The sequence below is a fragment of the Hemibagrus wyckioides genome, linkage group LG03, assembly GCF_019097595.1.
Source record: "Hemibagrus wyckioides isolate EC202008001 linkage group LG03, SWU_Hwy_1.0, whole genome shotgun sequence".
NCBI lineage: Eukaryota > Metazoa > Chordata > Actinopteri > Siluriformes > Bagridae > Hemibagrus > Hemibagrus wyckioides.
In genome coordinates, this window is record NC_080712.1 from 12784536 (window position 1) to 13042645 (window position 258110).

Genomic DNA, 258110 nt, shown 5'->3' on the forward strand with positions numbered 1-258110 from the left:
AACAGGTCTCAAAAAACATATAATAAACTATTATGAATGAGCCTGAGTGAAGCATGTCACTCTTTCAGCCTACTTTTCTTTTTCTTTTCTTTTTTTTTTTTACAAAACATTTGTACAAAATAATGGGGAAATATTAACATTTTTTATCATTGCCGAAGCAAAAACTACATCCCAGACAGCTTTCTCTTTATCTGATATCTAAGATAAAATAAAAGAGAAAAAGATAAAAATCTGATCCTCATGTTTTTATAGTATTATGCCACTTGGGTTATCTAGATTGTATCCCCATAATTTTTATTTGGCTCATCTTACAAGAGTCAACTTTTGGGACCTATATTATAACTATATTTTACAGACATTATTGGTGGCATTGAATTATTCAGATACATTCAGGTCCAGCAGCTTCGGGGAATGTTCACATCAACCATCATTATGATGAAAAACGTGCTCTCTGTGATTTCAACCCTGACATGATTGTTGGTGCCAGGTGAGATTGTTTGAATATTTCTTTTCAAGCAGTGTCTAGAGTTTACTCAGGAGGGCACAATAAAGAAAAAAAACATCCAGTGAGTGGCAGTTCTGCAGACAGAAACACCTTGTTGATAACAGAGAATGCCCAGATTAGTTCATGCTGACAGAAAGGCTATAGTAACTCAGATAACCCTGTATGATTCTGATGAGCAAAAAAGCATCTCAGAATGCAGAACATGTCGAACCTTGATGTGGATGTGCTACAACGGCAGAAAACTGTATCAGATTCCACTTCTGTCAGCCAAGAACAGAAAGATGAGGCTGCAGTGGGCACAGACAACAAATCTGGATAGCTGAAGACTGGAAAAAACAAAGCCAAGTCTCTATTTTACAGTAGAGACAGTACTGTTTCTACTGAGGCACACAGATTGTATAGGGCCAGAATTTAGCACCAACAGCAGGAATACATGAACCCAACCTGCCTTATCGACAGTCCAGGCTGGTGAAGGTGGTGTAATGATATGAATGTGGGAAATGTTTTCTTGTCACACTTTAGGACTATTAATATTAACCACTCATTTCTTAAATGTCCAGCAGTCGGCACTTAGAGCACAGATGATGATGATTATGATGATGATGATAAAAAATAATAATCACATCATAGAGAATATAGTGTTTTCTGAGATGTTTTTCATAATTATAATCTCAGATTGAATTAAAATAAAGATGAAAAGTTAAAAGTCTTATGAAATCCAAAATGAAAAGAAAAGTATATTTGATATGCTCCTTTCTTTTTTAAAGAAGCATAGACTTTTAATTTGCAAATTGAATTTATAATATATATATATATATTATTATATATATAATATATATATATTAATAATTCAAGCTAAACATGAAATTTGGTTTTATAATTTGTATGAATATTTTTTAACATAATAAAAAGACACGATGAGCATCCTTCATTTTGCCACTAGGAGGACACTATTCATTTAGTCTTTTCAGAGTACATTTATTCAATTATTCATTCAACACATGCAACAGGACTCACCTAAATTGTTATGGTTTTTGATCAACATTATATATAGGACTTTTTTCATAGAAATAAACTTATAGTAATAGTAATGTAGTAATAGTCTATAGATATGTCTTGCTTAGATTTTTAGCGTTTGCTGAGATTTAGTTGAGGTTTAGAAAGAATATCAGTCTATTCGAGGCAAAACTGGAGAATATACCTACTGGTTGTTTTGTAAATAGTATTATCACGACGCATTTTACGTGATGAAATTGAGTCAGTGGCTTCTGATAAAGGCTTTCAGTATTCTTATTGCTGTAAAACCAAAAATTATTCAAGACTTTTGGGTTGTCTCAATGGCAATACCTTATTTTAAAAGGTTCAGTGTCGGATCTTGATACGAGGAAATCACACTCCACTACAGACGCCTACCTGAAATCTGGGTAGTGTATAACTACAGGTTAATGTGTAACAGCGGAGAACTCCACTGTTCTTCAGTACCACGGACAGCGCATGCGCTGAACCAGGCGGAAAGCTACGATGTGACTTATGCAGACAAACTGAGAGACAAATATTATGTTTAACAAGTGTCGTTTTAAAGATACATAAATGAATGATAGAATATTTATTTATTTTAAAATAGTAATTCGGTATTCTCTTTAAAACCTCACTAGATAATCTATATTTATCCTAAAAATCATCTCTACTTATAAGCGAAGTTTAAGTTAAAAAATAAATCTGTTAAATTCAACTGTTAAATCTAATAATAATAATTATTACTGTTACATATACAACAGCACCAATATATTCTAAGCTATAAAGCTAAATAGAAAGCAGTGAGAGCTTCTAGCTTCAAACATTCCTTTTAGATTCTATATCTTCTTTACCTTCTGGTCAGATTTTTAATTATACTAATAGATAAAAAATAGTTAATAGTTCTATCTATCTATCTATCTATCTATCTATCTATCTATCTATCTATCTATCTATCTATCTATCTATCTATCTATCTATCTATCTATCTATCTATCTATCTATCTATCTATCAAGTCCTTGGCCCTCCCATTTAGCTTTGCAGAAGGACAGTCCCTTTTATTATGCCTTTGAGCTGGTCTGTTACACCTACACTTACAACATGTTCACTAATGACTAGTTTTCTTCGAATAGGATGGTCTTGTATTTTTGGACCATCAAAACCATCAGATTTGTAGCATCATTTGTAAACATCAAGCAACCCTTAACATCTGCTGGAACAACATTCAACTAATGTTAAGGAGATGCTGGGTAAACAGCAACAAAATGACATGCGTTACCATACTATCTATCCATTTGGAGGTGTATTACTTTCCTGTGATAAAACTAATTATGCTGCCTCTGGGATTGAGTTAAAATGCAGAATTTTTGGAATGTTCTAGTTAATTCACGCTGCCAGGAATCATGTAGTAACCTAATTTATTACTCTTTATAATTGAGCAGGAAAGCAGGAAACCTTGAGATGGATAGCCTTCAATAGTAAACAGCCAGTAAAGGAATCTGTAGCTATCAAGAGCACATACTTACTGAAACTGGACATTTGTATATTATGAGAAAAAACTCCTGGCTTATTTTTCCCAGTCATTATAACCACAGATTCTTGTTCTTGTCAGACAGGAGTTGAACCTGATGTTGTCTTCTGCTGTTGTAGCTCATCCACCTCAAGGTTTGATGTGTTGTGCATTCTGAAATACTGTTCTACTCAGCACATTAGTTTAAAAAAAAAAGAAGAAGGTGTGTGGCGGGGAATTAGTTGTGTACTGACTCCTCTTATCAGCAAGATGTTTCCTAATTCAACAGAAGATCACTGTATATTTACAGATCCCTAACTTTACCATAGAGTAATAATGGCAAGAATTTAAGCTTTACCCTAGCCATTAATCCTATTCTTGATAGTATGCAGAAACCTACAACAGAGCATTTGTCTAAAAGAAAGCCTTAATTAATAATAAAAGCTAATAATGCATTTAATAAAGCTAATAAACATTTATATTTTGTCCTGTACTCTTCCATACAATTGTTTGTGTTGTTTCTTGTCTTTTTTAAGTATAGTATTAGCACTGAAAAGAAAGAGAATTATATGGAAAGATGGACTGTAATATTTCATTTTTCCGCCCTAATTTTACCAAAGAATATGGTTTAAATACTTTATATTTGACAAAAGCGATTTCTTCAATTTTTGCTTTAATTAATAAACTATTCATGGCCAATAACTAAGCTTTCAAGATGTTCATAATATTTGCGAATGTTCGTTTAAAAAAAAAAGAGCATTAAATTTGGGACCCTTAAGGACACTTCTGTTGTCTTACCATTGTTCTCTCATGAATGTAATAATTAAAAGGAATACTAGACAGAAGAAAATCCCTACTGCTATAACCTACAGTACACTTGATATATATCAGACTAGTGCTCTCTTGTGTGGTGCAGGGCTTAGTTTAACTTATCTTTTTAGAACATTTGCATTTTTCACATATTTGCTAGCAGTCATGTCAGCTTGTCATGCAATAAAAGATCAGTGGTGAATGATATGTATTTTACACAGATTTACACGGATGCCTCCTCTGCCTACTGCATGTCAACATCCTGCAGGTTCAGTGCAATCAGTTAACAAGTTCACAATGTATCATCTAAAGGTGGAGTTATCGAGCAAATTGTGAAACAAAAGGCAGATCATGTACCCACATCAAGTGCTATTTCAGACTTTACGTTCCTTCATCTGAAGTTCGTGGGACAAAACAAACAGTATAAAAAAGCATTTGTCTGCCTGCTGTATATTACCTCAAGCTGGAGGGGTAGGACAGACATACAAACACACACACATGCACTTCACTGAACCACATCTAGCCGTTATGGCGTTATCTCAAAATGAAGCAAGACACACCCTACACAGATAGACACACAATGTTTTGTCTAATAAACACTTATACACTATTTTTGTAACAGATAATTTTTTTTCTTATTGTGGTGTTTGTCTTCTTTGCTTCATTTCTTTAAATGCAGATAATTGCACCCACTCTCTGCTCATCAAATACACTATACCAGTGTTTTTCAAGGTAGCTACCAAAGATCATTAATGTTGGAAAGGGTTTAAATTTATTCCTAATCTCTCATATTTAATCAACCATTTTTTTTGCAGCCAGTGACACAACAGACTTCACCTAGCATTAATTTTATCTATCTAGCTAGGTTACTAACGGGAAGCAAAACTCTTGTTTACTATAATGTCAGTTTATACTTTAAATAGTTTTAATTTAGCCGGCTAATTTTATAGAAAAATTCAGTCCCGTGGAGCCGGAGCTGGGCCACTTGCAGTGCACATTTGTGATCTAAATGTCCCTGAATGATTATTTCAGGCCTGATTCATATCAGACCAAAGAAACAATTCAGGTATCAGAAACTTGTGAGTGGCATTTATTTAACAAGCTCAGTCTTACTGCAATCTAATCATCTGCTCATCCAGCATTACTTGCAGTTTATTCATTCTTAAAATCCAATCATTTACCAAAACAAAGACCAGTCAGGTTTGCAGTGTAAACAAATGATCAGTCAAGGCCCTCCAAATGCAATAATACACTGATCAGGCATAACATTATGACCACCTGATTAATATTGTGTCAGTCCCACTTTTGCTGCCAAAACAGCCCTGACCCATGGAGACATGGACTAAGATGTTAGCAGCAGATCCTTTAAGTCCTGTACGTTGCGAGGTGGGGCCTCCATGGAGCCTCCGTCATAATTTAGCCCTTGACGAACTCAAATCCTTACACTTGCCCATTTTTCCAGCTTCTAACACATCAAATTTGAGGACAAAATGTTCACTTGCTGCCTAATATATCCCACCCACTAACAGGTGCCATGATGAGGAGATAATCAGTGCTATTCTCTTCACCTGTCAGTGGTCATAATGTTATGCCTGATCGGTGTAAATAAGCATTTCAGTCAAGACTCTCGAGAACTGATTTAAAAAAATGAAAGAAAGAAAATGATTCGATGAGTAAATAACTGTAACCAATTTAAACAGATGGAACTAAATAGAAAATAGGAAAATAAATAAATAAATACATATATAGAATAATATACATGTTGTGTTTGGTCCAGTAGCCTGTATATAGACTAACACAAATGCGGGAAAAGAGTAGTAGGTCTAATTCACTAATTCTCCTGGGTGTTTTTAGTGGTAAAATATGCTCCTCTGACAAAATGGTAGGTATTTATTTTGCCTTTCAGCATCCGCTCCTTTGTCCTCTCACTGCGGAGTCCACTCAAACAGATTCCTGTATAATTCAGTCCAAGTGGACCGAGAAGCCCGTGGGATCAGATCAACAGCTTTAACTCCGAGAATCTGTAGTAGGCCTACGACTAATTTATGTCTCTGGGTTAAATCTAAAGCAAACGAGTACATAAAGCCGCTTCTTTTATTCATGGCATTGCCAATTAGAATAGAATTAAAATGAAAATGCCAATTAAAATGACACTGTTAATATAACTTCCTGAAAACATTTTAATGCATTTATCCCGTATGATGAAAACTACACATTTTTAAAAAAAAAAAAAAATATTGCTAAAAATTTAATTCTTTAATTAGATCCCAAGCCGTAACCACCTTAGACCCTGAGACCCTGAAGGATAATTATTGAGGAGTCTTCCTCAATAATTATATGACCAAATTATCCACAGAGTATCATACTTTTGCTGCTCTGCTACACTCCATTATGCACCATGTCTAAGAAATATTATTAATATTTTTTAATAATATAAAATGATATTACAAAAAAAAATAAAGTAATTAAACTTACTTAATCAATTAATCAAAAGTTGCATTTTTTAGGACGGTCTGCCTCGGCAATCTAGCAGCGCTAGTTAACGTGTGTTTGAGATAGCCAATCAAAACGAAGAAAGCAGTTTGAAATAGCCAATCAAAACAATTAAGCCTTTATACTGTACACCGTTATAATCGTGGAATAGCGCGAGGGAGCAGCAGTATAACAATGGATTATTTTACGATAGAAACCTTAAATGACCGACAGTAATAATCAGAGATGTAACTGTATTTACGTGATTCATGTAATATAATGCGTTATTGGTAACGCCACGAGACAAAAACATTACCTAAGAACAATAAACTTTTCAGCATATTAGGCAGGATATTACGAATGTGTTCATATTGTGAATGAATTTAATGGTTTTCTAGTCTTTCTGGTAGCCTTTGAGTCATGAAAATGATTGTTAAAACTCAACGGAGAGTTATCATACTCAGACCATATCAAGATCATGGTAAAACGTGTGGCATGGACTCGGGGTTGTGGTTAGGGCATCTATTAACATTTATTTAATTTTTAATTAGTGCTTTATTACATAGCCTAACCAAAAAGGCTCATTAAACGTGTGAACCCATATTCACCAAATAGTTTGGTCCTCCCAAAACTTCAAGGCGTGCCTATGCCGCATTCATTAAAACTGCGTAAAACTGCACATCTTATAATTGAACAACTTATCAAACGAGAGCCTGAAAAGCTTCTAGTCTCATGCACGCGCATTCCCCAATGACAGTGTGCTGCAATAGAGCGCGCGATTCGGGAGAATTGTGAAATGTACCGACTTTTGTTTACGTAAAGTGTGTAATGTTTCAGCTGGCATAATATTCAAAGCATAGGTTGTGCAATACCTAGAAACATTAAAATACATTTTGCTTTGTTTTTAGTAAGTAAACGGCAAATATTTAGGTCAACTGGCTCTGTGCATTTCATTAGTTTCTATAGTTGTAAGACAGACATTTTATTAAAAGATAAAGCCTTCTTGAGGACCTGGACCTGGTGCAGAGAGAGAGAGAGTGAGAGAATGCACTTTATAAGACCGCAACGATTTGTTAAGATAATGATGAGCACTGGCTCACGAGCACATATTTCAGTACTTGCACGTGCAACCAATAGTGACTGGAGAGCTACATACAACAACTGCTCTCTACCTTGGTGTTGCATGGCTACAGGTACATAACAATTGATTTCCCTTATGTTCAAAGACCATTCATTTCAGCCAAATTTCTCGTCTTTGATGCGCTCAGTCTGAGAGGAAATGCTACTAGGCAGATTAGTTAAATGATAGGATTTTCTGTTATATATACACTGCATGCAATCCTCTAACCAGTAACGACAGTGAGTCTGGTAATGTAGGTGGTAGTGTAGCAGACCCTAAAGGCTGAAAGGATAATTTTCCATTTAATAAATGCATAAGGCATGTTCATTGTTTCAAATTCTTTTTGTTTAGCACTACTTATGTAAGTCAGAGTTTTAAAAAACTGAGCTGTAATTTCAGGCTTGGATACAGTCATTACTGTGATTTATGGGAATGATTAAAGGAAGTGCACACGCACATTTGGCAAAGGGGTGTGAACTAACAACTGGCTAATCATTACTTCGGCAGTTTTTTGGATTTGTGGAAATAGACACACAGAGGACACAGCCTTGGGTTATTTGAGCCCTGAGCAGCAGTCACGCACAAGCAATTAATCAAATTGTTGTGACACTCAGTCACTGCCTTGCGTGCAACTGACAGGACACACTCAGCATACTTCAGTCCTGTCTTCATTTACAGGTAAATTTACAGGGGTATATTTCATGGCCATGAAAACAACCTCACAGAGTTCACGTTCCCCTACACACACACAAACACACAAACCCACACACACACACACACACACACTATAAACTCTATAAATAAAAAAAATAGAATTGTCCACTTTTTTATGAGCTATTGAGCCATTTGCACCTAAATTAACATATTTCCATTTCTCTTCTTCCAACAATAAAAGGCCTTTTTTTTTTTTTAACAATTTCTATTAATAACAATACTGATTCAATGCATTTCCACAAAATATGTATAAATTAAGTTACGCATTATATGTAAATGTGATTAACATCTGCTGTTATGTCTCTTTGTAGCAGATATTTTTAATGACCCTAGGTGGGTTTTTCCTCCTCTTCTTCAACTTTAATTTATAACAAAATTTACTGTCAAATTATACAGTATATTAATTAACTGAACAATTTTATAAATTATATGTTGTTTTTGATATATTTGCTTCCCATATTCAAATGTAACTATTAACAAGCCAAAAAGCAACATATGGTGAGAGTTGCTCACTGCAACTTTTTAATTTTTTTACAATTTTGAAATATATATATATATAGATTTTACATTTGTAAAACATATTTACAATTTAATTGCTATAAAATTATAGGTTAAAAAGTAATTACATGGTTTTAAAAAGTGTTAAATTATCCCTATTGGAATGTGTATCAGTGCATGTTTTCATATTCTTCTCACCAATATCTGAACATCTGTATGGGATAATGCTGCTGCTTGACATTTTGATTCTGCACAGGTTGTTTTATCTAATGTGCTTGATGATGATGGCGACTGTCTGGTCAGGTCAATTCTGTTGTTTTAAAATTATATGGTGTCATTTTTCTGAACATTTGCATAGCATGACTTATAACAACAAATAACAACAAATTCCACGTAACCTTGTTTTCTGATGAAAAAACCTTTATAACATAATTCAGCCTTTACAAAGCAGCTGTTATAATCTTTAAAATGATTATTTTTCAATATGAACAGGTCTTTAAAATCTTTTAAAAGCTGGAATCTTTTAATGATTTTTGTATAATGTGAATCTTTTGTCCACAATGGATTTCTTTTTCCTAAAAGCATCTAAAAATGTGATTTATTATTTTCAATTTATGTGTTTTAAAATAAAAACATTTATTTCTGTCAAAAACACAATGATTGTTAGACCTTGGGACTGATGTTAACTGTACTCCTAATTGTAGTATCACAGAAAGTCTTTAAAGGGCCTCAAAAATGAATAGAATTCAACAGAAATCTTTAATGTTTTATAATCTCTGGATTTTATTAAATGCTTTGGTGTATTATACAGTAAAAGTGTAATGCAATGTGATTCTTTTTTATAGATAATATTTCTATTTGTATTAGGTTTAAACCTAAAAATTTTTTTTTTTTTTACAATTTGTTGTATATTTGTTTTACCTGAGTAATGTATTTATATTTGGTTACATTCATATTAAATATCTGCTTGCATTTTTCTAAGCTAATTTGTTAGCTGCCTTACTGTATATGATAGCACATCACAGGCAGTTGCTTTAAGACTATATGGAATATAATATTTCATTCAAATGTGGCAATTAAATATTCAGGAATCAAAAGTATCTCAATTCACTAATGCACTGTAAACTGTTATTGGACAGCACAGCCTTCATGAAAATGTCCATAGAAGGCAGTAGATGCATCTCTGACAGAACTTCATTAATCCACAGCATCAGTAAAATCCTGTGACAGATTCAGGTGTACTTTGTTTTAATTAAGAGAAGATTAATGCTCATTGGACAAGCTTTTAATAAATAATTTGGGGACCCACCAATACCTATGGCTATAATTATGGGAGGATTTTGCATAAAAAGAAATAAATCTGCATTTGCTGGATAGTGTACTTCATAAATGCATTTTTGTCCTGAGCAGACACACTGCTTCTTCATATGACGGTTGGGATATCAAAGGGCCCAAACCTGCCAATTCAGGCATTTAATCGTAAATTGTTCAGCTGTAGAGTTGGTTTTTGTCCTGTCTCCATTCAATTGTGCATTGATTCGGGAAAATGTTTATCGAATTTCTGACTATAAAAGTAACACCTATGAACACTATAACAGAGCTCTGGTTCTTGTCACTCAGTGACTCCAAATGTCAGCTTATTCCACAACGACCCCCACATTTCCCAGAAAATAATAAAAACCCTTTTCAGCTATCCTAATGGCCTTGTGGCCTTGTACTTCTCTCTATCAGGCCATTCCCCTTTTTTTCTTTGTCTCGCCAACTGTTGCAGAGGCCCTTGCCAAAGCGTAGTCAGTAGCCCGTGAAGGCGTCTCCCTTTTTTCTGACCCTAAGATGGCATTTTCCCTAGAATTTTGCATTGGCGTCGAATTTTCTTTCTCTTTTTTTGTGATTGGGGGTGTAGGGAACCTTTGTTGCAAGAAGAAGGCTTTGGAAAGAATGGAAGCATAGTCGTATGGTGGTACGTGATCAATCGCATGAGTGCGCTTTCAGTTTGGGAAGCTGTAGCTGTAGTCCCTATTTCCCATCACATGAACTCGTTTTACATCTAATAGCCTCTGTGCCATTGTCGTCTGTAGACACTGGGTACACAGTTTAACAAGAAAGCATAATGATGTAGTACAGAAAAGTGGGGTAATGTTACCATGGGAAAAATAATAATAATCATAATCTGTATTCATAGTACTTTTCTAGTCCAAGATCAAAATTAACATTAGTCAAATATTCATGATGAAGTACAACAACATACTAATCTACAGTTATGAATAACCATGGTTCTGTGGAAAATTATAAAAATACAACTTCAACAAATAGGTCAGACATTTTAAGACTACTTTTAAAAACATCTATTGCATTTCTAATAATATCCGGAACATTCTAGATTTTAGGAATGAAGTAAGACAAAAAAAATGTCTCCCACCAGCTGCACGTGATCCTGTTTCAGATGAGAGAAAATGAAAAGTAAAAGAATAACCCTGCTTTTTTGTTTCCTGGTAAATAATTAGTATAAAACAGATACACCACATGATAAAACACACTAAGTCTGTAACTGGCTTGTTTAAAATGAAATTAAGTTTAACTCTTCTAAAAAAAGAATAACTCTTTAAGTTTAAAAATATATTTTTTAATAATAACTGTGCAGTTCAAGGTTAATTTCTAATATAATCTAAACAAAAAATGGAGCACATGAGAGATGTACACTTAAATCTTGTCCAACATTCACCAGTCATTTTCTTTAACACTTTCCTATTAAGATCATATCAGGTAAAGAATTTGTTAAATAATCTTTATTTCCCTCTTCCAGATTTTCATATCTATTTCAGTTTAATTGCTGTACTAAATCCCTGCCTGCAATAGCCTCATCAGGCTGACTCCCTGGAGCACAGATAATGTTTCTCATTCATTCTTGAACAGACTTCTTTAGACAGCGTTAGTGGAGCTCACCTCCTAAGCCCCCCCGTGTTTACCCAGCCCCTCTGCTAGAGATCAGAGGTCAGCTGAAACTCAAAGGAAATGCTGCCCTCCCAATCTGTAACCCAGCTGCAGTGTTTTCACAAGCAGGTAATGATGACTGACAGCCATGCTTGAGTGGTAGCAGCCTCCATAGGACCTAGTCACGCAAGGCCAGCACAACTGGGGAAATTTTAGAGCAGGAAGAAGTTTTCATTTCTTACACTACCTGAGGCACGTGTGTCAAACTCAGTGCCTGCAGGCCAAACACTGCTAGCTTTGTTGTTTCATTCAGCCACACTGAATTTGAAAATAGTAATATTAAAAATGCCCTTTAGTACCTACTAATAAACCTTGTCTCTTTTTCTCTGTTCTTCATGCACCACATTACACACTACTCACATGGCACTGTGCTGAAATGCTTGTTAAAATCAACAGTGCTGCATTTACATTTAATACAAAGAAAGAACTGTTCAGAAAACAATTCAGAAAGGCATTGTGTGTTGGCAGAGGTGTAGCCACGATTTCATTTAATCTTGCTATGTTAAAAGGAATTCGTTTAATCTTGCTATGATGATTACCAAAAAACAAAGCCAGCTTTTGTTTCTAAATATGGAAGATGACGACCCACTATGATGACTCGACTTTCTATGATCATAATTATAGTGCATGTCATGTTAGTCAGCATAATAAGCCCTTCTTTATCCTAGAAACATCATATTCTAATTATACAGCCTAGGTTATTGGTATTATTCAAAAGAAAAAGAAAATGAATAAATGTAAATAATGCGGCTAGCAGTTTACTGTGCTGTTCTGAATTGAATCGATGAATTGAGTGTAAAGGTCAGAATTGTAAAAATCTTCATTAATTTTTATTAATACCAACAAAGCACTCATGAACTGTATCCACAAAAGACAGTAGAGAAGAAGTATGTCTGTTGGATTCTTAGCGACTTCAGTAAAATCATTAAAAGCAACAGTTCCTATTAATGGTTTGTAATAGTACGTAGTTACAAGAGTAAATCTGGACGTGCTAATGGCTCTTGGAGTGTTGAAGGTCTTAGTAAAGCATTACAAATCATAGGAAAATAGATAAATAACTGGTGGAGTTAATGGCCAAAGGCTGTTTTCAGTGCAGTTTTTCACAATGCGTAACAAATATAGCTCTGCATCACTAGCTTATTTGACAGATGAGGATCACATGAGTTAATTTCTATGTAACATGTTAATATGAGATGCTTACTTTAGAATCAGTCCAAAAAAAGCAAAGCAAAAGTATAAATTTCACTCAATTAAGACCAATTAAAAAGGTTAGTATTTGAGAATATTCATCTTTACATTCCAATATATATATATATATATATATATATATATATATATATATATATATATATATATATATATATATATATATATATATATATAAAATGAAGAACTGATAAGAATCTACCCACTGCATTAATACCTAATGTGTAAATGAATATTTGATTAAAATATAAACTTTGGTTAATCAGTAACTTCTTAAGAGCGGTATGACTTATATATGAACATTTAGTTAAAAGTTATTCTGAAGGACAACTCATGGTACATAATAAAGACAGTTGTGAGGCAGTTGTGTAGTTATGGTGATGTGACTAAAAAAATAGTACATGCTTTTAAACAGCGTCAAACGAATACACAGCATGCATAAATCTTGGTATCTATTTAAAGGACATCGCGTGACAAAGTGTATTTACAGAGAGATTGTAGTTGAGGGTACATGAGAAATCCCCTAGAACAGAAACACATCTGTGGTGAAAGTCCCCTGCAGCTAATCATTTCTGAAGTACACTCTGTTTGGCGTGTATTGTTTCACGGAAGAATTTGTATCATTTCCTTTGGGCTTTTCGTTGTTGCTAATATGCCATTCATACCTAACAGACATGTGACTGAAACTAAGCATGGGACTGATCCTTAGTTGGAAGTCACATAATTACAAAGTAACGTAAAAAAAAAATGTAGCTATGTGAGGATCTATTTTTGCTTGATTCTTATGCCATCGTTGATTATAGCTTCAGGTGAGAGTATCTATTCTCCACAATTTAAAAAATATTTCTCATTTTTTTTCTAATACTGGTGGCATTCTACTTTTGCTGTGTGTGTGTGTGTGTGTGTGTGTGTGTGTGTGTATACATACATATATACAGCTCTGGAAAAAAATAAGAGAGCGCTGCAAAATAATCAGTTTCTTATGTTTTTTTTCTTACAGGTTCATGTAGTTCATTGGTGAGATGAACAGTTTTGTTTCATTTTTTGTGAACTGCTGACCATATTTCTCCTAAATTCAAAATATAACTATTGTTATTTAGAGTGTATATTTAAAGGAAATGACAACACATCAAAATAACCCAAGATCATGCAGTATTTGCAGAGTTTTAATAACTCAAATAAAACAAAATGCAAATAATTTGAAAACAAATCAAATTGTGTTAATGCTTTGGCTAAATAACATTAAGAAATCAGTATTTGGTTTCCTCTTGATGACATTCCAGAGGTTTTCAATAGGGTTCAAATCTGGAGATTGGGCAGTGGTCTCAGAGCTGTGTGTATATATATATATATATATATATATATAATTCAATGTTTTTTGTCTATTTCAAAGCTATGAAATAACACACATGGACTTAAGTAATCCATATGTAATGACAACAAAAAAGATTAGAGGCGTTATGAAGGCTTTACAGAGCATCAGTAGCAGACATATCTCAATATCAACTGTTCAAACGACATTATTGTGTATTTCGGCCGCCTTCAGCATTGTTTTACAATGTAGAAAGAAATAAACATCAGGAAAGACCATGGAATCTTTTGACTGGTAGTGTATATATATATATATATATATATATATATATATATATATATATATATATATATATATATATATATATATATATATATATATATATATAAAAAAACAGAGTTAAAATCTGGGATTTCATTTTCATTTAAAATTGTTAATAAACAGATTTCAGCATTTTGAAATATTTAAAACAAAATTCCTTGAACATTTAATATTCTGCACTCTTTTAAGGTCCCTATTTAAACATATGTAAAGTTGTGATGGTGATCATGTTAACTGCTCTGCACAAAAGGTCAGATTTTCCTCATCCTAATCTCTTTACTAAAGCATGTGTCCATTCCAGCTTGAGTACCCACTGTCATTAAAGCAAATCGAGGACATACCAAATACTAAGAAACGCTGAAATTCATGTACATCTCTCAGCAATTCTATTTTTCATGTAAATTGTTGTCAGTAATATAATTTGTAAAGAAAATTGTTAGATTAAATTAGAATAGGATCTAAAAGAGAAACATTTTCACAAGTGTTCTCAGACTTTTGGTCCCCACTGTATGAATAGATCTGATTTATTGATCCCAAGGGAAAATGTGGGACCTATAAATAACAGGTGTATCACAGAATGGTCCTGCCAACACACATGCAGGCACGTACGATCCCCTAAACCAGCAGATTCCCAGCATTCCCAGTGAAAACAAGGTACTTCCTCTCCACCCATGTCCCCTTTCACCACAATAATAAATAGATGGCTTCTGGACAGCAATGGGAAGTCTGGCTCCAAAATGAACGGCACACAGGAAGAGGAGGTGGAAGGGAGCTCTATATACTTTGGAGGAGATGCAGGGGATTTTAAAAGGGAAACTGAGAAAATTTCACCAACAGTCATCTATCAATTTCTAATGAGATTGCATGCAGCCTGCAGCACGGATATTGTTTGTCTAGCCAGCAAGGAAACATACTAGCCCATTATTATTCCATTGCTAATTTTAGACTAGCCATTATATGACTTTCCGGAGGATATGATCTATTACAACTGTGCTATTACGTGAGATAAAATACTTTGGTGGCAATTTTTATATATGGAATACTGTATAAATATTCTATTACAAACTACCACCAAAGACTCTTATCCTCTCTTAAGATCATATCTTCCAAATAGTTTTTGTATGTGTGTGTTGTCATGTATTCACATACAGACACTATCTGGGAGATATGAACTATTACAAATGTGTGTATGTGTGTGGAAAGACTCTTTGATTTGGAAATCTTTTACTCCTTTCCAAAGTCTTTGTGATTGTTATTCACTTCAATGACTACCACTAATGAGGGTTCAGCTTCACTGGCTTTAAAATCCTCATAGAACCTCCTCACACACATAAAAGCCAAACAGACTGTGAGCTGTGAGGAGCTGAACTGCTCAACCATGATGCTCTCTGTGTTGCCACAACATAGCCAGGATGTCCCAGCTTCTCACGTAGAGGTTATTATAGACAGATGTCAGACTTGATTAGAGTGAAAAGGATTAGCATTTCAACCCCAAGGTGATTTAAAAACACTAAGCCAACATTTGGATTAACACACAGAAAAACAAAGATTATAAACAAGGATTTTTAGGCACTTGTAATACTTGTCACCGGGATGGTACCCTGAACAGTTTGAACAGTATGTCTTATTACCTTTGTTTGGATAAAAGTCTAATTAAGGGCCACTGATACTAGTCTACTGAGACTACTGACTGTTGTATGGAAATTTTGTCCGACAGTTCGGACGTAAATGAGAACATTTAGATAATTTCCTTCAGTGTGTTTTTTAATCAGAATCTGCCAGAAAACATTACGGATACTTTATACTTTACAGAATACTTTTCCATCACTGCCGTGGCAAGATACTATAACAATATTAATTTAATAGCAGTAGTATTTTCTGTTTCCAAGATTTGACAGAAAGAAAGAAGCCAAGTTATTTGGGGGGGGGGGTTACCAGCAAGGCCACAAAGAGATCTATGCTCTGTTAATTTTGATAGATGTCTAATTAGATTTATAATTAGTTTTGTCAGTGAGTTTCCCCCCGGGTCCCTGTGTGTCCTGTGAGCTCTCAGTAGAAAGACAGAGAAACATAGATGCCTTCTAATGTCCCACCAACATGCAGAGAGCAACCCTAATTCACTTCAATCACAGGATTCTGCTTACTCTTTCAGACCCTTTAGATTTATAGTTATCTTGGAGCCAGTTTAGTTTAGAGCCACAGTTCTACTAAGTTATTCATTATTACACATATTTAAGAATGAACAGCTAAACGTTTAAACAAATACATATACATATGAAGCACTTTTTTTTAATGAATGCATGTCTGAAAGCTTCATAGGGCAACTGAATGAGACTTAAGGTGTGCATTGAGGCTATAATAAATCTCAGGAGGCAAATAAATGCATGTATGATTATATTTTCATGCAGCTCCTAGCAAGCTCACATTCACATTCATCCATCATTTATTTATTCTTAGTTCTGGCATTTTTACAGCTTGTTGTTTTGCAAATGTAATGTTTCTGGAGGCATCGTGCTAGGGCTCATATTTGGCTGCCCTCTGATTATAGATAGAGATTCCAAAATTTAGATCAGTAATCAAAAACAAATACAAAAAGTGGCATTGTGTTAAACCCCTAGTTTCCATATTTCCATTCTCTAGTCTTGATTTAAGTGCATATTGCGTAACTGCAGGAGGACTGTTGTAATAAACACCACACTAAATTATTAAGGAATAACAGCTCACGAGATGAAGATTTCATTTATTTATCACATGCATAGTGATACTGTATATGTAGTATATAACAAGCAGTGAAATAAACCCTGGTCTACTTTTATGTTTCTATACTTCTGTAAAGCAGCTTTGAGACAATGTCCATTGTTAAAAGTGCCATACAAATAAATTGCATTGAATTCTCTTTAGAAGGCGCAGTAAAACTCAAAAGAAATGAAGGAAATATAAAGAATAGAAATAAATCTAACAACCGTACAAAAGGAGAGATTGTATCTATGGGATATGTACAGAAATTAGCCAAAAAAGGACTGTTCAAAGTATGCAGGTATGTTCCTTATAACAACAATACAATGTGCAGTGTGCAGAGTGTCAGTGGAGTGTAGAGTGACAAGAGAGCCTTTATGGAGTCCTGAGGGATCTGTATGGAGGACATATCCGTGTTGAGGAGTCTGATGGCCTGAGGGAAGGAAGAAGCTTCTCCTGAGACTCTCAGTTTCAGCTATCAGACTACAATAGCAATTGCCTGATTGTAGCAGGCTGAACAGACAGTTACAGAGGTTGGTAAGATTTTTGCAGCGCTTTTACTGAACTGCCTGGTGTAGATGTTGTCTAAAGAGGGAAGAGCAAACCCAGAGATGAGCTCAGCTAAGTGCAGCGCTCTCTGCAGGGCTTTATGGTCCTGGATTGAGCAGTTTCCATACCACACTTTAATCCTATCATAGAACTTTTTCATGATCTATAGGGAGAACCTGAGTTCCTTCAAGAGTATTAGATGGTAAAACCATTGGCTGGCTTTGTTCATCTGAGCTTGGATGTGATGAGTTTAGGTTAGGTCCTCAGAGTTATGTATATATATATATATATATATATATATATATATAAGAAAAATATATTTTATTTTAAAGTTTTGGAATTTTTTTTCAAGGTACTCCAGGTACCTGGAAAGAATATGAACAGTAAGAAACTGTGACTCTGACTCAAATGGAAGAAGCTGTTCATAGGATAACCATAGCCCAGATCTTAACCATAGCCAGACTAGGTTTTACAAAAGATTGCTGAAAAAGAAGTCATATAAGCACTCATAGTATTGAGATTGGGATTGGGGTCGAGGTTTACCTTCCAACTTGACACTGAATCTAAACATACTGGCAAAGCTACAATGGAGTGCTCTAAAACCAAAAAAAACCTGATTATGTTACAATAAGCCAGTCGATGACCAGGCCTTAATACACTAATCTGTAGTAAAATATGGAAATTTCTATTCACCATCGATCACCAATTATTTATCTTATCTGACAGAGCATGAGCAACTGTACTAAGAAGAACTAGGAAAATACCATTTACTTCCAAATGGAGGTAAAACACGACAAAATGTGGAAAAGGCTAAATGTTTATGAAACCGAAATTTGTTTCCAAGACATCTGACAGAAATGTTGATTTCCCCTGCAGTTTTCTTTTGTTTCACCTTTAAATTTGTCTAAATATTATCCTTATAAAAGAACAAGGTGGAAGCTAGCCAGATTGTTAGTCTCAGTCCTGCTGAATTTCACATCAGCAGGGTTTTTAATAAGCCTATGGGCTCACACCTCTTTTCATTCAGAGGAGCTTTATGAATGGCGGGAACTTTTCTCTTCTTTCCATTGATAAAAGATTTGTGTGTATGTGTGTGAGAGACAGAAAGAGGGAGGGAGAACAAGTGCGTGTATGTGTGTGTGTGTGTGTGTGTGTCCCGAGCAGAACGAGGGAAAGAAAGCAGAGAACTTGTGAATGTGTGTATATTAGCAGACCTGTCGCATACTTTGTAGTTTACACTGACTTATGTAATGGAATTAATGGAAGATGTATCAGTGTCAGTGAAGCATGCCAAACTGGATTGGCCAGGTGGGAAGGAAAAAACACGTGAGTACTCTATAATCTTTTGCTTCTCGCACGCATACCTGTACACCTCCCACACTGTCCCTGTTCAACCCCCAAACACTATCAGATGTCACTACATGCTGCAAGTGCATCAGTAGGTGTTCATGTGCAGCCAACCCTCAATATTGTATTCACTGCATTTACCGAAGCACAATAAATTTGGTAGAATAAAACTGAAATGCATGAACTCTACACACGCTACAGCCCTGGTAAATTATTAAAACTACAGTTGTTGTAAAGATGCGTCATCTATTTACACTATGTGTGTGTGTGTGTGTGTGTTGTATTCTTATGCTTAAAACTGTATTAAAGCGAGGGCAGTCATTGAGAAGATGACCAAATATACAGTATTCCGTTGAGTCAAAAGCTGTTGAGTTACTCAGACCACGCTACTTTACAGCTTTGTTGTGGTTTCTTTGTCAGTGGACATGAAGAGTTAGTAAGATGAGCCATTGTACATTTATTGGTGCAGCACACCACAGGCTCCACCCCAGCTGCTCCCTGTTTGACTGGCTTCTCACGAAAGGCCCATGAAAGAGGGAGGGAGGGGGAAAAAAGTGTTTGTGTATGAAGAAAGACAAAAGGAGGAGGTGAAAGAGTTTGCTGTTGCTTCTTTCCTCATAAGGTTGCACCTGGAAAATGTAGCTAGAATGCTTTGCTAGATAGATTACCAGGATTAAGAGTACATTATTTTGACATTTTGCTTAGCAGACCCAAGTCTTTCTAAAGAATTATACATTTAGCATGTCATCTCAAAGTAACACCATATGGAGCTATTATCAGCCTTATACCAATTAGCCATAGCATTAAAACCACCTGCCTGATACTGTGTAGCTCCTCTGTGCTGCTAAACTAGCTCTGACCTGTCAAGACACAGACACCATAAGACCCCTAAGTATGCTGTAGTATCTGGCACCAAGGCGTTCTGCAAGTTGCGAGTTTCATGGTTTTAGATGGTAGTTTGTGCTGGACCTCTTTGCCCATCAAGTCCCACAGATGCTTGATCAAATTGGGATCTGGGAAATTTGAATTCAAACCATTTTGCCCATTCTTAGTGCTCAACCACTGAACATTTCTTGCACTGTGGCAGTGCATATTATCTTGTCAAAGAAGACACTGCCATTAGGGAATACTGTTGCACTGAAGTGCTGTACTTGGTCTGCAACAGATGGGGTTTAGCTATGTGATATGTGTCAAATTAACATCCACACGAATCCCAACAGAACAATACCCAGAACATCACACTGCCAGCTTGCCTTCTCCCAGAATATCACATCCTGGTTCCATCTTTTACACAGATCAGTGACGCACACACCCTCGGCCATCCACATAATGTAAAAGAAAACATGATTCATCAGACAATGATTCAACAACATCTTCCATTGCTTCACGGTCCGGTTCTGTTGTTCACATGGCCATTGTAGATAGCAGTGGACAGGGTCACAGCCTTTATTTAAAAAAAAATTATTAGCCTTGCAAAATTGCTGTGGTATAATTGGAATGAAATTATTCTATCACAGGACACTAAGTTGTAGTTTATTCCTAATTCTAGTTTTGTAACAGTTGTTTGTTGTTAACACTATATAAAATTTGTCTTTAGATACTGAAATGAAATACTGTAAGAAATTTCATGGACACTCCATATTCATTTTTTACAGTGAATTTATTACATGTAAGCATACACCAATCAGGCATAACATTATGAGCAGTGAGAGGTGACGTGAATAACACTGATTATTTCCTCATCATGGCACCTGTTAGTGGGTGGGATATATTAGGTAGCAAGTGAACATTTTGTTCTAAAAATTGATATGTTAGAAGCAGGAAAAATGGGCAAGTGTAAGGATTTGAGCGAGTTTGACGAAGGGCCAAATTGTGATGGCTAGACCACTGGATCAGAGCATCTCCTAAACTGCAGCTCTTGTGGGGTGTTCCCGGTCTGCAGTGGTCAGTATCTATCAAAAGTGATCCAAGGAAGGAACAGTGGTGAAACGGAGACAGGGTTATGGGCGGTCAAGGCTCACTGATGCACATGGGGAGCAAAGGCTGGCCCGTGTGATCCGATCCAACAGACGAGCTACTGTTGCTCAAACTGCTGAAGAAGTTAATGCTGGTTTAAAGCTTTTGGATATAAAGATATGGTTTTTGTGTGTCTGTGACAGAAATGAGAAATATCCAACAGTGCAGTTCAGATGTGTTATCTTTTCTTCATTCGGGACAATTTGGTTTCATCTGTACTCTCTAGGAAGGTGAAATAAGTATATCAGACACATTTGTTTTTGTAATTTAATATACGTCCTCTCTCTATATATATATATTAATGTCAGAGGTCTGGAAGTAAATTAAATAATGAAAACAAACGTGCCTAAGACCTAAAATGGAAAAACAAGTAGATAACCTTTTGTAAGTAATATGCCATGTTACCTATGATATCCTATATTTAAATCAGTGGTTGTTAGTTCAGCTTCTTGGAACACAGGAGTCAGATTGTCTCATATACTAAAAACACAGACGATAAGTCTCACGTATCCAGTGTACTAGCATTATTCTCATGCTGAATAGACTTGCTAAGTGCCTTTGCTAAAAAAGCAGACAGAGAGCTTTGAAGTGTGAAAGGCTTTGTGTAAATAAATAGTGGTTACCATAGCACAAACCAGGTATATACATGACATAATACAGAGAAGAGAAAGAACCCTCGGTCTTACATAAATTTAGACCTGTGTTAATTTTTCCAGCTATTTTAAAGCTTTTAAAGGTATCACTTAGTTGAACTAGTTGACCTTAGTTGACCTTTTTATTTTACTGCAATGAATATTGTGTTTACTTAATTTCATATAATATATTTTTGTTATATTTTATGTATTATATCCATCCATTTTCTATACCCACTTTATTCCTAATTAGATTCACGGGGATCTGCTGCAGCCTATCCCAGCACACACTGGGCAAAAGGGGTACACCCTGGACAGGTCACCAGTCCATCACAGGGCCACACATACTCACTCCTATGGGCAATTTAGAATTACCAAACATCCTAATGTACATGTTTTTGGACTGTGGGAGGAAACCAGAGTACCTGGCGTAAACCCACACAGGCACAGGGAGAACGTGCAAACTCCACACAGAAAGGCCCCTGCCAATTCGAACCCAGGACCTTCTTGCTGTGAGGCAACAATGCCAACCACTAAGCCATTGTGCTGCCCTACATGTTACATATATTTTATAACATACTTTCTGTTTTGAAATTAAAAATTTCAAAAATTTCATAAAAATAACCCTTCAACAGGATCAACATTATGACAAACAAAGCATTCTGTAATTATCAACTGCCTATTGTCAGTGTTGACAATCAAAATGGTGTTACATAAGATCATCCAATTTAGAGTCTAACACTTGCTGGAACATAGTAACGAACTTTTGTTTTGCTTTTGTTTATAGGTTACTAATTAATGTTAATATGCCAAGTGCTGATAGGTCTGCATTTACTTTTCTGGACTTCCCTTGTCATTTTTCACACCCTCTTAAGTGTTGCAGAAAAGCCCTACAGGGCCACATGAGTTTCCCAACTAGTTTCAATGTCTGATTTATTTCAGTTTGTAAACCTACTGGAGTCCTCCTTGATATAAATTAGGGATTAGCGAAATACAAATGCATTATTTTGAATGAACACATTACGTGTTGTAAACAGATACTAGAAGGCATACTATTCCTATAAAAAGAAAAGGAAAAAAAAAGCTGGCCAGGAAATCTCACACAGTATCTGATTGAGACCAAAAAGTATGCACTGAACCTGCAGATCCTGTGCAAGGAGGAAGTTATTCTTTCATGCGGGTAGAGAGAACGGTAAGATATGGAGCTCTAAAGATACAGTAAGTCATGCAGCACAGTGTAATGGCTCTCCACTGTTCATTCATTCATATGTGTCTAAATTAGGCTGCAAGTTTGTTTATATTTTGCAGAAATACAATGAAATAAAGTATTAGAATGTATCGTTAATAAACAATGTATATCTGTACTAGCAGGATGAAAAAAAACGTCTTTGGCATATCTGCAGTTGCAAATTGAGTTATTTAACTGAGGTTGAGGAACTGAAGAGCCAGAATTCAGACACAATGCTAATTCTGCCATTTCTAGTTCATAGTTGTTTTCCCATGTTCCATGAGCTTGATGAAAGGATTTATCTTTAACTCAAAACAAGAAAATGAAAAGTAAGAAAGTGCTTTAGAAAAAACCCTGATCAGGTTGAAATCCAAACAGAGTTTAAGTGCAATGATTCAATCACTACAATGCACAACATCATGCAGGTATAGATGAAGAGCTTCAGTTAATGCACCAAAGAGCCCAGAGAATATTTAGAAAAATGTTGGTTTGTTCAATGTCTGGCTCTGTTTACCCACTGTATCCACAGATTCTGCATCTCACCTCAAAGTAATCATCTGATGTTGGAGCCCATTCCCTTCAAGGTGCCACTTGTTGCATTATTAGATGCTTTTCTGCTCACATTGGCTGTATAAAGTGGATATAATTTGAGTATCTGTAGACTTCCTTTCAGCTCAATTCAGTCTGGTTATTCTTCTCTGACCTCTCTCATCAACACTTCACATTTCATCACCTCATTTCTTCACAAGATTGTATTGTGCAATATAACCAAAACAAACTGTTTTGTAAGTGTCCAGACAGAGGGATTTTAGCAGCACTGCATTATCTAATCAGAATGAGCACAAAGGAGCTTGATGGTATTTTGTACACATATTTTATTTATTTTGGGAAATCTTTTAGCCTCATTGCCTGGTGATAATTGTATTGGTCTGTTTGTAGGGGACTGTCTGATTATGTATTTGCTCCAGCATTCACTGTGGTTTGTTTTTCTGGTGTTTTTTTAATAAAATACAATGTAGAGAGAGTTTAATTGCTTAAGGATTTTGCTAGAGTGTCATTTTGGGTAATATACCAGTGGTGGGCCATCAGGGCCAGCAAGGCCTTCTCTGCTGGCCTAAATAGCAGTGATCTGAATCACTGACTTGCATTTTAATATATTTAATATATTTTTCCATGAATGTGTATTAAATTATTATGGATAGTTTATCTCTACATTTCATAGCTTTTCTCTTGGTTGCGCTGCTTCCAGTAGTGTATATTTATGATAAGAGTATTTATCCAGTCATATTTCAGCCAGTGGCTGACATCATGTGTTGCCAGGGTGAAAGAAATCTGCCTTAAGGCCTTCAGAATCAATAGTGCAGGCGTCTGTAGCTTAAAATAAGTGGCAATGAAACTGTTACCTTAACCAATCAGATTTTGAGTTGACGTCACTGGGGCCATCTAGCAGGCATACGTTTACATCAGCAATTTCCATTCCTTTGATTGAATAATTGGAGTAGTCGGAGGCAGCGAACCACACAAACTAAATAAAATATATATATTTTAACTCAAAATGGCTGACAGAGGAGAAGAAATGTATTTGGTGAAGGCCAATAAAGGCCTAGGTGTGAAACGCATGGCCCGCCACTGAAATAAATAGTGGTTACCATAGCACAAACCAGGTATATACATGACATAATACAGAGAAGAGAAAGAACCCTAGGTCTTGCATAAATTTAGACCTATGTTATTTTTTCCAGCTATTTTAAATCACCATTGTCAATATGGTATGATATTTTGGAAAGAAAAAAAGATACATGGTACACAAAGGAAAATGTGTGCTACAGATTCGTTTCAGAGGACTTCCATTCACAAATTAGCCATGACAGCATGTGCAGCTGTATTGTGTCTAGATTAGAGAGAATCAATGAAAGGGGCAGGACCTGTCAGAGAGGAAGAGTACATAAAATCCAAGGTATTGCGTTTTGACTGTATTACTTGGCATAATGACAGAAGGATTTGTGCATTCATGCTTGTTCAAATATTGAAAAGTATTGAGATGCAAGGGACAACAATGAGACATGAGACATGAGATTTATGGACTTTTATATAGAGGTTATTTCCCATAGGTGAACAATGTAGGTTTAAGCACTTTAATTACATTTCTGCATGACAGATCAAGAGGGTTTTATTAGAGCTAAAAAAAAATACATTTTTACTATTTTACTATTTATATTACTATTTTTTTTTACCAAATTTGTTATTACTACAAATTTAAATGAGACAGTAGTCTGTGCTTAATTCAATTCCAGTAACATGGAGTACACTGTCGCTGTTCAAACATCAAGACTGAGGTTTCTGAAGTATTTAGTGTAATGCAAACACTTTATATCCTCTTTTCTTTCCAACCCCACAGACATTTAAGGCTTTCCACATGTACCCTCTGTTTAAAATTGGCTCGTGCAAATTACTTCAAAATTACAAATGTTCTGCTGTTTTTGCTTAAGCTGGCTGCTAATATTTTATCACAGCTGAGCCATATTGTAGATGGACCCTTTTTGTTTCTTATGAAACTGCATCTGCTCTTCATTACACAGTTAAGCCTTAACTCATCGAAAAAGGCACCCTGATCCACAGTTATATGGCACATTAATCTCCACAATTTCCATTTACTACTGTAAATTAGGATTACTCTTCTGTGACATTATTTTTCCTGTTGCTGTTTGGATACTTAACAGTAAAGTGCTGCATTTCAATGGAAGTATAAATAGCTGAAATAGAAGTTTTATTTCCGGAACTTATGAAATAATTACAAGTTAGGTTGTCTTCTACTGCATAAAGAAACGCAAACACAAACAAAAAAGAATATGAATGGTTATGCCATTGCATATAACTGGCATAACCATTCATATCAATGGCATGATCATTCATATAGTATTATCCTGTAAATGGGAGTGGAAGCTCAGTGGTTAAGATTAGTGACTGGAAGGTTGTGAGTTCAAACCCCAGAACTGCCAAGCTGTCACTGCTGGGCCCTTGAGTAAGGCCCTTAACTCTCAAATGCTCATTCTGGGTGAGGGAATCTATGAAATGCCAGTGTAAATTAGGTTGTTGGAAAGTCACAAGTTCAGTGCCAAGTTCCAATGCCTTAGCTCAGTGGCTAAGGCATTGGACTACTGATTAGAAGGTTGTTCATTTGAATCCAAAGGAACACTAAGCTGCCACTGCTGGGCCCATGAACAAAGCCCTTAATGTTCAGTTGTATATAAGTTTTTTCTGTATAAGTGCCATAAATGTAAATGTATATCATCAAAACAGAAAAATGCAATTTCAGAAAAATTGCAGTTTCAAGGAAACACACACGAATTTCGTCTGAATAGAAAATATAGCTAAAGAACAGGACATGCTGACATGTCAGAGTTAGAAATAATGGAAATGATGAATGTTTTCTTCAAACTTTGACTTCATCAAAAAAAACACCTTTTGCAGCAATTACAGCCTGGGCATTCTAGCTGTCAGTTTTTCAAGATAATCTGATGATATTTCACCCCATGCTTCCTGGAGCATTTCCTACAAGATGGATTGGCTAATGGAGTCTTCCTCTGTAGCTGAAATCAAGCTGAAATATGCAAGTGATCCCAAACTTTTGAGCGGTAGTGTATATGTATATGTTATGTCTTGTCCTTATGTCTATCCATGTAGCATTATGTGTTGCATATAATGAGTTATGAGTTGCATATATTGCATCAGCTCTTAGTAATGCTTAGGAAAATATGCAAATGAAATGATCTCACAAAACCTGACAGACTCAAAATGCCGTGCTAGTAAATAAACCAGAAATAGCTCTTGAATCACATCCTTTCTCAGATGTTACTTCCTTAAAAAGAAAACTGGTCATCATGCATAGTGGATCAACAGCTACTTTGCTCAACTACTATACTTTGAACACAAGTGGAGGTTGTAGGTCATGTTTTCATCACTCGGTTGGGATAGATAGGGGGCTGACAAGCCATCTGTCATCAGAGATGTTATCAGTGTTGTACTTATTTTGGCCAGGATAATTGAAAGAATGCCACTGCCTTTAGCATCAGCACTAACTCTTCATCTTTTTTTCTCTATTGATCTTTTCTATCCGCTTGTCTTTGTTTCTGTATTGGTCAGAGACTCAAGTTGGCACACTAAAACTCCCTGGTCTCGCTTTCTCCATCTATTTTACATGGACACTCATCCTCGCTCTCACAACACTTATATTACAGCTTCGTTATTGTGTGGCCAGAATAATTTTATAAACCAGCCTCCTGACTAGATATAAATATTCATACAATTATTGATTTTGCAATTGCAATTTATTTCAGAGCTTTTTCATTTTGAAGCCTAAGAATTGCAAAGAAAGGTAATTAATTCTCTGTGCACGGAATAAAACATGACAGGGCATGCAGTTATGGAAAGATAATCAGTGGCAGGGTGGTGTGATACAGCCTGACATGAAGCACAGCGGCTGTTACTCCCAGAAGATTGTTTAACTTATTACTGAATGACAGTAACTTTTTTAAATTATTGTTTAATATAGCATCTATCAGTTGCATTATAGCATCTCTATGCAGTCTTTCCCATACCCCATTTTTCTTTCTCTTAAAGGGCACAGAGAGAATAAAATAAACAAATACAGCTTGCCATTATATCGAGAGAAAAAAGGGGGAATTGCACAGACTTTTCCATGGTAGAAAACTTATTGACTGTTACAAATAACTGACACTGCAGACTCCTTACTTAAATCTCACAGAAAACTTCAGTATATAAGTGATGACAAGTTTTTTTTGTCTTTCAATTGTGTACAATGTTTCTATCAAAAAATATAATACTACTGCATAATACAAAAATAATGCAAAGTAGTGCATTAATGTGTTGCTGCAGTTTAGTTAAACCTCCAAGAATCAGATTTGTTCGCTTTTAGACATGTAGGTCATACGTCTTAACATAGACCAAATTGCGTGTCTTCCAAAACCACAACAATGTGTGACTTTCAAAACCCACAATCTGACTGAACCCTGGTAACTAAAGCACATCATAATCTCTCGGTCCCATGCAACCTGAGGTCATGGCAAAAAAAACTTAGAACATGAGAAGAGTTTTCGGTCTCATTATAGACATATACAGTTATTTTCCACATTGTCCTCCTGTTTTTGTCCCTTTGGCGGATGACTAGCTCTGAAGTAATAGCATGACATGTTGAACTGATGTCATTATGAAGCCCAAAAATCCTTACCATCTGAGCATGTGTTGAAATGACGTAAAAATCTGTAAAGATGATGCTCTGTTATTTCCTGCAATGTCATTCTGTGGAATCTGAACACAGTAATATAGTAGTAAGTGTGAAATTAGTTAATCTGGTTCTGACTCATGATGATAACAAAAGCATTACATCATCACTGCCAGTATTCAACCAGATAGATAAACACTCATTGGTTTCCTTTGAAAATCATTGTGGCCAAGGCTTTATTTGTTTGTGTGAATCTATTTATAGCTATTCATGCTAACACTGATTTCCATATGAACTTCATTCAGGTTATTAATGTATGCATGCATTTAAATGGACACTCCCAAAAAGAGGAAACAAAGTTAAGGAAAAGGATATATGGTATATTTATCCTATTTAAATATATTTCTGCAGCGTCATAACCATGAGTTGTTTGGGAGACACTAAAATATATCGTAATGTGAACATAAAAACTTCATCCAAAAATGTCTGTAGATGCAATCATGAATGTTTTCACCACAGCATTTTTTTTTTTGCTAATAGTACAGATATATATCAAACTATATACTTAATTAAATAAAGGTTTATGGAAATTAAGAACAAACCACTCCTGCTATTTATCACTATTGTGGTTTTTCACTGAATGGTCATGAGTTGAATGGTAATGCTTATGAGCTCAGTGACCATAAATCCTCTTTCACCACAGCCCTGTTATGATTTTCCTTTAAGCCATCTGATGACATATTTGTTAATGTCTTTATTTGTAGGGCTCTTGAGAACAGTCTCTACATACCTAACTAGAATGTTATTGCCAGAAATCTTTTATAGTCTCCCAGATGCATTGTGAGTGTTTAGTGTCATTAACAGCTGCTTGGCTCATGCATACAACTGCCAGGGTCTATTTCGTGACTATTGACATGACAGAAACAAACAGGGTTCACTAATAGGAAGTGGGCATTTGTGATGTAAATGATTACTTATAATTACTTATTTTTCACTGCAGTGCATTACGGCAATAATATACTAACACAGAGAAGAGAATTGCTCTTTCTGGCGTCTTTAAAATGAATGTGTAGCATGTTATTTAAAGTATTTTGACCTTGGGCATGAAGACATCTGTTTCCTTGTCCTGGGTTTATTCACTTTAAAACTGCTTTTACACACAGTTGTAAGTTGATTTAGTTGGTGATGTATCTGTACTTGCATGTTCCTAATGATCGCGCCAGTCCTAAATGCTAAACCTTGTTTTCCAGGTGGGGTTGGTGTGTACCGCAAACGAAATCTCCAGATAATCTCGGCTAATCAACCACCTAGTGCCAGCAATACAAATTCTACACCCAGTTAGTCATTAAACACACTCTTACTGTACCAGTACTCATTTATTCTCAGTTACTAACATCAAGATGCTACTAGGAACTGATTATTTATATGAAAACCCCAATTATGAAGAAATTGTAACTCCTGATGCCACATTTTTTCATTTAATTGTCATGTACCGCTTATCCGATCTATCCTCGGGTCACGGGGAGCCTGAGCCTATCTCAGGCATCATCGGGCATCAAGGCAGGATACACCCTGGACGGAGTGCCAACCCATCGCAGGGCACACACACATACACTCATTCACTCACGCAATCACACACTATGGGCAATTTAGAGACTCCAATCAGCTTAGAAGCATGTCTTTGGACTGTGGGAAGAAACCGGAGCACCCACATGCTGAAACCAAAAAACAATTTTTCATGCTATCATTTACATTTTCTTTTTTGCTTTATGTCTGTCTGCTCTCTAAAGGAACTCTTCAGTTTTTTCTCTGTTCACAAAATACCTGATCTAAACCATAATTGTGAATTATTCCATAACTCATTAACAATGTGTTGTCAAGTTTTAAGAGAAGATAACGTTTACGAAGGTGCGCTAGTTCTGAGAAGTCACTTACTGAAAGTTAGTTTTCTTGAAAAACCCCATTATATGAAAATAGAATAATTATAATGTTAGTAACCTCATGCATTGTTTTTTTAAACAGTATATAAAATTTTATAGAATAATTTGAGCATTAATTAATTATTAATATTTAATCAAGTTATATTATGTTACAATGAAATGTGTATTTTAAGGGAGTAATAACTCTGTGAATAAGGTGTTAGGCAACTGTTTACAAGATCAGTGTCAGTTGCTTTTTTATACAATTCAGGTTTGGTTGCATGACCATGCATGAATGAATGTGTTAGGAGGCCTGGCTTTAAAGAGATCTCTAAGGAATTAGACTACTTTTGTTAGAAATTTTAGGTTTAGTTTCAGCAACCAAAATCATTGACTATGCCTGCAAGAAGAAGTTAAGTATTAAGACAGCTTAATGGTCATTGATTTATTTACCTGATATTCTAAATTCTTTTGATACACACCAAAAAAATCTACTCACACACTCTGTATGTGTTCAGAAATGTGTTTGGAATTTCTCAGATAGAACAGATGCTGGAGGCAGTGGGTGCAGGACTAATGAACAAGACGGCCTCGCTGACCATCTCTCAGCAATTCATCCAATCATCAAAAACTTTTACTGTTCCCAGTAGTTATGACCACAAGATCAATTCACTCTCCATCCTTTTTTAGAACACTTTTTCATTGCCTAAAGCATCAGACAAACAAGTGACTGAGTGACTAACAATAAAACCAAACAACATGACAACATATCATTCCATTCTCCACCTCAAATGCCCAAAAAAAAAGCCTCTTATTGACACCCTTATTGAAAACCATCTCTTATCACTCATGCTCAAGTTAAGCAATGTATCACACACAGGTCTCAACATGCATACAGCAACAAATCAGACTCAGTAGCCAGCTGTAAAGGAAACAAAAAAGGAGCAGTAAGCTCACTGCATGCTTCCATATAGGCTGATTTCTCTATTAGAGGAAATCTTTTTCAAAAGTTTAAGTTCTGCTATGTTTAAAAATTATAGGTGCCATCATTAAATCTTATAAGTATAATAAGTGGTGTAGACTGATATAAGGTGCGTGTTTGTGTATTCACAGAACCAACGCAACCAACTAACTCTCAGTACAGGTTCCAAGATTGGATGAATGGTCCTTCAGGATGGGAATCCGTCATGAAACCTGTGCCAAAATCAAATATGTGGATCAGATGGGCGATCCCAAAGAGGGAGCAGCCAAAGGACAACAACTTCAACATTAGTATATATTAGTGACCAGTAAGCCTGTGTGAGACTCAAGTATCAATCATTTACTGCATACCTTTTTCCTATTTATGTTTTATTTATTGCAACTGATCTTGCTAAACTGTTGAAGTCGCAGAATTCCAAGATTTGATATCTGGTCATGTTATTTGAGTTTCTTCATATGTTTAGGGTTTGTTTTTTTTTATGTATCTGAGGCATCTGAACATCATGTGACAGTTGTTGGTTGTGATAGCTGTGAGAAGCATTGCCAGATAGCGTACGTGCAGCTCCGGCCACCCACCAAGATGAAAAGGAAAATAAAGTAGCGTCTGCCTGCAGAGCATGCAGAAAAATATCAAAAGTTTTCCCCCACTGAGTTCAGTCGATGCCCCACACTGAAGATGGCATAGGTGTCAAAGAAAAGTATATGAATTCTAAACACATCCATTAAAGATCAGGGCAGAGTGAAAAGTAGAGCTGTTTGCATTCATCTGCAGGATCCAGTACCTCAGGCAGCGGGTTGTTATTTTTTTTTTTTTATTTAGTAGGTTAACCAGCTCTCACACACTCCTTGTTTCCTGAAACCAAGGTTTACACAACATTTCTAAAATTGACTGGCATTAATAGAACAGCTTTCACAGGGCTTGGCATCTGGGCTATGAGCAGTATCCTTGTGCGTGAGAAATGACCTGAGTTGTCATTCTGAGTGCAGTATGTACTGACACATTTTTGCGTGTGAACCTTTGGCACCTGGCCAGGTGTGTGAGCACGCTAGTGGGTGAGGCTCAGCTTACATAAAGTACATGAGCTCTCAAGGAGGGAATCAGAGACTTGCAGTGGCCTAATTTCCTATCATCTTTCACTGATATAGGATACAATTTTGTATGTAGGTTTATGAAGTAGTCAACATGTGAAATTCACCGTGTTAGTTTATGATGAAGGGCTAAAGAGATATAAAAAATTTTATAGCTAAAAGTTTATGGACAACTGAGACCTTTCATTATTATCTTTCTATCATCTTTTTATTATTATTTCTTCTTTGTTTTCTTCTTCTTCTCCTTTTTCTTCTTCTTCTTCTTCTTCTTCTTCTTCTAATTATTATTATTATTATTATTATTATTATTATTATTATTATTATTATTATTATTATTATTATTATTCATTGTTCTTGATTTTTTTCATACATTATATGAGATGCTTTCAAAGCTTTTTGTGTTTAACAATCTCTTACATGGCAGATTTTGGTTCTTTGAAGCATTCATTTATTTACAGTTATTACATATTAGATGTATGCCTGCAAGAGAGATGTGGACTACAATCACGCTCAGCATTACAGTATAAAAGAAAGAAAAACCTTGGTTCAGGAAAATTTATCCAATCCTGATGATTACTTACTACTTCCATTTAAACTCTTCCTAAAAATGCCTAGGTAGTAAAAGTAGAATCCTCTAACATGTTTCTCCTCTGTGTAACACCACACACTAGACTTAAATTGCATTTATTCTGCAGATGGCAACCAAATACTGCTAAATCTCCTATAGAGATCAAAAGCAAGCTGTGTATCTTTTAACAGGACATAAGTGGTGGTAATGTGTTTCAGTACTAAAGATGTTTAGTATGCCGTTTATGCTTTCCAGCTCTAAATTGTATGACTTGACACCCTTTAGTGGTCAGAAACATGTAATGCAACTCTATAGGCACTATATTTCTAGGCTATGTGAAGGGTAAAAAAATAACCAATAAAAAAAGAAGAAGAAAAAAAGAGAGAGAAAATCTAGAAAGAAGAATAGACACAAATGGTTCATCATGCAGCAGATGGCCAAAAGTATGTTAATGCCTGACCATGACCCCAAATTTGGGTTTTTCACAAACTCTTGCTATGAAGTTTAAGGCATGTGATTACCTAGAATGCCTTTTTATGCTTTCTAATTATTTATCATTATGATTTCCCTTCACTGGAACTAATTTGATTAGTCCAAACATGCTCTAGCATGGCAATGCCCCTGAGCACAGAATGAGGTCCAAAAAGGACATGATTTAACAAAGTTGGTTTAGAAGCAATTCTGTGGCCTGCATGGAGTCATGACTGCAACCCCACTGGGTTAAATTGGAGCACTGACTGCACCCAGTCATCTTCACCTGATCTTACTAATGATCCCCATAACCAACTCTATATTAATCCCATTCCTTTAAAATAGGATGTTCAACAAGCAGATATGTGTATAATGGTCAGGTGTCTACATACTTCACTAGGGATTATTTTGCTTAACATCTAGGACTTTTTTCACTATGTTTTTTGTTTCTTATGTTCTGTAAAGCTGCTTTGAGACAATGTTCACTGTTATAAGCGCTATACAAATAAAATTGAATTGAATTGAATACTTCTCACCATATCATGTATTCAAATCCAAATAAAAATTTTATTTGTCACGTACACAATCATACACTGCGATATGTAGTGAAATGCTTTGATATGAAAATTGAGTCAGAAATATAAAAACATTCTAAAATGGAATTAATACTAAGGTAAACAATAAAAAAGATACAAGTAAGATAAAATAAATAAATAGATAAAATTATAGAAACGTAGTATCTGAGTCCAGTGATTAGATCTGTTTACAGTACAGTGATGTGGTGTGACTGGAATGAAAATGAATATAGGCTGTAATATATTGTTAAAGTGCAAAAAATTTGCATGTGTTAGAATTGTCCTCTTGGGTAAGGGTTAGTCTAATGTCTGTTGAAAACTGAGAGGATAAATGGAACTGAGACTACAAGGGGAAAAAAGGAAAGAGACTGCACTAAAAGATTTGCATTTTTCAGAAGATAGCAAAAAAACAGTCTTGGGTAGAAATTGATGGAAATTTTTGTATCTGAGATCTTTCAAATCAGTTTACCTCAGTACCCCTCAGAATGGCATAAAAATGCTAACTGCTCACAGGAATTATGAAAATACTGCACCACCCAACATTTTAGAACCAGAATTACTTAACACCTATAACATATTCCACTATAAACATACACTATATTGCCAAAAGTATTCGCTCACCCATCCAAATATCAGAATCAGGTGTTCCAATCACTTCCATGGCCACAGGTGTATAAAATCAAGCACCTAGGCATGCAGACTATTTTTACAACCATTTGTGAAAGAATGGGTCGCTCTCAGGAGCTCAGTGAATTCCAGCGTGGAACTGTGATAGGATGCCACCTGTGCAACAAATCCAGTCGTGAAATTTCCTCACTCCTAAATATTCCATGGTCAACTGTCAGCTGTATTATAAGAACGTGGAAGTGTTTGGGAACGACAGCAACTCAGCCACGAAGTGGTAGGCCACGTAAACTGACGGAGCGGGGTCAGCGGATGCTGAGGTGCATAGTGCGAAGAGGTCGCCAACTTTCTGCAGAGTCAATCGCTACAGACCTCCAAACTTCATGTGGCCTTCAGATTAGCTCAAGAACAGTGCGCAGAGAGCTTCATGGAATGGGTTTCCATGGCCGAGCAGCTGCACCCAAGCCATACATCACCAAGTGCAATGCAAAGCGTCGGATGCAGTGGTGTAAAGCACGCCGCCACTGGACTCTAGAGCAGTGGAGACACGTTCTCTGGAGTGACGAATCGCGCTTCTCCATCTGGCAATCTGATGGATGAGTCTGGGTTTGGCGGTTGCCAGGAGAACGGTACTTGTCTGACTGCATTGTGCCAAGTGTAAAGTTTGGTGGAGGGGGATTATGGTGTGGGGTTGTTTTTCAGGAGCTGGGCTTGGCCCCTTAGTTCCAGTGAAAGGAACTCTGAATGCTTCAGCATACCAAGACATTTTGGACAATTCCATGCTCCCAACTTTGTGGGAACAGTTTGGAGCCGGCCCCTTCCTCTTCCAACATGACTGTGCACCAGTGCACAAAGCAAGGTCCATAAAGACATGGATGACAGAGTCTGGTGTGGATGAACTTGACTGGCCTGCACAGAGTCCTGACCTCAACCCGATAGAACACCTTTGGGATGAATTAGAGTGGAGACTGAGAGCCAGGCCTTCTCGTCCACCATCAGTGTGTGACCTCACAAATGCGCTTCTGGAAGAATGGTCAAAAATTCCCATAAACACACTCCTAAACTTTGTGGACAGCCTTCCCAGAAGAGTTGAAGCTGTTATAGCTGCAAAGGGTGGACCAATGTCATATTGAACCCTATGGATTAGGAATGGGATGTCACTTAAGTTCATATGTGAGTCAAGGCAGGTGAGCGAATACTTTTGGCAATATAGTGTATATAACTCAATTCAATTCAACTTTTAAGGTCATCACACATATATGCATATACACCGATCAGCCGTAGCATTATGACCTCCTGCTTCCACCTGCTTGCCTTCTTCTCATAGTGTATCCTGGTTCCATGTGTTCCCCAGGTAAGTGATGCACACGCACCTGGCTATCCACGTGATGTAAAATAAAATGTGATTCATCAGATCAGGCCACCATTCTTCCATTGCTCCATGGTCCAGTTCTGATGCCCCCATGAGCATTGTTGCTGCTTTCGGTGGTGCTGGTCTGCGGCTATGAAGCCCCGTACGCAACAAACTGTCATGCACTGTGTATTCTGACACCTTTCTATCAGAACCAGCATTAACTTTTTAGCAATTTGAGCAAAAGTAGCTCGTCTGTTGGATCGGATCACACGGGCCAGCCTTCTCTCCCCACATGCATCAATGAGCCTTGACCGCCCATGACCCTGTCACTGGGTTCACCACTGTTCCTTCCTTGGACCACTTTTGATAGATACTGAACATTGCAGACCAGGAACACCCCACAAGAGCTGCAGTTTTGATCCAGTGGTCTAACCATCACAATTTGGTCTTTCGTCAAACTCGTTTAAATCCTTATGCTTGCCCACTTGCTGCCTAATATATCCCGCCCACTAACAGTTGCCATGATGAGGAGATAATCAGTGTTATTCACATCACCTCTCAGTGCTTATAATATTATGCCTGATCGGTGTATATGAGTGTACAGTATGTAGTACAAAATGTAGCCTACTAGCCCCAGGTGTTAATGTTAGTCCAAATGATAGACATTTGATGAGTAGACATTTTAGGGTAGTGTAAAGGTCTCATATTTTTTTTTCTTTAAAAGATAAAGCTGGTGTCACGGTGGCTTAGTGGTTAGCACTTTGGTCTCACACCTCCAGCGTCCTGGGTTTGAGTTTGCATGTTCTCCTTGTGCTTGGTGGGTTTCCTCCAGGTGCTCCGGTTTCCTCCCACAGTCCAAAGACATGCTTCTAGGCTGATTGGAGTCTCTAAATTGCCTGTAATGAGTGTGTGTGTGTCCTGCAATGGGTTGGCGCCTGAGCTAGGCACAGGCTCCCCATGACCCGAGGATAGATTGGATAAGTGGTACAGATAATGAAATGAAAAATGAAATGAAAGATAAAGCTGGTAGTTTGTAAGCTGTAAAAAAAAAAAAAAATACAACTCCCATGATGCTTAGCTAAATTCACTTCCTGTACTCTCAAGCTCACTCAAACACACGTGGTATGTCCTGCTGACGTTGTCTCCGTAGTTCCGCTTCCTGAATGTCTTGAGCCGCATTATTATTTTTTATTAGTAATAATACCGGCTCTGAAGATTCTCTACTCGACATGGAGAAAGGCGGAATATCAGCGATTCTGTTTGACCTGGACAACACTCTAGTGGACACAGCAGGGGCCGGACAGCTGGCCTTGAATAAGGTGGGACTTAGTGAATGAAAGCAGTCACTGAGAGAAGAGTATTAGACACTTAATTACACAAGATCAAATAATAACAATTAAATAGCTGTATTACATAGTGCACTTTCACCCACAGTTAAATTAAAGCTATTAAAATAAAATAACAGCAATGCAAATGTGTTTTAGAATAGAGCTGTAATTGTGGTGAAACGGAAGGGATGATGGAAGTTGTAGTTTAATGCCATTAAGCTCCATCACCTCTGCCATAAGAACCACATTTTAATAATCATTATTTAGAATTTACTCTTTATTATCTTTATTTTTTTGTTCTATGTATTTTATTTTGTGCTTTTTGCTCTGATTTTATAGTGTATAAAATAGGCATTTATTATAAAATATAAATAGCTGTACTGTAGAGGGTTTTTTTAAAATAAAATATACAGCTATATTATTTGCGTAAAAGATGTTATTTGTTTTAATACACATTATTATTATTATTATTATACAGTACAGTACAAACTTTCGGAAGCACGTTTATATTGTCCTTGTGATTGTTTATTATTTTATTGTTGTTTATTATTTCTGTTTTAATGTTGCCTGGAAAGCACATTTAAAACAACTGTTGACCAAAGTGCTTTCCAGGCAACATTAAAACAGAAAGAATAAACAACAATAAAATAATAAACAATCACAAGGACAATATAAACCTAAACACTCTAGCCAGTATTAAAAGCCACACTAAAAAGATAAGACCTACAGAAGGAGAAGATTTAATGTGCATAGGAAGTTTATTATTATTATTACATGCTGATGCGATTACACTCTTGAGCTTTATTTGCATGATTTTCTGCATTGCCTTCCTGCCAGATGATTTGGCTGATTAGATATCTGCACTAATCTACACGTGTTCCTAATAAAGTGGATGGGGAGTGTCTGAGAAGTACAAAATTTTATAAAAGCAGGTGTTTGACAGTGATTTCTGATTACTGTGCTATCCTGCTTAATATTGACAATAAATTTCAGCTGAAGACAATATGGGATGTGGTTCCTGCCAGCAAAACACTAATTTATTATTTCTGGTGGCATTTCAGTGCTTTAGCAGTCTGCTTTTCATTAGATTTGCAGTAGAAACCTCAGACGTCTTGGTATTGATTTTTCTAGGTCTATTAGATACTGCATGGAGAAAGTTGTTATGGACAAAATACACTGTATTGCCAAAAGCTTTGGGATACCCCTCAAAATCATTGAATTCAGGTGTTGTTTTTCAGGGGTTTCAGTGAAAGGAACTCTTAATGCTTCAGAATACCAAGACATTTTGGACAATTTCATGCTCCCAACATTGTGGGAACAGTTTGGGGATGACCCCTTCCTGTTTCAACATGACTACACACCAGTGCACAAAGCAAGGTCCATAAAGACATGGATGATGAGTTTGGTGTGGAGGAAATTCACAGAGTCACTAACCTCAACCCAATGGAACAACTTTGGGATGAATTAGAGCGGCGACTGCGAGCCAGGCCTTCTTGTCTAACATCAGTGCCAGACCTCACAAACACACTTGTAGAGGAATGGTTAAAAATTCCCCATAAACACACTCCTAAACCTTGTGGAATAGCTGCAAAGGACGGGCATATTAAATTAATATTAAATATTAAATTCATGTGCATGTAAAGCCAGATGTCCCAGTTTTGGATTGGCCCACAGTCTCCGCTCTAATTCCTCCCAAAGGTGTTCTATCAGGTTGAGGTCAGGTGAAGTTCCTCCACACCAAACTCTCTCATCCATGTCTTTATAGACCTTGCTTTGTGCACTGGTGTGCAGTCATGTTGGAACAGGAAGGGGTCATCCCCAAACTGTTCCCACAAAGTTGGGAGCATGAAATTGTCCAAAATGTCTTGGTATGCTGAAGCGTTAAGATTTCATTTCACTGGAACTAAGGGGTCAAGCCCAACCCCTGAATTCAGTTATTTGGAGGGATGTCCCAAGACTTTTGGCAATATAGTGTAGCATTGTGGTTTTCACTCCATACAAAACAACTTGATGAAACCTTTTTCTCTAAAGACTGTTCTACATTTCCCCCAACAGCATTAATACAAAAGGCTAATTTTGCGATATTTTACAATCCTAATAGTCTTATCTTCATCCAAAAGTTTTAATTGACTAAATATTACCTATATCACTTACTAAAACTTATATCATAACTCTGACAGGTATGTGAGCTGTTGAGAAGCAAACTGAAGGACGCAAACACCAGTGATATTTGTAAGCGGTTTGGCCATAAACTTTGTGAGGAACAGTTTGACCCAGCTGCAGGCAAAACCATTGATGACGTTCGGATAAATCACTGGCATGAGGCCCTGCAGGAAGCGCAAAGTGTGGATCCCGGCCATGCTCTGGCCTCAGACTGCTACTACACTTGGAAAAACACTCGTCTCCAGGCTCTAGCATTATCTCCTGACGTTTTGGCCTTGCTGCAAGAGCTGAAGCGCTCATGCAAACTGCTGCTGCTGACCAACGGTGATGCGCAGACACAGAGGGAGAAGCTAGAGGCAGTGAGATGTGAGGAACTCTTCAGTGCTGTGGTGGTAGGAGGAGAACATGCTGAGCAGAAACCTGCAGTCTCTATTTTCACACACTGCTTCGAGCTGCTGGGAGTGAAGCCATACGACTGCATCATGGTGGGAGATTCACTGGACACAGATATCCAGGGTGGATACGATGCAGGGGTCCGAGCTACAGTGTGGATTAATAAGAGCAGAGACGGTCTTCCAGAAAACAGTGTGACTCCTGATTACACCATTCCCTCTGTGCAAGACTTGCCTCAGGTTTTAGCTAAGCTGAAATAATATTTTTTTAAGCAGTCAATATCCATATTTTATTTAGAATTATCATGAGAATTTTATAAATGATACTGAAAAAATAAACACTATTCTGATATTAAGGAGTTGCATTAAATTTCATCGTTTCACATGTTTTTTAAATAATAATTTTATCATAATAATCACACAGCTTTGGGGGAGATATGATACCATCATACTGATATTGTGTCTCAAGCCGCAATACAATTTTTTTTCCTTCTTTGACATTACAAAAATACCAATGGCATTTTACTCCCAGTAATGGATTAGCAGGTTGATTAGATACTAATATTTCTGTCCTTCTTAACAACTCTTCCACTAGTTCAGGTCATTTTTGAATAAAGAAATATCAGATATCAATTTAAAGTTTTATTTTACTTTTTCCTCAGGTGAATATACTGTGTTGTATATTGTATAGTGAATGTTTAAGTATCACAAAGTGATATATTTGCCATATTATCCACCTGCAATCCCATGTTTCCTAGCATCCAGCAGTATACAGTATTGTTCAGATAACACTGTCCACTTCACTCTGTGGCCACTGATTTTACAAAAAAAGAAACAAACCCTCTTAGAGGCACTTTTCTGTGTTCCAGTTCTGAATGTGTTTAAACAAGTCATGAAAAACATCTCTATGAAAGTGTCTCAATATAAAAATAGCATTATATCAGCCAAAATTCACAAGTATATTGTCTTCACATGAACAGTGTGACAAGCAATAATCTGAAATTATGATCCTTGAGAATAATAATAATTGATGCTGCATGTTTAAATACCGACCGTAAATCTACTTCACATCTAGTTTAATTTTAATGTTCATTGCCGCCAGTTCAGCCACGAAGTAGCGGAACACATAGGGGACAGCCACTGTGTCAATGGCGTCGCTCTTCTTGCACAGTGAGCAGATAGTGTTCCGATGCCGTGTGGCTGACCAGTGTGGAGGTGGCTTCTCCAGCAGTGGAGACAGCAAACTGCCACAGCGCACACACACCTGAGCTATAGATCGGTCCGAGCAGTTAAACAGGCGATCGTGCAGCAAGAAGGACGAGCCATGAGCCAGCAGGGCATCCCGCTCCATCTCTCCGAAGCGGATGCCACCTTGCACGTTCCTTCCTCCAAGCGGCTGATTGGTCACTTTGTCCCTCGCTCCCGTCGTCCTCACCTGGAACTTGTCTGAGACCATGTGACGCAGGCGCTGGTAGTAAACCACACCTACAAATATGTCAGCCTCCAGCTCCTGTCCGCTCAGTCCTGAGTAAAGGCGCTCGGTGCCGTAATAATTATAACCCGCCGCCTTCAGCATGGTACCGAAATGTTCAAGGGCCGAGTTCTGCTCGGAGAAGGTGAACGGCGTGGCGTCATGGCACAAGCCGTGCAGTGCTGCAGATTTGCCTGCCATGCTCTCGATCAGCATACCGATGGTCATGCGTGATGGGAAGCCATGTGGGTTGAACAGGATATCAGGGGTCATGCCACTCTCACTGAAAGGCATGTCTTCAGCTGGCCACAGGCGACTCAGGATACCTTTCTGACCATGCCTGCTGGCAAACTTGTCTCCGATGGTGGGGTTTCGTGGTACTCGCATAGTAATGCACACACGCTTGAAGCGACCTGTTCCTGCATCATTGCTGCACACCTTGATGTTGTCCACTACACAACTCTCCTGACTCCTGAAAGAAACATGAATAAGGGGATTAGATCTTTTTTTATTGAATATTTTAATTGTATTGTACTGAAAAAGTTTTGTATTTAATTTTCAGTGAGGCAGAAATAATTGGCTGATAACTGATTTATTTCACAGTAAATGATACGGATAACGTACTTGTAGAAGAAAACATGGCTCTGGCCTGTGTTGAGATTGATGTAGCTGTAAAAAGGGTCTCCAAAATTCAGCTTGGTTCCTATAGGCGGCAATCCATCTACATCCAACTTGTCCGACACTTTCGGGTCACCCGGTTTAATCCCAAACACCACGCCGTCCTCACCTTTGACCTTCTCCGATAGGTCCACTATCTCAGTCTTATAGACAGAGCCATGGGCAAAACCACGCTCCCATGAGGACTTGTTCACAATCTGGACAAGAAATAAATAAGTAATTAAGGATGTGGTACACTGATGACAAGTCATAGATAAACATAAAAAACGTAATCTTCCAGAAAATGACCAGTCTTATTACAATGAAAGACAATCAGTGCTGACCATTGCATCTTCCATGTCGTAGCCAGTATAAGAGATCACAGCCACTATAGCGTTCGTGCCAATAGGGTAGTTGTCGATGTTGTAGTGGTCGTACATGAGAGGACGGACTAGAGGACTCTGGGGGGTCTGTAAGCGGTAAAGCTTATTATCTGAGCGATCCTGATAAGAGTGGAGAGGGAAACCCATAGTTTGTTTACCTGTACACAGAAACATGAGAGAAAAAAGTGGGACATATTTTTACACATCAATCAATAAACATGTTTTAAATTTGGTTGGAACACTACAGCATAAACACTGTTCTTTTCATCTCTGGAAGCTGAAGCTAGCAGATGGTAGAGCGACCTTACCCATCTGGCACTGGTACATGTTCCTAGGACTCTGATTATGGTCTGAGAAGGGGATGAAGCTGGCCACCACACTGAGCATGCTGTGAGGGAAGAGCTCCTGATGGGTGGTGACAACATGCTCTACCTCATCCTCAAATATCCCCACGTTCAGGTAAATCTGAAACAAAACATAAAATGTTCAATACCTCCGTTGTACACTTTATATTAGTTATACATGCACAGCACTCGATTCTGATTGGTCAGAAGTTATTGATTAATTTTTTCTAACAAAAGCTCTGACGAGATAGTTGCAATTCAACACACTGGTTTATATTCATGTGCTCTTTCTAATATGTTACCATTTCTATAGTAACAGGCTAACCCTAAGGCAAATGCTTCACATAATGTAAGGCTAATAATAAACATTCTAAAATGAGGTATTTAAGGTCTAGGTCTAAACACTAACAGAGTGAAGAGTTCTTTGGCAGAGTCTTCAGGACAAAGAGCTTTCACATTCCAGAGTAACAGGACAAGCTGTATTTTTACTAGAAAAAGGAGGTGTTAAACAAACAACTGTTTATTGTTGCTATAACTTGTCCTGTGGATGTTCAACATTAAATGCAACTATAAATTGATAAAAATGATCAAACTGTAACCTTTGGCAAACTGCTGTGGTATAACAAGATTAAAACAATTTATCGGAATAAATGATAAATAATAAGCCATGTGAGGCTGACTTAATGTCGACAGACCTGTTCGAAGGTGCCAATGAGCTCCTCTTTGCCCAGAGCGAGGTTACGGACTGGTCGTACCATGCGGCACGGTGTGGTGAACACATACAGGCTTGGGTACAAGCTTGCTTTACCCGTTTGAGGAACTAGCACAATTTCAGTCCATGGAGGAATCTTTTTCTCCTTCAGTACCTGTAAGAAGAGATTGGAAACAATGTGATTGACCACAAAAATTTTAAGATTTTAGAAGAATTAGATTTATCGCAACATTTCATTCATCACCATAAAAGACAAATCAAGCTGAATTTTTCACAGGTGTAATTCTACTCAAAATAAGTGCATTATTAAAGTTAGCTAAATTTCTTGAGGTGCCAGCACAAAAAAAACCCATAAATAATGCGTTCAAACTCAAAAATGGATTAATAATAATAATAATAATAATAATGTTTCAGTTATGGTGACTGTCTGATGGTACGTATTGAAAAGAAACTGGTTGCAAGTGTTACTAACCTTGAACCTGCGGAGAGATTCAACGAGCGAGGGGGCGAGATCTTTCTCAACCCAGCCGATCATGGTGCCATCCAGTATGACGGGATAGCAGCAGGAGTATGGCTGACCAGGAGTTCCGTCCACTGGAGTAACACCTGACCGAGAGAAAAGTGAATCAGAAGTAAATGAAGTTTGAAAGAAAAGTCCCATATTTTAAAGTCACAAAGCAAATCATAACTTCTAGAGTGTACATGATGGGATATTGTTTTACTGAAAATGTCCAATTGTATCAAATATATAAATTAATTAAATAAAGGAAACAAATTACACATCAGTATTATGTATTGCTTCAATTTGATAATATATAATGAATTGAAATTGCTTTTATTCTGTTATAAAGTCAATTAATTTCCCCCCATTATGAGTCAACAGCAGGGAGCAGAAGTTGCGTAAGATTCCAGCAGTATACCTTAAACCCCCCAAAAGAGTGTTAGTGCTCATCTCTTGACTCTCCCTCTAGACAATACTACTACTCTATTCTTGAAAATCTCTGTCTTTACGTGTAAATCTCAGACTGTGGTCCACATGCATTTCAATTCTGATAGTGCAGCCCTTTTTAAAATAAGAAAAAAAAAAAGACATTGGAGAAAATATGGCACACTTGTTTACCTAGTGTGCAGAGTAGGGCAGGGATTGTAGTAGTGGGGTGAACAGGAGCCACAATTTCACAGTGGGCAGTGAGGTGGTTCATCAGACCGCATGGTGCTCCGTCAGGTGTGTGCACAGGACACAGGAAGCCCCAGGACTCAGGTAACAGCTTTCTCACTGCCGTGGTCCTCATCCTGGCGAAGGCTGCTCCTCTGTGTACACACCGGAAGTGAGACAAATAGCGAATGAAGTTAAGCTTGTCAGCCACCACGCAAAGACCACTGGCCTGCAGCATACCCAGACCTGAGAGACAGAAAGATGTGTAAATCAGCATGTTAAACAAACAAGGAGTAGTTCAACAATTCCAAGCTTTCACTTTTAATTATTACATAATAATACCTGTCTTGGAGACAAGGTTTCCTGTAGCCAGCAGGTACTCAAAGGCTTTGGTGAGGTCAGTGCCCATGTTGAAGATTTTCGCCAGGTTATCTGAGGTCAATCCCGCGAATCTCTGGGCTCTTTTATCCATAGCCAGTTTCACAGAAACTAGCCAGCCTGTCATTTTCTCCTGAAAAGTAAAAATAATTATACATTATAAGAGGGGTATAATAGAAAGCTACAGTGCACATTAATAACTAGCTGCCAGAAATTTTAGGATAAAACATTAGCAGGCACTATATCCACTTACTCTGTACTAATTTCACATGATAAAAGTAGTACAATAGGAATCACACCATAATATCTGCTGAACACCTCTGCTGGGTTTCAAGTCTATAAGCCAAGAGCAGAAAGCTGAGGCTACAGTGGGCACAGGTTCGTCAAAAATACACCCCAACCTGACTGCTGTTTTGGGGTTTTCCTTCACAACTCTTACAATGTTTTTGGCATCCACTGAGATATGGGATAGGATTTAATTTTGTATAATTCTCCACTTTATAAAATGTTATTTTATGTTTCCTCACACATCAATAACTGTTTCTGTTAGAAAGGATCTGCAAATAAATCTGAAGATGATTTTTATTTTTAGAAATACTAATTATAGTCTACTTAGTTCTAACTCTGTTTGTCTCCTTATTAAAAAATGTTTGCTAGATTTTTGAGGGTAACCGTGTACAGATTTTCCATGATACAATAAGAATAGAAGAAGCCATACATAGATTACAGCACTGTGGAATTCTTCTGTTCGCATACACCGATCAGGCATAACATTATGACTAGTGACAGGAATAACACTGATAACACAAGATAACATCTCATCATGGCACCTGTTAGTGGGTGGGATATATTAGGCAGCAAGTGAACATTTTGTCCTCAAAGTTGATGTGTTAGAAGCAGGAAAAATGGGTAAGTGTAAGGTTGTAAGGTAATCAAGATTGATAAGGGCCAAATTGTGATGGCTAGACGACTGGATCAGAGCATCTCCAAAACGGCAGCTCTTGTGGGGCGTTTCCGGTCCGCAGTGGTCAGTATCTATCAAAAGTATCCTTTAAGTCCTGTAACTTGCAAGGTGGGGCATCCATGGTATATCAAGATCCGCTGCTAACATCTTGGTGCTAGATACCACAGTACATCTTCAGGGATCTAGTGGAGTCCATGCCTCCACGGGTCAGGGCTGTTTTGGCAGCAAAAGGGGGACTAACAATATTAGGCGGGTGGTCATAATGTTATGTATTATCAGTGTACATAGGAACATAGGAAGTTGGGGTCAGAGCACAGGTGATCCAGCACCCCTGGCGCAGACAGGGTTCAAATTTTTGCCCAAGGGCCCCACAGTGGCAGCTTGGTGGTGCTGAAGCTTGAACCCCAACCTTCCAATCAGCAACCAAGAGCCTTAACTATAATCACATAATAACATCTGCTGAACATCACTGTTGTCGTCAGAGTTAGCTCACCTTCAGGAACATGAGAAAAAGCTCCCCAGGTGTGAGGACCTCCTGACACATCAGACTGTCTGGATTCTCCTCCATACACTCCTGTTTGGCAAAAGCAAACAACTTTCGTGTCATCAGACACAGCATGTAGAACTTCTCGGTGTCTGACTTCAGGTGAATGCACAGACACTCGCTGTAGACAAATGGAAAAAAAAATTGCTTCAGACATTACAGGGAGCAGAAAACATATATACGTCATTAATTCTCCTAACGGAAGAGCAAAACATTATCTGTTGTCATGACTAATATTTTACATTTAAATGTTTATATTTTATAATTGTTTAGGACCAATTACAAAAAGGACTTACTCCAGAAGAAATTTAGCACACTGTTCATGTGTGTACCACTCTGGCAAGTTCAGTTTGACCCGAAAGCGTTCTCCCAGATAGTCAAGCACCTTCCCTCTGGTAGTGCAGCCTTCTTCCATAACCAAGCGCAGCATCTCTGACACACAGCTCTTAAAGAAGGAGTTCTCCTCTCTGCCCTTTATCAGCTCCTGGTAGATCTGGTAGTCTGAGAAGTCCACTAGGGCCTGCGAGCCATAGACAGTATATATTACATAATATACTATTGCTTCATACAAAGATATACAGAGGAATCTAACTGGACACTTTAAATCACTCTCATAACAGAAAATATGACCTAGGTCTAAGGAAAAAATAACTACATTTACATTATATGCTTCTTTGTACATATTCATTTCTGAATCTTAATGGCTCACATTCATAAATACAAATGACCCAAAATCAGATCTATGTCACTTCAACCTGTTAATGTGAGCATAGCCCATGTTTATAAGCAGTGCATCTATCAGAATTACCTTAAGAGCAAAGCCCAGAGGAAGGAAAAACAGCTCTTTCTGATAAATGAAGTTCAGCATGACCGTTCCATTATCCAGGTAGTGAAGGTTCATGTTAATGGAGGTATGTTCTTCTCTCACACAATGCATTGAAATTGCTGAAAAACACAGAACTCATTATTTTAAGTCTCTGTGGAATATCTGTACACCTGCACCTATTCCATACAGCCAAGATTGGCTGGTTTGAGTTTTTCAAAAACTGTTGAACTGGGAATTTCACACACACAACAATCATTAATATTTACTCAGAAACACAGAATATATCATGTTCTGAGGGTCATCAGGCTGAAACACCTTGTTGATGAGAGATGTCGAGGAGCTCTTTTACCAACATGGTGCTTCCACCCACAGACCATAGAGCTCACAATGTTTTTTTTTTCCCCCACACCATTTTATTTAAACTCTAAAGACTGTTGTGTGTGAAAATCCCAGGAGATCATCAGTTTCTGAAATACTCAAACCTACTCAAATCTGGTGCCATCAACTATGCTGTGATCAAAGTCACGGAGATCACACTTTTTCTTCTTTCTGTTGATTGATGTAAACATTATCTACATGATTTCTTTGCATTACACTGCTGCTACATGATTAGAAAAACTGCAAAAAATATATAGGTGCTCCTAATAAAATCACCCATTTTATTAGGAACACCTATAAGTGGGGAAAACACTTTTACGAATTATGGCATTATCACTAATGAAATAAATACAGTTGCCTGCAAAGTCTCCATCACCTGTGTAAAAATTTACAATTTATTTAAACATCAAATAAGAGAAAAATGTCAACGTATCCAACATCAAGATAACAATCCAGAAAAATAGTTGGCGGGAAAAAAGTGCCACCTGACAGAAAAGTCAGAGAGAATGGAAAATACTTAGAGGCTCAGAGGACATGAAAGAGGTCTGAGGGAGTTATATGTAATGGCAAAGAATCAATTATTAAAGAAAATATGACATTCAGAAAGACAGAACTAAGACTCTTTTACCTACTATGAGTATCTTAACAACTTCTATATGAAAATACTTGTTACTTTGGAACATCTGTGAAATCCTGCCTAATGTTTTGTTAGTATATATGATGTGAAGGTCATATTCAATTATTGTAAACGTTTGTATTCAGATCTATGGTAGCACAACATTAAAACTTACCATACTGAGTGTAGCCTTGACCTCTACTTTTAAACTTTGGTCTTGACAAGGCGATGGGATAGTTCCTCCTTGGCATGATAAGCATGCGGATCACCTTCTCGATTCCGTTTACAATGAAGTAGCCTCCCATTTCCTACAGGACAGACGTGGAGAAAGATGAAGCAAGCATCATGCATACACAGGATAAATGTACTTTTCTTCAGGAATTACATAACTGCCCTTTGCACGATTTAAAAAGCGGATGAAAAATCTCAATTTTTACCTCTGCTTCTTCATGATGCTCTATTAGCTCTTTAGGTGAGAGTCCATGGAGATTACACAGTTTGGACTTCACCATGATAGGCACCTGTCCTAACGACTGCTTAATAATTCCTTTAGGGACCCCATTGACTGACCAACTGACATCTGCCTGTAGGCATAAACACAGGTAACATAAAGAGGAGCTCATGTCAGAAACTTAACCATACTGAGATATTGTGGGTTTATTGAGCAAAATGTCCTACCACTAGCTTTCCTCTGTATGTGCACCTCCTTCCTCTACACTCAGCAGGATACACATGGAGATCCTTGCAGATCCCACCTTTGGCCACAGCGGGGTTGTGGATAGCAGCTTCCACAAATGATAGAGCGATTCTGTCCCCCTTGTACAGGAACTCCAGAGGAGGAATGGCCTAAAGAGAGACAAGGTGAAACTGAGGAGGTCAATTTTTAGAAAGATCATGCCAGGCCTAGAAGACAATGGGGAATGCTGCTAAAGGAAAATAATCAGTGGTGTGTTGCCATTAACAATGTTTAGGTAGCTATTATGTATATACACCCCCCCCCCATTTCACTCTAAGTTAATAAGACAAACATAAAGGCAGCTCGTAATGTTACAGAGGCCAAGAAAAAAAGTTTCTAAAGTTCTAGCTACATAACGTGTCATTGCCTTGTAGCTGGAACTTTAGAAACTTTTTCTTTGTCCTTTTTCTGTACCATGACAAGCTGCCTTTAACTCTAAGCATCACCATAACAAATACACATATTTTTAATAGCTGTTTATTATGGAGCTTCAGCTATAACCCGTGTAAGCTGTTACTGCAGAAATAACAACGTATTAAAACCAGCGCATTAATATAAACCAACATTGCCAGAGGTGATGTTATGGAAAATTATTCAACACCTTTCTGACCAATCAGAGTCCAGAATCCAACAGGACTGTAGTATGATTGCTATCTGATCAACTAAACTGTGGTTAAACAGTGAAGATATCATTTATATCCTGTTAGCACCAAACTTGCATAACTTAAGGGAATACACATATTATCCCCTTTTATATTTATTGAATTATTTGCATTATTTAATGCAAATATGGGAAACACCCACAGGACATGTAGATTATATACCAATACAGGATTATAAATAAAACCTGTTCCTGAAGTATCACTGACTTTTTCCCTGCTTTAAAACCCCCATATCTGTTCTAGACTATGAGTTAGATCAGTGTGTTACAGCAAAGTAATGTAAAACCCAAGGCAGGGTTCAGAATTAGTGAGCTGCAGTAAGACTGCACATGCAGTTCATTGGCCTTTAAGGATAATATAATATCAATACCGTATTGTACATCTAAGAGAGCCAGTGTATGATGATGCTAGTAGAGATAAAGATGATAAATATGACAGTATTGCTTGATGGCCCTGCTCCACGTGAGCCCCAGGCGCAGCGCACTGACCTGAACCACTCGGCACAGTCCATCAGTAACCGCTTCATCAAACGACTCGATGTGAGCTTTCACCAGATCCTGCACAGCTTCGTGCTGTTTCTCTTTAGGAATCCCAAATCCTGCTTCTGTGAGGTGTTTTAAGCTCGGGGCAGTGGGTAAAGCACTCCACTTCCAAGCGTAATCCATATTCGCATGCTCTCCTCACATGTATTAGTGAACGCAATGGAGAAACTTGCCCCAGCAACGCAACTTCCGCTCGCGCGCTGCCATGTATTTCAAAATAAAAGTTCGAACCTACACATTTTTTTTTGCGTTTGTTTTCCTTTAACATATTTTGTCGAAGTGACATAATAAAACCATCACGACAAAAAAAAAAAAGAATGAAAAATTATACATACACATTCTCCCTCTGTCCTCACATGGGTTTCCTCCCAGCTTCCATAAACATGCTGCTTGTATAGAATTTATTACAACAAAATTGCCCCTAGGTGTGAATGGGTGTGGGTGTAGCTGTTTTCCTCCGAAACAACAGTTAATGATTACAGGACAAAATTTAATTAAGAAATTTATGTACATCTACATCTACACTGGGCACCAGGATCAATCCTGATTTCAGGTTACTGTCTGTGTGGCATTTTAGTTAGTCCAGAATGCAGCCGCCAGAGCTCAAGGTCTGTTAAGTTTAGAATTGATTACAAACTATCATTACTTACGTACAAGGCTTTAAATGGTTTAGCTCCTACGTATCTAACCAGTCTTCTAACACACTACAATCCATCACACTTATTAAGATCACAAAACTCTGGACTTCTGGTAGTTCCCAGAATATCAAAGTCTACAAAAGGGGGTGTTTTCGTATTAGCCCCTAAACTTTAGAATAGCCTTCCTGACAGTGTTCGGGGCTCAGACACAGTCTCCCAGTTTAAACATAGACATATCTCTTTAGCCAGGCATACACATAATACATCCCATAACCTTGTACTCCAGTACATCTGATTAAATGCACCTTATCATCTATTGCTTGCTAATATTATGAATTCGCTAATTCCTTACCACTGGTTCACTTTTTCTACCCATCCTGAGGCATCTAGAGATTGTGCCAGCTCCAGTAGACCTTCAGTGAGAAGAGGCCTACTCTGCGAATATCCTGAAGCATCCAGAGATGCCAACCCTATGTGGACTTTGAGGACGACAACAACCTCCTAATTAATACACACACTAATATTCTACATATGCTGTATCTGCATCACACAACTGCAAATGACTGTACATAACTGCAGAAAGGACACTGTTCATATCAAACTCTCCGGTGTTTAGAATAATTTATAATCACACTCTCTGGTGTCACCCAAATGAGGATGGGTTCCCTTTTTAGTCTGGTTCCTCTCAAGGTTTCTTCCTCATACCATCTAAGGGAGTTTTTCCTTGGCTCACCTCAGGCTTGCTCACTAGGGATGATTTTGTCTAACATCTAGGACATGTTTTTTGTTTCTCATGTTCTATAAAGCCACTCCGTCCAGGGTGTATCCTGCCTTGATGCCCGGTGACGCCTGAGATCGGCTCCCCGTGACCAGATGATTGATTGAATAAGCGGTACAGACAATGAAATGAAAAGGTTTTGTAAAGCTGCTTTGAGATGTTGAGCAATGTTCATTGCTCAAAGTGCTATACAAATAAAATTGAATTGAATTGAATTTTGCACCCTCTCCCTGTGTTTGCACAGGTTTCCGTATTTAACATTTTACTAAATGAATGTTTGTTACTTTCACTGAACAAAACTTCAGAAATTATCTATTCTTCAATAAATTCACTCTTTATTCTGGTGAGGGTAATATTAGAGCCAGAGCCTATCCTAGGAAAACTGTGAGTGTGAGGTGGGACTACACCTTGGTTGGGATACCAGTCATGCAAACAGGAATGCAGGCTGAACATGTACAAAACAAAACCTTCATAGAGACAGTAACCTGAGCGTAAGACCATATGCCAGATCATCACATGGCACAACATAGACACACAATGACCATTTTTAAAGATGCCTACCAGCCTTCAGTACGTCTTTGGAGAAAACCAGAGATCCTGGAGAACATGCAAACTCTGCACATGCAGGACAGAGGCAGGAATCAAACCTCCAACTAAAGACGTGCGAGGCAAACATGCCAACCACTAAGCCACCGTTATTAATATTACCAATATAAAACTTTTATATTATGGTTATTTCACATGTGATGTTTGTAATAACAGAAACCTTTCTCCGTTCCATGTGTTTTGCAGTCAACAAACGTAAGCCGAACCTTAAATGAGCCAAGCAGAAGGCTTTTATTATTTATGCAAAATGTAATTCATATCTCTCACCCTAACCCTAACCCTTACCTGACAGCTGGAGGTGATTTGCTAGAACTGGGATTAAATCTAAGCTTTCCACCACCTGTTATTTGCATTATAGAACATGTGAAAAAAAGGATGCAAATCATAAGTACTTCATAAACTTTTTTCTCATACACTCGTAGCTTTAAAAGAAACAGCTTAATTATTTTTTTTAAATGATTTTCCATTTTGTGTTCATTTTAGAATTAAAAGGTGACATATATCAAATGAGCACAGAGGAATTTGCCATCCCATAATTTCAAACTAAGTAACAGTAAGAACATAAAGGTCAGCTGAGGAGTATCTGAGAAGCTGAATAGTACTGTGGGGGTTATGTACACTATATTGCCAAAAGTTTTGGGACACCCCTCCAAATCATTGAATTCAGGTATTGTTTTTCAGGGGTTGGCCCCTTAGTTCCAGTGAAAGGAACTCCTAATGCAGCATACCAAGACATTTTGGACAATTTCATGCTCCCAACTTTGTGGGAACAGTTTGGGGATGGCCCCTTCCTCTTCCAACATGACTGCACACCAGTGCCCAAAGCAAGGTCCATAAAGATATGGATGAGACAGTTTGGTGTGGAAGAATTTGACTGGCCTGCACAGAGTTCTGACCTCAACTTGATAGATCACCTTTGGGATGAATTAGAGCGGAGACTGTGAGCCAGGCCTTCTCATTCAACATCACTGCTTGACTGCACAAATGCACTTCTAGAAGAATGGTCAAAAATTCCCATAAACACACTCCTAAACCTTGTGGAAAGCCTTCCCAGAAGAGTTGAAGCTGTTATAGCTGCAAAGGGCGGGACAACTCCATATTAATTTCATGTGCATGCAAAGGCAGACGTCCCAGTTTTGGAATGGTTTAGAGTCTCTGCCCTAATTCATCCCAAAGGTGTTCTATCGGGTTGAAGTCAGGACTCTATCAAGTTCCTCCACACCACACTCATTCATCCATGTCTTTATGGACCTTGCTTTGTGCACTGGTGTACAGTTATGTTGGAACAGGAAGGGGTCATCCCCAAACTTTTCCCAGAAATTTGGGAGCATGAAATTATCCAAAATGTCTTGGTATGCTAAGGCATTAGGAGTTCCTTTCACTGGAACTAAGGGTCCAAGCCCAACCCCTGAAAAACAACACCTGAATTTAATGACTTGGAGGGGTGTCCCAAATCATTGGGACACCAATGCTATATTTTGGCAATATAGTGTCTTTTTGCAGCCAAACTGCAGCCAAACAAGAGTAACCCTGGTTCCAACAACAAATAGATTATAGGAATTTTCCATTTCTTTTTCGATTGTTCCAGAAAATGATCTCTGAGACCAACAAAGGTTTTATTCATGAACACAACATGAACACAGCAATTTATGAATACAATCGGCAGAACTAAACTTGGGCTATAAATGAATTGCACAATGCTTACACAAAACTCTTTCAATCTTTATTTTAAATTAAGTTCCTTGATAAGGATCCACTGTGCCCTTTTGGCGAATGAATGCATTATAATGTAATAATGTAATAATAATGCATTTAGCCACGTTAAGCGTTTTTCACGTTAAGAGTCCCTTCATTATTTACGGCAGTGGGCGGATTCAGGCGCAGCCGACTTGTTCAAGGGGGAAATAAATACAGTACACCGTACAGTACATGAAGTACACAATAAGTCAGTAGGTGTAGTGTCCAGTAGCGGATTAAATCTCCGGTCACTTTCTCTTTCTTCAGGATTTTATTTCATTCCGAGATGAGAAGAAGAGTCGATGAATCCAAACGAAGTGAGGAGAAATCTGTGAAAAAAACTGTTAATAAAGTGCAAACCAGGTTAGTGGCATTAGTCCAGATATTAGTCCAGATTTTCCTTCTATAATACTTCTGTTTAATAAATAATTTCAGTTTATACATTAATGTAGAATAGTCATCTCTAATCGAATTATTAATAAGCACATACATTAAGCGTGAATTGTCCATGTGTTCCAGCTAGACACAAATACGTCTTTTGGGTACTTAAGATATTCCCAGTATGTAGCAGACGTCCTTATTACAGAAGTATATTGTAGTCTATCTCCTACAAACATATTATGGAAATATCTCCATGATACAAATGATACATTTTTATTTAATTTGCTGGTAAGAGAACGCACAAGCTTCTTCTCTGTAACTCAAAGCCTTAATAAATAAGTCACCATAACTATCTCAGCTAACTTGCACCTAACTGAATAACTGAATTAACTCACACTGAAAGGTTGCATCGAATAAATACATGCTTGTGATGGAACAATCTTTAAGGCGTTGATTTTCAGAGCAGAAGGTCTTGCGTTCAGATCCTAGTATAGTCAAACTGTCAATTTTTTTTTGTACTATGTAAGATATTACAGAACTTTTTTATTTACAGTACTTGTTGCAGGTAAATGACTGTATAATCACAACTGACATTTCATAGCCAAAGTCGTCTTCTTTAATTGGGTGGTCAAAACCAAACAAAATGTTTTTGGTCTTTTGACTCTGTCAAATGCAAACATAGTTATCTCTCTCATTTCCCCATACTGTGTATAATGATTCAGCTCTTTTTGTCAAGTCAGGTTAATATGGTGTGCAGTTTGACCTTTGTAAAAAATGCGCTGTAGTTTTGTAGTTAGCATTTGTTTTAATGGTAAACCTTGCCATGTGATGCTCTGTTCAATTGAGTCTTTTTCAGGTCATCATGGTGGGTGTGGGTGAAAAGGGCATTGATTGCCATTGGCACTCTGTATGTTGCCACACCATTTGTTCTGAGATTCTTTCCCAGTGTCATACAATACCTGGTTTATAAACATGCAAGTGCGTACATTGCTCCCCAGTTACATATTAAAGTATATCACTTGTGCGGTTTATTACATCCTGAACATTATTTATCTCTCTTTAGTAATATACTTTGTTGACCTAAGCCGTCCCTCTGATCTTGGCCTCAATCACACCGTAAATATGTACCTGACCTCAGAAGCAGGAGTCACCCTGGGAGTATGGTCAGTTGTGCATTTTGTAAAGATGAAACATATTTTTGTGAACATGCAAAACAATTCTGCTATTTTTGTTCACATTGTCCATGGTACCTCTTCAGGCACACGGTTCCTGAGCAAAAGTGGAAGGAGGCTCAAGGTAAAAGTTTGGAGTGGTATGAGCAGTCTTTGGGGGATGGTTCCCCTGTTTTCATCTACTTCCATGGCAATACGGGTAGCAGGTAGGATCATCTGTAGAATCTTTGTGTAACAAAGCTTATGTTTAAAGGGTTAAAATACCTACGGCACACTTTTAAGTTAGTAGGCTGCAAGGCAGATTTAATGCGAATGATATTAAAACATACTCCTGCCAAGGTTTATGGTCACAGTGGACAAGGCAAAATTGAAAAAAGCACATATTGACATCGTGTTTTTCTGCCTAAAGTTTCATTAATGTGCAAATGAGAACTTTTTAACATGCTGAATGGACGATATTTAATCGCCAATATTCAAAATTTGTAATGGAACAAAAAAAAATACAGCATTTCTATTTTTAGGACATTCACCAGTAAGTGACTTGGCATCCCAATTTAATCTGCCTCTGCATACAGTGAAGTTGAACAAACAGCTTAAAATTTCCAGCTATTCTTAAAAAGGTCTAATGCAAGAGCAGTTTAATAGATAACAGACCTGTTGGGGCTATCCAGAGGTTGGTCCTACATAAATGTAATAGACCTGCTTATGAGATGAATACTGCTGATCATTCAAGGCTTTTTGAACCATTTTTATATTATATTATATTATATTATATTATATTATATTATATTATATTATATTATATTATATTATATTATATTATATTATTGTGTTTAAATAATCTTTATCATATAAATTATTCTTTAACTAATTAAAATGAGATAGATGATACTTTTAACCCACCAAGGGAAAAAAAAGAAAACGAAAAACATTTTGTAGAATAGAAGATCAGTGTGATGTTTCGTCATGCCTCCAGTTTGTAACAGTGTGTAGTAATGCCTAAACAGTATAAATGTTTTATCAGTGTTCTAAGTATACTTTCGTTGACTGTGCATATTTTTCTGTGTTTAAACAGAGCAGCTCCACATCGTGTTGGAGTTGCCAATGTGAGTAGCTACAATATCTTCACTGTTAAAAAAAATTTATAGGACAGTGCTGCCTTGACCTAGTTTCTTATTGTTGCAGGTCTTAAGTTCTCTTGGATATCATGCGGTGGTTATGGATTACAGAGGTGGGTTACATCTTCATCTCACATATATCTGTTATTAAAGGTAAACAGTGTAAGATTTGATGTACAGCTTGTGATTGCCGCATTACTATATTTAAAAATTGCATTTCAATTTAGTACATTTTGTTCTTTACACAATAGTGAATGAACAGTAAGACCAATCATTATTAGGCCATGTCAGATGGCTGGAAAATATTACTTATGTATTTATTATTTAAGAGGTGCAGTGCAGAGTTTCTTTATTGGGAACTTGTTCATTTGGATTCCTCTGAATATCAAAACAATATCCCTGCTACTTTGTTTTACATTGGCATTTAATTATTTGAGGAACTGTTACAAAACTGCAAGACTTTTTATTTTTTTATATGTATTATTCCATGAGACTGAATTGTTTCACTGTGGTCATTTTAAATGTATTGTATGCATTATATATGATACGCTCTTCTTTTGAAACATTTAATGTTCAAATATAGAATATTTCTACACACTAAAACAAATCACAGCTATATACAGTTTAAAGCTGATCTTCAGTGCTATTATTTAGTATTTCTGTTGGGTCTGTAAAATTCCGCTAGGATTTGGGGATTCCACTGGAGAGCCCACTCAGCCTGGCCTGATCACTGATGCACTTTATTTGTACCAGTGGGTACGGGCACGCAGCAAGGACAGTCCGGTCATCCTGTGGGGTCACTCTCTTGGCACTGCGTGAGTTCTGATGTTGGCTTAGTGGTTATTATGTTTGTCTTACACATTTGGGGTTCGATTCTCACCTCCACCCTTCTCCTTTGTGCTTTGGGGCTTTCCTCTGGGTACTGTAATGAGTGTGTGTGATTGTGTCCAGCATTGAGTTGGCACCCTGTCTGTGATGTCCTTGTGCCCCAGGTCCCCTGAGAAAGGCTCCAGGCTCCCCACAACCCTGCGAAGGATAAGCAGAACAAAAAATGGATGGATGTTCTACAATAAAGCAAATGTCATGTAATAATTTGTCAAATTAAATTCAATTATTTTATTTATAGTCAAATATTTTGTATTTGCAGTGTGTCAACAGGCATTTCAGTGATACTTCAAGAGCAAGGTAAAAAAAATATTACACTCAAATGTTGGCTTGTATTTTTTCAACTGTAAATTAAATTACTTTGCAGATGCTGTAAAATTGTTTACATAATCCGCCACCATGTGGTGTGATGTGACCTGACACACTAAACTTACTATTACCACCCCAAAGCTGATTATTAATTTATTATAACAAGGAGTCTCCAATTATTTTCCTTTCATGCCACAGCAACTTGCCCATCAATGGCACTCATAATCTTTATTTGCTTATAGTTATAGCATGCTGGAAAAGGGTTTACTCTCTTATATTAAGCCTTACGAAGATTTTACATAATGATATAATGTCCACCTTATTAAAATAATTAAAGTTTGTAAATGTACATACTATTCACTTGAATAAGTTTAACATAAACAAGACATTATTTAACTATTTAACTACTTTACATGTTTTACTTATTTAAGTGGGAATTCGGCCTATAATTTATTACCTTGAACTAAGAATTTAGTGTATAGCAGCCGAATAATTCTTGAGCAAAAATAGCTTGTTATCTTGAAAGTGTAAAGTCTTCATCCTGAAGACTTTATTGTGGTGGAAAGCTTAAAGTCACACCTTTGCCTCTGTGCATTTCAAAGGGAGTGACAGTGGGGACTACTTCCATAAATATTAAATAAACTTCTACTTATAGAAAATTTAATCACATGTTTTTGTCTTTTAAGTAACATGTTTTTAAAAATGTGCTTACCAATTAGAGTTTGGTTACACAACCATAAACATCACTCTGAATTAGATGTCACTATAACTTAGATGTCGGTGTTAATTAGACATTAGTGTGCATTACAAAACATATATTTCATTACCCAAGTTGCTGTATTAGAATTACATTTATTACAAAACTTGCTTTAAGCTATATAACAATAGTTCAAAAAATATTTTAATAGTATTACTTAAAACTTAACATCGTTCCAATATTATAGTTCAAAGTTCATCATAGGTCTGTTTCACCAGGAAACCCTGTTGATGCAGTGATACTTGAAGGTGCTTTCACCACTGGAAAACTGAAAAAAGGACAACCTCATCCATTCATGTGGGTAGGTAATATTCTGCGTCTTTAAAAAAATGTATGGACTATAAGGCAAGTGCATTGTAGTAGTTCAGATATGCATTACATAGTAACATACAGTGAGGGAAAAAATTATTTGATCCCCTGCTGATTTTGTACGTTTGCCCACTGACAAAGAAATGGTCAGTGAAATGGTCAGTGAGAGACAGAATAACAACAAAAAAAATCCAGAAAAACACATTTTAAAAAAGTTCTACATTGATTTGCATTTTATTGAGTGAAATAAGTATTTGACCCCTTTGCAAAACATGACTTAGTACTTGGTGGCAAACCCTTGTTGGCAATCACAGACGTCAGGCATTTCTTGTAGTTGGCCACCAGGTTTGCACACATCTCACATCTCAAGGAATTTGGGCCCACTCCTCTTTGCAGATCCTCTCCAAGTCATTAAGGTTTTGTGGCTGACCCTTCAGCTCCCTCCACAGATTTTCTATGGGATTAAGGTCTGGAGACTGGCTAGGCCACTACAGGAGCTTAATGTGCTTCTTTTTGAACCACTCCTTTGTTGCCTTGGCCGTGTGTTTTGGGTCATTGTCAGGCTGGAATATCCATCCATGACCCATTTTCAATGCCCTGGCTGAGGGAAGGAGGTTCTCACTCAAAATTTAACGGTACATGGCCCCGTCCATCATCCCTTTGATGCGGTGCAGTTGTCCTGTCACCTGGGGATGGTGTACTTGGGGTCATAGGCAGCATTCCTCCTCCTCCAAACATGGCGAGTTGAGTTGATGCCAAAGAGCTGGATTTTGGTCTCATTTGACCAAAATACTTTCACCCAGTTCTCCTCTGAATCACTCAGATGTTCACTGGCAAACTTCAGATGAGCCTGTGCATGTGCTTTCTTTAGCAGGGGGACCTTGCGGGCGCTACTGGATTTCAGTTTTTCACGGCGTAGTGTGTTACCAATTGTTTTCTTGGTGACTATGGTCCCAGCTGCCTTGAGATCATTGACAAAGTCCTCCAGTGTAATTCTGGGCTGATTCCTCGCCGTTCTCATGATCATTGAAACTCCATGAGGTGAGACCTTGCATGGAGCCCCAGACTGAGGAAGATTGACAGTCCTTTTGTGTTTCTTCCATTTGGGAATAATCGCACCAACTGTTGTCACCTTCTCACCAAGCTGCTTGGCGATGGTCTTGTAGCTCATTCCAGCCTTGTGTAGATCAACAATCTTGTCCCTGACATCCATGGACAGCTCTTTGGTCTTGGCCATGATGGAGAGTTTGGAATCTGATTGATTGCTTCCTTCTGTGGACGGTGTCTTTCATACAGGTAATGAGCTGAGATTAAGAGCACTCCCCGAGAGTGCTCCTACTGTAATCTCAGCTCCTTACCTGTATAAAAGACACCTGGGAGCCAGAAATCTTTCTGATTGATAGGGGATCAAATACTTATTTCACTCATTAAAATGCAGATCAATGTAGAACTTTTCTGAAATGTGTTTTTCTGGATTTTTTTGTTGTTATTCTGCCTCTCACTGTTCAAATACACCTACCATTAAAATTACAGACTGATCATTTCTTTGTCAGTGGGCAAACGTACAAAATCAGCAGGGGATCAAATAATTTTTTCCCTCACTGTATGTATTTTGCTTTTAGACATAACCCAACGTGCCCACTGTATTCTTTTGTTTCTTAGTATTACTGGAGATTTCCGTACATACAGTACTACTTTTCCCTGGACTCGATTGAAGCAAATGTACTTTATCTGCCCAATACTGATAAGTAAGTGTAGTGTCATTTAAAGATTTGAAACAAAAAAGAAATTCAGAATACAGTATACCTCAAAATATATGCCAGACTCATATTTTATTCTAGCTTGAAAAAAATGACGACGCCTCTTATGATCCTTCATTCTAAAGATGACCACATGGCTCCTTTCTGGATGGCTGAGGAAGTATGACAAAAATGTTTACAGTCATTTGACTATGTGTATATGCTTTGAGTTATGAGTATAGAGAGTCATAAGCCATATTTCCCTGTTTAGCTTTACAGCATTGCTAAAAATGCGCTGAAGTCAGAAGACAAAGTACGGCTGGTGGCATTTGATGCATCCCATGGATATCTTCATAATGGACTGTACAGGGATCCTGCTTTGCCAAATATTATAAGGTAAACAAATTGGTTCTGGTGTAGTTTATTTATATAGTTATAAGGTAGTTATTATTGATTATCACTGCAATGTAATAACTGTGTCGCCAAATGCTGTAAATGTAAATGCAAAATTGCATACTTTTCTAGATTTTGCTACGTACCACATCAGTTTACCAACAATCGTTTTTGTTTATTCATGAATTTTTTTGTTTCTTCATCATTTTTATCTATTTAGAATTTCATTGTGTTCTTGTGGCATGACATGATTTACCGGTCTGTCTTTCTGTCTGTCTGTCTATCTATCTGTCTGTCTGTCTGTCTGTCTCTCTCTCTCTCTCTCTCTCTCTCTCTCACCCCCCCCTCTCTCTAGTCTAATCTAATGCATTAAGTTAAATCTGTGACATTGCATTCTCAAAGAATTCAGCAGAGATGTGGTACAATGATAAACTCATGCCAATGTTTCCATTACAGGGAGTTTGTGGAGTCTGTTGCAAAGTAAGCTGAAGGCTTCAAAAGTGGGACCAAGTTAAACCTACACATCTTATCTTCACATATACACTATATTGCCAAAAGTATTCGCTCACCTGCCTTGACTCGCATATGAACTTAAGTGACATCCCATTCCTAATCCATAGGGTTCAATATAACATCGGTCCACCCTTTGCAGCTATAACAGCTTCAACTCTTCTGGGAAGGCTGTCCACAAAGTTTAGGAGTGTGTTTATGGGAATTTTTGACCATTCTTCCAGAAGCGCATTTGTGAGGTCACACACTGATGTTGGACGAGAAGGCCTGGCTCTCAGTCTCCGCTCTAATTCATCCCAAAGGTGTTCTATCGGGTTGAGGTCAGGACTCTGTGCAGGCCAGTCAAGTTCATCCACACCAGACTCTGTCATCCATGTCTTTATGGACCTTGCTTTGTGCACTGGTGCACAGTCATGTTGGAAGAGGAAGGGGCCAGCTCCAAACTGTTCCCACAAAGTTGGGAGCATGGAATTGTCCAAAATGTCTTGGTATGCTGAAGCATTCAGAGTTCCTTTCACTGGAACTAAGGGGCCAAGCCCAGCTCCTGAAAAACAACCCCACACCATAATCCCCCTCCACCAAACTTTACACTTGGCACAATGCAGCCAGACAAGTACCGTTCTCCTGGCAACCGCCAAACCCAGACTCGTCCATCAGATTGCCAGATGGAGAAGCGCGATTCGTCACTCCAGAGAACGCGTCTCCACTGCTCTAGAGTCCAGTGGCGGCGTGCTTTACACCACTGCATCCGACGCTTTGCATTGCACTTGGTGATGTATGGCTTGGATGCAGCTGCTCGGCTATGGAAACCCATTCCATGAAGCTCTCTGCGCACTGTTCTTGAGCTAATCTGAAGGCCACATGAAGTTTGGAGGTCTGTAGCGATTGACTCTGCAGAAAGTTGGCGACCTCTTCGCACTATGCGCCTCAGCATCCGCTGACCCCGCTCCGTCAGTTTACGTGGCCTATCACGTCGTGGCTGAGTTGCTGTCGTTCCCAAACACTTCCACGTTCTTATAATACAGCTGACAGTTGACTGTGGAATATTTAGGAGCGAGGAAATTTCACGACTGGATTTGTTGCACAGGTGGCATCCTATCACAGTTCCACGCTGGAATTCACTGAGCTCCTGAGAGCGACCCATTCTTTCACAAATGTTTGTAAAAACAGTCTGCATGCCTAGGTGCTTGATTTTATACACCTGTGGCCATGAAAGTGATTGGAACACCTGATTCTGATTATTTGGATGGGTGAGCGAATACTTTTGGCAATATAGTGTATTTTGCACTCTTCCTTGGTGATGTGTATATACCCCTCTCTTTCTTTCTCTCTCTCTCTCTTACACACAAGCACACACACAAACTTTATTCATTCCAGAGATAATTCACTTACATTATGCATATCATGTATTGTACATGTGTATAATGACAACTGTGACAATCACAAATGCACTGTTTACTTATTAAAGGAATTTAAAGGAGTAATCTTAAAATATATTTGATAATGCCTTGAGAATAACATGATTACTGCTTTATAAAAGGCAAATCTAAATGCTAAATAGAATTTATGAATAAGCTTAGAGATAATTTTAAAGACCTTGATGATGTTGATGATGATTTGTATTGTATGGTTAATAGCCATAGGATCTAAAAAAATAAAAATAAAAAAAAGATCCTGTTGATGTCATTAATAATGTTTATGATGTGTATAAAGAATAAACATTAAACTACCTGACTATGCTTCTTCTGTTCTTTGTGTAGATAATAATGTATAGATAGTTTGCATTTTAAGGGAAGTAGCCATAGGACCTAAAAAGATCCTGATGATGACGTTGATATGATGATGATGATGATGATGATGTTAACAAAGAACAAACATTAAACTAGCTGACTACACTTCTTCTGTTCATTGTACAGATAATTTACGTTGTAAGGGAAGTAGCCTTAGCCAAAAAGACCCTGATGATGACGATGCTGATGATGATACTAATAATAATGACATTATAATAATAATAGTGATGCACACGGAATAAACATTAAAGCAACTGACTAGGATTCTTCTCTTTTTCGTGTAAATAGTAGTGTTGTTGAATGAAATGTAATTTGTCATTTGTAAAGAAAGAAAGATCATTTGTATTGTAAATATTCAGATCTTCTAATTCTTTTCTTTCTCTTCACTCACTTCTTTAAGACTCATAAATACACCAGCACTGGATAAGTAGATTGGGTGTAGTAGTGAGTTGTGTTTAAAAAAAAAATAAACACGAATAAACTAAATTATTTGATGAATATGTAGTTCCCACTTCCATTTTTGCAGTGTGTGTGTGTGTGTGTGTGTGTGTGTTCTCACAGATGACGTGGCTGAAGGTGGCGGAACGCCGCTGCAGCCGTGTTTCAAAGCTCACCGCAGGCTCAGCGCAACTTTGTCTCATTGGCTGAAATTCTCCACGTGAGAGATGTCAGCCAATCAGAGCCAAGTGCGATGACTCCTCGAAAAACACTTTACGACATATCCGTATAGAGCATCCTGAGACGACCACTGTCATAGAACCAGGAAGAAGGAAGGTGGGATAGCTTAAAAAGGCTAATATCCCGAAACGATCGGAGAACTTTCCTCGAAAATCATGAGGTCGTCTAGGTGGAAGTGTGCAGCGCTGGTGTTACTGCCTGTTATAAGTTTACTGTTGCCGGCCCGGGCGGATGAGCATGAGCATACGGTAAGGAAATGATTTCGGGCCGAAAAGCCTTATGCGGTGTGCCTTTAGCCCGACGGCTTGACTGATCAGCATATCGGATTCGGGTTTAATCAAGATGCCCTGATTAATCCGGTATGCAGAGGTGTATATGAGCCGATATCTACCAAAAGATGCAAGTGTCACGTTGCCGCAATTCAGATAAGATTATATAGTACTTCATTCTCTTTATGATGCTAATGCTAAAGCCAAATGGATAGCTAATTAGCAAGCTAGCGCAGCCGTAGCTACGTGGTCTAGAGGCCGAGTCCTAAATAGATACTTTTTAAAAAACGTTAGGCACTACATAGGGTGTATCAGCCATGTTATACACTAATGATAGTCCACTTATATAGGGAGAAAGGGGTGATTTGGGATTACGTCCAGTTTGATCAAAAGTACGCTAGACAAATAGCTGTCAGTTATATATCTATATACACATTTATGTCTAATTGCGCGCAAACGACACATTGCGTGCATTGAGGTGAAGTTTTTGTGCGCAAAATAGTGTGAGTTTGATTTCTTACTGGAATTGCTGAAGTAGATCGTCTTGAGCTAGCTAGTCTAAGGTTAGCATGCTGTTTAACATGTCCGACTATGTACACAGACGCATCCGGCTGGTGCAGGCCTGTCATACAGGACAGCAATCTCAAGATAACCACTTCTTCTCAAACACGACAGTTAATGTCATCTACAACTGCTCACAGTCTATGTTTTTATTAGATGAGAAGAGATAGCCTGTCAACCTTGATCAGTTTCTGTCAGATGCTGATAGATTCGGGTCAAAGCTGAAAGACTCCATTAAAGGTTATTTATTAGTAACCGGTTACATGAGAAACCTGTCAGTTTCATTAATAACTTGATTTAGAGAGATGTTTATGGTGCTTTCCAGTGAAGGCATCATACGGTCCCTTCTTCTCAGTCCTCTGCACACTGAGTGTATTGTAACCCATCAGTTTATGGTTACACCTTCACAACTAACTAATTGTGTCGCTGGGGCTCAGAGACTACTAATCATCCATGAGTATTTTATTACAGAGAAAAGATGGAGTATCTTTAATTCAATTTATTTGTATAGCACTTTTAACAATGGACATTCTCTCGAAGCAACCTTACAGAAGAATAGAAACGTAGACGGGAAAAGATTCTAAAGTTTAAACTTAAGTTACCATTTATCCCTATTTTATCCCTATTGAGCAAGCCTGAGGTGACGGTGGCAAGGAAAAACTCCCTGAGATGATATGAGCGAGAAACCTTGAGAGGAACCAGGCTCAGAAGGAAACCCATCCTCATTTGGGTGACACTGGACAGTAAATAATGTCCTTTCTACAACAGCAACCAAGGGCTCTTGAGGAACTAATAGGTCGCAAGCTGACCGAGGCAACGGCAGTTCTGTGACGGTGTTATAGTCATTTTTACTTTCTGTAATGTTTGCAAGTCAACTTTATTTGGGGGAAATGGTTTTGTCAGCAGAAACATTCATTTTGAAAAGGGCTGGCTGTATCAAATCAAATTCGTTTCTTACAAATCAATTTGACTGAATTGTGACAGCAGTTGCCTTTTAGTGCTCAGCTATAATCAGCATTAATTAGTTCATGGTAATAAATAAGACACAAGTTTAAAAAAATGATTGAGATTTTAACGCTTTGAGGGGTCTTCTGTTTTGTACTTGAAGCAGAGAATAAACACACAACTGTCTGTCAAATCTTCTGTCACTAATCAGACTAGATCAACAGTATATTCTGAGCCCGTCCCAATGAAGGGGAAACCCAGTCCATCACAGAGCTTCTTTTACATGCTTGTTCACACCGACAGGGCAGTTTAGAATGTTTTTGAGAGGTATGAAGAAAGCAGAGAAGCTGGAAGAAACTTGCGAAGAAAATGTGAAACACTGCACAGAGAGATGTACAGTAGCCAGAGCTGCAGGTGCCGAGTCCAGCAGTGTTTCAGGATGCAGAATAATAAAGACTCATTATGCAAACTTATGACTGTGTTTGTGAATGTTGGAAGGATAGCAAGTCCTTCTCAGATCTGATAAAAAAAAAAAAAGTGAAATGATTTGTTTTTTAATTGCTCCCCAGTGTTCTGTAAAGGCTCTATTTTTTCCCAAAAACTATGCCCAGTGTGTATCTTCCCTACATGTGATCTTATCCTAGATTTTTACAGGTCTTAGACGTATGGCCGACGACAGCCAGTTATTGTTTTAGATGATGTGCTTGAGTGTTATGCTGACCTTGAAGTTATCCTGAAGATTAGAATTGACTTAGAGTTTATTGTTTGTGTTTAAATGACCTGAAGTCACTGGAGGCCACATATCCAGAGATGTTCTGCAAGCTGTTTCCTTTTTATGGGGAAGTATTTTATTATTTTGTCTCTTGCTGGCACAACTCACGTGTTCACACTTTGCCTTCTGTGTGCGTGTAGTCATCCTCGATAGCAAGCAGCATGTTGGTTAGAAATGTAACGTTCCAGTGTGTAGTAAAGAAAACTTTATCAATAGCATTCCCTCTGTAGCACCTTATCTTAGCCAGTTTATAAAACATGCTGGTTAAATTTTTCTTGATGATGGTAGCTTCTATTAAACATTAACGAGAAAGATTGAGGTTCTCTATTTTACAGAATATGACTAGGTGCAATTCCACTTTTCCATTATAGAAGAGAAATGATTTATTATCGCCCTGTTCAATGTCACCCAGATGACGATGAGGCTCCTTTTTTTGAGTCTGATTCCTCTCAAGGTTTCGACCTCATGTTGTCTCAGGGAGTTTTTCCTTGCCACCTCCATCCCTGGCTTGCTTATTAGAGATAAATATACGTGTTTAAAATTGATATCCTGGAATTTTATAGCACAATAAAGCTTCTTTGATGCAGTGTCCATTTCTAAAAGGTACATACAAATGAAACTGAATTGTTAAAGTTGCCTGCAATGTAATAGAGGCTTTTTGGATAATTTCTTTTGGTTTACAGTCTGGAGAAAGATTTGTTGCTGAGGTGAATCACAGTCTTCAGACAGCCAGTCTTGTAATATTAACTGTAATATTTAAATCTGCTTTGAGTGTATTTATGACTGACTCAGTGCATGGCAAAGTGCGCCAGAATCTATTCAGTGAATCAGACAGAATATTAGATGTGACAAAATAATTGATGTTCTGCATCAAGAAACTGCTGCAAAAAATCAGATTCGGATAAAAGAGTGCTGTAGTAGTTAATTTGGTGTTTGTGGCTTAGTGCAGCATGGGTATATATCAGTAGTTGTCAGAAAGTTGGATAGACCAAGTTCTGTCCCGGAAGCTGCACAGACTTTAAAAACATGCAAAGTTTATGCAGAAACGTAACTTTGTAGTCCCTTAGTAATCCTAGTAAAGGTGCTGGAAACTTTCATGTACAATCATTTCTAAATAGCTTCCTGAATTCTATGTACGAATACACAACTCTTATACTGAGTGGACAGAACTCTTAAGGTCTGAAATTGTGCATGAATGATGGCAATACGATTCTCAATATGCTTTTGAAGAGATTAGAAGTTCTTGTCCTTGGCCTGAACCATCACATTCTCTCTCTGTGCAGGCAGTCAGTCTCTTCCTAATCCCATAACTCTGTGCTCCTGTCTGTAATGCAAGTCAAGCTGTAAGGTCGGGTTGGGTCAATATTGGTTGTGTGCTAACAGCATGGCTCGCCGAGTCTGACGCCACACGTTGTTGATTTTATTTATTTTCTTAAATCTTGCGTTTGACACTCGCTGGTAGAGTAGATCTGGTTTGGTTGCTCTTCTTTAAACAATGTTTTATTTTTTAATTTCAGATCCTGTAGATGTACAGCACTGTGTAGTTAACACGTCAGAACTATTTTGCATGTAAAGCAGCTCCTAAACAGTCCTTTCATGGTTATAAGGCTTTGGTCTTGTTTACAAATGCTGTATATAGATAAAACACTAGTTGTTGGGTTAAGCATACACTTTTTCAATTTTTGTCTCTTAAATTTATTTTGCTTGGATTTACTTGTACTCCTCAAAATTGCATATACACACTATAATTAAGCACTAATGTTTGTTATAGGGTTGGGTGAGCAAACTAAATTTACAAGTTTTACAATCTTCTTTTTTTTTTTCTCCTCCAGTAAAATGTTGTGTTGATTTTTTTTTTTTTTTTTTTTTCCTTTTGTCCAGATTCATCCGAACTGAATTATTATTTAGTAGTATTCAAGGCAAAATACCAGCTTTTCTTGATTTTATTCGATAACAATGCCTGGGTATCATCTGATACTGACACCCATCCTATATTGTTTTATTTAAAGACTAAGCGAGTTAAGTTTTTCTCACATAAACATTTATATTGAAAATATAATAAAGTATAAATGTCATAAAATTAATCCTTAAAAAAAAAAAAAAATCTATCTATCTGCTATCTCTATCTAGTGGTCATTTGTCATATTTTCTAAAATGTAGTGTTACTTGTTTTTCTAGAGGTTGATATTCCACAGTCTCTGTCATTGTGTACTCTGCACTACCTTTCCAGTGTGGCAGGTTTGAACTTTGTGACAGAACCTGAAAGGCCATAGCCTGTCCTACACTGTAGTGTTTTTTCCCCCTTCTAGCTATCATGTAATGTAAATTCCAGGACGTGCATTAAGTTTCCTCATTCTGTCTGTAGCAATGTTTCAGGGCTTTCTAAACGAACTCTTAAAGTGATTTGTTGGAAAGTCTTTGATAACCGGTTTCACTCTTGCTGAAGGCAGTGATGTGTTTTATTGAAACCCCCTGAAACCAATTTTTAACCTTTTTTTAAAACTATATGCCTCCTGCTCAAGTGGCTTTTGTGGTCCTTCAATAATGTTCAAGCAGAATCTGAAAACCTTGTACATGTTTTTGCTGATTTACCAGTTGATGATGTTATCTCGTTTATAAATAGATTCATTTATATCCAGTCTGAACAGAGATTTTTTTGCTTTTATTCAGTATAAAAACATCTCTCAGATGTATGTGGACCCCTTATGAATGGCAGGTGTTTCCGACTCAGCCATTGCTAACAAGGGCACAAAGTCAGGCAGTAGACTGGGTCATACTGTAGCTCAGGGACTTTAAACATAGTTCTGTCACCACATGTCAGTTTCTGAAACTTCTGCCAAACCTCCACCCAAACAACTATACAGAAGAATCTAGGAGAAACAGCTCAGCCATGAAGCAGTAGACCGCACGATCTCACAGAGCGGATCCATGGGGTACTGAAGTGTGTAGTAGGTAAAAATCACCTCTCTTGCATCACTCGCTACAGCTTTCTGAACTGCCTCTGGAAGCAACTTTGTGTTATCAGATACTATGGCTGAGCACCTGCACCAAAAGATTGCAGTGTACAATATAAAATGACGGCTGGAAAGGTGTAAAGCATGTCCCCACTGGAGTCTGAAGCAGTGGAAACATGTTCTCTGGAGTGACGCATTACGCTTCACTATCTGACAGCCTGATGGATGAATCTGGGATTGGTGAATACCAGGAGAATGCTACCGACCGTGATGCAGAGTGCAAATAGTTAAATTTAGTGGAAAAAAAGGATAATGGTCTGTTTTTCAGGGTATGGGCCCCATGTTAAGGCTCATGGGTTTTGAAAAGGGGTGTTGTATAGGTGAAACTTAAATCGATGTAACAGTCAGGTATCTGTCATAAAGTGTATTTTATGAGCATGTGGCCTACTGAAGAAAGTGTGGTGTGTACAACCACAAACCCTACAACAAGCGTTGGTCATTTTTTTTCTTTCTTTTTTTGTGGTGTGTGTGGTATGTACTACATGTCCTTTATTTGAACAGAGCTCTCTTGTCCCAGGTAAATTTATCATAGTCTTTAGACATCCTCCAGCACTATCACTGAACAGTCTAGAAATTATGCTTGTTCATTTATTTATTTTAAATAAATAGTACTTCATATCCTGACTTATCTGTTCTTGCATGATGTTTCAATGGGGATTACAAAACTCTTCTAGACGTCAGTGTCTGCGAAAATGCTGTAAATGTAAACGTCTTCATTCCTGCTTATCACTTTATTTGATCTTGACGGTTGGATGGTGAGAGACGCTGTACTGCAGAGTCCTATATGGGCTCCCAGGATTGTTAAAGTCCTTGTGACAAGTCATTCAACTCTTGTAGGTGTGTGAGTCTGACGCACACGTGTTTGACATTCTTCTTGAGCTGTTTGTCAAAGGGGTGTTACTGGTTATAACATTTGCAGAATAAAATGCTCAAAACTGGAAAGCAATCCAACAGCCCTTTTCCAGATGTTTTTCACAGTGGTGAAAGAGACAGAGAGAGAGTGAGGCAGCGGGGCAGAGGTGACTTGGCTTAACCCATTTTAGAGGAAGATTCATGTTGGCTTTCATCCTCCCTGATGTAAAGCACTGTGACGCTGTGGGAAGATGAACAAATAAAAATGAGGTCAAGGTGGGGGGGCTTTAATAGCAGGACCAAATGTAGTTAAATGAGTTTAAAATGTCGACCTATTCATTATTACTTTAATGAATAGTGGAAATAATATTGCATTATTTATAAAGCAATACTGAAAACTGTTAAACTCATGTCAGTGGGAATATAGGAAGCTAATTAATTTCTTGGTGGTGTTTTTATTTTTTTCAGTACGAAGATAAAGAGGAAGTGGTTCTATGGATGAACACAGTGGGGCCATATCACAACAGGCAGGAGACATATAAATACTTCTCCCTTCCTTTCTGTGTGGGCACCAAGAAGACCATCAGCCACTACCATGAGACGCTGGGAGAAGCTCTGCAGGGAGTCGAGCTGGAGTTCAGCGGCCTCGACATCAAGTTTAAAGGTAACCGAGGACTTTTGTTTAATGGCCTTAATCAGTTGTTACTCCGTCCGTCAGTCAGAGCATCTTAGGCATCTGTTAGCTAATGTATGTGGAAAAGGGTAGGTAGCACTTTCCTCTGGGTCTGTTACTGATTGGTAGCTGTTGTGTGATAGGGGAGAATTGTGTAATGGCTCAGATTAGGCATATGACCAAATTCCTGAAAACAGCACAGATGCTCACATGCGGACCAAGCTTATCGCAATATTCTTTTTAATATTTTGAGACTGTAAATATCTTAGAATATATTATGTTTTTCTTCAAAAATTGATGAAAAAATTATCCATACAAAATACATTGCATGCAAGCATTCATTACTGCTCCCTGACATACAAATGATTTCTTATATCCACACTACATCAAAACAGCAGAAGTACCTCCTTTATTATGTAGAGGTTCATGTCCTAGCGCCGACCTGATGTAAATCAGTGGCAGAAATCTGGCTTTTGTGACAGAAAAATGCCCACTGAAATGAAAATATCTATACTCATACTTTACGTATTGCTAAATCCAACAGCCGTAGTGAGGGAATGTGAAAATTTAAAGATGCAGAACGGATAAAAATGAGGAAATGACAGTTAATGTTGCCGTTAAAGACAACTTTTAGTAACATTGATGATGTGATTAATTATGTCAATCATAAACTGTCGGTGTGTGTGTGTCTGGAAACAACCCTGACTACAGCATGTGCACACAGTGAGAGTCTTTCTAAGCAGGTTTTCAGGATTTTTAGCTGATACTATCAAATATTTTGTTATCTAGTGGAATTAGCCAAATGAAATGCTAACTGTTTTGTTTTGTGATAATAAAAAAAATTTGCTTGTCAATATATCAGTGATTTCTTGTTTTACCAGTTTTTGTATCTGAGATGTAGGATATATGACTTAAAGGAGTTTTGGGGAGGCATTTATAATTGTTTTGTGATCCTTTTTTCTAATGGGCATCTCACAGTTATCCTGGAGCAAACAATCATATCCACTGTTTCTATCAAATTTATGAAATTAATAAACTCGGTCCTAGATAGTGATTTCAGCTCCACAGGTATTCTGAAAATGCTGCTGTTCAAAATGTTTCAGTGTAATATTCCTTCAGGTACAATGGAGAAACTCATTCAATAGAAGAATTCAGAGCAACAAGTGAAACTTGTATTTTTGTTTTTGTAACTAGGATTCTTTTCTTTTTTTCAGACGAAGTAATGCAGTCGACATACTGTGAAATTGAGCTGGACAAAGCTAAAAGAGACGCCTTTGTCTACGCCATCAAGAACCACTACTGGTACCAAATGTACATCGACGACCTGCCTATCTGGGGTGAGTAGTCCAGGAATTCTGTGCTTGGCAAAGCGTCATGAAAAGCCTTGGGATTCATTACCACTAAGCTCTGTGAGCTTTCATGGGGTCCTCACTAGTTTTGTTTGTTTGGAGCCTGTGTTTAAATATTTCTGATCTTCTTGTCTGTAAAAGCTTTGTATTTATTGTACATTAACTGTATAGTGATTTTTCAGTAATTTAGTAACAGTATAAGCCTCCCAGTATATATTGCTTCCTGCTTTGTAAAACCACTTTGTTTATTGTAACTCAGGGATTGTTGGCGAGGCAGATGAGAATGGGGAAGACCATTACCTCTGGACTTACAAAAAGCTGGAAATCGGCTTCAATGGTAACCGAATTGTAGATGTTAACTTGACCAGCGAGGGCAAAGTCAAGCTTGTGCCGAACACGAGAATCGCCATGTCCTACTCAGTGAGCACTTTTACACCACTCCTGACAAACTTCTCCATACTGTATCATTGACTTGACTGTGACACGAGTATATAAACTACACATCATATTCATTCATAGCATGAACATCGATATTAAAGCATTAAACAAGCTTTTGTCTCCTTTTTCTTAACTCTAGGTGAAGTGGAAAAAGTCTGATGTGAAATTTGAAGACCGTTTTGACAAGTACCTTGATCCATCCTTCTTTCAACACAGAGTAAGCAAATCTGTACAAATTAAGTACATTTTACTTAAGGTCTAAAGATTTTTCTTGAGCTTCTGGATAACCAATGCTATGCCCATTTATGATGGGTGATTTTTTTTTCACGTTATTAATTTTTTTTCCCTGCTAATTACAGATTCACTGGTTCTCTATATTTAACTCCTTCATGATGGTGATCTTCCTGGTGGGCTTGGTGTCTATGATCTTGATGAGGACCCTGAGGAAAGACTATGCCAGATACAGCAAAGAGGAGGAAATGGATGATATGGCGAGTTCAAATAAGCTACAATATCTATACACCTTGCCTAATGTTGATGATGAAATCAGCTTGATGGATTGTGTAGTGATGGAGTAAAGAAATGAGTGTTCCCTCTTGTGTTGCAACCATTTTCTCACCAACCTCTGTTTTTGAGAAACTGCACCTTTTCTATGTTGCAAGATTTCCCATGCTGGAGAAAAGAAGTAAAGGCATAGCTTTACTTATCAGTAATTGTGTGTTTTTGTTTTTAGTTTTTTTAATCTGTTTATGGGTGAGATCAGCCATGCTGTATGGTTTAGAGACTGAGGAAAAGACAGGAGTCAGAGCTGGAGGTAGCAGCGATGAGGATGTTGAGGTTCTCTTTGGGAGTGACAAGGTTGGACAGGATTAGGAACGAGTACATCAGAGGGACAGCTCATGTTGGACGTTTGGGGGACAAAGTTAGGGAGGCCAGATTAAGATGGTTTGGACATGTCCAGAGAAGGGAGAGTGAGTATATTGGTAGGAGAATGTTGGAGGCAACAGAGGAAGGCCAAAGAGGAGGTATATGGATGTAATAAATGAGAATATGAAGCTAGTGGGTGCAAGTGTTAAGGATGCAGAAGATAGGGATAGGTGGAGAGAGACGATTTGCTGTGGTGACTCCTGAAGGGAAAAGCCGAAAGAAGAAGAAGAATCTGTTTATGGGTCACACCTCCCTCCACTTCAAGTTGAACTAACCACTACAATAGAAATGATTATGTATTAGAAGGAGTGTGTTAATATAAATATGATTTTCGCTGCTGTCGGAGTTTATGGAATTAATCCATTCCTTCTGACCGATCCAATCAATCAATACTATTTGACTAAGCTTCAGAGAATTCAGAAGCACTGTGCAATAATTGTGTTTAGTGGATGATATTGTAGAATTAACAGTTTTCTATATAATTTATAGATATAAATTATATCTTATATAATTTGTGCTCACTCTTTTTCTCTTTGTATCTCTCTCTCCCTCTCTCTCTTTTCCTTTCACATGAATGTATGCAGGACCGGGATCTCGGGGATGAGTACGGCTGGAAGCAAGTCCATGGTGATGTGTTCAGACCCTCCAGTCACCCTCTGATCTTCTCCTCCCTGATTGGCTCAGGTTGCCAGATCTTCTCAGTGTCCCTCATTGTAATCATTGTGGCCATGCTTGAGGATTTGTACACTGAGTAAGTCTCAAGGACACTTGTTTCTAAAACACAGTTCCTGTAGTTGTTCCTGAGTGATTTAACAGGCAAATGAATGTTACTGATGAGGGGTTTTTTCCTTGTAGGAGAGGGTCGATGCTGAGCACAGCTATATTTGTGTATGCAGCCACTTCCCCAGTAAATGGTTACTTTGGGGGAAGCCTGTATGCCAAACAAGGGGGTAAGAGTATCCTAACTATTATAAAATGTTTAACATCTGTTCAAACTCACTAATTGTGGGTCATATAGAACCCTCCCAAAGAGAAAAAAGCTGATACCGTAACATAGGCATGAGAAGCACAGAGGTTTATCTTCATATGCAAACAGTACTGCATGTCACATAATACTCTTTAATGCAAAAGGCAATAACTCCATAATAATCTTTCCATTTTTATTATCAAAGTGTGTTTGCTCAAGCCATGTGGTTGTTCCTCTGTGCTTGAACAGGGAGGAGATGGATAAAGCAGATGTTTATTGGAGCATTCCTGATCCCTGCTATGGTTTGTGGCACGGCTTTCTTTATCAACTTCATTGCTATCTACTACCACGCCTCCAGAGCCATCCCATTTGGCACCATGGTGAGTTTTTTAACTAGCTTCTGCAGTTATTTATATGACATTTCAATATCTCTCTCTTATGTCAGAAATATTACATGCCCATTTGGTCAAGTTGCCTTATGGGTCAGTTAACTATATTAAGTAATTGATTCAGGTCAAAGTCAGAATGTAGCCAGCTAATAGCCAGCCATGTCGTCTTGGCAGGATTCTTCTTAATACTCATCGCTTTCCGACGTCTTTCAACCTGCAACCTGAATATTGATTGACGTTTGCCACTATTAGGAATATATCAATATTTAATGTTCTTAGAAGACGCAAAGATTCTTACATCATGAGACATAAAACAGTGTTTAGAAAAGTACAAAATGTATAATAAGTGTTTAATTTAAGAATAATGACTCTTAAATGGCATATGATCTAGTGTGAACACAGTTTGTAATTTTCTGTATAGTCCGGTGCTTTATGCTGAGTGACAGGTTGATACAGATGTGCAGTAAATCTTTACAATGTTCTACAAGGATATACAAAGATATAAACTGGATAGAGAATACTTCCACGTTACAAGTGTCCTTACTCGGAAAGGGCCGATGTGCAGGTTTTCATTACAACCAAGCAGTAGACACACCTTAGTATATTTAAATGCTTAAATGTACTAATAATACAGGTGGAATAAGGTGTGACTTCTGTGTGATCTAAATGACAACCTGTACCCACACTGTCCATGTGTGGATGCGAGTAGACAAACTGATTTGCATAATGAGCATCATTATTGTAAATTCAATGCTGTGATAATTAAGTAAATTACATAATTATAGTTGTTTTAGTTAACCATTGTTCAGCACAATCCATAAAGATTAAATAGAAGAGTGTGTGTGCGTGCGTGCGTGCCACACTGTGTAACTAACTATCTAAATAAAAGTGTTGTAAAGCTTGCTCATTTGTTATAATTATTTAACAGTTTTAAGTGAAAATTTGATAATTTACAGAGATTTCCCTTCATGCAACATCATGTCCCTTCATGACAGAAGTTTGAAGTTTGTGTGTGTGTATATATGCGTGTGTGTATATATATGTGTGTGTGTATATGTGTATATATATATGCATATATGCATTTGCCAATTGGTCAATCATTATGGTCATTGCATTGGCTAATATAGATCACATAGAATAGAAGAGTTTGAACATGTGTTCTGTGTGTTTTCCAGGTTGCAGTGTGCTGCATCTGCTTCTTCGTCATCCTGCCTCTAAACCTGGTGGGGACGATCCTGGGCCGAAACCTCTCAGGACAGCCCAACTTTCCTTGCAGGGTCAATGCCGTGCCCAGGCCCATCCCAGAGAAGAAATGGTATGTCCTAGTTTTGTTATTAGACATGCTTTTGGGGTTTTGTCTGAGCAGAATACAACTTATTAAATACAGTCTGTATTGATGTGTACATTTTTTGCTTATCAGGTTCATGGAACCTGCAGTAATTGTGTGTCTGGGTGGCATCCTGCCATTTGGGTCTATATTTATTGAGATGTAAGTATTTTAATTCCTCGGTCCTTGTTTTTCCTTTTTTTCCCCCCCATGTTGAATGGACAAATCCAGTAATTGCGGTTTTTCTTGCTTTCTCCTTTTTGCAGGTACTTTATTTTCACCTCGTTCTGGGCCTATAAGATTTATTATGTGTACGGATTCATGATGTTGGTGTTGGTGATCTTGTGCATTGTGACAGTGTGCGTGACCATCGTCTGTACCTACTTCCTCCTCAATGCTGAAGACTACAGATGGTGAGGGAATGATCAACATTTGCATTTCCAGAGCGAGTAACAGAAGTCTCTTTTAAAGAATACGTCAATATAGGTTTACTACATCAAGTAATTTTTTTTAGATGCGATTTGTGAAAAATTTTCCACATCTGATAATTTTTTTAAAATGCATTACTAGCTGTAGCATTTATGTCCCTGGTGGTCCAGTGGCAGGATCCTGTGCTCTCACTGCCACGGCCTGGGTTCAATTCCCAAGCAGGGAACCGACCAAGCCATTGAACTCTCAGTGCCAGTGAGAGGTTTGCGTCAGGAAGGGTAAACATAAAAGCTGTGCCAAAGTCAAAATATGTGGATCTGCTGATCTGCTAGCTGTAGAATTTCTGCATTTGTCATGTGTTAGGGTTATGTTTTGGTTTTCTCTACAATTTGGTCAATTGCCATATCCTACTCTCTGGTTTGCTGTCCCTCATCAACTACCAAACACTGTGTTTGCTTCCTCTAAATCATATAAAGGCAGAACACACAATTTCCAATGACTGCTCATACTGCTTCACACAGCAATGTAAACTGCTGCCCTCTTCTGCATACAGGAGCTCACACACACTCACTAGCCAGTGAGAGAAAGTACACTATCCCTTCTACACAGCCAAATTCTGCTCTGTCTGCTCCCAGCTACAGATGTTTCATCATCTGGATTTGATTGCTCACGATCCCGACATTGTGCCAGCAATGTTGCATTCATTTTTAACTCCTTCAACAGATAAATTGAATTTGTCCCAAAGCAAGAAATTATTCAGAACAAATGGAAAACAAGTAATGACTTGTGACTGTGAAAAGTGACTGGATTTTTTTTCATTCTTTTTACAGGCAGTGGACAAGCTTTCTTTCTGCTGCTTCCACAGCAGTTTATGTTTACATGTATTCCTTTTACTACTATTTCTTCAAAACAAAGTAAGTCTGACTTTATTTTATCTCCGCTCAGTGGCTTTTACCTAATTAAAAATTGCAAATCTACCTGAAACGCAGCCGTCTGACTGATTATAATATCGTCTGTTCCTCTGTAGGATGTATGGTTTGTTTCAGACATCATTCTATTTCGGTTACATGGCGGTGTTCAGTACTGCTCTGGGTATAATGTGTGGTACGTACTATCCATTTATTTTGACAGTTTATCTCTTTCGACTTAAAGCCTACAGATAGTTTTATGTGGTGTATGTAATCATTTTTGTATCTTCTTCCAGGAGCCATTGGTTACATGGGAACAAGTGCCTTTGTGAGAAAGATCTACACAAACGTGAAGATCGACTAGCGACTCTGCAGCATCTGTGCAATCGGCTGACATTTCCCAGCAGTGGCGGACTCGAGTCGTCGTTCCTTTTTTCGCAAGAAGAGATTGTGATCTTATCTTGTATAAATCTAGTTTTCCATTTTCTCAACAAATTCAAGGTTGCAAGATTGTATACACACAGGCATATAATGGAAGATTAAATAAACGTGAGTTTTATTTTTATTTTTTTTTTTTTTTTATTAACTGTTTCGTTTTTTTTTTTTCCCTCCGGAGCAAATGTGTAGATTTATTATTATTATTATTATTATTATTATTTTTTCAACTTTCAAATCTTTGGTTCTCCTCCGATAACTCTGTCCCACCCAGCATGAGCGAACGTAGACCTTTTATCGATGGAGTAGTCTAGCTCTCTTCAGTGAAGAGGCCGAAGTGTATGGAGAGCCTTCGTTTGGTCGTAGGAGAAAATTGGAGGGTTGCGATTGTGTACATGCTCCTACCGTCTGTTTTGCATTGTCAAGTTGAGCGATGTCGTCCTTGTATTGTTTTAAACACTTGTCTCCTATCACCAAGAGCATAGTTTAACTGCATCCAATGATGGAAAAAAATATATATATGTTGGTTACTAGCTTTTCTGCCACCAGACTAAACAAAACCACCTTTTTTTCCACTTGACACTACATGGTTCAGATTATCATTACAAGATGCAAATGAGGCATAAATCACCCAGTTCCTGATCCAGGTCTTAGATTTAATGTATGATCCAGTCATCCGCTGCAAGTGCGGATGTTTTTAAATTTGGTTGTTTCGAAGTGGTCTTGTGTTTTCCAGTCTTACTTTTAATGTCGGGATTTAAATGAAGTCTGAGTGTGAAGATAATAAATGGATGGGGGTAAACCTGTATATAACCTTAATAATGTAACTGTAGAAGTAGATTCCAAAATGTATTTTGGTTGTACAGATTTATTACAGGGTGTTTTCTTTCTTTTTTTTCTTTCTTTTTTTTAAAAAAAGATGTTCAGTTTGAATGAATTTGTCTTTTCTCCTTTTTATTTTGTGAGCTTGGGGTGGGTGGCACTGTTACATCTTGCCTGTTTAGTGCATGACGTTTTCATCTTGCTGCATAAACCAGTTCTGTTTGTATCTGCTTCCTTTGGCTTTTTCTTTGCCCTGTGACTCCTGACACATGCTCAAATTAATTTTTGTGTAACCGTTAAAAACAAGAAAAACAAGAAAAAAAAAACCCTTTTTGGCTGCTTGTAGAGGAAATAATGACCATCATATGTATTTTTTGTTTTTAATATTTATGATTTAAAGCTTTAAACAGTTCTCGGTGTGCTGAACAGCCCCCTCCCTCACGCCTAACTTCCCCATCCATTACCAGAAGCAGCATTGTGAATGTCGGACACATGCAGAGTTTTTGCGAGCATACTGTAAAGGGTGACGTTATTGTACTTTTATTTGATTTTTGATGTTTTTCTAACTACAGGAAAGTTCCACAGGAGCACTCTGACAAAGCTCGTGTTTTTCGTTCTGCTGTATACAGTATGTAACTAAAGATGTGAGACGTGGCAAAGCCTTTTTTTTTTTTTCTTCTTTTTTCTAATCCCCTCAGATGCCAGATGATCTTCTGGCCCCTCATGTCATGAACCTTGTGATGTCTGAAAAGACATTTTAAACATGCTATACTTGTTGTAAAAAGGAAAAAAAAAATAAACGATGTTTATGTACGGAGGTTACATAGGCATAGTTTGAATTCTCAAGTCTTGATCAATATTTTGGCATCGTAAATGTCTTTCTATTCTTTAAGACAAGGAACCATTTTTTTTTTTTTTTTTTTGGAAAATTACACACACCTGTTCCAGAGATGATTATCACACGTACACACACACTAATGGGAAAACCTGTAAACCTGATCATCCATGCAATTATCCAAGCAGCCAATTATGTTCAAGTTCACATGTGATTTCGGTGACTTTGCTGGTGCCAAATGCGCTGTTTTGAGCATTTCGGAGACCGTGGATCATCTGGGATCTTCGTACGCCAACGTTTTACAGGTGAAAATGCCTTGATAAAGGTCAAAGGAAAATGACTGAAATGTAAAGCTACTGCTTTACATAAACTGCATAGATCAAGACCGGCCTGTGGGGTCTGTATTAATGTCTCCTGACTAGACATTATAATAGAACATAAGAAACAAAGGCTTCAGGGTTTCAGCAATACCAGACACTGTCAGTTTTATTTGTACGCATAGCAACAACACTAAGAAATGAGCTCAGGATTTTATACAGATCACTGAAAGGATTTTCTGTTGTATTTAGGTAGTGCAATTCCAACTCAAATGAAATATTAAGTGCGTTATTTTTGGATGATCTACTCAGAGCAACTTTGACTTCAGTTCCTTTCAGTTGACTTTTTCAAAGTATTCCTTGGACCCATCTGGAGTTGGCTTTATCTGGGGGAAATAAATAAAATAAAATATGACATGAAGCACATCTTTGTATCGTTTTAGTAGCGATTACAAATCTTTCTCTTTTAGTCAAATGCTTACTGTGGGTGATTTTGGGGTCCAGCTGGCCGGGCAAACCTCTCCATGGCTCTCCACAAACTGGAAAGCCTTAACAAGGCGCAGCGTCTCCTCAACAGAGCGGCCTACTGGAAGGTCATTGACGCTCATGTGTTTAATAACGCCATTGGGATCGATGATAAACAGCCCCCTACATGGAGATAGATTCATTTACTGGAAAAGCATCTTAAATTTGGTCATATTTACTAGTACAATGTCCAAGTCAAAATATACACAATGTGTGTGTACATTTGAAACTATATATACAGTGGAAGTATATTAACTAAAAACAAACAAAAGTGCCCTAATACTTACTACTGCCACTTAATGGAATATGTATTATTAAATTTAAGAATAAAAATAATACAATTTATTTAACAAGGATGATAAAATACCTCAGTGCTACTCCTGGCCCCTCCAGGAGGACGCCGTAGTCTCTGGACACTTGCTTGTTGAGATCAGCCAGCAAGGGGATGTGGATATTTCCCAATCCTCCATTCTACAGGCAAACAAGAATGAGGCCAAAGTTTAACAGGAGGATTATCACTTTGCTCAGATAAATCCTGTAGCTCGCTTGGACACAGTGTGTTATAGGGAAAAGTGCATTATTGTGCACTATGATTAGTGTCACAGTGGCTGAATGTTTCTACCTTTCGAGGGGTGTTGGTCCAAGCCAGGTGAGTAAAGTGAGAGTCCACAGACACTCCTACCACCTCACAGTTGATATCATGGAATTCCTTAGCCTTGTCACTGAACGCGATTATTTCTGTAGGGCAGACAAACGTACTGCAAAAAAGAACAACAATGAACATTAAGCCATGTGTGTCTATTATTTCATCCCGATTCCCTGCTTCTGAGGATGAACCCACATTGACAGCCTAAAGATTCATGATTACTGTAAATGGTACCACATACAAACCATGAGGATGGCTTTGTATTGCAATTGATACGGTCAGTTTTGCTACTGTGGCTTAGGACTACAATTGCTATAGCTTTAGGACCGTAATAGCCACAAATATTTTTCCACTAAAGTGTCTATCAGTGAACAGTTGATAACCTTGAATTTTTTTTTTTCAAAAATGATGTATGACTGCTAAGGGAACAACTATTTATAGTGTTTATAAGATACATAACTTGTCTTATGAACATTCTGAATCAATAAACAAAACTTTTAACAAAAGTGTGTGATTAGTGGAATAACAGCACCCCATGGTTGATTATTCTTAATCATTTCTGAATAAACAAGGATTGCAATATGACAGTGTGTTGTTACAATATAATATTCAGTGATACAAAATAGCATTAAAAATCATATGTAACCACAAAAGGAAGTCTTAGTGAAACAGCTTAAATCTTAAACGTTTTGTTATTATGATTTCACCAATCCGTTCACAACACACACTTTGTCAGAGATTACGCAAATACACTGCTTCATTAACCTGTTAAGGCGTAACTATGTCTGCTACAGGACTAATTTTTTTTTTACCCAGACACTTACAAATCAAGAGGGTAGAAAAACAGAACCAGGTATTTGCCCTTGTAGTTATCAAGGCTGATATCTTTGAATTCTCCATTGTGGACAGCTGTACCCTTGAAGAATGGAGCATGCTGGGTGACTGCTGCAGCCCATTTTGCAGTACCTGTAGTTTGGAGTAGATAAAGTGGCTAACATTATTATTGTCATTTTTTTAGTTAGTCTAAACTGTGTGCTAACTTTTTTCTTTACATACTGGTAGAGAAGCAGGCTCTCTGTGCAGCAGCTCTGATCCCAGACGGAGCTGAAGATCCACTCCTCAGTGCACTCACTGCTGCTCTGCTTGCCTGTAGATAGAGATCAGAGAGAGACTGAGCCAAGCTCCATGTTCAACCCCAAAACTGTGCAAACAATTTAGTTGCAAGGTTCACTGAAGATTTGGGGAAGAAAAAAACCCCCACAAAACCACACAATCAAGAGCAGCACTTTTTTTCAACTGTTTTCAAATTCAGTACATGTCCGTACACCACGTAATGAGGATAAAAGTATTAAGGGACTATTGATTAATGTTATTAATTATTAATAGTTTATTATTAATGATTAATCATTAATGCTTTGATGTAATTCTTAACCTGGACATGTTAACCAGTACTCTCAACAATGTGTCTTTATCTGGGTTTCCATTCAAGGGCGTTACTTTGGTTTTAGAAAGTGGGTGGGGAGGTTGGCACCGTGACTTGCAAAGTGTCGTCTTCTCTGCACAAGTTTAACACAGTGAGACAGTTTGCATGTCTAGGCATGCGAATATGGGGAAAAAAGATATTCATAAACATATTACAAATAATACAGCAGTTTAACAGTGCTATGGGTGGCACTGTAGGCATGGCGTAAATGTTGATATTTTATAATCTAATTAATTAGATTTAATTATTAGTTAAGCAAAGAAAGAACACGAATGCATATAACGTACAATGTGGAACGTACAGAACTGAATGCATATGACATATATAAGGAACAGCGTTTCCCAAAAGTCTCCATACACAGGAGGAATTAAGACATTATTGCAGAATGTCTTCCAAAGTTTTCAATATTTATATTAATCACTTAGCTTATATTAGATATTTTTAGATAGTTTAAGAACACCCTTGACAAAATAAAGGCATGGCGTAAGCAGGAAAAGATTGTTTAATGGAATGCTTTCAAAGTGCAGTTACATGGACACGTAACACCTGATGTGTTAACAAGGGTTGATTATGTGTGTATGGGGTTTTTTTTAACGTCATGTAAGATTTTGCTAAAAAATTGCTAATTTCCTCTATGTACAGCAATTTTTAGGCCCCCCTGTAGCTTACCTATAGTTTTCAATATAGTAAAACTTAGTGGAAAAATATACTATATATAAGATTTAAAGTTGAAAAAAAGCTGATTGGAAATCTAAACGACACTAAATGAAAACAGAATAAAAAAAATATATAAATATCTGGAAATATCAGCTAATAATAATATTAATAATAATAATAATAATAATAATAATAATAAATTGTGTATTTAATACAGCAATCCCTTTTGTTACAGTATTATATCAGAGACCTAATAGAGAGGAAAGAGTATATTTTATAACTGATTGTTGTCTGTGTTAGTTTTATTTTCCCACTGTGTAGATTAGACATGTCTGCAATTAATCCCCATATTTTTATAGCAACCTGCCTGAATATTATTATACACTATGCGGAAATTTAATCAGCATGCTTTGCTTGATCATTCTCCCCAAAACAGGATATGCATCAAACAAAACTGTGATACCAAACTAAAAAAAAACATATTTTAGATGAAATTAATCGATTTAATCTGATATTACAGGTGACAGTGGGTGTAATGATTAAGTGCGCCGCAGAGAGGAAGCGCTGCTGCTGCTGGGACAGAGAGAGGAAGGTTAAACTACTTCGATCACCTGCGAACTCCCACAGCCTTAATAATCTAATATATGGCTAATACAATGCTAAAGTTAGGATTAATTGCCCTAAAAATCTCAAATTAATCGAATGCAAATCTTGTAAGCCGTCTGAACAGGCTGCTTTTCGCCACGCTGAAAACTCACACAAGTCTGGAGAAGTCTTCCAAAGGTGGCTGCCATCTTGAAAGTGTGTGCTGCAGTTTGAACGTCAAGAGCGCGCACCGGCTGCGCAGCCCGTCCTGCGTTCACGCAACGTCACGTGACTCATACGGAAGCCTTGAGCACTCTCATGCTGGACGTAGGCATGTGTTGTCTGAATGACCTCCATCGATACATGGGTCAAATTATTCACGTTTTTGTCCTGGATTCTTTTCCTTTTTTTTGCTTAAATTAAACCACCACGTTGTGTGATCACTTAAATGGATCCCAATTTGGAGTACTGGAAAAACAACGGGAAGGTGATTTACCTGTGCACTACAGCAATAATATGGACTTATTATAATCTTAACTTTGATTATTTTGTAACATCTGTGCCATGCTGTTTCATGCAATATTATATAGTCTTTCCTGAGCAGACTTCGCATCTGGTTGAATATTCTTGATCCCACCTCTTTGCTGTCCTCTGATGTGAGTATAGGATCCACTCTGTGTCATCACACACCAAGTGTCACCATTATGATAACTGCATTTGTTTTAACTAATCACAAGGTCTAACAGTGAAAAACAGTTAGAGGTCTAACATCAGACAACAGACATTCCACCATTTATTGCCCCTTTATATGTCCACCTTTCATACATGACTTGCTTCAATAAGACTATAATGCTGTTTAGTCATTTAGGCTTAGTCAGGTCAAATCAGGTAGAATGTAACTGTCGTCTTATACAGTGGAATAAAATGTTCACATTGTCTGATACAATGTACCACACTTCAGGAGCACAGTATTGAAGAATTTTTCCCTATTCCCCAATAAAACCAGTTGATCTTACAAATCAAAAGGTGAGAAGTTTATTCTTCTGCAAAGGAAGCAAACATCAGCAAGACAACAGAAATAAGCCCTCAATTAGAGGAGGTGTAGCTCTATTATAGTGAGGTGTAAACAATAGACAGTTTTTTCCTTAGGTTACGAAATAATGAATATTCTTGATTGCTGCTTCATCTCCTTCAAAGAAAGTTGTTCTTTATCACCTTAAGCAGCTGATGTGCACAGGAACATTCACTGAACCATCATAGAAAAATTGTGATTAAATAGAACACAGAGAAGCTCAATTCTTCAACACACAGTACAAGGGATGAGACAATAAGTAAAACTTTGCAGCACAGTACAGCAAATTGTATACAATACAATACGTACACTGGACAGTGCACAGCACAATGTACATTAACTAGACAGCTAAACATAAATATTATACACTTGAACTAGATGGTATAATATCATATATTTGCAGTATATAAACATCATATCCTTAACAGCATGCAAACAGTCCAGAAGATTTCATTGTGTTATAAATTCAGTTTATTTTAGATGAGACTTTTGTCTTATTGATTCTTGGAGAGTATGCTTTGTGGACTTTTCCCAGTACAGTATGAAAAGGTTGCTTTTGGACTGATATTTAGAACTGGTGCTGATGCCTATGATGTTCTGAAATGTATTTGTTGTGAAGGTGCAACTTCTAAAGATAGGAAATGTTTATTATACTGTATTTGTTATGCATTAGCACTGTTTTTTCTGTATAATACTGTATTGGGATACTGCTTTAAAGGTTGTGAGATCAAATTCCAAACTCCAGGGTTAGAACATTGAACAGAAACCATAAACCTCAAATGAAAAATGGCTGATTAAGCAAATAATGTACTGTAATATAGTATAAGAAATCCATAATCCATAAGTTTAGCTAGTGTTGATGAGTGTTTTTGCTCTTAGGTTGAAATTAGTAATGCTCGTTCTCTGGTCAGAAGGGATGGGGATCAGCTGAAGGATGAAAAGGTAGCTATAGGCTCTTTACTATGAGAATATGGGACTTTTATTTTACAATTATTCGTGCTTTATGTCTATATTTATCACTATGTTTTTTGTTGTTGTTGCTGTTTACTAGGTCTCCAATGCCTGGAATCTTTCTCTTGTAAGCTGCTATTGCTTTCCTATACTATGATAATGTAATGTGTTTGAGTCATTTTTGCTTGTCGAAGTAAAATGCCTCACATAAAGCAAGTAGGTTAAGAAATAAATAATAGTTAATCCCAATGACAGAATTATTATAAGTGTATTTAAAAAATAAAAAATGACTATGTTGTCCCTCCTAGTGCTCGGTGCACGCTGATACCGGAGAGCCGATTTCCACTGTGTTTCGTCCACAAGGTAACAATCACTCACAGTTGTTGTTAATACATTGCAATGTAAATGTCCAAACTGGAAGAATTTTAATGCGTGCTTGTTAGTTTACTGTGTCTATCCTGAATCCTATAATAACAGTCTCTGTAATCTTGATTCTCAGCTTTTCTGCCTATATCAGCTCCTATGGTGAGTATTTGTGCTTTGTACTATTCATAAAATGGCTACTCAAATTGCACATATTTGTTACCATAGCGATTGTAGTGTGCGTTTACAACTAATTTAATTTACATAATTTAATTATCACTTTTTTAGAGGACTAATTCATTATTTCACTTTTGTCCTGTAGGTTATAGCAAGTTTTGTGCCACATAAAGGAGTGACACCTGCCCTATTTTGGCAGGTAATGCTGTTTAAGTATTGACTTTCTATTCTTATTATTTGTATCATTCATACTCTTTTCATGACTGAGAGTATCTTTAAACCCCCATCTACAGTTTCTGCTGCAGAGCTACTGTGCAGGTTTCAACCACGCCAACAGAAATGCAACAGCCACATCGGTAACAAAGATTGTTTGTTTTCATCTTCCATCCATCTGCAACTCCACATCACTATAATCCATAATAATTTATCTCTCACATACCTAAGAGGAATTTTGTCAGGTTTTCTGTAATAAATTGAAATGACTTTTTTGGCCATGGAGCATATTGAGCAGAACTTAATTTTTTTTTGTTTGTTTGTTTGCTAAGGAGAACAAGATCTCAATGAAACAGAATCTTCTTATCATTGGAACGGTGGCATATTCAACATTTGCAGGAGTGAGAATTTCTTTGCTCATTAATTCTAGACATTTTGCAGAACAACCTGTTTTAAAGTCACAAAAACTAAACCCTTAGATGCATACATCAACTGTAATATTAATGACCTGTTTTCAGGCCCTTCCTCAAATTATAATCAAGCGCCTGGCAGTCAGCAGTAGTTCAGCTCAGGCCTTCTGTAGGTCAGTGCTGCCTGTTCCTCTGTCAGGTCAGTAAAGCAGTCTATTGTGTCCTTTCAGTTTCCTGTCTAATACAAGCATTTATTCACAGTGGTTTCTACTCCTGTTTCACTTCTACAACTTATTTGGTTATAAACAAACTATTAATCATCACTTTTGGCTGAATATACACTGAGGATACATTTAACTGACCCTGGTCAAAGACACTGAGATTACTTTTCCCCCCAATTCTGATGTCCGATGTGACCATCAGTGGAAGATCTTTACATGATTTAATGAACTGAGCTGCTACAACATGACTGGCTGATTGGATAGTTGCACAAATAAGCAGATGTTCCTGACCTGTATTTACATCCAAACCCATAACGCAGCCATTACTGTATTTGAAGCAGTTCATATTATTCAATTGGTCATGCAAACAGCATAGCATAGTAGTAAGAGGATGCATTTTTAATTTCAGTTTTCTTCTGCTATGTAAATTATGAGAATTGATTCAACAAATTTTCAACTTTTTTCCAATTTTGATTATAGACTTCTAAATATTTAAAAAATCAGGTTTATAATGTAGTAACTTTTAGTTTAAACATTTACATAGTAGTTATAATAAAAGGATTTTTACTCTCTAGCTTGTTTGGCTGCCTTCAGCGTCTTTGTGGTGAGAAGTGAAGAATCAGAGAATGGAATAAAAGTATTTGACGCCAGCGGGAATTTGGTTGGTGTCTCGAGGGAAGCTGGGTTCAAGGTGAGTATGTGTCAGGAGTGTTATGTTTCATTTTTTTATTGTGGTTTGGAGGTCTGGTGTGGTTGATACCAGTCATTAGAAGTGTCTGAATGGAAATCTTACTGCACTTTCCACACTACTGTTCTTTAACAATTTCCTCTGTCTCTCTCAGGCTGTAAAGGAGACTGCCATATCTCGAGCTACACTTTTTGGTACCACTGCACTTGTTCCTAATCTACTGGCCCTCCTCCTCAGGAGGTAATTAGCAACTCGTTACTCTTATGTCAGGAGATATGTAAATATGTGAAAACCGTATCATCACGCTCACATGCACTTTTTGAACATCCCATTCCATATTTAGCCCCCTTTATTGTTATATTAATCTCCACTCTTCTGGGAAGGCTTTGGCTGTAGTGATTTGTGCTCATTCAGCTATAAGAACCAGGAGGTCAGGTACTGATGTTGGACAAAGAGGCCTGTAGTATAGTTGTTGACCAGTTCATCCCAAGGTGTTCAGCAGGGTTGAGGTCAGGGCCCTTTGAAGCTTCTTCTATACCAGTATACTTTGTATACTTCATGGAGCTTGCTTTGTGCATAAGGACACTGAAATGAATCTGTAATCCTACAACATACAAAAACAATTGTGTGCTTCTAGGTTTAGGGAATAACCACATACAGGAGTGATGGTCACATATCCACATTGTTTAGCCATAAATAGTGTATTTTAATCAGAGCTCATTCATTGTCTGTCCTGGAAAAATCTAGATTAATATTTGTTTTTTTTGTTTCAGGGGAAAGTTGGCCCAGAGAAACTCAATGATGTTAGCTCCTGTTAGACACATTAGCACTGCCATTGTCCTTGGCTTGATGATCCCTGTGTCCTTCAGTCTGTTTCCACAACTTGGCAAGGTAATGTATATCAAACTGTTGTGATAGTTGGTGCACCATTCTCCGCTGATAAGTTGTACAAGCTGCCGCATGTTTGATCAACTCTGAATGTTATTTTTGTTTGCATCACTTAGGGATATTTAACAAACCTTGTATATTTTTCCCCAAATTAAACAATATCGATTTTCCCGATTTGGAATAAAACATTGACTGAAGATGAAAGAATACATGTTTTACTCAACAAAAACAGTCGGTCTGCACCCCTGTTAATGAGCATGGCCATTCTCGGTCCACTAAGCTTCATATCTCACCTCCTGCTACTTTTTTGTTGGGTCACACAGGACCCCAGTCCGAATTACACACATACTTTAGAATTAGAATTCTAATATTATTCACTGGTTCTGTTTTTGAAATATGCTAAATGTCAATTGTTTGGTGTCTCTTTTCTTAGATTAAAAAGGAGCATGTAGAAAAGGAGCTGCAAAGCTTAACAGAGGATGGGGAGCTCTATTACCACAGAGGACTCTAACTGTTACAAAAAACCAACACTCATATCTCTCGAACAGGTTCCTCAAGGATTATTAGCATCTTTAAGAGCTTCTATATGGAGACCTGTCTGAAAAAGAAAGCAGTGTGGTAGGAGTCCTCCAGTGGGATAAACAAAAGGATTATTTGAAGATGTACATTTTCATCCCAGAAGAATATACCAATGCACTTATACCTGCTGCTCAGTTCAATACATAAAACACCCCAGCTACATTTATTTCGACAGGATACAATGCAACCGTAAAGCTGAGCAGACTAATAAAGGATTAATGCCATTAAAAAAGAAAAAAAAAACACAAACACACCTGCACGTTTCTCAGCACATCAGACCACAATAGTATCATACAAGTTGTAGATAATAAAACCATGACATTTGGTAATTGGAACAGTTTTCATGTTTTGATTTAATAGCATTTTAGACAGAATGGGTTTAAAAACTATTGCTATTGTTATATCATTGTTAATTTCACACTTGGAGAACTTTAACACTGGACCTTAATTTTTTTTTCTGTCATTTGAAATGGTTAGACAGCATCATTTAAGAGAACATGTGATACATGTATGAAAAGTGCATATAATATTTTTTGGCACAAGCACTCACAAGGTAATGACTGCATAACTGATGTAGGGCAAGAAATAAAAAAAAAAAAAATCAAAAGATGTTTAATAGAAGATGGAGAGGGGGAAAAAAAAAAAAACATGCACGAAACCTGCTTTAGAAACTCGTGTGTTTTTCCTATTTGATCTTAGACTAATGCTTCCTGAAACTAAATCACAACCGAATATGATTACAGTGGCAGCAAAATAGTGTTCTGTAATTATACATATTAAACTTTATTAGATTTATTTTGGCATAAAAATATCTAAATCATCTACATTTTCCAAAACTGATGAAGTACTACCACAAAATACTCCCCGTTTTGACTGTTTTCAAGTTCAAAACGTCGCCGTAAAAATGTGTACAAATGTAAAAGTAACCATCCATACCTGTATATTCATCAAGTAAATGTTAAGTGCTTCCTAAGAAGAACCTTCCTGGAAAGAAAAGGAGTAATATACATAATAATAATAATAATAATAATAATAATAATAGTCTTGGTCACTGAATGTGTCTAGATCATCATAAAATCTCTATCAAACTCTTTTTGCATTTACACACATTGATAAAATCATACGATCACACAGTGATTTCTTCCGTTAGGCTCTCCTAGGTCTTGTAGGTTCATGGGTGACTTGGATTGTTTAGATCTTCAGGAGCTGCTCCGCTGCAGCTAAGTGGAAGAGGAAGTTCTCGGTTGCTGGAGGAAACTGTCGTCGCTTCAGCGTGTCCAGCGTCAGCTTCGCGTTGTCCCCTTCCTCAGCAAGGGACGCCAAGTTACTAAGGATCTCTTTAGTCTTTACAGAGATATCCTAATTAAAGACAGAGAGACTGTTTTAATATTGATTAACAGCTACAGGATATTTTTCCCCCTTGGTTTCCTCTCCAAATCAGTTTACCTTGATAACTTGAGCATCTGTGCGATCAGTGTCCTCTGCAGACTGGACAATCAAGTGGCCAATCTCCTTATGCAGTTTTCCCATGGTCATGGCCTCTGCAAAAACAACAGCATTTCTTAATGCAGCTAATGTGTACTGGAATTATATTCCAATCTACACCCATTATATTCCAATCTACACCCAAGGGTGGTTGTAGCTCAGGTGGATAAGGCACTAGGTTGTTGATCAGAAGATAAAGGTTCAAGCCCCAGCACCGACAAGCTGCCACTGTTGGCAGCTCAAGAATCCCCCCCCAACCCCCCGCTCCAGGGGCCATGGATGGGGTATGTGAAGAAATAATTTCACTGTGCAATAATGTATATGTGACAAATAAAGGCTACTTGACTTATTCCAAATCGGAACAAACAGTACAGTGTACACATCATGAGGCTCATTTTTGAAAGTCTTACCTTTTGCATGTTGAGCTATGGTGATCTCACTGTCTGGAAGATTCACGAAAACATCGAAGAGATCTGATCTGTTTATAACTTCAGGATCCACAAAGCCGGCAACGTATCCTGAGACGTAGAAAGATACGAAAGGTTTTCTTAGATTTGTGTGGGTAATTTAATTGGAGGAAGAGATTTCTGTAAAATAGCTGCTTAGTTGGATAACAAGTCAGGCTGCAGTCTTCATTGTTAAAGATGAATAAGCCCATTATATACAAATTACCCACAACACAGAACATATTTAATATTGTGGACTGCAGGATTATACAAATAAATGGTACAAATAAATCTATATAACAACAGTCTAGTCTGGACCTAAGCTTTTAGGTTTAATCAACAATATGAAAATAAAATATAGACCCCTTCAGAATAGACCTTTTGATATAAAATTAAAAAAAGTGTGTTCTACATCTACGTTCTACTGAAAAGTAATATAAACCCTGTTTTAAATCACCAGCATACATCCTTGCATCCATATATCAAGAACTATACTGTTTGTGAGATAATTACACATAGGTGCACATAGTTTGCAGCAAAAAAAAACCCTTTTCTTTAAGTCTACCCCGAGTTTTGCGGTAGAACTATGTTTCCTTATATTTATTTGGTCATGTAGAGGTCAGAGGCATGAATAAAGCTAGTACAATTTAAAGAAAAATAGCATCACCTATTCTACTGTCAACAACTTAGACTGGTCATACATGTATCCCCATCATATGACAGCTACCTGTGGCTGTGGCCTTGTTGCTTTACCTGTGCATGATCTGAGGTTGTCCAACTCTCTGTCCTCCAGGTGGACATAAGGGTGGAGAATGGACCAGTCTTTCCTATGCCAGGTCAGGGCTGGAAGTGCTCTGGTGTTAAAAGTAAAAACACAATCTGTTGGACAGGAAGGGCTAAATTCCTACTGGTCTGTTTTTCCCTTTTTCAATTATGCTTTGCAGAATAGGAAACCGCATTTTCCATAGATTAATGTTTATTGCAAACACTCGATATTCATAAGGTGCATCCCAAAGTGCATACTTGTGCACTATTCTACACCATTCTGTAGTATAAATTGTATGAATGGTGTGTTATAAAGAGTAATAAAAAAAATCTCTTTCCTACAAACCCACACAGAGAACAAAAATGTCATTACTATGACCCATTTAGCCTTCACCTTACTGAGGGATGGTAAGAAGATGGCATTGCTATGTCTTTTTTTCAATTTATTTTCTTAATAAGGCTAAATAAATCCTATAGAAGCAATATTTACAAACAGGGTGATTAGAATGGATATAAGTAATCAATAGTGCTTGTACAAGATGATGCAATTTCATTGCAAGTGAAACATAATATAAACCTTAAAAGGTAGACCTATCACCATAATGAGCACCTTGTGAACTCTAGCAGAGCCTCAACACGAGGATGGTAGATCACGATCCTTTTCTTCAGCATCAGTGCTGTGTACAGGATGATGGTCTCCATTCCAAACTGAGACACCACATCTGGATTAGATGCACAAATACAAGTCACTTCTTCTCGCCTCGAACCACGAATCCGACCTTATTCCATATTTTCAAATTGAATCATTGTGGAGTGACGAGCTTAATCAGTTGTGCAGCCAGTAAATGTTCTGTATAGAGGGTCTTACAAATAATAAGAGAAACAATACAGCTAATAACAATTACAATCATATTTATTGTACGTGGTGTGGTCTGTCAGAGAGCTGTGCTCATATCTTACCTTTAACGGATCCAGCCAAATAGGCTTTTCTAACATCGTAGTCCTTGATGAGGAAGGAGCCGTTCTCATCGCTTTGACAGATGCCCTTTGTTAGGACAGCAATGTAGCCTTCCATCATCTTCACTGGACTGCCATGCTTCATGTACATCCTGATGAACGTATAGGTTTTGACAAACGTATGATAGATGTATATGCGTAGTCGTAACTGAGATAAATGTTCATTACCAAACAATCTTTTGTAAAAATCATTTCAAATTTTAAAAATAAATAAAAACTTAATATCAAAAGATACACCTTACCTACACAGGACTCGGCTGAATGCGGCATACTTTTCCGGGTTGAAATCCTTTGCTGTAATAACTATAGAGAAATGTGTAACCTATGGCAGAAAAATGAATTGCTACTAGCATACACTATATTGCCAAAGGTTTTGGAACACCCCTACAAATCATTGAATTCAGGTGTTGTTTTTCAGGGGTTGGGCTTGGCCCCTTCATTCCATTGAAAGCAACTCTTAATGCTTCAGCATACCAAGACATTTTGGACAATTTCATGCTCCCAACTTTGTGGGCACAGTTTGGAGATGTCCCCTTCCTGGCCAACTCCATATTAAAGCCTAAGGATTGGATGGGATGTCATTAAAGTTCATGTGCATGTAAAGACATGGACGAGCGAGTTTAATGTGGGAAAACTTGACTTGCCTGCACAGAGTCCTGACCTCAACCTGATGGAACACCTTTGGGGATGAATTAGAGCAGAGACTGCGAGCCAGGCCAAAACTGGGATGTCTGCCTTTACATGCACATGAATTTAATATAGAGTTGGCCTGCCCTTTAACAGCTTTAACAGCTTCAATTCTTCTAGGAAGGCTAAACCACAAGGTTTAAGAGTATGTTTATGAGAATTTATTTGATCATTCCACTAGAAGTGCAGTTGTGAGGTCAGGCACTGATGTTGGATGAGATGGCCTCGCTCACAGTCTCCGCTCTAATTCATCCCAAAGGTGTTCTATCAGGTTGAGGTCAGGACTCTATCAAGTTCCTCCACACCAAACTCTCTCATCCATGTCTTTATGGACCTTGCTTTATGCACTGGTGTGCAGTCATGTTGGAACAGGAAGGGGTCATCTCCAAACTGTTCCCACAAAGTTGGGAGCATGAAATTTTCCAAAATGTCTTGGTATGCTGTTAAGAACTCTTAAGCGTTAAGAGTTCTTTTAACTGGAACGAAGGGGCCGAGTCCAACCCCTGAATTCAATGATTTGAAGGGGTGTCCCAAAAAAGTGCATAAGCACATTGAATTTGAAAACACAAACAAACAAACAAACAAACAAAAACAGACAAAAACTTTGCCGATACTCTCGACTCCTTCGAATCGATTCAACCGAAGAATCACAAGCATGGAACCGATTCATCATCACTGGCAGCAGATATATCTTATTATTGTTCGATATTTTCGTGCTACTCCTAGCAGAATGCACTAAACTGATCTGTGTACCTTGCTGAGGGCAGTGGGCTCCTGGACCTCGGTGGTGGTGAGGTAGTACCAGTTCCGGTGGTACTGACCGAACACGAAGGCGTGCAGCTCGGGGGAGTCGCGAGACAAACAGCACTTCCGCATTAAGAGCTCGCGCAGCTCGGTGCTAACTGCTGGGAAGCACCAGACCCACAGCGTGTCTGCGTTCACGTCCTTCTCTGAGAAGATAATCAGATGCAATATTGCAAAACGTCTAAGACACTGTCAATGAGCTTGGGTTTTGTGTTGTGCTCTCACCGATCAATCCAATGCTCAACATCAGCTGAGTCTCAGACACTGCCATCATATCCGGTGTCCGGTTCGTGTCTGACCCAGGGGGGAAAAAACTCACTAACTCAAGTTAATCAACAGAAACTCGTTAATTACTCATTCATCAAGACTTTTGTTAGCCACGGCCTTACTAAAGACGCGGCCCCATGTTGAGTTACACTTCCTTCAGCAAGCGCCCAGGGCAAAATAATCTGTCTGTCTGTTCCCTCATAAATATAACTACAACAACTGTTATAACCCTGGCAGCTAGTTAAATAACTCTATAACCGCGTTTGACATCATATGTAGTAGTACCATACTCATCTAAAAAAAATTAAATAAATAAATGAAAATCCACCAAAAATGTGAATCTTTCACCATAAACACCCACTAACCGTACCAAAATAGTGCGATTTGTGCTGAAATCAGAGGTGAAATCTCAAATGCCTCATCATTTGATACGAAGTGCACTAGATAAGCTGTAAAAATGAACTCTGTCACACCCTAGATAGTGCACTTGTATAGGGATTATGCGCTATTTAAATATTAGCCAAAGAATGCGTAGATCCACTTCTTCATTTTTTTAACCATCTAAACCTGTCGGTTATGTTGTACCGACTCTGCCCCCTAGTGATCTGGTGGTGTTATTGTGTAAAGCATCCATTATGTTTGGCTATTCTCAAGTTCCTAGCTCTCTCCTCTGAAAAACATTTTACCCTGAGCAATTATTCAGTTAATCATACGGACAAATTCACAATCATATCATAAGCTCCTATAAATCAGTCTTATACGTTTACTTACATATATTTTAGAGCATATATGGTTTTGATGTATCACCCAAATAAATGACCTCTTATGGCTCCTGGGTGAAGGGTAAGGGGTCTGGATTAAAAGGTCTGCATTTATAAGAGCTTGTGGAGAGAACCTATAGAGACTGCTTTCTTGCAGAGCCTAGAAATTTGTGAAGCAGCCTGTATGTGATGTTGAGTGATTATTCATTCCGTAAATAATTAAAAGGTGTATTGCTTACTATGTTGTCAAGTATATGGCATGTGTCTAATTAATTAATTAATTAGTAAAAGGAATAAAACCTACTGGGACATGCGGTCTTATGAAATAATTAAAGGGTGTTTTAATAAGTCATTTTAAGTAAATCTGGAGTATCCATTTTGTAGGGTCCTAGGTAAGTTTTTATTAAAATATACATTAATATAAAACCAATAACTATTAGAGCTGTTATACACTATATTGCCAAAGGTTTTGGGACGTATGCCTTTACCTGAACATGAATGTAATATGGAGTTGGCCCACACTTTGCAGCTATAACTTGTCAAGTTCCTCCACACCAAACTCTCTCATTCATGTCTTTATGGACCTTGCTTTGTGCACTGGTGTGCAGTCATGTTGGAACAGGAAAGGGGTCATCCCCAAACTGTTCCCACAAAGCTGGCAGCATGAAAAGCATTAAGAGTGTTTAATGCTGAAGCGTTAAGAGTGGAACCAAGGGGCCAAGCTCAACCCCCGAAAAACAACACCTGAATTCAATGATTTGGAGTTTGGAGGAGTGTCCCAATACCTTTGCCAGTATAGTGTAGAAAACTATACCACAGATGAATACCATTCTCAAATCTGACTGTTATAAATGATGATTGAATGTGTAAGGAATAAAACATGACAGGGCATACTATTTTATACAGATCTATAATGTCTGTATATACAGTATATTCAGTCGGTTATGTTGTTCGTTTAAAACGCAGTTTTATCTCTGAAGTTTGTTTTCTGAATGATATTTGCTGTGGATTTTGTCTGGTTGTATATTACACATACAGCTGTTGTTCTAGAAGCTGTCATCTGATCCATAAATGAAGACAAGCTCCTTTTCTCTGTCCAGCTGTTTGCACACCTGTGAGTCTGTTTGTTTTGGATATACAATGCATAGTTTTCTCAGCCTGTCAGTCAAATCAGCCCTGCCATTATAGTTTACATTTACATTTGGCAGACGTCCTTATGCAGAGCAACATACAAAGGTGCTTTGAAGTCTCCATAAATGAAAACATCAGTACTGGTTCATTAGCATCGTTATAGTCGTGATAATATCACGACAGGTGATGTGAGTCTAACCTCAGCTCACAACATTTTGGGTGCAAACACATAACACTTTGTCTAGAGGTAGTTTCAGGTGATGTTTTTTTTTAATGTACATCTTTAAATTATTTTACTGGTGTTGCTCTCTAAGGGCTGTTCCAGTACTTTATGAGGCATACAGATGATTTCTTTTTGAGCTAGTCAGTGTTTGCAAAAAGACATAATTAAACTATAATAAATAATACACTATAAACATATATGATAGCCACTATTATGGTGGTTACACGTGTGACGTCACATCCGGAAAGTCTTAACAAAGCGAGGCACAGGTGTTCTCTTAACAGGAAATTAAAGTGGTTTGACGAATCGGTTAAACACAATTTAAAATCTGATAACACTCATAAACCTACATATTTATTGACAATTGAACGCATAGTATTTAACTGAAAAATAGCTAAAGTATCTTATACTTTTTTTAGCCAGGCTTTACCTTGGCGAAACCTGAGTCTGATTGGGTAGGGTTGACTCCCAAATCAATCCTTCTTTGCTCTGAAGTGCACTAGGTTGGTTGTCGATGTCATTCACTTCTACCCTACGTAGTGCGCTTGTGTAGGGATTAGACGGCTATTTGGAATTGAAAAGAAATGGCAGCCTGACGGAGGTTCATATGCGTTTTTGTTATCGCGCACTGAAGTATGCTGCAATGTATTAGCCGGGCAATCCACATCACGAGACCTTCATCTGTTTTAAAACACGTTTCGCGTTTCCACAAACTGTCCGGTAAGTCGCGTGTGTTTGTACTTTGTTTAATTTGGATTTTACCCTCCGTTATCGTTGTGACAGTCATTGTACCGGGTACTGTGTACAATGACTTTGCTAGCACGCTAATACCACTAAGCTTGTTTGCTAGCTGGCTAGTTAACTTTCTGTAGATCACCCGCGATATAGATTTATATCACACTTATATATATAGTTGTTTTGAAATGTACAAAACGACACGTTTCTAATAATAAACCAGTAACGTTAATTATTTATTTGTGTAATTTAGGTCTGTTAATGGTTGCTGTTCAGTCAGTCAGTTAGCTAGCTAAGTATGCTAAAGGAGTTAGCTAAGTCTAAGTCTTAAAGCCGGTACTGGACGCGGTAATGAACCGTACAACATTTACACTGAAAATTTTTACACTCCTGATTCTTGAAGCGCATCATTTTGTACGACAAAAAGTGTAGATTGTAGTTGTTGTCAGTTTGGCCACTAAAAATAAACAGTTCTGCGTTGTCATTTTTTTAAAAAGCCATTTTATATGTGACAGAATGAGGAGGGGGGGGCAAAACTTTTTAAACACTACTTAAATATGAGCCGTGTACACACACGAGACACATTAGTATTATTAATGAATCAGGGGGGCCAAAACTATTATTAAATAATATTCATGGTGTGAAAACTGATGTATTAATGTCGTTATTTAGCTTGAGTTATTTTGTTTCTTTTTGCTGGAATCGGTCAGTGTTAATACGCTACTGTCTGTCCTCTCAAAAACCCTCCTCGTAATGAAATAGATCGCAGCATCAGTATCCCATGATCATTTCACCACAATAATATCAGGAGGAATTATGATTTTGGACACAGGGATAGTTTCTGAACAGCGACGCTAAAAATGTCTTAATGTATGATTTACTTAAGTGATTTCGAGATCTTGACTCAGACTTATTTGGCAACTCAGCACTAACTGGTTGAAACAGGATCCCTTCTTCTGTAAATTCTTTCCCGAACCTCCTTCATGTGCTAAACTAGTTTTTAATGCTTTTGACAGATGCAACCCTTTAAAAAAAAGAATCTGGGTAAGGTGTGTCTAGAAAGTCTTGTTCAACTGATACTACAGTGGCTGAACATGCACATAGTTTTCCTCTTACTGTATTTAACACATAGTTTGGGGAGCCTGTTTGTGTTTTTCTTGCCATTATGGCTGAGATCGATTTAACTATCTAGCGAAGAATGTCTCAAAGACTTATTCAATAGAATAGACTTTATCTACAAAGTCTATATTGACATACTCTAACCACATTGAGATTAAACTTGTCACTAACAGGTTATCATTGCTGTCCAGCATGTTTGTTGGGCAGTGAATTTGACAATGCTGTAAATCTAAATGAATGTTATGTTGCCGACATATCAGCCAGTATGGGACGTGTCTAATGTGAACCCTGAACTGATGCCTTGTTTTGTCAGAATAGCTTTGAACCTCAGAATGAGTGACCCAGCAGTAAAGAGAGTGGTGAGCAACATCATTCGCTCTCCAGAAGACAAGCGGGAGTACAAAGGACTGGAGTTCACTAACGGCCTCAAAGCAATCCTGATCAGCGATCCCACTACAGACAAGTCGTCAGCAGCACTCGATGTCCACATAGGTAAAGGAGAAACGTGTCTTCTCGTCTCATCGTTGGGATTTTATTGTAAAATAGCTCAGTGGCACTGACCAAGAGGTTGTTTATTCACACTTGCATAAAAATGGATTTTCTTTTCATTTTAATCCAGTTTATTTAATTGTGATGTCGAAGATTAGGTTTGTCTTAACTTTTTAACTGATGCCTTTTGTAGCTCAGCTGCAAACACACAAGTAAAAACACTAAATGATTCATCAAATACAGTTCTATATGAAATTGCAAACTATTCAAGACACACATTTTTTCCACTGCCGTCACAAGGCTTGTTTTCTTTTCACTCACGTTTCCTCTCCGCTCTATTTCTTTATCAGGCTCATTGTCGGATCCCTCAGACATTGCTGGTCTGGCTCATTTTTGCGAGCACATGCTGTTTTTGGGCACGAAAAAATATCCCAAAGAGAATGAGTACAGTCAGTTCCTGAGTGAACATGCTGGGAGCTCCAACGCTTTCACCAGCGGCGAGCACACCAACTATTACTTCGATGTATCCCATGAACATCTGCAAGGAGCGCTGGATAGGTAAGAGTATGGAGGACTGAAGAATGAGCTCTTTGCCAGCGTCCTGTGGTGAAGGCCTTGAATGTATTTATGTCTTGTTTTACATATTCCCAACTGTAGATCTCTCTCAGTTTACTTCAGTAAGGCTCATGTGATCACACTGCTATGTTGAGAGCATTACTACTCATGCCTGTTCATGCCATTCTACCTTTGAGTTTAGAAAATTGTATCTTTTGGCACGCATGCGAGGTTAAAATGATACCGAAAGAGCTTTTAAACCTGCTTTTTACAGACCCCAGGTGGGAAACTGTTCCTCTGTGGATTGAGTTTTGAGATCAGGTGTCTTTCGCTGGTGGTGTGTGATTACTTATTCCAGGGAGAATCATGTTGCTGTCTGGGTATACTACCTAAAGTCAAAAGATCCTTTTGCAGTTAAAAAATAGATATCACATTAATCCATGGCAAATCATTGGCCATTAACAGGAAACTAGCAATTTATTTAACTCTCATTTGAGTCCTCATATCCTCAGTAATGCCTATGGACTCTATTAGGGTGCTTTTCTAAATATCTTTCAAATTCTGACAAATAATGCTATGTTGCTAAATTGTATTCATGCAGTGTACATCTGTCATTCACATTTAACTGCCCGATGGTCACCTGCTTGGGTTTTTATTTTATTTATTTACTTGGTAAATAAACTGACTTTCTCTAGTCTACCATCTCAATAGTTCTTATTCCATTTGCATGGCAGTTGGATTTTGGGCTTTTTGCATGACTTAAATTCATTTGCATTATTTGTACTGCACACGAGTGTTTCTGAAACCACATCTCTAGGACAAATAAAGCCAAGAATGATGTTTTGTTTGTTCTGCCATGTCACATGAAAGTTTTTATTGAGCTAGGGTTTTCAGTGCAAAGTGCTTTTCTGCAGTCCGTGTTCAGTTTAAATGATGAACTCGCTGTCGATATAGCATGAAGTGACTCTTCGCTTTCATACTGAGAAAGCATCAACATAGCTAGTCATTGTACCTTCAGAATTTCAAATATATAAAATAAAAGGCATATAATTTGTTAAATATTTTCAGAGATGAGGGTTAAAGCAAAAAAAAAGCTGTATCCCAAAATAAAATGTCAACACTCCAGAGTAAACAAATATGACTGTCAAATTGTACCTAGTACCATTTACATAATCCTGAACAGGAGCAGATGTGTCTTCTGTAGCACTTGTGCTCCCTTCGGCTGACGTCCAAAGGCTCAAAGGAGCCTCCATAGAGCCTGAGAAATCCCTTGGGCTCTAGGGCGCTCTGTAAACAGAGTCTATACAAAAACACACACAGCAGTGCTCCTATATAATGATGATGATGATGATGATGAGATAAAATTACACCTAAATTTGATATCATCAGTAATCCATAATGCATGGATAATACTGATATTCTGTTCCCTAGAAGTAATTGAATATGCTGTTCTCTACATGAACTATTATTTGTTTATAGTTGACGGGAATAAATATGTCAAACATAAATGAATGATTAAAATATTGTATACATCAATAAGATATCTACAGAAGGAGACTGGAAGGTCTCTAAGGTCTGCATTTTTGTGCTTTTTGCTTATCGCAGTTTTGTTCTGTTTAGGTTTGCCCAGTTCTTTCTGTGTCCTCTGTTTGATGAGAGCTGTAAAGACCGTGAAGTGAATGCTGTGGACTCAGAGCACGAGAAGAACCTGATGAACGATGCATGGAGGTTATTTCAGCTGGAGAAGGCCACTGGGAGCCCCAGTCATCCTTTTAGCAAATTTGGAACAGGTATCAAGCCATCATGAGATGTTGCACTAAACTCATGATATGAGACTAATCTTGATGTAGGCTTCACGAGATGTTGCAGACACACAAAAGATGAACCACCGACATATCAGTACATTGTGTTGCAGGAAAAGTAGATGGTATTATTTTTAAGGTGTAATTTTCCCAGATTATTAGCATGTCTTAAATGGAAAGATTTTGTTTGTGTTTTATTGGGTCATAAATGATAAATAACTAGCTAAATAAAATGGCTAAATAACCGCTGTCTAAAACCTCATCTTCAATGGACAATCATGCCATACTTACCAATTTAATTGTACAGGTATGGAAGAACTCAAAGATAATTTTATTTTGTACACCAAAGTTTCTGGTTACGCCACTGCCTGCACAGCACACACAGTACTGCTGAATCTTTCTATATAAGTCTTACTTGCATCAGTGCAGCACACAGGCATTGATTTTTTTTTTTTAACCCATGTCTAGTCCACAGTTAAGCTATGTGCAGTAGAACTTCTGGACAGTGAAAAACGTGAGCAGTAGTGTACTACATAAGGCCTCAACAAATGTTTAGGGCAGTATAGTGGAATATACTTTTTTGGTTTATTTGGAATATTAGGCCAAACTGTTGATGCATTTCGAAAAGTGTTTGTATAATACGTTAAGTTAATGTTTCTGATCTATTGTGATGAAATAATCTCAAAACAATTGTTTAAAAGAATAGAAGTCTGCCCAAATTAGCCAGATGGTGGCAGTCTTGAGCTTTACCTGTCATAAGTCATGACCTTAAGAAAACAAAGTGTGTGTGTGTGGAGATGAGTAACGAAAAAATAATGTTCACACATGCTTTTATTTTTATAGGCAATAAGCTGACTCTGGAAACATGGCCATCCCAGAAAGGCATTGACATCCGTCAAGAGCTGCTGAAATTCCACTCCACATTTTATTCTTCCAACCTGATGGGACTTTGTGTTCTCGGAAGAGGTAAGGAAGTTTACACAGTCACCTTGCTACAGAATGCAGTTTTTTTTTAACTGCTATCCTTACATTGTGTTTGGTCCATTTATTCAGGTCAGGAGTGAACAAATCATTAAATAATTGTTTAAACCACTGGACACATGGAAGTCTTGATTGCCCAAACCTAATTGACGTGAAAGTTTTTGACATCTACTGAGATTTTAAGAATTGTTTAATTACAAATTCTTACGTTAAAATAAAATAAAAAACTTTTTAATAAATGATCATTCTTTGTCACCTCTTCCCAAAATAGGCTGCTCATTTTCCTGATGAACAATTACCAACTAATGCAAGTATGCAAAAGTGTTGGGGCAAAACAAGCTAAAAGGCATTGCCTTTGCAAATTGTTGGCCCATCACTTACAAAACTGAACCCTGTACAATGAGTGTTTTTTGTTTGGTTTTCTAAAAGACAGAAATTGCCTAAATAAGAGTAAATCACCACATTGTGAGGAGACCATTGTCAGGAGAATTCCATTGTGGTGAAATTTTATGTACATGTTTTTACTCAATATGGGCAAATATTTGTGGTCACTTGACCATTACATCCATATGTAGTTCTTCCCCACAAAGTTGGAAGGCACAATTGTATAGAATGTCTTTGTATGCTGTAGCGTTACAGTTTTCTTTCACTGGAACTAAGGGTCCCAACCCTGTCCCAGCATGATGTCCCTGTGCACTCTATGAATTCATGGTGTAGAAGAACTGTTATAGTCTGCCCAGAGCCCTGACCTCAACTCCACCACACCCCAGGCCTCCTCACCTGATATCTATGCTTGGAATTAATACTGAATGGAAAAATCCAAAATGCTCCAAAATTTAGTTGAAAGCCTTCACAGAAAAGTGTAGAATGGGATGTACAAAATGTACATATGGGTGTGATTTCCAGTTGTCTGCAACCTTTTGGCTATATAGTCTATATTCATTTACATTTTTAAGACCTGGTATTGTGAACAAAATGTTTGTTTTGAGGTTGAGTGAAGCTTTACACATTGTAAATCTGTATTTTTTTTTTTTTCCCCCCAGTTCCTCACTGTAGCACAATCATGATTTATTTTGGGACATTTTCCCTCGTTGTCTGCTTACTGGATGACCTCTCCCTTGGTGTTCTCATACCTCATGTTTTGCAAATTAAGCTCTGCTTTCAAGTGCACATTTCTAAATGTTTCACATTACATCAATGAGTTCACTTCCTCCAGAGAGGCAGTTTGGCTTCACTGGTGTGGAAATTTTCTACTACTAATCCTCTTTTCTGTTGGTCAGTTATCTCTGCCAAAGGCAGGATATCGTCACATTTGTCCAGGCTGCAAAACAAAGTAAATTTCTGAAATATTGTAGGATAGAATTTTCTGACCAGTCTTAAAAATAATATTTAATAATATTTGCTACACTTAATGGTATTTTCTTACGTTACAGCTGCTCTGACATTTATTGTCTGAATTAATTTGGGATTGTTGGAAATATCGCTGGTGTGTTCATTTGCTATAGTAATGATGTGTTTCACAGTGTTATTGTCTTACCTCATTCGGTTTATGATGGCATGACCTCATTATGAATGACTTTCACAGCTTTTCCCCACAGTAAGCTAGTAATTGTTTCAATAAAAGACACTTAAATTCAGCCAGAGGTTACCTTTAAACTTTAATGCCATTTCCCTTGCGTTTTGTCATCCTTTATGACCGAATAAGTTGTAGACGACTTGAAGAGTGCAATTACACTGCATCCGGGGCTTCTATTTTTATTTATTTGTTTGCTTATTTGTTAGCCATCACTATCAAAACTCTATTAAAACTGAAAATTTCTTTTCCCCTTTTTTCACTTTGTCAGAATCTCTGGATGAATTGGAGTCTATGGTGGTTAAACTCTTTGGAGAGGTAGAGAACAAATCTGTGCCTATCCCAGAATTCCCACAGCATCCCTTCCAGGAAGAGCATCTTAGGGTGAGGCCAAGCACATGGCAACATTTCAGTACATTTATCACTAACCACTAACTATAGAAATAACATTTCAAATAAACTTTTACTTGTTTTACAATAAACACACTTTTTTGTTGTGTTAAATGTGTTTTGTATTCTTTTTTTTTTTCCCCTTCTGTAGCAATTTTACAAGGTCGTTCCGATTAAGGACATCCGGAACCTCTATGTTACTTTTCCGATCCCTGACCTACAAAAGTACTATAAATCAAACCCTGGCCATTATTTAGGCCACTTGATAGGGCATGAAGGTCCAGGGAGCCTGCTGTCTGAGCTGAAAGCTAAAGGTAAAGGATATGGATAGAACTGATCCACAGAATACGTCACGTTCAGTGTACTGTTATTTGTTATTTTTGTGTAAGATAATATCTGCTTTGCTTTTTTAATCATTTGAAATATGCAGATACTGTACATGGTTGTTGTTTTTTTTTTTTTTTATTTGTCCCTCGCCTAGGTTGGGTAAATACTTTAGTTGGGGGGCAGAAAGAAGGAGCCAGAGGATTCATGTTCTTTATCATTAATGTGGATTTAACCGAAGAAGGACTATGTAAGTACTGGGAATAATGATTGCTGTGGCAGTTATGTAAGAATATTTCAATCTTTCAACGTAAATGAATTGTGTGGCTGTGACATTGATGGTGTTCAGTGAAATTTCTGGCATGCTGGAACTCCTTAATCCACCCTGTGTATGTCAGAGATCAGAACATATGTTTTGAGGTTTGAGTGCATCTCATCCTTTATATCCTTTGATTTCAGTGCATGTAGAGGACATCATCTTTCACATGTTCCAGTATATTCAAAAGCTGCGCACAGAGGGCCCTCAGGAATGGGTTTTCCAGGAATGTAAGGTAGGCCAGATAGCTATCTATAGCCTTGCCATTTGATTAGGATATTGACTGACAAACTCCTCGGAAAACATGATCAGAAATTAGAGTTGGGCATCACCCTGCACTCTCCTAGTTCTACAAGGTTAATATCACTCTAAACACCTTTCCACTTAGCCCTAAGGTATGTTGATTCCTCATGTCCCTGTGGTGTGGGTGAGTTTCTTTATCCCTGGTGATTACTAGAGGTAAAAAAAAAAACATTTATGCTTTCAGTCTTCTGCACCTCCCTTAGGGGTAATATCACCAGTTTCTCTATGGATCTTTCTTTGCATACCCTCTAAAAGCATAGGAAAGCCAGTGACAGTTATCTATAAAGAATCATTAAATTTAGCATTTACAATAACCAAGAAATATATAGCTAAAGTGCAACAAGCCATCAAATAAATCAAGCTCTCAGTGAGCTCCAGCAAGCCTGCGCCCTTCCCATAACACAAATAAGAGGGGCAGACTGCATCAGGGGAACTGTACCAGGGAAAATATATGGATAAGGACAAGTCAATTTTCACTTTTTCTTTTAATTTTTTTATTTGTTGTTTAGTTTTATGTATTTATTTTTATTTGAATCAGTCAAGTAGAGTAATTCAACGCCATTAAAGCTTGAAGTATGGGTTGTGGTGCAATTTACTAAATGTCTATTTTAAATACCTTCATGCATTCCAATTTTTCCTGTGCAGGATTTGAACACGGTGGCCTTCAGATTCAAGGATAAAGAACGCCCTCGTGGATACACATCTAAAGTAGCTGGACTTTTGCACGTAGGTTTTTCCAACTCGCAAGGTTTTAGTTTGAGAGGTCCATTACCATTATGTCATGTTCAGCTACTGAACGTGTTATTATTTTTGTTGTTGTTATTGTTATTATTATTATTATTATTATTATTAATATTATTATTAGTAGTAGTAATGCGTGTTTTTCACACCACTGAGAAACCATAGTATAATTATTCGGATAACAGATGTATTAATAGCTGGCTTTTACAGTTAATACATGCTTGTCACATTTCCCTTGATTAAGGTAAGCAGTCTCATTAAGAACTCAAAAACATGACCTCATTCCCATGTGGCAAGCCATTTTAAGTGGAGCGTACATTTCCTTATGTATTTCCAAAACAGCTCGTGATGAACTCTATAGTATTATCAGTGCTCTAACATAGTCTTAATGGTGCATCATAACTGGATCAGTATTTCTTTTGCTTCTTGGTGCATATTTATTTGGTGCCTGGTATGATAGCAGGCTCAGAGCATTATTAATAAATTATTATTGACAAACTTGAATCAGAGTACAGTGTTGCTGTACTCCTTCCTGCTTTAAACTTGTATAAATTTGCATATTCCTTCCAGTATTATCCATTGGAGGAGATTCTTGCTGCAGAGTATATGTTGGAGGACTTCAGACCAGACCTTATAGAGATGGTGCTGAATAAGTTGAGACCAGAGAATGTCAGGTGAGACATACGTATGTAATAGGGCGTCAGTGGTACATGTTCACTTTAGGAAATTATTAAACAGATTGGCAAATGTTTGTCAGTACTGAGCAAATATGCCCTTACAACACTAGCTTAACCCTAATGAATCACTACTACCTTAACCCTCAGCCCTTCTAGTGGAAGCAAGTGTAGTGAAAAAGATCAGATTTATTTCTTGGGTACAATCCATGACCTGAAAAGGAGATGAGGCAAAATTGCGTCTGCCTCTACGGAAGCGATTGAGTTTGCCCAGACTTTGGACAGATTCCTTGCCTCACTTCAAAGAAGCATCTTCACATTTGAACTCTTTCATATTGAATGTCAGTGAACTGTTTTTTCTTCTTACCGTGTTGCTCAGGGGTAACGCAGTACTGTGTCTGGTTATTGCTTTGAATTTGCCACAGTGTATGTGTGTTTAAAAAGGAAACAACTTTTCGTATCGAACTTTTCTGACATGTGGAGCCTTGTGTATTCCTCTGTAGTCTCAGATTAGAGCTGTTCCATAGTGTTGGATCAAAATATAGCTTTTGTGTTATTGGATGCGTTTCAAAGAAAGTTGGCTTTATTTTGTTGTAATTTTCATACGTGAATCTCTTTTTGTATAGGTTCTCAAAATAATCCTGCAAACCATCAAACCATGGTCTTGTGTAGAAGCTGATAGAAAGCAAGTTTGTCTGGAAATCTACTTGCGTGTTTAAATGACTTGTCCAGGCTCCTTAATTGGTTCAGCAGTCATGTTTATTAAAAGGCAGCCTTGGTGATTATGGTTTCCTTGGGCTCAGTTTCAAGTCTTGTGAAAGTTGTGCATGGTAGAAATCCAACCCGGCATGGAATGAACATACACTATATTGCCAAATGTTTTGGGACGTCTGCCTTTACATGCACATGAACTTTAATGACATCCCATTCTTAATCCTTAGACTTTAATATGGAGTTGGCCCGCCCTTTGCAGCTTCGACTCGTCTGGGAAGACTTTCCACAGGGTTTAGGAGTGTCTTTATGGGAATTTTTGACCATTCCTCTAGAAGTGCGTTTGTGAGGTCAGGCACTGATGATGAATTCAACCCAATGGTGTTCTATCGGGTTGAGGTCAGGTTGGCACTTGGCACAGTGCGGTCAGGCAAATACTGTTCTCCTGGCAACCGCCAAACACAGACTCGCCCATCGGATTGCCATGGAACAGAGATTGCCATTCTAGACAGAGAAGCGTGATTTGTCACTCCAGAGAACACGTCTCCACAGCTCTAGAGTCCTATGGCAACGTGCTGTACACCACTGCATCTGACGCTTTGCATTGCACTCGATCTAAGGCTTGGATGCAGCTGCTTGGCCATGAAAACCCATTCCTTGAAGATCTCTACGCAATGTTCTTGAGCTTATCTGAATAACACGTGAAACTTGGAGGTGTGTAGCTATTGACTCTGCAGAAAGTAGCATGCAACTGGCTTACAACTTTGTGGCTGAGTTGCTGTTGTTCCTAATTGCTTCCACTTTGTTATAATACAACTAAATGTTGAATATTTAGTAGTGAGGAAATTTCAAAAATAGACTTATTGCACTGGTGGCAATCAATCATGGTACCATGCTTGAATTCACTGAGCTTCTGAGAGCAACCCATATTTTCACAAATATTTGTAGAAGCAGTCTGCATACTTAGGTGCTTGATTTAATACATTTTATGCACAATGTGTCCATGGAAGTGATTGGGATGCCTGAATTCAGTGATTTGGAGGGGTGTCCCAAAACCTTTTGTGTGTGTGTATATAGGCAGGTTGCTCACTGGCAGTTAATCACCATTGCCATTCAAACATCACAAGATTGAGTTCCAAACTTTTCATTTTTCCTTTAGACATGTCTTTGGCTTAAAGCTGGATTCTCGTTATCCGCTCAGGTCTAGAGACTATCAGACTATTTTGGGCTCTCTTATGCAAATGATTGATTGTGGTGACTCAGAATAGCGGGTCATTGTTCTGAAAAGTCCTCCATCGATCAGAGCAGCACCAATTGCTCTGGTGCATTTCAGTCCAGATACAGAACATCGATCCCTGTCTTGGTACACCAGATTGAGGCTTCACTGGAAACTCAAGCTTCCCACATGTAATGTAATAATCCTGATTCTGAGAGCCACTTACTATAGAGCAGATTTGCTAAAAGCAGAGTTCTGCAGCTTGGTTCCCTCAGGGAGGCTGTGAGAGATGAGAAGTGTCAGTGTCTGTAAACTGAGACTGGTCTGATTGTAGAACAGGTATTTATGTTTGTCTCTTCCTGTTCCTCTTCAGGGTCGCTGTGGTCTCCAAGTCATTTGAAGGACAGACTGACAAGACAGAAGAGTGGTATGGAACACAGTACAAGCAGGAATCTATATCTGATGAGGTCATTAAGGTGAGAGGCTCTTCTCTTGGATTGCAAATGGGAACAATAAAACTGATTTATCGGGTAGTGAAAAATATATGTAGGATACAGAGAACAAAATCTCTCAATAAGGTAAAAGTAGATTACGGAGCATGCCATAATGTTCAATGGCCATCTGTGAATGGAGTTTTTAAGCATTATTCTGTAATAATTAATCTTTGTTCGTACATCGCAAAACATCCTCCACATTGTATAGGTTTTAAGCCAGATATCATTGATTTTATTGTTCCGTTTCAGAACTGGCAAAATGCTGACCTCAACGGCAAGTTTAAACTGCCAATGAAGAATGAGTTCATCCCCACCAACTTTGAGATTTACCCTCTTGAGAAGGACTCTCCATCCTATCCCACTTTGATCAAGGTTTTCTTTTTATTAAAGCTCCATTGTTTACCCTGCTTTCCAAAACCTTTTCATTTGTTTACTGTTGGTTCCACTCTCTTCACTTTCATTAAAACTTTGGCTTAACCTTTTTCCACAGAAATAATAAAAGGTTTTAAAACTAGAAAGATTACCATTGTGTGTATACCTGTGCTTTTGTTTTCTGACTACACTGCAACCTGTACCGAAAATGTGTTCTCTTTCTGTAGGATACTGCAATGAGTAAAGTGTGGTTCAAGCAGGATGATAAATTTTTCCTGCCCAAGGCCTGTCTAAACTTTGAATTCTTTAGGTAAGTTCTTATAGTGTGTCACTTGTTGAGATTTGAGACATAAATGTTTACAGCCTTCCCACCATTGCATGCTGGAGCTGCTGGTTGACCATTGAGACTTGGTATATTTTTGTTATGCTGTAACTTTTTTTCTTTAATCATTTCTTAAGGGGAAATACAACGGTCATTGAAATTGAATGTGTACCATGCTAACTGCACTGAGTATTTGATAGAGGGTGTGGAAACCTTCTCTTTTTATTAACCCTTAACATTTTTGCACAGCTTCTTTAGTTACAGGTGTTGCTGCATTGTTGCAGGTGAAATGAAGTCTTGCCTTCAGTACTAGAGTGCCTAAGTAATGCACAAAGATGATATGTTTGGGTTGATCACTGCTGTTGTCTCCACAGCCCCTTTGCCTATGTGGACCCGTTGCACTGTAACATGGCATATTTGTACCTTGAACTTCTTAAGGACTCCCTCAACGAGTATGCATATGCAGCCGAGCTAGCTGGCTTGAACTATGACCTCCAAAATACCATCTATGGGATGTATGTAAGTATCCAAATTACCCTCGTTGTTCTCATCATCACCATGACCATCATACCACCATTATATTACCCAGCTGTCAAACACAAAAAATAAGCTGCCCTTTCTCTCTTCTCACAAAGCATTGTCCAGAAAGCCAGATGATGGTTTAGAAGTGTTATGAAGCTAGCTAGTGTCTAAAGTCATACATTTAGCATGCTGTGTTTGAGATCTGGTAGGAGTTATGAGATTTCTACTCAGTTGACTGTTCTTTGCTGGTGTTGAGAACATGTGTGGTGGATGGTAGTTTCTGGATTAGCCCTTGTTGGCTCTGCCAGTGTTGAGGCTGCATATACATACTCTTCGAGACACGTCCCCCCCCCCACTGTCTATTTTGGTTCTTTTTTGTTCTTTTCATCTGTCACTTGTATCTTTTTTGTTTGACAGTGTTACATCACCATATTGTTTTTTTTTTTTTTTTTTTTTGTTAGTCGCTTCCTATATACAGATCCCCTCCACTGCAACATGACGTACCTATTTCTCAGGTTGTTGAAGGATGATTTAAAAGAGTATACATATGCAGCCCGACTGGCAGGGGTGAGCTATGGGATAGCCTCAGGAATGAATGCCATCCTTGTAAGTATGGCACGTCAACTAACCCATCCCGTGTGGCAGGGCAAAGGTTTAGGGATGCTTGAAGCTTGGTAGTGTGCTAAATTTATCTTCTAAATCCCTTGCTTATGTCTTTGTCAATGCATAAAAGGAAAGTGGTGAAACTCTAACCATCTGCACAAGGTGTGTGGACGTGGCCAGCCCTACTTAATGATGATGGCTCCTCTGCATACAAGCTCCTGCTCCACCTTATTTTATGACCTTGTAGCACAGTTTGACAGGCTGATGTATAGCGTCCTTGTTTAAAGACAACTTGCAGGGTCAACACACTTATCAGTACAACTTTGAAAGCCAGAGGATGTTCATTTACTTAATGAATGTCACCTGCTGATAGTCTTTCCATTTTATTGTGTTTACTCCAGTAGACGCCTGGAAGTCGTCTACTGGAGTAAGTTATTAATATTTATTAAGTAGTGTGTGTATATAACCCGATGTTAGAAGTATGTGTTAGAAGCAGGAAAAATGGGCAAGCGTAAGGATTTGAGTGAGTGATGGCTGGATCAGAGCATCTCCAAAACTGCAGCTCTTGTGGGGTGTTCCCGGTCTGCAGTGGTCAATGTCCATTAAGTCCTGTAACCATCCTCCAGGACTTAAAGGATCTGCTGCTAACATCTTGGTGCCAGATACCACAGCACACCTTCAGGGATCTAGTGGAGTCCATGCCTCAATGGGTCAGGGCTGGTTTAGCAGCAAAAGGGGGAACAAGACAATATTATGCCAGTGTTCATAATGTTAATGTCTAATCCTTTCAGTCTTTTCAGTCTTCTATAGGCCTGTAGAACACATTGGCTCATCAGAGATGTGTATAATCTAAATGTAAAATTAATCTGTGTAAATTAATTTGGTAGGACGTGATTTGGTGTTCGGCTGGTGTAGCTCATAGGTTAACGTAGGGCTGCACAATTAATCAATTTTCTAATCGCAATTACGATTACAGGTGCCGGGATTACGTAATCATTCAAAGCTGCGTGCTTAAGGGGTGTTTATTGCATGTTACATTGTGAGGGGCGAATAAAGACTTTTAATAGACCTAATAGTCTGTAGGCGTGTCCTTATCAACGCCCCGATTATCCACTTGTGCTTGTCTATCTTGTCATGTTAATTTCGTGAGCATGTGCGCGGATAAAGAAACATCAGATAGTTTAAAAAGTGTTGCTCAGAAGAATCAAGAATTAGAACCAAAAAGAAATGCTTTATGCTTTTTTAGAAAAGCCATGCCGAGAGCTGCAACACAGATTCCCATCATGGCGTCGTCGTTTTGTGCTTCTCCGTATCCGGCAGCTTCTCCAAGACAAATGGAGATAACTGAAGCGATTACGCATTTCATTGCGAAGACATGGTGCTGATTAATACAGTTTACAGCGCGGGGTTTAAAATACTCATAAACACACTGGATAAAAGATGTCATCCTCTCTTGCAATTACACATAGCCTAGATTCATAAATTAATTTTATTTTTAGTATAACATTTATTTATACCATGCATATTTTTCCTATTTTTTAATAATACTCCATATTAAATTATTATTACTAATTGCGCAAAAAATTTTTTAGAGAGACCAGTGTAGACACTAATGGGGGAAAAAAACATACCAGCGCTCAGGGTGTTCTGTTTTGATTAAACTTTTTTTAAGAATCTGCTTCAGTCATAGGAAAATCAGTTATGGTCAAATCATTGCTTATCAGTGGTTTTGATGAATATCCATCAGTTCGTGAAACATTGTGACTTGTTTGTGTGCCATTTCTGTGCTCATCCATTTGTGCTCATGATGGCTCACTGGTTTGTTGCTGTATTTGTAGAAATTGTAGAATATCCAGTAGGGTGATTCCTTGATTACTTATAGTCCAACACACAACTCTACACTTGGAACTGCTTATTCAGGCCACATCAATATAATTACAGCAGTGTTTAGTCCTAATAAACATACTTCATTGCCAATTGTTTACAGTTTTAAGGTTGTCAAATTGCTGAGTGTGGTTTAAGCCAATCCTGTGTAGGTGATGTGGGAATAAAGCAAATGGTGTCTGTGTATTATCCTGACTATTTGCACTCTGGTTGTATTACTCTGTGCTTGGCATGCTTTTCTTTTACTGCCTTGAATATTTAGCATCAGTAGTGGTATGTTAGTAACTATAAACACGTCCCCACTTCCTCAGCATTTGGTTATTTCAGTCTCAGTTTGTGTATGCACATCTGTTTTGGTTCTCCATGTAACAACTGGTTGACATTTTGCTGAATAAAATGTAAGTTAACACAGTTTTCTGGACAATGTGCTACACTGGGTCTTGAGGGGCTTCACAGCTAGTATCACATTAGCAGTGTTCATCTCGCAGTGCTCCTATACTCTTCCCTGCATACGCATGCCCACATTTGGGTATGACAGATTTCTGCTCTAACATTGTCATTTTAACTACAGCTCTCAGTGAAGGGCTACAATGACAAGCAGCACATCCTGCTGAAGAAGATCATTGAGAAAATGGCCACGTTTGAGATTGATGAGAAACGCTTTGACATCATCAAGGAGGCGGTGAGCGGTGCATACATCAACCCATACATTTCATATGGTAAAAGTGCATGTGGTCCATGATCTGTAAGTGAGCCAAGCAGTTATCATGGGAGACACACAAAAGTGTTATACATGTAAGAATTGCTTATTAGCAATAAACCTGCTATAACTCATTTGGAAAATATGTTTTCCTGCTAAAATAAGCCAGCCCTGTACAGTCTTCACTCACATTACAGTGATATGTGCTCTGTAACGTGTTTTATGCCAACTCGAACCGAGGCTTGTTTTTTCATTTTCTTACACTGGGGGAAGCCAAAATGATCAGGAGTATGTCTGTAAATATCAATTTTAATTACAATTGGTTTCATGGGTGAAAAGTTCAAAATGGAAAAATATACATTCTGGCCTTTTCAATGAGTGTTTTTGTAAAACAGTGCAAAGTGGATTTTACAATTGAAGGGATCCCTGATTATGAAAAGGTTTAAAAACCCCTGCTCTAAAGATCTTTCTCTAACGTTAACCTGGGTCACATTTAGGAATCCCACATGCCTCTATTGTAAATGCTAAATCTAAAAAAATATGGCTGTTTTGTATATAAATATGTACCTGTTAAATAACACTTAAACTATATTTTAGTGTAGAACTGGACATCCTGTGATACCCTTTTAATCCCGTTTTACAATCTGAATACATAATTGTTTTATCAGTTTTGGTTTTGTTGTATTTTTATGTATGGTTTATTTGGTCTTTTCGCAGTATATGAGGTCTTTGAATAATTTCCGGGCGGAGCAGCCACACCAGCATGCCATGTACTACCTGAGGCTGCTCATGACGGAGGTCGCATGGACTAAAGACGAGCTCAAAGAAGCACTTGATGGTGAATTAAATGCATTCACAGTTACACAATAACATAGTGGTACAAGTGTGTTGGCAAGGATGAATTATCGAACATGGGGTTTCTGGAGACAAGACGCAATAATTACATGCCCTTGGCTTCCACAAGGAACAAGACAAGGGACAGTAAAATTGCTCTCTCAAACTCTGGACAGCCCCATACACTGTGCAAGCCTATGGGGCAGTTTTAGATTAATAAACAGATGTTGCCCACATCATCATCATTGATTCTTATGATTGTTCTCCATTTCTTCCTCCTGTTTCCTTTGCCCAGGGCTCTCATGATTTCTTTAGCTGTTAGTCAAGATCAGATTTCTCCTTCTATCCTTTCCTTTGGTGTCTTTTGCCATCAGGTTGTTAACACTACTATCCATTTGTACTCCGATTCTCATTTTCTTCCCCGGTTATACGAGCTCTTCCTGTGTCTTGATCGCTCATCTCGCGCTACGTCAGTCACCTGGCTCTGTCTGAATCTAGGTCAGACGCTGTGTGAATATAGAGTGGTCATTATATACTGTGTGTGTACACGTGCTTTTGTGTGTGACGTGCGTATTGTGGAAAAAAGGTTTGCTAATTAGCGTTTTTTTTAAAGCCATGTGTGTACAGAGTAATGACACCCTGTTTTGTTGCTTTGTCTAATGTCTAAGAATGACTCAGTAATTGATTGCATATGTCTGAATCCATTTCAGATGTCACTCTGCCCCGCCTCAAGGCCTTTATACCTCAGCTGTTGTCACGGTTACATATTGAAGCCCTGCTGCACGGCAACATCACCAAACAGGTTGGTTGGAATCTGGTGAAGGTTGGATGGGAGGTGCGTGTATGTGTGCGGGAGGAAGTAAGAAGAACAAGGCAGCTGTTCACTTCATTGCAGAAGGTCTCCTGAGATGTGGCTGATGTACACACACCACTGATCCAAAAAAAAAAGTATTGAGCTGTACTGCTGAAATGCAATAGCGCTCAATCCGGATGTTTAAATAACTCTTGGGTAGCTGATTATGAATCAAATACAGACTCTGTACTAGTAGTAAAAGAGATTCAGGAAGTGTAAAAGGTGTGCTAGGTTTGTGATCTCATCAAGCCCATCATGTCTAATATGCCACACAACCGGTCACTTATAATATAAAATGGTGAATCATGGTCTATTTGGAAATGTTTGGCTACTGTTACGCAAATCACCGGTAATCTCTGAAATGTCTCACGTACTTGTAAATAAAATGAGTAACCGAAGGGTAAGGTTTATAGAAATGAAAAATCTGAAATGGTATACTCCTGGTTCACAGATTAATGGATTCTTTATTTCAGTGATCGAATTATCACCAAATCAATGGGTAATTTTAGGAGCTGATTTTGGTAGGAAGCTGTAATTTGATCAAATGGATGCATTTGGATGTTCAGTAGCTTATGAAGCAGCTTTGTGAATAATTTTCTCCATCTGTGCCTGTTTCTATAGTCTGCGCTCAGTATGATGCAGATGCTGGAGGACACGCTAATTGAGCATGCTCACACCAAGCCCCTCCTCCCAAGCCAGCTGATTCGCTACAGGGAGGTGCAGGTGCCGGATGGTAAGTGCCGGAACGTTTCTTCCCCCCCCACACACATCACACACACTCTCACAGCAGGACATGCACGCAACCCTCGCCAATTCCTAGCAGTACTGCCTCATACTTATGTATCATGCAGCTGTGTCACCCCCTCTCTAAGATCTCAATGTTTTGCAATCCAAAGTCAACATCAGCTGGACCACACACACTTCTTTTCTTTAGCACAGTCCGAATGGTCCATTTTCCAGTTCTGTAATTGTGTGGAATTGGTTTGTAGTAGTGTTGAATTTTCAGTGGACAATGCAGCTGTTGTCAGGGTGCAGTAAAACAATAGAAAATGGGTACACAAGGCAAAAGCAATAGTGGACTCAAATGGAAAAGCTGGCAGTTTCCTCTGCTAGAAGTCAACTAATTGCTCATTATAGCTTTTGATTAACAGGATCCAGGTATCATTGTAGGTGTTGTCATGAAAAATGCTTCAGATTCGTATGTGCACAAAAGGTCCATGATTTGTGTCTGTTTTGTATTTTTGTATGTGTGTGTGTGTTTGTCATGACTCCTTGTCTAACTCCAGTTCTCTGTGGTTATCAGGTGGCTGGTATGTGTACCAGCAGAGGAATGAGGTCCATAATAACTGTGGTATAGAGATTTACTACCAGACGGACATGCAGACCACACATGACAATATGCTGTTAGAGCTCTTTTGTCAGATTATCCATGAGCCCTGCTTCAATACTCTGCGCACCAAGGAACAGCTGGGTATGTCACGCGCACACACACACACACACACACACACACACACACACACACACCAATGTATGGTGGGAACAAATTAAACTATTCAGATATTGTTTGTATATTAAAAGGCAAGAAAAATCCTCTTTGGAATGACACCATGTTGTCACTAAATGTCTTAAAATAGTACCTAGCTTTTTGCCCAAATGACCTCAGTTGGTAGGAATGTAGGAAAATTATTTTGAAAAATTCCAAAAGAACATTTTTTTTCTTTGTATAGATGGTGGATATTTAAGTGGATTTTTTTTCCCCCGCCGCCTTTCTTTCTTTCGGTACTAGTTGCCATCCATAGTCCATCTGTTTCTTCTTGCTAATTATGCTTTTTCCAGCATCCCTTTGAGCCAAGTCTCTCTGTTCCATCAGGCTACATTGTGTTCAGCGGTCCACGTAGGGCTAACGGTGTGCAGGGGCTTCGTTTCATCATCCAGTCAGAGAAAGCCCCTCACTACCTCGAGTCAAGGGTGGAGGCCTTCCTCAAGACAATGGAGAAGAATTTGGAGGAGATGAGTGACGAAGCCTTCCACAAACATATTCAGGCCCTGGCCATCCGTCGCCTTGACAAGCCCAAGAAGCTGGCAGCTGAATGTGCCAAGTACTGGGGCGAGATCATATCCCAGCAGTACAACTTTGACAGGGGTAAAGCAGCACACACTCAACTGTACTCTGCTCAACTAGACACAATAATATATAGAGTGATTTCTGTTTTAAGATTAACAAGCAATCATTAATGAACTTCTTGAGGTAAAGATCTCTTAAAGGATTAACACGAAACTCTCCCACACAGATAATATTGAAGTTGCCTATCTGAAGACGTTAGCGAAGGACAACATTATGCAGTTCTACAAGGCAAGTTTCTCATATTCTGATTTGTGTCAGATGTCCAGATTTCATCCAGTTTAGTCGTAGATAGTGTCCTCTAACAGTCTGAGAAGATCTGAGAAGGCTACCTTTTACACATGCTTCTTTTTGAATCGAGGCTCACTCTTGCAGGAGCTGAACCCACTTAGAGCAGCACTCTAAATGCTCTCTACTGTTTACATGAGCCGTTTCCACTAATGAGAGACCAAGTCATGCTAGCCAATAAGGGGAATTTTCCTCAATGTCTTGAGGAAATTCACTGTTGGACTGGACAGCTGTGGCATCATAGGGATTTGCACTCAAAATAATTGCATCAGCCACATTGGTGGAGTCCTTACGTTGTCTGTCCATCCGTGAGAGATTCTCATTATAGTGATATCTCTAAGAAGATTATTTTTTAGCAAATAAATATGTACCAGTAAGTATTAAGTGTTCTGTTGATGCCACGGATGTCAAGTTCTCACTGTTCCTCTCTCCTTATTTTGCTCTACAGGATCTTTTGTCTATTGATGCTCCTAAGAGGCACAAGGTGTCTGTGCATGTGCTGTCTCGAGAGATGGACTCCTGTAAGTACTTGCCCAAGTTTGTGTGTGTTGCACAAGATAGTGTGTTGCCCATGTGGAATGCTCAATATATTGCTGCTTGTTCTAATGCCAGGTCCAGTGGTGGGAGAGTTCCCAGCTCAGAATGACGTCAATCTCGCTCCTGCTCCTTCTCTGCCTCAGGTAACACACTTCCATCATCAGCACTCGTATACGTGTGTGTAACCAATCTTCTGACGTTCTGTATGTTCCCTGTTTTCAGCCTGTGGTGGTTCAGGATATGACCGAGTTTAAGAGGAGTCTGCCTCTCTTCCCTCTCGCTAAACCTCACATCAACTTCATGGCTGCCAAACTGTGATCACACCATTTACAGAGCATTTACTGGGTTTGACCGAGACACACAGCACTCTTGAGTTTAGAGCCAGTAACACCATCTTTTGACTGTGTGTGTGTGTGTGTGTGTGTGTGTGTGTGTGTGTGTGTGAGTGTATATAACTTGGCTGAGGTGTAGCATTGATTAGTCACCATCTTGGCGCTCTCAGCCTGGTCACTGAGGAGCTGTTTAAAATCACTTCACGCACACACACAGCAGTTTTAGAGAATACAAAAATGATTTGATTAATCAGGAATAGGTCATGTAGGTGTCGAGTGCTGACCACAGGGATGTTTTTACATTTGTGTTTGCCTGATCATTACAAAGGGGTTAATTTTTTTTATTTTTTTTTTCCATTTCACACATGCTGGAAATATCTTCTTTACTGTGCTTTTCGAAGAGAGGATCAACATTTTAGCAATCAGTTACTTTCCCTTATTTACCCAGAATCTAAGAAAAGCACTGATAATCTTTCCCTCTGTGTGCTTAAGAGCAATTCAATATTTTGCTTCTTTTTTTTTATATTTTTTTTTTTATTCTATTTATTACTTTTACAAATATTCTAAGGGAAGAGGTTTTGTTGGACTGAACAAGCTGCATATTTTGCCTTACCTTAATCTCGTCACGTAAAGTCACCACTGACGTGTCGCTTTCTGATTTTTCTTTTTTCTTGTTTTTACAGCACCAGTAAGGTAATGGGTGATATGGTCATTTGAAAGCCTCCTTCAGCTTTAGAACACTACAAACAGCACATTAGTTACCCTGCTCCATTTTCATTAGCTAAGCTGAGGATATCCATTTATTACGCTTCGATAGTGTTAAAACTGTGCAGTGCGTACAAACGCCGTCATCAGATTATGGGTAAATAGAGAAATCACTTTTTCATTGTTAGAATGTTGTTATTGAGCCCATTTTCCCACCAAAAACTGTTTCACTTTGAGTTTGAAGATGCTCATGCAACAAACTGTCTACACGTGGTTTCTGTACCAGAAATGTTTTGGCCTTAAGTTAAAAAAAAAAACACAAATTTTAAATTCAGTGAAGAGGTTTTAAAAATCTGGTATTTTATTTTCGCTAGTTAAAATGTTTCGGAGGAGCTGTTTTAGGCTACTGAGTAGATGGGCATGAAGCAGGTTTATTAGATTGCTTTCTTAAAGGATCATACTCCAAGTGATTTGTTATGGCTTTTTATTTTGTTTGAAGTTGAAGGAGAACTTTAATAAATCGTTTTTAAATATGATTTTCATTCTGTTAACATGTTTCTTGCAAATGAGCTTTTTCGTGATTATGAAGCCGAAAGATGAAAATGTCGCTTTTTTCCATCAACTCTGTAGTACGCTGGTGTTTGCATTACATTTGTGTGTGCGTGTGTGTGTGTGTGAGAGAGAGAGAGGGAAATCACTCACTGGGTGTAGAGTCTTGGTTTCAGTTTGGACACTCATCATGCCCGTTCCTGCCGGACGCAAATACGCACCTCATGTCAAGAGCAATATCACAGGAGCCACGGCCTGCATGTGCTGTTAAGTCCCAATCAGGCCGGTGGTGTTGGAATGTTAGGAAGCACTTCAGCGCCATTTTATGATTCCTCTGCATGGTGCATGTGGTGGTAGATAAGCATCTCTCAGGTCTAGCCTAGCCTTGCCAAGCCTAACCACCGCACTGATGATTAGTGACTAACAAAACCAGCTTTATTTTTGACCTCTAGTCCACTCTCAGGCCTGTTACGGTAATGCTGCATTTATTAGACAAATACTAGAAAATGACACTGCTGGGGTACAGAGGTAAAGATTATAGCCACATTCACTGTTTATAAACAGCTAGCTCATCATTCATTTTATCTCCACTTTAGAACAGCTACTTCTTCTGGCAGTATATAGTGTGGGAATGATTGGAATGGCTTCTTTTAAATCTAATCAGAGGTATTGTTTTAAAAGCTAACCACTAAAGTTTCCCCAACACAAATGTTTAGAGTCAGTGGGGGGGAGGAAAATAAGTGAGTTATTATTTTAAAGAAATAGTGATCAGTATGTGAAAGAATTGCTGGGAAATAACACAACCCCTTTCAGACAGGAGAGGTCTGATCTCTACTGAATGCTATTACTGCGTGTGAGACTGTCTTTCAATTAAAAATGATCAAATGAATTCTTGTCAAAGATTTACTATTTATGATTTAAGGTCTATAAACGAGTCTCACAGCTAAGCTCCATCATCGCCATCATACAGTTTCTCAGTGGAAATTATGCTTTTGGATATTTAGCATTCTGATTCATTCAATTTCTAAAAAAGCTCATAAGCCACATCGTCAAGCATTGGAAAAATACATTTATTGACAAATCAATCAATCAATCAACCAGAAGCAATATCTGTATATACAAGTCATACATTTATACATCACTGCTTTGTGTTTGGTGTTATGGTGAGTTTTCTAACATGTTCAAAGAACCGGTGATTAAATGATTATTGGCTGGAAATGGCAACAAAAAAAATATCAGTTGGGTAAAGATGAGCCCAGGGCTTTAATCAAACTTTATTTATTTTCCTTTCATGTAGATGAACGTGTCTTATGGATTAGATAAGTTGTGTTAAGTGTATAAACAAGTGCTGTATTGTGGCACTAATAAAACCTGCCAAAAGCAGCTACTCCGCATTAAATGCTGAAGTTTACTGCGTCAGGTTACGAAAGCTGCGCACTCTGCAGTTGGTTTTTTTTTTTTTTTTTGCATGCTGTTTTCCCAAGAAAAAAAAAAAAAAAATCCCTCCATTTTTTTTTTACATACATATAATACATTGATTGCTGTAGCAACACTCCCTCTGTTCTGACCATGTCTCCTATACAAATGCACAAAGTTAGTAGTGATCACATGGATAGAAATTCACTCAAATCCATCCATCAGGCACGACAGCCATCACAAACACACTTTCCATTATAATAACATACTCAGGCCATGTAGTAAACCATAGAAGCTCATTTTATTTATTCCTCGTTCGTTTGGAGCCACTTCTAGGAGTAAGTGACCCCGTTACCACATCAGAGGGAAGGGAGGAGAAGTTTCAGGCATACCGTGGAGAACTGGATTAAACACTAGTTCAGTGTAGTAGTGAGGTTCATGAAGTTGAGACAGTGATGCAACTTGCCCAGAAACTTCTGTCTGGACATCAGAGATAATGGCTTTTCCGGGAGTTTGATTTTCTAAACCACATGCTGATGTGATCACAAAAGCAATCTTATTTAGGGGGTCATCGGGGACTCATTTTCTTTCAGATCATTAAACAGCAGCAGAAATTAATCTGTTGGTTCTAAAGTACATGTTAAATAAATTATTCTTTAGAGTCCTTTTTGGGGGTGATGATGCTCAAGAATACCAAAATTAACTAGTAATTCTTTTTCCCTTAACTTCCAGACGGACAGGCTTTTCAAGCTTGAAGAAAGACTTTACATTAGTAACGGTGTAGATGTGATACTCCATTAAAACGTAAGGTAGGCAGAGTGTATTTATACAGCAGTCACTGATTTAACGTCACCAAGGTAGCTCTGATTAGTAGTCACCAAAAGGCAAGATTTCTAACCCACCTCATGCTCAGAGTAGTATTTATAAAAATCAGTCATTTATTCACATAAAACTCTTTTAGAATTCCACGTTCTCCTCTTAACTTAAAAAGTCCACAACCTATAAAATACAGAAAAGAAAAGAACCTCTCCCAGCTTTGATTATAACACGAGAGGAAGTCTTGAACCTTTACTAGTACATATGGAGGGAAGAGAGTAAAAAGAATCACATTCTCAGGGGGAGACAAAACGGAACAGCTTACGTGAGTCAGAAATGCATCAGCGTGTGCTGCAACATCCATCATCCACTCCTCTCCTCTCAAGATACACATTCCTCTAGTCGTAGCAGCCGGGGTAAAGCCTGATCCAGCAGCAGTCATCTGTGTTCGTTCTGCAGCATGCGTGCACGCTAACACATACATACACACACACACGACATGGTGCAGATGGCATGGAGGTCTCAGTGATGTCTCAGTCTTAAAGGGCTGTGGACGTTCGCTCTTGGCCGCTCAGGCTTCCTCCTGCTCTGGGAAGTTGAGGATCTTGCGATGGGCCTGACGAAGGTACTGCTGCTGTTTGAAGTATACCTTGAACGCACCTTTAATGGCCACAAATGCAATGCCACCCTGCAGAAAGAGGAAGCATCAGGATGTATTATGAGACATCATTTTTCAAAAGCAGTGTCTGAATCGTGTGATATGATACTGTAAGGTTTATTAGGTTTAAGGCCAGGCGAAATAATATATCATTATTATAATAAATTACAAAAGGAATAAATCAGGACATGGTTACTGCTAAAGGAAAATAATCCACAATGGGGTGATATGATACGCCTGACACACTGCATAAAGTAGAATATTTCCCTGTTTTAACTGCCTTAAAACCACATGCTTTATTCCTCCTACTGGAATTTAGAATCCGTATTACTTTCATACCACTAACTGGTGTTTTGCCAGCAAAATTAACACTGTTCATTGCAAAAATTCTCTCAATTATCTCATTTTTACACCTTGCCTCATGCACAAAATCTGTGAGACTTAAACACGATCTTTATTTACTACAAACAGCATGGTCTCCGTTTTAAAACTAAAGCTTTGCAGCGTACCAGGATGGTCCTCTGCAGGTTGGAGTTGACACGGCTGAACATGAGCTTGCCCACAATGGTGGCGATGGTGGGAAACACCAGCGCTCCACACAGGATCCGAGTGGCTGATACGTGATCGGCTAACGGACTTGCCTCGGCAGGGATTCTGGGAACTGGACATCCAATCCCTGCAAAACATGGGTGGTCTGGATAATTGAAAATAAATAAGGCATCAACAGCAGGAGGATGGATTTACTGATGGTGCTAATTATAATTACGTGCTTGAAAATGTCATAGTATGTCGGTCAATTTGTCTAATTATCCACCCTGCAGTGGTGATGTATATATGAGCGGTCTGAGCGCTGAGTAAAGTGCTGACATCTAGCAAGTTTAATTATACCACATTGCTGTTGAATTCTGTCAAACCAGAATGTGTTGATTAACTTTCTATTACAGCACAGCTCCATAGCGCCGTCCGTCATTCATATGATGCCTTTATAATGCTGCGCTGGTTATATTATTGTTTCTATAGAAACAGCTCATTCACAGGGACTGGTGGATGATCTATATAATCGATCATCATCACAGTAAAAAAAAAAAAATCTATTATTTAACAAATAGTAATATGATAAAGCTTTGTGAGGGGATGTTTATTTAATGATTACGAAAGAAGTTCTGAACTGCAGAAAATCAAAAGTAATTCCACTTCCTGTCAGGGAAATTCATACCACCTTGTGCTCGATTATTTTCCTCTACCTGCACAAGCTTTAAGCATCTTATCAGATAACTAATTATTATTAGTATTATTAATTAAGAACAACAATTATTATTATTCCAATAATTAATAATTTATAATAAAGATTTCAATAAATGCATGAATAACTGCTTAAAAAAACATGTCAAGGAAGCAAGTCAATCAGTGTAAATCTCCCTAAAGGTCAAGATCTAATGGATTGGACTCTAACCAGGGAAAATGCTGTTAAGGATCTGCAGCTTGTTGGAATACTTCCTCCACAGACGCAGCACATAGTCCTCCCAGCGTATCATCTTTCCCAGAATGAGCATGACTGGGATGGTGGGCAGTCCGATAAGGAGGAACAGCGGGTCAGCCCTCTCCATCACGTCCAGTCCTTCCTTATGCCCGACCACCTTTCGGAACACAAAAAAAAAAAAAAAAAAACGGTGAGTCTGTTAAATTGTGTACATTTTTTCCTAAACATGAATTTCTGTGCGTGCGTGTGTGTACGCTCAACCTGCATTACTGTGACTGCTCCGTATGTGACTGCAGTCCAGTAGATGGAGCCCACCATGATGCCAGCTGCAGCAAATGGGCATGCCTTGGAGATAAGCCTGTCTGCCAGGTCCAGCACATACACAATAGGTCCTGTATACAGGGAAACGGAGAGAGACAAAAACAGGCAGATTTAATTAGTTCACAAAACCTTCACCAAATACATGATATAGCATTTCACTTATTCATGATTGGGATTTTTATAGTGTTCATTAAAAATGATTTACAACGACACTGACAGGACAATGGGGCCACTACATCAGTGGTTTAGCAGGACCGGTATTGCATAGAGGAAGAGAAGAGGAAGAACCAGAAGACAGAGGTATACAGAGTCTGCCTCTCCAGCAGGGGGCAGCAAATCATTTTCTGGTGCTTAGCAGTTGGCACCACTTCAGTAGATTCCCTTCTCCTTGTTTACCAGCTGATGCTAAACTTATTCACTCTACAAACTCCAGCCCTGGCAGGACACAGGACTGCACAGTTCTTACATAATCCAAACCTGAGGAAAAAATACTATTAGAATTTACAATTTTTGCTGCAGCACTGGGGTTCTTCATCAGAACTATATAGTACTATACAATAAGCTCTTACTAGGACGACGCTACAGAACTACTTCATTGTGTTTTTATGTGAGCTGATCATGTGAATCAGGCACTCTCAATACTACATTCTTTAGACCACTGGCTGGCAACCCTGCCCTTCATAGTTCATGCTTTCCTACTGTAAGACAACGGGTCAGAAATAATGTGCTAATTAACATATCCTCCCTGAGTGGCTGTGGGTGTGTCTGAATACATTTCTAACACACCCAAAAAGAGAAAAAAAAATTGTTTGCCATTCGTTACGGAAACATGACATTGCAATCATTTGAGTATGGAAGCAATGGGGAAATCCATGAAGCCTACTGATGTCTAAATTCCACACACATACAATGGACTGGAATGTCAATTTACTGGTACTGACTGCAACCAAGCTGAAGCTGATTGACTGCCGCTCCTTGACTGTCTATTATTATGATGCATAGTTAGGAATGCCAATGTGATGACGTATACAATAAAAGCCACCAACACTCCCACCAATACTACTAGCTAGAAAGTCCCATAATACGTTAAGCATACTTTTACAGCAGTTTCTAAAGGAATGATGCATTCATCTCAGCATTGAATTCAGCGCTACGCCCTATATATCCTTCACTTTCTGTTTCTTCCTCCCTGGCTCACATTCTCAGCAGCTCATGAGACGTATGACGATTTACCAGCAGGAAAAAAAAATAAATAAAAAATCCTCCCTCTATCCTAATACATTTACAGCCTCTTAATACAGTTTTAAAAGAAGAAGAAGAAGAAAAAATACAAACAGGGTGTCTAGAAACAGCATTAGGTGTTAGGTGAAAAAAAAAAAGGGTACTGAAAGTTGAGTGTTTAAGTTTAGCACCATTTTCAAAACTGAGGCTGGAAAAAAACAGAAAAATCATTTCAGTCCAAATCAAAGCAAGGACATGATGTGATTTACTGAAGGACAGAGCTGTTAATCTGACGTAGACTGGATCTGAATGAAACTCCGGCTGCTCCTTCCCTTTAAAAAGCAGATTGTGTGGCACTGTTGCCATGGCACCACAGACTGGCAAGGAAAGAACTGAGCATTCCCGACAGTGGTGAGCGCCTCCCTTTCAGTTCATATCCTTCTTTTCTCCTACAAGGGTGACAAAATGCCCTGCAGTGTCGACTCTACTCACATGCACAAGTTCATGTCACAGGATTAATAAGGTGTTTTCCAAGAACTGTCTACAGTGCTGCAATGACCGCTATTCTCACAGTACATATTTATCATGTCCAAGTGGTTAATTATGAGAGTTTACCATGAGTGGTCAAAATAAACCGACCACGGCCATGAGTCACTTAATATATCGGTATAGGCACTGTAACTTTGAAAGCATGTGATTCAAAGAGGTCAAGGTCCCCTTAGAAGAAAAAAATGAATAGACAACCCTGTATTAGCTCTTAAATTGGAAAAGGTGATAAATATGGACACTTAAAAACACCCAAAGCTAACATAGTGTCCTCCATTTGTAATTTTAATGCACTTGGAGGAAAAACACCCTCAGATTTAATCTCCTAAGTATTTCTGAACTTGGAGAGCCTTTGCATTTAGACATTAACAATGCAGCCACTTTACAGGGCAGTGCTTGCTTTAAGCCATACCTGCCTGTGCCAAGCTCATCAATATCCCTCACTGGAAGATCCATCCATCTCTGATGACAGTACCGGAACCTCTGCTTCTTTCTCCCTGTCTAAGCATTACGGCATGGCACTATGGGGAGACTGGAGGGGAAGTCATCCCTAATGGCTATTGGAAAAAGGAAAAGCTGAGCCATTTGTTTCTACTGCCGGCCACAGATTCCATAATTAACATAATTTTTAAAAGCGGGTGCAAATTGAGCCACCCTGAGCTCCAGGCCTGATGGAATAAGTGTTTCCAGCCGCTCTTGTGCCAGCAGCTGGCTGTCTACAAAAACTTTTTGTCCCTGTTGTTGGCCACCTGACGACAACTACATGAAACCTCAGCGTCATTTTTTTGGTCTTACATAAAGCCTAAGCTTAACCTGACCAAAAAATATGGTCAAGTGACGCAACTCATAATGAAACGTAAATCTGAGAATGAAAAGTCGTTTTTGTTTCACTGAAGAATCCCCATCAGTGTTGGGCTCTTAAATCAGACGCGTGCCAAAGACTTAATCCGGACTGGTGCGGGCACTGAGTGACTTACAGAGTACACCTCCAAACTCTGTCAACAGCAAGAGAGGAACATTGCGAAACCTCACTCAGGCTCAAAATAACAAAAATAAGTAAAAGAAAAATAAATAATTTTAATAGAATGGCACATGGAAAACCAAAACAGTTGGTCATTGAGGTGTATTGTACCTTTCTTTAGTCAGAAAATGCTTGCAGCCAATAAATAATAAATAAATTTCACACAGCCTCTTCAACCATCATCCAGGGGCGGTGGTGGCTCAAGTGGTTATGGCTCTGGGTCGTTGACAGGAAGACCGGGGGTTCAAGCCCCAGCACTGCCAAGTTGCCATTGTTGGGCCCTTGATTCTCTCTGCTCCAGAGGAGCTGTATCATGGCTGACCCTGCGCTCTGACCCCAACCTCCAAGGTTGGGATATGCGAAGAAAGAATTTCACTGTGCAGTAATGTGACAAATATAGACTATTTCTATTTCTAAATATTTAAATACTGGACTAATTATTTAACTGTATATAGTAATATTTTGATCATTTTTTGCAAACAGAGGTTTGTATAACTGTACAAATAAAATAAATAAATAAAATAATGAATTTAACGAATGCCACTTTTAGAACCAGTAACCTAGAAGACAAACCTTTAAAATTCATCTACACAAAGTTAGGATTACTGTGCTTCCTTCTGGGCCTGGTCTTGAGGTTCAACAGAATAAAATGTACCTCTATAGACTCCTTTTATTTCAAGGAATTTGGTACACTTTAATTGAATGTGTAAACTGATGTGTAGTAAATGAAAACATCTCTGTAAAAATACAAATTCGACATTCTATAGCCACAATAACTGCTGCATGCATGTCATCTCCAATAATTTCTCGCTCAGCACAGAATTAATGCATCGTCCATCCTTGGAGCAGTAATAAAGCATAAAGCTGACAGAGCTAGATGCAGTCCTTTCTCTTCCTGTCAGCACTCTGATCAGTAAGGTCAGCTGTGTTTGCTTACCTTAAGCCTAAAAATAATCAGCAACACCCATACAATCAGCAAAGTTTTTCGGCTTTAAGTGGTTTGTCAGAGCGAGAGAAGATTCGTATAGTGACTACACAGAAGGTGGAGTTGTTCTGCTGACATTATTCTTCCTTGCCCTCCCTTCCTACAAGAGCATCTGCCTAAAAAGGAAATTAGTTGAGCAAAGTTGAAGCCCTGTCAGACTGTCTGCTTTAAGATCCGTCCTTCTTTACAGTGACCTCATCAAAGACAGTATAACACAATTAAGGTCAGGACTCATGCCACTTCGCTCATTAGATGTGAAGCTGCCTTTTCTTTCATGTGTGTCCATCCACTTGTACTCCTGCACAGAAACAGGAAATCTACTTCTTCAAATTCATCTCTAGTCCCAAATCAAATATTGACTGGCAGACAGTCAAGCCAGAATGTTTGAAGAAGGAAATGTTTAATGGCTTGGGAAAGCTTAACTTTGAAAAAACTGAGACAAAGGTAGTCTTCGTACCCATTCTGTCTCCCTCCTCTCCGCACCTTCCTCTTTCTTTTGCAAGGTGAATGGAGCACACATGCAGTGCAATTTCACAGTTGGCCACAGACGAGGAGGTGAAATGATACAGACAGCATTATCCAGAAATAAACCAACGTGAGCCCGACACAGCCAGACAAGTAGACAAGAACAAAGGAAATGGAGAAAGAACAAAAAGAAGGGTTTTAGTAAGGCAATCTGAAGGTTATTCGATCCATTTGCATAGAGGCATAGAGACTGTCTGCAACACAAAAAAATAAAAAATTGATGGAGAAAAAAAATCATTGAGACTGGCAAAGCAGACTTTTCTAGAGTGGGGGATTAATGGAATCAGAGATGGCATCTGCTCACTGCAGAATAAAATCCCCAGTTTAGATTTACACAAATATGGGAAATAAACATTTCCATTCGCATCTAAAGCTCTCTAGTGGATGATATACATCAGTATTTCAGTGATATACTTCTGCATAAATATTTCATAATGTGTTTCAATAAAAATAAGAATGCCACAATAAAGGACCAGAATAACCATGAATAACTGGCCTTTATGAGCTAATCCCTACACAAGTCCAATGACCTTGGTACAAACTTAAATGATCAAAGTTGAGAGAGAGAGAGAAATGTGAACAGAAATAAGATAAGAAATAAGACACAAAAAGGCAGACAAATAGTCACACAGACTGACAGAATGTCCAGACTGTGCATTAGCTGCAGATGTAAGTGGTGTCCGGCAGATACAGCACATTATGTCAGGCAGCACAGCAAACACACTATAAATAGCTCATTGCCCGTTTCATTGCCTGTTTACTGCCACCGTCAGACACACAGTATCTCCTGGTCATGGCTCACTCTGACTAGGAGCTGCCACTAACCTCAAAATGAGCAGCAGGGGTGGATTAGGCAACCTTGCCTGAAGCTCTATAATTTCCTGCTCTAACTCCACTAGAATCCATCAGAAAAAGCGCTCACCTTCGTGTGTAACCTACACAGAGGGATTTTGTAAAAGCGATGACAGGTTTATTGGTTGTCTGATATGGGCCAGAGACAGCTAATGACCTTGTTTTGTCAGCAAGCTTCACCACAGATACAAAAGATTACTTTCCTAGGAAGGTTCCTTTTTCCTAAAAACACTCTGAGATCACCACCCCTGTTTCTGAGCATGAACCATCTTAGAGACAATGAATGAAAATGAGGGAAAAGACACCGGAGGAAAAGAAGAAGTGAATAACAAGGAAAGTCACATTTTGACTGAAGTTGGAAAAAAAAAAAAAAAAGAGGATAGGAGAACAATCAGGCTGCACCATGTGGACAGCATTCCTCACAAAGGATAAGGAAATGAGGCACTGGAGCACACACAGACCTCTTTAATCGCTAAGTGACCTCCCTGTGGGAAAGTCCCTGGACCCATAGTGGATGGGATTAGGGCTTCATAACATAGCAATATCTCGTTTTGCAGTACTGTGCTGCCGTGTTATCTCCAGTGGCCACTGGCATTATTCTTAAAAGTTGCTAGGCTGTAGGCTTGATCTGTCTATTCTTCATAGTTTGGGGTTTTCTCCTGGACACATCATAGTCTTTTTCTTTCAAACATTCTTCCCCCCAGATTTGTAACAAGATTTGTAAGGTGAAATTACTTCATTCCTCTGTCAAAAGAATTCAGGTTGTCTGGGTTTACTCAGACATGTTTACGACTTGTTTGTGAACCTCCCAAATGACAGTCTAAACTTTTGGCCAAAATTATGGTCTATAACCCCTAAGACAATGAATGACCATTTTTCCTTTCCCACTAAATAGCTATAAAATCATATAGACTAAAAATAAAGAAAATCTTGTTGCAAAAAGTGTCAAATGTATTCCAATGGAAAAAAAAAAAACTTCATCGAAATAAATCTTTTAATTCGTTACTGGTGTTGATCTATGACAGTGTTAATAAATATGAGGTTAGAGATTGCTAGGCCTAATTCCTGTGCATTGGTCACCCAGTTACGTATTTTATATACCGTGTATTAGCTAGCTTTGGCCTTGATTGGGACTGAATTCTGACACCGTCTCTCCATTATGCAGGAAGTAGACTGAGGGCTCCTTCCCTTAATCTTAATGTAACCAATCACAAGGAAGATTAAAGCTCTGGAAAAGATTAATGTTGAGTGATTTAGAACAGGACTATAGTCAGCGTCCAACAACAAAATTGTTGGGTATGATTGATGGTTCTGATCATTAAAGTCACTTAATCTCGTAAAATGAATCCCAGTGTTGAAGAGACTCTTCGACAGATCAGTTCATGGATAGATTTATGTAATGTCCTGTGCTTGTTGGTTTCGGAGGTTAAAGCTCAGTAGAAGCATTACACATACCCAGCTTGGGGAAGACAATGAGGTACTCGGCATTGCACTGAGGACAGGCCACACGTGCTGTACTGTTGCCCCGCTGCTTCTCGTCTACCCAGCGCTGCAAGCAGGTTTGGTGCACCCACTTGGTGGAGCCACGGCATCGACATGGCCGCACCCACTCAGCAGTGCGGTCATCCTCATCTGTGGCAAAACACACCCAGCAACTCCTGTACAACAGAGAGGGTGAGAGAACAATGAGAAACGTACATTCTGTTACGATTTCTATTCATCTGTCTAAATGTTCCAGAGGAAGGACTGATCGACTGGTAATAGTAGCAATATTGACGTCTCCCTACACAGTTTGAAAGCTTAGTTTCTGTTAATAACAATAACATTTCCCTTTATACCAGTAATTTTCTGTAACAGAAGTTAGAAATTACCTAAACAACTGAATATTGAAAGAGGAAAAATTAAAATGAGTGTGAATCACTATTGGCATTTATTATGAACAAACCCTAGGTAATTGTAGCCTGTTTAGGAGGAGAGGGAAAAGTACTGTCTTGTGGGTGTGTTGGTATTTTGGCCCCTTTCCAGATGCACATTACCTTGAAAACCCCAGTAGTACTTGACCCTACAACAGGACAGTACATTGTAAAGGATGAAATTCAAATACATTTAGCAATGTTTGCATTTTAATTTGTGAAATTTCTGAACGCTCTTGGAAAATCTGTTCCTCTTTACCACTTTTGAACACGACTATTCATTTCAGAACGAGGTACGAACAAGAAATCCAAGGTGTTGGTCTGCTCCACAAGTAAAGTGGTCACTTCACAAAATCAGAAAAAATAGTCATATAATAGTTCACTTTTGTAAGAGTAATTGGAACACTAAAAATGAGACTACTGTTGCCACCTGCCTGCTTAAAAAAAAAATGAAAGCAAGAATAAAAGGAAAGAGAGCAAGAGAGGGAGAGGCAGAGTGAAAAAGAAGACAGAATGAGAGCGAGAATCATTACAGAGCAGCACAGGAAGGACAGCCCAGCATTCTGCGTCAGTGACTAAGCACAAGCTAAAAAATATCATTAGCTCAGCATCACAAAAAGAAACTCGATGAAATGAAAATCAAGGGGACGAGAAAAAATTAACAGACAAAAAGAAAGCCCATTAAACTCGTCAAGGCAGATTTGGCAAGCACTGTGGTTTGCCACTTAATAAATTCAATTTCCTGTCTTGTGTACAAAGAATAGAGGTCAAACAACAATCCAATGATAAGCTAAAAAACTATTCACCAAATTAACCGCAAAGGCACAGCTATTTTGCATTTTGCACAGTGAGGCACCATTTCCAGCAAACTGAAGACATTTACATGTCTCTTCTGCACGCATCATACAGCACAGGGATGAGTCAGAGACTGGACAAGCCCTCTGATGTCAAACACCAACCCAAATTCCCACGTTGCTTTGTTGTGGGGAACTCGGAGGTAAAGTCCTTTGTGTACTTGTTTGTTGTTTTCTCTTTAGTCTTAATCCACACATTACTCAGCCATAACTCATTTGACCAAATAGACTGGACAAATGTACAGAAGGCCGTTTTGCTGAGTTGTAAAATTTATGAGTGGCATACTAAAGAACCCTAATGAAAATGGGACAAAATCTCAAATAAGTAAACCATCATGAGCACTTAAGTGAACTATTAGCAACAAAAATTGAATACAGAAGTGAAAAATTAAAAATACAAGCACCACTAATCCATATCTAATCCTGTCCTGCCTATCTGCACCCATGTTCCCTTACAGACAATACGCTACTCTTTAGGGTTGCTGTGATGTTTCGACAACAACAAATTGCCTTTATTTGTCACATATACATCATAGCACAGTGAAATTCTTTCTTCGCATATCCCATCCTTGGATGTTGGGGTCAGAGCGCAGGGTCAGCCATGAATAAATACAGCACCTCTGGAGCCTTGCTCAAGGGCCCAACAGTCTTGGCGGTGCTGGGGCTTGAACCCCTGATCTTCCGGTCTTGAGCTTATTAGGAAGCTGGGGTCAGAGCGCAGAGTCAGCCATGATACGGCCTCCCTGGAGGAGGGAGGGTTTAACGGCCTTGCTCAAGGACCCAAGAGCAGCAGCTTGGCAGCGCTGGGGCTCGAGCCCACAACCTTCTGATCAGTGACCCAGAGTCTTAACCGTTACAGTGTACAGTTTACATTTTCAAAACTCTGATTAAAATGCATTTCCATCCATTACTGTCCATCCATTACTGTCTTTACATTACATTACTACCCCCCCCCCGCATACCATTGTATGTGCCGATTAAACCAATTCTTCTTGGACACAAGGCACCATACTTGATAAATGCTCACTAGGGTAGGATCAAGTGTTTGTATACACACAATAAGGCTAACCAGGTACCACTACATTTGTGTTACTGATTGCCAGCAACTGGGTTTGTACCATAAAGATAACCAGTCAACAAATGATAGGCATCCTTTCCTCTAAAGCTTTTTATATTCATTCCCACTGTTCCATTTATAGTCCCATTTCCTTAATTGCACTGAACCTTGAGCATTTGGAATTTCACTGGTTCACTGAAACAATGATTAATTTCCAGTGTGTAAACAATCTCCACCTAAGCAATAATTACTGGAAAGCGTGGGAGCAGAAAACTCGAAACCAAGTAAAAGATGTGACATCTGCTGATAAGCAGTGAGACAGACGCTATTTTGAGCTCTTGTATGGATGCAGCCCACATGACCCCAATTAAGAGGAAAGCATCCAATATGCAGAACACCTCAATTAATGATTACGCAAAGCTGGATGGGTTTAAAAATAACAGCATGACTGTGCATTGCGTCTTAGAAATAAAGAAAGCATGAATGTCAACAGATGTCGTAATGATTTCATCAGAGAAACTTTGACTTGTTGGATGTAATCCATTTTACATAGTTTTAAAAGAAAATAAAACCCAACTGAGAGTATGCCATAAGCCTGCCATAAATAAAACCGGCATATATATATATATATATATATATATATATATATATATATATATATATATATATATATATATATATATATATTACACCAACATGCCCCATATATATATATATATATACATATATACATACATACATATACATACATACATACATATATATACACATATACACACACGCATACATATACACACACATTTTTATACATGCTTTTCAATGTAGCTATACAAGAGTCACTCTCTCAGGTCATTCCTCAGCAGGGAGTCTCCTTTCTCTCTATGCTCTCCACCCACGCTGGGATGAGGTTGCAACAGCCTGCTACAGGATGTTAGCGGAGAGTCGGACATGCCGCAGCCCAATCGCATACTACTCCATTTATAATTCAAAGCTCAGTCTTGCTATAAATAATGCAGTGCAAATCTCTGGTCCTCTGTCAGTATTGCCCGTCCCAGTGTGTGCTGCGGCAGGAGGACAGACGCTGCTCTCCATCTCACACGACCATTCTCTCAGGTAATTCTTTCCATCCAGTGCTTCTGAATTAAACATGAATGGCATAGCTGCTCAAATGACTTAGGAGAACAACCCCGAGTCTTATCTGACAAACTATTAACCTCTAGTACCGCTGGGTCCAAAGGCCATGAGGTGACACCATGAGACCAAATAACAGGAGTGTTGTCATCTGACTAGGACTTGCTGAGCCATCATAAACTCATTCTGTAGAACCTTACATCATTGACATCACATCTATGTTCTGAAGAATCTCTCAAATGGGGAAACTCGAGTCACCACAAAACTTGAGAAAATACAAGAGTTCATGTCACCTGAGATATGCATGAAGTCATGCTTCCTAACAGTAAATCACCAGGAAAATCCTTCCAGACAAACAGCTCTCTAATTGAACAAATAGAATCAGGTAAAATTGAACTTTTAACAGATACAGAGTGAGGAACAATGGAACGGTTTTCGTCCCCCACGGTTCTCTTACTTTTGTTCTCGTAACTCTGCCTCCCTCACGAAGGCCGCTGATAGAGAAGCGCAGAAACGCAATCCACTCTGTGAAACTCAAACCTCTGTCTGATAACACACAGACACCACATAATACAAACTCAACATACAGAGAACAGCCATTTATTTCAAGTGTCTCTGAGGCAGGGGTTCTCTTCTCGGCCATTTTGCGACCCCATTTTAAAGGCTCAAAGTTCTCTTGGGTTCCCGTTCCCATATTGTATTTCATGGAATATTTTCATAAGCGTAAAGCCCATTTCACACTGAGACTATCATGACAGCATGTTGGACATAGTGCTGCTGTGGTCTGGTGTAAAATAGGCTTAAGTCAAGCTTCAAATTGAATCAAGGTTACAATAAGTCAGCATTTTTATTAAATATTACAGAAATCAAGTTTACGTGGATAGAACTACATTATAAATAATGCCTGGTGAAAAGCTCCAGCAACCCCGTCTTCATTTCAGTCTCAGCCAAGGTCGAAAAAACCTACACTTTTACAACACATGCTTCACCTCTTGCTGCCTCAAATCTGACCAACAGAAATCTTCTCTGGGTAATGCTTTGCCAGGAGGAATAGGTCATTTTCTCTTCCTGTTCCTTTCTGAGATTTTCTTCAGGGCCCTACATTTTTGTTGGTTAACTGTATGGTTAGATTCATTTACAGAGAAACGGTTGACCAGTGCAGAACTTTCCAGGTTTTTTTTGTGCTGAAAATCTGTGGTTGTGTTAAGCTGGCCTTGCACTACAACTTGTGATTTTGCAGTCACAGACAAAAATCACGAATTATAAAAGAATTCTTCGGTCGTGCGACATAAAAACATTGCAGTGTCAGAATTTTTTTGTTCATTAAAAATCTAAACCTGCTGTTGCAATGCTCTTCTAAAAGCCACCAGCAGCAACAGGCAGGAAAAATATCCTTATTACCCCATAGACACTTTAAGGAATGTTTATTTAATGAAACATTTTCTGTGTCCAAAACTCAATGACTGAAGTTGAACACAATAATTTTCATTAGTCATTAGAAGATGATCATATAATCTGATATGAACACATTTTTCTGATATGAACAAGATTTTGTTGGGACCATCTTGTTCAGTGTGACAAATAATAATCTTAAAACTTCTCTGTAAAACTGCAGCCTAAGCCAGATATTAGTTGTACTGTATGTCGCATTCTGTTGTCTGGTAATGCTTTACCGGTAAAGAAAGAAAGAAAAACCAACACACAGAGGCAATATAACGTAGTTGAAGCTTGCCACAAAGCCTGTTATACAATATGTCTTGCCTCGGGATAATGGACTTAGATTTAAAAAAAAAATCCACACAAAAATGAGACTGCTGCTTTAGCTCATTCTTCATCTCATTACGTTTAAAGTCAGTGTCACTGTGCTAAATCAGAAATTACAACTTTAATAGTTGTGGGAACTTCCTCATCTCTGCAGAATGTTAAACAGCAGGACAGATATGTGGTTTCCCCTCACTACAAATTACAGCCTAAAAAGTATGATCTGAAGACCAGCTCAACTACTAAATCTTTAATTTCGCCTCATATCGACATGGGTCTGAAAGCTAAGCCTTTATCCATTTCGACACAAGCCTAGAGTCAAGTCTTAGATCAGCAGCAGAGGAGGGTTACGTTTCTCCCTGCTGCTGATCTGAGCCTGGCTTTACTGCAGCAGATCAGTACACAGTGTTCTACCAAAGACCTGGATCTGTTACAACACAATTACAATAAAAATGGAAAGGGGAGGAAGGAGAAGAGAAAGTTAATGATCTGTGTTCAAAGCAAAAATCAAGCCTTACATGCTGCAATATGCTAGAAAATGTTCAAGATTATTAGATTCTCACTGCATGACAGATGACATGTGGAAACTCCTCTTCAAAATCACCAGACTTTGGGCGCAGATTTGCAAATGAAAATGCAAATGTGAAAAATTCCAATAGAAAAGCCAAAAAAGAAATAAATATTTGGCCACATTGTGCCAAAAATATCAGTTAATGAACATTTGTTTCTTTTTACAGAAAAGTTGTATACATGCAATATCGCAAATTGGGGGGTTTCATAATAGAAGGTCCACAGATACATAATGAGCAGTTTAGTTCCTGCTGAAAATTGGGTCATTGCTTTGGAGTGAGTACAGCACATCAGATCTAGTGTTATAGCTCACCTTCTGGAATAAATCAGACTTAACTTCAACTTTTCAGAGGGACTATTCAGGGTTGTATTCTTCCTCCACTGAGAATTTCAAAAGTTACTGCCTTTTTCAATCTGCGTTTTCAGCTCTAACCTACTTCAAACACTTATTCCCCTATAGGCAAAAAAAAACTGAGTGCATTTATTACAGAACACCTTTATCACATCATAACACGCCGGATGAAGAAACTTCATAACAATAACTTTGACCATCTTCTAGCATCTGCATCATACAATGAGTGTCACCTTCGACAACAAGGGGCTGGTCACATGGTAGACTTTTTACATCATTGAAAACATTTTAATAAGAGCTTCCTAAATTATATCCTATTTTGGTTTTTAATTCAACACATGATTAGTCATGCTTTCCCTTTGACACCTTCAGATAATTTCGAGTGAGTAAAACTGTCATTCTCGAGTCTGAGATCAGGTGGCAAGAACTGAGAATCACAGCCTCTAAAATAAGTGATGTACCTGACCGTGTATGTGTGTGTGTTTTTAGGAGTGGGTTCCACTGGAGAACAATTCTACTTTCTGTTGTGACACTAAACCTCATTACAATCAGCTTTGTTACTGAGAAGAGCAATCTCACTCTGGCATTCAAAATTAAGGTCCCAGACCTCTAGATTACCATTAACATTTCAGTATGTGCAGGATATAGCCCTAAGGGTCTATTAGATAGCATCTGCAGGCCAGAAAAATGATCCTGCTCACCTTTTTCTTTGTCTGACTGCAGCCAAGGTACACTACACAGATAGAGGAGCTCCACCTGTTGAGTCTCTGAAACAAATAACACTAAGGAATAAGAGGTCATCTTCAAATGCACTGTGATGCTACCTCGAGAAATATGGGAGCGCATCATCGGCAAATCTGAGGATGTCCACAGAGCTGGGCAGTTGAGCTTTAGGGAACCTTCTCTAGGGCTCAACAGTGGCTCTTTGTCAGTCGTGGGATTTCAACTCGCAACCTATAAATAAAACCACTTCTTTTTCTTATCCTGCACCACTAAAGAAACTAATCAAAAGGACTTCCCTAAATCTCTTGCTCTCTCCGACATGCCCCCTCGGGCAAAGACACAATCCACAAGCATTTATGTCTGAAGTCTGCTTTGAACTTGACCTGGGCAAACATGCAGGCGGCTATGTTTTTTTTTAACGTTTTACAGATTGGAAAATCTTGTGAAACAAACAAATGGCCAGCAACTTCAATACCTTTAGCCGTCTGACAGGTGTGAACGTTAACATGAAATTCTTTTCATTACGTGAATTAAAGCTTAAACAAACCACATACAGAAAGCACCAGACATGTCATTATGTATGCCACCGATGGTTTGCTATTTTTGCACAAGTCCATTTAGATGTAGCTCTTAAAAGAGGGATTCGAGTCACCTCAACAAAGACTTCTCTCACAGAGCTGAAGTCACATGACTGTGGGAACCTGCTGGATGTTCGATACAATAGTGCTTCATAACCCCGTGTGACATCACAGGAAACAAACATTTCCCCATTTCTAGTCACTTACAATTCCTCAATATAACAGAATTGTTTTCATTGTAATGTATAGCTACTTCCTTCTTTAAAGCAGGATCAAATTCCCGGTGGAAAAATAAACACAGCTGTTCATCACTAGACAGCATTCTCTTATTAATGATGAGAATCAACACTCTAACAGGAAGTGGACCGGTTTATAGTTAACGAATTATATGTACTAGAAATGCCACTCAAACACTTCAGCCGAAATTATCTAAAAAAAAAAAAATACAAGACACAATCTGAAGTGTGAAATTAACACTTTACAATAATGATAACGGTGATTATCATTAGAAAGTGATTTAATATGCTTTATTTAGCTCTCCAGTCAGCACTTAATTTTTGAGACTTACTCCGAGACGGACTCCAACTATAAATGATGGTCATCCTGGACAATTTAAAACATGGTGTCTTGCAAATATTAAAATATGTTGTACTTCATACTGGGTTTATTCTTGGTCCTTTTTTTTTTTTTGAATGAATCTTAGTAGCTGCTGTCTGACTTCAGAACTGAGGAACAAAACATCTTCCTCTGTTGCATCTCAACATCCCTCGTCTGTGCTGCCAAACGGATAAAGCCATGAATGTCTTCTCTTGCAAAAACAAACGGGAGATTAAATTAAGCAAGTGGTGTTTTAAGGTGACTTTGCTATACAAGAACAAAAATAATGATTCACCACTGTTCATGACGGACCACATGAACATGTAGTTAATATAATCATTTTATATTGGGTCTAATTACCGCTGACGTATTTACAGCCCGGACTAGTTTTGAAAGCGTTATTGTCCATATTAACAGACAATTAATGGCAAAAAATGACCATATGATAATTCTAGAGATTAGAAGCTACTTGAAACCAGTGTCCATTGTTTTCTGCTGTTACAATGTGACATGAACACAACCTTCGTTATGTAGCTTTGGCAACCTTCTTTCCCTCCTATTGCAGTCTATACCATAAGCAGTTAATGGTAAGGTAAGATGATTAGGATATTGCGTACAATCTCACAAGCCTAACACAAACCCGACTACAGAGCTCAGGTTAAACAAACATCCACACCAAAATACAACATGCATTTCCATATCTGTCAGTAGTGGTATTTGAGGCATGTACAAAAAGAACAAACTCTGACTCCCTTGTAGAAACGAACCTGGTGCACGATGTAGGATTGTCTCGGTTATTTGGAGTGTGTGGTTCGATGGGGGCTTTTGGGGGGTTATGGAACTTTCATTTAGAGTCAAGTGAGCAAATCTGAACTTGGGTATTTGAATACATTTGACTTAAAGAGACAGCTGTGTTCTCCTGAACAGCCCAACCCCCAAAACCTGAACACACGACCCCTTGGGAATGTCACAAGACCAACTACATATCACGTTCCACCTGCAAAGCCAACAAGAACGTCAATTGGAATGTCAGAAGAATTCTAGCATGCTGTGCTAAGAAGAAAAAGCTTCAATCCTCTACCACATTTCTTTCCCTTACAAAGTGCTAAATCCCTTTATAAACATACAAAAGATTAATGAATGAGGTTAACTCGTTGGCTTATGGTGTACAGTTCTAGCCAAAATAAATCTTTATATTATACCGCCTAAGCAGTAGCAAACTGAAGTTGTTTTTCGTTTTCAACCAGCCAGAATGCATGACCCATGCAAATGCAAGTTTTAATGTGATTTATTCATCAGTGCTCTGACATTATCCCCCGTCCGTCCAATTTAATCCACTTTCACTCGATGTGGCTGGACAAGAAAAACCTAGATGCTAAATAAAATCATGGTTTGTTTAAAGCACAATGCATTGACTCTCTTTATTCTTCTTGTGCGTGTTTGCTTTTTATTTAAAGCAAGTTGAAACTGACTGGTTTCTCAGGGCTGTTACTGGCACACCTGGGCATGAATAACATCCTGATCTTTTCTTACATCCTGTATGCTTTTCAAAGGCTCAACACAGTAGCTAAGACTTGATGAATGTACACAGTCTGGTAATACCCATGTACAGAGTCATTTTTGTACAAAACAAACAAACAAGTTGCTATAATATAATGTACTGTATGTAACAAATTCCTGAATTTTGCTCCAGGTTACTTTTCCAAAATGATCACCAAAAAAAAAAAAAAAAAAAAAAAATCACTAAAGATGATGTACACCTGAACAAGTAAAAAATTACTTTATTATCTAGCATCTGGCACAATGTCTTATCTTATTCTTTTTAAAAATATTACCAGTTCATCACCTAGACTGGGGCCATGCTGCTTAAAGACAAAGTCTCTCTTCCGGTACATGCAAACCAAACACTATTTTAGTGTGATTAAAAAGGTGTGTGGACAGAAAGCGAAACTAAAATAATTGGCCAACAGCTTTCTAAATAAAAGAAAATGAAAGACAGTAAGTGACGAGAGCGGCTATGAAAGGTTAGAGAGGATTCATGCGTGGCTCTCACTTTTCTGAAATTGAAAGACTGCATTGCGGAGGAAAGCAGCTGGGGGTGGCATGCCATGATAAAAGCTCTTCTCAGCCTTCTGCCCTAAGCTGATAGAGTCCATTACACATTAACCTCTCACTCACTGCCTATGACATATAGCACTACGCTGTTATCTGTTGCTGCATGTGGCAGGGGTTAGCAATAAGACAGTACAGCTAGAGTTGCCCTGGAGCAGGGGCAGTGGAACAGCTCACATTATAGAATTCGGAAAGTTTTGTACGGAGAGATGTTCATTTAACTGTCATAGAAGGAATCTTTGGAAGTCAGTTTTTCCAGTTTTTGGACAGTCTTCAGGACCGAGGACGTTATGTTTTCTTAGTAACGTGACAAGCTGCATTTTCTTGTTTGTTTGTTTTTGTTAACATTGAAAGAGAAAATTTGAGAGAGGCTGGTCTGGGTATTTTCTGACTGACTCCCATCCACTTTCACCTGAGTTTTAAACACAGACACACTGCTCACTAGCCGACCTGTTAGGCTACGTCTACACTAATCCGGATAAAACTGAAAATGGATGTTTTTGACTAAAAACGTTCCGTGTCCACATTATTGATTTCAATCCTTCCCCAAAAGTTGGTCATCCACACTGAAACGTCTGGAAATGCTTACGTCCCTGTACTGCGCATGAGTAAAACGTAGGACGCCTTGACCGGCGTCATTTCCGCCTGCTGTTTCAAGCGCTTTGAAACGTCGCGGCAATGTTTCTTAAATGGACCGACAGTGAGGTGGCGTTGTTGCTGTAACACAGGAGTATAAAGTTGCAAAAGCGAGCGAGAATGTATTCTGTATATACGGTGAGTTGATCACATGACTGCGTCACATGACTAAAAAATACATCATCGTTTTCGAAAGCCTCCGTTTTCACAGTCCACACTGAGACAAATCTATCCACTTTGGAGAGCGTTTTCAAAAAGAGTAAAAATAAACACTGTCTTGGTGTGGACGGAAGGCCTAAACGAATAGAAAAAAATATGCGTGTTTAAAGGAAAACGTATTAGTGTGGACATGGCCTTAGTGTACAAGCTAACACACAGCAGAAAATAAATATACACAGATCTGCTCAAGACAAAGGCACCAAGAGTGGAAGAAATCTCAGTGAACTTGCGCTTGTCAAATTCTAAAAAAACAAAAATAGACAACAACTTGCTACTGAGAAATTCCAAAACAAAATTAAATCAGATAAAGATCATTCACTTCTAACACAGAAACCAAACAAACAAATGACTTAGCTGTTAAAGCAAGGAATAAGCTGAAACGCGATCTGTCCTTAATCCTTTCTCCACTCCCTCTTCCCCGTTTCCTCATACAGAGCGATTTACTTAAGTACTTTGTGGTCTCTGTTTAATTTTAGTATTATACTAGAGATGCTCTCTGTCTATTTTTATTTATTCTCTGCCAGTCACAACTAAACTAATCTCATGGATTTGGCTTCTTTCAAATGCAGATGCGAGGCAGCACAAATCTCAAATGATTAAAAAAAAAGAGAGAGACTCTTGTGCTGTGAACACATTTAAACACAATCTTGGCTTGACTTGGCTTTCCAAGTGGAACAACACAACTTGGCTGCTTGTGCATTCTGTCCAGTTCCAAGCTTGTTTTACGGAGCATGGATGTGAGCATGGACCGGGTGGCAAATGCGACTCTCAGTGGAAAAGAAAGATAGGAAGGAGGAGGAGGGAAAAAAAAAACAAACAAACAAAAAAAAAAACACAGACAAGGTCAGGACGCAGAAGAGCCTTGCAGCACGACAAGCAGAGAAGACACACAGCAAATCGACAACTCGTTGCTGCAACATGACCAGAGTCACAGCCACTGCCAAAAGCCTGCTATATTTAAACAACCCAAGATGACAAACAAGAAGGCAGAGCGTTGGATAATGATGCAGCTGGAGGGTGACTAAGGTGGGGTGCATTTTAACCTGTCCACTTACAATGAAATGTTCACCACCATTCACGCCTTTGGAAATGAGGTTTGTGCCAGACATTCATTCTCAAAATTAAAATCTTGAAAACCTTCAAGTGCCTAGAAGACTGGAGTATGATGTACTGTATAAACACATACACTTCTGACTCCAGCTCAAGCTTAAATATAAACACTAACCTGCGACCCATAAGAGGTCTGTATGATTTTAATATTTTATCCCTTAATGGCACTGATTATAAGGCAGCGTTGTCTGGAATAAAGATGCACCACGTTTAATGTTCTGGCATATATACGCATTAGACCTATAGTTAAACAGGTTTGAACTAATAAATAGGGCTGTTTCTATTGATTATACTGGTAATAGATGTATCTGAATTATTTTGACGATTAATTGATTGGTTTTTTTTTTTTAATTCACAATAAAAACACACTTAAGTGAACAATAACCAGCATAGCATTTAAAAAGGTAAAAACATGTAACGGTAAAAAAGTATGCATTTTTTTAAAAAGGACTTGTGTCAATGCGATTTTTGTTAAATCAAAAATAAGGTGTATCCATGGCAACACAAACTCAAAACAGGAATTATGACCTCGTTATAAAACACGCAATAAACATTAATGTGAACATCTGGAATAATATTGATGTATTCACATCTGGCAAGAAATAATTTCAATTTCAAACGTGTAAGGGGTCGAAAAACCTTCTATATCAGCGTGTGGCAGCAAACCTGCGTGGCTTTCCTGCCTGGATGTCGTCTTTTTGGGTGCCGCAGCTCTGAAGATGGGTTGTTATGATATTTGAGCTCATTTTCTGTAGTGACATCTCACATCTACTGCAATGTGCTCCCACACACTTGAGAGTCTTTGTTGTTTGCTACGAAACATTGCTTTAAATCGAGTACTTGAATTTAATTGAGTAATCGTGACAGGCCTACTAATAAAGCACACTACAAATGGACAACCCTCTCTTGCAGCAATAGCCTAATATTTGTGTTGCTGTCAGTGAGGGATGATTAATCAACTTGCATTACAAATATATAGGGCTATACTTTGTCATCCAGGCGCTATTATATATTTTAGGGCTTTAAACGCTGTAGGGGGATGGGGTGTCTCATAGGGCATTCGACTTACCTACCTACTCTTAATTGTAGCTATAAACGGTTAAAAGGCGTAATTCATTAATTGATTAAAACACACTACTGTTGTTGCTGTTATAAGAGGAATGAAACACTTTCTAGAGAACACCCAAGTGTTTCAGTCCACAGCCTAGATCCAAAGCAGGTGCTGAAGTGCCCTTGTCTGACTGAGGTAGATGCCAGTAGAGATGACCTTAAGCTGCTTTATCTAGAACATTAAACTATGTCTGAATTCAGTAGGCCTTGTCTACACTGTACAAGCTAGACAAACATAACTGTGATAAATAATTGTGTGCTCCATATACAGCACAATTTTATCTCCTGTGGTGTGACAAACAGCCCAAAAAACTGCAGAACGAAGAAATGTGTCCCTGAAGACTACAAACAGACTGACCTAGTCCATAAAAAAGCAATTTAAAAATAGTGGAACAGGTGTACCTTAAGGCAAAATAGGGACAGGAGTTTTCTAGAAGAGCAGTTATATAAGCAGCAGAGAGCCCTGGAGGAATGCTGCGAGTGAGTGACATAGAAGGAAAAAACACAAGAACCTAGATTTGTTCATAGACACTCTCACAATCTTCCTGGTGTCGTTGAACATTACTCCTACTAAACATTTCTTTTAGCCCATATCGCTCTGATCTCATGCATGTTGTATCATCTTGCAGAAGAAAACACTTCTTAAAACTTAAAACCAACATGACTGGGCACCAGTGCACAAAGCAAGGTCCATAAAGACAAGGATGAGAGAGTCTGTTGTGGAGGAACTTCACAGAGTCCTGACCTCAACCCGATAGAAGACCTTTTGTGATGAATTAGAGTGGAGACTGCAAGCCAGACTTTCTCGTCTAAAATCAGTGGCTGACCTCACAAATGATCTTCTAGAGGGATGGTCAAAAATTCCCATAAACACACTCCTAAACCTTGTTGAAAGCCTTCCCGGAAGAGGTGAAGCTGTTATAGCTGCAAAGGTCAGGCCATTCATGTGCATGGAAAGGCAGACGTCCCAGTTTTGGCCTGGCTCACAGTCTTCGCTCTAATTCACCCCAAAGGTGTTCTATCAGGTTGAGGTCAAGACTCTGTGAAGTTCCTCCACACCAAACTCACTCATCCATGTCTTTATGGACCTTGATTTGTGCACAGTCATGTTGGAACAGGAAGGGGTCATCCCCAAACTGTTCCCACAAAGAAGAAGATTTCCTTTCACTGGATCCAAGGGATCAAGCCCAACCCCTGAATTCAATGATATGGAGGGGTGTCCCAAAACCTTTGGCAATATAATGTATGTCAGGAAAAAAAAAAAAGGAGACCCAGCTATTACTCTTAGGAAGATGTGAAGAAATCAAACTTCAAGAACCTCTACAACAATCTGGATACAAACTTTTTAAATGATATCATTTTTTCCCCCACGACTGCAATCTTTATCATACACTCGTTGCAAATTTTTATTACTTGTCTCAATTGTGAAACCTTGTACAGAGAGAGTAGATACAGCTTAGTGTCTGTACATCCTTTTAACTAAAGAAAACAGACAAAGGTATTCACGAGAAATATCACGAGTTGCTTTCCATTTATATCTCATCATTTAAATCAACAGACATTTGTAATAAAACACTTTGCACTCTATAGTTTCTGGGTACATCCAGTGGCCTCCAGCGTTGTCTGGAGGGTGTACAAACTTTTGCACTCCACTGTCTGCGCAGACTGTGTACACATGATAGCAGGTCCAGCTAATAACATTTCAGTTAGATGGAAAAGATGCAGCAAAAATAAAATGTCACTTATAATTTTATTAATAAAACTAAAGCTAAACTGACCATTAATCTTAGAAATAATCTGTCACGAGATGCTGCTTTTTAAAAACAAATTGACGGAAACATGCTAACTTAGCTAAACCACACAGGTCACGTTAACTGAGTGATTAGCTGTGGTTAATTTATTTAATTGATGTTTAATTCACATACCTGTCCAACGTTTGCTGCATTGCAACGGCGCTTTCGTCTGCCATGCCTTGTTCTCTGTGGCCTTCAAAATCACACAGCTAATTTTTTACAAACTGTCAAGCTAAGCTAAGCTAAAGCTAAAGCCAGGCCTTCAGCGCACCGACAAGCCCGAGCCCACCTCGCGTGCGCTGTAGCCGTTATGCTAGCTAACTAGCTAACCGCGTTAGAACTCGCACCACTATGCTAAGCTATTTATATAAACACCCTAATAACTCCCGCTATCAATGCTCCTACGCTCACGTATAACCTTCTCACACCTCACAGCTAATATTTCGTATGTTATCGGCGTTATCGCGTCAGTATGACCGCTTGACTCCATTTACAGCGCCTGGTATGGAAACGCACTGCGCATGCGCCAACCAATCACAACACCGGCGTGTGACAGAGGCACGGCGCATAAGGTGTTCTGGGATATGTAGTCTGAATTCATGCGCTGTCCCCCAAAACATCAAGTTTGGCTTGTCTTTCAACACAGAGAAAGCGAGAAACATGAAGATACACATATGGCTACAAAACACTTCGTATTGCGGTAAGAAACTCGTCGTGTTTTTTTTTTTCTTTGACGGCATGATGCACAATTTAAGTAATCTTTTGATTGACCTACGCACATTCGTCATTCAGGTCTTAAATTCAAGAAGTGAAATCCAAGGACGTTGTGCTGAAGATTACAATCACAGATGTTAAACTCTTAATAATCTGCGTGTAATGTGGTTGACTATCCGTAGGACGTGTTGACAGTGAGTCATACTTTCTAAAGCATTTCCATTTCAGGATTTTGCCAGGTTTATATCAATTGAGACTGAATGTTTGGTCCATTAGTGGACTAAACAGAACACTGTCCAGATTTGAATGGATGCACTGAATTGTATTTTCCAAAAAAAAATGCTAAAGCATTGAGGGTTATTGTTTAAGCTTCAAAACTATTTCAATTTCTACATTGCTGTGTTTACTCTTCTGGTTAAGTTACTAGACGGAAAACAAAACTACATTTCCCATAAGCCTCTTGTGCGCCGTCCATGCGCCGCAGTCAATCAGCTGTTCAGGCAACTGCTACTCGACCTCGCCGTAGAAAGGTAGCTGGTTTGTCATTATCCATAGCCAGACGAGGCACACAGAAATAGATTTTATTTACAGAATCCAAAAAAGGTGAACGACAAGGTAAAGTCTGCTTGGTGTAGTTTTACAAGCGCAATAATAATAATAATGATAATAATAATAATAATAAAGCATGCATGAATTTGTAGCATATGTTTGTGGCTTGCTGTCGGTGCAGGGGACGATTAGTAAAACAGGATGCATGACTCTTTCCCCTTCCGATTGCCTCCACAGTATATACTTGTCTCAAAACATATGGAGAGGTAGAAGCTTTGACGCATTGGTCATGCACTTCTTTTTTTTTTTTTTTTTTTAAGCACAGAAAGTGTGTGCGCGTGCGTGTGTGTGTGAGTGAGAGAGAGAGAGAGAGAGAGAGTGTGAGTGTGTGTGTGTGTGTGTGTGTGTGTGTGTGCGCTATAGCCTATACTTTGCCCACCTGCCAGCTGTATTGATCACTGTGTTGACCTTGAATGGGCGGTTCTTATGCAGCAGCGTGAAGACGAGGATTAACTGCGACTACCTCGTAGATACTTATATTACATGGAAAGGAAATCATTTCTTGAAGTTAAAAACCAACCATTGTTGTTTAATATTTAATATCCACCGTGTCCTGAGAGAGAGAGAGAGAGAGAGAGAGAGAAAAAGGTGCAGTTTGCGTCTCTTGGTCTGGATCTAAAATTGTCGCATAGCGCACTTGGCCTACTTGAAGATCTTTTTACAGTCGTATTTTAATCTACACATTAATATCGCATAATAATCGATAGGGTACTTTCTATTTTGGCTGAGCCTAGTGCTTCAGGTTATTTTGGTCAGCCATCTGCTGCAGCAGTATCATATGAGACAAATTTAAACCCTTCATTATTTTCTCTCAGGGAAAACAAAACTGTACATATCCTTCTTACTGAGGTATTACCAACAAAACTTAAACATTTTGTTCATTTAGTAGCTATCTTTTACTTAGAGAGGTACGTACTTTATATACCTTTAATTCTAAAAGGTTACGTCAATCATATACAGGACACTTTAGCCATTTACCCATGTCCATATTACATATTAAGGGTACATAAAGCTGTATATTTGATTAATATTAAAGCAACATATACACTATATAACACAAGACTGTGTTGACCAGTGGCATGTCTGTCTGAAGCTATTGTGCCAAACGAGCATACAGGGTAACTCAGCTGCAGCTATCTGCATTAAAATAAACCACAATTGTTATCTCTTGCTTGCTTTTAAAAACAAAAAACAAAAAAATACAAAATAAACCTTAAGGAATATGTTGAGCACAATCCACAAAGACATGACGCAGTGGCTGATAAAATGCATAGAGTATAGAGGTGAACATGTGGAGCATATAAATGTGAAATTAAACCTAGTTTTATTCTCATTGGGTCCTGTCTGTAAAGGCACACTGTAGAATGACTAGTCATTTTGTGGGCGTTTTAAGTTATATAACCAGATTTGTCTGCAACAATCCAGGTAAATGCTTACTATTTCAAATGATTTATTGAGCTCATGTGTGAATATGTGCTTCCTATACAGCCATTTTAAGAGTAACCGTGCTTGAATCTTGCCATGGTATACCTAGTTATACTATAGATTCTATGCCATAAGCTATGTAGGTTACCAAAATCCAGACTACCATAACCTATAAAATCCCATTTATTGAGAGAATATGCAGTGTATATACATTTTAAGCCGGTATCTGATACAGGAGCACAATGTTGCGCGTCTCCTTTAACCTTGCTGAAGGACGCTGCTATATTTATTGACGTATGCAAATTACTAAGAGGGGCGGAGTCACGGGCAAAAAAACAGGAACAAGAATCACTTTCACATTGCAGTCTGGAGTTCCGGTGAGAGGAAAAAAGAGACGTGGCGAAAAAAATCGGTGAATATCGGTGCATTCAAAGCCCTTTTCTCCTTTATTCACATTTGGACCAGTACCTGTGTGTGTGCGAGTGTGTTGAGACGTGTTAAGGAATATACAGTTTGCGCAGTAACGCCGCCAGTTTGTGCTAAATGGGTGATTACGGGTTCGCCTTACAGTCGGCTCTCCTCAGCAGTAGCGGCAGCTATAACAGTCTCCCTCTCGCGTCGTTTTCATCGCCCAAGCACCGTAGCAGTCCGACGAATGTGGTGTACGATATCCTCAATAATAACTCGTCTCTGTTTCTCCCCCTTGCAGCTCAGCAAGCCATGCAGGATGATTTACTGATGGACAAACACAAAGCTCAGCCTCACCAGCAGCAGCAGCAAGACCCAGCGAGCGTCGAGACTCCTTCTACGCCGACTCCCTCACCGTCCGAGCCGGCGATCTCCGAGGACAGCAGCCCGTCGAGCGGGAGCAGCCAAGCGCCTTCGGTCCAGTGCAGCAAAGACAAAGTAGCCATGGAGTCGCCGATCCTGCCGGGTCTGAGCTTCCCGGAGGCCGGTGGCAACTCCTTGTCTCCGTCGTTCGCCAGCACTTGGTCATCGGGAACGGCGAACGCGGTGGACGATAGTTTTTTCCAAGGAATCCCCTCGGTGAACGGCACTATGCTTTTTCAGAACTTCCCGCACCACGTCAACCCAGTGTTCGGAGGCGGATTTTCGCCGCAGATCGGCTTGGCACAGTCACAGCAGCAGCAAGTACAGCAGCAAGTACAGCAGCAGCCGCAACAGAGGAGATCCCCGGTCAGTCCCAACCAGGCTGCTTTTCCTCAGCGGAACGCATACAGCCACCAGGCCGTGGTGAACAGCAAGGTCTCGCCGTCCTCGTCCACCTCGTCGTCGGCGTGGAGCGCTCAGCAGAGCGCCGTGTGGAGCTCCGGTTCGAACCCATGGAGCGGGCTGCCTGCCGGACGGGACCCGCGAAGAGCCGTCGGGGTGGGTGTAGGAGTCGGCCTGCCTTCGGCTCTTAACCCCATCTCCCCGATGAAGAAGCCCTATCCGACTAATGTCATCGCCCCGCCGAAGTTCCCCAGAGCCGCCCCGCTTACCCCAAAACCCTGGCTGGAGGACAACGCCTTCAGGACGGACAACGGCAACAATATGTTACCTTTTCAGGTGAGGGGTTTCATCAGTGCTTTTATCGTTTGCTCTGTCCACACATTCTCTCTGTTTTTAACATATGTCAGCTTGTATTGCTTACTTGATGTCTGATTGCTTTGTTAGACAGGTAAATGTCAAACGTTATTGTTTACAATACAGAATGATTTGGCATTCAGGTGTAGTTTATCATAAACTGACACAGTTTATTCTTGGCGTTGGGTTCACAAACAGGTTTGATTTCATGGCGATGTTTCAGGGATCGCGACACATATGAAGGGTGATTCTTTATTAGCTTATACGTGTAATATGTGATCATTCCTATCGTGCTGATAAGGAAATGATAGTTACATAGCATGACCTTCAGAGCGATGTCTAAAACTACGGCATGGCTAACGACTGGCTAACCTTTACGCGAAGGTCAAATAACACATTCCGGCCTATCTCTCTATCTCTCTCTCTCCCACTTTCCTTCTCTCTTTCACGCATATCATTAGCATTCGCCATTGCGTCTCCGTGAAGGCCTGACGCTTTCATGACATGGACCTGACATCTAGCCAGCGCCAGTTCTTCCACATATTTGCACCTTTTTCATCATGAATTTGAATGCACGTCATCCGGGCAAATCATTTTTACAAATACCGTCCTCTCTCCTCCCTTTAACCCCGTGACACCCTTTATAACTTGCTCTATATTGATTTTTAACGCCTTATTGATCATTTAAGGGGAATAAAAATAACAGGCTGAGTGTAAATGGTTAATTTCCATCGTGCTGTTCTGCCAGCTCACTCAGGGGCGTTTAAAGGTACCAGTCCGCGAATTCGATTGGTGGATTATAAAGAGGGCGGTGCACACAGACCCCGCCCCTTGGTCATGTCAGAGCTGTTTGTCACTGCTGTCATGAATGGAAACACTGGGCCTCACTGATCTGCCTGGCCCTGTTATTCTCGAATAAAGTTAAATATAGATAAATCCATTTCTTGTTTAAAAAACGTTTAGGAACAACTTTTTACCTTGTGGATGTTTTTTTTTAATAAAGATGATGAGCACTTTGGTGGTTATAATGTGTACTGGAGAGTTTACTGTAAACTGGACAGCTCAAAACATGTTTCCAGAGTTTCTTCTTTTCCATGATTGTATGTCTATGCACTCTTATTTTGTTTCAGACCCCCATGTAAGCCTCCCTATAATGTGTTAGTGCTGTATTGTGTACTTCTCCCTTATATGGATTAGCCCCGGAGTAGCTGCACTTTTACACCAGTGGAAAAGGTCAGCACTGCGGCAGAGAGAAAACTGATGAGTCATGTAGGTGGTTATCCACCAAGCGACAGGTTCTGCCTTGTGTCTCCAGTGACGACTTGTGCCTTCTTCACCAGTAGTGCAGGGTTTGGTTGTTTTGCACAGAAACTGAAGGGCAGAACAGGTTTAGTTTGAAGACAGTTATGCTTAGAAAGCGAGAATATTTACGTAGCACTTCTCTGGAAAAGGTAAAGATAAACCACGTCTTTTCTTGTCTCATCATGCTGTGAGATCGACTTTTGTGCACCGTGAGAAGACAGCCTGTGTTGGATGGAAATGTAGCACTTATACTAGGACACAGCTGTTAGCAAGATTTCTATCTTGGCGCATCGGGCAACGCCTGGGTGTGTGACGGTCTTCAAACAAAACAAAATGCAGGAATGCCTTTTATTTTCACTGACCATTAACGTCAACCACAAAACCTTTATCATCCTATTATTGAATTTTCCTAACGATTATTCACATTGAATTACTCCTGCGTTCAGAAATGATTATCTCCTCTTGGGTGGTTGATTCTGATTTGGGTCAGAATTCTCAGCAAGGTTGTAAAATGGTCTATTCATTTAAAATATATATATATTTATTTTCTGGGGATTCATGAAGTGTTACACATGAGCTCAGATAAAAACAGCATGGTGTATGGGAAAAAAAACTTACATCCATATATGGACATAAATCTTTCTAGATATGGGTATTTTTAATCATAGGGAGGTGTTCTTAGCTCAATTTAGAAGACTAATGGAAAATGACTTTAATAGGAGCAGTGAAATCATACCATGCTTTCGTAGTGCATTAGACCTGGTTAGTAACACTCCCTCTTTCCCTGAAGGTGCTAGCTTAGCAGAATGGGTATTTTTTCACTAGAATAATTGTTATTAGTGGACGTCACCTTTTCTCTATTTGAAACAGAGGTAATAGTAAACTATTTAGAGCACTAGACATTACAAAGTAGACATGGTAACACAAGGTCAAAAGGAATGGTGTGATGAAATTAGGGGGGGGGGGGGGGAGGCAGAAAGTGCGGGAAGGACAGTCAGAGAGCAGTTACACAAACCAGCTACTGGGCCAGATCCTCCAACTGACAACCAACAAGCAATATGGACGTCACTTCTGTGGAACTGTGTCCTCCACCAATTCCGCGAACTAGCACATGAAATGGAATTTGCCGATAAAAGCAGTCGCATAATACTACAACTTGCTACCTTATTTGAGCCTATGAAGAAACCTGTAAACAGGAAGTGTTTTTATCTTGCACATTAATTACTGTTTACTGTCAGCAAAGTGTCTTTGTCTGCTTACTTGGTAGATTAATTATCATCGACTTAAGGAATATTATCAGACTTCTCCTTCCTTGCATTGTAATCAGTATTCTAGGTTAAGGCAGCATTTCACTGTTTTGTGGTGTATCACATAGCCAGTTACTGCTTATCAAAAGATAATCACAGTTACCAGTTACACTTTACAACGTGTTTTCATTTTTCTTTGAATTGTGTTGCTAGCTCTAATAATGCGAAGCAGTGAAGTAAGGAATAAAACATGATGATCTGTGCTGTTACGGGAAAATAATCAGTGAATATGATAAGAGAATATTTTCTTATTCAGGCTAGGTTATATGGATTGTACGGCATACAAGTTGTTGCTGTAGACACAGGCATAAAGCCTCGCAGGCGATATTCCTGTCAGGTCTAACGGTTTCAGATTTGAGAAAATCAACAGCCCTGTGGTAGAAGAGAGCAGTATTCCATGACCGAATTTACAAAACAGTGTGAAATTGTTGGAAATACTGTCATTTCAGCATCAGCTGAGACCCCAGTCACACACTCACCTCTCCGTACTCTGGAATTTTGCATTCGGGTGCTTGTCTGATCTTCTACAGTCAAACCAGGTAGAATGGCTATGTAAATGCGCTGGAACTCCCAGCGGTGTGTCTCTGTTTTGAGATGCAAATTCTCAAGGGGTGTGAATACTTTGTTATTAAAAGACATGTGAATTTAAGCTACCTTTCATGTTTTTGCACCCCACCAGTGCCTAAAATTATCACTAAGCTGTCAGTTTGACGTGGGTCATGTATCATCTTAGTGCTTACGTAAGTGTTAGGATAACTCGAAAGCCTTTTTAAAATTGGCCTGGAAATATTTAAGGAAATGCTCGTCATTGCAGGCCAAGGGAACATGATCAGTTAATGATCAGGGTTTCCTGACACGGTGGCTGTCTGCAGCATGTGCTGGCAGGATGTGTGTGTACGGGTGTGTGTGCGCGTTCTAGCCCTTGACTGAAGTGAGAAGCTCAGCGTTTTGAACGCTGATGATTAGTACAAAGTGGGCAGATTCCTATCTGGGCTCAGAGAGGGGAAATAACACTTTTTGAATGGCTCTGTCAGTTACATGACAATAGCTGTGGTGGTGAGCAAACTAGGTTGCTGGGCAGGGGAGGCTACAGCCAGCTCTTTTTCTCTGTCTATCTCTCTCTCACACACACACACACACATACGCTTATCACACTTGCCCTACAATTTCAGATTTGGATCTTCTTCTCTGCAGGATAAGATTTAGCTAATGGGTTCGATGACAATTACAAATGAACTGATCCAACACAGAGTATCAATATTAGGCATGGCCATATGAGGCAAAATTAAAATTCGAAGACATTATTTGAATAATAGTCAAATATTTAAACTGCCATCGACATGTGCATGAAAAATGACATGCGCAACTAAAAAATATGAAATTTTCATCAGCTGTAGTTTGTGGGACTTTGCAGTATTCAGTTCAGTTTATTTTGTATAGCGCCTTTTGCAATGAACATTTGTCTCAAAGCAGCTTTACAAAAGAAGAGAAACGGAGAAAGGGGAGGGGGAAAAAATGAAAATAAAAAATAACTAGAAATAAAAATAAATTATTAAATTAAATTATTAAACTATTTTATCCTTAATTTATTTTATCCCTAATGAGCAAACCTGTGGCGACGGTGGCAAGGAAAAACTCCCTGGGATGATATGAGGAAGAAACCTTGAGAGGAACCAGGCTCAGTATGACAAACTTTTTATTCATGTCATTACATTTCAGATTTAACACATTTAAACTTTTAACTTTCCTCATACATAGCGTACTATTACACACTCCGTTTCACTGCATATAGATGATGAATGACAAAATCGCTTCACACTGGCCAAGTCACCATTTTCGTGTATATGTATATATTTATGCACACACACACACATCAGAGAGAGAGAGCGAGAGAGAGCACAAGTGGATTTGGATTATATGACTAGCTATCAAACCCAAATATGACTCTGATTGCTCTTTACCTTTCAATGCACACCTTCCCAAACTAATACCGTGTGAGCTGAGGCAAGACAAAGGAAAAACCCTAGTGTGCCCTACTGCAGCTGAAACTGAAAAATACTGCACAGTGACATTTCAGTTACGAAAGAGTCACGATACACAGCCGGCGGTCTTCGTATTAATCTTTGTCTTAAATTTTCCAAAGAAAAATAGAAACACAGCACTGTGTTAAAGTTTTCAATTCGTTTTGAAGTATAATTATTTTAATGACTGATAATTAATAATATATTTTGTTTATCAATCTCTAGAAAACTTCCCAAACCTTATTTCTTATTTCACGCTAACATGAAATGCTAATATTGAATTGCAGGTAGCTTGTTAGAGGAGCCTCATGCCCTGAGGGAAAACTGCCCTGAACAGATCTGTCAGGCAGTTTGTTCTTGTTCCTCCATTTCCATGGATTTCTGCTCAAGACGAAAAAGAAAAAGAAAAATTTCCATAACGTTTGTGTCTGGTTTTTTTTTTTTTTTTTTTTTGTCACCAAACTGGAGCTACATTGCTAATGTTGCTAAGATCCTGCAACAAAGAAAGCTAGTTTAGCACTGTGCAAATTGTTTGACAAACCTACCTCCAACTAACCCTAACCCTAGCTTATGTGCTAATTTCAGACACAATTATTTATTATAAAATGGCCTCAAAAGAACAGCTACAAACGGTAGCACCCATCTTAATGCCAGGATTTCTTTCTCGGCCTGTAGTTTGCTATCAATTTGTGTTAGCATCAGACGCAAGAAAGAACTATTCATTAAAATAGACTCAGATGAGAAATAGAGTTTGTTTATATGTATGTGTATATTTGTTTCGTGTATTTTCTTAAATACAAAATGGACTTAATGTGCAGTTTTATGAATCATTTACAAATATCGCTGGGTCAGAACGTTAGCCAATTTTGAAGGTGAAGGTTTAGACAGAAGATTTTTAAATGTCACTTACTTTTTAACAACTTCTTATACAATTAGGTCCAGTCCAAGATAAACAAAACATGTCTTGGCTGATTTTTTTTGTCTGTGGTTTTACCCATATATTTTGATATGATTTGGGTTAGGTGTCTCATCTTTGGCATCGATACTGGGATGTTTATCTGCTCAGACATGTCATGACCAAGCACCAGTGTCACATATTTCCTTGAAGGCATACATGGTTTTGTGAGTTTAAGGCTTATATGTCAGCACTGTTTCTAGTTGTGACAGATGAGTGCTTGTTCTTGGTCTCTTGCCCCCAGAGACAATTGATTTACGTTGCTCTTTACTCACTTCCATTCATGTTCCCTCTTGTAAATGCATATGGTTCCTTCAGATCTGCTCTTCTTGTGTGCTTCAACATTTAGTCTTGTTCGTTATTTCCAATTTTCTTTCGTTCTTTCTTTCTGTCTTTCTGTCTTTCTGTCTTTCTGTCTTTCTGTCTGTCTTTCTGTCTTTCTTTCTGTCTTTCTTTCTGTCTTTCTTTCTTTCTTTCTGTCTTTCTTTCTTTCTTTAAGACGATGTGATTGACAACAGCAAATCTTTTAAATTCGAGTAATACTGACCTGTTGTTCTTACTCTGTGACGTCTAACCATCTCCCTTTTCTTTCTTTCAGGACCGGAATCGGCCCTTTGATCCATTTAGCTTGCAAACTTTGGAGAATTCCTTAATGGATATGATAAGGACTGACCACGACAAAGGTAAACACCACCCTGTCGGGGGCCCACCAATGACTATCGCTGATATTGTATGGAGGAATCATTTTGCAGGTTAGGAATATTCACACACCCATGCTTCTTTTGCTTCTTTTTAAAGCTTCAGGTAGATCATCTCAGATTGACATGGTTTTGTTTCGCATTATGTCATATGACTTGATTTGGTAAATGAACCATCACCTTCCCTGCAAAATCAGCTTTATGTGGAAATGTTCATATATGTTCAGCTTGTGTGCGTGTCCATCGTATCACAATTGGTTGGCGTAATTTTGTTCATTTAATCCGGTTTAAATGCCTCCTTTTGTTTTCGCAAAGCACAAAATCTCTTGACTGTTCATCGATATGAGCTGATTATCGGTCTTGTGACTTACGATGTGACAAACGCAGATGGAGGAAATAAAGTCTGTATGCATCAATAGTGCCAGAGTTCATGGATTGATGCATTTGTGTCTTTTTCCCTTAGGCTCAGACTGAGAGACCAGGAATTCAGATACTGTGTGAAGTTTTTATCTCTTTGGATGTTCTTTTATAGGAAATAATCAATGAAAGAGTGGTACGAGTCGGCGCAAGATGACGCAGAGTTACTGTTGTACTGAATATGAACACAGAGGTTATCCGGCATAGGCACAAAGCAGCTGGCTGAACTAATATTCAGTATAACATAATGTTGAGTGGAATCGCTCTATACAAATTTTTATTAAAAAAAAAAGAAAAGAAAAGAAATTATTATTAAGTTGTTTAGTTTTGCTCCGCTAGCGGAAATAGAGCCTGAAGAAGCCACACCAATTTATTGCCTGTCTATAAACAGCTTTTTTGTTTTGTTAAAGGTGCTTCTGCTTCCTCCTTCCTTTTCATGTTTAAGGCTAGTTATGTTGAAAACATGGTTCACTTGCTATGTCTGCTGACGGTGATGACACTACTGTATAAACCGTTTCAAACTAGGAAGTCAAAATGTACACTTCGAGCACAAACGAGCGGAGTGATCCACTCAGCCAAACGGCCCACTGCGGCTACACTAAATATAACCTGTGAGGTTCTACTAAATATAAGCACTCCTGGAATGACGCTCGACCAGTCACATTAGTGGACTTGTATAATTGAGTTGAGGTGTATAACTTCCATTAATAGCACGTTGTGAATTGTTTTATTCCTTTTATACCACAGTAATTTGCCATCAGTTAAGTTTTTTTTGTATCCCTTAATGAAAGAATGATGCTTTTTATCCGTTTATAGTTACATTTCATCAAATTAGTTGCCACCACCTCCTTCCCCTTTTCTCTCTATTGAAGAATAAGACACAAAATACTGAAAGTACAAAGTCTTCTGTCCTAAAAATTCTCCCGTGGCGGAACATTTGATGACTGTAATAAATACTCCTTCCGTAAATGTTAAACAAATGTCAATGATTATACATTTTTCTTTAAATAACAGCACTTCTTTCTGTTTATTAGGCCATGTGATCGACATATTCACACATGGTAGCCTAGCACTTGAATAACACCAGATACTCGTGTCAGAGCTGGGTTTTTTTTTTTTTTTTTGTGTAAAAATGAATCAACACCAGCACTGTGGTATAAACACTGCTGATATTACACAGTGCCAGCATTCGGAGCATCCAGAATAACTCGGAAGTATGATTTGAAGTGCGGCTTTGAATTAGCACTTGGTGAGAGAGAAGATTTATTTATTTTTTTTTAGTCTGCTTTTCATGCAAATAAAAGACAAAACTGTTGAGTGTGAAGCCAAAATCTTGAGCAAGCTGCTTTCACACGTTTCGAAGAGCACTGTGCGAAACAACATGGGCATTCATGAGCCTCATGATGTTCTTATTGCCGCTCTCTTGGCTCACTGAGCGCTCTTGATGAAGTAGATTTTAAGCAGAATGTTTGTCAAGAAAATGTTTGTCCTCAAAAATGTGCTTTTCAGCTGCAAGTCACGTCACCCCTGCTGGGTTTTGACCTTGCTGACGTTGCTGTGTGCGGACATACACAGAGTTAACATGCTATAAGTTCCTAGACTAGTATATCAAATAAACTTAGAACTTACATAGAGTGGGGTCCAAGAGACTGATAGCACATTGAAAATCTGGGATGCTTTTATTCATTTAAAAATCGGATATACACAAATATTAAAAACGTAAAAGTTCAGTATTCTGAATATTTAATATCCAAGAGTCTGTACTTATCTCTAGCTTCATATTTAAATGTTGGCAAATTTGCGATAGTGACCACGTTAAGTGCTTTGTGCAACAGGTCAGATTTTCCCTAAGCTTTATCTGTTCTATTAAAGCATGTGCTCAGATGACAAAGTGATGGATTCGATCTAAAATGGATTAAAGTGAAACCTTGACTTACGATTTTTTGCTTTAAGATACGAGCCGAGATCTGAGTTACGAGCAAGCGAGCTTACGCCACCCGCCACTTGGTAGCCCAACGAGCGGTCAGTTCACGTGGTTATCTCTCCAGGTCGTGCGTTGGCGCTGTGTAACGACACTTCCTCAATCATTTTCCAAACATTTTGAAAGGGAGGAAGAAACAAACCTCCTTGGACAGGTTTTTATTGAAACGCCCTGCAAGTGAAAGCGAGGAAAGTGTGGCAAAAGGCAAAAGTCAGTGAAGATGATTAAGTGAAGTGAAAAAAAAAAATAAAAAAGTAGCAATTAGGTTTAGCGATAAAGTGTAGCATAGTGTGTAAGTTAAATTTAGCAATTAATTGTAGCATTAAGTGTGTAGCGAGTAAGCGATATAGCACAAAATGAAAAACGCCAATTTCCTCCACCTCCGCTAACATCTTCGTCTGATCTTCAACGTAAATACACTTAATAAAACCAGTTTATTTCTTTACATTCTCTTTTATTATGTATTATTATTGTTTTATACATTATTTGTTATTTATAAAGTACATTTTTCTTATTTAAAAAACACGTAACAAAAAAAATTGGTGTGGTTTTTGGGGGGCTGGAACGGATTAATAGCATTTCAATTCATTTTAATGGAGAAATTTGATTTGATATACGAGCAAATTGAGTTACGAGCTCGGTCACAGAACGAATTAAACTTGTAAGTCAAGGTCTTACTGTATTAGGTTTTGCACAAACTGGTGTAATTGCCAGCTGGAGTACACACTGTCATTGAAGCAAAAAGGAAACATACCAAATACTAAGAAAGTCGAGCATTTCGTGGGAATCTTTCACAGATTCTGTTTTTCACTTAAGTTGTTGTCAGTGATCTAATTTGTTATGAAAATTGTTGTAAATGAAACGACATTAGAAAATTAAATTAAATGTAAAAGTGCTCTCAGACGTTCGGACCCCTAGTGCACATGCTGTCTGGGGTATTTTACTTCCATGGTTTAGATCTTCTTGTCCTTTTATAGGGAGGAATCACTACAAATAAATACAAAGTTATTCTGACTCATGACTTAATCCTGCGATGGAGCATTTCTGCTGGCTGCATAGTCACTAGCTCTCAACCCAGTTGAACACCAGCAGAGATTTTGGAAGGACATGTTAGACAAAACGGTCCATCACCTTTAAAACACCAGTTGAGGGTATGGCAATTGGAAGAGAGTGGCGTTTGTTCTCTATTGCAGTTCCAGAAATGTGTAAACACTATGCCAAGGTGCATTGAAGCTGTTCTGGTGGTTTGTGGTAGCCCGTCTCCTTACCTCATGTTGGTTTTTCCACAGAGGCAGTTGGTACACTATGAGCTTTTGTTTCTGTTTCATGGAGCTGTTTTTCCAGTCCTTCTAATGTGTTTGTGGCTAGTTTTACTGTTTGGCATAGGAGGAGGGAAATTGACTGATTAGGAAGGACCTGGAATTATTCTAAAGCTGGAGGTACCATAAGCATATAAGTGGTATTTTATTGGCTTCTGAGCTTCAGTAGAAGGGCAGCTGTAGCTTTTAATATTGAGTTTACATAGCTTACGAGCTATTCACTGTTTCTAATTCAACTAATTTCTTTCCATTGGTTCAAATGATGTGAGTTGCTAGAAATTGTGTCAGTGATAAATTGTAACACTGCTAGTGCAATCAAGACAGTTTTATTGCTTTGAGAGAGCCCTAGCGATCTAAGATTTAAGATCAATTTCACCTCCACCAGTACATGAATATGATATTTTACTGTAGTCTGCATTTTCATATGGACTACTATATTTTACTTTGTATTTATTATATTTTATTATGTTGTTTTATTCTGTTGCTGATTGCATAATATACTGTGGGGTGAGTAACTTAGAAAAACCATTGCACTACATTACATCACGCATGTGTAATATGTACTGTGTATGACAAATAAAAAAAGTGCCTTGAGCATATTTGTCCAATTACCAAAATGTGACTAGACAACCATGTATAACACCATAAAAGTCGTCTAATTTATTGGGCTCGTGCTGATACCGCCTTATACCTCTGGAAATTCTAATTCAACATACATAACCATATAACATACATAACCATACACAGTACGACATGCTTTTTCGACGGTCTGCATCAAGAATTTGATTCAAAATAAAATTGTTAATTTTCACAGCTACACTATCTATCTGTCTATCTGTCTGTCTTTTAAACGATCGACTGATGGATACATATAGATATACACAGAGGTAGCTGTGGTGAAGAACCCAATAAAATTAAAGTGGCGCAATTGTGACAAGCTTCTTGGTTTTATTTCTCATGTGTGTAAACCATCAGGGTGTTTCCCTGAGAACATGAGAGGACCTTTAATGTTTACTGTCCATAGATTTCTCTTTCTTTATTCTTATCACTCTTTCACTGCACTGGATGGTCCCACATGGACACCTAAAACATCTCAAAAACAGGTTATTCCCAACACTCAGCTTTTCCTCAGTGGATAATCTCACCAGGATACTGTATACATGTACCTTTAAAGCTGCTGCTGTAATCATAAATCCTGTCCTGTGCTTTATCCAGGTCACAATATACCCATACGGAACGTCTTTTCAACACACTTAGTATTGTACGAAGTTTGTCTGCATGTGATTTATACTATACCGTGATTTATAATCCTGCTATCAAGTATCAGCCAGAAAAAGAAGAATTTCTTTTCAGGTCTGGTTCCTCTAATAGTTTCGTCCTCATGTTTTCTCAGGGACTTTTTCCTTGCCACAGTCGCCTCTGGCTTTCTCATTAGGGACCTTCATCAGGGTTTCGGTAAAGCTGCTTTGGGGCACTGTCTATTGTTAAAAGTACTATACAATTCAATTGGACATGAAATTGTACTCCTTTCTTAGTGGTTGACATGTTTGTAAAAAAAAAAAATACCCACCTAATGTTTACAGAGTTTTTTTGTAAATTCCCTGCAGGGGAAACTCCTTGGACTTCCCATTACCACCAACTCATCACTTTAGCAAGTGTTATTAATAGTGTTCGTCTCTTGTTGGTCATTATCGAACAGGTCATATTGGCAAAGCCTACCTCTCTTTCTAGTGCATAATTAAGAGTTATTTTTCCACTATAATGAAATGTTCCTTTTGTCTGTGGCGGTGCACTGGTTTGTGTCTGACAGACGTAATACAGAGGAATAATAAACTTTTTTGTTGACCGAGGTGGTTTTCACACTGGGCATGTTGGCTGTGGTCTGAATCCGAGTGTTTGTTCCCAATGCCACTGGTTTCAGACTCGAACCCTTGTGTTTTCGCATTCATCTTTTGTCATATATATACCTGTTTTCCCAACGTTTCCCATCATCATGGTAGATGTGTTGTGGAAACTAATGTCATCTGCTGAAACACATGCCCAGGTTACTTTAATTCCTGAACAAGTGCAGACTCGAGTGTTCACACTCACTCACAGGAATCCCAGCACAGTTCCAGTGCAACCAAACTCGGACCACATCCTGCATGTCGTCTTGGGTTCTGTACCACAGTGTGCTTCCCAGTCCACATGACAACTTTCACATTACCAATTTTTCTTGTGACCCGTGCTCTGTTTCACACTACACTTAACAGCCTTGAGCTGTACAGCAGGGCTCTGGAATTGGCTAACATTCAAAAGCTATAACTGGAGAGATGAATGCTCCACTCTAGAGTAGAACCCGGTGTAAAATTGGGTAGCCGAGATGCGCTGTGCCTTCAGTGGCACTTCTGGCGTACAACAGGTTTTAATCTGTATATCCTAGGTACCTGATTTATGTCTACGGTTAATATCTGACCACCCACTCTTGTCTGCTTGAGAGGAACAAAATGATGCTCCATAGACTTCTTTTTTATTCCTTTAACTTGCACAGCATGACAGTGCTGTTATAAATTGTCTTGGATTCTTTTTAAGTAGAAATATCTTCTTTTGGGATAAAGAGCATAACAAATCAGTATTCAGATTAGTCCTAAGGATCTGTGTGTAGACCAATGGTTTTTACAGCCCATATATTACCTTAGATTTATGACTGCTTTTAGGTTTGGTTTTCTACAGACAAATATTAGCCATCATTAAAATAAATAATATAAACACTACTGAATTTTTTTAATGAAGGTCTGTAAATGTTATAAGCATGTTAAAGCTTAAATTATATAAACATTTTATATATGGAAACTACAAAAAAATCAGACCCAGACTTTTTAAGTTGATGACGATCATTATCACTTGATTTTTATTTATTTTAATTTATTTTTACAAATATATTATGCTTGTGACCTAAAATATCTGACTAAGCCTTATTTATAAGTCAGAAATTCTGTCTGGTCAGCTCATGTTAGCTAGTTGCCGCAATTAAACTTCTAATAAAAACCCAAAAACCTACAATAAATCTGCTAAAAGCTTCAGTGCAGGTACAGTGCATAAAGACCCAGTGAAAGTCTTGAGCATGTGGTCACAAGGGGACAAATAAAGGTCATGGTGATTAACATGGGAGTGAACTGGACATGGTGTCGCCTGATGCTGTGTGATTCATTTATTCATTGTCATTTTCATTAAATGCTTTATTCTGGTCAGGGCCTCTGTGGTTTAAATGACTAATTTGTTTATTTGGTGAAATAAAACCAACCAAGTTTGCTAGAAAGGGTTGTGAGCAGGTACCCCCCCACCCCCCAAAAAAATTTGAAGGAGAGGCCGGAATTGTCAAACTTGTCATCGACAACCGTCCTTTTTGTAATACAAAACCCATTTTGTTTCTTAAAGCCGGGAAAAAGCTAAAATGAGTATTTTTAGCTTGTCCAGTCCTGTGGGGCCTTCAGCTGAAGTGCCAGGATGAACGAAGCCTCTTGTGTGAAGAGGTTTTGGCTGTATGAGGTGGAGGAGGGCGGGTTTGTTCTCACCCTCTCTCGTGATCAAGCTCTCACACATTAATCTGATTGAACTGGAATGTGCAGGGATTTCACGTTCTGAATGACTGCCGAGGAGGAGAGGAGGCGGAGAAAAGCTAAAGAGGGGATTCCTGAACAAACAAAGTCTTTTTTTTTTTTTTTTTTTCCCCCCCAACACGTTTGTGGCATTGGTCAACCCCCAACGAGGTTCGGCTTAAAGTCTCACTGCCGCCACAAACAGGGACACACAGTCTTCACAGATTCTTTACCGAACACAAAGCTGCCTTGTACAGAGGCTCATGTGTTTACACGCGCACAGCCTTGTGCTTTCACACACAATGACAACACACTTGCACTTTCACACACACGCATTCGAACACACGTACACACTCTCGCACATTCTCTCTCTTTCTCACACATGCCGGCCTCTCACATGATCCACCTTCTGCCCCCAGGACTAATGAGTTTAACTGGAGCAGTTATTTCTAACTCAGTGCTTGCTTAGAAAATAAGCTCTGACTTGTTGAGTCCTTTATGAAATTCTTTAAGGGTTCTGAGCGGAGAATTTTCCCAATTAGTTGTTGACCACAGCAGAAGTCCGCACTATAAACACTTTATGAAAGAAACGCAGAATGTAATCCCTTTTCCAGTAATACAGGTTCATTAACATACGCTTGACAAGATTTTTCGGATTGAAGATGAATATGTGTGGGAAGTGAAGAGTCCAGTTTGTGCAGTGCAAAGCTAGGGAAGCATTTCAAGCTTTCGGAATAGTTTTCTCATTGTGGAGCTAAATCAGAATAGGGAGGTGCCAAAGAAATACTACAGCGACAAAAAGAAGTGGTCTCACGCATCTTAGAAATCTGGCAGTTATTTTTCCTTTATATTCACTGACGATATGAAGGATCTGGAACCGTATGAGTATCTGGACTCTTTTTAGTGCAAGTGCTAATCAAACACATTTCTCATCTCTAGCATGTTCTCGGAGCCGAGCTGTCGGTGTGCGCTGAAAGAGAAAGCAAATGACGCTGGGTGGGGCGAGCGCAATGTAAAACTAATCAGCAAATACCAACGTCATGAAATCGCTCTAGCCAAACGTTTGTGCCGCACTAAGCACAGCTGTCTAACCCTGCAAGGGTGTGTCCAGGTGGAACGCTGTGTCCCTAATACAGTTCGGCTCAGCTCTGGAAAAGAAGCTTTTGTGAAAAATCTGGGCTAGTTTAACTTTCAGCTTTGACCGTCATACATGAGCGTTTGGTTCAGTTTGTCCTCACCCTCAGGGAAAGTCAGTGTTTTTTGTTTTTTCTATTTTGTGTGTGTGTGTTTTAAAATGACTCTAGGCAGCAGCACTCTCCACCACCACCACCATCAAAAAAACAAATTGAGGGAATTTGTTTTGGAAAAAATAATGTTCATCCATACACTTACACAGATTTGCAATTTTAGACTTAAGAAATAACACACAACAGGCTGTTGTGGCAGATTATTTTCCATTAACGTCATACCCTGAAGATGGTTATTGCTCTTGCACTACAGCAGTTCGCAAATGATCGCAATTTCCTCATGCTTTTTAACCGTTTATAGTTATGGATGATATGGAACATATCGTTGGGTTTTAATCTGGATTTAAAAACATTTAGTTCCTCGCCATTCCTTGAAATTAATAAGACTTATCATGTTACTGATAAACATTACATTATACCGAATTCTTTCCTAACAGAAAGCCTCATCATATCAATTATTATTTGATTGTTATAAAAATATGTTTTTGGTAATCCATTTATTATTATGCTTAAATTATGAGGAACTACTGTCAGAGCTGCTGAGATAAACAAACAATAAACCATGGTGTTCTACAGAAATACTGCACAGCTGGGGAATAACTTAACCCTACCCCGAAGTCCAGTATTTTCATGTTCTGGAGGTTGTTATTCAGCTTATACCGCAGCGATATGCTGACGTTTGCCAATTGAAATGATGCACATTAACAGTTTATAGTTAAAGTTTGTGGAGCGTCCGAGAGACAAGTTAGTTCCTGTTCTAACTTATACTTTAGTATCACTGTCTCTTTTTAGTATCACCAGTATCACTTGCGCTCTCTTTCATCCCCTTCTAAGCAAAACTAAGCTTGTCATTTTACCAAGAAACGACAAACCATGAGCTCTTCTGTCCTGAAGACTTTAAGATCATGAATATTACCCATACATCCTTCACGTTACGGTCGGGAAAAAACTGTGCTACTATACAAAAATAATGCTTCTGACCACCTGGATTCAGGAATTCACCAGTGCTGTGGTAAAATGTGGAAGTAGATCATGAAGGGGATTTATAGATATCTTTACATCATGTGTTTTGAGAAATGTGTAGCTATATGTTTACATTGAGCATCTGACATTAGCAAATGTGATGGGTTTTTTTGGTATTGGCGCAGTTTCATCATGCACTGGAATGTTCACTATAGAAACTACACAAACAGTTTAACAGTGGCTCTTGATTTGAATGAATGGCATGAATCAGCTTTGTCCTTTCAGCAAGATTTAAGAACATCATTATAGCCCAGATGTAAGAACGAAGAACGGCTCTTTGCTTACTGGCAGAAAACGGAGGAATAACAGCTGCACTTTAGAGATGAGTTGGAAAATCTGGAGAGTCAGTTGCTCCATTCCATTAGCACTGTTAATGTCATTCCCTGGCATGCTATTGCCAGGTTTGGCATTTCATACCTTCCTGCCTGGCGTTTAAGTAAGTCTTGTTTTTTCGTTGGTGAGTTAGTGACATGGTAACAAGAGTTGTGGACCCGTTTAAAATGTAATAAAATTGTACGCTAAGTGCAGCACATACTTAGTAATGTCTATTGTTTTCCTGTATTCAATAGATTGCTGTATAGCCGGAGTCTACCACGTATTTTACTAAGCAATAATTCATGGTTTTTAAGGTAATGAGAGCGTTTTAGTCAGTCTCTGACACCATCACTGTATTTCAGGTCACGTTTAACATGTCAACCTTCCATTACAGGTTTGGCATCTCCCGACTCAGCAGGTTTGTTTGGTCTGCCTGCTTGCGCTACAGACAACGTCTCATTTGGTTTCATCCATGATGTGTAAAGAGATCTCAGTTGCTATATATACACACATGCCCTTTCTAATAGACAAGAGTGTTTTCATACACAGCTAGTGAACAGGGGCATTAGCACTTGGTCCTCAAAAGTTATACATTAACTGTTGTTTCCACATCCAGGAATTTTTTTTTTTTTGTTGACGGTCTCTATTCCTGACAAGGGCATTATGCAAAAGGAAAAAGGTTGGCGTTTATGTCTGTGGTAATCTGATCAAATGGCAAGAAAGGAAGAGGAAACACTAAATTAGCATAGTCCTAGACCCCGAAGAGGAAATATCCCTGACATACCAGTGTTCAGAACATGTCTAACATACCCAGATCTATTTTCAGGGAGATTCTGACAATGTGAGGTGGAAGTGAATGTATTCTGAAACACCGGACAGCAATAGTGCCTGATATGCTTTTTGTATTGAACTGTAACCTCCATTCTGGCATCCTGAATTAATTAGTAATGTTATTAATGGAAGCAACAAAGGATTCATCCGCCAGGTTTCCTGGTTGGGGTGAGGAAAATTTACAGAGATATGGGTGTGTGACGACAAGAAAAATTCAGGAAAAAGGGAACAAATGAATGGAGTTTTGGCCCTCTTCGTCTCCCAACTCAATTTTTTAATAAAAAATCCAAATGTTCTACAAAGCACTTAAATGGCGAAGGAATCAACAGGTGCATCCCAAATCACAGACTTACACACTATCCTACCCCATTTTATAGTATAAATAGTGTGAATAGTCTGGGCACAGAACAGGAAGTTGGAATTTTCTTCAAGTACCAGGGTGATGAACTTCGTCAACCAAATAAACAAAGCCCGGAATGTCGGACACTTCATGCATGCAACAGTTGCGACTTTGCTCATGTACTGTAAGGGGTGGGGGTGGGGGCGGGGCTACCCAGTGCTGACGCTGGATGATGTCTTTTGAATCGGCTCACGTTGTGTGGGCATTTACATACACACATTTCCATGTGTTTGACATGATTTGCTATTAACAGCACACCCCAAAGTGTTTCATTCCCACAGCAGTTGACCGGTCTTTTTTATATTCATTGTTTCGTGTATATAATGTCCACGAAACAAGTGACTGTTACCACTTACTTTGCAGCAGCTGTAAACTGTTGGTCAGTCTTTCTTCTCTTTCTTTCAGTGATGATAATAAAGAAAGCTCTTTCTTCAATATTAAACACCTCACCATATCAGCCCTTACATGTTTTTAATCTGTTTGTTTGCAGCATTGGTCATACAAGTCCCTGTATAAGCTGTAAGCATATAAATGTAATGGAAGGAGTGCATTAATATAGACTTTGCAGCTTCTAAGGAGCCATGCTGCTGTAGAAAATTAATCACCACCTTTTAAAAATAGAATAAAACAGTGTCTAGTTTAGTTTTGGAATTTCCCCTCAACACATGAGCTGTTGACCTGAAGAGATTGACCTCAGATATTCAGCAGTCTTCGTTATGATAGACCCAATGATCAGACCAGTAGATTTGCTGGACAATCCAGAGCCAAAAAAACAACAACAAAACAGATGCACTCTGTGATGATTTATTGGGGAAGTACTGGAAAATCAGGAGAATCAGTTTTGGCCCTGACCTTAGAGCCATTACCATGAGGTGATGCTGCTCTGGCCTGCCTATGCTGAATTTTATCTACAGCCGTGTTGAAGCAATAAGTAAAATAACATTCAGAATCAGTTTGCTGTTCATGCAACAGCGGATATTTTTTTTTTTTTTTTTACAGGATTTGTTGTGGTTACAATAAAAAAGTGATTCAGTGTTCAGCAATGGTTAGTCAAGCAGGCATGTGCTAACAGAGATTGTAGAAGGAATTTGTGTTCTTTGAAAAAAGAAATTGTGGCGTTTGCTGTCGGGAACGTAGATAGATTTTTTGTTTGCTAGTCAGGTTTGTGCCAGTTATTTCCATCTGAAATGGGTTGTGTGAGAAAACCTTCATGTATCAGGTTTGGACACAAACACGTACACAACTGTCTTTTGCGGTAATCAGACATTAGTCATCTGTTATTGTTATTACCAGAACTAACACAGGCCTTATTAAAGGTGTTAGTATGTAAGCAAATTCTGCTTCAGACAATTATTATATTATAAACTGTTATGTTGCATTGTCATTGTCTGGACTGTTGTAGCTCGTGCGAATTGTTGTGCATTCCAAGATACTTTCCTGCTCACCTCGAGTGTAAAGAGTTATTGTGGCCTTTTTTGGGTAGGTTGAGCCAATTTGGTCATCCTCCATTGACTGGTTTCAGCATCAACACAGTGTTTCCAATTGTAGAATGACTACTCAGTGGCCCAGCCCATCAGGCACCAAGCAACATAAAATCTGCATGCTTTTATGCCCTGCCCTGCCGTCACCTGATTGGCTGATTGAATAATGAGCAGGAATAGAGACGCTTCTATGGAAGTGGCCTGTGAGCATATGTGCTGTATGTCATTTTAGTCTCATAAAACTTTTAGGACACTTCCTATTGGTTTTCATATTTGAAAAATGTACGATAAGTTAAAAACAAAATATAATAATTGTGTGTGTATATATATATTTAAATCCTGTTTTCCTAAATCAAGCAGGGTCAAATTAGTGAAATTACTGCAGCCTTGTTACAGAGATGTAGAAATATAGATGTAGAAACTGTACTGTTGAGCAAATGCCGTTAATATGCCGGGTCAGTTTAACATTCGCTATGTTGCGCAAGAGAGCTGTGAGTGTCAAAATGGTCACGTTAAAAGCTTGAAGGCGTGAAGAGTTCATCTGTGGGAGTGCCTGTGTCACAGTGGCCCTACTGTGCAAATTCACACAGGTGCTTTATCGTCACCGCTGTGTTTGCATACAAGCCAGTCAGAGCCTGTTGAAGCTGCAGGCATCCCTGTAAGAATCTCACAGGACACCACAGGGTGTGTTGTTAACTCTGTCACTTTGCTGTGGCACTAACTGCAAGGCAACAGTGCAGAGCTCTGCAGAGAGTTGTGAGCAATTCAACAACAAACCATAATGTACTTTACTGTCAGAGCAGTGTTAGATGCTAGGCCACTGTGTATGTGTGAGAGAGAGAGAGGGAGGCAGAAGTTTATTCTTTCTACAGATGGCACATCTCTCTCGCTGGCTGAGATGGGGTTGGGGTGGCTGAGCCAGGCACAGAATGCATTCTCTGTCAAATTCCCAGCATTCTCCTCTCCATTGTCTGAGCTGTGAAGCTCTCTTTATGCTGCGCAGTCCTATGCCTTTGCCTCAGCTGAATTATACTAAAGGCTCACTTGTATTCAACTTAAGCCTCTGTGAATGTGCAGGCATGATCTAGAGTATTTCAGTAGCTGTTAAACATACTCGTACAATAATGTTGCATTTACCAAAGGATTTCCCAATTAGCCTTTCAATAAAAAAAAAACCTCACTGCTACTTTACTTGACCTTGTTGCTACACTGTTCTCTGCAGGGAGCAGTTTATATGGAGTTGTTCTGTTGTCTTGTCTATTTAGCATGTACTGTATTTTGAATTCTGGGTGGCTCTATTTCCAGTCAGCTATCGGATGTACTTCCTTGCCTAACTAGTCAGCATTTGCCTCATGAGCAGCATCACGTGATGAGATTTCAGAGATGTGTATGTCTTGTGATTTCACATAAACCCTTTCCTTTCAGCTCTACGCAAACACATGCAAAGGGATGTGGTAGCTTAGTGGTTAATGTGTTAAGGGGCCAGTGCTGGGCCCCTAAACAAGGGCCTTAACCCTCAATTGATCAGTTGTATAGAGTGAGATAAAAATGTAAGACGCTTTGGATAGGGGCGTCCGCTAAACGCTGTAAATGTACGTGCATCATCTCTGCCTTTACAACTGCAAATATTAGAGAACATTTCTATAAAGATATTAGATATAAACCTAGCCTGACTTAGTTTCTTTGTACATTTAATAAGTAAAAGTTTGATTAGTGTTATTACACAGAGCTAGGAGTCAGGTAAGTGTTAAAGTATATAGTTGAGAAACATGGCAGCTTCAACGTATTATGTTATTTGTTGTTTTCCTTTGCTTTATTTACGTACTGACCATTTGACTTTTCTTGTGTTTCCCCAGGACGCATGGGTCTGAACTTTCACCACCCAGCAGCAGAACACATAATGCCACTGAGTGAGTGATTTTTCTTAATTTTGCATATATAGTGGTGTCACTGTAATACACTTCAACTGTACTCATTAATGTCTGTGTGATAATGTCTTCAGAATGACAAATCTGCTCTAAATGCATGTAAATGGGCTATTTTAAATTGTCCATCTGTAAATACTGGTGTCGTGTGTTCCCCCGTTTAGTTCCGAGTAGTTATTGTTTACAACAGCTGGCTGTAAGCCTGGCTCATTTTTGCCTGTCAGTTTGACCTTTACATAGCCTGAACTCTCGGCTGTGTGTCTCATAGTTCGCAATACTGCCTCGTGGCTCTGTTTCTGAGTCCTTCAAATGCACCAGTGCCAGCTGAGCAGAGCCGCATGGAGCCTGCACGCATGCGCACTAATATAACAGCCTTGAAACACTATCTATCCTTTTTTTTTGTCCCCTTCAGCAGGTGCGTCATAGCCTCAGGGGGCATCCAGAGAGGGACGCTGCCCTAAGCATGTGGGACGTTTCTTAGAGAATGGCTGGTTTTTATCCACACACCCTTGTGTACTCGACACACTTTAGCATGGGGTTTGGAATGTATGACAGTGCCTGAGGCACCCAGTAGGTGTCTGCTGTTTTCTGCTGGTCGGTGGTGTGTGTGTGTGTATGCGCATGTGTGTGTTTCTCTCAGTCAGGCAGAGTGGACATCTTTGTGGCCTGGTGCTGTATCCATCTGGTTTAGGGCTAATGTTTAGTGGGTAAGCACAGAGCCAAATCTTTTCCTCCCACTGCCATGCCTTCAGAAAGACCCTTACTGAGGATTTCAGCGGGAATATTACCCCGTGGATGCACTGCATGTGGGACGTTTTTTTTGCTCTGGTTTGCTTTTGTAGCATGTACTGATGTAGCTTAAAGACTAAAGTATTCCCAGGGTTGTCGAATATTTCAGGGGTTAGCAGTATTATCCGCAGAGGGTTGGGTTTACTGCAGTATTTCACTTCTGCCAAGCAGGAGCTTGCATACAATCTACTTCTGTAATGCTCTGATGAGTTTCAACTTGGGTAGAACCTACAACCACATATTCCCTTAAGTATATAAACTGTATATAATATTGGACACTCCAGCGAGTTTCTCACATTCTTATAAATATGTATGTTTGTACTATTTTTAGAATATAGGAATTTTTGGAACATCTCTCCAGGTACTTTTCTTTATTGCTGAGATATAATCAGTTTTTTTTTTAACCATTAGTATGTATCTTTTACCAGGAAGTGTATATGGTGTGCCTTAAATGGGCTTTTTTTTTTAAGTAAAGCATTCAAGATTCATTGATGGTATTTATTTATTTGTTTTTAAACTATTTACTACCAAAATTTACCGTATACCATATATTCATATTTCCAGTATACTAAAGATACAAAATATGGTACCACATCAGCAACAATGAAAGTACTTTTGGTATATCTGAAAGAAAGACGATTTTCTTATTTTTTTTTGTCATGTGTAGAAAGTAATCGATATCTGGTGATTGATGGATATAGCTATAAGCTGTTCGATATAGATATATAGAGATAGATCAAATATATGAGAACACATGCCTGTATGTAATGGTACAGTGTCTGGGCATGCCATGCTGGATTTCAATCCCTGTACAGTTCATTAGTGTGGATTTTTTAGTTTTAAAAACGCAGTTACCTTCCATCAATATAAATGACTATAATGATAGAATTTAAAGTACACCTCAAAATTATGCCGTTGTGATTAAACATGTCTGTTAGCTGAAAAGCCATTATTTTAAACCAGTTGGGAAGAAATAATGAAATGCCTGAATGCTCTGGCACAACACTCCTGTGATATTATCAGCCTGCTTGCTTTAAATGAGGCAGGACTTATCCGCATGCTGAGTAGCAGTTCAAGAAAGGTGGTGTGTGTGTACAAAAGAGAGAATTCCTACAGTTACCCTGTGATTTGCACTGTCACTGTTGTTAAAACTGTGCCAAAATCAACCTCGGCACTCAGTACTCCACAGAATACTCTTCCTTGCATAATCCCCTTAAATTGAGTCAGCAATTATTCCCACAGAGATAAGCTCACCAGTTGGTTGTCTTAACCTTCTACCAATTGGCCAAAAGCAAATAGCACTTTATGAAACACTTAAACTTTGGACCACATTCCCCCACGCTCTCTCTCACACACACACACACACACACACACACTGGCTTGCTTAATATTCTTTCACAAGACACATATCTCTTACTCTGTCTCTTTTTCGTCTCCCTCTTGTTGCTAGGCACTTGAGACTCCCTGACCTCTTCTCATCAGGCGACTTATGTCTGTTCTTAGCAGCTAAACACACAGACACTTTAAATGAAAAAAGGCTTAAATGTGGGATGCTCCAGTCTGGAGTAAATATTATTCTCCTGCAGTGAAAATGCCACACAATCGGGCGATGTTGGAGGCCTTTGCTTTGAGGAGGGAGTGTTATAAAGGAGCATGCTGAGAGACTCTTTAGCTCATTGGATGCTCTGTTATATGAGAGTCAGCGTGAGCTTTATTCAAGCCCTAGCACCCTTCCTACTACTCTAACAAGATGATGTGTGCCACACTATTCTTTACACAGAAATAACCAATGCACTATTAACGTGCTAATAGAGTTAGAGAGTACAGCTAATCGAGGAAATGTGCAACATACAAGAAAAAACACTACCTAGTTGAATACTATCCTGTGTCTCAGCTCCAAGTACAGCAGTGTCTGTTATTACCTGCTATGGAAGATAAAAATGCCACACTCTATTTAATGCAACTGTTATGGACCATGTGGAAGTACAACAAGCAGCCCAAAAAGTGTCAACTCAGCCCAGAGCACAACGGCTCAACCAGCAGCATTTTCACAGAATTTGCAAAAAAATTCCTGAAATGCAAATCAACCAATGGGAGTGTGTTTTTAAGGTTTCACCTGACTGGCAGCAAACCACAAGTTCAGAGCCAGCAGCACCAGCTATGACTTAGAACCATGAGTAGAATCCAAGAGAGCATATCTCTCTGGGTGAAAACGATAGCTTTCAATATAGGCACAAACCACAGGGATCCTTCTGCCTCACAGGAAGCATGCCTTAGCCTTCACTGCTCTAGTTTGGTAGCTTTCATATAATAGGACAGGCTCAGAGAAATAGTTCTAATCTAGATGAAGACATGAATTCTGATATCATCACTGGGCAAGTCTTCAGCTGCTCAGACTGTTTTAGGAAAAGGTGCTTGCTAAATATAGCTTCTAAATAGAATGCTGCTTCCTCCTTTCTGGTTAAGTTGCTACCTTAGAGAAGTCTCTGTTTCTCACATGGAGAAAACCATGCAACACCACCAACCCTGTGGTCCCACTAGCAACTGACAAGTCTGCTTTTAATTTGTCACTTAGTAGGCTTGGTGTTGTGAATGTACTGTAAATACAAAATTAATGGTTGTCTATTGCTTTGTCGCTTGCTAGTGAGAATATAGGGTGAATCGTCATGTTCATTTAATAATTTGGAATTTTTCTTATGTAATAATGTGTTTAGGGCAAATTTGTTCCCTCTTACTACAAGTAAGCGTTTGGGTCAAGGTGGTTTCTACGATTTTCTTTCTGGAAACTCACTTTGCTAAGTGAGCACATGAGGTCAAATGGTATAACATGGGCTCTGGGCTTTGGTCAGAGTTAATAAGGGGGAATAGTGCTATATTTTATGTAGTGCTTGCCTGACCCGGGCTCCTAAAAAGATAATCATTAACACTTTCATCCAGGGGCTGTGCATTTAAATCCCGATAGTGACCCAGCCATCTTGATCTGGGTGCCCAAGAAAGCAAAATAGGCAATGTTCTCTGTATGGGAAAGAAAACATTCTCTCGCTCAAATGTCACTCACAGTGACACTAGACTATTGTGAGCATCCTGTATGCGGAAGAGGGTAGATAGCATATGCCTCAGAACATTCCTGAGATAACTCATTTCAGCTCATAAGGAAATTATAGATAATTATCCATCTCTGCTTTTGCCAAGCTGAGTTTGAGCTCATCCCAAATCTATGTGTACGTGTGTGTGGGTGTGTGTATGTATGTGTGTGTGTGTGTGTGTGTGTGTGCGTGTGCGTACATACATGCAGACACACTGAGCCAAAAAATGTTGGAGCTGTTAGGGCCTGTGCTCTCACACTGTTGCCTTAGTGACTGTTCCCGATGTCTGCCCACAAAACCCATGTCTCTGTTTTTCTCCCTCTCCTCTCTGTCTGTCTGTCTGTCTGTCTGTCTGTTTCTTTCTCTCCATCATTCCTTCTCTAATCCCTCTTTCTCTCCTCCCCGTCTTTTCCTTTCTCTCCCTCTGTGCCCCCGAACAGCCAGGAGTTATGGTCGCAGAAGAGGTAACACTCTGCCTTCTCTCCTCTTTGTATCTGTGTTTGCTCAGGGTTAAGCTGTCTGTAAACCAAGGTGCTGTGGTTGGATGATGTCTTATTAATTCATCCCCTTCTCTGGATTATAGATTATAATATTATCAATACATACAATCATGATGGTGGGAAGGAAACTTAACCGGTGGTAATTTCCATGGGGTTTGAGTGTAATTTTTCCTGGTTTTATGGTTTTGTTTTTCTTTTCTTTCTGAGAGGAGAAAATTAATGGACAATCATCTCACTTTTTGCCTTAGTCATTGTGTTTTTCATGCTTAACAAAGTATTTGTGATTTATCCTAATGGCCTCCACAACACACACACACACACACAGTTGATAAATCATGTTACAATATCAGTTACATTCATTCATTCATTGGCTTCATTGATCAGTTTTCTAGTATTGTTGCATATAAATGCCAAATGTTACTAAAAAATCACAGATTTTCATATTCAGGTGCATATGCAGATGAATACCAATCACCTGTTAATTACCAGGCCGAATTTTTCAAATTAAGATTGTGACCATAACATTCATATGTGTTTCATATTAACATGCAGATTATGTACAAATTTAATTCGAACTTTGCTATTATAACAACCTCCACTCTTCTGGGAAGACTTTCCACTAGATTTTGGAGCATGGATGTGTGGATTTGTGCTCATTCAACCACAAGAGCTTTAGTGAGATCAGGCATGTATGTGGAGGGCTGGGGTGCAGTCACCGTTCCATTTAATCCCAAAGGTGTTTAGTGGGGTTGAGGTCAGAGCTCTGTGCAGGACACTCGAGTTGTTCCGCTCCAAATCATGTCTTCATGGAGCTCACTGTGACTGCACTGAGATATCGTCAACAGGTCTGGGCCTCTTAATTCCAGTGAAGGAAAATTATACTACAACAGCATACAAATTATATATGTATGCTTCCAACTATGTAGCAACAATTTGGGCAAGAATCACATATGGATGTGATGGGCAGGTGTCCACAAACCTTTGGACAAATAGTGTACACTATTTTACAGTGCATGAAAGGTTTGAAGCCACATGAAAAGAAAATGGGGAAAGATATATATATATATATATATATATATATATATATATATATATATATATATATATATATATATATATATATATATATATATAGTACCATACTGATTGTTGACACCAAGTACACCTCACAAAGTAATTGCTACTTAAAATGTTCTTTAAATTCAAGCACAATGTCTCAGCAAATCTTGGCCATAAATCTCTCAGACCGTCCCCGGTGCCATATTAGAAAAGCAGGCGGCTGTTATGTGAAGTCCGCAGCACATTAGGGATCGTATGGCACATTACTGCCCATTCGGTCACTTAGTGCTGGCCCTAAAAGTGTTGTGAAAGATTCATTTTATACACTGAGACATTGCACCATGTCCTCCTTTTATACAACAGCATTATTCTTAACTGAATGGCTGGTTCATTTACAGATATCAGTTAGCTCCCTTTAATTTAGTAGAACATGAACGAAATGTACCTGAATATGAATATCAAATTTCTTGTATAAATACGAGTCACAAATAAATCGGTTCGTATCCAGCTTGATAAATGAGGCACATTGTTAGTACTTTTGTAAAATTAACTGACTAGTAGCTGGTTTGAGATTATTCATTTGTTTTTTCACTGTTAAATCATTTATTATAGTAAATGTATTATAGTAAATCACAACTAGGACTGCAGGATATGGGCAAAAAATACCATGTTGCTTTTCCTGCATAGTGTGATGAGTCTGTAGTGTCACTAAAGACAGTTTACTGAATCTTGATTTATCTCGACACGTACAGAAAACATTTTTGGGTTAAATTATTGTGGATCTTAAGAGCGATTATTTACATGTGGCAGTATTTCAAAAGGCCAGTGATTTAAATGATGCTTTGTACAGCCCAAATTGACACTTTTGGTATTATTTTCAAGATCTTCCTGAAATATTAGTCTGCAGTCTTCCCCACAACTTTTTCAAGCACACCAATATACTATAATATTTATCGTCTCTCCTGAAAATACTGTATAGCCTACCTCTCTCTCTCACACACACACACTCACACACACACACACACACACACACACATGTAAAAAAAAAAAAAAAAATAATTAAGTCACATGTTGAAGCTTGGCCTTCCATGTTGACCATGAAAGCACACTGACTTGGTTTCTAAGTCTACATAATTATGCAAGCTTTTTGAAGGGCTTAACATTAACACATTTCATAATTATATAATGCTCCACTGTATGTATATCTTTTGTTTTTATTTTTTGACATTTCTCTCTTAGCTGTGATTTTATTTAAATTAGATTAATGTAGTGATTTGCTTTTAACCAGCACTGCAGTGTTAATCAACTCCTGGGCATAACCCATTTTCCCAATCTACTCTGTGATTTTCTTTCTCACCCTAAATCTCAGTGGACTAGGCCTTTTCTCTGCTCTGCTTTTAAGCTGAGAACTCTGATGTTGTCTTCAGAATCTGGAAGCTAGCAGTTCCAGATGAAAAGCAAATTAAAAAAGAATCCAAAGTAATTTAGCAGACTGGCATCTCACCTAGCTATAGCAAGAGTGTGTGTAATTTAATTTCACTGCATTAATGTATATTTCTGGAAAGACATGAGCACTTTTCCCGTTGGTTGTCTCTTTAATGGACTAACCACAAACAAGATGAATAACCACAATGTTCTCCTTCTCTTTTTCTGACCTTTTTTTCAACCTCACATTCTTTCTTTTGTGCTCCCTGTCCTTCTTTCTGCCTCTCTCTCTCTCTGTCCCGTTGTCTCGCTTTCTCTCTTTCTCTCTATTGCATAGGTCGCTCATCACTGTTTCCTTTCGAGGATGGCTTTTTGGATGATGCTCATGGAGATCAGTCTCTAACTCCAGGGCTGAACTCCCCCACTCGCTGTCAGAATGGTGAGAGGATGGAGCGCTATTCCAGAAAGGTCTTTGTTGGTGGACTGCCTCCAGACATTGACGAAGGTATTTGGCATACACACCACTGTTATATCATGTAAAATAAGGTACTCTTTGGGATACATAAATAAATGGCCTTTTCCCTTTGAAAGTGATAGAAAATGAGTTATTCAGCTTTGTTGTTAGAAGAGGACGGAGGTATAAATCACAGTTATTATGTAGTCGTTTGAGTTCTTTTGTCCAAATTGCTCTGTAAACATCATAAAAAACTTATCAAGGAAAAAGAAAGATAATCTCAACCTGGCCATCTGCCAGAAGTCTGCCTACATGAAAACAACCCATACAAAACCGGCTGACCTTCAGGCACGGTGGTTTAGTGCTTGTGGGTTTGATTCTCACCTCCATCATGTGTATGTGGTCTGCCTGTTCCCCCTGTGTTTTAAGGATTTCCTTTGGGTACTCTGGTTTCCTCCCACTACCCAAAGACACGCGTTTTAGGCTGGTTGGCATCTCTAAATTGTCCGTAGTGTGTGAATACTGCGTATGTATGTGTGATTGTGCCAGGGTATCTACCCTTGTACCCCAAGTTCCCTTGGATAGGCTTCAAGTTCTCCAGAACCCTGTGTAGGATAAGCAGTAAAGAAAATGGAAGGATTGATGGAACCAGCTGACCAGCACTGGCTAGCAAAAAACAGTTACATTAGGTCTATTACATTAGGCAGACAGTTGTGTGCCATGCCTGATCTTTTTTCAGCTGGTCCTGTAACTAGATTGCCGATCTTGTCACCCAGACGAGTGTGGATTCCCATTTGAGTCTGGTTCCTTTTAATGTTTCTTCCTCTTGTCACCTCAGGAAGCTCATTGTTATGAGTGTTATATAAATAAAACTGAATTAAATTGAGTGTTTCACGTCTCCTATCCACCAGAGGACATAAGAATCACCTAAATACCTGCTTATATGCAGAGACATTGCAGCAAAGTCACTCAGTAACTCAGTACCGAGGGAGTTGGGATGCCTTCCATTCACTCCTTTCCCACCTATTATGCACCTTTCTAATTCTTTTCACATTGCAGACAATTCGGCATATATGCCAACAACTAGGTCCCAAGCTTGCAGCAAGACCTTAGTTTCATGAATGGTCTTGAACCCCTGGGCAGCTCTCTACCCAATTAGATCTACTGTACCAAAAGCGAGAGATTTGGCACCGTATTGAGGGTCACCTGTGCCTGTAGATTTGACCTTTCAGAGTGAATTGCCACTAAGAGACACCAGTAATCACCACTGAATCACTTTCTCCGGATTCTAAAAGGTCACCCCTGTTAGTAGCAGCAGTCATCTCTGATCTCTAGTTAGATTCCTCATAGCATAGATTACCCAGGTTACAACTACAACATCCATAGTTGCATATGTGGCTAACATTTCTGAAGGTTGAAACTGGCATACTGGATAATATTGTGAAATATAATGGCATAAGTGGCTCAGGTGGTGTGTGGGAGATACTATTAGACTAAATGGGGATGAGAAAAGGGAATGTATTTTATAATCCCTTTTCTCTTTGGTGGAAAGTTTTTGTCAGTTTTGACAGCACTTTTAGTCCTAGCTGATTATGTATGCATATGTGCAAGATGGCTCTTAGCTCTTGCGGACACTTTCAGCAACACCAAGCAGACTCTGTTTGTCTGACAGCAGATGTGATACATTGCACTCAAACAGTGTGAATAGTGACAAAGGGCACCGAACTCTGTGAGTCTCCTACAGAGAATTCGGATTGTTATTAAACATGTACTTAGCACACTTTGGTCAGATTGGCTAGAACAAGTCTAACACATGCCGATGTCATGGACATGGCTTCAGAAGAAACCATAGTTACTTTGTTGTGTGATGTCAAAGTCATGGGCTTTGTCCTAAATTCTCCTTTTATTTTTCTCCCCTCCACATAGATGAGATCACCAATAGTTTCCGTCGCTATGGACACCTGGTTGTGGACTGGCCCCATAAAGCAGAAAGCAAGTCCTACTTTCCTCCCAAAGGTAAGAACTAAAGCCTAATGACCTTCCACTAGAGCCTTCTGTGCTTCTACATCTAACAGACGTTAAAGTCTTTCTGTATTAAACTGCATAATATTCAGCAAGTGCTAAAATCCATCAGTTATATTTGAGCATAGCCATTATATCTTACCTTCCCTGTACACTGCCATCCTCTTCCACCAAAGTCGAACAAACTCTGGTCCTGGATTATCCTCCATCCTGAGCATTTCAATGTTTTTCCTTTTTCAACATACTCATTACAGCCCAGGAATGATGGTTATGTAGCTGGTTAGTTTAATCAGGTGTATTAAAGGAAACAATAAAATGTGTAGGACAAGGGGGTTCTTTGGGACCAGGTTCTGGAGCATGTGCTCTATACCATTATTCACCATATCCGCCTGCCCACATTGTTAACTTGCTATGCCTGTATATATTTACACACCACCATTTATCATAACAGTACTAATCCCATTTACCAAGCCCAACTATCCCTATACCATTCTCTACCACAGCCTGCAAACCCTCTTCACTCTTACCCCACAACGCCTGCTTTTTCTTTAACATGTTAACCACCGGAGTCTATTGTTCCTCTGCACCATCCTTTATCAGAGACTTCCATCACTCTATACCATTACCCAGCACCTTTAGCATGATATCCCTCTATATTTAAACCCATAACTGTCTACGTCACCAGTACACTGATGCCCACCAGACCCTACCTGTTACCTACCAGAACCTACCATTCCTCTACACTCTTCCCCAACATAGTGGTGTTCTACACCAGGGGTGTCCAGTCTTATCCACAAAGAGCCGGTGTGGGTGCAGGTTTTCATTTCAACCTAGCAAAAGCCACACCTGAGCCTACTGAAAGCCAAGATCAGTTGATTTAGACATGTGGAATCAGGTGTGGCTTCTGTCTGATTGGAATGAAAAGCTGCACCCACACCGGCCCTTTGCAGATAAGATTGGACACCCCTGCTCTACACCATGACCTTACCAGAGCATCCCACTAAACCCACAAAAGCTTATTGTTCCCAAACATGGTTACCTACCAGAATGGTGCTTGAGCCCTGTCCAAGGCATACTGTCATTTTACACAACAAGAATCTTATGGAAGCCTATGGTCCCAATATCTGTTCAGAAACCTGTCTACAACCTACCAGAACCTATCATATCTCCACACCTGGGCTTCTCAGTTACAGTCCTCCGTACCACCTATCCTGTACTGTTAGTCCTTCCCTTAACTGGGTGAGCTCTTATTAAGGGCTAAATTTACTGTCATCCGTAAGGTAAACTTCAAACTGTACAGGGCAGCAGGTCCCCATGCCTGGAGTTAAGAAAATTAGCTCTACACTACAAGGACTTCTTGGTCCTCACATATCTTCACAGAATTTACAAAAATTTTAGCGATATCAGAAGTAATCATATGATATACAAATTGAATTTTCCTGTTGTACTGAATTAATGAAAGTAAACAAAAAAAGACTAAAGATGTACTAAAGATCCTTTCAGTATCAAAATAAAGTCAAGTAAATACTCGACTTTATGGCATCTAGTTGTGGGAGAGTAATGACTTGTAATCGCATTAGACAGTGTCATGTTATACAGAGGATAGGTTCTGTTTGAGTCTGGTTCCTCTCTAAGCTTCTTCCTCATGTCGTCTCATGTAGAGTTTTTCTATGCTAACCTTTGCCTCTGCTTTGTGACATCTGCTGTGAACAGCGCTATATAAATAAATCTGAATTGAGTTGAAAAAGGTTGCAGTGTGATCGGATAACAATGCTGAATATGGAACTAGACCATAGGAATTGCATTTTAATGGAAATAAGGTTATTTGCATTCTGCAGTACTTCATGCTCATTTCTGGAACGGAAAAAGACAGATTTTTCTCCCCACAGTTATTAATGCACCTTCTATATTTAAAAAAAATTCAGCTTGCGCTATGGCAGTAGCATGCACAGACATTTCTAGGCAAGAATGCTCAGATGGCAAAACACAGGCTGTCTGTCTTCCAGGCACGTGCACATACACTCACACCCATCCTGCAGGTGTAGCTGGTAGGGAGGATTGTTTGTGCTCAGTACCTTGAGTGATTGGCTCATTGAGCGAGAGTTTGGCTTGGCCAGGTGATCAGAGCTCAGCTCACGATCCAGAAAATACGTCATCTCTGAGAGAGCTACTCCATAACACTCCATGTGTCATATCAAGGAAACTATTAACACAGTCCTGGATATGACTCACATTCCTCAGCCTGATGCTAATGTGCTGCATCTGGGGAAGGCCTGAAAAGAATTCCTGTTCCCGTTCCTTTCTATCTCTCCTTTCCATCACTTGCTCCTTTTTTGGAATTCGAAAACATGCGGCTAAAATAGCTGTGCATTTGGAGCTATAGAGAAAACAGAAAGCAGTGTCCTTGTAGGGGAGTCATGTGATCTGGAAGAGTGTGATAGGAAAGTGTTCCCTTGCCCTACTGAGGCTAGCAGCAGGCTAGTTCACCGTCATGGAGTTGTACCTCATCTTTAACTCTTTATCTTTCAGTTCTGCGCAAAGTGATTTATAATGAGTCTTTTACTGTGCGACTAAACCTGTTTTATGTTAGTGATTGTGTAGCCAGTGTGTGTGGCTTTGTATTATATGCATAAAGTGCAACTGATTGTGTAATAGCCTTGATTCGCTTCGTATCATGCAGTAGTCTGTCCCGTGTAGACATAGGAGTCGTCCAGCGGTCATTAATCTCTTCTCTTATTAAAAAGTGCAGGCGTAGCGAATGGAAGATCCTGCACACTTCTCCATGACATGCAGTGTAAAACGATCACTTCTGTCTCTGTGCCTGCGTCAGGCTGCTCCAGTGCGACTCACTGACTCAGTCATGGACTCGAGCAGAAGCAATAGCCAACTTACCATATGGTTCTCAGATATGCGTGTGTGTATTTTGAATCTCTTTCGGAACAGATTGCAGTGTTCGGTAAAAGGGTAACTGACTTTATCCCCATACACAAAATGGAGCGAGACTAACAACAGGCTACTTCAGTCTGTAGCTCAATATGTTCTGCATTTCTAGAGCTTTCTTTAGAGCTGTGCGCCTTTATCATAGCACTTATTTATTTTTGGGTTTCCAATGCTAAACCTCTCAGCTCTCTCATCACATCCTGATCATTAAATTAGATTAGAGTGACTGCCGAATCAGTGTGTGTTGTATTCAACCTCTAAACATCTAAACATTCAAATCTGGTTATATATAAGGGGTTTATTTAAACAGGAAAGAAGAAATATTTATATTTTAAATATTTGATATTACGGACTGAATCTGAATGACATATTCTGTATTAGTAGTTTTATGGATGATATTTTTTCCCCCCTGTAAACACAAGTGGAATGCTATGTAATATTTGTTTAATTATTATTTATCTTGCATATTTATATACCAAAAATCTTTTTGCTATATAAATTATTTATATTAAAATATTTTCAATCACATATTTTATTTTATAATATTTGTCTTTGTATTATTTTGTATTTATTTTTGTTCATGAAACACAGAAAAACATATATTTAATTATAACATTTATTTATTTTTTTTAAAAAAAGAACAATTTTTGTTTGTTAATTATTAAAATAATAGAATGTTTTCCAGATTTTAAAATAATAGTTAAATAAACAAATAAATAAATAAAAATCGTCACTTGGGGGAGGGGGAATGAAACATTATTGTTTGTTGATAATTAAAATAATAGAGTATTTTCCAGATTTAAAAAAATAAAAATTAAATAAATAAATAAAAACTGTTATTTAGAAAAAAATGAAACATTTTTGTTTGTTGTTAATTAAAATAATAGAGTATTTTCCAGATTAAAGAATAAGAATAAAAATGCAATAAATTGATAAATAAATAAAAACCCATAATTTAGAAACAAAGGCAAGAGAGTCTGCAGAGGATCTGTCACACATTCTCCAAGATGCTTGAATGTCATTTTTAGTTGGTAACGCATTTCTCACACTAAATCTTGATATTTTTCTTCTCAATGCCAAACAGTACAGCTCTGTCTGATACTGTCTCCACTGCACCACTGGCTGTCTCTCCTCTTTTAGAAGCCATGTTTTCATCATCAGCCTGTTTGTGTAGTCAGGCCATGCTCCCTCGCTCTGTACTTTGTCATCGTGGCTGTGTGTTTTATAACAGCCGTGTGATCAGGTTGTCTGCTACAGCATACTGACTTTAAGGGCTTTTTGCTTTGTGCTGTTTGGGCGTTAGTTCCAGTTCTTCCTCGTCCAGGCTATAAATCTGCACAGATGTAGATGATGTAGATGAGAGCTCTCCTACAGAGAGTTCTCACTATAATGTTTTCATCTTAAATGGCTTCCTATTTACAAGCGTTTGCTCATTGTACTGCATGTAAATGCATAATATTTCTATTAGAACGAGAGATTTCTGCACAGAACTAGTCTCCGTTATTAGGGGCTGGTTAAAAATATAAACGACTTTATTACACACACAGTATCATTTTCAGGACACATGCTTTGCTTATTTTGTATTTAATTAGACAATTAATCCCATAATTTAGTATAAATAAATAGATTTATGCAGAATTGTTTCAGTACATTTACATGAGGAAAGCTAGAACATCTTGAACATTTGAATGTGGATTTTTTTTTTGAAGTATTATGTAAAGCTGAATGCTGTGAAATGTCATACTCTATTCTACATGTTAACAAACGTGTGCACTTGAGAGGTAAAGCTGTAAATCTCGAGCACAAGCTACTGCAGTGTGAGTGTGTGTGTGAGAGCATGTAAGTGTGTGTGCATGTGCGTGCATGTGCGTGCATACGCGCGTATGTGTGTATGTTAGCACATAAGTGTGTGTGTGTGAGTTTGAGAGAGAGAGAGAGAGAGAGAGAGAGAGAGAGGGGCTATACAGTATTTATACAGCTATACAGAGAGAGAGAGAGTGGACTCTGTGGTGGATCATCTAACCACCCTGCACACAGTAGCACAGCTGTTCTCTCTTACCAAATAGCCTGTGAGTTTCATGTTCACACATTTAGAAGCTTTAGAACAGTCTTAAACTCACTCACACACACACACACTATGACATAAATCCTTATCTCTCTGTGTGTGCGAGAATTTATTTATTTTTAATTCCAAAATTGGTCATTGCCAGTTGTTAGCCGAGTCTCCTCTATCAATCATTCAACACGTTAACGTTCTTCTCACGTGAACATCTAGTCGAATAGCTGCTCACTGGGCACTTGGACATGCTGGGGGTGGACACTTACTTGTGCCACTTGGGAGAATTTGATAAAACGCTTGTTTTGTATTCTCAGTCTTATCTTCAGCTCTGTTCTCCTCTGTGTTTTTCTTTAGTTTTTACTTTTCTACTTCTTCTTGCTTCTCTGTATCTCAGTGTGATTCTCTTGAGCTTTGGGTTGATTTTAGGGTCCATGGCATCCTTTTGTTTGACTTGTTTAGAAGGGTTTTGTATTTTGTGTCCATTTTATTTCTTTTTCCTGCCTCCTTTCTTGTTTGGACAGAACACGGTGTTCCTTTCTTCCCAAGTGGCTCCCTGCCGCCTTGGCCATGATCCCCGTTCTCAGACTGCAGGCTTTTAGAGGACAATTACTTACATACACCCAAAGTCTCTCTGTCTGTCTCTCTGTCTCTCTCTGTCTCTCTCTCTCTCTCCCTCTCTCTCTCTCTCTCTCTCTCTTTCTTTCTGTCTCTGAGTCTCTTTCTTTCTTTCTGTCTCTCTGTCTCTGTCTCTCTCTCTCTCTCTCTCTCTCTGTCTCTCTGTGTCTCTCTCTCTCTCTTTCTTTCTTTCTGTCTCTCTGTCTGTCTGTCTCTCTCTCTCTCTCTCTCTCTGCGCATGCGCGGATGTGAATGAGCGAGTTGAGCGTTGTGAGCGAGTTTGCGAGCGATTTCAAAATTTTGTCTTTTTTGGCAATTCATTTAATTTTTTGTTGTTGTTTGGTCTGCGTGTTTTGTGAGGAGCTGTGTTAGTGTGCGTGTGTGTGTGTTTGGGCGCGTGTGTGGTGTGTGTTTCTCGGTAAGGAGTGAGCCGGCATTTCGGCACGCTTTGCGCCGGGAACATGGAGAAGGTGGATGATAGCGTGTACGAGTCTCTCACACGGCAGCATGGTGTGAGGATTGCGTGTAATGTTAGTGTGGAGGAGTGTGTGTTGGCGGTCGGGATGGTGGTAGGGTACAGCAACATTTTAGCTGCCTCCCGTATGAACAGTGCTATTGTGCTTTTTCTGAACTCTTTGAACAAAGTGAATGAGATTGTTAAACAGAAAGTGGTCATTAATGATTCCCTGGTAACGGTGCTTCCTCTCAGTACTCCATCGAAGAAAATAATTTTGTCAAACGTTCCTCCTTTCTTGAAAAATGACACCATTGCTAAAGAGCTCTCCCGCTATGGCAAAATGGTCTCTCCTATAAGAAAGATCCACATGGGCAGTAAAGCACCAGAGTTAAGAAACTCAAAGATAGTTTCCTTTAGGAGACTGGTGTACATGGTGCTGGATAATGGCGTGGAGGAGCTGGACTTAGCGATGAAATTTAGCGTGGATGGCTTTGACTACACCGTTTTTGTGACTACTGACTCTGGCATGAAATGTTTCAACTGTGGTGAAACAGGACACTTGGTTCGTGCATGTCCAGAGAAGGTTAAAAAAGACAGACAGACAGGCAGGCTGAGCAGACTAGGCCAGACGTGCACAGTGGTGATACTGAGGGAGATGGGCCCTCTGTATCGGTTTCTCCAGTGGCTGAGTCTGTTACAGCTGACCCTCCTGTGGTTAAGCCCATAGCTGCTGCCTCCTCCATGCTGCATCCCGTCATGACCGTTCTCCCTGCGGTTGAGACCGGGCTCAGCGGAGGCAACCCTGGTGCTACTGTGGCGAAACCCGCAGGGGACAAAGCAGGAGCATCTGATCCTGCGAAAAGTGATAAAGAGATGGGCGAAACAACATCCGAGCCCCCCTTGCAGACAAGCCAGGTGGAGGAACGGGACAGTCTCGATAATGGAGGTACAGATGCTGAGATGGAAGCAGAACCTGTTTTTAAAGTCCCCACTAAGCGTAAGAAAAAATCTAAAAGCAGGAACAACAAGCAGGCTAAGAAACATGAGTCAGACGTGGAAGAAAGTGATGGTGGCTCCACGGACTCAAGTTGGTCACAGTGCTCACAGTCAGTCGAAAGGGAGACGGTCTACACACCAGCAGAAATATCAGCGTTTTTAAAAAACACCAAGGGCAAAAGGTCAGTGAATATCGAAGAATATTTCCCAGACACTGAACAGTTTGTGTGATGTTAAAAAGTTAATGCGGTGTGGTGTGTTTGAAAAAACTGAAATCTATCGTCTGAAGGCCATAGTGACCAAACTTAGGAAGAACACCGAAGGTTCTTTATAGACTGCTGAGCTCTGTAATGCCTAACCAACTGATTGATTGCATTATGTGGGTGACATTTTATTATTTAATAATGAGTGCTATCACTGCCGTAACCCTTAACATCAATGGTGCCAGGGACCACAGAAAGAGAGCGGCAGTGTATGAGACGGTGAGACACAAGCATGCGGATGTTGTTTTCCTGCAGGAAACTCATAGCGATCCTGGAAACTCCTCGGACTGGGCGAGCGAGTGGAAGTGACTTGTGTGAATACCTCTCTTAGTGGTGGTGTTGCCCTTTTATTTTCACCGTCTTTTAGCCCACAGTCTTATGATGTTGAAGAAGTTTTAAAAGGCAGGCTTTTAAAAGTGCGTTTTATGAGAACGAGATTTTTGTTTTTATTTGTGTGTACGCTCCCACCCTAAGTGTGGAGAGAATGGTGTTCTTAAATATTTTAAGCACTGTCATTGGTTCCTGTAGTCAGAGTGAAGTTTTAATCATTGGTGGGGATTTTAACTGCACTGAAGACGTTTTAGATAGGAACCATTTAGAACCTCATGCTGCCTCTCGCAAACATCTGTGTGAGTTAATTGCAACACATGACCTGAGTGATGTTTGGAGGACTTTTCATGAAACAGAGAGACAATACACCTGGTCCCATTGTAAAGAGAACCTCCTCTCACTAGCAAGGCTTTTTACACTTTTAAACATCAGCTGAATATTTTTAGGTCCTGTGTTATTTATCCTGTGGGCTTTTCGGATCATTTTATGGTACAGTGCACTTTTAAGAAGAGCAATGTAAAGCCACGTAGTGCCTACTGGCATTTTAATGCTGCTCTTTTAGATGATATTAATTTTAGAGAGAGTTTTATTTTCTTTTGGCATGCTTTTAGGCTCCAGAAGCCGACTTTTACATCACTGCAAGATTGGTGGGATGTGGCAAAAGTGCACATTCAAATGTTTTGTCAACAGTACGCTCACAATGTGACTAAGGACATCACCAGATCACTTAGAGCTCTAGAGATTGAGGTAGTGGAACTCCAGGGTTTGGTGGAGTCCACAGGAAATCGAGGCCATATTGAGGCTCTCAAAAAGAAAAAACATGCGTTGGGTGAGTTGTTGGACACAACAGTGCAGGGGGCGCTGGTCCGCTCACGCTTTAAAAGCGTAACAGAGATGGACGCTCCTTCCAAGTTCTTCTTTAGTCTTGAGAAAAAAAATGGACAGAAAAGGTTCATACATGCTTTGCGTACAGATTCAGGGGAGCTTGTAACTGATCCCACTGAAATTCGCAAGCAGACAGTCAGCTTTTACTCAAAGCTGTACAGGAGTGAGCTCGCAGCTGTGCAGGAGGTGGAGGAAGATTTTGTCAGGAATCTTCCTAAAATAACCGATGATTCAGTTAGGGAACTGGACAGGGAGCTGACCCTCGATGAGTTGGAGGTTGCAATCAACAGCATGCAGGGCGGTCACCTGGAATCGATGGGCTTTTGGTGGAGTTTTTTAAGGCTTTCTGGTCAGTGATAGGGCAGGACTTGCTGGAAGTGTTGAAGGCGAGCATAAGCGAAGGCAGACTGCCGCTGAGTAGCCGTAGAGCAGTCCTGACCCTACTCCCAAAGAAGGGAGATCAGACTGACCTTAGGAACTGGCGCCCTGTCTCCTTACTCTGCACAGACTGCAAGGTGCTCTCAAAAGCATTAGCAACAAGGCTAGGAAAGGTGATGGAGCAAGTCATCCACTTTGACCAGACGTACTGTGTGCCTGGAAGGTCTATCCACGACAATGTACACTTAATTCGTGACATTTTGGACGTCTCTAGGCTATTGGGGCTGAAGACTGGTCTTATTTTCATAGATCAGGAGAAGGCTTTCGACCGGGTTGAACACCAGTATTTGTGGTGGGCGTTAGAGAATTTTGGGTTCAACTCCGGGTTCAAGGCCATGATCCAGGTGCTGTACAGCGACATTGAGAGCGTACTGAAAGTTAACGGTGGTTTATCTGTGCCTTTTAAAATGTATAGGGGTATTAGGAAGGGCTGCTCTCTGTCTGGCATGTTATACGCCCTAGCCATAGAACTTTTGCTATGTCAGATAAGAAGCAAGATTTCTGGTCTGTCTATACCAAGGTGCAATACCCCATACTGTGTTTCTGCCTATGCCGATGATGTTGTTGTGATGGTGGCTGAACAAAGAGATATTGATATTTTAACTGACATCATAATTAAGTTTAATGTGATATCTTCTGCAAAAGTAAACTGGAACAAAAGTGAAGCCATTTTAGTCGGGGATTGGAAAGGTGGGGAACCATTTCTCCCAGATAATTTGACCTGGAGAACAGGTGGTTTTAAATATTTGGGAGTGTACCTGGGAGACAGCAGCTATGTTAAGAAAAACTGGGAAGGCATAAGTGAAAAGCTAAAAGGACGTCTGAATAAATGGAAATGGCTCGTTCCAAAGATGTCATATAAGGGCAGAACTTTGGTTATAAACAATCTAGTTGCTTCAATGTTATGGCACAGACTGGCCTGTATTGACCCCCCTCCCAAACTACTAGCAGACCTGCAGGCCATGATGGTGGACTTCTTCTGGGACAAGCTGCACTGGTTACCACAAAGCATTCTATACCTACCCAAGGAAGAGAGCGGACAAGGACTTATCCACTTATCCAGCAGGACTGTGGCCTTTCGTCTTTGTCATGTACAGAAGCTCCTCACTGGCCCAGAGAACCTCTCATGGAGAGGAGCTGCGAACGGAATACTACGCACAGTGGGAGGATGGGGTCTGGACAGGTCACTGTTTTTAATGGACACAAAGCAACTAAGCTTAACTGGATTACCAGCTTTTTATCAAGGTATTTTTAAAGTTTTTAACCAGTTCAGATTGCAGAAGGAAGACTGTTCGTCACTGTGCTGGCTTCTCGATGAACCTCTCATCCATGGCGCTCGGCTGGATGTCACCAGCAGGATCTCTCCAGCCTTAACCAGAGCACTGATCTCCACAAGGACTGTAACACTACGACAGTTGGTGCAACTGTCAGGACCGGACTTTGCTCACTCAGACAATGTAGCAACAAAGCTAGGGGTAAAGTCTGTACGTATGATTGCACAGCTTTTACAGAGGTGGAGGTCAGCACTTACATCTGAAGAGCGCATGCAGCTCAGGGACTACTGCGCTGGGGTGGTCAGCTCTGAGGAAGGTGAGCCCAATCCAGTTCTTTCTCTTGTACCTACTCTGTCAGAGGTCTCAGGTCCCCTCCTCGGAGATGGGGAAAGAACAGCTATAGGCCTTAACACAGCCTCGGGTAAGAGCCTCTATAAACTGTGTGTAAAAGTTTACAACAAGAGATGGTTAGACGGGAGGGCAGACACGCCCTGGCGCAGTGTCCTTGGGCTGAACGATGATGTAAAGCCAGAGTGGCGAACGTTGTACAAACCACCGTTAACTAAAAGAACTGGTGATCTGCAGTGGAGAATACTGCATGGCATTGTCTCTGTTAATGCTTTTATCTGTATTTTAAACCCAGAGGTCACACATGAGTGTCCTTTTTGTTTACAGAGGGAGACAGTGTTTCATGCTTTTATGAACTGTTTTAGACTTCGTCCACTTTTTAGTGTTTTAGCGAGTGTCTTTGAGTGTTTTAGCACGGTTTTTACCCCACAGGTTTTTATCCTTGGTTTTAAATACACCAGAAAAGAAAGGTTCAAGTGTCAGCGGGTCAATTTTATCCAGGGCCAGGCGAAACTGGCCATCTACACCAGCAGAAAGAACAAAGTGACACAGAACACACAACATGATGTTACTGTAATCTTTCAGAGACTGGTCAGAACAAGGGTCTTTGTTGATTTCAACTTTTATAAAAGTATGAATGACCTTGAAAAGTTCCAGCTGATGTGGTGTTATGGGGGAGCCGTGTGCACTGTTTTGAATGATGAACTGCTGTTTGCATGTGAGTTTGGATGAACTTTTATTTTAACTTCCTGTGTATTTTAATAGTTTTTTAACTAGGTTTTTGATGTGCCATTTATTTATTTATTTATTTATTTATTTATCTATCTATCTATCTATCTTTATAAATGGACTACTTTATTTATTTAATTATTTAACTATTTATTTACTCAATTTCCCTTGTGAAATTTGCTGCTGAAGTGAACGAATAATTGGATTTAATAAATGACCATCAAAAGTCAGTCTCTGTCTTTCTTTCTTTCTTTCTTTCTTTCTTTCTTTCTTTCTTTCTTTCTCTCTCTGTCTGTCTGTCTCTTTCTCTGTCTATTTCTCTCTCTCTCTCTCTCTCTCTCTATCAGTTTAACTGTAAGGCAGCAGTCATACTTGAGCATTATTTGAGCTGTGTTAGGTTTACCAGAGGAACTTCAGGAATGTAACTTTTGTGGAATTTCACAAGATTTGGACAGAATACTTGTGAAATTTTACCAAAATTCCATTTAATATTGAATATCCCGGATGTACGTCAATGAGACTTAAGCAGCATTGGTGTGCATGGATGTTTCTGTGTCCAAGTTAACTACATTACAGCGAGACTGATTTGTTTTGACTCAAATTATGCCACTTTTTTTGAGCTTAAAGTACATGATTCATTCTTGTTGCCTGGTTTATTTAATTAGGAAATAAAACATGACGGCATATGCTGTTGTAAGAAAATAATCCACGCTACAGTGATGTGATGGCATGACGTGAAATGGAGGGCTGTCACCAACCTGAAGGTTTAACCAGCCTTACACACATTCTCTTTTTTTTTTTAATATAATAAGGCAAAAAAATACCAAACCCTCCCAAAAAACACAGCATGTCATGCTAACAAAAAAGTGTAAAATCCTCTGTCCTCAGGTCAGAGCTGCCACTTGAGTCTATAAATGTTAAATAAACATCACCTTTAATTTTCTTTATTATTATTAATTAATTAATTAATTTATTTATTTTATTAAATAAATTTATATTTATTACATTTATTTTTATTTATAAATTTATATTTATTACATTTATTTATAAATTTATATTTATTACATTTATTTATTTTTTTATTTTTTTTAAATCTCTCATGTCCACTATTGTTTAAGTGCTTTTACACACACACACACACACACACACACACACACACGGCTCTTTCTTTGCACAGTGACTCCTCGGCTGACTCAGTATTTTCCTCCCTCCTCTCTCCTGATGTTTCTGCATCGCTGGTGGTTCCACTGTGGAATGCAGAGAGTAGAGAGTAAAACATGACGGTTGTGCATTCCTCCACTAGCCGGTCCCTCGTGAACACAAACTCCCAAAATCCTGCACAGTCGGCACTTTTGCACGACCCTAAAGTTTGCTGTTTGTGTTAGCCCCTTTTTTGCAGTACAACATTAATTTTTTTTGGAGTTATGAACACGTGATGACTTGTTGCCATTTCAGGAAAAAAAAAAAAAAAACACCTAAAAAATTGAGATTTCTCTGGAAGACGAAAGATCAGAGTAGTATTCTTCTTTTTTGACATGTATTTTATTTTTTCTTCTTTTTCTTTCTCTCTCTATCTCTCCCTTTTCCATTATTCCTTGTCATGTTTCTATTTAGTTTGTATGGATTTTACAGGATTTGTCTTATAAATATAATTAGTTTCTAAATATGATTGCATATACAGTATATTTTGTACCATTTTTAGTTGTAATGGTGATAATTATTAACGTTATTTCAATTTATTTTCTTGCTTTAAATGCAGCTTACATTTATATTTGCTTGTGAGATTATTTAGTTGTTAGTTATAATAATTACAGCTGGCCTGTATTTCATCTACGACCACTGGAGACGATATGGAAATGTTTCTGATCTTCTCTCTCTCTTTCTCTCTCTCTCTCTCTCTCTCTCTCTCTCTCTCTCTCACACAGGTTACGCCTTCCTGCTTTTCCAGGAAGAGAGTTCAGTTCAGGCTCTCATTGACGCCTGCATTGAGGAAGATGGAAAACTCTATTTGTGCGTCTCCAGTCCCACCATTAAAGACAAACCAGTGAGTTAAAATCACTTTACATCTGAAATTAAGCTCCTGATGGTTGTGTGTGTGTGTGTGTATATGTGTGTATATGTGTGTGTGTGCTCAGTACTCAGTACAGACTCTCTCTGTTGTTCAGGTACAGATCCGCCCTTGGAATCTGAGTGACAGTGACTTTGTGATGGATGGCTCTCAGCCTCTGGACCCTCGCAAGACCATCTTTGTTGGTGGAGTCCCTCGACCTCTGCGCGCAGGTGAGGGAACGACTTCAGATTTTCTCCATGTGTCTCTATATTCAGTAACTCAAATGTTTTTAAATGTAAAATAAAATAAAAGCAGCTGAAATGAGGCAAGCTTTGGGGAGCAGATTTTTATGTTTTTATCTCTCTCTCTCTCTCTCTCTCCCCCTGTGTGTGTGTGTAGTGGAGCTGGCGATGATTATGGACCGGCTGTATGGAGGGGTGTGCTATGCTGGCATTGATACTGACCCTGAGCTGAAGTATCCTAAAGGAGCAGGTCGAGTGGCTTTCTCGAACCAGCAGAGCTACATTGCTGCCATCAGCGCTCGATTCGTCCAGTTGCAGCACAACGACATCGACAAACGGGTGAGTGACCGACTGCATACTGCTGTTAATATTCTCCTTCAAGGTCATTTCTCAGGACTAGCAGAAAATCGTTTCTGTTGTACTCTATTTGCGTATGAAGTAAATTTCACACAATGCTATACACTTGTGTGTGTATCGGAAGCGTGAGGTCCGGGCTGCAGTAAGCTGATGTGTCATGAACATGCAGCACACAACTGATACAGAAGGAACGACCTAACATAAAGCTTTATGTGTCTACTCATCACCCCAGTCTCTGTGCTTACTCTCTCCAACCTCCAGCCTAAACCTGCCAATTTATCCACTCACACTGACACCTGTAACCCCTCCCTCATCTTTCTTTCTTTCTTTCTTTCTTTCTTTCTTTCTTTCTTTCTTTCTTTCTTTCTTTCTTTCTCTCTCTCTCTCTCTCTCTCTCTCTCTCTCTCTCTCTCTCTCTCTCTCTCTCTCTCTCTCTCTCTCCTTTCCTATTTTTCATCCTGCCTCATTCTCAGACTTCCATCCCAAGCTTCTGACCACATACAGACTTTCACATCAACCTCCAGCCTTACAAACCCATAACATGCCAGTTTCTTCAAACGATCAGAATGATTGTGTAATGGTTTGTGTGTGAGTAGTGATCATCAGCAGTAGTGTACTTGAAGTAGTGTATTTTATCAGTTTGACTCATGACATCACTGTCAGGGCTGATGTTATACAGTGGTGCTGCTGAGGGGCGTGTCCCTGGCTCTGATCCTGCTAGCTTATTGTTTCATTGTGTGTATGTGTGTGTATATGTGCGTGTGTGCGTGTTTAGTCCCAGACAAAGCTGTATAGTTCCAGCCACTTATTCAGGCTTCTGCTACACTCTCATCACCTCACAATTATTTCCTATTCCAGCATGACGAATGGAAAGCATGAAGCAGGCGTGTAATCAGTTTGACCATCAGCTTCTGGACAACTGACAGCCTTTTGGACACACACACACACAGAGTCAGGCTAATTATAGTTTTTCATGCATATGCAGTAGAGATGTCTTCTGTTTTAAGTGTGATGACTGTAAGACAGAGCTGATGGTGTGTAAATGAAGACTGGCAGTTTGCCTAGCTAGACTGTGTGTGTGTGTGAGAGAGAGAGAGAGAGAGAGAGAATCTGATCACCTACTTTCTTGTAGAAAGTTCTATTGTGTTAATTTCCGCTTTATTCTGGATTTCCACCACAGCAAGTTGCTCATTTTTTTTCTCCTCATTTTTTCCTCACTTATTTCTGTCTGCTGGATCTAATGAGTCAGTGAGGGGCTGGATTTGCTCTTTGAGGTGTGATATTTAAGGAAAGGCTAGGCATAATTACTATTGCAGCTGTGTGTCGCAAAGGTGACCATGGCATTTCATTCGGCCAAGTGATGGGACGCTGCAGCAAGCTTTCAGGTTTATGTCTGGGAATCAGTGAGCATATCAGTGCTGGCACTAATAGATTTTTGGTTTCTGAGCCTGTAATTATAGGGGGATTGGGTTAGAGGTTGGAGAGCAGACTTCAGATGTGGTGTGGCTACAAAAATTGAGCTACACACACACATACTAATAGCTTTCTATAAATATCAAAAATCCTATTTTTTATTTTTCTTCTCTACTATCTATTATATGTTTAAAACTTTAACATGAACATGCACTGCTATGATCTTGGCTAAGTGTTGCATGAACTTAATGAACAGTGAAGTGCTGCATGAACTTAACAACAAGCTCAATAATGAATAATTGAGTATTTGTCCTTTTTTAAAAGGACAAATACTCAATTATTTAATTAATTAAATTAAATACATTAAATAAATAAATACATTAATTAAATTAATTAATTAAATTAAATACATTATTAAAAAATATTAAAATATAATACATTTAAAAAAATTATTTATATATATATAATAAGAAGAGAACAAAATAATTAAAAACAAAAACTACATATATATATATATATATATATATATATATATATATATATATATATATATATATATATATATATATATATATATTTTTTTTTTTTTTCAAATAATGTATTGAATTTAATTCATTTAATTTTCTATCTATCTATCTATCTATCTATCTATCTATCTATCTATCTATCTATCTATATTAGTTTTTGTTTTTAATTATTTTTTGTTCTTCTTGTTTTATTTTTTTTTAACAACAATTATAATAATAATTATAATATGTTGTTTATTTTCTGAGATATTCTGATGTTAAATTCAAGCCTCTTCATTTAAAGACTAAAATTAAAATCTTGGCTTTCTGTAGTTTTCATGAATGTGCTGAAGAGGCAGTGCTTTGGCATTGTGTTGAAAATGTGAAAGGGGAAAATCACTAGCATGGCTGTAAATCTTCTGAAAATATTATTTTTTAGTTTAAACCAGCATTTCTATGCACTTCTAATTCCTCACATTCTAAGCCTGTTTCCTATTACACTGCTCTCTGCTGCCTAGTGCAATTCTCACGGTATCTCCCATGTCTGGCTGTAGGTGGAGGTGAAGCCGTACGTACTGGATGATCAGATGTGTGATGAGTGCCAGGGTGCGCGCTGCGGAGGCAAGTTCGCCCCGTTCTTCTGTGCCAATGTCACGTGCCTGCAGTACTACTGTGAGTACTGCTGGGCCAGCATCCACTCGCGTGCCGGCCGCGAGTTCCACAAACCGCTGGTGAAGGAGGGAGGAGACCGACCACGCCACGTCTCCTTCCGCTGGAGCTGATGGAGGAGTCACTCATCCTCCTCCCCACTTCTTCACTCCCATCATCCCCTCCAAACCAACTAACCAACACCACCACCACCATCACCATGACTACAACTGAAGAAAATATGGGTCTTCTTCTTTTCCTTTCTTAAAAAAAAAACAAAACAAACACAGCTCTTAATATCTTTGTCCATCATACTCTCTGCTAGTGAACATTCAGTAAGAATTTTGAGTATTTCTGCTCAGAAATTTGCACTTTGGCACACGTCTACACACTTGATGTTAGTTAGGTCATGACAATACTGAATCTTTTTTTCAAGTTTACTTCAGTTTCTTGTTGATTTAGTCAGTCAGTGTTTCCCAGTAGGACATTATTAGGCAAGAGTGAGACTACACATACACACACACACACGCGCATATATATATATATATATATATATATATATATATATATATATATATATATATATGATTATATTTTTGTTTTTTTATCTATCTATCTCATATATATATATATATATATATATATATATATATATATATATATATATATATATATAGATAGATATAGATAGATATCTCCACATAAATAATTCCTTTTTTAATTTTTTTAATTTAATTATTATTTTTTTTAACAGAGCATGCACTTGTTTTCAGTGAACCTGTATCATTGCCCTGAGTAGAAAATGTGAGGGATCAAAATTACCAAAGGTGAAAATCATATTTTGACGACCTTTAGTTAAAAAAAAAAAAATCTAAAATTAGAGTCCACCTATTTGCTCTCCATTATTTGAAAATAGTTCAGTTTATACCTCATGTGCACAATCAGATTTAGTTTCCTTCGCTTATCATTTTTAGGCCTTTATTATTTTTTTTTATATATATATATAATATTATTTTTTTAGTGTTATGTACATGTAATGCTGCAATAGCTTTTGCTGCTAAATCCATGGTATATAGATGTATACCATAGTACTTTATTCAGGCTGGGGAGTGGATGAGAATCGGTTAGGGCACCTGGTTGGGAGGTGAACAGGTCGGCACGAGAGCGAGCGCCGGCCTCGGTGCGGTCAGCATTCGCCCCTGAACTGCATGTTTATCCAAATCAGGTCGCTGCATGCAATAGAATTTTCGAGTCTATTATTCATCTTGGCCCATTTTGCACATGGGTAGACGAGGACACAGAGCAGGAAAGCGTGCAGGAGACGGAGCCGTCGCGAGGGGAGAGCTCATCTCACTCGATAGTCCGTTTTCTATCTCGATGATCATATCACGTCAAAAGCTAAACGCATGAACAGACGACTAAACTGCAATTCTGATTTATAAGGCCTAGATGTAGGATAAGCCTTCAAACAAACTCTTGACTAGTAGGTGAAGAACATTTTTTTTCTTTTTCAGTGATTGTTATAATTGTGCAATTTTTTATACAGTATGTAGTTAGGTTTGAGTATATGCCTAGAACTGTGATTCGCTTTAACTGTTCTTGATGTCTAACAAGTCCTGTGAAAACTTCATAACCAGTGTATACAGTAGACACACACACACACACACAGTCTTCCCTGTCCCTCTCTTCTGTATACACTGAGACACACACACACTTTCGATAGTTCTCACTCACACAGGATGTGTAAAAACCACCCCCTTCCCTAAAAAACTCCCAACACCATTCACTAGAACTAATACCACCTCAGGCTTCGTCGCTTCTGCCTGACTAGTGAAGTGATTAGTAGACAAAAAGAAAATACTGCAGTGATGCGTGCGTGTGTGTGTGTGTGTGTTTTCCCTCAAAGACCCGCATAAAGAGTTCAGACAGTGTGACTGCAGCACATTGGATTAACATCACCAGAACATTGTGTGCTCGCTGCGTTTATATATCTATATATCTCTATATACACAGACTTTCCTGCAAAGCTTGAAGAATAGAACCAACCTGCTAATAACGATGGTGGATATTTTTTTAAAGACTACGATATGGGCTTGAGAGAGGACGAGTGGGAGTTTAGGAGAACACAAGTATTGGCTGCTGATGTGACGCGTTTAAGAGCGAGGCGGGGTTTCGATGAGCCCGCGACAGGCCCGAGATCGGTGTTTCATGGAGCGAATCGTAAATCGTCCCATTTTACCGTAGTGATGTTCGTCACGCCGGAAAAGGCCGCAGCGACCGTGGCTCGGGTTTTTAAATCCTAAACCGTCATCTTTAGGATGGAACACTTTGTTCGCTTTTGGAGAAAAAAAAAAAAATTATGTAAAACAAGAGCTACTTTTTTTACTGATGGGGAAAAAAACAAAAACAGAAAACTAATCATGAATAGCAATGAGGATCCTTATGGACGTGAATTCTGGGGGGGTTTGTGATATTTCCTTCCCAACCCAGAAGGATTTTCTAGATCTGTTCCTTTTCTGTAATAGACATTTGTTATGCACTACTCTTTGTATCTTAGATGGTTAGCTATCAGTCAGCTATTTTTTTTGTTGAGCGAGCGAAAGAGCGAGCGAGCGAGCGAGCGAGAGAAATAGAAAACGTGTGCTTTCTGACTGACGTGATCTTTTGCAATACCTCAATTTTGAACTATAATAGGAGAGAAATCAATATTTTCTAAGTAAGTTTATTCAAATACAAAATATATATTAATTTAAAATTTGCAAGAAAAATGATTTAACAGATGGTTAATTTTATTTTTTTGTCATGTTTATTTGCTTTTATGTTTAATTTTATTTTTTGGAAAAAAAAATATAAAAAAAAAAGCTATTAAAAAAAAAAAAAAAAAGAAAGAAAGAAATAAAAACGCAACTGAAGGAGCTAGAGCTTTATAACTTTAATAGAGTAAGAGTCAGCCGAAGTAGAGAGACGACCTTAACACGGCGTAAACGGAGAGAGCGCTTCGCCCACCCACACGCCTCAGTGTTAATAAAAAATAAAAACAAAACAAAAAAAAATCAAGAGTTCATACAAAATCCTACTCCAGAGAAAAAAAAAGAAAAAGAAAAGTCGACATCCATTAGGTGCTTAAAAAGTTAACTGACGAAACTTCCCTTGGTTTTTGTATGTTTATAATCAGTCATTTACTGACCAGTGAAACTAAAAAAAAAATTTTTGTTTGTGATTTTTTTTTTTTTTTTGTTTTAAAAACAAAAAGCTTTTTTTTTATGTTTCTTAAAGTGTAGCTTGTTTGTTTTTTGTAAAAGCGAATTGCCCTACTTTGTTAACCTGACCTAATTTAAGCTAAACTGATCTCCGAGGGTTCTTGATTAAATGGAGAAAAAGGAAAGATTGTTCTTTATTTTTTAAAAAAAAAGGAAAACAACAACAACAACAAAAAACCACACACACACACACACACACACACACACTGATCCAAACAGTTTCAGTAACTTGATTGAAAGCCCCCCCAAGGTGCATCAGCAGCATGGTGGCCTTCTATTCACCTAAGACTTGAATTAGTCCCATTTTTATTTTTTTTATTTTATTTTTTAAGGCTATAACCTCGATTCTTTGTTGTAAATGTGCAATACTGTTTGTACTGTTTGTAAAAAAAAAAAAAAAAAAAAAAAAAAAAAAAATTGAAAAGAAAAAGAGGCATAAAATCTTTATTGCAGATTTATTTTCATTGCAAAGCATTGTGATTCACTAAAATCATTTTCTACTGTGTATTTACCTACTCTACATGCTAGTACCTTCCAGTGGTAATGTAGCCTTTATACTGAGGAGTAAAAAAAGAAAAAAAAAAAAGAAAAGATTTTTTCATTATTTTTAGAGATTTTTTGCAAGAAAAAAAGAAAGGAATTAAAACATTTACATATTTTTTTTTTTTCTTTTTATTATTATTTCATATTTCTTTACAGACTTATTTCTCAACCATTAATATTGGCTATTTCTGGGGGAGACTTTCATATCTGGTCAATGTCGTTAATATTATTTTGTATTTTTACTTGGAATAAATTAATTTTATGATGCTAATTCTTTAAAAAAAATATATATATATATTTTCTTTTTGTTCGTTTTATTTGATGAAGCTGAGAACCTTTGTAACGTTACTAGTGTCTAGATTTTTGAGATGCAAAGCTTTGTGTTAACTCGCTGATGTTGCTTACATTAGTGTGACGGTGATCTCAAGTATGGGTGGGGTGGGGGGAATTCTTCACTAGGAATTGATGCTTGGAATGGAAAATGATTGGTAATTGTATCAACTTAAATGGGCAAATAAAACGAACTGGCAGAAATGGCAGCGGATGTGAGCTGAATGTTGTGGTACAGTGGGAGTGGGATTTAGCCACTGCTACTCGAATCGCTGCCACTGAAAAGCCCACGACGTGCTGAACTTTAAGCAACATGGCTGCGACCGGAGAGAATCACAACACCTTTTCTGAGAGCATTCACATACTCTTCCCAGTTGTAGACTGGTGTATATAGAGGGCGGTGGTTTAAGGGTCTGTCCGATGCCTGGGCCAGATGCAGATTTTCACTCACTCCATCGGCTACCAAGGTGACCGCTTGCTTCCTCTGAGCCAGTGCGGTGTAACACTCAGAAGAGCCTTACATCTGCTCTCTTCCACATACACGAGCTCACAACTGGCTAGTGTCACTGTAATTGACAGGGGAAAGGGCACAGCTCTCTTGCCGCTCAGGCGCAGATTCCTAATTGGGATTTGTCGCTTTTGTTCTCATGACAACAGAGCAAAGTACTTCTTCTTTGGGCCAAGATAATATATAATAAGATAAAGATGAATAATAATAATGATGATCCGACTCCTTCTGACCAGAGATTAATGATAAATATGAACCGTGCATCATGTAAAGCTCACCACACCGTCGTGTAGGGCAAGACGACAACCCTGACATGATGCAGGAAAGAGCCACCGTGTCAACAACCGAGTCAGATTTATTTATTCTGAAAATTCATCAATACCGTGAGAATAATCCTGAAATTAAAAAGTGTTTATTTTTTGGTAAAATCTAGCATGGGGTTTGATGAATCATGATCCAGATTGGTGCAGTCTGTCACATCTGGCACCTTTCACGTTTTTTAACAGCAAGAGTGAAGAAATCATGTAGTGTGACCCAGGCATTAGTGACGGTTGAGCGAGCCTCTTAATGCTCTTAAGACTTAAGCCATCAGTGTGCTTTATGCGACCCTGACGCTAGTTAGCAACATATTTATTTTCATTCTCATATAAATACCATTGGTCATCTATTTAGAGGTCAGTGCTCCAGCTCTGGTGTTGTGGTCATCTCTTCCACGTCAAGGTCAAAAACAAGAATGAATGTCCTCTCTAGCTTGCCTTTTTCTACCCATTTGTTTCGGTCTGTTACTAATCCCAGGCTTGCATACTAACCTCCTAGTGTCGTCCTCCTGGAACGTTTATTTTGCTCTCACAGCGCCTGTTGATCGTTTCATCGTCAGCTCACTGCACTCATTCGGTACCCCTTGTTCGAAAAGGGCCTTCAGATATAATAATGTCACTAAACAGCTGCTGAGGAACGAAGGAGAAGAGCAAGCGAAGCCGTGTCCTGGTGACTGTTTCACACTCTGTTCTCTGTAGCTGTCGAAATATATTTCCTGTACTAGATTTTGGGTAGTTCTTTATTCACCTGTGCTTCATGCTCATTCTTCATGGGTGGATCTGCAGCCCACTCAGTCATGTTGTGGAAAAACAAACAAACAAACAGATATAACTATATACATGAAGGATTGGTTTCTTTTTCTAAGTTGTGTTTTTTAATTTGAACTAACGACAGGTTCTATCATGACAAGATTTTGAGATAGTTGACTTGGACCTGTGCTTGTCTAATGTTGTAGTTAAACTGTGATTAAAAAAAAAAAACACAAAACATGGAGGGCAACGCTGCTATTGCTTACAACTTGCTTCAAGTTTGTAGTTCCCACCTTCATTATTTCCCCCTTTTCTGTACTAATAAGCAGATCTTATTAAACATAGTTGTATGATGCTGTGACGTGTGGTCGTCTTTTGCATGGCCTCAGCGTTTTCCTGTATCTCTGTTGCATGAACATACCTTCTACACCACACCTAAGAAACATATGCATCTTGTAAATCTTTACAATATTTATGTCGGTGCTTGTGTATTTAGTGGAGCAGGCTGGACCACCCACTAACCACTACTTAACCTCTTCAGTGCTCACCGTGCATTTACAAACGGTTTAACGTAAATGTCTGGCTTTCCTTCACTGTTAAAAGTCTCCCAGGCATTAAGAATCCTCAGACAAGACATACTTAACCCTTATCATGGCATCAACAACTGGACCAAAAAAGAGAAAAGGTTTCTTTCCTAAGCTGGATATGGTATGTGGAGCATTAAATGTGTCTCAAGGGATAAATCTCTCAGTATTTGCAGGATGAGCAGCCAGGAGCGGAGAAGGCACCACTAAAAGATGATCTAAGCACAGATTGAGCCCTCCCTCCCACACAGCACTTATTTACAAATGAACTACAGCTCTGCTTAAAAATGCACTATTATATACACCAACCAGCCATAACATTAACCACTCACAGGTGAGTTGGCAGTGGTGCCCCTCAAAAGAGTGGGATAAATTACGCAGCATGATGAAAAGAAAAATACACAAGCGTCAGAGCATCTCCAATACAGCAGTGTTTCTGGTACGGAGTGGTTAGTACCTACCAACAGTCATCCAAGGAAGGATAACCAGTCACATGGACAAAGGCTCACTGCTGCTTGTGGGGATTGAAGGCTAGTTCATGTGGTCTAATCACAGAGCTTTTGTGCATGTTCTTCTGACACGTACCACCTACCAAAATATTGGTGCAGACTACATACACCCCCCTTCATAGCATCATAGCAACAGTAGAAGCCTCTTTCAGCAGGACAATGCTCCCTGCTCCACTGCAAGAAATATTGGAATGGTTTGAGGAACGAGACATTCTCAAGATCAATAGGATGAGCAACAGGATCCAAAATTTCTTAAACATGAGTGAATGCATCATTGGGAGGCTAACAAATACTCAGAATTAGTGACCACCTCATCATTGTTTCTTATAGACAACATGGCTGATATTAAATCTGATCCAAAAGCCGAGCTTAAAATACACTTCCAACTGTAGAAAGAATCACCATCATGGCTTATTCTAATAATAAATTATTACTCACTAGGAACTAAATGTCCAAAGTGTGGATTTTCAGTATGATATAAATGACCCAAATGCAGTTTAAAGGAACACCTTGCCTTTAAGGCATGCAGCCATCATCATGCCTGTGTTCTGATGTATCAGTAAAAGTTAATGTGGGGATGTTATTACTGCATCAGTTACAAGAAACACTCTCCGTTCTGATATCAGGATTATACCAAAAACCAGGAAAAAAATAAATAAACACAAAATGGTCAATCCACACAAGCATATTCTACACATACTGTGGTGATAACTACTGAACAAAAAGGAAGAACAGTCCAGGCATCAAAGAAAGCTCATTAGAATTTATTAAAATTCTACTGGCTTAATCAAAGAAGGCAAATTACAGAAGTATTTACAAGTCCTTTTTTCACTTTTCCTTTTTAAAACTATCCAACAAGGTTCCGTGAGCATCCTATATCTGCCAGGTAAACAGTACCATGGATTGGAGTCAGCACCGTGCCCTTGCACATGCCAGATATTTCACATTTTCTCTGAGTGCGAGAGTGTCATGGAAGGCTGAGGGTCATGTTCTGATCTGCGCTACAGAGGTGGATGAGGGACTGATAGGCTTCTGAGAAAGACTACCACCCTCTAGTGGAAAGGAAGATTAGCATTTTTCATTCCAGTTAAATTTTTCTTCTGTCTAAGTGTCTATAGTGTCCCCTGGTGTTCTAGATACAAGGCTCCAGAAGCCTTTTTTGGTCAAGATGGCTGTCCAGTCTACAAAAATAAACAATATATATACAAAATCCTATGTTTTGTATATTGGCTTATATGCCTATTAAGATCCAATACTGATAGGTGATTTGACTTTTGAGGTAAGCTTTAAGACTGTGTAAGTGCAGGAGGACTAGTCGACGATACTGTTTCTGATCAACAATACAAGGGAGATCCCACAGCATGTGAGAGAATAAAAAGCAGTGGACCAAGTCTGGGAGAAAGAGTTAATCCCAGTGCGTTCCTCCTCAGCTTGGCAGTGTGGGGTAGGAGAGAGTGTGCGTGTGGAGTGTGAGAGTTCTTTAACAGCAAAGTGAAATCCAGGCTGACATGATCGTACAAATATTTTCTAAGGAACCACGGCCAAATGTTTTATCCAGACGTTGTTTCACTCTTTTGGGGGGTCAGGATGACCCACATTATTGTCTGTAACAAATAAAAAGTGGTCAATGGTAAGAGAACGTTTGGTGGAGGCTGGGTGAACAGGGTGTGCCGGGTTAGTGCAGTGAGAGCATGAAGTTATCCAGGTCATACTCGGCTTCGTACTGCTGCTGGTCCCACAACTCCCCCAGGCCATCCAGTACAGACTTCATACTGGCTTTCCCTGAGGAAGAGGATGCTGCTTCGCTCTTCTCAGCTTTATCATCCTAAAAACAGAAGTTACACATTAGACAGAACACACATTTACATAAAAATGTAAAGTAAAGCTTACTGCCAACCACACTGTGACTGCATGTGCATGGGTCAGTGTTAAAGAATGCATGGCATGTGCCTGTTTCTATTAAAAGGTCTTCAAATCCATCAACTGAATTTAATCTTGTAAGAGAGTACATTTTTAGGGGATTACAGCAGTAAGCACAGAAAATTCTAGGAAGGTAAAAATTAGATTTATTGACACTCAAACAAATCAAATGTGGGTTTTTTGCACATTTTAAATTTGTATGTATGCATTACCAAAGCACTACTTGGCGCACACACACAGCCTTTGACATCGAGTCCCAAAGAATACATGCCCTGTTTGTGAAGTTATCCATTTGCATGTACATACGGGAAGGCGTATAAAACCTAACACTATTGTGTATAGACGTGAGCACCAGTGTTAAATGGTCTCTCCCTCTCCCACAGAGGCAGTGCCTCACAAAGTCCCACTGTATGAAGCATGAGAGGGCTCATTTGTGCCCACACTGACATGAGTAGAACAACTTTGAATAAAAAAAAAAAAAGTTACCCATAATAAATTAATCACATGTAGCTATGTGAAAGAATTTCCCCTAGATGTCTTCAAATGACCATCTATCATCCTGTAATACTTAAAACAAAACAAACCACTTGTCTGTGTTGTGTTCTCTTGCTATATTGCCTCCAACAGGTTTCTTAGTCTGTGCGCTAATGAACCAGAATTATGATGCATTCAGAGGCAGATACTTCTGTATGTTGTGTAAGATAAGGATGTCTGCTAAATGCAATAAATATATCATATAAAAAAAAAATATAATATTGTATATTGTACAGCTATGATGCATGGGAGTTGTTCCAACACAATGACAAGAGGCACACTTACCTTGTCCAGGGTAAAAAGGTTCAACAGCTGGTCTGTGCCCATACTTTGGAGGCTGGCGTTCTCCTGGCTGATAACAGTGTTCGCTATGCTCATCTTAAACTTTTGCAGACCCATGATCTTCTCCTCCAATGTGCCACGAGTGATCAGTCGATACACATTCACCACACGTTTCTGAAACCCAGACAAGCTCAGGCTTTATTTTTTTTCTGCCCAAAAAGCAATGCAACTTTTGTAAATAACTGTACCAGAGACAAACTTGCCTGTCCTATTCGGTGAGCACGGTCCATAGCCTGTAGGTCTCTCATTGGGTTCCAGTCGTGTTCAACGAACACCACGGTATCGGCTCCTGTGAGGTTCAAGCCGAGACCACCCACATGGGTTGTCAACAGCAGCACATCTATCGATGGATCATTGTTGAACCTGCAGGTCAAAAAGTTAAACTCAAAATGTGAGACAGATTCATAGTTTACAACAATGATATTCATGTATTAATTCAACATTTGAATCCTTTAAGAGCTCCTGGAAACATCTACTGAAAAGATGAATTACCTTTATTTACAAAACAGGGTATAAATGTAAGTGAATGCCAACCTTTTCTACCATACATTTTCTAATTACGTATGAAAAATGATTTCTTTCAACATTCATTTATAACAGGCATTTTTGAGAATCCATATTTCTGCGACTAAATCACAGATGGAATTTTATTGGGCATACAATGGACTGTGGGTTTAACAATGCTGTTAGGTTACGCCCCCTGTAGTGAGAACATATTGAATAGGAGACCATCTGGGATTCTGCCTCTGTGACGGGGTTAAATAGACCATTTCTGCATAAAGACGAGATAAACATGATCAATTTACATGGATTCTTGCTAGCCTAGGAAATGTTAAATCAAGCCAAATTCTCCTGGACTGGAAAGACCCGTACTGTGAGTGCACATGTACGAGTTTATATTCCTGTCTATTATCACCTGGAGACAATGGAATGGCGCAGGCCTGCAGGCACACTGCCGTCTAGACGCAGATAAGTAACTGTTGGCAGCTGAGGCTTCAGCAGGTCATGCTCCACCATGTCCAACATACTCTTCAGCTGGCAGAAGATTAGCACACGATGCTGAGCCACCACAGCCTCTGTACTGACGTCTGAGGAGCCGGATGAGCCCAAACCACAGTCCAACAGCAACTACGTGAAATAGCATATTAAAATTTTTTTTTTTAAAAATCATTGCAAATACTACAATTCTAAAGTTAGTGATGAGTGAAAAATTCTTTTTCAGACTATTCCACTGATTTTAGAGACCATTACATAAAATGAATCAAAAGCTTTTCTTTTTTTTTAAGATCTCCATGCATCTACCTGTTTAAGTGCAGAGAGTTTTGGCGCATGCTGGATGTCCCGAAGGCTTGAATTCTGGGAGGCGAGCTGCTCGCTAATGCGCTTGTGCTCAGGATGCTGAGGTGTCAGAACCAGCGCTGGGTGGTTACACAGTTTCCTCAGGTACTGTAGTGCCTATACAACATACACAGTGTTAATACTAAAGCAGAGACCCAGTAATGCAAATGTAATATTTACATTACAATTCAGTCAAAAGTGGTCATATCAGTAGCTATTTTGTTAGTTCTATAATATAATGTATAATATATAATATAATATAATATAATATAATGTACAGGCTAATGAAATGAATTATTGATTTCATGGATCAGTGTATTCATTAATCAGTCGCCCAAATGCTCTATACATTTAGCTGGAATGTTTTATACATTACATATAGTCTGAAAGAGCTAAACAACATTTTGTCATGAGGTGACCTTCATTGATGTCTCACCTGGAACACATGTCCAGTGGCCTTCAGCTTGGGTTTGTCCTCATCCTCTTGAGCTGCCGTGGAGAGTACATCGTCCACATTCACCTTTGCCCGAGATTTGGCAAAATCCTCATACAACTGAACCTGTTTGCACATGGACGATATTATTAATGCTTTTTTAAATCCCGGCACTTAGCAACACATGAATGAGGGAGTACATGAATATATACACTGTACATGCACATGTAAGTGACCGTACCTGCAGAGGACTCAGGTTGCAGTAGTAGTCTTGTATAATCTTCGGTGGCAAATCTTGGAGTACATCCTCCTTCATCCTCCTCAGCAGAAAAGGTAGCACCTGCCGATGCAGAGCCTCCATAGCCAAAACCCCTAAGAGACACTCTTAGTTATAATACACTACTAATCTGTAAAACACTTTCACACTCAGCTGTATTGGAACTTGGCTCAAGTTAAGCCTTTAAAATGTAATATTTATTTAATTAAAAAAATATATTGATTTATTGATAGTGTTACAACAAAATAAAAGACAAATGCATACAGATGAGAGCACAAAAAAAAAAATCAACATTTGAAATTGCTCAGTCAGTTCATTATTTGTTTGTGCGAGAAACAAATCGATCCTGTGTACTGGGGACTCGATCGTTCAAGAAAAGTGTGAAAACGTCCTAAAAGACCACCACATTACTCAGCTAAAAACCAAAGATATCAACCATCACCTGAACACAGCCCAAGTCTATAGATTAGTAATCCTATATAAAAGAAGGTGCATAACACACCATTAAAAATAAGAAAATATGTAGAGCCCTACCTGCTTCCTGTTCCCGGGAGGAGCTCTTGGCGTCTCGACTAGCAAGGATGGGCTTCCCATACCGGGCGGCAAACTGGCGCTCTGTACCCAGAAAGCCTGGCATCAGGAAGTCAAAGAGAGACCACAGCTCCAAGACATTATTCTACAAAGGAGACAGGAAGAGGGAAGCATTAAAATTATTTTCTTATATTTTCAAAACTCGTACAGGAACCCTTCTTTAGAATCCATAGAAGCAACAGAAAAACAGATCATTAATAACCCATTGTTTTCATCCTCTATAACAAAAAAAATAATTTAATTCTGGTGCCACAAATTTACAACACACTCAGAACATTAGAACACTTGGCACATAAAAATATATAATAATAATAATAATAATAATAATAATAATAATAATAATAATAATAATAAATGCATTTAGAAAACCTGAAACTGGCATATAATTACCATTACTTTCTAAGGCTAGGTTAAAAAGTAAATAAAAAAAAAATGAAATTCCATGTCCTTGGTGAAATATATTTAAAGCTTCTAAAAAACCTGAGGGAAATTCCACCTTTATTGGTGTTTGTCACTAAACAATTTTCAACATGATCATGAATAAGTATTTAAACTGCCACTGATATTACTTATACCCCACCATATAAATATATAAATATTTGAGGGTGTTCTTTAAATTAAGTTCAGGTGCTTGTTCCCATGCACACATTTATTTTCAAAATGACTCAAAAGTGATAAATATGCCCCTGGCAGCAACGATTTTGGATATGGTCAGTCTTTATATTGTCTGTATAAACTTGTATGGAAATGTAGGTAAAGCATCTCTAAATGTGAAAAGTAAAGAACCAGGGGAAACAATCATATTTCCATGTAAAGTTTTGCACAGAAAGTGGAGTTTAGGAGTTATAAACTCACCTGAATGGGAGTTCCTGAGAGGATAACTCTGTAGTTGGCAGACAGCTGCTTGATAGCTTTCGATAGTTTGGTCTTCCCATTTTTAATAACGTGACCCTCATCGAGGATACAGTAATTAAATTTGATATTCCTATTAAAAGTGAGAAAAGTCACTGGTTAAAAAGCAGGAAATTCGATTATATGAAATGCTTACAGCAAGCACAGACATTTACCTAAAAAAGTCAATGTCGTTCCTCACTACATCATATGACGCTACCACAAGGTTGTGCTTTTTCACTTGGTGCTGTAATCTGGAACAGAAACCATGAAAGAAAATGAACAATCCTCTTTTGTAAGAAAAGCTTATCAATGACCAAATCAGTCCTGTTGGAACTGCAGTGGCCGATAATGAACCATACCGTGCTCTCTCTGTAGGGGGACCTGTATAGTGCAGAGGGTTCAAGTACTCCTTACTGCAGAATTTGCCCACCTCATCCACCCAGTGTCCTGTAAGAGTAGGAGGGCATACAACTATAGAGGGCAAAGGACAACAGTCTGCAGCCTTGGTCCTGGCATACTCTTGTGCCCTGCACAAAAATGCAAACACACATTTGAGGAAAAAAATAAAATAAAAAAATAAAAAATCATGACAGCTTAAGAAGAGAGATTAAAAAAACAAAAGGAAAATAAATAAATTTATAATCAAACAATCTGAAACATTAATGTCTGGCCTTTTCTACATTTATCTGCTTAGGAACACAATTTTCCCTCTCTAATTTGTATTATATAAAAGGACATACTTAATCCATAACGGTTAATGGCTTGTACTGAATGAAAAGCAGTGATGAGTACCTGAGGTAGTGGTCTCCAGCAAGGATGCAGATGGACTGAAGGGTTTTACCCAAACCCATGTCATCACATAGGATTCCATGGAGTTTGTACTTATTCAAAAAGGACAACCAGTTCACTCCATCCTAAAACAGACAAAACAGTCATCTTTTTTTAAACAGCACAAGCAAACAAGACAACATATAACTTTATTTTACCCTACATTTTTCAGCCTCATTCAAATATAATTTCAGAATAGATTTGCTAAACTACTGACATGTAAGGAGCCTCACAGTCATCAGCAGTTTTAGCTGATAAAAGTATGTTCTATTCCTAAGCCACTTTTGGTTACATTTACTCTCTCTCTCCCCATAAGTGTGTTGCGTGTGTGTGTGTGTGTCAAGTCATTTGAGTGTTCAGAACATGTGGCTTAAAAGCAAACCTAAAAATCTAATTTCAGACAAATTTTATATATTTTTTTAAGGACCCACAGACACCTAGCAATATAATATACTGTTCATATAAAATACAATTTGCCAAGTAATTATGCATATTCCTGTTACTACTGAGAAAGCATGAACTTCAGTTACATGCCTACTAACAACCATCACAAAACTGCAAATGGGATAAAAGTTTCCCTCCTGAACCTGCTTCTCACTCAACAGCACAGAGTCAAAAGGAAAACTGAAGACATTGAGTACCCTGTTCTACAAACACTACATCTATTTTACCTTGAAAATGCATCATTACAATTTAGAAAGGAAAAGAACAAAGCCATCGAATTCCACAGGCAGATTGTTCACTCTGGATTTGGTTTCAGTCCAGTGGACAAATGAAAAAATTGAGACAGCCACTCCATTTTCCAGCTTACAATGTGTTTGGTATAAATGTAATTTGTCATCAGCACACACCCTCTGGCACGATTTAATTTAAAGGCAAAATCCATTTGTGATATTGACAGTGAGGATGGCGAGGGGATAAAGTGCTGAGTAGCCACTGGTTTAATTGAAGTGCAGAAAGAGCAGAGAGGGGCCATACTTCACCCAGCACTTAGCCAGAGTTGCATAGCAGGGGAGAGCTTTTAGTAAACTTGTTCACTATGCAAATGCATGCAGCGGAGGCAACATTATGAACCCCACACACCCCGTCTAGTCAACAAATACATGCCTAAAAAGGTCTAGTATCTGAAACATGCAGTCATGACGCATTTTATTTCAATTTCTCAGTGTTAAATATTTATGTTTAAACAAACACATATTTATCATTTAAATGGCACAACCACCTACTTGCTGATATTTCCTGAGTTCTGCCTTAATAGGGACAGGGATCTTGTAATTCTCCAGCTTCCTGCTATCTAATAGCTGTTCCAGAAAGTGACGCTCTCTGGCCTTCTGACGAATGAGATCATCGGACATGGTGGGTGGGTTGGGGATGCCAGCCTGTAAATGACAATAAGAACATATGCATACTTTTTTTGCATGGAAAGTGATCTACAATGAAAAGAATGTTTTTGCAACTACTAATAAATCTAGTCATTGCCTACATTACCCACTGGTCACTTGATCAGTGCAGCATTTTAGTACAAAATATAGACCCAGAATATTTTCCATTAGTAATATTAATTGTGTTTCTCTAGCTTGAACAGGCTTTGGGTTCTTTTGCATATACAACATTGTACTCATGTGTGTCAATTTTGTTCTGATTCAGACTTGGCAAACAGATGACTATGTATAACAGCACCATTAGACTACTAAACAGTGATGATGATGATGATGATGATGGAGTGTGCTGTGTTGCTTTACAAAACTGACATACCCTGAGATGGGTAAATGGAATAAAGAGTACAAACCTCCAAAGGCAGCAGGCGTATGAGAGTGGCGAAACACTGAGTGGCCATGAAGCGCACGCTGTCACTAGGATCACTCATGCGGCCCAGAACAGGCACCACCAGCAGCACAATGTAGGGTACAATGTCCACATCCAGCTGCTCCATCACGCCTGAGAGCTACAGTGAAGGACTAATACCACTTACATGATTTTATTAGGAAACGCGACGACTACTCGCTGCTTCCATCTTACATAGAGTGCAAAGAGTTTTGTCTGTAAATAATTTGTATAGTACTTTAAAATCATATGAAATATCCTAATTAGTATTACACATGCACAAATACATTCCAAAAGCAGTTTTGTGTGGGGGATACAGGCCATTGCCTCAATGGCTCCCTCCTGTTTGGTGCTGTCATCTATTGCCCCTAACCATGGCAGCACCTGCTCCAAGAAGCAGCTCATGGTGTCCATAGTGGCAATCTTACTGAACACTCCAACACAGCGAGCAGCCATGTGACGCACAGCTGTGTATGGGTGCTGGAGACACGCACACAGCAGGGGCAGCTGATCCAACAGCTAGGGGGGGAAGGGGAAAAAAAAAAGAGCAAGACACTAACAGTTCAACCAAGACAAATAAACCAAGAGTTAGTGTAGAGAATTGTTTTATTTAACCTTGTGTAAACAGGTTTGTGAGCATAAAAGTGCATATTTGCCTACCAGAGATATGAGCTCTTGAGCCATGGCTCCTGTAGTCACCTCCAACACCTGTAAAGAGTTGACCAGCTCCTGAGCTACCAAGTCACCTTTCTCCAAGAGCTGCCTGGAATCTACAATACAGTATATTTGAAGAATATTTAGTAAATGTTTGAGCTGGTTAGGATAGGCTACATCATAGCTACGCTATGTTAACATATACATATCACACACTATTACTTTAAAGGGTGCTTACCACAACCCAGCGTGTCTACCAGAGCTTTCAGTGGCCCAATCATAGACTCCCAAAGACAGGGCAAAGAATTGATGAGGCCAGACCCAAAGTGCCTAGCAACAGTCATCAGTGAGAACTCTGCACCTCTCCTCTGGATGAGGACCGGCTTCTTACTCTGAGACAGCAACCAAGATTCTTATTAAAACCATGTGATCTACAAATTAACAAGCATGAATTGGCAGTTTGGCATAATAATTAGAGCATAAGTGTTAAAAATCCCTGACCTCATCAGTTTCTGTGGAAATGGAGCTGCCTGGGGGAAGGTCATTGGGTGAGGTTTTTGGCAGTTTGGGGGCAGGTCCTCTCTTGCTGGTGATGGCAAAAGCTGCTCTCTGATGTCGGTAAAGGGTGATGATGCCTTTTGTTTTATTTACCATGTGGTGCATGCCGTCCTTCTCAGACACATTGGCTACAGGAGAGCACAACAAGAAATAGCATTTAAATTACCATCTTAATATATCTGGACAGATTTTGTATGCAACTCTTAAGGTCGTGTCTTTTAAAGTGGGGCCTGTAAAGCATAACCATGAAGTGAATAATTTTAAAATTGAGTTATGTTGGTAGAAATCACAATTCAATCAAATTTATTATATTTAGGGGACCAAACTCAGTGTTGGAGGTACTAAAGATACATGAAAACAGACACACACAATATTTCAGTGTTCTCACCTTTGCAGCCATCTTGTGTTGGAAGTGAGAGTGGTGGAACAGGGCACTCTGCATTGGGCGTAAGCATAGGGTCCACACACACTGAGCTGCACAAGTTTTTAATGATCTTTGAATTGGGACAGGGTGTGCGGCTTGTGCAAAGCTGGAGCAGGCGAGCTATGCTGGAGGCGGCATATCCCTGGACCAGTGTGTTCTCCTCCTTCTTAATTGCCTCCATAAGGGGGCGCACCAGTGGGTTGAGCTTCTCTGGCAGTGCTGCCAGGCCTACTACAGCACAGGCTGCAAAAGTATGTACACGCAGATGCATCTGCTGCCACTCAGCACTGGTCTCAGACACAGTAGAACATGCTTGCTGCCGCTTACTGTCCAAGGACTGCAGCTGCCGAGACTTCAGGTTCAAAGATGCTGTGGCCTCAGCAAAGATGCTGGTCACCTGATGAAAAGAAAAAGATAAAATGGGTCACAAAACAAAACAAAAAACAAAAAAAAAAAAGGGTTATATGCATGAGAATTGTTTTTAAATTCATTTCTAAATTATTTAATTAGTTAATTCCTATAATTTTTTATATTTTTAATTAATTTCTATTCCTGGATCAAAACAAACATTAATCTAAAGAGAGAAGAACCATGACAGCACAGGGTTTCCATTGCTAGGCATGCAATGATGGTTGGTAAGATTTCAGTTAAATGAACTAAAGGCCCCAGCACTTCAGTCTGTAACTAAGGCACATTAACAATGCAGCAGTAATGAGAATTTATATATTTACAAAGTATAAACTGCCTGTTATTTCATACCCACATTCAATTGATACAAGATATTGGTAGCAGTACACCCAAGACAGTATTGGTTTTAGCGACAGTTATGACACTGGCAAGTATTCAGCAAACACTGATGAATTAAAATATACCTGCTCCAATTAAACTTGAATCTTGACAGCAATTAAAGTTTTGCTGAGCTCATGAAGAGCTACATGAGATTGGCATGAATGATAAAGCATGGCACATGGGCAGTAAGTAAAATTATATCAAGTTGGAACATTACCATAAGCAATAAACTATACTATATCAATACAACTCCTATTCCCTGCTGCATGCAATTCAAATATTCATTTTTTTTTTTTACTACCAAAGCCCATCATGTAGGCATCATCATAAGATCAATCAACTTTAGTTAATTGCAAAAGGGACTGACAGTACTCTGCACTAACCAGCTCATTGGCCTGATCAATTGTGAAGACACTGCAGTTGATTTTCTCCCTCACGTCGATATGAGCATCAGCAAGGAGAGCTATGAGCTGCTTGCATTCATTCTGCATGCGTGTAAAGGGGATGGCAATTTCGTCATAATACAAATGTTCAGACAGGATGGCCAACAGACGAGGCTGGACTACACTGCTCACCACCTCGCACTCCTACAGAGAAATGGAAAAAGGGTTCAAACAAAAATAACACCCAAGGCAATCTTGTCACTTCTGCATACTCTTTATATGCTTAAAAGATGAGTGAATTGTGATGGAAGCTAAATACTAGTTTTCATTTGACAACCTTCAAATGAAAACAGCTAATAATTCTTCATATCTTTTGCAAGCATTTTCAAAATCAACCACTGTTGCCTGGAAACTGTAAATAACACTTATAAAACATGTGGTCTTGGCAGTTTTTTAATTTCATTTACGCAAATTAAATTTTGGCAATAAAACTGAAAGCTTTAAGACTTTAAAATATTGAAGACAAGCATCTCTACAATAAAATTACATCTTACCCAGTCAGTTTTTTTGAATGTCCAAAATTGTAGACAAAGCAATACATTAAAATCATTACCAGTCAAGGAGAGATGAGGTCACATGCTCCTGCTTACCTTCTGCAAGTTTGCCCACTCACACAGCACCATGGATACAGCAATGCGCTGCAGAGCTGACTTAGAGTTGAGGTGGAAGAGAAGAAGCTGGGCCAATGACTCTGCTGGCCGAATCTCTTGAGTTGAGCTGTTTAATCGTGGGTCACAGATACAGCTGCACAGTGCCCCCAGCAATCTGAAACAACAGATCACTGCTACTAGGAAGCAAAATCTGCCATTTCTTAAATCCATTCAGAACCACGGACCGCAAAAATCATAAAATGGGGAAAAAAAGGAAAGTTAAAGCACACACTTGGCAGCCATGAGCCGGGCGCGAGTCACTACATAGTCTCTTGAGGCTGGGTCCTCAGTGATGGTGTCTGCTCCCCCAATGTACTCTTGAACGGTTTCCTTCGTCTGCTGTCCACCCTGTCGAGACTTCCCACTCGCCTTCTCCTTAAGCCACATATTAATAAACACAATCAGCTCCACTCACAGACTAGTCAACCTTTTGTCAAGCATGGCCTTAAAAGCTCACACTGATAAATACTACTAATAATGGATGATTGTATGAAAAGTATAGCTATCGATTAAAGCAGTGGTGACCAATGGACAGTTTATCATACATTTAACATGAAAAATTCTATACAAAAATCCATTAACAATGCTCTGTATGCAGGTCCTGTACAATGTCCTATTAAAAGAAACCAGGCATGTACTTTTCTACACAAATTCAATTCGAAATAATCTTACAGCACAATCCTCTCTTCCCCATCAGTCAGCATTTCCCCCACTCTTTAATACACTCAATCATCTGGCAGCAGCACAATGCAAAAAAAAAAAAAAAAAAAAAGTAAAATATGCAAATGCACGTCACATCAAACAACAGAAAGAAGGAAAAAGTGTGATTTGTGACTTTGAACATGGCATGGTTGTTGGTACCAGATGGGCTGGTATTTCAGAAACGATTCGGATCTGGGAATTTCACACAGGCACAAAAGTCTCTGGAGTTTACTCTGAGTGTGTGACGGTTCTGTGTGTCTAAACACCTTGGTTTGAGGAGCTCTGCTTACTATGGTTGTAAAGAGAGATCATCCGAATTACTATATCCTTTCTGAAAGCTCAATACAATCTAGTCATTTTCCTCTGACTAAAGCTCTTTACCAGTATCTGCATGATTTTTGCATTGTGCCGCTGCCACACGACTGGCTGATTAGATAAGGGCATGAATGCACAGGTGTTCCAACAAAAAGTTACTGTAGTTCATTTAGTTTTAAAGCTATTATACTAACTTGTTTTAGTCTTAACATTACTTTTCCATTACATATAATATCCCTAATGTTGGCAGATGCCATATGAGTTTATGGCCCCATGATAACATGTGATGCTGGTTAGGAGTTACCAAGATACAATTAGGTCAGATGAGCCTTGAACTCACCTTGGAACGAGCCTTGACCTCCAATAGCATGTTGAGGTCAATTGGAATGTGAGGTGCTTGCATCATCAAACAGAGCCAGGCACCCATCCATGGACAGCTTGCTGCTACCACATACTGCTGAGGAGCCTGCCGTAACAGCTCAGCCCACACCTTGACATGTGATTCATTAATTTAGCATATATTCAATTTTAAAAACCAATTAACAAAAACAAGTGTGGGTGCGTTTTACACACCTTCTGGATGAGATCGAGTATCTCCTGGTTACTCTCGAGAATGCATGACTGAAATATGTGCCTCAGCATGTCTTGCAGAATGGGGTTCAGCCACATGGCACAGCTCTGGAGGATGTAACCGAACTACAAATTAGTACTACAAATACCTTCACTTACATAACAGAACTGGTAAAACAAGTCAACTGTAAGAGAAAATCTGCCAGATTTTATTGTGAATTTGCTGAGATGTGAGAAACATGGTGGGTAAGTGCAGACTGCTACTACAGTAAACTTCTAAAATCTTAACACCATGTCCAAACTGCAAACTTGAATAATCTCTTAAACCAGTTCAGTCTCTTTGAAGCTATATTACACGTTCCACCGAATATCATACCTGATCAGCCTTGGATAGCAGTGTGAAAAGGGTCTCTAAAGCAGCACGACGAACAGAAGCAATGGTGTGTCTAAGAAATGGCCACACCCGAGGAACCAAAATGGTCAGTGACTGCTGCATGCTGCAGATGGTGATAAGAATTTGTTAGGTGGAACAGGGCTGGACAATTTTGAGCTCGTACCTGCTTTAACTGTTTGAGCACAATTACAAACAGAAGGACAGCAAGTCCAAACCAAGATTATATTTCTTTCAGAGTGACTAATACCTTTAATACAAGCAAATGTTACACAGATCAGTATTGCTAGGACAATGTGTCAAGGTGATGATCAGTTACATTTGCATTATAATTCCAAAAACAAGATTTGTAGGTATACCTGCACTGAAGGACCTGAGGGTATGTGAGCAGGGATGATAGTAAAGTCATGATGCTGTTTGTAGATGCCGTGAGGTCATCAAGCTCCAGCAGAGCATCCCACAGCGTGTTCACTATGAAAGGAACCTACAACATTCAAACAAAAAATGAATAACCATCTAAAATACTTTTAAAAGCATGAGAATATATTGGAGTATTATTTTTGGGTGAAGGCATTTATTCTCTGACCTTAGCAGGCTGTAGCTGCACCAGTCCATCCACCACAGGGATAAGAGCAGCAGCTGCCACTGCACGCACGTCATCATCCAGATCCTGGAGCCCTTCAGTGATGGCAGGAAGTACTCGAGGAAGCAGTTGTGAAATAAGATCCTATGGGTTCAAGGAGGACATCTTTATATTAAGTATCATTTTCATGAAAAATGTTCAAAATAACTTTTAATGACTCTCACAAAGCCACACCTTCTTACCTGTCTAACAGCAAGGGCATATTTGATGCCCAATAGTCCTCCATGCCGAACTTCCCACTGATCCTCTGTAAGCAGCTTCAATAAAACGTCCACTGTCATGGTAACACCACATTCAGTCATGTGTCTCAAGGCCACACCTAGCGTTTGTGCACAAGTCTCTCTGACTGGTGCAACAACCTAATAGAGCAGTAAAATAGACAATCAGAATCTGCAACAAAAAAAAAAAACAGGAAGGCAGAAACTCTAATAACTGTAGTGGGGAAACACTGGCACAAAACAACATAAAAATGGTGCCTTACCTCATCAGACACAAAGTCTCCGAAGCGGTCCAGAGCAAAAACACAGAGAAGCCTGATGACCAAGTCCTCCAACCAGTCTTGATGCTGCTGGGCTAACTGATGGGAAAAAAACACACCAGTTTAAAATGCAGGTACAATTCATAACAAAGACGTACTATTAATTTTTCAGATGAAGAAATACAGTAATACCCCACACATCCGCGAGGTTACGTTCCAGGACCCATCGCGAATGACTAGGTTTCACGGATGTGCGGTGGAGTCATTAAAAATGCTAATACTGTACTTTTTTAGAGTTTAAACCCTAAATATGACCTCAATCAAACTCCCAAAAGTTAGCTTAATACATTACCCTTAAAAAAGAAATAAGTGTAAAAAGAGAATACAGCATCACCTCTATAAAAACCAAGGAAAAAAATCACAGAGATCACTTGTTCACGCTTACGGAATATACGCACGTGTTGAACCGAGTACAAGGGGCGGGGAGATGAACCGCGACATCACGCATACAAAGCATCGTAGCTACCAGCCAATCAGCTAGGTAAAACTGTTAATGCTCTGTGATTGGCTACTTCCAACCCTTTCAGACAATAGCGTGTCGTAATGGCTGAACTGTACGTACGTGATATCGGCGACATTCGATATCATTAAAATAACATTTTGTAGAATTTACTTTTATATTACTAAAATACACTTCATTTTTGCATTAAAAAGCATGAAAATGTATAAATGCCCGCAAAATTGGCCGTAAAAACTTTTGCAGGATTTCGCAAGGATTTTGCAGGTCTGCGAAAAATTGGCAGAAGCAAATTAATTAGGTTCCAATGAAAACTCACGAATCGTGAGACGCGGATCTGCAAGGTATTACTGTAAAACAAACCGTGCTATTATTCTGACAATCAAAGGGTTTTTTTCCAATATAATCAGACATATGGTTGTGGAATTAGGTGTTTATCAGACACCTTTGTGCTTTCAATATCACAAGTCACATGAAGGTATTTATAAAAACCTTCATGCACTAGACATGTCACTACTATACCTGGCAACAACTCGAACCAATTTGCAACAATACAGACCTCTCAATGCTAGAGCACCATGCATGTATCTCTCTTCTGCAACACACCCAAACAAAGGAAAAAATAGGAAGAAAAGAACAAAAACAACAAAAAAAAAAAAAAAACACAGAACTGAAAGTTCTTCATCTTTACTTGTTCTGAAGTGCTGCCCACCATCTTCCCTCCTCCGGCACCATGACACTTCAACACCTCTCTCAGGCCGGTTCCTGCACCGTGCCTCACCTGTAGTTTAAAAGAGCATTTTAATAGTGTAGTTTATAATCTGCCTGTTAATTAATTACTATACTGACAAACTAGGACATAAATAATATGACCTAAAACATACATGCCATCTAACATATTAGTAATATGCAGTTAAGCAATATAGTATAAAAAAGCGTGTTAGGGATTAAGACCAAGTGTTTACAGTACCTCCCAGGATGGATTAAAAAGGTCATTACAAAGTTCTTCACAGAAACTCTCCAGGGGCCACTCCTGAGTCTTTTGAACAGAAACAAAAATAAAATAACAAATCTTTCATGATGCAAATTTTCCCTTCTGTCAACACCCCGATCCAACTAATCAGTACTTTATCTTGATCTAGATCAGATGTGCTGTGAGAAGGGAAAGCCCAAAACAAGGACATTTAACAGGCACCTTAACCATAATATTTTGGCATTGTCTACACTGCGTGTTATTACAAGTGGAATCCCAGCATGTATGCATTAATTGAATAACACTTGCACACATCTGTATGTATGTGTGTTGAGTGCAACTGTGTGCGACATGCATGTGCATCAAGTGTCTTTCTGAACTGAGTATTTTCGTTTACATACCTCCTCAAACAAACTTGAGTTGTCAGGAATGTTATCAATTAAGACTTTGTTCTCGGCAGCTGGCTGCTCGATGACTACGTTTGTGGTTTTCCGCCGTTTCTCTTCAGGTTCTCCTTCGAAGCTGTCATTGCTGACAATCAAAACACAGAGCATGGCTGCTTGATCTAATTCTTCTAAATGTAAACTGAAATCCAAAAGTAGGAGGAATGCATCAGTGTATCGAAGATGGTAGTACCTTTTTTCGTTGGGGTCTAAATCTCTAGATCTCTGCTTTGCCACCAACTTGGCCATCCTCTTAGCCTTGTTTCTCTGACGATTGCTCATGCCAGGCCGGAATTCTGAGTCTATAAACTCTGCTGCCTGCATGGGCTGTGGAGGAGACACATCCGTTTAATTACCCACCACTGAAAGCCAACAAAGCAATCTTTTTTTTTTTTTTTATAGTATAGAAAAGAGTACTGGATGGTATGATGGCTAACCTGCTATAACAATAGCAATTCTTAAAGTATTGTTTGGTATGAAATACTTAGGCAAAATAAAAAAAAATAAAAAAATAAACAGCTATGCAAATAGTAATTCAACAGAACACCATCAAAGAGCATGAAGAAAGAATTTTTTTTTAAATTGTGGTATTCATACAGGTACTTATTAATAACTTATTACGTTAAAATCACTTATTACATTTCATTAAATGTTTGGGAGAGAACGCTTAAAGATTGTCCCACACACACCAGATTGGATTGCTTGATGAACTACCAACATGCACATTTCACCATGGAGTAGGCCTTAACGTTCTGAATGTATTCAGACAAAAACTAAAATGTTTGACAATGCCAGGTTTATTGCTACTGTTAACAGGTTAGTTCCCAGTTAATGTAGCTGAGGGCAGCTGGGTAAAATGAGTCATACGTCAATGAAAAATCTGATTCTAAACCATGTACAAAAGGTGTCTGCATTAGGCATGTAAAGTGACTAGAAGTTGGTTGTGACTAAAAATTGTTTTTAAAATTAATTAATTAATTAAAAACTAGAAACTGTTTGCGCAAAATATTAGAGACAGAACTGCAATGGAGGCTAGATGGCAGGACTCAAGGCTGAGACTCAGGGGTTTATCTGGATCAGGCGATGAACAGGCGTTGTAATGTAGCCAATGATGACATTTTCCTTTCCTTAATATGGTTGTGTTTTAAACCCAATTATAAATATTCGATGTAACAAATAATCGAGGCCCTTCCTTTTTCATTTTGGGTGGAGAGCGTTGGGTCCTGTTCCCTGTTCCTCAAGTAAACTATAAGCTTTTTTTTACTCTTGCTCTTGGCTACCAGTGTGCTATTTTCTTAAAACTTCCACTACAAGCATGATCAAATAAATAGTTGATATATGTCTGTTTCTTAATGTACATAAATATTTAGAATTCCATTTTCTTGAATGTATTTCACCATTATTGATTTATTTAAATGTAGATTTGATCCACAAATGGGGAAAAAAACGGCAGTAGCGCAGCGACTCTGAAACCCACCATTCAGTCAAATTTTAGTTGAATGCCCCTGAAATACACTACAGTGCAAAATCCAAAGTCTAACCTTTGAATTTTTGCCTTATAACTTCAATGATAGTTAAGGTATTAATACAAGTGGTATTAATAAAGGAAAGGAAAGACGTTCAAACAATTGAAGAGCACAAATTGTGCATTTAATTCATATATGAGGAGAAGTATTACTGTCTTACTGCATGGCTGCGAAAATTCTGGAACACAGGCCCCTTGGCTGTCTGTGATCTATTTACATTGGAGGTACAGGTGTAATCCAAGTCTTCATCATTAAACAGCTCCTCTGTATCCATTCCTATAGCAGCACCCATATCCAGACCAAGCTTCTTCTGCAAAAGCTTCCTCTGTCGGGCCAAACGTTCCTTGGGATCCACCTCAGCTGTTTAACAGACAAAAACAGGATAAATCAAAACATTCTACAAATTGCTATGGGTAACATTTCTGTGCATGTTCAGTACTTGCAATAGAAGAAATAACAGAAATGAACATGAGCTTTTTAAAACAAGGACCAGATGAATAAAAACGACTAAGGCAAAAGTCCAAGACATATTCAAGGTAGAAAAAATAAAAACAAAAAGAAAACTGTTAATATTTTGGCAATGCAAATTTATTACATCACAGACACTGAGCAGAAGGCAGTCAAATGGTAAACAAATAGTCTGCACTGGTGACGTCAGGTAATAGACAAACATTTGTTTATTTTATGCTCCAGTAAAATGCAAAAGAACCCAAAGAAAGCCATCTGGTTTGTAAAGCTTTACTAAAACACATTAGTACTCACACAGGAGGGGGAAAGAAGGAACACACTAACAGGAATCGTTTCACATTGCGTCATGAGTGAAATGCACAAGTAAACCTTATAAATAAAAGGCCAAACAATTTCAGAATGAGGTTCACCATCATGATGTGCACCAAAACAAAAACTGTCAGCTGTGTTCAAATGTTTATCCTGTTTATGCATATCCTACCTGACTTGTCATCCTGTACTTCAAACTCTGCACCAGCAGACCCAAGCAGTGACGCTCCATGTCTGAGCAAACGGGAAATGTCAAACCTGTAGAAACTGAGTCTATCTGAAGCACTGTCCTCAGGAGACATGTCTTCTGCATTGGACTCTAAGCAGAACAGAATAAACTTGTCAAAATGTCAGTACACGTCTTTACTTACTCTTAAGAAAATGTAGTTTGAACCTTTCCTAAATGTGATCCATGACACGTACATGGTCACTTCTGTTTTAAGACTCTGACAAATATTGCTGACAAACACCTGTACGTGGGGTTCAGGTTGAGTAATCTCACTTCGCTTTCACCGTTTCAAACTAGAGTTTCACTCTCGGAGAGAAACTTTCTCCCAAAAAAAAAAACAAAAAAAAACTTTCAGCTGATTTTGTGCATATACTTAACACATCTAATTTTAGCCCAAATGTATTCCTTTTTAATTACAGATGTGTTTAAAAACTCCCAACAGAGTTTTAGGCTGATGGTATCCTAAGTCTGTGACCTAGTGAACCAGTGTTAATGTATTTCAATGATAGAGACTTCAAAGCCCTTTTTTCTGCCAGAAATGTAAATGTAAAGCTGTGATATGCTTTCCATATAGTGCCATATATTAAATAGAGGACCCTGTATTTCTGTTATTCATTTCACAGGTCTCTATAATGTTTCTTAAAATGTGGACATGTAAGCCTCTTCAAATTGTCAGTAGCTAGTTTAACATCTATTTTGTACTTGGCTTTATATACTTTTGCCAAGAGAATTCCACTAAGCAAATCTCTCTGGCATATTAACTAGTTATGACTATTGACTGTAGTGCTATCGGAGTTACACGGTACAGTGAATTTGGTCACTCTTTGAAGTGGCTAGCACACAGAAATACAGGATCTTGTGTTTACCTTCCTTTGGCTTGGGAGCTGGGTTCCATTCTGGAATATTTTTCACTATGGCCTCCACAGCCTGACCAGCTGCAATTCGCGTGTCCCAATTGGGACTCCGCAAATATATTAAAACCTTATAAAGAAAAGAAAGATCATACAATTCAGGTCATGTTTAATTGTTCCCTAATGCACAAAATATCTAGTTTACTTTTGTGCATGTTATCTACACACACAAACCACTCTCCATCACAATAGCTTATTCAAACGTTCCTATAACCTTCAAGTTAGCTGTAAGACCTATGTTTCTGTACTTTTCCACATTTCTTAAAGGCAATTCATGAATCACATGGCTGTAAAACTGAAACTAACTGAGTTTGCAAGTAAAACAAGGGTGTTTTTTTAAACCTCCCACAAGAACTGCATTAGAGGATACACAGGAGGCTACAAGGGAAGTGAAAGATCACCTTTGACAATAGATTATTTAGCTCATGTGGATGGAGCTTGACCACGTCTCCTAGCTGCTGAGCGGCGGCTTTCCTCGTCACAGGAGTTGTGCCAGTGTCCAACAAGATGAAAAGACGCTCAAGCCTAAGATGCAAAAACAAAGTTACACACAGCACAGACCACCAAGAGACAGCTCATTAAATGCTTAGAGTTAAAACGGGAAACATAATGTAGTATTTAGGCATTTAATGTGGAGCAGACACCACTCCTATTTCGCTGTTAAGCGAACAAACCAGCTTAGAGGTTAAAAAGTTACCTCATTGTCAGTTACTAATTGGTTTACCTATCAGTAGGAACACAAACACCTGTCAAACTAGCTAGCTTCAGTGACCTTTCAAAAAAAAAAAAAAAAAATTCAGTCAAAGTGCTTATACACAAACAGCTGATGTATGTGTGAAAAACTGGGCTGCCATAACCACATCACTTTTCCTGCTTCAGTGCACCTGCATTCAAAAGAATGTTTCCAATAAAGCACTGCGTCTTAAGAAAAGCTACTGCAATAATGGACCACATTTTATACATTTGTTATGCACACCATGTCAAAAGTGGAGCATGTTACAGTCGTTACAACACTGTCAACATCATGCACTGGACATCCTATCAGGTCCAAGCATAACTCAAAGGAAAAAAAAAAAAAAAAAGAGCTTGGGTGGGCATAAGCACGTTTCAAAATGATGCTTATTTATACAGAAGGAGTAAACAAAACCACCTAGAAGTGGCACAGATGTGAAGGTTGTAGATGTCTGAAAGAGGAAAATATTTTGACTTTGGCATTCAAAATCTAAACTTGTTATTACTGGCACAGAGAACGTTACTGGAATAAAAAGCATGAAGAAAAAAAAAAAAAAAAAAAGATTTACAGGGTTACTGCCCTTTTCAGATTTCTTCATGACTTTTTCCCCAGTCTTGTTCTCTATGCTCAGCGATTTTGCTGACGCGTAAAGGTCATGTATATGAATATGCATTAGGGTGACTGTTTGTGCACAAAATAAAGGATCACCTAAAGACAACAGACTTGGATTCTTGGGACTTTGACAAACAGAAGATCTAAATCTATAATATTTATACATTTTCAATTACTACATTTTCCAGACATTCAAGCAAACAGTGCTTTAGATCTTAAAAAAAAAAACAAAAAAAAAAAAACAGTTATATACATCCATGCAGCAAATCTGCAATTTGGTATCTATGAAAGTGCAAGAAATCGGGCCACTTTGGGATGAGAAACACAAACCTGGGGGGGGGGTTAACCTGTGGAATACGTCAAAAACGTTGTATGATTTCGTGAAAATCCTTATCTTGGAGAAGGGGAGGGGAAAAAAAACGCCTTCCTCCTGAGAGACACAGTCATTCATAGCACATTGGTATTTCCACCCTGCCACACGTGTTCCTCAGCATCTCTCACTGACTCAGTGAACACTTTCCAGACACTTAAGGACCATTTGTGTCACCTTAAATGTTGAGATCCATTGGAAAGTGGCTGGTTTGAGGTACACTGTGCTCTCATTGTGTATAAAAATAGACGAGATGATGCAGCTTCCCTGCCTACACTTACCAAGATCTGGCCAAATAACTGGACTCGCAGCGAGAGATGCAGGCATAATTACTCACATCCGGAACAAACGTTTAAGTGAAATAATGGTACACAGATTTCCGCTACAATAAACCAGCTATTCCCGATCACACTTTAATGAAGTTGCCATGAGGTTTAGTCGAATAATCACTTTCGGTAAGGTGGTCGCTAATCTTACCTTCAAAACAACCGAGGGCACGACTAACACCCTAAACAGTCACAAATACAAGATTGCAACTTTCTACTGCATCATTAAGAGTATGATCTAACTTATTCACGCCAACATTAAACACCGCTGAGATGATCACTAGCATCATACTCCCAGCATAACGAGGCCTCCATAAACTTTAACAGCACAACAATAAACAAGACGGGAGGCATGGGTTTATAAAAAAAAAAAAACTTTAGAAGTTTTAACACACCGTCCTCGCTTTCTTTAGCCACGTCTCATAATTGAATCTCCACTCGAGAAAACAAAATAAAACAAAACAAAAAAGCATGAAAATGTGGCCTTGTGTCAGAGTCCCAGCTAAGAGGCTAATCTCTAGCCTGCCTGCTGTAGGGACTCATCGTGGCTAGCAGTGAAACCAGAGCTAGGTTGCTAGTTAGCTAGCAAAGCGGTTAGCTTGGCTGCTGCTCGCTCAAACTATTTTCCCCAAACAATAAATAAATCCAAACATTAAATGGAGAAGGAAAAGAACTCACCTCGAGACAGCCATAGTGATCAGTTAAAACGTATCTTCCCCTAATGTCAGTATGGTCCGTCGGCGGTGTGTTGAAATAGCGGTCAGCCACCATTAAATTGCTCAGGGGCGGATTAGCTAATCAACTGGCCGGGTGTAGCGCTAGCTAAATGTTTAGCCTGCGCGTGCTCTATGGAGAAAGGCCCGATATCGCCGCACACCATACGAAAAGCAGAGGGTCGATGGAGGAGCCGCTTCACACTAGCCTAAAAACAGACGCCCTGGCTTTTCTCAAATATCTCCTCACACACACAAAAACAGCGAGTCACACTTTAACACCACAGTCATCGATTTAACCCTCGGCACTTCTCCCGAAAAGGTATTTGACGCGAATAAGTAAAGAAAAGTAATTTTGTTGGTCACAAAAGAGAAGCCGGGAGGCTGATTTTATATGAGGAGCCATCTTGTATTTATTCCTTCCTCCGCGGTAGCTGCAACCTGATTGGTTACATGGCTTTTGGCTGACCAATCAGAGCGCAGATGTCAAGAGGAAGCACGCGTCTCAGCGTAAAAAGAGAAAGAAGAAAAAACACCTTGACAGGATATGGGATTCCTTTCCACAGTCGTCTAATGCAATTATCACAGTCTCTGTGATGTGTACTTCACATTTCTGTTAAAATTTCTGTTTGCCAAATGGATGCAAATACTCAGACACCTGGAGAATTCAGTATAGAGTTTACAAACACCTTGCTGAAAAAGCCAGCTTAGCCTGAACAGCTTACCAGTTGACAAAATAGGCCAAGCTGGTCAAAATGTGAGAGCAGAAAGGGAAACATTTCTGAACCACTGATGCATCATAATTATAGATGAGGGGTTTTTTTTGTTTGTTTGTTTGTTTGTTTGTTTTTAATAACAACATTGAGGCAAGTAGAATGTATCAAGCATTTATGGATCAATTTATGCAAGGAATAAAAGTTTCATTTTTTAGGAGGGCGGTGATAAAAGTTCGGCCAGTGTAGACCATCTGATATCATTGTGCTTTTTCGTGTCACCTTCAAAAAAAAAAGAAAGATGTCTTTCAGTTTAACGAAATCCACAACCCTCTTTATAATCAGAGTAAATATATAGATCTTTTTTTGTCTATTCAAAGTTTAGGCATGACTCACAAACAGTGCTCCAAAGGCTCCGCTTCAACCCTGACTAGATTTTAAGCTGGCAGTGTTATAGATGTTTTGAAAATAATTACACTTTAGTTTAAAAATTTCAAGTGTCTAGTCCGTTTTGGCTTATAACTAATTCGTTTATATATTTTCGACTACTGTCATACCCTGGTCACACTTGTGTGGGATCTGAGGTGGGCACAAGGCACATGAGATGCAATTTTGTGTAGCCAAGCCAAGCTACTTATTGCTAGGTTGTTGGGAAGTGTAAGGAAACCAGAGATCCCTGGAAACTCACATGGACACACTGAGAACATACACTGAAACTGCACAGAGAGAGTAATCGGACCGGGGAGCTGTGAGGCAGTAATGATACCCACTGCGCTTCCTAGTCTAAAATATTTAAATCAATCAATAGCCATTCAAAGTATATTTACTTGTGCCCAATGTATAAGCTATGAAAAATGATCATGTATGATTAATCGTGAGAAACCTTTGATTAAGAATATAACCAAATGTCAATCACTGCTTGTGTTGGTCAGTGCCTGTTTATGGTAAAATGCGAATGGAGTGTTACCTTTAAAAAAAAAATACAAATAGACTGGTGGTATCACATCACCATTAAAGCAAGGTTTGGGAAGATAGCTTAGAAGTTGGAAACAATCATGGCATGTGGCCAAGGTGTGGCCTGATAAAAAAAGAAAAAAGAAAATCTAGCTTGGTTAGATCACTGTGTGTTAGAACTGTATAAACAAATGCTTTGTAAAACTTCTTTGATCAATAAAATCTTACCTTCTGACATTAAGACCCCAAGCCTTTGAGAAGTTTTTATTACATGGCTCTAGCCTATAACTTTAATAACTAAATAATAACTATAACAACTAATACAATCTAACAGTGGGTTATAGTCATAAGATGACCATCTTACAGTCATTTTCCAAATGAAAAATAATTAAATTACAGCCTACGTGAATACATGTAACAGACCGCTGCACTTTTCTCAGGTCTGACTCATGTATGACTGTTACTTTAAATGAGAAAGTTACTTTTTCCATATGACCAGATGTTCTGGGGAACTATGTCACCTATATCAAAGTTAATTTGCAGTCCAAATCTGGATCTGCTGAATCACTAAATCATGACACATCAGAAAGCATTAAAGGCAGACTTTTCATCTGTTTTATAAGAATGTTTGCCAAGTGACTGATAGTTTGTGATTTAGGAGACTATATTAAATATAACTCATGTTTGAATGTTATCACTTCCTCTGTGATGCTCCGAAAGAGATGTCGGAAAAACAGCTTCACAACAGTTTATTCAGGACGTAAATTTCCCATTGGGATGAATAAAGTATCTATCTATCATCTATCTATCTAATCATTTTCAGATGAATAAATACAATTAACTGTATCAAGAAAAATTTTGCTATTTACATTTTTTAAAATAATCTTTTAAAAATAAATGAATAATCTTTTATGTTTCCTTCCAGGGTTCCAACCGATACTTCTCTCTATAGAGATACCTATAAATGGCTTCACTGAGACTTGCCCAGGTTTGTACTAATAACCTCTTTTGCTTTACAGCATATTTACAGTTTTGTCTTTGCACTGTTTGTACCTGGGCGCACATGTTGCACCTTATGTAGCTAGGACAAATTTCTATCCCTAGCTCTGTGTTGTTGTTTCTGTTTTGGAATTATATGTTGTATGTTGTCTATGTAGCACCAGGGTCCTGGAGAAACGTTGTTTTATTTCACGACGTACTGCGTCAGCCATATCTGGTTGAAATGACAATAAAGCTTCTTGACTTGACTTGACTTGACAGAGCACAGTGTTCTATATAATCAATTTGAATTAATTTAGCTGTACAACTGATTAGCCAGGATGCTATTTAGCATAATGATAAAATGCTTATTTTAGCTTAGCTAAATCTAGCTGGAAATGCTAATCATTAGCACATATTTAAATATAATTGAGACTATAATTAAATCATTGGCACCAATTGGTGACCATTCAAAATGTGCTAAGTACATCACATTGTACATTTCTGAGCATACATGTGTACTGAAAAACTATCTGCTGTCTGAAATTTTACAATATTATGAAAGTAATGTCAAAACGTGTTTCATCAGTAACTTCAAGACAGAGAAAAAAAGAGTTGATGTCGAGAGAAGGAGTGTTGTTATCACTGCAACATAGGTGATAACAGGAACTTGTCTAAAAATAAATGGAACAATAAGCAGCAAAAAAGTGGTATTGTACATCCTGCATTAAGTAAAATATTTGACTCGTTGCTATGGTACTACTGTATAGAGGAATACAACACATGGTGTGCTGTTGTAGGAAGATAAACTCCAGTGTTTTGACAGTAACTCAGTACCTTAAACTTTGGAATTTGTATTTTATATTATATTATACATGTTGATGTGTTTGCCTGTTGTTTAGTGGTTTTTTGAACTGAACAGCATCCATTGTATCAAATAAAGTGACGTTAAATAACTTCCTCATTGAAATGACCAGTTTCTAATCTTTAGATGGTGATAACACTTTTTGCAAAAACAAATCTTTAGGCCTATAAAGGACATCTGCACAATACAGATATGATCACTTTTAAATAATGCAGTGCAACTTTCTCATAGAGCTGTTAGTGAACATGAAGAACCTGAGAAACCACACTTCTAAGATCAGGTAATGCAACTAATGTACTGAGAAATATTTAAATCTATTTAAATTAATGGCTTACAATTAGCACATTGCACACACAGACATTTTCAGTTAACTGCCTTTATTATAAATAAATTATATGTATAATTAAATTTTTTAATAACTCACAGAAACTCTTGTTTCATTTTGCACATGGTTGCGGTTGTCAAAATAGAAGGTGTAAATGAAATGTGAAGTCCTGCAGCACAGGAAGAGGTAAAACGTAGTGTAAAGTCCAGAGATAAATGCATATTAAGTTATCAACACAAATTTGCTGTTGAACTCTTTTCAATGGATATTTTATATGCCTAATTTGTCCCATAACTTGATGATGAGGGTCTTTATGTATGTAATAACCCTGAAGTAAGAAGGAAGATGACTCATGAACTAAATTTAGACACATTTCACTCATGCAGTGTGTCTTCGCCAGGTCATGTTTTGAGCCACAATGAGTGAGTCATTATTCAATTATTTTCAGTAACTGTGTTATCCTGATCAATGGCATGGCAAATTGGCACAAAGATTTGTTCCCCTAAGAAGGAGGAGTCATTGCAACTGAATACAATGTTCTCATCTGACTGATCAACTGTTCTGTGATGAAATAATATCCTGATGGTAGTGGTGTCTTATCTCTGAAACAGATAACTGCAAGATGTTTTGGCAGCTGGATCTGAACCTGGCAACAGTGGTGTGATCAGCAAACCTTCACTCAGGCACTCTTCAGCCGAGAGCACATTCTGGTACAGAGATTTCAGGAACGCTATCAGCAATGCCAAGCCAGACAGGGCCACAGGACAGGGAAAAGCTGCTTTCCTGCATGACAAAAGTCATGCTGTCACTGTCACCAGTTGTCACTGACCTGTGATTAGTGAGTATAGTACAGCATGTTGTCTAGCCTTGCAAAAAATCCATAATTTTGTATTTATTAACCTGTGTCTATATTGGACTCTTGTTGTATGTTGCACTGTATATTCTAAACATATCTTACATAATCACAAACACAATTTATTATGAGGCTCCTGTCCTCAGAGTGACTTTATTACTGGATTATCTCTGGGGATTTTAGTGACATCTAAATCCAGCGTGCCAGCAATTTTTTACTGACTGCTCATGCATGAGGATGGAATGATTAAGCCATATTTTTACCTTCTATAAACCAAAACTCGGGCAATAAAATATACACAGTGTTCAAAATATTTTTATGGCTTTTCAGGTATGTCGATGAGTTGCCTACATGAATAGCCTACATACCGTACATGTTACGATCATGTGACCGAGTAATGATTAAATTGATCAAATGAAACCAAACCTCCCCTTTACTTAGAATTACTTAGACTGATTTACCTGCAGATCATGACTGTTAAAATGTTTCACTCTGATTCATACATATTCTCTTGACACAAGGTTGATTGCTCAGTACTCCATGAAATCTACAGATACACCATGCCAGATGGTGACATTTCTGCCTTTTTGTTCTTGATATAAGCTTTTATTGTATGCAACTTGATAAATATTGGCCTATATTGGAAAAATAGGTGAGAGAATGATAGCAGGATTGAAATGTTAGTAGAGTAGTTCCAAATGTGTTGGGGATAAACTTTTCTGTAATTGGAAATAAACAAGAAACAAGTCTTAAAATGTTTGATTTGGTTTATAGACAGAATATTTTTATTGCAATTAACAATCCAGTTGCTTTCAGTTCTGTGTATGTGAATGTTGACAAAGACAGACAAATAAATTTACTGATGTCAGGGAGGCTTTTATATATATATATATATATATATATATATATATATATATATATATATATATATATATATATATATATATATATATACATGGTGTCATAGGCTCAGGATGAACAGAGATTTCCTCTTGCTACTCATGTATCATCACACAGACCTCACAGCCAGACTGCTACTATACTGACAAGTAAGATCTGATAGAAAGTTTTTGTTTCACTTCCCCAATCTAGTCTATTTTTGCAAGTACAAAATCAGAACACAGTAGGAATTACTTTTTTATATCCTAAGAATGCAAGGTTGTCATGACAACATTGTATTTTGCAGCTTCTTTGTGTGGCTGATGTCCTCTGTCATAAACTAGACTGATCTTAGCTAAGAGACTTAGCTAAGATCAAGTACAAAATCAGAACACAGTAGGAATTACTTTTTTATATCCTAAGAATGCAAGTTGTCATGACAACATTGTATTTTGCAGCTTCTTTGTGTGGCTGATGTCCTCTGTCATAAACTAGACTAGCTAAGAGACTCTCACCTGAGGTAGGAGCTTAAACGTTTGCATGATAAAGTTGAGAACGTATTTGTAGATTTCAAGATTCACCATTCAGCCTTGTAATATGGCTGCAATAAAAAAAAAAAAAAAAAAAGTTGATTGATCAGATAGATAGATTTTCAGGCTTTCATTTCCTGGATTTACATCTAGTTGTGTTAAACAGTATAGGACCACTGACTTGTGACACTACTTCCATCATGCTTGACTGATGAGCTTGCGGTGGTTTATTCTTTCTAACAATGAATGCAGTCTTCATAGGTGAAACTCAGGGCTTGGTCTAATAGAAGACATTTGTAGCTGTTTTAAACAGTCAAACTAACAAGGGCACACAAGAAACATCTGTCACTCACATGTTCCAATATTTTTGATCAAAAAATGGGTAGGATCAAACAAAAGATGTCATGTTTAAAACATCTACATGTAAATATCAGGAAATGAAAGCTAAAAATTTGGATCCATTGTCTCACATTCATATTTTGATCTTAAATGGTTTTCAGTGTACAGCAAAGACAAAAGAATTGGCATTGCTGTTCCAATACTTTTGGACGGGACTGTGCATGTTCAATACTATTTCACTGAAAGAATATTTTCACCACAGATCATACTATTTTCCTTTTCTTTTATTAAGCTTGAATGTTCTAATATGTTGAATATAAAAAGAGCTTACTATCACTGCAAATACTGCAATACCCTTACGATATATCATGTGTAGTGAGTGCATATAATGAATAGGAAGCCATTGTGGATTTAAATGTGTATTACTGAGGTCTAGAAACCTTCAGTATTGTGAACAAGGCTTTGAAATTTTCATTTTTTTAATAACATTGTCCGAATTATCACACTTTTACGATATCACTGTATTTAAAACCAAAAGCTGGTGGGGAAACTAAAAGGAAATATTAATTGCACAGTTTTCGTTTCGTTATTAGATACATATTTCTGACAATGACTTTTCCATAACATTTCTTACATGGTGTTATAATAGATGTGTTTTTTATAAACTGAGAGAGAGATAAAGAAAGAGAGAGAGAGAGAGAGAGAGAGAGAGAGTGAGAGGCTATGGAGGAATGACATAATGCTGATCCTAAAAAAAGAAATGCAACTATTACAGCAGTATAAAGTGCTGCTTAGCCAAAACTAGATAAATGTTTTATTTAGTTCTGGTCAGCAATGCCATGTTCTTATATGCGTTTGATAACTGTTGTGATTCCAACAGTAGAGTAATAGATAACCCTACCGGTGATTGCAAGATGGCAGATTTACAGTATCTAAGGCACTTACAGAAAGAAAATGTACAATTGATATAAATAACAGCAGCAAAAAAGCATTGCAAATATGGAAGTTGAAGTAAAAAAGACATGTTTTAATTTATAGTTGTTGTTTGGCTGCTCCCTGTTGCCATTGCAGATGATCTGATCTGCATATTTGATTTTAGCACAGGTTTTTATGCAGAATGCCCAATTTATCCGGGATTGAGTAAGTGACCCCCTCAGTGGCTGTGTTGGTTCCTTGCCCAGAAATTGATTCCAGGGTGCAGCAGTGAGAGCACAGGATCCTGCCACTGGATCACTAGGGGACAAAAAAAATTTACTCTGAATAATCAAATAAGAAATAAAAAAAATTCTCTCAAAAACATCTGGTAGAGATTGGTTAAAAAGGTCATTAAAAGATGTAATAACCTTTACCAAGGGTACCAATAATCCTCGAGCTGACTATATATGATAACGTTATAATACTGCCTCCTTGAGAGTTTCCTAATGTTGCACTATGCTAAAATGTCATGATATCCTCAGGAGGCTCATGAGAAGCTCAAAAGAGCTGGGCAAACACTTCAGTCGGTTTAAACTGTGCAGCTTGCACATTTTGGACATTAGGACCGTTCCTGCACAAGGAGCATATCACTGACCTGGAGGTACTGGAGGTTGTGTCTGCCTCGGGTCTTTAATGCACTTCAACTAAATGCACTTCAAATTTGCATACTGCATCTAGTCCAGCAGAACTCCCTGCCATGGCCATTATTTTTTTTTTTTTTGCCTTTACTGGAAATATTTTTGCATAATCATAACAGCAGGACACATACCAGCTCAGCCTTAGAGAAAGAGAAAAATCATTTCAGCCAAGAGAGCACAAAGCATACAACATGTACAGAAGGTGATTAATACAGATTTGTGATGACAGCATGGAAACTATTACGATCAGAAGAATGTTTTTGCAAATCATTAGACCAAAGCAACTCCAACAGTGGCTGAAAGTATAAAAGCATTTCCTCTTACTGCTGGTGAGGTTTTTACAGTTACCCTGCCTTTACCCACATTCTTTTCATAGATTCTATATTCAACATGCAAAACGTTCATGAAACCATGGGCACCAGGATGCAGAGACTGTATTGTAAGCATTCTAGATTTTCTGTAAATTCGATCACAAACACAGTGGAAGCCACTTGCATTTAAATTCAGCCAAATGCATCAATCATAGTCATTTGCAATATAATCTTTATCTACTGGTGTGCAGCTGCTGGAGACACTCATTGCCATGTTTTAACCTGTAGGGACGAAAGAGTGAAAACCCTGTTTACTCAAAACGTCCTTATAATGAAAGTCAAATTACAGTTGTTGAATTCTGTCAATAAAAATTTGTACATGATTTTGCAGAAAGCTTACATAAGGTCTGCTCTGTGGATTTGCATCCTTGTAACTCATCCTTCTAGAGAAAGCCTAGGAAGAGGAAAGTATTGAGTAAAAGAGTTTGAACTTAACAATCTAATTGCATATGTGTGCACACCCCTAAACTAATACTTTGTTTAAGCACCTCTTAATATTACACCATTCGTTTTGGGTAACTGCGTTATCTTGACTTGCCGATGTTTTAGCACTCATTCTTGCAAAAACATTCTAGATCCATCAAATTGTAAGGGGATTTCCTGTGCACAGCCTGCTCCAGGTCATCCCACAGATTTTCAGTTATATTCAGTAAGCCTGCTCTATGTCTAGGCCATTCAAAAACACGGATCTGTTGGTTTTAATTTGTTTACGTAGATCAGAGGTGTCCAATCTAATTCACAAAAGGCCGCTGTGGGTGCAGGTTTTCATTCCAAACATGCCAAAGCCACACCTGAGTCTACTGAAAGCCGAGATGAACTGATTATACAGGTTGAATCAGGTGTGGCTTCTGCTTGATTGGTATGAAATCCTGTGTCCACACCAGCCCTTTGCCCCTGATTTAGATGTATGCTTTGTGAAGTATATGAATGTGTACCTTTTTGCCTGTGTGCTAGAAATGTGCATACATTCTCTGTTTCCTTTCTAACACACAGGACTTGTTTAGAGAAAGAAGCTACACACACTGGCTCATCTCCTCTTTCCTCATATATACTGTTCTACTTATTAGGAATAAATGATTAGAACGATTTGGAATACTATTCAACATATTAAATCAATTCGTTTGTGTTCTCTTAGCAAGAAATCATTAGGAGCTGTATTGTCAGCTATGACATTAATATCACCACATGCATCCCATCTTGTCTTGTAATTTAAGCTGGTAAATTTCTTCCAAACCTAAAATGAGTGGAAACCAGTGTGTATATTGAACCACTATTTAATAATGATAAAAACATTGCATACATTTTTTTTTTCTTCCAAATGTTGGATTCATTAGCAGGCACTCTTTGACAGACGATATCTGTTGTATAATAATCTGGGTGGCCAATGAGTCATGGTTAAATCCACACAGTTCCTCACACAAGAGCATTACAGGCTTCTGGATCGTGTGTATGACTTTGAGAAGTGTTGTAGAGAGAACTACCCAGGGAAGAGACTGGTTACCACAGTGATGACAATTTCAGGAGAGTTAGTTCCGGCCAACAGACACTTCAGACCATTTCCTCCTCCACAGGAGCTGCTAGAGAATGACGTAGGCAGCCATTTTTCACATTTAGTAAGTGTCCGCTGAAACTGTTGAAGGAAAAATCCACCCTGGGATTTTTCTTATGCAATTCTAAGCTGATTTTTGTTTTGTTTTTTTCTTTTGGTTTATTTCTCCTGTGGTTAATGGTTTCATTCATTACCTATAATGCTATATGACTATATATTCATAGTGGTGCTCATTATCCATATGTTTGAGGTCATTATTTCCTCCTATCACTACATCAGAAAAATACTAATATTTCAGGGAGCTACCAGCTACCAAATTAGAATTGGAATCAAAAGCACATCAGCTTTAATGCTTCAAGAAGGAATTAAAGCTAATAGGGAAAGTGTAATATATATTAATGATTAAATGATTCCTTAAAGAATTACACAGGGCAAATAATCAGTTTCATAATAATCACGTCAGTGTGATACGTATGACAGAGTCATTTGCATATTTATTGTATCACTTTATCAGGAACAACTATACACCTTCTCCTTTAGACAATTCAACAAATAGACCATCATGAGGGAGTGCAGTGCATAATCTCATGCAGATACAGGTCAAGATCTTATTAATTAATGGGTATATCAGACATCAGAAGGGGAAATGATTGTTTCAGAAACTGCTGATCTTCACTATAAAATGTACCTAGAATTTTTGTACCTAGAATGCAGATGGTAGAGTCAGAATTTAGCATCCTCAGGATGAAGCCATGGACCCAAGCTGGCATGTGTCAACAGTTCAGGCTGCTGGTGGTGGTGTAATGTTGTGGGCAATGTTTTCTTGGCACACGTTTGTCGCCTTAATCCACATTTGGCTCTTCCCCAGTCATTAGATCTGAATCACATTTGGAATGTGGTCGAACAGGAGATACGTAAGTGTAGTTGACAAATCTGTAGCAATTTTGTGATATCATCTCAACATGGACCAGACCATGGATCTCAAAGGAATGTTTCCATCACCCTGTGGAATCCATGCCACAAAAAGGTCTAGGCTGTTCTGAGAGCAAAGGTGGGTCCAAGCCAATATTATTATGATGTTCCTAATAAAGAACATTGTGAGTGCATTTTTTCCAATTATAACAACTGTACCTTGGAAAGATGTCTGTTAAATAAGGGGAGACATGGTTCAAATCATAGGTACTGTTATAAAACGAGTGTGTGGATTTTGAAGTTCATATACAGTTCATCTTCCATGAATAATCTAAAGAAATGTATCCAGTATTTAATGGAAACTTGGAGTTGTAACTGGATACATATGATGTGTGTTTTTCATGTTGAGACCGAGGGAAATGAAAAACCTAAGATAGCATCAAAGATTTGCTGATTTCAGATAAGCCACAGAATTCAGAAAGCTGTAAAAGTCTCAGTTACAAACTTTGCTATTGTTGTAATTGCATCCACAAGCGTTTACTTTGTATTGATTTACATGTTAGCTGTAGTTTGAACCAGTGGTCCCTCAGCTCATTTTTTATTCCAAATGCAAACGATGCAATATGTGGTCAATGCAGTCTTTACATTTCATTCATTTATTCATCTTAAGCAATCCTGGTCAGGGTTGTTGTGGACCAGAACATATCCTAAGAAAACTGAATGGGATGCCAGCTCATCACAGGGCACGTATACACGAGCACGCACACACACAGCAATCTGGCACAGCCAATCCACAACCCAGCATGTTTTTAAGAGGTGGAAGGAAACCAGAGAAAACCCACATGGACAAAGGGAGAACATGCTACACACAGTCAGTAACCCAAGCTCAGGATCCACCCAAGGGCTGTGGAGCCGTGCGACATTAATACCATGTCATTAGAAAAATTATACACCATAATTATTACATTCTATATTACTGTGGTGCTAAAAAAAACAGGATCAGATCAATAAACCAGAATGCAACAGAAATATGTTGTACAAGACTGGTACAACATATTTATTTATTTCTTTTAAAAATGTTTGGTACCAAAGTGCATTTGTAACATCACAGGGTAACTGGCCTACATTCAACACTTTCGAGGTAATCTGGCTATCCGTGGCATTAGCTTGCTGGTGCTGATCAAAATCACACCATATTTTTCGAATCAAGTAGCAAGAATATAAAAAATACTGTTCTCAGTGCAAAAAAAATACCCAAAAAACAAAACACAACAAGGAAAAAAAAAAGAAAAGAAAAAAAAGCAAATCTCAATGAATTGCACATTACGCTTACTTTGCACCTCGTTGTCCAGTTATTACAGTATTTAACACAATGTCCATTACTTCAGTGTTTTTTGTATTATTAAAATAGGATTCTGAACTCGAATTATCCAGCTTCAGATGCAAAGGTTGGCATTACCATAATTTGCTTCACAAGTTTGTTTCATATTCACATGAATGTCCTTTATATTTGTAGCCAGGGTCCATCACCTGTTGAAGCACGGTGCTGTGCATGAGTAAACAGAGTTCACCTGGTATGGCCTATTCGGCATCTTCATCTTAGCATCCAGTGGTACAGAGATAGTCTGTGGCTGTGCTTGCCCATGTGTCGGGCCGCTAGACACCTGCAATGAACCACTGTGGCACAGGTAGGCACTTGAGGTGTGGGCTGAGACCAGCATAGGTTGGCAGCTCTGCTGGGCGTATTGCAAGGCTGGTCTGTGGACATACTGGGCTGCTGTGGCACTCTGGCTTTGTGCTGGGTACATAGCCTGCCCTGGCTGTGCACCAGGCTGCTGTTGGCACTTCTGCTTGTTGGCTTCATTTGCATCACTATCGTGGGCACTATGAAGAAAAAAAAAAGTCTTACAGTCAGCATAAAACAATGTGGAAAAGGTGACTGCAGTGGTGCCAGCTTAGATGTTGTTGGATATAATATAGGTTTCTTTAACGATATCTTGTATGAAAATTGTCTGTGCTTAACAACTAAAAATGTGCTTAGATACATTAAGCAGACACTCACAGAAGCAGTCTCTCCACACAGGGCAATAGCTGCTCCCAGGTGTAGGCGGACAGGCGCTGTAGACGAGGCGGCCAGGTCGGAGCCAAACGCAAAATTACTCGAGAAGAAGCTACACAGGCAGCAGCTACCAACGACGGCGCAAATCGTAGAAATGCATGGTCTAGGAATAACAATGCAAATTTAAAAATCAATAAGAAAAGCTTTTAGTGTGTTCAAGAAATCATATTTGTTGTTAGTAATCAGGGATAGGACTAATTCTGAAAACAGGTTTCATAAGAGTGAATCAACTTTACCTTGCAAAGAGACTTCCAGAAAGTAATCTGCATACTTGTTCATATACAACATTGTCTTCTCTAAGCATGCCATTGGCCAGCCATCATGTAGATCTGTTTCACTGACAGCAATTGACAGGTAATACTCAATAAAGTGTGCAGCAGTGGGTAAGTACAGGTTCCAGTGGAAGGTCTCTAGGAGCAGTAGCTCCATGTGCAATAGGCCCTGTTTGGTCAACACCAGGTTCATGGAGCTCATGCAAGTGAGGCTGTTGAGGCTTTCCAGCTTAGGCACTCGGTCCTCTCTCTCTTCAAATTTACCTGCGGCAAAAGTGTTATGAAAATCAACTTGCATATATGCATTTTCTCATCTTATCAGCTGCACCTACTAAATAGCTGGATACGATGACTATCTGTTGCTATGCACTGGTTGTCAGCTGCCCTCTATCCTGTATCCCACAATATATGCAATATAATCACTACAAAAAGAACAGCAAGAAACATACTAGCCAAAAGTAGGCAGGAAAGAGCCACCATGTGGAGCTGCTGCACAGAGATGTCATAGCGGTCCATGAAGAGGTCCAGCAGGTACACAGCCAGGTGTCTGGCTGCTGGACACAGCCTGAATCGGTTGCTCACTATGGCTATGAGGTCTGCAAAGTAGCGCCTGAGGTTCAGTTGTGGGGACTGACCTTTATAAACAGGCAACCTCAGCTCCTTCAAAGAGACACATGGGCATTCATGGTTACCATCAACAGATGCAAACAATAGGCTTGGAGAACAAAGTTTGAAGAAATGAAATAGACCTTGTATCGTAGCGCATGGTAAATATCACCAGCGAGTTGGCCTTTCCACCACTGGCCCTCCAGCTCCATTGGGTGAAAAGTGTCAGGATGCTTTAGGATCAGAGAGATAGAGATAGAGAGGTGAGATAACGATGCAGTCTATGCAGGGCAACTTCCTTTCAAAAAGAAAACAGAACTTGTAATAAAACGCCCCAGTGCAAACTACTGCAAACGTGCAACTACCAACTCCTCTAATTGCAAAGGTCACTCCCATTCAATATCCAGTAATGAGAAAAAAAGGAGTTGGTGTGTGACACGCTGATGATCACCTATTGGTTCAGTCTGTGGCCATTAGTTCTCTCAATCAAGAGCTGCTAATTTACACGCATTAACAAGTGCGTCCACCCTGGCTGCTTTGTCAGATCTAAAAATAGCCAGCTAACATGTTAACAGCCTTAAAGCAAAAATGCAGAGGATATTTTGCTGGAAGAAAACCTGCAGATGAGGAGAAATCACGCATGGTTTCTAAAAGCATGCTGAGGCGCGAGACTCCTGAAGCCCACGTTACACCATTTCAAACCATTCAAGTCAGTGTGAGTCCTAACTCTACCTAGTATCCAACTACTTACCCCTACACAATGAAATCTGCATAGACTCTACAAAATAACCAATTATCCCGCACATCGAAATGGAGACAAAGTGATTAAAGAGGGCCGATGGCGGTGTTTATGTTTACAAGAAAACATCAGAGTTAGGCTTTAAGCAACACGCCGCACAGACACGCTCGGCCAATTGGATTCCTCCTTACAATCCCCCCCCCAACATCAGCGAGCAGCCAATCAGAGGCAGGGTTACACTGACGTCACGGAGTCAGCAACAAGAGGATCCAGACTTGCAGTCCAGTCGAGGTGTAATCTCTTAATCAAACCTTAGCAAAGCATGCATGCTCTATGTAATGGTAATATACTGCGCATATTGTGCTTAGGTTTATTACCAACAAATATTTCCTTTATAGATAATGGAAAAAAAAAAATTGTACAGTGTGCTGGTGCACTTGTTGAGGCCCTTGAATAATCTGTTGAACTCTTTCAAGTGAACATGTTCAAAAGCTACTCGACCCCATGTTGACCTGCAGCTTAGGTTTTTGGACATAATTTGTTGTATTACGACCGGGAAGATGACTTGAACCCCATTAGGATACACATTTGTATCATGTTTGTTTATTTTTTTATTTTATTTCATCCTATGACGTCACCGACTCAATTCAGTGAGTCAAGTCAATTAGTGTAGTTTACTAATTAATATATACTTACTGAAATGTAGCTCCCAAATAGAGTTCAATTCTAATCTAAATCATCCAGTTATAAGTGCTATGATAAATGTTTAAAAAAGTCTTTACTCTTCATTTGATGTGAGGAAAAAAATAGAATTGCACCATATTACTCTTGAAGTCTCGAAGCAGTAGGTGTTGATTGATCTTCTGTAACAGCAGTTCTGACACTAGTGCCATCTGTAATTCAGATCACAAGTTTACACTATATTGCCAAAAGTTTTGGGGCAAATCATTAAATTCAGGTGGTGTTTTTCAGGGGTTGGTCTTGGCCCCTTAGTTTCAGTGAAACTAACTCTTAATGCTTCAGCATACCAATAAAATTGCATGAATTTGACCACATTTTGGACAATTTCATGCTCCCTACTTTGTGGGAACAGTTTGGGGATGACCCCTTCCTGTTCCAACATGACTGGGCACCAGTGCACAAAGCTCCATAAAGGTCCATAATGACCCCTTCCTGTTCCAACATGACTGGGCACCAGTGCACAAAGCTCCACAAAGGTCCATAAAGACATGGATGAGCGAGTTTGGTGTGGAGGAACTGCGCAGAGTCCTGACCTCAACCCGATAGAACACCTTTGGGATGAATTAGGTCAGAGACTGCGAGCCAGACCAAAACTGTGACGTCTGCTTTTACATGCACATGAATTTAATATGGAGTTGGCCTGCCCTTTGCAGCAGTAACAGCTTCACCTCCTCTTGGAAGGCTTTCCACAAGGTTAAGGAGTGTGTTTATGGGAATTTTTGACCATTCCACTAGAAGTGCATTTGTGAGGTCAGACACTGATGTTGGATGTAAAGGCCTGAAGTCTCCACTCTAATTCTTCTAAAAGGTGTTCTATCAGGCTGAGGTCAGGACTCTGTGCAGGCCAGTCAGGTTCTTCCACAACAAACTCACTTATTCATGTCTTTATAGACCTTGCTTTGTGCACTGGTGTACAGTCATGTTGGAACAGGAAGCGGCCATCCCCAAACTGTTCCCACAAAGTTGGGAGCATGAAATTGTCCAAAATGTCTTGGTATGCTGAAGCATTAAGAGTTCTTTTCACTGGAACTAAGGGGCCAAGCCCTGAAAAACAACAACTGAATTAAATGATTTGGAGGGGTATCCCAAAACTTTTGGCAATATAGTGTATATTAAGTCACTTGTTCTAATATCTTATTATTTCTATAGCATCAGCTCATTCACAGAGATTTATAATTAAATAATCAATGGCTAATAATAAACAGATTAAGAAAACGTTGTTTAGACCAGTATCATTGAATCGTTAGTCAGGTGATATTAGGGGTTTGTTTGCATGATCTGAAGTTAAATTATTGTCATGGCCATCATTAAAATGATTACACATTTGTGACGTATATTGGAGGTGTGAATAAATGTTACTAAGTGCTGTCCATGTCCACAATATCTTTGCACTGTGTAGAAGATTTTACTACGTAATTTAGCATCATAATGATATGTAATTAACCATCTCTGGCCAGGAGGGATTGCTAGTTATGCAAGTGTGGTTCTTTTCACACTTATGATGAAATCTTCAATGTATTTGTAATGTAATAGGGGTGTCATACAGCAGTCTTGCCCTGGAAACTTTTTTTTTTCCGCTTTGTTCTTGCCAGGTCGACAATGGATCTGGATAACATGGAAGTCTGACTGTTATCCGAGGTTCAGAGAATGGCAGGTATATATCTAGCATTCCATTTGTTTCTTCTCAAATGTCAGGGCAGTAAGTCTCACCTGGTTGACACCATAGGAATACCTTTGTAGAATAGCATGTCATAATAGATGCTCGGTGACCAGCATGCCTATAGGCCACGATGATGACATTCTTATACAAGGAAGCTCCTCCATAACTGAGCATCAGATGGCCTGCTCTTGTTCTAAGTAGCACTGTAGGGCATGCACTGGAAACAAAGAACAAAGTACACTCTGCAGGTTACTCTTCATGAAATGCTGCAAGGTCAATTGGATTACAAACTCAGTAATATGATGCTGGGCAGAAACCCCAGGTTTAACCACAAAGCCATTCTAGAGTCTGTTGATGACAAACACATTTAAAGTGAGCTTAGTTTTTAGAAGCAGTTTAGCATCTTAACGTAGGTTTATTAGGAAGGGCTCTAACACAAGGGATTCATCCTGTAGTATAATGGTGGATGGTGGTGCAGTGCCCTTCTCAGTAAGGTTGTAATAGGTTTATAAGCCACCACAGAGATACAATCTACCATGCTGTGATGTGCTACAATAGCTTGCCGTAGAAATCATGGTCTTGACAGTGATTTTGTGTTGAAGGGTGAATGGTGGAAAATCCAACTCAAGTCCCCATTTTTGCATGTTAGGAGAAGGCAGCTAATATAGCAAGCCCATCAGTGAACAGCACATGGAAATGAGAGAGAAAACCACTCAGCCACGTCAGTAGCACTTCTCCAGCTTTTGGCTTTTGGACATGTGACCTGTAGATGTGACTGTAGACACAAGCCGCTGTGCTGATAGATCCATATGGTATACATGTGGTTGATGGATATGAGAGCAGAAGAAAAACACATATTGAGTGAACAACATTATTTGGGGTAAGTGGAATTTTTTTTTGTGTGAAATCTAACAGTAAAACAAGCTATTCAAAAAAGTCCTAGCATGAGCATATTAAGAAAAGTCACTAAACATATACATATAATTAATGATCATATTTTAAATGAGAATGGTCAGCACATCACCAGGTTATAATCACATTATTTTCAAATTATTTCTCCATTTATGTTGCATTATGAGAAAGAACGGGAGCCATGAATGATGTTTCAGATAGGCTTTGTCTGACCTAGTTATGTTATTCATAATATTGCTTTTAGGTAAGCTGTTATACAGTGAAATTTTACAGGTGAGTTTGTGCCAAAGATTTACTGTACCATAATAGTATGTACTCACTGGCCACTTGAAATGAACGATCACATGCTTATTCATGCAGTTTATCTGGTTAGCCATTATGTGGCAGAAGTGCAATGCATAAAATCATAAAGGTACAGTTCAAGAGCTTTATGTTCATGTCAAACAAATAATGAGAGAGGTCAAAGAAGAATGGACAGACTAACACTCTCGGTAGTATAGACTTCCAGACATCTGATGTTTAATGGGAACATACAGCTCTTCTTTAAATATTTATTGTACGGGGATTGGACAATGAAACTGAAACAACTGGTTTTAGACCACAGTAATTTATTAGTATGGTGTTGGGCCTCCCTTTGTGACCAATACAGCATCAATTTTTAGGATTGACAGATAAAAGTCCTGCACAATGTCCAGAGGGATTTTGAACCATTCCTTTTACAGAACAGTGGCCAGGTCACTACTTGATGCCGGTGGAGGAAAAGCAGTTCCTCAACTTGCTCCTCTAATGTTTCACATTGTCCATAGCTAAGATTTCTGCTGCTGGCACCATTGAAACTGCACTGGCACAAGTGACCAAAGGTTTGCTATAGCAGCTTGAGCATTAATATTGACCATGTGGAGCTCCTGATGAAGAGTTTGGGTGGAAACAGGAGAGTTGGGGTGAGCATTTAATTCTGCAGTGAGTTGCGCAGCTGTGGTTTTATGTTTTTTGGATACAACCCTGGTTAGTACTCGGATATTCCTTTCAGACAGCTTCCTCTTGATTAGACAGTTGCTCCTGTCGGATGTGGCTCATCCTTTGTGGTGGTATGCCAACATTACCATAAGCATACAGGTGCCCACATAAGCAACACTGCATACCGTGGCTCTTGATACACCACAAAGACTTGCTATCCTGGTGCACCAGCATGGATTTAGGGTCCTCTTTTGAACTCCAGTATGTCTACCATTATGTCACGTGGATTGCAATTGGTTGAGCAAAGTTGACCTCTAGATAGGATCTTTCATGCATGATTATTATTAGGTATTGGACTCCATGCCATGTGACTGGCTGGTTGTAATTATTAATAATAATTGCATGAATGAACATGTTGCATAAAAAGCAATATTATTAATAGTATAACGGCTTTATATTTGTGTAAACATATTTCACATTTTTATACAGAAGAAAAAGAAAAAAGGAAGCATAATGCTATAGACAGGAAATGCAGGAAAAATGTCATGAGGAGTGCTTATGACGACGTGAAAAAAAATGCTACTGCGCCAAATGATAGGCCTCGGGTTACATATAGCAACAAGATGAAAATAAAATGAAAGTTTTGGGCTTTCTCTGAAGGCAAGTCGCTGTAGTTGTATACGTTCACCCTGTGCATGCTTAAATAAAGTCATTTGATCTGTTTCCTTTGCGTGGTGATGCCTGAAGGCGGGCTGTTTGTCTCTGTAGTATTTGGATGACGTCCACTGAGTTAATATGACTGTTATAAACTGTTGATAGAATCAACGAAGAGGAAGCACATGTCTTTCCTAGTAAGTTGAGGGCCACCGTTTTATTTTGCAGGGCTGTGCGAAGAAATATAGCGAGCCGCGCGTGCACACACACACACACACACTTGCACGCGAAACGGGAGGGGGAGAAAACCGGGCACTTGTTTTCCTGTGAAGTGGCACGCGCCGGTGATCGGCTTGGCTGGGGCTTTGAGCTCAGTGGGAGACGCGCTGTGAGTAAGTGTCATGGCCGCCGCCCGCTGCTGAGGAACCGGGTTACACTATGAGGACGCGCGACACCACGTAGGTCCGTTTGATGGTTTGCACGCGTTGTTTGTGTATTCGCATAAAAGTAACAACTGACTCTCACACACACCCACCTATTTATCTCTCTTTATGAAGTTTTTCCTGAAGTGGAAATTGGGTCGAAGGAAGGAGGGAGGGAGGCTGAGTATGAGTAGCTAAACTCGGCGCGTGCTAATTTCCTCCTAGGACCTTAAATAACAGGTATGTACTTCATACGGAGTTTTAACTTAAACCTAATTTGTTTATTTATTTTTTTACAGTTTATTTTTTACACACTTTACTGTAACATTGACGAGGAATATCTTTTGCTAGCCTGCTACAGGTGCAAACAAAGCTCTGTTGTTGGTAACTAATGTAGCACTCCCGACTTAACTTTCCCCTCATGTTGATAAACGAAGCCAGGCGTTTATTTATTTATTTATTTATTTATTTTACACTTTATTTTACGTTTCTGGGGTCTGTTATACATCTCTATAAACTGATAAAAAATAATGTAAAAAACAATTGTATATTTTGTTCAGTTTAGAAGCTGGCAAATCGAGCAAATATCTGAAGACCACGAGGCTTTGCCCCTTTACTTACACAGGTGCATCCTAATACATGCATGCACCATTGCCTGCCATGCTAAACAAGTATTTAGATTTACTCCCACTTTCTTACTTCATCACTTAACTTTATCATAGTTTTAGGTTAACTTCATTTCTACACTGTCTGCTTTTGTAATTAAGATGTTGTAGCTTCCGGTTTACAAATACCAACAACATGGATATTTGTTCCTAATGTGTTTAGTGAGTGGAAAAAGCTCATTGAATGTACTGAAGAGACACGATCTTATTGTACACATTTAAATAATGTTCATGAAATAAGTCCCGGGGCTCTATTTTTTCCATTAAAGTTGGTTACAAACAGTTTGTATGATGTTTAGCACAAATGTAGCCACCATCAGTTCAGAAATAAGTCCTGGTAATTTTTGGTAAAAAAGTATAGAAGTCTAGAGATTCACTGCTTCCCTTTCCCATTTCCCGTGATATACTAGGTTTAAATTGCAATTTAAGGCGTGGAGGAGACCTATTTTTGTCATATGTGCCAATAGCGTGGGAACACCCTTGTTCATTTTGTGTTCACATGAACCAGAGATGATGGTCGATATTAGAAGGTAAATGACACTGACCTAATACAGAGATCCTCTAAGTAACTGAGCTACTCTTACACAAATTTATGCAAAGCATCAGTGATGCATTGGTGTGTCCTTTAAGACTGTTGGTGCCTTGTGTTTACATCTGTGTTGTATCAGTCAACAGTACACACGTTAATGGCATAAAACAGTATACCCGTTAATATATATGACAGTGCACACGTTAATGGCATAAATACGTGAGTGGATCAGATCAGAAACCATTTCAGATCCGACCCGAAACCGATCTAGCCTCAGTATTAGATTGGTGGATCTTTACAGTTCATCTCCTGATCATAGTTAAGTGTTAATTTCTATGGCATTTGCTTTGTAATAAAGATGTTGTAGCCTCTCCAGTCATTGCAAGCACTATAATGATAATAAAAAAACACAGCATAATGAGCATCAGTACAGACTGCACATATGCTTTCCAGTGAGTAATAACATAGTGGTAATTGTGGTCAGGTGATATTTTCAGCATTTTATAACAAGGCACACGTGTAGCACAAATGTGTAGCGCATTTTGCCAACATTTTATTATGCATTATTATTACAGATTTGTCACTTTAAATGGTGGCATTTAATAATATTCTATTCAGTGCTATATATACCAAAGCACTGTGGAATTCTGATTGGTTGGTTCCCAAGTGGCGGGAAGTATCGTCCGGAGATTGCGAAACCTGACCATGCTGCCATCATGGATGCCATCCATCCATGAAGAAGACTCAGAAATTAAAACTAGCTGTGCTCTCAGATGGGACGATAGTTGGCATACTTGGCCAGATGTGGGCACCTGTATGCTTATGAAGAGAGTAGATAGTTTATCGCTAGTGTATAGAAAGTGCATAACGCTTTAATGAGCAGCAGTTTGGAATTTTGCAGTGGTTGGCTTCACATGTCTCGGAGGAAGTATATGCTTGCCCCACCCTCCCTGATTCGCAGGTGTCATTCGATAAGGCTGAGTTAGCTTGTGGGTGGAAAATGACCAAACCAACCTGGGGACAAAATAAGTGAAAAATCCAAAAATAAGTCAATAAACAAATAAATACATTTTTTAATGACTTTTCAGTCACAGCAGCTTTGATAGTAGTGCTGACTGTAATTCTAATCTCAGATTGTAGTAATGAGCTCATTCTAATATGTTATGGCTTCTGAAGGAACAATTCGTTCACAGGAACTTGCACGACGGATGCTGTACATAATCGTAGGCTCATAATAAACCGATTAATAATGTGTTATTTGACAAATAAGAACATATTGTTGACATTGTGAAGCTTTCTGTATGGTTATGAACATTCATGTCATAACACTAAGTCTTTTGTGTTGTCACTTTCTAACTGTACGTTTTTCATTAAAAATTTAGCATCAAAATGCTTCAGGCTTTCTTGCTAACATGATAATTTTGTTGTTGAAAGAGAGAACATAGAGAGTGAGGGAACTGTTTAAAGCTACTTTAGTTTCACAGTGTTTTCATTGCAAAATTAAAGATCCGAATAATTGGCATTGCTGTTGTATAAGAGGAAAGAAATACTTCAGGACATGCTGTTATTAGAAAATAATGAATTATTTAGATCATGTAACCCTCATAACGTTTTATTCACCGTTTTGTGTTCTGAGATGCTTTTCGGGTTACCAGGGTTGCAATGAGTGCATATTTGAGTTATATCCTTCCTGTCAGCTCAGATCAGTCTAATCATTCTCCTCTGATCTCTCTTATCAGCAACGTGTTTGTGTGCCCACCCTCCACACACTTGATTTTATTTTCACACCATTCTGTCTGCAAACCCTAGAGACCCTTGTATGTGAAAGTCCCAGGAGATCAGCCGTTTCTAAAATACTCAAACCATGCCACGGTTAAAGTCACAGAGTTCACATTTATTTTGATGTTTTATGCGACTGCTAACTGAAGCTCTTGACTTGTCTTTGCATGATATTTTTATATTGTGCTGCTGCCACACGATTGGCTGGTTGGATAACTACATAAATGTGCAGGTATTCAGATGTTCCTATTAAAGTGAATGATGATTGTCTTAAATACTGTACTTTCAACAATACAGGGATTTGTTTTTTCCATTTAAGTTTTGGAAGTAGGAGAAATAGCCTGAGGGAAAGGATAGTCCTTGTGCAATTATTTTTATGTGAAGTTATGCATCAGATCATATAGTAGAACTGTATAAATATAAATAAACCTTAGTATCTAGTAGAACATTCCTGAGTTATATTTAAGGGCAGACCGGAAAGACACGGAAAGAAATTTAGTATATGAACGGTGGTGGGAGTAAACAGGGTGTTAGAGATGCCAAAAAATATCCCAGTATATATAATATTGTGCCTCTGGCTAGACTGTAATTATACATGACATTGTGTGAACATGACACTGGCATGATGGTAGCAGTGGCTCAGTGGCTTTTGGCTGCTGATCAGAAAGTAGTGAGATCCCTCAGTCTACCTGGGTTGAGTCATCGAGCATGAAAAAAGATAATTGCATTTTTATATGTTGCAGGAGTCTATGATATAAACATGGAAGTGGAACCGCCAAATCTAAGCAGCCATACTAAGGCTCAAGCTGGTGACAATGACAGAGGCAACTGGCGTAGACGGCTGCGACTCAGGAAATCCTCAACCTTGTCTCACACTGTGAAAAGTCAGATTGAAGAGCAGAAGGTCGATAAAGAATTGACCCAGGAGTCATCACAAAACGAACAAAAGGATCACCAAGTATTGGACACTGCTAGCAGCAAGCTTACATTCACTTGCTCTGATTGCAAGGATAGCACAAGATTTAGTCCAGATGGTTTGTTAAAACACTTTAAAAACTTTCATGGAGGTAAAGGAAACCCACCGACTTTTCTTTGTGACCTATGCAGTTTTGCTGCTCCTGACTTCACTACCCTGCAACAGCATTACCTGAAGCACAAACACTCTAGACTCACATGTGAGACGTTCAATGACAAAGGCTTGCAAATGCCTACGCAACTCCCAAAGCATTGTAAAACACACAACAATCAGTATCAGTGTGAAAAATGCAAGTTTTCTTCGAAGGAACAGACACATTTTCTACATAACTCTTGTCCACACAATCCTGTACCAGCTATAGACAGCAGTGAAAAGTTAAGCAGTGAACTTAAGCCCATGAATGGTGCACTGAATAAGAATTGTTTGGCTGATGCTGCAGCTGAACTCCCAAAAGATGTCCTAGTAGAGCACACGACTACAGCCTGCCATCGAGGGTGGATCAGAAAGAACTGGTGGAAAAATAGAGACACTGCCCCAAAACAACCTAAACACACTGCTGCATTTCCTGATTCCCAAATCCTGATTCCCAAATCAGAAATCCAGTGGACTTCTGCAAAATTTCTGCCTTTTTCAGCTGCCGGTTTGCTCGATGAAAACGGTGAACTACTACATCCAACACGGACCTTAGAGGAGACTAAGCAGTTTTTGGAAAGGACAGTTAACTGTGGGAAAAAATGGCCAGTGACTCTAAATGGTGAACCAGGATCCTTCCTCTCTGAGCCAAAGATGAAGCGATGTGCCACACCACTTCCTGTACTGAATTCTGGGAACGAACTTTCTGGGCTCATGGAAAAGAACAATATTTCAGTTCCACCTGATTGCACTACAAGGGTTGTTGGTTTCAAAACGGTGGATGGAAAAAAGCATCTCGTTCTTAAAGTCATCCCTTCACCCAAGCCAGAGGTTTCTTCATACACAAGAGAAGAAGCGGCAGGATTAAACCAGGAAGAAAGAAATGCTAAACAGTTAGACCCTCATATTGAGAGACCCAGTGATCAAATGTGCAGTGAATCAGGCAACAGTACCACTGCAGATTCCACATTCAACAGCTATGATACTACCTCAACTTCTCACCAGCCCCAAAAACAAGGACTTGAAGAAGAAGACCAAGATACAATGAGAAATGCACCTCAGGTTGATAACACTGGACATGACTGTAGCGATGACCAAAGTGCGTTCACTTTAGGTCCTGATGCACCTACACAACTCACTCTTTCAGGAACCGAGGATGTTTCTGATGTAGTAAGTCAGACGAAGAATGAAAAAAAAGCATCTCCTGAGGCACAGTTTAACGCTAATGACACAAATGACCTCAGTGAAGAAACTGCAGGTGTGCTGGGGGAAGTACGTTCTGTCAGAGAGGCAGATATCCCATCTCCACGAACAAATATTCAGGAGATGAGTGACGCACCAAACCACACTGACAATCCAGAAAAAGCAGCAAGAGATTGTAAGGAAATGAATTCCGAGCCTTCCACGAATCAACAGGATAATAATATTGAAGCTCTGTCTTCCTGTACTTCATCTGGTTCTGGCAGCATGGAAGAGGGAATAAACTCCCAGCTCTTTACATTGATGTCTGAGAAAAAAAGAAGCCCTGATATATACATGAAGAACATGGATAAAAAGGCCGGGAGAGATATACCTGTAATACAGCCGCCTCTGGATGACTGGAATAAACGGAACGTGGAGAAAGTTTTAAAGTCTCCCACAAATAAAAATGGAGTAGAGTCGAATATTATTGATCCAACCGTAGCATCCCCTCCCAAAAATACTACTGACTCTCTGTTTATTTCCCCAAGTGAACATGGAAGTTTGTATTTCCAAGACAGTGGAGATGAGAACATAAACAATATAGAAAATATCCCCCTAGATCAGACCCATACAGTGGAAACTGTAGAGGAAACATACTTATCACTGTTATCGCTCGAAGACTTCTGTCATAATCCAGACCTGAATCAGACCCTCGAAGAGCTCCCTGTTACCACAGTAAGCCATTTGCTGGATGACTCTGAAGTTGCACACAGAGGTAAGCGATAATATTTATAACACAAGTGTTCTGCTCAGATAGTTCATGACTAATGTATTTCTTACCTTTGCCCTATGGAGCCATGTCGTCAGCTTGCTCGTCAGACCATAGCGTAAATAAAATGTGTGTCAGCAAACACACAATGTAAATAAATGCGTTCTGTGTCATCTGCTTTAGGCGGTGTGTGTGTTTTGATTATTTACTTAACCATATTTCAGACTAGTTTTTGGTCAAATGTGCCTTCACAGTTGTTATTGAGACAAAATCAGATGTGCTTTATGAGGAAAATGTTTTTTTTTTTAAAATAAAATATGTATGTATTAAAAATATAGGGAATTTAACACTGAAACAGATTTTTTGCTGAAATCCTATTTTGCAACTAGTTTCTTTTGTGTATCCTTCGATGTCACCTTTTCAACCAGGTCATTCTCGATATCTTCACAGGTATTTCCTCTCAAGCTGAACCAGGTAGCATGGCTATACACTCACCCAAAGCCATACGAGTAACAGCAGTGACTAATGACAAGGCTTCTTCACAACTACCACTAAAGACTGAAACTACTACCAACAAGAAGCGACACCGAGAACCAAGCACAAAAGACTCTCAGGGACTCATCTCGAAATCTAAAAGACGTCTTGTTCAAAATTCCCAATCAGCATCTATCCCTTACTGGGTACCAGCTCCTCCTGATATAGAAAGGACTCTCCGGCTCTTTCCGGTTCGTTCCTCGCAGGCTGTAAAAGCACCGCGTCTAAACCAACCTGTCGTGGTCCTCAATCACCCGGACACAGATATTCCCGAAGTGGCAAACATTATGAGATCAGTTCACAGACACAAAGAGGCTGTGCAAAAGGTCATCCTATCTCAGGGAACTCTAAAAGCTCTATCTGAGCTTAATCGTGACACATTCCGTAATGTACGTTCAGACGACTCGCAGTCGTCTCTCTACAGAAGAGTGTGGCCTCAAGGGACAGTTAAAGAAAGGTTCATCCTTAATCTGAAGCTGAAGAGGTTGAGTGGCAATAAGTTTGTGGTGGCAGATCTAAGCCCAAACGCTAACCAGATTCAGTCAAGCTTTAGGTGCTGGTTTTGCGGTCGCTGCTTTAGGAAACAGGAGGTGTGGGTAGGTCATGGTCAGAGGCATATTATGGAGGCTACGCGAGATTGGAACAAGATATTCAACAGTGAAAGGCAGAGCAATGGTTCAGATCAACAATCATTCTATTGAGCTTGTGTGATTCATAAGCATTGCTTTATGGAAGCCGTTTATTCATGCATTGATCGTTCTAGAAGATTTTGAGTAAGCTGGAACAAGGTTTATTCATGCACAGCTCAGGGTTTGTTTGTAGTGTTGTGTTCGGTTGATGAACCGTCTCAGGGACAATAGGCCAACAGAAGCAGAATTATTTATTTGTTCTTTTTACTTCGGTGTCATTGTACGTTATCGTAAAAGCAATATGCATTATTTATACGAAGATTTCTAAAGCACTTGTTTATAACGTGATCTGACCAAAATGAAATAGCATTGCTGTAGAATGTATTGAAAACAGCAACATCTGTTGTATGACTATTTATAGCTTTAATTGCTTCCATCTAACTGAGGATGTTGATTTTTGTTTTGTCTAACCTGCTGATGAATTTATTGATGTTGTTCAACTAAAATCTTTATTTTTTTGCATTAATTTTATATATACGACAATTGCTTACTGTTTTTAAGTAGGTTCCTGTCTTTGCCACTAAGGGTTTTTTTTTTTTTTTTATGTAACCTTAACAGATTTATGTTCTACTGTGAGATCACAATCAATTCAGACAAATCACCTGTTAAGGTTCCCTGGAATTATGTTTATATTTAGTGATAACAGCATTCCTCTACAATGTTATCATTGTCTTGTATACCAAAAGTGTTGTGTGTGTTTTGTTGTCTCCACACCCCTCACCCCCGTACTGTAGTGGTTCGACTGAATTCAGGATGCTGCAGTTAAAAGGATTTCATCATCTCTGATTTGTAACAGTGGCAGTGTTATCAATAGGCTGAATCAATTCCAACTCGGTTTGTATTGTCATTCTAGGAGCGAGAGTTAGCTGTGTAGATCTCTCCATCTCTATAATGTAAAATCTTTATGTTGTATTTATTCTTTTCTGAAAAGTGTTGCAAAGAGAGATGAATCTGGTTACTTTTATTTATATTGTGAATTTACCAGACAGTGGTCTGTTGTGATTGAGTGGTTATTAATTGTAGCAGCTAATTATTTATATTAACGTGATCACTTCAGCTTGTATTCCACGGTCCAGTCCCACTTCCTGTATCCATAAATCTTATATCTGACTAGAAACACAAACCTGCTTTTTTTTTTTTTTTTTTGTAAATGTCAAAACACTGTTAAAAAGCTTGTAAAAAGGTAAAAAAAAAAAAATCTAATTTTTCTCAACTCAAATCCTGTACTATATAAACGAGTGCCTTCCCTTAAGACTCTGTTACTTCCTGTGTTTTGTGCTGTGTGCAGACATCAGATACGTGATAAAGGAATGACACAGAAACACTGTTTAGATTGAGTACAAATGTATGTTTACAAAGCACAAATGTGAGAAATGTTCAAACTTGGAATGGCCATCATTTGAAATACAGAAATGTGTACACTAGAAGTTAAGCTAATTCGGCTTCCACTTTCATCCTGAGTCTCATTATTAAAAATGATTGTTTCAAAATATCTTACTAAATTCTCTTGTCTTGAGATGAAGCAAAATATGTTATATAAGTGCATTAAATACAGCATATGTAAGAATATTTTACACACTTTTACAAGCCACTTGTCAGTATGAGCAGCACTTTGCTTTTTGATCAGTATTACATTATTCCCGCAGCCTGTCGCATCCCGGCTAAACGACGTTTTTTGTCCCCCAGTCTTCACCAAACTGTTTGTTCTCAGATGTTCTGGAGATTCGTGACGGTGCAAGAAGTTGTGTGCTGCTGAACCACCACAGTGGAATCGAGTCATGGCTTTACAGCATGCCTGAGACTGGTGGTGTCTTTTGTGTTGCTTTGCATGTCCACCAACACAATTGTGTTCTTTTGGTGGTTCTCGATGATTTCTGAGACAGTTTTGAATCGCTAAAAGAAAGGAAACAAGGAGAGATTTCAGTAAACGCTGAAAAGAATGGAATTGAAACAAAAGATTTGTTAAAAACACCAAAACATGAGGAAATGAATTAGCTGTTAATCGTGATTGAAAGCAAATTATGGTTTAGGATTTTTCATTACGTCTTCTCTGTTCTTCTGCTTGCCCAGGGCGTACTGTTTTGCGCTAGGAATGTAGCGCACTGGGATGTTGTAAACCCGTCCGTTGTAGAACACGACTAAAGTGTAGGGCTGCAGGGCGTCCACACCTGAGCTCTTCCTCACCAGGTATGAACCATCCTGAGGAACGTGAGACAACGAAGAATGAAAGGACGTTTTCAACGCAATACGCTAAACATATAAGTGAACTATTTAACCCTTATGCCCTATTCTAGTTCAGATGACCTAGGGTTGAAGTCAGGGTTAAGTTTTCCTGAGCGTAATTATATAAACCAAAAAAGTATAGCAAAAATGTCAATTTTGTACCCAGTTTGAACAATTTGTAGATTTTCTGTCTGTAACATTTATATATCCACAGCATGCACAAGTGCTTAGTAGCTGATCCTTTACTCTTTAATCCCAACTGTATTTACTCAGAAATAATCATATTTCATCATACATCTCTTTAAATCCCCGTTTTGTTAAATCGTGTATTGTTGGAAAGCTTATTTTTAAAAAACATTTCCTTGTAGACTATGCATAGTCATTTCCTTAGATGACAATGTCATGCTGAATGATAAACTGTTTCCTGCTATTCTGCTGGTTGCTGACATTATGTTCATAAGCGTTTTTCTTTCCTCATGAGCTAAATCATTATTCAACTGAAATACTTTGACATAATTGCATACAATGGTTTATAGATCATAAAGCCAGTGGCTTAGGCTGCTTATCTTGAAGTGTTTTGACTTCGG

The 258110-nt window shown here is 38.7% G+C and overlaps 14 protein-coding genes across 31 annotated transcripts in view; 7 read left to right on the top strand and 7 right to left on the bottom strand.

Annotated features, from left to right (window-relative positions):
* Positions 1–36908: 36908 nt before the first annotated feature.
* nanp (N-acetylneuraminic acid phosphatase) lies at positions 36909–40044 on the top strand. Its single transcript, XM_058386314.1, has 2 exons — positions 36909–37124; positions 39314–40044. The coding sequence occupies exons 1-2, from the start codon at positions 37035–37037 to the stop codon at positions 39947–39949; spliced, it is 726 nt and encodes a 241-aa protein (XP_058242297.1). The 5' UTR covers positions 36909–37034; the 3' UTR covers positions 39950–40044.
* A 75-nt stretch (positions 40045–40119) lies between these two features.
* polr1b (RNA polymerase I subunit B) lies at positions 40120–50236 on the bottom strand. Its single transcript, XM_058386313.1, has 15 exons — positions 50004–50236; positions 48796–48963; positions 48555–48701; positions 48293–48425; positions 47106–47242; positions 46594–46817; positions 46247–46418; positions 44754–44922; positions 44376–44657; positions 43728–43861; positions 43239–43409; positions 42508–42664; positions 42161–42357; positions 41784–42034; positions 40120–41631 (listed from the first exon to the last, which is right to left on the bottom strand). The coding sequence occupies exons 1-15, from the start codon at positions 50178–50180 to the stop codon at positions 40749–40751; spliced, it is 3402 nt and encodes a 1133-aa protein (XP_058242296.1). The 5' UTR covers positions 50181–50236; the 3' UTR covers positions 40120–40748.
* Positions 50237–53941: 3705 nt separating this feature from the next.
* si:ch211-117n7.7 (Monoacylglycerol lipase ABHD12-like) lies at positions 53942–63668 on the top strand. 3 transcript variants are annotated; one of them, XM_058385959.1, is made up of 13 exons: positions 53945–54179; positions 55054–55175; positions 55261–55360; positions 55456–55575; positions 56445–56475; positions 56555–56600; positions 57173–57302; positions 57635–57672; positions 58657–58739; positions 60410–60495; positions 60571–60667; positions 60758–60882; positions 61336–63668. In XM_058385959.1, the coding sequence occupies exons 1-13, from the start codon at positions 54103–54105 to the stop codon at positions 61361–61363; spliced, it is 1083 nt and encodes a 360-aa protein (XP_058241942.1). In that variant the 5' UTR covers positions 53945–54102; the 3' UTR covers positions 61364–63668. The 3 variants fall into 3 exon arrangements, with proteins under 3 accessions (XP_058241944.1, XP_058241942.1, XP_058241943.1); XM_058385960.1 differs by having other exon boundaries at positions 53947–54179; positions 60589–60667; XM_058385961.1 differs by lacking the exons at positions 55054–55175; positions 55261–55360 and having other exon boundaries at positions 53942–54179.
* Positions 63669–63900: 232 nt separating this feature from the next.
* tm9sf3 (transmembrane 9 superfamily member 3) lies at positions 63901–79780 on the top strand. The gene is made up of 15 exons (XM_058381022.1): positions 63901–64105; positions 70739–70934; positions 72158–72280; positions 72552–72712; positions 72870–72947; positions 73090–73221; positions 74242–74408; positions 74513–74607; positions 74874–75004; positions 76189–76328; positions 76434–76502; positions 76607–76753; positions 77600–77683; positions 77797–77873; positions 77974–79780. Exons 1-15 carry the CDS (start codon positions 64013–64015, stop codon positions 78039–78041), a joined length of 1761 nt encoding a protein of 586 aa, XP_058237005.1. The 5' UTR covers positions 63901–64012; the 3' UTR covers positions 78042–79780.
* Positions 79781–80228: 448 nt separating this feature from the next.
* Positions 80229–84272, bottom strand: prdx3 (peroxiredoxin 3). Its single transcript, XM_058381084.1, has 7 exons — positions 84156–84272; positions 82314–82404; positions 82082–82223; positions 81234–81369; positions 80979–81082; positions 80569–80734; positions 80229–80472 (listed from the first exon to the last, which is right to left on the bottom strand). The coding sequence occupies exons 1-7, from the start codon at positions 84189–84191 to the stop codon at positions 80422–80424; spliced, it is 726 nt and encodes a 241-aa protein (XP_058237067.1). The 5' UTR covers positions 84192–84272; the 3' UTR covers positions 80229–80421.
* On the top strand, positions 84215–89879 carry sfxn4 (sideroflexin 4). Its single transcript, XM_058381058.1, has 14 exons — positions 84215–84469; positions 84573–84638; positions 85934–85996; positions 86106–86132; positions 86314–86368; positions 86505–86530; positions 86691–86744; positions 86839–86901; positions 87091–87159; positions 87277–87367; positions 87965–88080; positions 88232–88317; positions 88851–88968; positions 89399–89879. Exons 1-14 carry the CDS (start codon positions 84431–84433, stop codon positions 89474–89476), a joined length of 951 nt encoding a protein of 316 aa, XP_058237041.1. The 5' UTR covers positions 84215–84430; the 3' UTR covers positions 89477–89879.
* Positions 89880–89913: 34 nt separating this feature from the next.
* Positions 89914–97384, bottom strand: dennd10 (DENN domain containing 10). Of its 2 annotated transcripts, XM_058381036.1 has the most exons (9): positions 94974–97384; positions 94698–94894; positions 93500–93579; positions 93201–93349; positions 92851–92962; positions 92229–92329; positions 91440–91547; positions 90991–91085; positions 89922–90903 (listed from the first exon to the last, which is right to left on the bottom strand). In XM_058381036.1, the coding sequence occupies exons 1-9, from the start codon at positions 95020–95022 to the stop codon at positions 90736–90738; spliced, it is 1059 nt and encodes a 352-aa protein (XP_058237019.1). In that variant the 5' UTR covers positions 95023–97384; the 3' UTR covers positions 89922–90735. The 2 variants fall into 2 exon arrangements, with proteins under 2 accessions (XP_058237028.1, XP_058237019.1); XM_058381045.1 differs by lacking the exon at positions 94974–97384 and having other exon boundaries at positions 89914–90903; positions 93500–93560; positions 94698–94831.
* Positions 97385–97580: 196 nt separating this feature from the next.
* Positions 97581–120163, top strand: ide (insulin-degrading enzyme). Of its 3 annotated transcripts, none has more exons than XM_058380918.1 (25): positions 97581–97850; positions 99303–99476; positions 99824–100031; positions 101649–101818; positions 102674–102796; positions 104656–104768; positions 104926–105088; positions 105256–105348; positions 105558–105649; positions 106363–106443; positions 107029–107132; positions 109433–109535; positions 109803–109925; positions 110153–110235; positions 110622–110766; positions 113828–113938; positions 114674–114794; positions 115501–115592; positions 116265–116376; positions 116947–117114; positions 117514–117786; positions 117935–117996; positions 118502–118574; positions 118666–118733; positions 118813–120163. In XM_058380918.1, exons 1-25 carry the CDS (start codon positions 97766–97768, stop codon positions 118906–118908), a joined length of 3036 nt encoding a protein of 1011 aa, XP_058236901.1. In that variant the 5' UTR covers positions 97581–97765; the 3' UTR covers positions 118909–120163. The 3 variants fall into 3 exon arrangements, with proteins under 3 accessions (XP_058236901.1, XP_058236910.1, XP_058236918.1); XM_058380927.1 differs by lacking the exon at positions 110622–110766 and adding an exon at positions 111231–111375; XM_058380935.1 differs by having other exon boundaries at positions 97665–97850; positions 99298–99476.
* A 1067-nt stretch (positions 120164–121230) lies between these two features.
* Positions 121231–147035, bottom strand: marchf5 (membrane-associated ring finger (C3HC4) 5). The gene is made up of 6 exons (XM_058381071.1): positions 146666–147035; positions 131473–131675; positions 124808–124938; positions 124520–124703; positions 123576–123742; positions 121231–123096 (listed from the first exon to the last, which is right to left on the bottom strand). Exons 1-6 carry the CDS (start codon positions 146707–146709, stop codon positions 122980–122982), a joined length of 846 nt encoding a protein of 281 aa, XP_058237054.1. The 5' UTR covers positions 146710–147035; the 3' UTR covers positions 121231–122979.
* A 79-nt stretch (positions 147036–147114) lies between these two features.
* On the top strand, positions 147115–197834 carry cpeb3 (cytoplasmic polyadenylation element binding protein 3). 9 transcript variants are annotated; one of them, XM_058380962.1, is made up of 11 exons: positions 147115–147233; positions 149991–150850; positions 157052–157136; positions 171600–171653; positions 175984–176007; positions 178865–179032; positions 180908–180997; positions 194263–194381; positions 194503–194617; positions 194787–194968; positions 197460–197834. In XM_058380962.1, the coding sequence occupies exons 1-11, from the start codon at positions 147194–147196 to the stop codon at positions 197685–197687; spliced, it is 1965 nt and encodes a 654-aa protein (XP_058236945.1). In that variant the 5' UTR covers positions 147115–147193; the 3' UTR covers positions 197688–197834. The 9 variants fall into 9 exon arrangements, with proteins under 9 accessions (XP_058236945.1, XP_058236930.1, XP_058236938.1 ...); XM_058380947.1 differs by having other exon boundaries at positions 147116–147233; positions 157052–157205; XM_058380992.1 differs by lacking the exon at positions 147115–147233 and adding an exon at positions 147737–147862 and having other exon boundaries at positions 157052–157205.
* A 7269-nt stretch (positions 197835–205103) lies between these two features.
* On the bottom strand, positions 205104–228510 carry btaf1 (BTAF1 RNA polymerase II, B-TFIID transcription factor-associated). Its single transcript, XM_058380200.1, has 38 exons — positions 228048–228510; positions 225730–225853; positions 225284–225398; positions 224361–224507; positions 223572–223771; positions 222079–222212; positions 221844–221973; positions 221440–221508; positions 221161–221250; positions 219956–220051; positions 219657–219833; positions 219418–219558; positions 219191–219315; positions 218817–218937; positions 218444–218548; positions 218211–218360; positions 217086–217228; positions 216794–216968; positions 216144–216347; positions 214936–215368; positions 214491–214675; positions 214228–214381; positions 213996–214105; positions 213653–213854; positions 213301–213449; positions 212738–212890; positions 211476–211597; positions 211043–211210; positions 210857–210934; positions 210645–210774; positions 209733–209874; positions 209163–209293; positions 208925–209047; positions 208453–208605; positions 208067–208278; positions 207354–207513; positions 207094–207264; positions 205104–206179 (listed from the first exon to the last, which is right to left on the bottom strand). The coding sequence occupies exons 1-38, from the start codon at positions 228059–228061 to the stop codon at positions 206030–206032; spliced, it is 5586 nt and encodes a 1861-aa protein (XP_058236183.1). The 5' UTR covers positions 228062–228510; the 3' UTR covers positions 205104–206029.
* Positions 228511–240052: 11542 nt separating this feature from the next.
* On the bottom strand, positions 240053–242913 carry ccnj (cyclin J). The gene is made up of 6 exons (XM_058386079.1): positions 242712–242913; positions 242104–242193; positions 241804–242014; positions 241319–241618; positions 241026–241185; positions 240053–240847 (listed from the first exon to the last, which is right to left on the bottom strand). The coding sequence occupies exons 2-6, from the start codon at positions 242170–242172 to the stop codon at positions 240490–240492; spliced, it is 1098 nt and encodes a 365-aa protein (XP_058242062.1). The 5' UTR covers positions 242173–242193; positions 242712–242913; the 3' UTR covers positions 240053–240489.
* A 4614-nt stretch (positions 242914–247527) lies between these two features.
* On the top strand, positions 247528–256482 carry LOC131350842 (zinc finger protein 518A). Of its 3 annotated transcripts, none has more exons than XM_058385780.1 (4): positions 247528–248085; positions 248181–248285; positions 251762–254083; positions 254528–256482. In XM_058385780.1, the coding sequence occupies exons 3-4, from the start codon at positions 251779–251781 to the stop codon at positions 255310–255312; spliced, it is 3090 nt and encodes a 1029-aa protein (XP_058241763.1). In that variant the 5' UTR covers positions 247528–248085; positions 248181–248285; positions 251762–251778; the 3' UTR covers positions 255313–256482. The 3 variants fall into 3 exon arrangements, with proteins under 3 accessions (XP_058241763.1, XP_058241764.1, XP_058241762.1); XM_058385781.1 differs by having other exon boundaries at positions 247528–248081; XM_058385779.1 differs by having other exon boundaries at positions 247528–248285.
* Positions 256483–256627: 145 nt separating this feature from the next.
* The window catches only part of blnk (B cell linker), a 35677-nt gene continuing 34194 nt past the window's right edge, over positions 256628–258110 (bottom strand). For all 3 annotated transcript variants that reach the window (XM_058385784.1, XM_058385782.1, XM_058385785.1), the window contains 2 exons: positions 257344–257499; positions 256628–257193 (listed from right to left, as the gene is read on the bottom strand). In XM_058385784.1, the coding sequence (XP_058241767.1) occupies positions 257077–257193; positions 257344–257499 (273 nt within the window). In that variant the 3' untranslated portion in view covers positions 256628–257076. The remainder of the gene's footprint in view (positions 257194–257343; positions 257500–258110) is intronic.

Coding starts and splice junctions, on each gene's coding strand:
- dennd10 (XM_058381036.1), bottom strand. CDS start 95,022: ATGATGGCAGTGTCTGAGACTCAGCTGATGTTGAGCATTGGATTGATC. Junction 93,580..94,697: donor AGCCCACTGCCCTCAGCAAG/GTACACAGATCA, acceptor TTTCTGCCATAG/GTTACACATTTCTCTATAGT. Junction 93,350..93,499: donor TTCAGCCGAGTCCTGTGTAG/GTAAGGTGTATC, acceptor TACGTTCATCAG/GATGTACATGAAGCATGGCA.
- si:ch211-117n7.7 (XM_058385959.1), top strand. CDS start 54,103: ATGAGAAGAAGAGTCGATGAATCCAAACGAAGTGAGGAGAAATCTGTG. Junction 55,176..55,260: donor CCTGGTTTATAAACATGCAA/GTGCGTACATTG, acceptor ATCTCTCTTTAG/TAATATACTTTGTTGACCTA. Junction 58,740..60,409: donor AACCTCATCCATTCATGTGG/GTAGGTAATATT, acceptor TTTGTTTCTTAG/TATTACTGGAGATTTCCGTA.
- ccnj (XM_058386079.1), bottom strand. CDS start 242,172: ATGGAGCTGGAGGGCCAGTGGTGGAAAGGCCAACTCGCTGGTGATATT. Junction 242,015..242,103: donor ACCATGCGCTACGATACAAG/GTCTATTTCATT, acceptor GTCTCTTTGAAG/GAGCTGAGGTTGCCTGTTTA. Junction 241,619..241,803: donor TTCCTGCCTACTTTTGGCTA/GTATGTTTCTTG, acceptor CTTTTGCCGCAG/GTAAATTTGAAGAGAGAGAG.
- LOC131350842 (XM_058385779.1), top strand. CDS start 251,779: ATGGAAGTGGAACCGCCAAATCTAAGCAGCCATACTAAGGCTCAAGCT. Junction 254,084..254,527: donor CTCTGAAGTTGCACACAGAG/GTAAGCGATAAT, acceptor ATATCTTCACAG/GTATTTCCTCTCAAGCTGAA.
- tm9sf3 (XM_058381022.1), top strand. CDS start 64,013: ATGAGGTCGTCTAGGTGGAAGTGTGCAGCGCTGGTGTTACTGCCTGTT. Junction 76,754..77,599: donor AATGCTGAAGACTACAGATG/GTGAGGGAATGA, acceptor TTCTTTTTACAG/GCAGTGGACAAGCTTTCTTT. Junction 77,684..77,796: donor TACTATTTCTTCAAAACAAA/GTAAGTCTGACT, acceptor GTTCCTCTGTAG/GATGTATGGTTTGTTTCAGA.
- btaf1 (XM_058380200.1), bottom strand. Junction 216,348..216,793: donor AGTGGGCAAACTTGCAGAAG/GTAAGCAGGAGC, acceptor ATTTCTCTGTAG/GAGTGCGAGGTGGTGAGCAG. Junction 215,369..216,143: donor TTGATCAGGCCAATGAGCTG/GTTAGTGCAGAG, acceptor TCTTTTCATCAG/GTGACCAGCATCTTTGCTGA.
- polr1b (XM_058386313.1), bottom strand. CDS start 50,180: ATGGATTACGCTTGGAAGTGGAGTGCTTTACCCACTGCCCCGAGCTTA. Junction 44,923..46,246: donor TTTTTCTCATGTTCCTGAAG/GTGAGCTAACTC, acceptor TTTACTTTTCAG/GAGAAAATGACAGGCTGGCT. Junction 44,658..44,753: donor AAACCTTGTCTCCAAGACAG/GTATTATTATGT, acceptor TCTGTCTCTCAG/GTCTGGGTATGCTGCAGGCC.
- ide (XM_058380918.1), top strand. CDS start 97,766: ATGCTGCAATGTATTAGCCGGGCAATCCACATCACGAGACCTTCATCT. Junction 102,797..104,655: donor ACTTTGTGTTCTCGGAAGAG/GTAAGGAAGTTT, acceptor TCACTTTGTCAG/AATCTCTGGATGAATTGGAG. Junction 105,349..105,557: donor TTTAACCGAAGAAGGACTAT/GTAAGTACTGGG, acceptor CTTTGATTTCAG/TGCATGTAGAGGACATCATC.
- marchf5 (XM_058381071.1), bottom strand. CDS start 146,709: ATGGCAGACGAAAGCGCCGTTGCAATGCAGCAAACGTTGGACAG. Junction 131,676..146,665: donor ATGCAGCAAACGTTGGACAG/GTATGTGAATTA, acceptor TCTGTTGTACAG/GAGTTGCTGGGTGTGTTTTG. Junction 123,097..123,575: donor ACCTGCAGAGGACCATCCTG/GTACGCTGCAAA, acceptor CTCTTTCTGCAG/GGTGGCATTGCATTTGTGGC.
- nanp (XM_058386314.1), top strand. CDS start 37,035: ATGGAGAAAGGCGGAATATCAGCGATTCTGTTTGACCTGGACAACACT. Junction 37,125..39,313: donor GACAGCTGGCCTTGAATAAG/GTGGGACTTAGT, acceptor TAACTCTGACAG/GTATGTGAGCTGTTGAGAAG.
- cpeb3 (XM_058380971.1), top strand. CDS start 149,825: ATGGGTGATTACGGGTTCGCCTTACAGTCGGCTCTCCTCAGCAGTAGC. Junction 157,206..171,599: donor ATGGAGGAATCATTTTGCAG/GTTAGGAATATT, acceptor GTGTTTCCCCAG/GACGCATGGGTCTGAACTTT. Junction 176,008..178,864: donor GAGTTATGGTCGCAGAAGAG/GTAACACTCTGC, acceptor TCTATTGCATAG/GTCGCTCATCACTGTTTCCT.
- prdx3 (XM_058381084.1), bottom strand. CDS start 84,191: ATGGCAGCCACCTTTGGAAGACTTCTCCAGACTTGT. Junction 81,083..81,233: donor GGACCAACACCCCTCGAAAG/GTAGAAACATTC, acceptor GTTTGCCTGTAG/AATGGAGGATTGGGAAATAT. Junction 80,735..80,978: donor GGGCCAGGAGTAGCACTGAG/GTATTTTATCAT, acceptor ATCTCCATGTAG/GGGGCTGTTTATCATCGATC.
- sfxn4 (XM_058381058.1), top strand. CDS start 84,431: ATGGATCCCAATTTGGAGTACTGGAAAAACAACGGGAAG. Junction 86,745..86,838: donor CACCTGCCCTATTTTGGCAG/GTAATGCTGTTT, acceptor CCCCATCTACAG/TTTCTGCTGCAGAGCTACTG. Junction 87,368..87,964: donor GCTGCCTGTTCCTCTGTCAG/GTCAGTAAAGCA, acceptor TTTACTCTCTAG/CTTGTTTGGCTGCCTTCAGC.